At 40.0% G+C, this 265,087-nt stretch overlaps 4 protein-coding genes and 1 long non-coding RNA gene across 8 annotated transcripts; 1 reads left to right on the forward strand and 4 right to left on the reverse strand.

The window, feature by feature from the left end:
• Positions 1-35,029: 35,029 nt before the first annotated feature.
• Positions 35,030-198,048, forward strand: LOC121898897 (chloride channel protein 2-like). Of its 4 annotated transcripts, none has more exons than XM_042414406.1 (24): positions 35,030-35,289; positions 83,118-83,268; positions 115,439-115,570; positions 117,968-118,096; positions 122,024-122,157; positions 123,454-123,531; positions 128,721-128,799; positions 129,527-129,652; positions 130,122-130,206; positions 134,099-134,200; positions 136,179-136,263; positions 138,652-138,807; positions 150,907-150,976; positions 152,256-152,366; positions 155,961-156,174; positions 162,453-162,586; positions 165,408-165,598; positions 167,468-167,579; positions 169,267-169,337; positions 169,805-169,879; positions 182,655-182,693; positions 184,478-184,582; positions 190,892-190,978; positions 193,548-198,048. In XM_042414406.1, exons 1-24 carry the CDS (start codon positions 35,239-35,241, stop codon positions 193,740-193,742), a joined length of 2,712 nt encoding a protein of 903 aa, XP_042270340.1. In that variant the 5' UTR covers positions 35,030-35,238; the 3' UTR covers positions 193,743-198,048. The 4 variants fall into 4 exon arrangements, with proteins under 4 accessions (XP_042270340.1, XP_042270336.1, XP_042270337.1 ...); XM_042414402.1 differs by lacking the exon at positions 169,805-169,879 and adding an exon at positions 172,004-172,036; XM_042414404.1 differs by lacking the exons at positions 35,030-35,289; positions 169,805-169,879 and adding exons at positions 69,146-69,193; positions 172,004-172,036.
• A 5,146-nt stretch (positions 198,049-203,194) lies between these two features.
• On the reverse strand, positions 203,195-208,059 carry LOC121899363 (heat shock protein beta-7-like). The gene is made up of 3 exons (XM_042415126.1): positions 207,475-208,059; positions 204,908-205,068; positions 203,195-203,391 (listed from the first exon to the last, which is right to left on the reverse strand). The coding sequence occupies exons 1-3, from the start codon at positions 207,731-207,733 to the stop codon at positions 203,200-203,202; spliced, it is 612 nt and encodes a 203-aa protein (XP_042271060.1). The 5' UTR covers positions 207,734-208,059; the 3' UTR covers positions 203,195-203,199.
• A 6,821-nt stretch (positions 208,060-214,880) lies between these two features.
• zgc:165508 (uncharacterized protein LOC100101652 homolog) lies at positions 214,881-229,529 on the reverse strand. Its single transcript, XM_042415127.1, has 5 exons — positions 229,394-229,529; positions 223,770-223,863; positions 223,414-223,596; positions 218,577-218,708; positions 214,881-217,809 (listed from the first exon to the last, which is right to left on the reverse strand). The coding sequence occupies exons 2-5, from the start codon at positions 223,837-223,839 to the stop codon at positions 217,145-217,147; spliced, it is 1,050 nt and encodes a 349-aa protein (XP_042271061.1). The 5' UTR covers positions 223,840-223,863; positions 229,394-229,529; the 3' UTR covers positions 214,881-217,144.
• Positions 229,530-239,133: 9,604 nt separating this feature from the next.
• On the reverse strand, positions 239,134-255,741 carry alp3 (alkaline phosphatase 3). Its single transcript, XM_042414443.1, has 11 exons — positions 255,666-255,741; positions 253,122-253,238; positions 252,682-252,797; positions 251,379-251,553; positions 248,946-249,118; positions 248,699-248,839; positions 247,373-247,442; positions 245,578-245,712; positions 243,850-244,041; positions 241,145-241,261; positions 239,134-240,197 (listed from the first exon to the last, which is right to left on the reverse strand). The coding sequence occupies exons 1-11, from the start codon at positions 255,739-255,741 to the stop codon at positions 239,881-239,883; spliced, it is 1,629 nt and encodes a 542-aa protein (XP_042270377.1). The 3' UTR covers positions 239,134-239,880.
• Positions 255,742-258,173: 2,432 nt separating this feature from the next.
• Positions 258,174-264,228, reverse strand: LOC121899308. Its single transcript, XR_006096677.1, has 3 exons — positions 264,178-264,228; positions 263,706-263,811; positions 258,174-259,068 (listed from the first exon to the last, which is right to left on the reverse strand). It is a non-coding gene; the product is annotated as an uncharacterized LOC121899308 (long non-coding RNA).
• Between the last annotated feature and the right edge of the window lie 859 nt (positions 264,229-265,087).

Consider the following 265,087-nt stretch of genomic DNA (forward strand, 5'->3'; position numbering starts at 1 on the left):
TAATTAGTGCTTATAGATTCCAGATTCCTATATATCTGATAAGTCTTTAAAGTGCACAGATGAATCTGCTTTAGGATCTCGGCAGCTGGTTCACTGGTCTGTGTGCTAATTGAGCGAGATTGCAAAGGGGGCAATGCAGGAGTGTCGCAAATTACTTTATTGACTTCCTTATGCTCTCGGCGTTTCATGTGAAGAATGGTTGTAGAAGAAGAGTCTGATGTCACAATGTAAAAGGCGCAGAAATAATTAGTGCCTCTGCTTCACTGGCTTATATTTGGAAATTCAGCAGCGTGTTTAAAGAAATATACCACATCATGACATCATCCGACTTATGTTCAAGTGTTCACAGTAGAAGGGACTCACTGACAGGAGTCACATGTAACAAATATAAGAGCACGTTTCCTGTAAATCTCAAATTTTGTGCTGGAAACAGGCTTTCTTCTCATGTTTTGCGCTGTAAAGAAATCCACGCTGATATGCAATTTGCATACAATGTAGATGAATGTAGTATAGATTGGTTGATGCCCAAACGCTACATGTTGCACCTTTAACTCTTCAAATCAGCTACTGGAGCCCTGGTTCAGGTTTTCTGGAAGAGCGATTCTTTGGGACTCAATAAAAGAGGAAAAATGTGTCTTGTAAAAAATAAAGCAGTGTAACTAAACAAGCATCTGCAGGCATGCTAGCAGCTCTGTGAGGCTGTACTTAGGCACAGCAGTGCTTTGAGCTACATGCTAACATCAGCATGCTAACAAGTTCACTGAGTTTGAGTTTTCTCTCTCAGTGGGTAAAGGAGTTCAGAATCATTTGGATATTATATCCCCTTTAGGCCACCGTCACATTCATCTCTTCAGTTTCCAAATGCTCATGGTGAGGTGTTACTTTTGACCTGAATGCCTATGGCAGAGTGTCACATTTTGAAATGAAAATTTTGAAGTCACTATAGTATGCTGATCTTGTACTAAGCTTTCTGATATCCCCATACACTGTAGATATGTGTGCAAACCAGAGACTCATTAAATAAAAGGTTTGAATTAGAGAAGGAGATTTTACTCAGCAGGAGAGAAGAGGAAAACTACTCAGATCAGTCTCCCTAAACAAGGTTTAAAGATGCAGAAGCAGGTTCTTTGGGTATTTTAATGTGACAGAATCCCTTCTATAGACCTAATAGTTCTCTATAACAAACACCATGCTCAGAAATGGAAGTGGTGTGGTGAACTGCTTAAGAATGCATGAAATGCTCCATACAAAAGTTAATAGAGCTACTATGGTGCTGAGGAACTGTAAAACTCTGTTTTGCACCACTTATATATAATAAGTTACCCATTATAAAAGATTTATATGTTGTAATTAATAGATTCATTAATGGGAAATAAAACATTTACTATAAACTTTATAGACTAGTTATAAAGTAATAAGTGTTTTTTTCACAGTTGCCTGTTTGTGAAAAAATTATAGAGTCACAGTATAAATGTTGGTAATTTGGGATGTCCTGGCATCCCTGTGCTGAAGCATGGTGGTGGCAGCATCATGCTGTGGGGATGCAGCAGGTCCTGGAAGGCTTGTGAGGGTAGAGGGTCAAATGAATGCAGCTAACTACAGGGTAATCCTGTTGCAGTCTGCAAGAAACCTGCCACTTGGGAAAAGATGTTTTTTTTCCTCCAAGACAATGACCGCAAGCTACACAAGAATGGCTCAAAAACAACAATGGAGTGGCTGAATGAAAGGCCAGATCTCAATCCAAAAGAGAATCTGTGGCTAGACTTGAAAAAGGCGATTCACTCAGGATCCCCATGCATCCCGACAGAGCTTGAACAGTTTGCAAAGAGGAATGAGGAAAATGCAAAGCTGACAGAGAGCTATCTACACTGACTCAAGGCTGCAACTGCTGTGAAAAGTGCATCAACTAAATAGAGGGGTTGAATATGTGTGCAAACATGTATTTAGTATTTTATATTTGTAATTAATTTAGATCATTTTGTAGAGATCTGTTTTGTTTTTGGTTTTTGTCTGCTGATGATGTTCAGAAAAGACACATTAGGCTACATCTACTTTGATGTTTAAAGATATTAAAACATGACGACTTAAAAAAGAAGTTGAATACGTTTTATAAGCACCATAAGTGAGTTATAAGTAAATCATTAAAGATAAATAAAGCTGTTAGTTTTAATAACCCTGAAGGGTGCCTCGTGCCATTGTTTTACTGAATCAGGAGGAAAAGAGACAAACACTGACTAAAATGCATGCAATGTTATATCTTAAAGTTTTTTTTTTTTTTTCTTAAATGTGAAAATTTTCTATTGGAGGTGTTTTAATCGGATTTAAAAACTCAAAAGTAACGCAGAGCTCACCTCCATCCAGCTCCATGCCTCTAATGCGCACTAGGTGTCAAATTACTTTGCAGCAACTGACTACATCCATCTGAATTTTTAAAAAATTGTTATCTATAACTATTCTTAACAAGACGGAGGGATGTCTAATCACAAGAAATATATGATTTGGATTCGTTTTTTCTGGATTATAATCTTCTCACCCTTTATAAAAAAAAGCCCTCTACATGTGAAGGAATGTCAGCTGCTGCACCTTGACGCGCAGATGAGACAGATGTTCCTCACGTCTGCAAGCTTGGTGATTTCCCGTCGGTGCCGGCATCTAAACCGAATTCTCAAAAACCTCCCACAGGTAGCCTCCTCTCTCTCCCATTCTGCTCCTTGCGTCGCCTGCCTCCCCCCAGCAGTGCGCACAACCCCCACCCACCGCATCCCAGTGTGTCCAGTCCGCTCCAGGTTGTGGGAGCCCGGCTCAGCTCTGCACATCTGGAGAAGCGAGGAGGAACCAGGGATGAGACGGGATCGAGAGGTTTTTTTTTTGTCGCGGCATCAACCCGCATTGCAACACAGGAGCGATGCTGAGGACTGGCTGTTGAATGTCTGAGGAGCATCACTCGCCTCTTGTCATTGTTTTACGTGTTTATTTTATGATCATATTGCACTGAACAGACAGATAAACACACTGTGCGCAGACACCCACCCACTCCAGTCATTAAAAATCATCCTAATAGGATTACAGAGAGGGTGTGTTTTTGGATATTTAATGCGTCTTGGAAGTTGGGCTGTTGCAACCAATAGGATTCCATCCAGCCTGGCCCCGGCGGCAGCCTGAAACAACAGGATCTGGACTGGGCTAGTTGACAGCAATCTGAAATCTTTGAAGCAGCAGCAGCACTCAAGTTGTTGAGGAGGATGAACAGTTGCCTTGAATGAAACTTTGTCTTTAAACTTGCGGGATTTCGACCTGTCCGCCGCTCCCTTCCTCCCCCCTCCTCCGTCCTCAGCGCTCGGAGGGTGAGAGATGGAGAGCTGCAGGTGACTGACCGCTCACCGCCGCTTAAGGACGCCTACTGGGGATTTACTGGACATACTGGGAATACCCAGGGGCCCAGGGCAGGATGGTGAGTAGGCTGCGCACTGCGCGCCCGCATGCCTGATGAGTGCGCGTGTGTTTGTGAAACAGCGACAGCATCAACTGCCTTTCATCTGCCCTTAACGGCTTCACGTCTCCTCTCAGTCAACTTCCTCACTCCATCCTCACCTCCACCATCTCTCTCTCTCTCTCTCTCTCTCTCTCTCTCACACACACACACACACACACACACACACACACACACACACATCACGCGCGCGCGCGCATGCCCACACACATTCAAAGGGGGGCTGGTTTGGCGCGGTGGTCATGGTTCTACTTGTCACAAGACAGATATGATATCTGCACATCAGTTGCAGGCTCGCAAATCACAAGATGGTCTCTGAGAGACTCGACGCTTCACACACATTAGGCTATCTGTGACTTAATGGGCGAAGTAATCATGTGCCCTAATTTCAAGAAATGGAAAAAACTCCTCCAATTATGCGAGGCTGGCGTCTCCAGTCATGACCCCCCCCCTCCACACACCCCACCACACACACACACACACACACACACACACACACACACACTCGAGCACACACAGTGTTGTCATAATGCTGAACTGGCTAGAGGCGACCAGTTGACTTTGATTTTGTCAAAGAGGAATCAAAGGCAAGGCGCTGGCCCGCAGCAGAGTGCATGAACACTCCACAGGTCCAGGTTCTCAGTGAAATACTCTGTATGCTGAGTGGCAACATGAGGACCATGACTGTGCCTGGATTGTGCCACTAGGGGGCCCAGAGCAACCATGTTGCATAGCCTCCCACATTTAACCCTGCGTGTGTTGGAGGAGGAAAACTTTCAGATACTCCGGCTTCACATGTTCACAGCATTCCAGCAGTCGTTTTTGAATTTAGGTTTTTGCAAGTTTTCTGTTTTCCCTCATTTTGCCCTTTTCTACTTCTTACATCATTGATTTTATTCCCACAGTGCTTCAGTGAAGTCTCATTGACCTGTTGCATCCAGCTGGGTTTTCCATGTACCAGGTGATAATAACTATTGACAGCGACTGTGACACTAAGACAGTGATTTTATTGTTAGAAAGTGCATTGAGTCACTATTCTGAACAAATCTTCTGGTTGATGTGCATTCTGATGTAGAAGCTACAGGTGGTTGTTATCTCTGTGATTCTATGGAAACTCTGGAAAGAAGCTTTTACGCTTTAATCCAAAAGAACTGACACAAATGAACTGGATGTCAATGATACTTTGGAAACATTTTATATTGATAAACCCCATCGTATTTTGATATACTGTATATTGATGTAATATTAAGTCACCTTTTGTTAAACTGGGGCAATGAGTATGACAAATTACACATATATTTTTTTAATATCAGCCCATGGTGACACTGCATGTTGTACTAATTTCTGAGAGCCTTACATACACGGATTACAATTAGAGCTGATATAAATGCAGAAATGTTCTGAATGATTTCAAAAAGATGTCAGGAGAGCTGCTCAGAAAAATAAAGCATGTGCAGGTGCCACAAGATCCCAATCCCTTTTCTGTAGTTTATGTTAAGAAATCAAATTTGTCTCAAATAAATGGGATTTACAGGAATAAACCACCATACCATTATGTTTTGGAGTTAAATGCTATCTATTGATTGCATCAATATTAATTTTTAAACTTTTGAACTTATTCACAAGAGTATTATAGCTAATGAGATGCTAACTATAAACCCTGAGTACTTACATCACAGCTGACACTAATGTAACCTGCCACATGGTTCTGATAGTGTTTCTAGGAACCATAGATTTCATAATCTTACTATTATTTTATAAGATGAAGAGGTAAAATTATGCCAGTTGGCACTGTGTACAAATTGCATACGTTACATGTTTGTAGACTATGTTGTTTTAGTGAATATATAATGACGGGAAGTTACACTCTAAAACATGGGCTGTATTATAAAGTGTTACCAGATGCTTTGTGCTTGATTTCATATTGACGATTTTCAAAGTAAAACTACGTAACACAATATTTTTCAGTATAACACTTTTACGTATTTGTTCTTATGAATGTGAGAGGAGCTGCTGGTGGTTGTGGTGTGATGACATAAATATGGAACTGGGATTATAGAATTGTTATTTTGAAAAATGGGACTATCAAAAAAATGTGTCCGCTAAGAACATTACTGCTTGAAAATTCCCTCACAGTGCTACCATTTGATTTAAACTGGGAAGGCTACATCATTTTTCCATGCCTACAAAGTAATGGTATTCGTGATTTTTGTCTTCATGGCCAATCCAATCTATCCTGTCTTCTGAAACTAAAGGTAAAACATTATTCTTGTACTGCATGCTGAACAGAGACTTTCTCCACTCCACAAACCTACTAAATTTATTCATCTCTTCTCTTGGGCTCTTTAGACACATCCTATTAACATTGTCGTTGACATTTAACTGTAAAACAATTAGGTTTGGGTTAAGAGCTGCAGGTCTGCAGGCTAGAGGGGGTTTCTCAAACACGAATCAGTCCAACACATCCACGAGACCGATAGAGTTGTCTACCACCAAATGAACACCAAATGTATCAGCAGACATGCTGCAGGGCGCATGTGATGGATTTTTCTTTAAAGTTCACCACTTGAGGGGCAGTGTAAGACTTGTTGAGACAGGAAGAGAGGAAGATGTTGAACAGGGATGGAGTCAGGTGGGGGATGGATATTGAGCATCAGAGAGCAGTTGGATTGTTCCCAGTATTTAATATTGATCTTTGAAACTTGCTCCCACTTTGATGGCCTGAGAGAGTGAGCCAGAGCGTGTTGCTGGATGATGTGTTGGAAGAAGATCTAATTACCCATTTTGTTCTCAAATCTTGTTCAAATGAATGTACTTTTAGTGAAGGAAAAAGCAATTTTAATGAAGTTCATCCATTTCAGTCAGTGGGTGGAGTTTTAGAAATTAGGATTTAATTGAGATTGCCTTAATTTCATGCTGGTCTCGAAAGAGTTCAGTCGAGCAAAACACTTTATGTGTTTGTGTCTGTGTGTTTGTGTGTGTGTTTGTGTTCATTTTGTGCATTTGTGTGTGTGCACGATGCCGCTAACATTTTCATTCAATTTGTGCTGGATAATAGTTTTCCTTGATTGTTTGTACACTCACTGGGGCACAACTTGGATGGCTTGCAATGTTGAACAAATTACAGTTTTTCCTGTTGATAGGACACTGATGGTATAGTAATGACATGCAGCTGAGAGACACAGAAAAACAAAGAATGGCTACTGTAGTTGTTACAGCCTCGTAGGCAGTTTTATGTACACGCAGGATGTGGCCAAGTTCAACACTGAGCCAAACAAGCACACAGAGCATGACATTATGGTATGGAGGACATTGATGTCAAAGAGGTTTTGAGAACAGTTTTTAACTGATTCAAAGATCAGTTAAAAAGATCTGATTTTTCTGTAAATAATTAAAAAGTAATAGACAATATTCTTTAAATATCTGGGTTATACCCAGATAGATCTAGATATTACCAAAGGTAATCCTTAGCTTTGACATGGTAGGATAACATTTTAACCATGGTCTTGCCCTCAGGCAACAAACCAGTTTTTTGGAGCTCACACCGCCCCTGTACATGTTTTAATTAAAAAAAAAAGATATCACAAGACATGTCTGTGTCCTATGAAATGAGAGGCTGAAGTGGGTTTGACCTTTTGTCTGGGGGTGGAACAGTCACTTTTTAACATGTTTAAAGTCAAATAACTTTATATAAAAAAATATATGCATGCATGTGCATGAGTATGTAATGAAGTATATTTGATTCTTTAAAGATATATTTTGTTTTTATTTATATACTAAAACAGTGTGTTTTAATTTGGTGCCTCAGGGCAACATTTTGCAGTTACACCACTCTTGTTAGGGCAACATCATGCATGGAGATGTGCTGGCATGCATAGTTATTACCATAGCCAATTACTTTACTGTGTACTGAGTAGATCCAAGAATCAGGTTTGAGTCACTGTTGGGAGGTCAGGGGTCAGTCAGTAGAGTAACCTGTGTGTGTGTGTGTATGTGTGTGTGTGTGTGTGTGTGTGTGTGTGTGTGTGTGTGTGTGTGTGTGTGTGTAGGTATGTGTGTGTTTATTATGTTGTCCTGAGGTGCCATGTTGGAAAATGCTCCTAACATATACACGTGTAGTTTTCACGCCTAAGCGAAGCAAAATGTGACAGACACGGTGGACCAGCAGGTGCATTGTATGCTTTGCCGTGATACCAGGTTGTATAGGTATCATACTCAAGCTCGCTTTAGTCAGCACCCAGAGTTTGACTACGTATTTGAATTTGACTACACTTCCTCTATGAGTTTGACAACTGGAAATGCTGCATTTAAGCCACTGAAAAATGTGACACAGCTTTAAATGGCATGTTAAAAAAATCCAAAGTACTTATTCATCCAACCCAAGAGAAAACCAAGACTAAAATTGCAGTTGAGACATGACCACTAAATGGTAGGCCAGATTTTGAGACTGAGTCTGGGCAGTCTTATCAACATTACATTGCCAAAACAAATCAGCAGAGTATCTCTGCAGTCTAAGAGATCCAGACAGATCCTAACCACATCCAGACAGTGTCCACAGTCTGGCCAGACAGGAAGGACAGCACAAGAAGTCCTTGCTATAGTAAATAGAGGAGAGATGATGTAGGTACAGCAAATTAATATGACATAATGTCACGTACAAAGTTAAAAAATGTGATAAATCTTACAACAGCAGACTAGTTTAATTCATTCCTCAGACAAGGTGCAACAACTATTTGTGGTAAAATAGAAGCAATCAGAGGAGTTGGCTGCACAAAAAGACACTGAGGACTGGGGGGATTGAAAAGGAATAATACTCTTGATCTTGCAGTTTACTATCATATATGATCAGTCATCATGTGGTCATGTCATTCTGGCTTTGGTTTCAATGTACAATTTTACCATCATAATGTAAATATTTTGAATTTGAATTAAGAAAATTGGATATCAGCTGGTCACTGACATCCACCTTCTGATATGATGAATATGAGAGAATTTATTTGAATGGTCAGATTTAGTGCTTTAAAGCTTCACGAGTCAATATTTTTATGTAAACAATTGATCAAATAACTATTCATAATGTGAAAGGAAACACTCGTAATGATGAACCCACAGAGAATTATCACCTGGCTCGGCAGTTCCCCTCAGATTTTTAATATCTTTTTATCCCATTGTTTTGGTTTTGCAGCCTCACAACTCTACTATTTGGTTCAGTGAAGTTAATCTCTTTTCAGCCACAGCATTCCACTTTTTTCTGCCAAAAACCCCCCTCTGATAAACCCACTGTACACTGTACCCTCTGAGACTTGGTTAACATCGTGGAACATTTAGCAACTAGCCAGATACTATATGTTGATCAGGAGGTGGTGGAGACCAAACCAGAGCTAAAAGGAGAGTCAGTCAGGAGAGGACTGACATTCACCAGGAAGCCTGAAACACAACTGAACCAACATCGCTCTGTGTCTACTAGATGTGTAAATAGGCTACTGCTGGCTAGCTTGTTAGCCATAACAACTTTATAAGGTGCTAATATGTCAATGTTGCTTTTTACAACTTGTTGTGCTGCCTCCAACTGGAGCAAAAAAAAGAAAAAATCAGTTAATGCTCTTTTTTTCAAACACATTCTTCCAGGTTTATTGACTCTGAAGTTAAATAATTAATTTTTAAAAAAAAGCAGAAAGCAGTCATCAAACAAAATATCAACTCATAATTTATATTAAAAACTTAATACATCATGACATCACATTTAAAGCTGCTAAGAAGAAGATCTCACTGCTTCAAGTGCTCCCAGGCCCCTAGCACAGCATGGTTAAGCCTGTTGATTATTGCTACAGATAGCTCTGTTGTCAATATATCTACATCTGCACCACACAGTTGATAAAGGGATAAAAGATTTCCATTTAAGATATCAGCAGTTAAATTCCAAGCATAATGAAATACAGGTGCCAGCCTTTAAAAGCCCATATCAGTGAGACTGTCAATAGACAGCCACTGAAGTGAACAAGAAAGGAAAAAGCAGACAGACAGACAGACAGACAGACAGACAAGGACAGAGTTATGGTGACATTTTCTAGTGCCAGAATCTATTTCCTATTACCTTAGGCATCATCAGACCTGTGGCTTCTCATCACTGGCACCTCAGACCCATCCTTTTTTTTTTTTAAATGACAGTTTGATGGTGGGCGCTAGTGCCCATTGCAGTGGCTCCTTTCTTTTCCGCCTTTCTTTCTTTCCCTCCAGACACATTGAAAAGAGGCGCCTCCTCCGACTCTGAGGACTGAGACGGTGACTGTGGAAAAGAAAGAAAAGAAAGAATGAGAGGCGAGACTTGGTGACAAATGGCCCGAGCTGCCTTGTTTTATGAATCATGTTTAATTTTTAAACACTCCTGACTTCTAACTCAGCTAGGTTCCAACCGAACATGTTCTCTGTGAATATGAGTCCATAGTATGATGACGACCAGTGTCTGCAGCAGGTTGTTTTTGTGTGTACGCTCTTCCAGTGCGCTCCATCAATCCCTGCCTGTAAGTAAGTTAGGGAATCCTCAGGTGCAACAGTCATTACTCAGATGGGCTTTGAGGGGCAAGTGGAACAATTTATGGGTAAAACCAACAAACTCCCGCCAGTATATAAATGACTTTCTTGTAAACATCTGCGCAGGTGTTACTGAGAAATGAAGGCTTTTTTTGTCTGGAGAGAAACCTTTTCATAAGCAGAAGATTTGCAGGTAGACGTGCACACAATGCAGATATTATACACACACCTGAACACACTGGGAGGTTCGCAGTCACACACGGATGCTGCTCTCTCTGCTGAACACACACACACAGCCTTACAGATCAGAGAATCTTTATTTCTTGTAATTAAATCATCTCAAGGCTTTTAATCCCAGCAGAGACCAGTCAGCACGTACTCCCAAGGTCACAACCACACATACACACACGCACAGTTGCACGTAGGTGTTCAAAAGTACAGTGACTACACACACACTCTACTAGAAGCATGTTCACATGCTCAGCAGTCGCCTGTTTGCCAAGCCAACAGCGTTTTGCTGAAACAGGTGCAGAGAATGACGAGACATAATCTTTACACTAAGTGGCAGCGAGTCAGAGCAGATTTGATTGCTTTGTCTTTGCAAATGACTTCGACCCAGATTTTGCTGACACACATTTTCAACAGTTTAACTGATTAAATGGCTTAAGTAGATTTGCTCCAAAAACAAACAGAAATGCTGCAGAGAGAGAAGACATCCTGCTGCAAACCAGGGTACTACATCTTAATTTTTAATGCCAGTGACAGCAGAGAGAAGCTGAATTGATAAGAAAAGTTGACTAAAAAGCAGACTTGGGATTGTAGAGCAGTTCACAAGTGATTTTGGACATTCTGAAAAATGTAATAGGAAAAATTATTTTCACACCAAAACCTCAAATGATCGCATCTGCTGTTATACCATGTGTGAAATGACTAGGTAACTGTTTTAGTCTTAAAGATGTTTCTTTTCTTAAGCTCTGCTGACAGGTGGGGAGGCCCAGGATATTAACAGTTTATGAGGTCAAAGATTAAATGTCTGGAAACTCCTCACCAGTCAGTCGAATCTTAATGGTTATATTCTCACTGGTAAAATCTCCCACCATGGCCATTAAATGGTCTTTTACAGTATTAATGAGGGCATTTTTGTGTTTTTCTTGTCATTGAATAGAAAATAAAGCATGAATGAATGATTTTTAGAGAAAAATAACATTTTGCTCTAAATCAATCCCTAAAAGACAGCAAACTAAAAGTGACTAAATATCTTCATAATATCATTGATAAAAAAAATGACATGAAAATGCCAAAAAAAACCCACCACCTATCTAGAACGCACTATGTACTGAGGTTACCACAGGATGAGCTAGACTTGACCCAAAACATATTGAACGAAACATATTGAACAAAAACATATAGAACGACATTGATGTAGAATTTCTCCGTTTCTGCTGACAATCGCAATTTCCAATGCTCACACATACACAGCCATGAGTGCACCAAATTATACAGAATGTTCTTTAATACAGAACAGTTTTATCCTTCCTACCTCCCTCAATTCGACAGAGCCTAGTGACTCACTGCTGAGTGCAAGTAATGATGCACAGCTGTTGTCACTATCACTCATTAAGCAGACGATCTGCCCACCATCACAAAACTCAGCAGGACTGAAGCTCTTCCACAAAATATAACATTGTGAAATGTAAACTACTCAAGTGAAACCCGTATTTCATTCATTTGAGTAACATAAATTAACAACAACGTAGAACTAAAATCAGAGACTCAATACACAAAACACTAGTCATTTTGGGAACCAGGGCCCAGTGAAAAGGGAGAAGAGCAACCTTTTCACATATACATATTGTCATATTATAATGCAGCTCAGTTTTCCTCTATGCATCACAGGGAATGCAAAATATATTGCGAGGTAACACAAAAGTATTTCCGAAAACAACCGTGACCTTTAGGGGACTCCAAATTTTGTATATGGACTGGACTAAAAAATGTTTTTGCTGCATAATTTATTGAAGACTAATGTTCTTGCTAACTAAAACAAGACTGAAATGTCCAGTCTCATCAAATAAAAATTAACAAAAGAATATGAAGGATGACGTTGATAAATCTGAATAAAACTCTCATGGACTTTCCAAACTAAACATTAGTATATTGTGAAATACTATAACTCACCCACAGAATTCAATTTTACAACAAAAACCACCTGTGTTGTTATTTGTAGCTACACTACTGAGAGAGTGAACATAGTAGATCTTTCTCACTGCAGACATTTTCACATGTCAAAACAGGAAATGCATGGTGTAATTACTAACATTAATATCATTTAGGTGAGCCCTGGTAATGTGCATGCTCACTCTCTGGAACTGAGCATATTAATCTTATTTGTTACACCTGTGCATTTCCTGCTATGAAGGGTCAAAATGTCTGTTGTGAATAAAGTCTGTTGTAGCATAATCCCAGAAGTTAGCAAACTTTGCCCAGAGCATTAAGTATCTTTAGTGTGCTCTGTTTTTGTTGGGTGCTAATGTTTGTTTACTCTGACTCTGATTACAGTGTTTTGCTTGTGATTTAATGGTAACTGGAAAGGGTCAAACTCAATGGCGAGAAGTCACTTTGGTCACAGAAGACGAAAAGACAAAACATTCTCAGTCATCAATGTCAACTGAAATTGCACATAATATATATTTTCAAAGCAACCAATCAACATACAGCACTTTAACAAGAAGAGGGTGGGAACTGGCCTGTTATAAGTCTGTCAAAGCTAGTCCATGAAAACACATCATATGCAGGATATTACAATACATATCCAAATAATAGCAGTGGCAGCCTGAGTAGTATATATTATAATTTGACATAAACATGGCTGAACTCAATGACATGAAATGCCTGAAACAGAACAATTGCCAGTAAATAGGCCCGGTACACTTTATCTATGCTATGTAGAGTGACTTTCAAAAAACATTTCTGATCCAATTACATAAGAAGGTGTTACCTGTGACACAACTTGTGTTAATGTGGTGGAACAACAAAGCCTGTCTTGTAACAATTGTCGCCAGAAGGACAAATGTTTATAGTCAACATGAAGTCCTCATCCAGCATTCCACATCTCAAAGTGGACTGTGACGTCCACTCCCACAACTTGTGTCCTTTAGGATCGGTCTAAGAGAATGTGAAGATCATTATTGATTACAATGAAAATCATTACATAGACAGTAACTATTAGCCTACAGCTTTTATTAACCAGTGTTTAAAATCATATAAATTGCATTGAAAATAGGTTACCTCTTTTCTGTATGTGTCATTGTACATTTCCTGCACAGCTGGTGAGTAGGGTAGAGAGCGTTTTGTGAACCTCAACAGTGTTCCTGTCTGGCCCGGGGGAATACTGGATTCAGTACAGCCCAGCTCATGGAAACACAACTCTTTTGCATTTTGTTTAAAAAGTTGGCTAAAAGTTGACAAACGTAAACAAATAGGGAATAGCGTAGACAGCTGAACAGTGTGGGCTGAAAATTTGTCTGCACCCTAAGCTGCTGCTGGTTTGTGGCAAAGAGTGAAAACTGAAGTCACACCGGGAGTGTTATGGAGTTTGTACCGATTCCTGACCTCAGTCTCATCAAAAGAAACAGCATCATACAGAAAAAACCACTTCACACTGTTCTTACTGCTGCTTCTCTCAATGTGTGTGTGTGTGTGTGTGTGTGTGTGTGTGTGTGTGTGTGTGTTTATGTCCTCAGGCTGTTGTGCATGACTGGCAGAGTAAGACAGACCAACTGGAAATGTGTGTCATATATTGCAGCAGATGGACAGCTACCTGCACTGTGTAGTGCTGTTCGTGTGTGCACTTGTATTAATAATGTTGTGGGAAAAAAATCTGATCACAGAGTCACATTATGGTGATTTACCTCCTGTTTGTGAACACAAAGGTTGTCACCAGGATTTAGGGTTTTTAGACAATTTAGGGTTCAGATTTAGTGCTTATGGTTAAAGGATAGATTGGGATTTTTTAAGTCCATCTTAATGCAATACTCACATGCATTATGGACAGTATATTGACAGAGTTATTGGTTACTTCATGGTCATGAAGAGATCAATTTGTAGCTCGACTATGCTAAGAAATCTACAGTCCTCGTTTTGTGTCCAAACTGCATTGTAAAGTTTAGTCAAAGCTAATTTGCAGCTTCAGCAGTTTTAGTTTGCCAAATTAAGACATAATTTTCGTCTTGGTAGTCGTGTTTAGATATATTGTGTTTTGTCCTGACGCAACTAGCTCAGCAAGGAAATGCTGTCCTGGGAGAAACACAAAGAGTGAATTTCTCTCTAAAAAGTAACTTTAACTTTACTCAATTTGTGACTCGCGTTAGGTGTGGATTTTTTCATTTGACAATTCATTTTAAAAGGACAGATTACATGGTTGCAACACTATGCGCTTGCACAATTAAATGATCATCAAAGATAACACAAGAAAGTCAAAGGACTTATTTCCATTGTAGTCCTTGTAGTTAGATGTCATGGAGGTATGTGCACGTACATGCACATGGAGATGGTGGAGTACAGCATTAGCAGCATATAAAAGCACCAAGAAAGTATACAGAAAATATTCACATTGAGCATCTACAGGCATTATTCTGACAACAGTACACACATATTATATAAAAAAACCCACAACTGCCTTTACAGGGGTACATTATCTAAAAGCCAATGTTTCAGTTTTGCCTTAAACGTGACTGGGTGTTTAATGCTATTAGGGACCTTATTCCAACCCTGAGCCTCTCTGACCTTCATCGTATTAAGATAGACTTGAAAATAATCTGACCCGCTGCTTTAAAGCTAGTAAAGAGTTTCAAAGTTTTGGAATTTTTGCATCACTCACACTATAAGACATTGTTATCCAAGAATCTTCAGCTCACTATCCTTGAAATTACATCCAATGCCAATGTTCATCACCAGTGAAGGAAGTAGTGCATAGAAAGTGTAGAATGATGGAGCGTAGGTGAAGTTGGGGTTGTTGATGGGCATGAAGCAAGTCTGACTTTCATGTAGGACACCAGAGTTCTTGTCCCATCATAGATTTGCAATTGACATTCTGTACTTAACCGTAACCATGATCTTTCCCTCACTTAAGGAATAGTGCAACATTTTTGCTTTCTTGCCAAGAGTTAGATGAGAAGATCAATTCCATTGTAATGTTTGACATTGTGACAGGAGCCCTCTAGCGGCCAACAAAGTCGGAGGTTGGAGGGGATGGATGGATCAACAAAACATCTTTAACACAGAAGATTGCTGTTAGTTTCCCATTTCTAACCACAAGTTTCCCCTTTCTAACTGTGAGTCAACACTATTTTTTAAAACCCACAACCACAATTGTCCCCTAACCTTAACGACATTGAATTGTAACCATGACAATAATGGTCTCATAACCTTCAGGAAGTCGTAATTTTAACCCCAAAACCATGATGCTTTTCCAAACCTTAACGAAGTACTTATTTTAACCCAAACCATGATCTTTCCCTAAAACTAACTAAATTATTTTTGTGCCTAAACCTAACCAGACCTTAACCATAGTGTTATCACGTCATAAAACGTGTTTGTTTTTCACCAGTGACTTTAATGCTTTCAGAAGGCACAGCCAGATGCTGATTACTGCTGATAGGGGCATTGGGTCTGAAAATGGTTCTACTGAATGTGTTGTTCTGGAGTGCATCGACCAACAACCTATTTTGGAGAACTTGTTGAGTATTCGCTTGGCTTTATGGTGCAGTTAAGGTTTGGGTAAGGGTTTGGGTTGGGCTATGGTTAAGGTCAGGGTAAGTCTCTAAGTGCCACAGAGAGAGATTTAAAGCAAAAGAGGAACAAGTTAATGAAGAGATGTAGAGGGAGACATGATGATCAAAGGAGGAAACAGAGGCACAGATGACAGAGAAAAAGCATTTTCATAATTTTATCTCTAAGCAGCGCGCAATTGATTTTCAAGGTTCTTGGAAAGACAGTGGCCCTCATTCATCAAACTATCAGCGTCCGCTTGCCAAACTCCATATCTTTCAGTTCAATCTTTGTTGGAGCCATGAACAAAGATCTCACTCATATCTGCTTAGAACATCTCTGCTTATTTCAAAGAAATACAGTATTTGCACTGCACATGGATAACTATTGGAATTACATAATGATAAAGATTACCTCCATGCTTTGTGACAAAACGTACATCGTTCAGGTCATATTTATGGGCGTGCCTTTTGCTGTGCTGCTTTAAAGACGTCAAAGCTCACATAAAATCAGTGTTATGTAGTGTTATAATATTCCAAATGAATGTTTGTGCTCATTTTAGTCCTCTGAGAAAGTTTTATTAATCTGATGTGGCAAGCTTTTAGGATCATTTTGGTTGTAAATTTGTCTCCTCTTCTAAAAAACCTTTGTGAATGAGGGCCAGAGTCCTTAGATGAATACAAAGTGTTGAGATATTCAGTCAGTCAGTGAAATGCAACAAATGGTCATAAAGGATTATTTAGGCCATCATGTTTAATGCTCATGCACATTTAGAGGGATGGTTAGTGCTTTTGATGTTTGGGTTATGGCTGAAATTGTAACAAGATGCCTGGGGCTCATATTGGACACTGTTGTAAAGCTGTCATCAATACAGCACCAGTTCACAGTTTCCACAGTGATGAAGGACAGTAAAATGTTATGCTAACCTGCGGGTATGTTGTAGTAAAACTGAGAGCAAGGCTAGGGTTTCAAAAAAGCAAGAATTTTCCTTCAAGTGGTCACATTATACATGACAAAGAAGACAAAGATAGACATCTGATTCTGTAATTCAAGAACATTTCACTATTTGTCTGGGACACTTGTTATTTCAGTAACAAGATACTGTAGTTGTTTTTCATTTGTTGGTAAATGGAACAGAAGCTATAGATTAGATTGGGACATTATTTTAGGAACTTCTGCTGGGGCATATTGTATAAGACTCTTACTTTACTGCATAGACTGAGTCAGACACTCTGACTCATGAAATGGTATTAAAAGGCAAAGTATAGTGATATTTTACCAGGTGGAGCTGGGAATCTTGCTGAGGGAGTCATAATATAACTTCTTCTATATGCTGCAGTGGTGGAATGTAACTAAGTACATTTACTCAACTACTGTACTTAAATAAAGTACAAGTACATAAAAAATGCACTTGAGTATTTCCATTTTATGCTTTGTACTTCTACTCTACACAATTTTGAGAGAAATATTGTACTTCTTACTGCACTACTTTTATAACAGCTGTAGTTACTTTTCAGATTAAAATGTTACATTAAATAATCTCTGATAAACTTGTTGAATGTTAAACCAGTAGTTCCCAAACTTTTTGGCTTGTAACCCTTGTGTGTAGTTGTGGCTGCCTGTCATTTAACAGATGTTTGAATTGTTAGCAGTTCCACCAAATGAAAAAATGAAAAGGCCCAGAGAGGTAAAACTGTCCAATATTTCACAAAAAAGCAAAGTTTAGAGAAAAGTCTGAAAAATTAATAAAAATTGGTGTGGCAGAGCTTTATTTTTCACTCTGCTGATATCAGTCACAGTCACAGCAGCCGATTTTCTGCAAAAGCAGTACTTTCACTTTTAACACTTTAAGGAAATTGAGCTGATATTGCTTTTGTACTTTTACCTCAGTAGGATCTTAAATGCAGGAATTTTACTTGTAATGGAGTAATTTTAGATTGTGGTTTTGCCACTTTTACTTAAGTAAAGGATCTGAGTATTTCTCCCACCATGGAGATACTGTAAATCCAGTATAAATGACCATATTTTAGATGCATGGCAGGTCTTCTAACATTTGTTGACAGTTCTTCAAACTTATTGTAATGCATTTTTTGCACTTGTGTCCAAGCTCAGTTTGATTTTTGTTTTAAAAATTGCCTCACACTGTATAATGCTACTTCAATTCTATAATATATATATATATATATATATATATATATATATATATTCTGTATAAGTGTTCACATCATTGACTGTATATAAATATGGACGTCATGACAGCTCTCCAAAAATGAAGCCAAAACATCTGGATCGCCTCCTGGTGGCTGGCTGCAGTATAGGTCATAAGTCCTGCCCCCTCCATGTTAGTGAATGGGACATGAGCCAAACTAAAAAAAATCAAAGTACACATCAAATACATTTTTCTCAAACATGGTTTCTGTCATTTTAGGTAGTTTTAACATGAAGATATTTGTCCAAGTGCTCATTCTTCTTATACGTGTGTTTTTAATTAGTTATTTGACAATATAAAAGGGGTTGTGATGTCATGATTGACAGCTGTGACAGCTACTCTCAAACCTCTGCCAGGCAGCAGGACAGCTGGGGGGTGTGTCTGTGTGTGGTCATCCCGCTGCCCAACTCTACTGCACAGACTCTGGCTCCAAACGTCACACAAGCAAGATGGCAGCTCCTGGAAAGAAGATATTTTAGTTTCACTTTTGGAAAGTGGTAGGAAATGAAGACGCTTCGTCCATATTTATATACCGTCAATGGTTCACATTCTTGATCCTTTTCTTTTTGGTATTAACAAGACAAAGAGTCTACAACAGCACTAGCAGCTGTGTGAGGCTAATTAGGTGGTGCATTGAGTTAAATTCTGACACATGCTAAAATGCTCACAGTTACAATGCTAACATGCTGATGTTCAGTAAATACAAAGTTTACAATGTTCACCATCTTTAGCGTGTTAGTTAACATTGCAATGCTAATTAGCACTAAACGTGTCATTAGTTTAGCAGGTATTTAGTCATAAACCCAAGTACTGGACAAGAATACTTTTTCTTGTCCAATATGTAGTGTTGGCTCTGTCTCTGTCATGTCCCGCCTTTTGTCTATTGTCGACTGTTGTCTACTGTCCTGTCTAACAATAAGAGATAAACTGATAGTCAGGCCAATATTTGAAGACAAATAAATAGAAATGACAATGTTTCTGTTCTTAGTCTCTACCTACGTGTATAGAGGGGCAAAGTCATGTCTGGGCTAGCTTCTGTTCTACTAGCTTCTGTCATTCAAGTTCTCATTCATTTTCTTCATTCTTCATTTCATTTTCTTTCTGAAAAAAAAAATGAAGCATGTTCAAATCGGCATCCACTACAGTACTTTTTTAAAAAAGTTGAAAACTTTGTGACTTTAAGTTAACCAACGGTTACATTGTAACAACAGCTCCCATGAAACTTTACCAGCGTGGTTATACTCATATTATCGTAAATTGAATGTGTCAATATCCATAATTAACCAACACTCTCTTCAAAAAGTCATTTTCCCAACTTTTTAGATCATGTACATCTCTGCTGTTTAAAACTGCTACATCATTCAGTCTTCTCTGTCCTGCTGTTATTACATACATGTCTGAACTAGCCACAACCTCTACTAAACCCTGAAATGCTAGTTTCACTTGGGCTTTCTGTTGCTGAATGGGCCAACTTGACATCCTAGCAGCCGCTCTGCTGCAATTTTCTAGAACCACCAGATGGTCAGTCTGCTGTTGCCTACTGCCCAATTATGCTCTGAATTATTAATATTCTCCAGCATGGAGGTAATTCTGGTGATCACATGGGTCCTGTTACACAAAAAAGTCTTTAAAATAACTCAATGAAAAGTCTTGGAGAGTACACTTTTGTAGAATATCTTGTAAACTCATAAATATGATTGTGATTATGAAATTAAATTAATGTCGCCCGTTCTATTATGAGAACTTAATCCATGTTCATCTGTGGAGCGACTTTTAGTTGCACAGCACTTTCACTTCCCATGATAATAGGGAAACTGCAAGGTTGAAACATTACAGTTTGTCATTGTTTTGTTACATTTTCATCTGATGTAAACCATTTATCTGCCAGACTAAGCAACTATATTTTGGCATTGTGACAAGTGCTTATTTCAGTACATCTTTTGAAGTATTATGAGCCATCACTCCACATTTTGTTATGCTGAAGTGTTTCAATGAGCACTGGAGCCAAAAATCTGCTAGTGACACATGACTGTTTTTAATGTTTGTGTTATCATCACTTACCAGGACAGCACCCAACTGTTCATCTGGCACTTGAAAACATGTCAGGGAGTTTTTACTTCAGTATTCTCAGATTCACAACAGTTGAAACAGGTCCAGAGAGTTACCCAGCAGCTCATCACCACAGTTAAACAATTGGATTGAGCTGCAGCAGTGAAAGTCTTCACAAAGACAGGACATGGTTGAGAAAAGAGAAAAAAAAATTGTTTTTGTGCACGTGTATCATGGTCTTTCATCTCTCTTTCCACACGTTCCATTGGCTGGCTTGGCAGCCCAATGCCAGGTAGGATTTACCAATAAGCTCCTGAATCCCCCCTGAGAAAACCTTTTGTTCTTCTATTTCAGCCTCCATCACTGTGTGGATAGAAACTGAATTCACACAAACACACACATGCCGAACACACGTGTTCTCAGAAACACATGAGCAAAAATGGACATTGTGATTTATACAAACAAAAGTCTGGACACACACACACAGAGACACATAGGTATAAATCTATATAACAGCAGACATATAGACACACAGGCAGCTCAGAGGAAGATGTGTGAGATTCGGTATTTTCTATTCGTTAATTGATGATGAAGCGTAATGGCCTCAGTGTATAGTGGCTGGGTTAGATCTATGTATACTGACGCTGCCTGGACTCACACTATTCTTCATCTGAGTATATCCTGGAGACTCAGACTGCCGATACACATTCCCCATTCAGGCTTCACAAGTTCAAATCCCAGTGCACCATTTATTTACCAGATTCCCTTTCCTTGTCTCGATCATTTTGAGGACCCCCTTGAAAACGAGATGGTGCACCTCAAGGGGTTTGTCCTCTAATTAAATTTTGAAATAAAATAAAGTTGAGTCTCTTTTCTGAAATCATTTTAAAGCACCTATGTGTAGAATTTCTGTGATTGTGATATAATGTGATTTTGAAACCATTCTGACTACATAATGTTTTGCTTGTAGTGAAATGAGATACTCCTGATGAAAAGTGGTGCACTCTACAGTATGTGTTGCTTTAACCCTTTCATGCATAGTGGTCACTACAGTGGACAGCTATTCAAAAGCCGTTTTCTTATATATGCATGGGTTTTAATGGTAGAGTTGCACTTCAGCCAACACAGTGGACTCTAGTGTGTCATCCCATACACTGCCATCCATTGGCCAGCCTTTGTAAGTGCAACACAAATTTCTCAAAACCATAGACTGTAAAAGCTCAAAACCAAGATGGCCGCCTGCCAGCCGGAAATGCTCAGCAGCTCAGGAATATCTTGCCAATCCCTCTATAGTAATAGACCCTTGCAAGTAAATAAAATTTTGTAACATCAAGTAACAACTAAGGAGTAATACAATTGTTAAAATTTCCAAGTATTGATTTTATGTTGGGAGAAAATGACAAATAATCATCTGTCCACTAAGTTGCACAAACTCCTTGAAAAATGCGTGTTTAAAAAAAATGATGTTCAAATATTTTTTTTATGCCTAAAGAGGAATAAAAACAATCCTGACTGAGGTTATCATAATTCATGCATGAAAGGGTTAAACCCGTTAAGTCTGTATCCCTGGGTTAGATCCATGAGGTGCAGTGTGTATTACTGTCTGCCACGCTGTGTTTTTGATTCTACCACTAGAGGGTTCCAAAGTTGGAAATATCTAAAGTTGTACACATAGTGGCTAGAAACAACATATTACATTTATATGCCACTAAATTGTTTTCCCAATTACGTATTACGTACATAGCAAGCATAATCGCTGTCTGGATGATGTTAACAGGCAACTTTTTCTCGAATGAATGAAGTGCTACATGCACTGTATGTATCACGCTGAAGTTGGAGGGAGGAGGTCAGGGTGGACAGCGGATGTCCGCAGGTGTAGGCAACAAAAGCACTTAAGTTAAGGTTGATGAAGGTTGTGGTCTCGCTTAAATGTTAAAAGGTCATTTTCTATATTTTTCTTTTTGTTAACAAATCTCACATGCAAAGCCAAACCAACAATGAATTTATTTACTTATTAATTAGTATTGTGTGTGTCCACTGTGCCGTAGACCTCCGTTGTTGTCCAAAAACTATTATGTTGGGTGACATGCTCCTTACGCCACAAAGAGTATGATCACATTAGTTTGTTTAGAAATAGCTCCAAAGTCTAATTACAGAGATCACGTCCTCAGTCTTCCAAAAGTAGTTCTGTGTGCGGCAGACGCCACTGAGCATGTGCGAGAACATGTTTCCATTTACAGTGCTTCGCTAGCTTGTTGTGAAGTTGTGATGTAGTCACTGCAGACTTTTTTTCTGTATTAAACTAAGACCATGATCTTAACCAAGTGCTGCCAGTTTCTAAATATAACCATTAAAAAGTTTGCTGGAGTTACCTCTAGTGGATATTTGACTGCAAGATATTTTGTAAGGAAAAAAATAACTATGTTGTCACTGAACATTTTACTCATTCGTTCAGTATCAACATTTTGTAACTTAATTAACAACATTTTCTCATTATGTTGAGAGAAAATCTAATGCAGCCAGCATTATGTTTCTAGGAAAATGTATTCACTGTTGCAATTAAGTCGTATATGATTGTAATTTCTAGAGGACAAGGTTGCTAGAGACACACAGTTGTGTAATAGAATGAGAGATATCCCACAAGCATGCAGGGTCTTATAATGTAGCTGTAATGTGATGGGCCAGTAATTTGAGGAAACTACAAATGGGTGACATATTAAACAGGAAAAAAATAGTGCTTCTTGTCACAGGTATTTTAATGATGGTAGTGGAGAGCGCTGTCTAACACGTCGCTCCAAAATCTCCAATTGTAAAAGTAGTCAGTTGGGTTGGGATATGGTGACTGTGAAGGCCATAGCATATTATTTGCATACTCAAACCATTCAGTGAGCCCTCATGCCCTGTATTAAAGGATCTTGTGTTGTGTGTATGTGTGTGTGTGTGTAAGCTGAAATAAAAGAATAAAAAGGTTTTCTTAGGGAGCTTCAGAAGCTGATTCGTACCCGGTGCTGGGATGCAGCTTTGGTCAGCCAATGAAATGTGTGGAAAGAGAGATGAAAAACCACAATGAGACTGAACTGAAACTGTTAAGTTGCGGGCCGTAAAAAACAAGAATGATGAGCTGAAAGATGTTAAAACGCTCTGTTGAGCCGAGGGAAACTGCTGGGTCAGTTGAGAATTCTCAGTGAATTTGTCAATATGAGCGACTACTTTCACATCACAGTCATTATATCCATTGTTACAATACAAAGTTTGATTAGAGCAGCTTTAAAGTCATTGTCAGTGAGTGATCTTTTTTCTCTTTAGAAATAACCAGGCAGTTCTGTCAATTTTAAAACAGTAAAGTGAAAATCATGTTATTTAGTCAAAATACAAACAAAGTTCAAACAAGGTGACTAATCATGTCACCCTGTCATAGAAAAGGCATCCCAACACTGGGTTATTTACTTTTTTAGATCAATAAATGTAATTTAAAAATGAGAGAATGATAAAAGCCCTATTTATGAAGCTCTTCATGGTGCAATCAGAGGTACTGTGTTGACAAGTGGCTAGACATTCTGGGACCATCCATAATTCATCTCCTAATTGTTTTGTGGAGGACAACAGCAGAGGTCCAATGATTTAACTTTTCATTGGCTGAAGACACTAACTTTGGGTGCCATGTATATTCATTCAGTTAGCAGCAAAAGATGTGCACTATTTAATGAAAATGATGTGGACTGACTTGTAATCCATCAGATATCTTGGTTTAAAGGTTACAGCAGTCAGGTATCTGTCTGACGGGTTCAGTGTCTGAAGGACAGATTGTGTGCATGTGTGTGTGTGTTTATGTGCACCTAAGTGTATCTGGGGTATCTACATATCCAACAAAAGGGGTCAGTATTGCGCAAGCTTAGTTGCCACTATATGAATGAGCCTGTTTGTTACAATCACAGAACATCCCTGCCTTGTGCTCCACTATTGCAGATAATCCATTTGTCTGGCATATTTTGAACAACTTTGTGAACATTTTAATGCACAATCAAAAACACACATAGCTTTAGGATATTTGTGAGTTCTCCACATGGCGCAAGGAGGAGGCTAAAGCCTCAGAGATCGCAAGCTTGATTTTACCACAGACATACATATTAAAAGACACTGAGAAAAATAAATGTGCCAAGACTGAAACAAACAACATCACATGCTTTAGAGAAGAGTAGCCTCGCATGGAACAGGAACAAGGAGTACACATTCTAATACACAATATGTGCATGCACAAACACAGACAAACCAAGAATAAACAAATTAAGTGGTGGAGGAGGGATTAAGGCCATTTAAAGTAGACTCACGAAAGCAGTAAAGAGAAATATTACTGGTTACAGGAAAATGTGTGTCTCTGCGTGTGTAAGTGAAGTGAGGGATACACACTCACAAGCAGGACAATGAAATGAAAACAAGAGCTAATGTCTAGAAGTGTAATGTTGTAAATAGAACTCGCTAAAAGCAGCAGCATCCTCAGCTGTGAGACATGTGGTTAGAGTTTAAAGAAAGTGTCACGGCTGGTGCAAGAAGGGCAACAGGGGTACAGGGGAAGGATCCATATGCAGTTGTCTGAGGTAGAGCTTGATGCAGTTCAATGATAACACACAAAATGGAGGTACAAAGGCTTATAGGATGGTGAGGCAGGCAGGGGTCAAAGCAAGAGAAGGCAGTCCAAACAAGCAAACAAATCCAACAAGGAGCAGACAAGAATCAAATCCAATAAACAGGCAAGGTCCAAAACAGGAAGGTAACAAGTCTCCAGTACAACAGAACAGAACACAGATACAGAGGCTTGGGTCAAAACATGAAGCACAGAGCAACTTAATCTGGACCTCAGGTGAACAGCCTGGGGGCTGGATAGGGACCGAGCAGGAAACCTCAGGCAGACGCCCAGATCTGGAGGGTGTCCAGGATGTAGGACCAACAGGGCCCAAAGGCAGAGCAGCTCTGGACAATGACCAGGAGGAAGGACTGAAAGGCCGAGCAGCTCTAGACGACGGCCTGGATGCTGGCGACACAGTTGGAGCCACTCTGGAGGACGGGCAGAATGATGACCAGACTGGAGGCCGGCAACATGGGTGGAACCGCTCTGGAGACCGGTGACATAGGCGGGACCACTCTGGAGGTTAACTAGAAGGCAGGAAAGATGGGCGGAGCTGCTCTGGAGGTCGGCCAGATGGCAGGACAGATGGGGAGAGCCACTCTGGAGGTTGACGACGTAGGCTGAGGTGCTCTAGTGGGCAGTGACAAAGGCCGGGCTGCTCTGGAGGTCAGCAATGAGGCTGGAGGTCAGGACAGGAAGCTGGCACCAGAAGATTTGGCTGCAGGCCAGGGCAGACTGTTGGATAAGCATCCAGCGTCTGCAGTTCAGGACCAGAGGCCAGTGGCTGGAGTGCAGGACTCAAGGCCAGCAGGTAGACTGCGGACCAGAGGCCGGCAGCTGGAGTGCAGGACCGGCGTCAGTGGTAATTAACGGCTGAGGGTCAGGGCAGAATGCAGGGTGGTTGGGCATCAGCGAAGACAACCGACTGATGATCTGTGACGTCTGGCTGTGGGTCGGTGGAAATGGCTGACTGGGGGTCTGATTGGGCGTCGGCAGGGACTGCCAATAGGAGGTCTGGCAGGATGTCAGTGGAGGTGGCTGATTACTGAAGGTCGGGCAGGGCGTTGGCAGGGGTGGTCAACAGCTCAGGAACAGTGCCAACAAATCCAACAAGGAGCAGGCAAGAATCAAAAGCCCAATAAACAGGCAAGATCCAAAACAGGAAGGTAACAGGTCTCAGGTACAACAGATGAACAGAACTTAGATACAGAGGCTTTGGCCAAAACATGAAGCACACAGCAACTTAACAATCTGGCAGAGGACAATGAAAGTGGACTGGTATAAGTAGTGAGTAGCTGATGAGGAAATAAGTTGCAGGTAAGGAGTGGGCATAGTAGGCCAGATAACCGCAGGACTGATGGGAAGTGGGAACAGGTGTGTAGATGGAGAAAGGAGGGAAAGTCTGGGGGCATCTGGTGTACAGCTTGAAGATGGCAGGTCTGGGGAGTTTGAGGAAAGTATATGGCCTTTAGGAAGTAAGCAAGGGCTGGAGACAGAGACAGGGAGCAGTGCAGAGGGCTGGGGATGAGAGAGTGTGGCTGCAGATAGGCATTGAGGAGCAGATTGTGACAAAAAGCCTTTTTAATTGCTTTACCACACACCAGCCACTTGAGAGTGACACAAGAACAAAGCCTTGGGGGATAACAACACCCACAAAGAAAGTTTGACCTTTTCAGAGTTTGATGAAGTTACACAGTTGGTAAAAATAAAGTTAGAATTATAATTTTTCTCTTATAGGATGCCAGAAAAACAGATGCAGCCTGAATTCAAGCCACTGTGGGGATAACATCCATCCTCCAATGGGGCCACAGATCATCTATTGTCATGTTCATGTTAGCACTTGTGTGACAGTAAAAAAAAAACAGCTTGTTGATTCCATTCCTGGGAAGCGCAGTGTTATGATAAGCTTCATTTACTGTGGCGAAATGAAAAGCTGAACTTTGACAGGTTCGATTATGTGATTATGAAAACCATTTCCCGGCACAGTAAAAAGGACATGCTGAAATATTGGAATTTTACCACTGCCACTACAGTCAGTGTAAACATGTCAGACAGTGCTGTCTTCTTTCATTAAAGATATATCAGTTTATTTGTGATTCTTCGGGACGTTTACTTTGCCCTTTACCACATTAAACAGCAGGTGTCTCATGGGGAACCTCCAGCTTTGGTTAAATTACTCAGGTCAAGTGAGCATAAAGTGACATTTTTTTTTTACTATTCTCATTTCCTAATTAAAAAACAAAATCATTTAAAAACGACGTCAGTCAACATCTTGTGTCTCTGTTATGCAGCACTGATAAAGTTGCCTCATTCAAGGTTATCAGTTGATTGAAGCTACAACAGCCCTTCAATGATAAAAATATTTGAAAGTTGAAATGAATGTATTCTTGAGCATGAAAGTTTATTTTTACTTTGGAAAAGTCAGTTTCACAAAGAATCTTAGCTCAATTTTAAGATTAATCAATCTTAATTCAATATATATATATATATACATATATAATTTTGGGGCATTTTATGCCTTTATTAGATAAGAACAGTAGAGAGAGTTGACAGCAAACTACAGCAACAAAGGTGCACTGCTGGCATTGAACCGCGGACATCACGGTTATGTGTCTTAATCAGTAGGATACTGGGGCGCACCAACACATTCCCATTTTTGACCACCAATTATCATGTGACCAAAGTGCCTCTATGACAACCGAGTAAACTCTTTCCACTGAGGAAGGTTCTGATGTGTGGTTGAAAGCTCTGGGAAAAAATTATTTTTTTATGCAAAGTCAAGTTTTTTTCATTTTGTTTTTTTTTCTGTCAAACTAGTCTATTCTTTTGTAAAGACTGAGAAAATTTATGGGCAAATGTTGCACATTTTACACCAGATATTGTAGCTAAAGTAAACAGAATTTCAAAGTAAAATGACATTGTGTGAAATGGTGGTGACAGGCTAAACATCAGAGAAGATATAAGTGCAGAAATGCACGAGAGCAAGAGAACCAGTTTGGCTGGAAATGCAAATGAGTAATGCTCTCCATGCTTTCATTAACTAGTGCAAGGCATGCAATGGCCAGCTGCACCAAGAGTCAAATATGTTTGTACAGTACAGCTCTTGAATATTAGGGATAAGTACTGTTGACAAAAAAAACAGTTAATAGCTTTTGTTGTCCTTTTTGTCACTTAGTCCTTCAGCCTGAATGACAATACAAGGTCATTTATAGTGCATTTCAAAACTATTACAAAAAGATTCATATAAGGATTTTCTGAACTTCCACCTCTGTGATTAGGTCTTGGTTAAGTTTAGACAACTAGAACTACATGGTTAAGCTTAGGGAAAGACCAACTACTGTTGACTGTTGGTAGGAAATCAGACACGTTGCACACTTTTAATTGTTTGAGCAAATGACCAATAAAAGAGACTGAATAGGACAGTCTGTGTTATTGGACTGTGTTTTCTCTCTGATTTGGAATATTTTTTAGTCATACTTTCCCTAAAATTAGGAAAACTAATTGCCAGCAGGGGGGGAAGAAGCACTCAGAACTTTTACTCAGCAATACTACATTGTACAGTAGTCAATTACAAGTAAAAGTCCTGCACACAAATGTTGAAATGTTATCAACAAAATGTACTTTAGGTATCAAAATGGTCCTATAAAATCCTTATTTTCTTAAAAAAAGAAATCTACCAGTGTAGTAAGAATGTTTCAATTGTTATTTAAATTAGTTTGTTTAAAAAAGAAAATGCTATATGAAAAATGACTATAATTTAAAAGGCCAGGTTCTGCTCTGTGAACAATTATAATTTTAGAAAATACTTACAACACTGGCAGACTTTTTTTACTTGAATGACTCAACTACACACTAAAATGACTTGATAAAAGGAATACTTTACAATAATATTTTAGAAACTCATTATATTTTTTGAGGAAAATCTTCAACTATTAATAATAACTATTAATAATTACTGTCAAATAAATTTGATTGAGTAATATTTTCCCCTGAAGTAGCTCAGAATTGTACTTAGGTAAAACTTCTTTGTTATGTTCCATCCCTGAAAGCCAGCAGGGTAAAAAGACTTTGCCCCGGCCTGCTGGAGAGCAGACAGACCTGCTGGAGGATGTCAGATGGGTCTTCCACAGAAATCTAACGAGGATTAGAAATAGTGAACTGTGGTGGGCTTTTCATCCAGCCAGACTGATCCGTCTTGTCAACACAGACGATGTGAAAAAGGAGTAATCTGGCCCAGAGCAGGACGGTCACAGCTGAGCGGCTCCTGTCAGAAAGGTGCCAGCCTACCTGAGTCACACACACACACAACAACACACACACCCACAATGAATGGCTCTTAGCAGTGTCACAGCACCGGCCTCTCCCTTCCATTGACCTCCATTCTCCAATTACCATTTTAGGAATGTGCCAATTCTGTTGTGCAACACACTCCTCAGTGTTTGATTTAGCTAATCGTTTATGGACTCTGGAATGCTGGTGGTTCCTTATCATAGTGTGTTTCCTTAATGCTAGCGGCTCTGAATAAGTGTTTGCTATTTGAACAACTTGTGTTGGAGACAAACAAACATAACACATCTGTTTGTGTCTCGTGTGTGCAGACAGGCACGCGAATCAACTGCTTACAAAAGAGAATTATCATCAATCCATCCTGCTGCTTTGTTGTCGGCTGTCTAATTTGCCATTCTCTAGGTGTGTTTATCCCTGGTGGCCCTATCTGTCACATTCAGAGGCCTCAAGCAAATAAGCTGCCACACAGTCAAACAAAAGCTATTAGCTATTGTGTTAGGGCCGCTGATTGATTTCATTATCCTTAATATGAATGTGACAAACACTGTTTTTGTAGATTTAATATGAGAAAACAAGAGAGTGGAAGTGAAGGAATATGGGGTTTTTGTTTGTATGTCTCGGGGCCATAGCACTTGAGTCTGGTATTTATACAATACTTGTCGTGGACTTTTCCATCTCTCATATTTTGAATAATTTTGGTCTCAGACACTATTAGATGTTGATTTTTTTCCTCCGTATTAAAACAATTACAAATACATTTTTCTCCTTGTGAATCTTCTATATATTGATCAGAATATTGATCAGAAATATATAGTTTAAAGTTAAGGAATGAAGTACAGAGCTGAGGTCAATCTACTTCGGTGTTTCCTGAAGAAGCTCATCAAGCATTAGTATCATGTATTGAACCGAATTTACTTGTCTTAACTTATCCAAGTCCTCTTTTTGACCAAATCTGACTCAAACTCAACTCTTTGCCAATGTCTTATCAGCCCGTGACCTCCTGCGTACGCTGTTAGGTTTACAACTGAATGTTAAGTGTTTGGAACGAGGGTCAGTATCTCCAATTCTGAAGCCAGGACTGTGCCCTCCAGCTTAGGAGTAAATGAAGGGATCTCAGGGCCTGGCTCATGAGTGAAGTCAGATTTACTGTGTTCATTTGTGTTGTAGCCCACAGATCTGAGTGTGTTTATGAATGATCAAAACAGCCACACTTGAAGGTAGGGTAAAAGTCTGCTTTAATACAGAGGTGTGAAACACAATAATTATTTAGATTTTGGGATAAAGGCACACACTTTCACTCAGTGTCTCCTTGAAGGCATTCATTGCACACACAGAAATTGACGGAAATTGTTCAAACCCTGCATACTTTCTCACCTCCACACACCTGGCCAAACATGGTATGAAGTGGGGATGAATGTCAGACTGTCAGTTTCAGAAGGTTACGTAAAGAGTTTGGATGTTCCCACCCTCAATTCCAATGTTGGGAAAGGTGTCAGGGGAGGGGATTTCAGACACTGCTCAACCATCTGACAAGCAATTTGTCTGAAGTAGACTGACTGTGCAGAGAGACCGCCCCTCACTAAACACCTATAGCAGTCTACATGTCAAGTCTCATGTTTTACCTGTAAGACTCTGACTTTGATATGTTTGTTCATCATCCTCATTTCCACACAGTCAGAGAAACACAAAGTGTGCGTCCTGGTCATGGTTTAGTATTGAAATCCTAGCACACCACAGGGCGTCTCTCCCTGCGTGACACCGTCAGTTGAAGAGTCAGCCACACTGGATGGCAGCAGTGGAGGTTGTAGCAGCGTCTGGTTCAAAAATAGTTTAGGCAAATTTACTAAAATTCAGCACCTAAGCTGAGACCATAGGAGCAAACAAGAATGCAAAGCAGTGAATTGTGTTGTTCATTGATGTTCAGTGGGCAATGCTAGAGCCTACACAGGTAGCTGACATGGCTACATCAAAGGCTGCTCTGTAGCTGAAGTGCACCTCCTCAAGTTTTCCACAGGTGTCCAGTGCCAGTGGAAATTTTTAATACAACATCAAGAAAGTTGAACAAAGGTTTGAATGGAAATAGATTAACCACAAACCTTCTGCTGGATGAAAAAAGCAAGAATATACTCATAATCACTTTGGATTGCGTGGCAGTAACTCTTCATTGTCGTTCTACATCACAAATAGAATGAATGAGTGGGGTATATCATTTACACTTTTTTTTACTATATTTATGGCCTGATAATGTACAACACATCCATTTGGCCTTGCAATGGCTCGCTCAGTGTGTGAAATGAAAAAAATCGATTCCTACACTAGAGACACTTCCGGCTAGACAGTCACACACCGTGACACTGAAGTTTAATTCCACCTTGAGGGCAAGCTTTTGTTGCCCAATCAATGCACACTCCAAAGCTCACCTGTGGTCACAAAGCTTTGGGTAGTGACTGACAAAATTCAACTGTAGAGACAAACATGTGATTTTCTTTTTTTTTGAATGTCTCGCCTCACCCTTAAAAACCGGCTGATGAATTCAGATATTTGAACTGCTGCTTCTTCGAATTTAAGGGAACCATTTGAAGTGCTTTAGGCATTTGATCAAGATACCGCATGGACACCTTCCTGTGGAGGTATTCTGTGGATGTTGAGTGGGAGAAAACACGTAGAAAACACGTAGGAGGCATCATACAGTATATCTTGGGAATGCCTCGGGATAACGCCAACAAGAAGAGGAGGATGTAGCTTGGGAGAAGACATCTTTTAAAAACTTTTTTTAGCCAGTTGCCATCATGGCCCGGATTCAGATGAGTGCTGTGAAATGGATGGATGAATTCGTTGATCATTGGTGTTTCTGCTTATTATATACTTCCAGTCATTTTCCATTGTGAGGAAGTAGAGCTATCATGAGTTGCAAGAATGCGAGCCCTTGTATAACCTTGAGAAGAGCAGTTCAACAAGATGGTTTAAACTACAAAGGCTGCCGATCTCAAAGGAGATTCACACAAAGGAGAGGTGTTCTAATGATTAACCTACTCTATCCAATGCACACAAACATACTGTTTAAGTGGAAAATATCTTTGTGGGCTCAAGTGTGTTTTTTTGTAGAGGGCCATCTCAGGTTGAACTCCCTGCTGACAGCTATGAATAAGTTCTGTGTATTTGTTTCACATTGCTGCAAAAGAACATCAAACACTTCAGTTTCTCAGTATCAAGTTTCTGAAGACAAATTAAATCAGGCATGCGTTTGACCTGAGGAAGGGATATACTTTGCTCTGGGCAGTACTTAATATCTTGAGAACTGTTAACGTCTAAACATAGAAAAATCGGAAAAGGTTCAAGCTATATAGATCAGTGCAGCTGCAGTTTTCTGCTCACTGATCCACTGTGGATTCACCTCAGGTCAATGTTGTTTTCTGACTTTTATTTCAAGGCGTCTTGTTTCAGATGTGGCTCTGCATTCAAATGAATGTGTCGTATTACAAAATGGAAGACAACTGATATGAGATATGTTTTACTCAAACATCACTGAAAGAGTGGGGTGATAAATTCAGGCGTTATGTTTCTGATGCTTAAATAAAAAACATTTTTGGAAAGAGGATGTTGTCATTTAAAGGTCTAGGTTTCAGACTTTGATTTTATTGATACACGTATCATGTTATCTGTGAGTGATAGGCAGCATGTTTACTTATTTAGTAATTAAAGTGATTATTTAATGTTACAACCTTGGAACACCCTGTGCCTTGTAAATTACCTCAGCAGCTCCCAAAGTGAGATGTGGGGACCACCAGGGGTCTTAAAGGGGATATATCATGCACATTTCCAAGTCTATATTCATAATCTGGGGCTCTGCTGGAATACCTCTGCATGATTTACAGTTAAAAAAAAACCTCCTTATCTATATTATACTGACCCTTTATGCAGCACCTCAGTTCAGTCTCTGTCTGAAACAGGCCGTTTTAGTTCCTGTCTCTTTAAGGCCCGCCTCCCGAGGAGCCCTCTCTTTTCTGATTGGCCAGCTTCCAGAAGCTTCCAAGGTTCCTGAGGCTACGTAAACAGTAGTAGGATTTCACTTCTAGTTTTCATTCTTTACTTGAAATGGAAACTTCTCAAATACATTTTTCAACATGTTGTAGCCTGAATGTGATCCGAAATATGTGGACAACATGAAAAAGATATGAGGAGCATCCGCACACTGAATCAGAACTCCCTTTACTTTATTTGCGGTTTTTACCTCAGGCAAAAACCCACAGGAAGAAAATGAGGCATATATATAGTCAAATCACATCACAATCATCTAAACACATTCACATGTGTCAAGACACCATCATCATAAGAAGAATAAAAACATTGATATGAACAGTCATGTAAGAATGATAGAAGGTCTTGATGCAAATTGTATGTAATTTTCAGTCATTAAGTCACAAAAAACACGACCCATGGAACAACCTTATCAACAAAGGCTATGAAGTAGATGGTTGTTTGTGAGCATGTGTGAACAATGTGATGTCATCATGAGGAGGAAGTAGAGGTAACACTGGAAACTAAGTGTTCAGAGCATGAATGTATTAAGAAAATTGGATACAGCGCCACTGCGCAGGCTTGCTGCCAATTTTTCACAGTGGCTACTCAGTATTGGAGCGAAAAGTGAAAAGCCCAAAAAGCCCAAAAAGCATTTTCCCAGAAGACAACCATTATAAAAGAGACGTGTGTAAAATTGTTGACAAGACACCTTGAACTCCAAATAAGTTAAATTATTACTCTTTGTATTATGAATTTTTAATCCATGAAGGTTTTATACTTGTAAAACTTTCCTCGAGTCTAGAAAAGCAATTTTAAAATCTGTGACGTCATCACAATGTAAAGTCAACACTACTGTACATATTCATGTGCCAGGCAAGCAATTTTCATTCAACTGAATATGTGCCATGTTTGAATCCAGTATCCAGTTCTTATAATACATCCTTGGTTCAGAGAAGGCTGGAGCCAACTGCAGGGAGCACTTTACATATATTCACCTCAAGTTTTGCAACTTTGACAATGTTTGACATAGACATCAGACATCATAACAGCTAAAAAATAACAGAATATCCCAAAAAGTATGATATGTCCCCTTTAAAAGTACCCTGTGGAGTTTTTGACCACTAGTGACACTATTGAGCAATGTTGTTAAGGAGATTTTTGAGGCTGATACTGATATTTGGGTGTTTTTATGACTAATATTTTATTGATTTTGCCTTTTATAAAGACACAAAAAACATATTCACAGAAGCAAAAGAAGTAAATTAAAGTCTTTAAAAAATCGGATAATGATATATTGGCTAAATTAAAATCATTTTTGTGCCATAAAAGAATAAATAAATAAAAAAAAATTGCTTATTTTTTTCCCTTTATAAAGAATTGTGACACTGATATATACTGAACAGGGCATTTTACAATTAAAAAATAAACTTCTCAATAAAAAACTATTCAATAGTTTAAAACTATTCTAACTATTTAACAGTCTAGCTCTACTATGTATGCATGTCTGTATCTATGTTTGCATCTTATCTTATTGTCTTTAAATGAACATGTTTAGGGTGCAGAAGAGGTACAGTATGGGCCGTCCACAGTGGGTTTCATTTGACAATAATTCATATAATATAACTTATAATGAATTTAGTGCTTGTATGGGGACTTTTTGTTTGTTTGTTTGTTTTTAAATCAAAAACAATGATTAACGCTAAGACAATAGTCCAGACATTGTCATATAAATAGCTTACAACCATTCGCTCTAAAAAAGAAGGCTTTAAATAGTTAATCATCAACATCCCAGGATGTTGTGGAGGAACAATCCACCTGAACTCAGGTAAGTTACCTGAAATGTACTATGAATAGTTACTTTTGCCTTATGTTCACCTTTTATCTATAGGTATAAAATGTCAAAACATTTCCATGACTCTAAAATGTGAGGAAATGTGTTTTTGACAGTCTTTAAACAGTCCAATGAGCGTCATTCATCCAGGTCCGACTGACACTGCTTCAGATGGGAGGGTCGATAAGTCCCGCCTCACAGTGTGTATCTGACTGGAGACTTGAGGCTATAAAATGAAGGAACTTACTGTAACCGGGACGCATTCTGTAGCTGGAGTTCCCTTTGTGAACTCCCACACAGAAACTAAAGTCAGCCCAATGCTTTAATCACTACTCACATAGAGAGATATCGACGTCGGTTTCCTCTCACTTCCAAGCTCAAACATTTCATCAAGTCGCCGGCCGGGTAACGCTGCAGACAGCAGAGCCATGGCAGGGGACGGGTCCGACCAGCGGGCGCTGCAGTATGAACAAACTCTGGTAAGTTTGACCTGTTTGTTGCCACGCTGAACTTTGTTCACTGGTCACACAGTACGTACAGTCCTCTGGCGGGCAGTAGCAAACCAGACTCCACTCACAAACCTCTCAATTTAACGCTGCCTGTGTTGCTGACGGGACGTTCACAGCTGGTATTAGCTACATGATAGCCAGCAGTGTGAACAAATAGTTGTGAAAAGTTGTAATTTCATTGAAATGAATGTGGTTTGGTGTAATGTGTGTATGCCGAATTAAACAGCGTGTCTGTGTGATTCTGGATATTTCTACTGGAGTGTGTGTACTGGCTGGTAATCACTGCTCAACTTTAAATAGTCAGATTTTAAAGGAAGTTCGACCTCCTGTGAAAGTGTACGAGGTTTGTGGTATCTGAAGCCGCTAATTGGGCATTTGTAAACTTGTGAGGTGACATAAGTAAACATCTAAACTGTGTAACACCACATGTTGACTTTCTATACAGCCTGCTATGCTGCTAGCTTAACAGTGCAGATAGTAAAGGCTAAACATCTGGATTTGGCATTTCCTGCACAGGTCTTATGTATGTATAGATTTTGTCCAAACTCCATTGTAAAAAAAACAACAACAAAAAAAAAAAACACTGTCAAAGAGACATTTTAGAACATGACTTCAGATTTCTTGTGAATTTTAAAAATGCACTGATAATTTCTGCATACAAGTCAGTTCATAAAGCAGATATTTATCCGCCTGTTCTACACACAATCTTGGTTGTTGAAAGTTGAAATTTTATGAAATTGAGTACTGCTTGCTGTTTTGTATATTAGCCAAACCAGGGCTGGGCAATATATCAGTATTCTAATGATATTATGATATGAAACTAGATATCTTCTTAGAATTGGGATGTTGTAATATGGTGATATGACATAAGTGTTGTCTTCTCATGGTTGTAAAGGCTGCATTACAGTAAAGTAATTCTCTGAACTTGCCAGACTGTTCTAGCTGTTCTATCATTGGACTTTACCCACTTAGTCATTATATCCACATTACTGATAATTATTTATTAAAAATCCCATTGTGTAAATATTTTGTGAAAGCACCATCCCTACAATATTGTCACAATATCGATATCGAGGTTTGATTTTGCCCTAAGCTGGACTGACATCAGGATCCTACTGAGTGGTGAAAGGCCAGAAGTCATGTTCTGCACAATGTGTATGTTTGCATACAAGCACATTATGTCTCCTTTGACAGATATTTGGACAGAATTATCCTTAATGATCTGTCCAGAACCAAGATTTAGCAAATATTTTGCCTTTCTGCCTCTGTAAATGAAATACCTATATATGCAAGAGCAGCATGTTCGCCTCACACAAACACTACAGCAGTAGTGGGGTCACTGTACGTGTCAGGATCTCACTGTGTGTAGGCTGCGATGATATCAGCCACTACCATCCAACAGTAGATCAATTCATTGTTGTTCAACAGCTTGGTTGCTGAGAAAAGCTGCTGCGTACATGTCTGAGCGTAACGTGTTGTAAGATGTGACTGACAGGTGTGCAGGTGCCTAAAGCTACGCCAGCCTTCCACCGCATGTGTGAACAGTGATAGCTTATGAGGTTATAAATTACTTACTGTAGGCCTCACAACCATTACCTAAGGCTGTTTCCTTTTTAGCTTACATAATGAGCAGAGATTCATAGACGGTCTGGTTTAGAAGATGAATCAGTGAGTGAATGGTTTGATATTAGATGTTTTTTTGTACAGCAGGGGGCTCTCAAACATTTTCATGTCACGGGTCCTCAAACAGATACAGATCAGGGCTCATTGTCCTTGGGATCTCTGTAAGGACTTGTAAATTAATATTTAGCAATGAATTGTGTGAGTTGGGAGATAACAGTGTTGCAGAAGAAACCAATGATTGCACACTGTGGTGAATTTTGATTCAGTGAAGTGAAACTATTCATTGTTTTGTTACTTCTGGAGGACTGTCTGAGGGTCCTATGTCGGGCTTTGCTGCATGCCCCTTCAGAATAAGAGAGGGCAGGGTTTGAACTGAGAGTCCATTTACTCTGTGCGTGTGTGTGTGTAAATGTCTAGTTGAACTTTTTCTGACAAAAACCTCTGTCAAGCCTAAAGAATCTGCTATTTGAAGAGACTAGTTTTATAGGCCAACTGGACCCATTCAGTGGCAGCGAGGCTTTAAATTAAGAAGAGCCACAACTGTAACACTTCTTTGGGCCTCTGTTTCCTTTTTCTTGAAAAAGTTTCTTTGTAAAGTGCACCCCCACCCACCCTCACACCCCCACCTCCTCCCCTCCACCCCTCCTCTCTGTGTGCTGTTAATCTGCGCAAGTGTGTTTGTGTGAGAGATTACACAACGTGTGACCCGCTGATTCAGCGCTGGACGCTCTGTCACCCTGGCGGGGTCTCGTGCTCGGTCCTCCGGCTCTCTCTGAAAGGAACGTGCACAAGCAGCTTTCTCTGCACACCACCCACCATCTTCTCTCTTGTTTAATCTCAGCTCACCCTGCCCCCCCCCCGCTGTGTTTTTTTTTGGATGATTTGTCAGATGAACAACATTGTGAAAGCATCTATATAGAATCAAATAAAAATAACTACACTGCGAGAATAACCTCTTTAAACATAAATGAGTCCTCTCTCTGCCCCCCATCTCCTCACCGTGGGTTGTAGTAACATGGTGTCTTTGTGTGATATTGGCAGTCACGGTGGTTGTGTGGGTTTGTTGTGGGCAGTGGATGCTCAAAGAGGCCAGTGTAGTTTGGATGTGAGAGAGGCTGAAAGGCTGGGTACAGAAATGTTGGCAGGGCCAGGAGTAAAGGAGCACTTGCAGTATAAAACTAGCAGGAACATATTGTTAGTATTGAAGCTGATATCGGTTTTTATTTCTGCAAGAACCTGCAGTCAGGTGTGTGCTTATCTGGGTAGGATGTGATGGACACAATGCTGTTTGCTTACACTCAATATTTATGCAAAATTACACAATATATACAACAAACTGCGCTCAAAAGATAAAGAAGAAGAAGTTTGGACTATTTCTTTTTGGCATTGAAACATTTGAAGAACCTGCAATATCAGCAAACAGCCGCTACCATGGAAACATACTTGTATTAGAAGGTTTCTGTAGATCTTTAATCTATGAACCACTAGAAGCATGCTGCTGCATTGATAAAACATAATGCAAATGTTGAAAAACTGTCAAAAAGTTGTAATTAGATGGGTTTTTTATTTTTCTGACAAGCAGATATTTTTAGGTTGGCAGAAATGTTAATGTGGCCATAAGTGTGTTTTTGTGATTTAGTATTATTATGCCATTAAATAATAAATTCACTGCCCTTCGATCAAAGGTTAAGTTTTATTGGGTTTTTATTAGATTGCACAAATGACATCTGATCACATTTGTGTGACTAATATTTATAACACTTTATGTACTCTGACTGGAGTTTTCCTAAGCAATACATGGCAATATGTCAGCATTGCTCTCATTAGATTGCAAAACTGTGCACACACGATGAAACTTTTGTTTAACATAGCAACATCATTAAGAGCATGTGCTTGAGTTTTCTGCAGCAACAAACTCTCTGATGGTGTCGGTTGTTGTTTTGTCCCAGTCTGAATCTGCTTGCTTAAACCTCTCATTGTGTGGGGGGGGGGGGGGGGGGGGGAAGACTTGCACCCCAGTCGTATTTTGTGAACCTCCGGACAGGATTAATCACAGTCAGGTGTTCAGATTTGAAAATGAGTCCGCTTGTTACTTCTTATCCAGTGTTGTCATAATTAACTGTGGTCATAATGATCCCAAATATGGTATCTAAAAGATATGTGAGGCTCTTAAAGGGCCACTCCACAGATTTTCCACATCAAGATCAGTTTACTCATCGCAGGGAACACTACTCAGACTGTGCCAACAGCTTTATAATGTCTTCTTTGGCTATTCCAAAGACTGACACAATAACCCTGATTATGTCATCAGGGTTATGCTCGGCTTACCCTGTCAAGTTGCATTATGGGGATTGGAGGAACCAGCTTTTTTGGAGCTTGAACCCGTACAAGAAAGTAGCCTAAAACTTTCCACTCTCATATATGGAAGTGCCCAAGGAGTTTCTGTCCTGTGGTAGCGCTATGGAGCTGTTGGGGGCTCAGTATGGACTGAAACAGTCAAGTTTTGGAACAAGTATGTCAGAAAACGTTCGGCACAAATCACACACTGTTAGAGGTGTATCAGATAGGAGTAGCATACCAAACCAAATGGCCTGTGCCAAAGAGTTTGAGAGGAATACATACAGTGACACCTGTTTGTGTGGTAATATGGGCAGCAGGTGGGTAATACTGACAATAACACCTTACCCCTCAGGATGCTCCATTTTCCTGAAAAACATACATGCCTGTGGAATCACAGCACTAATCTGCTCTGATTACGGGACATTTTCCTAAGTGGTTGTGGATGTACAGTGTGTGTGTGTGTGTGTGTGAGCCCCGGGGCATCGTTCTGTTGTAGTCGCTCCGTCCTGCTCGTGTCATTACACCCGCGACGACGCCCCCCTCATTCCTGAGAGTCTTGATTGGTTACGTTTTATGTTCCACCTCTACATCCCATTCCTGGTGGACAGTCAGCAGATTGTCCCTCCTTTGCTCTAGTCTAGCTCGCTGGCTTTGATGGCGTGTTATTGTTATTACCCAGCCATAAGAATGTGTTGGGTAATTGTGTGTGTGTGTGTGTGTGTGTGTGTGTGTGTGTGTGTGAGGTGACATGGTCTGTCTGGAGGCTTATGACCAGATATCCCAGAGGTTGTGATGGTGTCAGTGTCGCTGCATGTTGTGTGTATGTGCATGTGTGTGTGTGTGTGTGTGTGTGTGTAGAGCGGCACAGATAAGAGTCATAAAGTGAGAAATATGGTTGCCGGTAAATATTCAGGTCAAAGGATAATCACAGATGTTTTTATAGTAGTGTTCTGTTCTGACACATGGAAGCTATAAAAACATTAAATCCCATTTTTTATTGTAAGCGCCACTTGTGCTTTTGTGACAGAATCAACTTTTGACATGACAGAAGTGTTCACTCTGACTTGCAGCAGTTGGTACAGGCTATTTCATGAAAAAGGAGGTGTATTTCCTGACATTAGGACTTCTGGTGTATGATGGGAATGTGTTAATATTCTAATAATGACTGTGGAGAAGTGAAACCGTCCACCAGAGAAGTACGGAAACGTAATAATTTGCGAGCGCCGTGTTTGCACGTGGGTGTGTGTGTTGTGGCCATCTGTCTTGCTGTGACACAGGGTAATTTGTAACCCTGCGTTATTCGCCTTGCTGTGGTAATTAGGCTTTATACAGCCACGGCCTTGTCTGTTTGATGTCTGCTCCTTTGCAGTCATAATGGAAATTTCCCTTTTACTTGTCCTCAATCACTTCATCACGCCTTGTGGGTCTTTTTTTTTTTTTTTTTTTTAATTTTTTTTTGCAAAGAAAAGGTCAACAACTCCTTGACCCCTGCTTTTATTATGTGGAGAAAGGGGCGCTTGCATAACATTTGTTCAGAGCTAAGTTGTGAATAGGCTGGCTCTGGCTGCAGATAAGCATCAAAAGCCTTCAATGCTTTTTCTCTCTGTTACAAAAGATCAACATTTTTTTTTTTGTTTTTTGTTTTTTCTTTGCCAAAATGACCTATCCAACTCTATTTACTTTCAGCTGTGATGGATATCTTCAGCCAGGGCTTGTGGTATAAAGTATCTCAAGGTCCAAACACAAACATTTGCACAAAAGCAAAAGCCTCTCAATGACCAACATTAGCTTTTAGTATTGACCGTGAATTCAGCAAACACTCCACAGAGAGAAGAAATGTTGACCGTGTCCGTAGGTAAAACCAAAGGTGGAATGTGTGTGTGTGTGTGTGTTGTTTGTTCTGAGATGCATTGATCACACAGACGGGGCCGTGTTGATGATTAATCACTGAGAGAAGGAACGAGAGAATAAGCCGGATGGGTCAATAGATTAACAGATGAAGCAGTTTTTCGAGTGCTGTGCCGTGTCTCTTGATTAGTGGCATACAATTCTCCCTCTTGTGTCCTTAACAAATCAAGATGAGAGGATAGATGGAAAACAGGGATCTAAGGCAAGAAGATGTTGCATCATCAGTACAGGGCTTTAAGTGGACTGCATCAGCAGCGTAGTGAATGAGATCAATCTTATTAATCTTATTCTGTTGAGTCTAAATGAAATATCCACTCATGTCAGGAGGCTGAAGATGTTTTGTCATGTTGCAAAAAAATCTTTATTTCTACAAATCTGTTTATAGTATGGTATTTTTCTAAAGCTTACCGTGCTTTTATGAGGAATTTTAAAGGCACCACATTGTAGATAGCAATTTGTTTCCAGTTGGGAGGTTGGAACTGGAAGATGTCTGGTTGTTTGGCTTGAGAGGTGATTAGGGTATTGATTGATTGATTGATTGATTGATTGATTGATTGATTGATTGATTGATTGATAAACAAATAAATTTATCAACTAATCGTTTCATCATTTCAACGTCCCCATGACTCACTAATCTAATCTATTGGTCATAAATCTCTTGTATTGTCTTTGTGTTTTATTTGGTTTGATCTTTATAGTTTATTATGTCCATCACATTTTCTCCAAGGTGACATCATCAAATGACTTTCTTTCCAACCAACAGTCCAAAACCCAAAGATATCCAGTTTATAATGATATAGAATAAAGAAAAGTAGCAAATCCTCACAGTAGAGAAGCAGATGTTATGTGGCAGTTTTACTAAAGAAACGACTCAAACAATTAATCTGTGATCAGAATAGTTGGTGATTTATTTTCTGGCCACTGACTGCTCGATTAAATTAACCAAGCGTCAAAGCACTAAATGAACATACTGCACAGGTTTACATTAGTTAAATCTACTTCTGTAAATAAATAATAGTAATATAAATAGAACGCTCAAGCTGATCTGTGGTCTCTAAAAGCTGGTACCTTCAACTCACCTGGAAAACAGCACTACATTTACATGCTGATATGTTGCAATAAGCCTATTTGTAAAAAGGATGCCTAACACATGTATCATGGCCTTACAGTTCTTCTGTTATAAGCTTTTCCATTTGGGTATGCTAAATAGGTGAAAATTCTATAAAAAGGGTGGATGTTAAGGGGTTAAAGGTAAAGTTGTGTTGGCCTACAAGTCAACATGTGCTTGTTTGTAACCACAACTCTCACTCGTCAACTTATAACCAAGATGCTGATGAAGAAGATACTGATGAAGAAGGGTATCTTGCAGATGCAGACGTGTGTCCTCTGTCAACACTCTCCATTAGAGAATGAAATGTCTCCTTCCATTAAGATGCATGTACATTTTTCTTGTGCATCTTTCCTCAGTCTCGCCACCAACAGTGAGGACAGGTGAGACTCTTGGTAGTGATAGTGAGTGATTTTTATTGCCTTATGATGGTTGGCAAATATGGTCTGATCTGCATTTTAATGATCACTATGTGACCCTGGCAGAGGTGTGTGTTGTGCAGTGAGACGCTTGAGCCAGACAGGAGGGAAAAACAATCAGTGAATGACTTTTTCAGCAAAAATGAAATTTAATTGTGTTCAGATTTCGTCAAAAATATTGCCAGACATGATGAGGAGGGGAAGATGACAGATGCTGTGCGATGGCTCAAAATTCATTTGTTAGACTGTAAAACTGGGACATCTTATTTGTTTAAAGCGATTGTTTGTTTGTAGCACTTTTGGATGTTATTTACCAGAAAATAGCGGCTGTGGCTGATGTCATGCTAAAGACAGGGCCGGATTCACTGCAGCTTTTGAGTCTGTTTTTCAGGCAGTTGTGACGCATTCTGCCTCCAACACATAGGCTGTATCAGATGCAGCAGTGCACTTCTCACCTCACTGATTATACATTGAAGGGAGGGTTGCACCGATAATAGGAGGAGACACGTTAACAGAGGTTGATTATGGAGCTGTTAACATGATGCAGAGGGGATTTACAAGAGCCACGAGGAAGGTTGTAGTGAGGAAAACAAACATGCATTCAATATAGGCTTGATTATAACAACAAATATAATTAGAAACAGGAAAGGCTTTTATTAATGAACACAATATCTTATTACTGTAAGACAAACTAATGGTGGATGGGGAGTTTTAGTTTGTTTATCATACTTGAATTTGAACTTGAACGCCAATTAACTGTGAAATCACAGCGTTTGGCTGCGTTTACCTCAGAATTAACATCCATATCGACACCATCTCCACCTCCACCTGCTCTGAGCTGCTCTGTCTCTCTCACTCAGTTACTTTATGTGTGTTATTATATCACCTCATCTTCTCTTATTTTCCCATAAATAAGCTTATTACCTCCTAACCTATTAATGAAGAGATATATGCTATTAAAATCATCATTTATTTAATGAACAGTTTATCCTCAGTGGAGTTGATCCATGGTCAAAGTATTGCTTTTCTGTGTCTAGTGCACCTAGCTCTCCTTCATGCTCAGTGTGCATCTGGAGGATCCAAACTCTATGAAAACCTCTGTGCACATCTGTGTACAGAGGTTCAGATGAGTCAGTCTTGACTTAATGTGCTCTTCTCATTTCCCATTTTTAGCAAGAGGATTTGTTTTTTGTTTATTTTCCCTCCTCTACAGTTTCAAAAGTGCACATCTGTACAAAATTCACAAAGAAAATGTAATTTTTTGGTTATGAGTAGTTTACATTTTTTTTAAACTGATACTTGGTTGAATTGATGCTTTTTCATGACTTATTTGGAGTCTGGCTTCTTTTCTGTCAGTTTGTGTGATATCAATTGTTTTACTGTAACAAACATATATAACAAAAAATGACATCAACAAAGAAACCAGTCACACAACAGCAAATATCCTTTTTTTTTCTTTCCTCTTACTGACTATCTGTTCAAAAATATGTGAACGCACACATCAGTGCACAGTCCCTCTGTCAAATTCCAAACTGTCAGTCTAAATCTGAAAACACCCACACAACAACATGAGGCTCTGCCACAAAATACTTTCTGAAGAAGGAATTTTTTTTTTTTTTTTTTTTTTTTTTTTTTTTTGACAAAACAAATTCAAACATCCGCACTCCTACGCAGTGCAGTAATATGTGCTGGAGCAGCAGAAAAGTTTAAGCTTGGCTTATTACCTGAATAATTAATGCGACTCTAAATATGTGATGTCATGTGAATATTTACAAACGGCATGCTTCTGAAAATAAATGTAATTAGAATAAATTAGGCATGCAGAATAGTTAAATAGTAAAACACACGAGTCGGTCCTTTAAATTAGCCCTTAACCAACAACAAGGGACTGTGTGGAAGGCTGCTGACCGTTCTGATCTTGATGATATTAATAATCAGAATTGAATTCCAGCTAGAAAATCAAAGATTTTTCACACAATAACATCAGTTTGTTGTGTGTCAGTAAAAGTCTAGGAAACAAGCGTTTACTGTTCCCACCCACATCAACACTTGAGTTCTGACTTTCGGTTTTCCCATCTACATAATTCCTTCAAAAAGCAAAAGGTCTAAGATGCAACAGTATTTCCATTTATATGAGCTTCTCTGTGGGCTGCTCTTCTCTTTGTTATTTCACACTACTCATATTTTCAGCCCACAAACAGGCCAAGGCTACAATAAGCTTTTCTTTTTGTTTTTCAGTGGGTAGGAACAGATATAAAGTCAAAAGGAGGTAGCGTAAGTTGACTGTGTCTGCCCTTCAAGTAGCTCTCAGCTGCTTTTTCTAATCAGAGTTGCTGATATCTTTGTCTCACTTTCCTCAGTCTCATCTCCCAGCTATCATTTGAAATAAATGACTAGCAGTCACCTTTTCTCTTGCTTCTCTGTCACTGAGAGCACAGTTAGTCTGTCTGCAGGAGCTCAGCTGGTTCAAACAGGTGGACAGTCTGGACAAATACAGCCCAGTCACCTTGAGGTGACTGTGTGCCATGATAAAGCTGCAAATTCAAAGTTGACACATCAGCGGATGTTCAGTTCATTATCAGCTGCGCGTGTTTGAGATTTTTCATGCCTAGAGCTGTTTTTATCTCAAACACACTTTTGATTAGAGGTGATCCTGTTGATGTATCAACTGTTTGTCACGAAAAAAGATCCAGACTCAATAATGAATGTTTCAACTATCAGCCACATTTACCTTGGCTGTTAAAGGTTTCATTATGCAGCTGTCTTCTCTCTAAATGCCCTTCACCTTGTCTGAATGATGTTACCTCATTGCGTTGGTGATGCTTAAAAAGCTGCCGGTGTCTCTGCCAAACTGTTTACCAGGCTGTGAATGTGTCTCCCTCTCCCTTTTTAATATGTAGGCCAGTAATCAGTGAACTAAAGTGAGAGGCACAATGACAGCAAAGCTAAACGATAAAATACTTCTTTATATTGTATTTTTTACTTTTGCCATCTTGCTCTTTGTTTTGTTATATTATTTACATGCTGAAAGGAGAGCTTAGTGTCGATGTACCTCTCTGTCAAATGAAATATATTAAATAAAACTGTATCCATTATTGGCCTGGAACTTGGAAATATTGATCCTCCCTTGGGTTTGGCATTTCTTTCATAAAACCTGCCTTTCCCTGGATTAGTAGACTTTGATGAGTATTGTTTCCATTTAGAACTAGTGCCAGGTTAGTTGATGGTTAGTCTATCGACAGAAAATTAAGAATTTTCATAATCTGTTGAAGTCATTTATGAAGCAAAAATGACATTCCCTGGTTCCCACTTCTTAAATGTGATCATTTATTGTTTTTTTTTTTTTTATCACTAAAAATTGATATTTCGGGGATTTGGTTAATTTAGAAAATATTGTTTAACTGCTTAACACAAGATGCCTCCTGCTTTACTGTTGAATTCATTCTCAGTGTTTGTGCACTGGAGGCTTCAAGTTTCCACATCACACTTGTCTAAGTTACATACTGGACCATGATTGGCTTCCAAACTAGTTGTGATGTCACAAATCATGCTCACATCTCAAACTGACGTTTAGGGTGAGCACAGAGAAACTTTTCCCCCCTTCAGTAGATGAATGTGAAAAACTCTGCACATACATCATTCTGCTCAGTGAAGCTCAAACATCCAAGTGAAGCAACACAAATCAAAACCCATTTTTGAGCGGAGGGGAACTTTAACATCTTTACACATGGCTTTCTTTGGTGTCTGTTGTGGGTGGATGCAGGAATAAACTGACTGATCATTGCTCACGCAGATGTTTGTCACAGCAATAAGGAGACATGGTGTAATGCTGATCCCTTCCTCTTGAGAGCGGTTCATCACCCAGTGATCAGAACAGCCGTCTGTAATATAATCATGTTGTGGTTTGACAGGATGATCTCTGGTGTGGCCGCTCCTTATCTGCTGTCAGTACTGATCTTCCACATTGCGGCTGACTGCTTCAGTGTTTATGCATCCATACTGTGTCATCAGCACATTTTCCACTGTTGAATGTCGACATTGATTAGTCACCAGCAGCACTCTGTTTCAACATGAGTGTCAGGAGGTCAACATTATGACTCTGTGGGACAATATATATGTATTTTTTGTAAGTAGTTGGGCTGTGGACAGCTAAATTCTCCCACAGCTTCTCTTTAATGGCGTCATGGTGAAAAATGGTGTAAATACCAAGCTATGCTGATGACACGCCTGTGTAGATACAGAGCTCCTGAAACCATAGAATCCTATGATTAATGCTGATTCAGAGGGCTTTCCACCTATACTAAGATAGCAGTCTTTTGGGTGGTGGGTAGATGGGGAGAGCTAATCCTTAGCACGGTTGTAGGAGGATATCATAAATTCCACTAAATATTCTGTACAGAAATGTGAGTATATACTTAAAAATTCCAACAACGTCTGTGTTAGAGGTGGTCAAATGGACTGAAAGGGTCAAGACTCCAGCAACAGAACAACTTACTTACTACAAGTACACTGCACTACTATAATGCTATAGTACCACAATGTCTGCTGGGCAAATGGGCCCATTAGTACTTTTCTGGGGGACAATAAACAGCCATGTGAAAACTGTATTTGAGTGCTACAAAATGATCCTGAAGTGGCAATCTCAAAGATCTCTGTTATGTTCTCTTTTGCGGCACCATATGATGTGGTAATTGCGGGTGTGTTTTTGGACCTCACTTGACCTCACTCCCCAACACATTTTCATCCCAGATCATCAAATACTGATGCTGTGTCAACGCCCCTTGGTGTCTGATAATGACGCTCAAGGTACCTGAGCTGGTGTGGCCCACTTAAGTTTAGGCACAAAAACCACTTGGTTAGGGTTGGGGAAAGATGGTGGTTTGGGTTAAAATGATCACCTGAAACATCGTTGTGGCAACAGTAAACATGGCAACAAAAAACTGTCCCAAGTCGCAGTTGGAAACGTGAAACTCGTAGTTGGAAGTGGCAGACGAATAATGGTCTCCTGCAGTAAAGTCTATCTATCTGGCCATCCACCCAACCCGCCTCCTCCTAAGAAGGAAAATGTGACCTTATATACATCGTCATTGGTCTTGTGGTGTCTAATAATTACGTGTATGGGTTTAGATTGGAATTAGTTAAGAGCCTTGTGCGTCTCATACAAATCCCAAAGGGTACCTTGAACGTTGGTATCAGTTCTACAACTTCATCAATCTTAATCATCAATCAAATCAAGTCTGTTTACAGGTGTTGGAGAGGCATATTGCACGTGTGAAAAACTTTGTATAAAACCTTGTGTGGCCCCAGAGCAAAGTCTGATAAATAGTTGAAAGCACCATCTCTGCTTGAGGCTAGTAGATTGAAGGTACACACCCAAATCTCTGATCAAACCGTTGGCAGTCAAGTAGACATCGTGTTTTGACAAGAAAGGAGAAAGTGTGGAGTAAAAAAAGATGTTATCTCCGGTTGTCGTGCATTGACTTTTAAAAACTGTTCATTGTGAGTCTGACAGTGTTACAGGAGCGCACTGCTAAATCAGTGGAGTACTCTTTTAAAGGGGGGGTTATTGACGCCATTGCTCAGCCTGGATCCAACCAAACAGCTGTACTATATCACTAGTCTTAAATGAGACAAATCTATCCCCAGGTGTGTTTGTAATGAGCCTCTAATGTGCTTGTAATAGTCCTACATCAGAGTAGACTTGAAAATAAAGTATTACCAAGAATGACTCACATATTTACCCAGAAAAAGTTTCATTATGGATATTGTAAAAGGGGTTTCAAACATCACAGCGTCCCTGTGTCTTTGCCCTTTACGCGACTCAGCTCCGGCTTTGTCCTCAGCTCATCAACCCAGATTTACAGTAGCTCTCCCCCTCGCCCGCCCGCCTTCTAATTGCTGTTAGTTTACAGTTGATGGAGTGTAATTAAACAGACGCTTGGCAGTGTTTAGCCGCTGATAGAGTTGATCAGCGCTGCGTTTGGCAGCCGAGGCAGAGCGGTCCCCGCGCTGACAGATTGGAAGGCAAGATGGAAGGCGCTTTGATGCACCAAACACTGGTTAACAGAAGGCATTACAGCACACTGTCACTAAACAAGCTAGGACACACTTGTCCTTGTATGCCACGCACACACATTTTTCACTAATAGGCACTCGGCCTTTTTCTTACATGTAGCTCTCGAGTGAGTGCACGCAGGCAGGTGTGAGATACACTCAGAGCCTTGCAAACAGAGCAGATCCCACCTGTTTCTTTCTACCCTGACTGAGCTCTGCCGTAATGACTCGTGCTACTCATAGCGTGGCTGTGATGAAGAGTGTTGAACTGCTGCTAATGAAGCCTGGCCCGGAGCAACCAATCGGAGCACAGAGGATACATTACAAACACTCCATCCACATCTCTTCCTCTACTTCCATCTCTTTCCCTCGATTAGACTTTATGTAAATGTGAAGTTTTATGGTGTTTCACTAATGATGTCATATGTGTCTGCAGTTTGTTTACTGTGTGTGTGGGTGTATTTGTCCTCTTTATGAACTTCTAACCTCCCTATTTTCTCGTCGGATGACTACATTCTCACACACTCACTCTCTCACTCTAATCTGCTAACAGGTGTTACAGTTTCGCTTTGTGTATCCAACCCAGTCTAGACCAGTTCAGTCCACTCCTTTCCTATCTACTTCTTGATCGTCTGGGACAAATGTTAGGCTTGTTAATAAGATGATGCTGATCTCGAGTTTCTCTTAAAGGTTACTCTGTATATAATATACAGTATATATTATATATAATTGTTTCTTTGTTTGGGTGAGACCAGACCTTAAAGTATTACTGTCCAGTGGCAATACACACAATTGCTCTATGGTAGAAATAGAAAACACTCACTCCGAGCTCCATATTAAACATGCATATTGTATTATTGAGTGATAAGGCACAGCAGCAAGCTGTTTACTGTATGTGAGCCTTTTGACTAACGGCAATAAAGGAGCTGATTCTGAATATAAAGCTGTATTGCACAATAATACTTCCACTGCAGTGTTTTATCACTTTATTATCATTTCTAGTTTAACCTTTTATAGAATAAAATATATTTCATGCCTTTTCTGGATGCACAGGTTGTAGAATATAAAGAATCTATAAACCATATCCCAAGCCCCCATATATTGCAGACAATTTCCTTATTATTCCTCTCACTGAACTGGCCTCTGCAAGAGTTCATGGTATGCTGTTTCTTCCCTTTTCTTAGAGATTTTGAGGAAATAAATGACATGGGAACACAGCCTGTCACACAAGGAAAATGATTGTTTGCTTTCTTGCTGAAAGTTAAATGAGAAATCTGTCTGCTAAATGGAAAAGTATTAGGATCTGTATAACTGCAATATGTGGTTTTTACACTTTTTTTTTTTTTTTTTTTTGGTTAAAAAACTGTTTCCACTCTTTGTGCTAAGCTAAGTTAGTCAGCTATAGCTTTAAATGTACCATACAGGCATGAGAGTGTTATAAAGTGAAAGAGTGTGTTTATTAAAACCTTTTCTTCAATTGCGAAAATGTGATCATATCTTTTTGTCTTCTACCAAGCGATGCGAGGGCGAACTGAAGAAGTGGCCTCAGATAGCAGTAAGAAAATTAGTTAGCGTAGCATTAGTCATGTGGCACTTGGAGGCTCTGACTTGGCACTGTGTCTGCCTTGAGATAGATATGGTTCTGCTCTACCTACATAACAAAACATGCCTGGCTTAATAACTGTAGAAATACTGATGAGCTTCAAAGCTTTTTCATATCGTTCATCTTTTCACTGTCAGCAGCAACAGAAGCGGTGAAGTAGCTATATATGCTGCTGTAAGTAATCCGAAGCCACTTCTTCAGGTCGTGCTTCCAACACTCGGTAGTAGAAGATAGAGGTATGATCACATTATCCCGTTTAAGGTGAGACAGGTTGTGATCCCACATAGTTTATGTTCTCCAAAAAGAAAAGACACCTGCAGCATACTGCTAACTCACAGACATCAGTTCAGTAAAAGTAATAAGCAGAAGTCGCACCCACAATTCACACAAGGTAGTATGGAGCTAAAGTAGATAATCTACACAGATAATGTAGTGAACATATGTACTATAAAGGATTTGATTCTCAGATTCTATAGAACAAAGTGTGCTGCAGCTTCTGTTAGTTTTAGATTGAAAGCCGGACGAAACGATGTGCAAATATTTGAGAACAAAGTGAAAGATATACATCTAGTGATGTCGGTTTTTTATCAACAGTGTTTTTATCAACCTTTTTTGTAACAGTTTATCTACTGATTCTTGTTCACACACTTCATCAATCCTGTTGAACACCATAATCTTATTCAAAGTGCAGTCTCCTGAAGTCAGTGTGTAACGGGATCTCAGAACAGATGTGTTGCTGTTTGGTAGATCTGGCACGCGTCAGGACTTCATAATCCACTTCTACTGATTTAGATAAGGAACGGTCGCTACAAGAAGTGTAAAATGTCAGTGTTGTACGGTTCAGCACAAAATGAAATTCTACCTAGATTGTGTGTCCATAGAACATAATCTTAAAGATGTGGTATTATGGCCTTTTTTGACCATTTTTTTTATAAATAGCAAGTCTATTTTAAACACAGTATGTGACATTTTATTCACCAAAAGTTGTTTAGATTTCTCTAAATCCATCTTTCCATACAGCTGTCTGTCCTCCAGCAGGCTGTTTCCAAAGCTGTTCACATAAAATCGGCATTATTAATGACCACCTACTCCGATTGGCTTGAAGTGTGGCCCCCACCTTCACCCTCATCGGAATACTACCTAACGAATAACGCAAGTTTCCTTATGAAGCATCTTCACTGCGAGTAATGGACGTATATAGCAGTCTATGACCGGAGTATTTTTTTCAAACATAGCTGGAGGTCTCTAGCTTAGCTTTAGCATAGATATATTATATTCCTTTAGCTGAGTAACAAAGAAACAATGTTTACAAGTGCACTTGTTTTAAAACTTCATCCAAGGATTGAAGCGAGGTGCTGAGTCTTGTTACACAGTTGGCTGTAAAATGTGCCGAACACACACAACCAGCGGCCAATAACGGAGGGAAGATTGTCTCTGAAAATGAATTTCAGTCATTCCTGGCATACATTTCCATCCTCTGGAAGGCTATGAAGACTTTTTAGCCGCTGAACAACCAGCAACGGCACACTTCCAGTATCCTGCTTTGCTTTAAAAAACAGAGGAAGTAATTTTGTAGCACAGGAGGCCCCCACCATCACCCTAATCCATCCCAAAGCTCATTTCTCTTGTTTTCCACCACACCAGCACTTTAATGAGTGGGTTTGGTGACCTAATGTGTATCATGAAAGTATCATACTATATATCAGTGGATTTGATCATTTACTTTTTAAAGAAATCTGTTTCTTCTTCATCTCTCAGGACACATGCAGCTCTTCTCTTCACCTCTCTGTGTGTGTCTGCTATGAGTATGTAGTTTCCCTCCTATGTAGTCATTCTAGGAACCAGATCCAGGATGTAACTCTGAGCTTTCAGGACAGCTGGAGTATTGGCAAGTGTGTGTGTGTGTGTGTGAGACTTTACAGTATATGTGTGTATATTGAAAGGATGGATTGTTTAATGTGATGTGACAGCAAGGAGGAAAAGGAGAGATTAAGTTCAAGACTTGGCCTGCTCACTTTAATGTCTCCTCTATTAAAAAACCCCCTCCCTCCCCCCCTCCTCTTACACACACATCAACAGATGAGAAACACACACTTCTGTCTCTTTATTCACCAAACAAGCGCTGTCTGTGTGTACAAACATACAGGGCTGTCATTTTGTGTTTTATGTGAACTCTCCTCGATGAATGCCAATAGACGGTGGTGGTGGTGCCAAGATGTGGCGACTGTGTGTGTGTGTTTCAAATGCATCAGTAGATACAACAGCGCTATTAGAACTTGTGAAATGGATTCCCTTTTTGAAAATTACTTTCATTTCTTTCTTTTTTTTTGGCATGTATAATAAGAAAAGCTCGTTCTGCGGACTGTGATTCTCCTGTTTAATTTAGCATCACAACTACAGTGGGGCGTAACTCTGCTGTGGTTTTTAACTTGTATCTTTTTGTGGTTTGCGACTCGCTCCAGCACCTACTTACATGTGTTCTTACATGTGGGAGTGACTCTACTTTTTGAACGTCCAGTGTTATCCCCCCCCCCCCCTTCCTCCTCCTCCTCCTCCTCCTCCTCCTCCCCTCTTCTATAGTGTTTTGCATATTTGGAAAACAACAGCAGCGAGGAAGCAAATGCACAAACACATTCCGCAGCATTCTTTCCCCGCTGGGAGAATGACTGTGAGCCTTTGAACGTCCCTCTGCACTCTCACCACAACATACGATTAGTCTTCCCACATGCGCACACATACACACACACACACACACTCACACTAAACGCGGGAAGGCAACGGGACATACTCATTGCACCCGAAGGCATGTGGACACACACACACACACACATGTAGAAGCACACACAAACACACACACATATACCCAGGGTCCGAAATTAACATAGGCCAAGCGCCTAATGCGGGTCGATTTTCCGTTTCCGGAAGGCCATCCGCTACACTGGTGGGTAAATGTTTATACTAAAATAGCATCCGGCATGATGGCTCGCAGGAAATTTCTCATGTTTGTCTCTATACAGTGTAGACACATGCACCATATGTGTTTTTTACACGCATCTAAACAGTGCCGCGAAACCATAGAAGCGCTTGAGACGATCTGAGACAATGTAGCGCCAGCATCAGACTCAAGCACCCCTAGTTTTGCGGCACTGTTTACTGTTATAGACTTTTTCACGAAGTTCTTGTCAGGTCTTGGTGAACACCCTCAGAGGTGTTTTCACTTTTTTCGGCTGATTATACGTCTTCTCGAGACTCCGCGGGCGTGCACACAATGCCGTGACTGTTGGACTTCTCTCTAACTCTCGGGTTGGAGATATTACACCTTTTTATCATCATCATCATTAGTGCATCATTAGTGCATCATTCCCAGCACAGCCCACCTTCAACCTGAGCAGAGGTCTAACCAGCAAGCATAGCTGAAAACATCTGTGGGGGTGTGCTGGGCTTTTAAACGAAGAAAGGATCTAAGGATCTAAACTCCTTTCATCAGCACCAATATAAAAAATCTCCAATGATGCCCAGCCCTATTTGTATTCGTTTGACCTTTAACATGTCCAGATATATCAACCCTTTACATTCTTTTCTTCACAGCTACATTTTTTTTTCTGAAGTCAATTTCCCTTTGCTTTGTTTCTGAGAGCTCTGCCAGCAGGGACCTGTGTGTGTGTGTGTGTGTGTGTGTGTGTGTGTGTGTGTGTGTGCGTAGAGGTTATACAGGGGAGGAAACGTTCAGTATGCTGCTAAGCGCTGGTAGCAAATACAGTAGGTGTGTGATGTTTTCTCTTGAGATTGAACCCTCTTATTTTTCTATCTGTATATCGCGTGCTAATATATTCATCATGAAGCCTGCGCTTGTGATGAATTGAAATGCATCGACTGGACTCATAGATCTGTTCTTGATACCTAAAGTGTTGAATTTGCTGAATCGGATCAAAAAGCTGGGTCAGAACTGGGTCAGACCGACGTATTGACTCTATGTTCAGGGAGAAATACTATGGAGAGCCCTTTCATTTAAAACCCTGCCCATACTGCACACCACCTATCCTAATACTGGAGTTAGATGTTACACAGTAATTATATTTGACTTGTATTAAAGGTCCAGAATCAGCAAAGTGATAACTGCAGTGGGCACAGTGGCAACAGTATGTGTCTCCTGATGTCTGGTGCTACTGTTACCGCATAGTCTTATCATGTACTCATCTCTGACCTGTCTGGCTCCAGCACACAAAGGATGAAGTGTGTGTTTTTGTGTATGATGTCAAGCCCCCCCAAGATACAGCAGATTTGGCTCAGAGGATGGAGGATGAGAACACGGTTGGCATTCAAAACTGTGTTGAAACTTACTGTGAAGTGTGTGTGTGTGTGTGTGTATCCTTGGAAGACAATGTGGCTCATGTCTCCCATTCACTCCCTCAGACCTCTCTCACCGCACATCCAAGACTATCTCATGAAGAATTATTCAAATACCTAAATCCAGAAAGCCCAACTCTCTAACCTATTTATTTCATCCGATGAGGAGCGCTTCACACAGCCTGGCCCTGCGGCAGGCACACTGAACGAGTGTGAAACCTCTTTAAGAATATCAACTGCAATATCTCCAGCATCTCCTCCTCTCCGACATCGTCTAACCCCAAGTCCCCCCCCCCCTCACCCCCTCCATCGCCTTAAGTCAGTTTTTACAGGACTGAGATCCCAAGATGACAAGAAAAATCTAATTCTCTGCAAATACAGTGGCTCCATAAAACTGCTGGCACTTTCCTCTCTTGGCTATTTTCTGCAAAAGTGGAGTGAACCATTTTCTCAATTTTTTTTTTTTTTTTAAATCTATTTTTTTTGCTTCATGCTCAAATGATAATGGACATTTATTGATTTTGGGTGGAAGTACTGTACCTGTGTGTGCTATGTCTACACTGTAAAAAAAGTAAAAAAAAACTAGAAATGTCAATGCAACACACATCAATAAAAATTTAAGTTCAAGGCAATTTAATATAATATTCATGAGATGCAGCGGTTGTAGCCATAATCAGCCATGTGTCAATTATATTGTATTACCCATAATATCATAATATGTTTTTTCTAGAAATTACGTTAGAAAAATTGGAGATTGTATTACATTCAAATATCAGACATTTACATATTCACAACATCAGATACTATACACACTGACGCCAGTAGAGAGTGATGCAGTATGGGTTGTTTGTAGCCTAAATGTTGCTACGCTAACAAGTTACTTCAAGTGTGTTTGTGGTGTTTCTTTTAGAGTTACTCAGTCCTAAAAGTGCTTTGTTTCAACTTTTGTTTTTAATGATCTTCGTTATGATTTGCATTGTTTTAATTTTGATAATAGCAAAGAGAACACAGACAGACGCTTAATGGCCTCAATCTTGTAACTTCAAATCAGATAAAGATGAGTTTTAACCCAGTACAATAAATGCTGATTATTGTTTTGATGAGCTAATTGAATGATCAGTTGGACATTTAGTCATAATTTCATTGTAAAACTGAACCCACGATTATAATTTCCTGAAAGTAGTTACTTGTCACATTAAGTTGACCAGACTTAAAATGAACATATTTATCTAATTACACTGAATTTATGATCAAAGAAGAGTTGATGTAATATAACTGATGATGAGATTTCACAGTGTAGATGAGTCTGGTCTAGCACTCTAATGGCTCACAGATAAGTTATCATGATTCACTCACTTTTGTTGAAGCATAGATTAGCGTGGCTCGTTGCCACAGCAGAGAATCTTACCTGAAACGCTGATCATTTATATTTCTATGGCCTCACAACAACCAAAATAATATAATCTGGCATTTTTACAGTGCATGTCTGTCATGGGTGTGCTTATCGATGCTGGTGTGAACAAGCAGCTTATCCTCTTCTCTCAGCACCTGACAGTGAGGTCATTCATCCATTCATCCTCCTCTCCTCCCCTGTTCTCCAGGGAAAGAGGGAGAGAACAGAAAGAAGAGGACTGTCAGTCAGACAGACAGACTGGTACTCAGGAGGTGTGTGGGCACCCATTGGTGTTGCAGTGACACCTGCGCGGCGGCAGGCATGTTGGTGTAATGCGCTCTCTGCTCAGTTTCACACGGGAGAGAGTGCATTGTGGGAGAAGGAGGACCATTGTGCCAGCAAGGCTTCACTGCCACTCGATGCCACCTGTGGGCGACCAGGATAAGACGTTTAACAAAAGACGTGGATTGAAAAGTGACACAGTTGGGTGCAGGGACAGAAAGGAGAGAGAGGAACGATGACAAAAGTAAAAGAAAATGATGATTCCAGCTGACTGACGCTGACTTCTGCAGACTGCCATCTCTTGACAGACGCTACTAATATGTGATATATTTTGTCAATATTGTTTAATATATGTTAAAATATATTTAAAGTGTTAATTTATCAATACTTAACAGTTAAAAAAACATAATGATGGTAACAGTCTCTCAGATTTGTCTATTCACAGATATGTACTGTATGAAGACAGGTAATAGTTCTGCCAGAATAGTATTTGTATAACAGTGTATTTGTTTGGGCGTTTCAAACTGTTACTGCCTCTTGTACTTCTGGGTAGTTTCATCTGTAACGATGCTTTTTTATAGTCAAACCTACAACTTTGGCTCCTTCAAATCAGTCATTTTAACACATAAGCTGACAGACGGCTCTCAACAACTAAGTTTAATGCTATTTTAAGAGTATAACAACTTTTTTGCCATTTATTTTAATTGTACGGCTTCATGTTCACAATATTACATTTTTAAAGTTATTGCTAAACTTGATTTTAATGAGTTTTTTTCTCATAAAAAGCTAAAACGTTTTTTTTATAATATGACTGCATTTGGAATCACAACTTTATTCTCATAATAACTCAGAGTATTACAGTTTGATTCTGGCTTTTTAATGGCCACTGTGTTCAGTAGCCCTAAAATACTCACCAGCAATGATGCATGCTTATTAACACAAGGCCATTATCAGCCTGATACCAGTGAAAACCCAGCTGAAAAATTGTAAGCCGCAATTTACGAAGAGCATATATGTCCATCCAGCTCTGCTCAGCACTTCTTGTCTCTCTCTGTGTTCCCACTGTAGCAGAAATATCACTCTGTTTTATTTTTACCGCAGGTGGGCGTTTGTTTTTTAAGTATGTATGGCACCTACGGCTGTACTCACTCTCCCATAGCCAGTGCTGTTCCCTGCACCGTGTGTGTGTGTGTGTGTGAGGTAGGACAGGTATGAGAGAACAGGAGGCATCTCAAATTGTCTTTTTCTCCATCTTTTGTTCTTCACCTCTTTCATCTGTGTCCTGTCTGCCCAGGTGAGACGCACTTGAGTTCAGATGTGAAGCTTTTCGTTTAGCCTTCAGTCACTTTGTGTGTGTGTGTGTGTGTGTGTGTGTGTGTGTGTGTGTGTGTGTGTGTGTGTGTGTGTGTGTGTGTGTGTGTGTGTTCTGTCAGAGCCTGAGAGAACCGGTGTGTTGCATTTGTGCATCTGCATCGAAATAACTCTCCCATGTGTTTGACTCTGTTTTCATGCAGTGGCAATTAACAGTTGTGCGTAACAGTGTGAGTAATTCTACAGCGTTTATGTGTACGTGTGTGACGTCTCGGTTACAAAATGCCAACCAGACCACTGGGATGCTTGATTGAGTCTCTGAGACGGGCGCTGCATTTTTTCACTCCACTATATTCATTTTAAAGTTGAATCAATAGATGCTATTTTTAGCTCTCTTCTCGCTTCCATCCCTCCATTATCCCCCCCCTCCCCTCCCATCCCTCCCATCCCTCCTGTCCACGCTCAAAAGTGTGTGCGTGCTGGCTTCTCCTCCCACATCCCCGCTGCCAGTGTGGAGAACTCGCACACATCGATCTCTCTCTAATAAGTTGGCCCAAGCATCAGCAATTCTGCACCCTCCTCCTCCTCCCCCCTCCTCATCCCTCTTCTTTCATCCCCCCCTCCATCTCCTCTGCTCAGGGAGGGTTGGAGGTAGAGGAAAAACCTGTTGGGGCTCGGCCCCCTTAAAGTGCCGCAGGGCCATGCTATGGTGCACTGCACTAGGCTCAGACATGTGAGAGCTGTGACTGATGCACACCGCCGGGCGCGTGGGATCTGCACACACACACACACACACACACACACACACACACAAACACTTTTTCCACACAGGAGCATTTTTCAGATGCAGCAGCCGTCTGATCTGTTGTCTGACTGCACTGTGATGCGGCTCGCTACAACATGAGGCGTAATAACACACACACACACACACACACACATACAATAATTTGAACTCCCACAACCTTGGAGGCACCTTGCTGATGATGCAATGTTTCTTGTGTTCAATGTGACAAACACACACACACACACACTGATATGAATGTGGACATTGGTCACTGTATCACTTTCTGTAATGGCCGTACATCCACTGATATGAGATTAGCCAGTGTTAATATCTCACTGTTCCTACCTGCGCAGCAATTTCAGTCCAACACACAGACAGAGAGGTTAACCTGGCAGTCAACACAGGCATGAAAAACCTCTTGAGTTAACTATGAACACACACACACACGTACTGTCTGCCTAATCCCTAAGAGTAGGGACATGGTGTTGTTTTGTGTGTTTTGGCTGTGTATTTGCAGCTTTTTATTGCTTCATACGCACTGTTAGATACAGTATACAGCCACTGCCCAGGTGCCCTTGAGCAAGGCATCCAGTACTTCCTACTTCAGTAAACACACTCTAGCTTTATATACCTGAAGAATAGATTTACTTTAGTTTTTTCCCATTTCATCAGCTGTGTTAAATTGCAAATAGGTTGTTTTTAGGTGTATTTTACTCTTCAGTGGCAGGCAGCATTAAAAATGTGAATCATACAGATCCCCAATCAGAGATGCATTCACAGCAGAGAAATCTCTTCCAGAAATGTGGTAATAGATTTGGTGAAAGCACCAGAGATCTCCTCCATCACCCTGCGCTGGTCCATGTTTTTTGGGAACAGATGATGCACCCAATTTTTGTCCTGATTCAATGCAATTTAAAGCTTTTATCGAGTGAGGCTTCAAGTGATGTTTCCAAAATGTCACTTTTTCATAAACGTCTCGGTTCTGGCTTGAATAGCATGAATTAGCATGGATATCTGAGTTTGTCATGGATTCATGGTTGACCTAAACTCCATGCTGGACTCCGAATTGAACTTCAAACTGGAAGCTCATCAGACAGTTCTCAGCTTTTGACATGTTAACAGTAGTATGTAGAGGATGTAATCTGCTGAGAGAAAGTGTTAAAGTTACATAACAAAGAAGAGCGATTGTGTTTTAGAGCTGCTGTCATGTGATATTTCACACCCTGCAGTGTGTGAGTGTGTGAGCTGCAGTACATGATGGACCTGAAAAAATCTCAATACAGGTTACATGTGTAAGCCACTTCTGTATTTTTATAGTGTATTTCTTCAGAATGCCTTTTACTGCAGAGCGAGACATTTTTTTTATGTTTAAAGAAAATCTTTTACTTGATTTCACTGCTGCTGTCAAATTCTTCAACAAGAATAAAAACCAGAATATAAAATCCCCTCATTATTTTATATAATTTCAAGTGGTTCATTGTTCTCTTTGCTGGTTACTGTGTCAAATGTAAAACTACAGGACGCCGTCTGTCTCTCTGTGTCTCTGGTGTACAACGTTTAATCTGCATCTGCTGTCATTTGTGTGGCGCAATACTTCCCACAGATCATTCATCAGTCGAACAGCTGTTAATGATTGAATTTAATATTGACACCCATGCAGGTTAAGTTGTAATCTACTTGCCCAGCAGGTTATCTGCAGATCAGGTCATACAAAGATGACATGCCGGCAGGACAAATAGAAATGAGTGAAATCAGATGTTAGTTTTGATTAGATCACTGAAGCAGCGTCGATGTCGATTAATTGACGGATATGTGACGTGACGTCAGAGCTGACACGCTCACGTCCTGTCGTTTGATGAGGAGAGAGGAAGCGATTGAAAAGTACAGGTTTGGAATTAAATGGAGGTAAACAATATAATGTGTCTACTGATTCAGGACACACACACACTTGCCCTTTGAATTCAATAAAACAAAACTAGTTCAGTTCCTTTGCCAACATCCTGTTTGTGTGTGTGTGTTGCTTAAATATCATGTGTGTGGTGCCTCTTTTCTTGTCAGAGTGGCTGCATTTCTTCCCAAAGGACCAAAGGTGTGTGTGTGTGTGTATGTGTGTGTGTTTGTGTTGGTGGTGGTTGTTTGTGAACTCCATTGATCGCCTCTTGTACCTGTTAGCACAAGACCACTCCAGTAAGCCTGTGTACAAGATCCCCACTGACCACAACACTACACACACACACGCACGCACGCACGCACAAACGCGGGTAAATACATTACATATTCAGTTGCCGCCCACAATGGATCGTTTTATCTTTTGCTAAGCATAATATTATGTACACTGTCAGAACAACCTGTAATCACCTATTGGTATTCTACTCCATGCAGCAGGAAACACACACACACACACACACACACACACACACACACACACACACACACACACACACACACTCTCTCTCACATACACACATCTCAGCAGCAATCAGTAGTGCAAGTATCTGTGGTCTGTGTGAGGGGCTGGTTAAAACAAAAGACATTGATTAAATCAGTCATCTGTGTGTGTGTGCACGCCCACTTTTATCAATGATACTCACTTGCTTTAAGACAGATGGGCATCATTAGCTTTAAATTAATTATAACACACACCTCACTTGCATTCCCTCACTTTCTTTTCTCTCTTCTAGTTGTTTTTAAAGACACTCCCTGCAGCGGTAGATACGGGCGTAGCAGGTGAATATGTATAAAAACAGCGAAAGGACAATCGAACTCCCGCTGTGGGTTGTTTTAAAAACCAAAAGTTAATAATAATGTTAGCTCAGGGCAGGAAAGAGCAGGACAAGGCTGAATAGATAAGAGGCCGGAAAGCTTCTTAGCTCCTGATGGCAGAGATAGAAAGGTGGGATGTTGTATGAAAGAAAAACAGCTGCTGCGCTCCTTCAAAATTAGTTCAAATGCATGTTTTTGTTTTTGGCAATCATGAAAGTTTAAAATCCACTTTCATGGCCTTCATCAAGGCAGGGATGCCTCCTTATTCAGATAAAAGCCATGGAGCCAAAACACGACATCTACAGTTTCTTTATTTGAACAAATAATACTCAAATAAAATAAAGGCTTAAGGCCATTTAGGGCCACATTGGATTCTCTTTTTTTTCTTCAGGAATCCTATAAAGATTCATGACTGTGTCTCTGCTTTCTCCTTTTAACATTTTCACAACAGCGAGGTGATCTGAAAGAGCTTTAGGAACTTCATTTAAAATGTAAAGTCTGGTCACACTAAAAACTAAAAAGTGGCACTGAAAAATTCATCGGCGTGGGGACATACAGCTTGGTGGCACAGTAGTGTCCACTCGCAGGACTGGTTAGTAAACTGCTGCTAATACATTAGCAAGCCGGGAACAGGCTGAAGCCAGTCAGTCCCAACATCTCTCAGAGCTTCTTTCTATTTCCTTTATACTGCGCCATTTATTCCTCCAGGTATTTTGCTATGAGGGTTTGTACATAATTTTGTTCAATAAAAAGCAAGTGAAGAGTGGGTAAAGGCTCCCCAAGCTAGCGGCTCACCGACTGTCAAGGACAATAAGTTCACACAGTTTATTCGAGAGACGTATTTGTACCGTCGACTCCTATAAAGCTCTAGAAATAAGTCCTCTTTTGTGGAGCACTTTATACTCTTAATATAATTAGATGATGCAACACAGCTAAGAAGCTATAATATCTGCCTCTATTTTGAATTCTCCGGCTCACAGTGATTTCATTAAAACAAATTAATTTTCACAGTTTTAAATACAGGTGTGACTGAGCCTGTAGAATGTATTAGATACAGTTGTATCTGTATTGTAGGTAGATTTCTATCTGCTGAATTGGCCACTACTGATTGTTAACTTTAGAACTTTCTTGAATGACAGTGTTTTCAGTCAGAGACGGTTAGAAACACACAGGTTATTATTTCCTTCCTTTTTTTTTTTATCTTGACATTGGTCGGTACGCTTCAGTTCAGCTGCAGGTAGCATGAAAACGCGCTAAAAGTCTCAGCTTTCTATAACCTGAACAAACCTCTATGTCAAGGACATACGTGCACACATATCTTGTTATGTAACCATGTAGATAGTATCATGGTATGCAAGTATAGCTCAGCCGCACAGACATATGCAAATACAGATTAACATTTACAACATGCTGGTCTCGAGATAACAGTATACTCAACAAGCTCTTTTATTAGGAACACCTCTGCAATCCAATGGAACAGCTCTGCCATAAATTCTGTTTTTATGATGCTGAAAGGTGATAATTCTACTTTATGGGTTCCTAATATTTTGTCCACCCCATTAATATACATATACAGAGGGATAAAATAAAATATTATCTGACAATGTCAACAAAAACTGAAAATACATAAGCTTAGTAAAAGTAGAATTTATGGCAAAGCTGTTGTATTGGATTGCATTAAACTGCACAGGTGTTCCTAATAAAGTGCTTAGTGAGTGTATTGCAGAAAGTCAAACTGTACTATCTTAAGATTTCATTAAGGGCAGACCTTTAGCCTGTAGGGGGTTAGCGTGTGTGTGGCGCACTTTGGACAAATATTGTTGACTTGGATCAGTGGACTAGCAGTGGGGGATTTTGACGGGGATCTTGTTGTGTTTGTCTGTAAATTTGTGTGTGTTCCAGTAAAAGCAGCGTGATTGAAGCTACCTGGGGTCCCACAGAGTGGAGCCTGGACAAACAGTCACTGTGAAATCCTCTCTATATGACATCCTTCATCTGGGGCCCGGACTGAAATCAGCTCTCTGCATTATTTTATGTAGACAACAAGTCCGGACAGATTCTGTAGTTTACAGTAAACATCTGTAGAGGGAAACTTGAGGGTTTCTGTATGACAGCATGGGAATTACATCCAGGATCACATAAATATCGTCAGGACACCATGATCTAACCTAATCTAGTACACAAAAAACAAACGCTGTTAAATATACATAGTATTTACACTTTTTACAGTATTAGCTGACACTGTTGTAGCTTGTTGTAGGTATTATTTTGGTATTATGCATTAGTCTGCCTGGATTGGTAAATACATGTAAATTTATGCTGTTTACTGATGTCATATTACAAAACTATATCACACCCCCCCCCACTCAACAATTGAGCCAAGATAGCCTGATATTGCTACTTCAGACTACACCAAATACATAAAAACTGTGTTTCTGACTCTGGGAAAGTGGAACAAACAGTAAAATAACCCAAAATTACTATATCTCTCAACTATCTCTTAAACCAACTCACACACATTGAGGCTATACTATGTGATCTCCTTTTGATAACTAATGTAATATTTTTTCACTTCCATTCACTGAGCCTGCCCTGGAACTGTTTGGAGACCCCCCACTTTGAAAACCTCTGTTTCAAACTATTCTCATTCATCTTAAGTCAGTTTTTGTGTGACATTATTTTAATGCCTGAAATAGAAATTTAGATTTTTCTAAATACTACTGATTTAATACAGTAGGTAAGCTCTGTTTAATGCAGATTTTTGGCAACACACCTCGATGAATGCTCTGTCATTTGATTGCATGGTTGCATATCATTACTGAAGATAGTAGGGCTGTAGTCAAACAAAGAAAATGTTGGTCGACTGAAGATGTACATAATCTTCAACTAATCGATTAGTCGCCGAAGGCTATTGATGTAGCACTTCTCTCCTTATGAAAGTAACACAGAGATTATTCAACCAATGAGAATTTAGTTGGACAAGAGCAACTAATCGACCAGTTGACCAGGAGACTACAGCCCTAGAAGATAGACACTCTGAGCTGGACCTTTTCTAGAGTGCACACCTTGGGTTACAGCACAAGGGATAACAATGTATATGAATTATTGTTTGTTATCAGTGAAGTCAGAGTTCACTATAAAGGTGATGTTAGAAGCCATCAACAACAACAACAACACAAAGTCTTTACCACCAGAAAAGTGATGTGCACACATCAGTTGCATTAATTGTCAGTGAGGTGACGTGAGGTATTTTCTTGAGGCTATAGAACATGAATGCAGAGTCAGTCCATCTCTCTCTTACATAAGCACTATGTGATGGAACAGGTCAGGTTATTGTTCTTTTGTACTCCATGACAAAAGACAGCTGCACCACTGGTGACCCCAGACTCTGATCTGAAACCAGTTCAGTCGCATCTTTCACCTCAGCTGCTGGTTTGACTTGACTCATATGGTTGCAGGAGTCACCCCCTGAAGGGATAAGCCTCTGCAGAAATGATGTGGGAAAGCTGACTTTTACCAAAGATTAGACATGTTCTGGAGGACGTATCACTCCTTAGTCAGTTTCCTGCCCTGTGTTTGTAGAAATATTTGGTACAGCATTAACCACAGAACTTCTGCTTCAGCATATCAGATTCTTTTTTCGTGATTGTTGTGACCTTTGATGTTTATTTTGGAGCACTTGGTTAACATTAAGTCAATATTTCCACCAGGGCGAGATTAATACAATGCTTCTTTGTAGGGCAGAGGGCATCTTTTAGTAGTAGCCTACATATTAAGTACTGAGTAACTCTTAGTGGATTAAGCTCAATATTATTAGTGTCGTGCACCACAAATATGATCTTTTCATAATGTATTTATTACTTAACTGGTTGAGTTCAAGTCCACAGGCTTCAGTGATGTCGTGGTCATTTTGTCAGACGGTTGGTCCAAGTTGATTAATCGATTGGTTGGCAACTATTAAATGAATTGTCGATTCATCATTTCTAAGAAAATGTCCAATTGTGAATATCCTCCAATGTGAATATTTTCTGCTTTCTTCAGTCCTCTATGATAGAAAACTAAATATATTAACATTTTTCACCATTTTTTGACCTTTTACACTTAAACCTACTGACCCCTGACTTTTCTTCTAGCACCATCCTGAGGCTCACATTTGTGCTTTTTAATGAAATTTCTCAACAACAGTTGGATGGATTCCTATTAAATTTAGTACAGATGTTCATGTTCCCTTCAGGATGAATTATTATAAGGTTAGTGATCCTCTGACCTTTCATTTAGCACTAGTGTTAAGTAGTCCAGTACTTTGGTTTATGACCAAATGCCTGCTAAGCTAAAGACCTTGACATCAGCCTCTGCTCCATTTTGTGCTTAGTGCTAATTAGCAAATGCTAAACTAAGATGATTAACATGGTAAACATACAGTAATACCAGCACATTAGCATTTGTCACTGTAAGCATGGCTGTGGACTCTTGTTGTTATGTTTCTTCTTCTACTTTGCTTTATCTGCCTTCAAACAGGATCAATCTGGTGTGTGTGTGTGTGTGTGTGTATGTGTGTTGGGTTGCATTTGTGCCTTGACTTCTTTTGCAAATCTCCACACAGTTTTTGCACATGGCACATGAGGACATCCTACAAACTGATAATAACAGTCAACAATTAGGAAGAGAACCGTAATGTATGTAATATATAGAGCCGATCAACAGGGTTGCATCCAGGTTTGTGAAGATGTCGATGCTGTTCCGCATGAACAAATGTGGTCTGATGCAGTTCTGTGACTTTCAGCCTTCTAATGAATAGCTTCAGTCTGCTCTAATTTTCAGATTCAGAGGTTATGGCATGAATATTGTCTAATTCGGCAAGTTTTTCCAACCATTTTACCTTCAGTCTTGAACTTGTTGTTTTTATTGGCACGTGTAAATCAGAGCAAGTTGCAGAATCACGATGTTAGCAGGAAACCCAGCCAAGAAAGCTCTGTCTGCCGTTTCCTGCTGTCTGCTTTTGGTGTGGAGTGGAAATGCGTCAGGTATATTGCCACAAAGAAAAAGCTATCTTCATGCACTTTAGGTTTTTTTTCCCCCCTTTAATATCCTGTAGTCATCTCAAAAAGCACTGACGTAATTGGTCTGCTAAGTGGATTTACCAAGGCACCGAAGTGGAGCATTTTCTCTGTCACCTGTCCAAGTACCTCAGCTCAGTGATTGTTAGAGAGATTGGGGGCTGGGTGGGGGCATTCCCAACATTATTTTCACAAGGCCGTGCAACACTGATGCCAGATCAATATATGTAGAATGAGTGGGTTATGAAATAGGGATTTTAAGACTTAAGTGGATGTTACACTACAAAAGCTGCTCATATTGCCTCTTCTAGTGTGGGATTTGTTTATAATACTCTTTCTCACACTCACACACACACACACACATGGCCACACACCTAATAGAGTGGCTAGTATAATCATTTCAGCCCTCTCCTCCTCTACACTTTGTCTGTCTCTACCTCTTCTCCTTTTTTATTTCAACACTGATTTTGCTAAATGCTTTCTTTGTTCCCCCTGCGTGTCTGTGTGTGTGTGTGTGTGTGTGTGTGTGTGTGTGTGTGTGTGTATGTGTGTGTGTGTGTGTGTGTGTGTAAACTTGATTGCGCTAATCTCATCTCGCGTGATAAAGCTAAAGAAGTTAATCCCTTAAAACGGGGTAAAAGTCATCCCTCTTTCTGTGTGTGTGTGTGTGTGTGAACCCAGCACTGAGCCTCATTTGTCTGTGTGATTGTGTGTACAGTGTTACTGTTGATGCTATTAATTATCTTCATTTCAAATCCAGTTAAAACTTCCAGGTGTTAGCAGTATTTAATGTGAGACCCTGATCTATTTCAGATGTCCTGTTTATCTTAAATGTGGTTTTTAATTCAGCGTAAATCTAAAACTATATTTATATCCTTCAATTCATTAAGATATTATTTTCAGTCCAGAAGAGGTATATTATTCAAGGAATATACTTGTTCAAATCTTTTCTTCTGGAAAAAAATGGTGCTTTTATACCAGATGATATCCAAATAAAGTCAGTTTTATCATAAAATCAGAGCATGCTAATGATTCTTCTTCTTCTTCTTCTTCTTCTTCTTCTTCTTCTTCTTCTTCTTCTTCACCTTCTTTTTCTTCACCTTCTTCTTCTTCTTCTTCACCTTCTTTTTCTCCTTCTCCTTCTTCCTTCTCCTTCTTCTCTCACTTTCCTCCTCTTATTTTTTCCTTTTCTTCTTCTTCGTCTCCTTCTACCTCTCTGTCTTCCCCACCTCCTCATGCTTTTTCTTTTTGTTTTCATCTTCATTTTTTATTTTATTCTCATCTTCTATTCCCAAATATTAATAGTGTTTCTGATTTCATCATAAAAATACACGCACAGGGGAACACAGAGCTTTAATAAGCAAAGTGAGAAGACTCTTATTAAAATAATTGGTGTAGCTGGTGGGTGATGGTGGTGTGCAGTGCAGCTGTATGCTGATGGCTGCAGGTTTGTCCCTCGCACACACACACACACACACACATACACACTGGTTGATTGGATACTGTCTCAGGCAGCCTATATTCCATTACAGATATTGACGACCGCCTGGCACTAAGCTATGTCCCTCCTCCTCCTCTTCCTCCTCTTCTTGTCTGTCTGCTTGTGGGTGTGTGCGTGTGTGTGTGACACCGCAGCCGCTGAATTCCTGAGCCTTCAATGAAAGTTTCTTTTTCTGTTATTTATCCTCTCACCTCATCACCATCTGACTTTCTCATGCACTGTCTGTTTTTTTTTTTTGCTCTTTCTCACACTCCGTGGAGTTCTGTTTATGTTATGACTCTCATATTTCGGACTCACTCCCACCTCCTTCTCTCTCCATAATGTTTTCTCACCACTTGTCACATCATGTCTTGTCTTTTTCTTTCCCAAATTGACTTCCTTACTCTCTTTCTTTCTTTAGGACTTCATGTTTTTCTGGCTTTCTGTACTTCTTTCAGTCTTACAGTCTTTCACCCGTCACTTTCTCAGGCCTGTTATTGTCACAGCTGTGTTTTCGCAGTCAGATGTCAGTGATGAGTTTGCTGGACAGTGTGTCCCCTGTGTGTGTGTGTGTGTGTGTGTGTGTGTGTGAGTGTGAGTGTGTTTGCATGTGTGTCGGGCCGGTACAGGGCAGTGCCATGGTGGTGCCTTCCCACGTCCCGACTGAGCACGTGTGATAGACCGAAAGGGAGAGAGAGAGAAACACAGGGAGTCATTGTGAGCAAATGTCTTTCTCCCTGCTCTCCTCCCTCAGTCTCACCCTGCTCCTCACTGGGACTCCATTGTCTGTTCTGTTACTTTTGCTACACTTCATTTTTAATCCAGTACTGTCATCTGAAAATGAGAAAGGAGTGTACATGTTGAATTCCTCAATGCTGCATTACTGACAGATCGATGTAATTATTATTTAATCATTCATTTCCATCCTCCTTGTATTATGAATGTTGATTCACTTGATTTAAAACCCACTATTTAAAGTGTCGTGTTGTGAGATTGTATTAACCCATTTGAGGGCCCTTTTGCAAAAATGGGGTGTGCACACAATCAATTTTGTTTACTATCACTCTATGAGCACTTCCACTCCTATCCTGAAAATAAATAACGATAATGGAAAAATCCCTACTGGTTTGCACTCGGTCAGCAAAACTGAAATTATAAGGGCTTGCATTATCTTTTGATCACTGGGATACATTTCACATAAACAAGTTAATGAAACGGAAAAACTGGGCAGTCAGACCTTCACCAGAGCTGAGCTGAGATGTGAAATATAATTTTCTTTTTTTTTTTTTTTTGATTTATGCACCATTTTCCACTTTGGGTCTGGTGGACTTGTGAGTCTGTTATCTTTCACTGAGTAGAAAGCATGGCGAGAAGTGTCATGGAGTCAAGCTGAACATAGTGAGTAAGTATGAAAGGGTCGAATTTGCAGGTTGATGGGCCTCTGTGTAAAACAGGACTGAGACAATTAGGCGTTTAATTGATTAGTCAAAAAATAAATTATCATACAAAAGCATTTTAAGCTGGTTTGACTTAGAAACCTTTTACTGCTGCCTTTAAAATGTGTTAAATGAACTTAAGTTGAATAATCAGTCCAAAGTTGTCTCATGAGTTGTGAAACTGTAAAACCAACTGAGTTCAACTCAACTAGAGATGACAAGTTCAGTAAACTTAAGTTATTAAATTGAATCAACAAATCTTCATCCTCACTGACAAACGTCACAATCCATTTATTTTCTCAGTTTGAAGTAGGGATGTCAACAGTTAACTGCTAATCAGTTAATGGTAAGTTTTAAAAACACATTTACTGAGTGAAGTGTCTCACACGAAGGCCCCGACACTGACAGGAGCACCAACCCGCAGATACAAAGAGATGTGACGGATCTATTTTATCAACCTGCATGGTGGCTAGCAGCTAGTTAGCATAGCTAGCATCGTTAGCATAGCCGTGCTGTGCTGTGTGTAGCCCATAGACTGTATAAAAATAAGGTGTAGCTGCGGTGTCTCTGGTTTAACAGAACCGTGCTTGGCAGGTGACAGGTGTGTTTACGGTGTTTATGTGCTATAAAGTCACACAGCTGATGGACTGTTAGCCTAGCATGCTAATCCTATGCTAATCCTATGGTCTATCCGATATGCTGCCAATCAGTGTGGTGGAGGGCGAGGGATTGAAAGAGCTAGTTCTGTACCTCAAGCCCGAGTACATTATGTCATGGAGAGCTACTGTGACTAAATGCATTGAAAAACACTTTGAGGTGAAGAATGAAATGAGTAAAAGTCAAGCTAACCAGGGCAGACAAGCTAGCTCTGACCACTGACTGCTGGACAGCTTTCACAAATGGTTAGTTACCATTTAATGGATGTTGATCTATCGAAAGCAAGATTAACCAAAACTGACATCCCTACTTTGAAGAGTCGGTTCTTCATTTGTCTCAAATAACTTCCAGCTGTGGCTGCTTTTGGAGCCACTTTGTTTTCATTACTATGAAAAGTGACAACCATGACTTAGCCTATCTTAACATGTCTTAAGGACGTACAGCAAGTTTCCATCATGTATTTTTTCTTCAAACTACAGAAAAACAGTTTTAACTCTCAAACAGTGTGTGCTGGGAAGTCTGATATACTGATCACATTTCTTTAGAATCATAATTTAACAAGTTGTGTGAACTCTGATTCACACAACTTGAACTCTACATTTATTTGACTCATCATTTCAAGTCAAGAGACTTGAGGTCAGAAGAACTTAAGTTCAAAAGTTCTAAAATGCTCTGAAAATGAAAACTTAGAAGTGTTAAAAGTTGAATTAACATGAAATCAATAAAACTTTAATATATTCATGTTTTGTTAATGATAAAAGAAAAAAAAATGTTGATTCTAGTCAAATCCTTTAGCTTCACCAGTGTAAGAATTTACTGCTTTTGTCTGTTTAATGTTATTCTAGATTGAATATTTGTGGGTTTTGCTCAGTGTTGGGACAAAATGAGCACTTTGAAGATGTCAGCTTTGGCTCTTAGAAGCTCTGGGATGGGCATTTCTCCCTACTCTTCTTTGTGACAGATACCATAATATCAGGGCCAAATTTCACAGCAAATAAAAGAATCAGTGATTGACAGGCAATCAATTGACATCATGTGGATACTGGGAATAGATCTTGTTTCGTATATTTTCCACATTCTGATTCAACTGAGGCTCAGACAGCAGCCTAAATGATTAATCTGCTCGCCGTGATGTTAATATCTGAGAGCTCTAACCTGCAAATCACAAATCTAGACTATTTACAATCAGACTTTCTGATGTTTATGCAAATGCATTGTTATTCTTGGTGTATAAACCTGATGTCTCAAATGTTGTATGCAAAACCTGTGCATTTCTCATTTTGCCTTCAGTGCCTTCTTTTTAAAAAAATCCCACAACCTGGTATGAACTCTCCGTACGGATTTGCTTTCAGATTTATTTTTACTCTGCAAGTCATGATGTGTGTCTTTGAATGTGTGGTTTGAGTCATAGTACACTGCTGTCAGCCATGTCACCTGAACAATTCCTCTAATGGGAATCTGTCCACCTGCTTCTCCACTGACATGACACCCTCATCTCTCGCTGCAGTGTACTAATTCTGACTCTGTGTTTGTGTGTGGGGGGTGGGGGGTGGATGGTAAAGTGAAGTATAGCATGGAGGACATGAAATGTACTGTGAGGAAGAGCATTATGGTGATATATACTGTATGTTAGCAATGTGACTAAAGTTATTGAATAATATGATGCTGTTGTAATTTTTATCAGACATACCAGAGTGGTGTGTAAGATTTTTTTTTTTTTCTTACTACTCTTGATGAAAACCTTCTGTGAAGCCATTCTCATCCTGCCTTAAGGAACTTCTAACACATCTAAAACAATTTCATAATGTTCAACAGTAGTTTTAACAGTTAACTCCTGAATTTATAATAAAATCACACATTTACTCTCTGTATGGAATCAGACCAAGACCTACCTTTTTCCTTTCACCACAGCTGCTTGTCAGTCAGTTGTTCAGTTTGACCCATACACTGTATATAAAGATGGACGTAGTGAGGTGTGACGTCACCTGTTGGTTTGCATTGGAGCCAGTTTGAAGCCCAGAGTTGCAGCGTACGGTCAGCTGCATCTTTTCTGTTTGGAACCAGGGAACTTCCAAATAAGGGTGTTGCCTTTCATGCTCTGGAAACACACCCTGCTACCTCAGACCCAAGCTAATCCTAGCTTACTGGGAACACCTAACTGTGCACACGTTAGCTGCTTTAGCTAAATTGTGCCAACAGGGCAGGGTTAGGTTCAAGTAACAGTAAACTTACTGAAATATTGTGACAATAGTCTGACTCAGTTTGACTCAGAGTCACAGCTGTCAGTCAACGCCCACATTTTTTTCAAAATGACCACCAGCACACTCATCAGAGGGCCTGAATTTAGTGATTGAGGCCGTAATGATTCGTTGACTTAGTATTTCTTGAGAAAATGTGAGGCTCTTTGAATGGGAGTCAGTTGGAGCATCTAGTGGCTGTCAGTGGTGCTTCTGCAACGGCTTCAGCCTCAAGCCGTGGCAGTTACTATCAGGTCTAATTATCCTCAAGTCTGTTTTGAACCTGGTCTGACTCGCCATGAATCAGATTTGTTTTCTGAAAAGTAGCTTATGCATGTTGAGTTAGGGGCAGAATTTCCACAGGCCTGTTTTACAAAAACCCTCCAACCTGTACCCCAGATTGTTTGAATGGCCTTTCAGACATGGGTTAAATCACCAATATGAAGGGGCTTTCACACCGCCGAGCGTTCCCCAAAAAAGCAAAGCGTTTTTAAACGCGGCTGCTGTTGCTATGGTCCAAGGCTGCCATGACAGGCAGGTGAACGTCATAGCGTTGGTACAACCCACCCAAAAGTCAAGAACACGTTGATCCGTTGTTTCTTTCAGTGACTGGATGCCGCCATTATGAATCTCACCTCCTTATGTAGCATCAGTATTCATACACCAGCATTATCAGCTCCTCCATGATTGTTCTTCAGTTGAAAAAAAAAACGGATCAGAATCAGCATTCACCTTCAAAACTGCATGTAGGTTTAAACCTCGGAAGGAAGGACAAGGAGTGATGGAAGCAAAGGATTTGGAAAGAGGAGGAGAGCAGTTTGCCAGCAGAGCTCAATGTGCCCAAGTAAATATGGGTTTTCTTAATGAGGCAACAGGATGGTGCACCTGCTACACACACACACACATGCACGCGCGCACACACACATTCCACAGGTGAATATCAGTGCTTTGCAGGGTCTGTGGCTTTTCTCGTGGCGGTGGTCAAGACGTGGCACTAATACCAATGTGCAGCTGCCGGCCTGCCATTGGAACTGATTACTGGAGCAACAGAACGAGGCAGCGAGAGAGAGCGAGAGAGACATGCTGTCACTGTAATGTGGCATTAATGCTCGCCTGTCTACACGCAACTGATAAAGAGACAAGCGGAAGAAGTTCATATTAATTGAACTGAAATGTGTACATCTAGCTGTTAGATGTGTTGGTGCTTTAATGTGTGCCATAGTGTGTGTGTGTGTGTGTGTACTGTAATTCACCGCATTTCTTCGCTCGCCCCACAGCGCTAACGTCGGACAGGTGTGAAGGCTCTATCATTAATCACTAGCCGTTCCTCCAACGTTCACAGCTGCACTCTTTCATTCTTCCTCCCTCCATCTTTCTCTTTCCCCGAGTCCTCCCACCTCCCAGATGCACAGTTAAAATCTAAATTCAGCTCACATTGCAGGATGGATTCTGTATATGGTGCCAAACTTCACTAATGCCCCCCTCGCACACACACATTAACCCATTCTCTTTTTTTCCTCTCTCTTCTCTTTCCTTTACCTTTCCTTTTGCAATTTATCCATCGTCGGCCCCGCCGCTTTTCTCAAGCGCCTCCTGCAGCTTTTCCTCCCTCTTATTTTTCTGTCATCCATCCAGCCATCCTTTTCTTCCGTGTGTTTGTCCGGTTCTGGGTCAGTGTAAGAGAGGCCCAGAGGGGTTGGCATGGCAGCCTGGCACAAACACACAAGACTCCCCTATTAGCCCCCCGGGCTGCCCCACAGGAGGATTGGGAAATCTTTATTTACTGTACATCCTTCCACATTTCACTTCAGCATTTCTACTACTAGCTCTCTCTTTATCGCTAACTTTGAATCTGTTTTGCAAGTACAGCTCTGTTCTTCTTGTTGTAAATTAGGGTTCAGATGGTTTTTAGAAGGGAGGTTGTAGCTTAAGTTGTATTTAATTTATTATATCAAAAGTTTATGTGTGTTAAACTAGGAGTTCCCCAAAATATGCAACATCTGAAATGGAAATGCCAGCCCTTCAAAATAATACAAAGGTGCTGCTGTCTTCAGTAACATTCTGTGAACCTAAAAAACTTACAAGAATGCAGCATTTCCTTCCACAATTTTATCCTTGTTAGGGTGAAAAAGAAAAGTCTAAACACCATCAAATTCCTTTCTCTGTCCCACACATTCTCACTCCTCACCCTGCCTTTCTTCACTCCCCTCACACAGTCCCTGCTTCAGATTAATTGCACAATGATTCTTTCAATGTCTCTTCTTCCTTCCTTCCCTCACAAGTGTGCTGACACTCTTTTACTCACACACATACTGTACGAAAAGTAAAACAGCAGGAAAAGGTGTGCGTAGAACTCCCCTCTCTACCTGTTATTTTACGGACGAATGTTTTGAAAAGGAAGGTTGACGAGCGAGAAAGAACACCAGCTTATCTGCTTTTCGTCGCTTTTCACCGTACCTCTCTGAATCTTTGATCGATCGAATCAATGTACTTTTTCCGTTTTCTTCACACGTACAGAAACGGACATGCATGCACACACACTCTGTCAAGGAGCTCATTAGCTGAAGTGAGTAGTGGCATGCTGGGCCCGAACGGTGAGGCTCCTGGTCATTTGGGGTTGACTGCCTGGACTGCAGCCAACTGTTGGTGTGTGTGTGTGTGTGAGTGTGAGTGTGAGTGAGATTGATGTATGTGAATTCGGCTCTCCAGTCCCGTTCTTGCCGTTCTTGTATATTTTAGGCTCTTGTTCCCTCATTTGGGGTCCTCGCTGTGCCTGACTTGTGTGTACTTGGCATGGAACCACACGCTATGCCACACAAGATAATACACACACATGCACACTCTCTCTCTCTATCTCCCTCTCTCTCTCTCTCACACTATGTCTCATACATACACACAGGCTCTTGTTTTTTCCAAGTTCTCCGTGGTCCCACATTATCTTTGCATAAAAGTTAACTTTGCCTGTTCTGTTTGATCAGTGCAATTACTATTATGTTTTCTATATATATGCATGTGTGGAATTTAAGTTGAAATAACTTAAAGTGAAATATAAACTGATGATACTGCAGTTGTTGTGCTCATTTTTAATAATATTTTAAAAACCAATGTAACTTTTTTCTTTTTCTTTTTTCTTTTTACATAATTCAGTGGAACTGTCTGAGAGTTAGCATTGCTAGGAAGACATGCTACCAGTCTCAGCTACTGATTGGAGCACATCATAGCCCTGCTGTATAGCCTATGAACATTTATACAAGATATTTTCCCCTCTTTTCAACAAGCACACATAGTGTTGGTTATAGGCTACCTTTAGTGATTTAAGACACCTGTCTCTTTACATTTGGGAGCACCCATCATATAGTTAAATTTGTATTCCATTTGGAAATTGGAAGCTAGCAAGCTAGGCTACCTTGTTTCCCCTTGGAAATTTTAATTCAAGTCACTTTAATACAACTTTATTTATTCCTGTAAGAGCAGTTGTATAGATGGGAGTAGAAAGAAAACAAAGGTTGACGCTTAGCTGAGCTTGCAAACGTTAGCACTAATTCCCACCTGACGGTACTTTTCGGTCATGTTATATCAACACCTGCTGAGTCATAGGCACCTCCTACACACTCAGTGATGTTTGTCACACACTATACAAAGCATGGGGGTGTCTAGTTGGCATATGCTGTCTCTCTTACATGGGTCCAGCTATGTTGATGGCAAATGACCTGTAACCTCTGCATTTCATACCTGATGATTCAAACCATGATACTGAGTAACTAATGCACAGAGTCACAGTGAGATGTACGGATTGCTGAAAACACAGCAGTGTACAGGTGCTGTCACTGCATTAAAACCAACAAACAACAAAAAAACCCTTAGATTTCCTCTTTTTTTATTACAATTTAGTACACAAAAGTACACAAGTCAAAATTGAATTGTAATTTCAGTTAGAGGACCTTTTTTTTTTCCAACATTTTCATGAGTATAACCAAGCAAGGGAATGTACATCTGTGTGTCTGAGTGTGTCCACTGTAACTATGATCTGCTGTGCTGATTCACTCATTAACCTCTCTGAGTGACTAAACCAAAGGAAGGCGTGGCTCCAACCGGGCTCCTTGACTGGCTCCTGGAGACAACCAGGCCCTTTGTCCATGCCCTCCTTCTCTGTCCTCTTTTCTTTGACCTGTTTTTCCTCATTTCTTATCAATATGACATGACTTCCCCTCCTTCTCCCTTGCCCTTGTTGTTTTTATCCTTGTACCAAGCTCAGAATTGTAAACAGTTTCAGATCTTGCTGGAGAGGTCCTCCATCACTTATGTGTAAAATTTATGAATTCAGCTCTAGTGCTTGAAGGATTTTGTAGTTCCATGACAGTTGAAAAAAATTTGAGACCTGTGAGTTTGTGAAACGTTTGGAGGTGTTTTTGGTTACCTTTAATCTTTGTCATCTATCTATTCATCTATCAAAAGAAAGCTAGGACTGGTGGATTTAGATGAATTTACCTTGCTTGGTTCAAGTAGAGCAGTCACCTCACACACTTTGAATATTCATACTCTGTCCCACACAGGTGATTGCCCAGGTTTTGTTCTCCCTCCACCTACTCTTTGTATAATTTCCGGAAGGATCATCAGAAAAACAGGTCAAGGACAGAAGTGGGGCTTATCTTTATGTCCACCTCTATCAAACCTGTTATCAACAAGCAACAACAACCATGGCTTGAAGTTAAGCCAATGCATAAGTCTCTTAAATACCACTTACAGTTGTTAGTCAGCAATAGACTCTCATTCAAAAAGCCTCAACTTCTCCCATGAAATACTAAGTCAATATTTTTTCAATGAGTCATTATGGTCTAAATTGCTATAAAGATATAAAGACATGTGGGCATTGATTGACAGCTGTGATTGACAGATGGCTCACCTGCTGTTCTCCCCGGCTCCGGGACTTGCACTAAGTCGGACTACTGTTGCAGTATTGTAGTAAATCTAATGTTGATAATGATACCTGCTGTGTTAGTTAGCTAATGTTAGCACAAGTCTGAACTGCTTGGTGTTCCCGGTAAGCTAGCATTAACTTCGGTCAAAGTTAGTGGGGCATGTTCCCAGAGCGTCAAAGGAAACTCCACACACTCCTTATTTGGAAGGTCCTGGCTCCAAATGGGAAAGATGGTGCTGACTGTAAGCAGCAACTCTGGGCTTCAAACTGGCTTCAATGCAAACCAGTGGGTGACGTCACGCCTTGCTATGTCCAACTTTATATAGCCTACAGTTTATGGTTATCACACTTGTTTGGATATTTATGGTTTTCATCTTGGCGAAACTGTCACTTGTTAATTGCAGGTTTGTCAGTTAGTCTTTGACCTGTGTTATTTCTTCCATGTTTAATGTTTAAACTTTCTTGGATGGAAATATTGCATGGTTTTGAAACAAGTAGAATTTTGGAAAGGATCTTTCTGCATGGTATCTCTTGGGTTTTCCCAGTGACTAATACCCTAGATATCAATACAGTATTTATTCCTCACCCATGCCCTGTCCCTTGCCCCAGCAGCCAGGACAATGAGTCCAGGACAACCCATTCATCTGGGATCAATTACCCCAGGCAGGCAGGCTCAGCTGAGTGCCCATTTCTGACTATGCTCAACATAATGATAGGCTTTCAACCAGTAATGCCTTTGTTCTGGATGGGTCTGTTTGTTTTCTTCCTCTGGTCAGATGCTAGTTTCAAGGGGGTGCATCTGAGAAGGTCTATTTCTGCCCTCTTGTTTTCGGGTCTTTTGAGTTTCTGTTGCGTTTGAAGTCTCCTTACTTAATTAAAACTTTGGGTTGGCGATCATGAATGTGGCTGAGCATGCCATGCAGAATGGCATCTTGGGTAGAGCAGCGGTTGGCATTTGATGTCAGAAACCCCAAATCGTTCCCCAAATGTTTTCCCTCTTGATTTTTCCTCTGTTTCCCACCGGTTGTATTCCTTCCTTCCCTACTCCCATATTGGACTTTTACATGGCTCTGGCGAGGTATTTTGAGAATTGTCAGTCAATTAATTCTTTCTACCAAGTTTGCTTTGGTATTGAGAAATGGGTTTGAACTGGAACCATTTCTACATTTTTAAGAATAAAGAATCATCAAGAGAACTTTTGGATTCTTTTTGAAGATTTATGATTCTGCTGCAATCAGTAAATTGGCCCTATTGTGCTTACATATGCTTCAATGCATGTGTGTAAGGTTGAGCTAGTACTCAAATGTGTGGCTGAACTTGACAGGCAGTAATGATACAGTAAAATGTAACCAATGCACAAAGGTAACTTAATGCAAGGAATGAAGTCTGTTCTATGCAGTTAAGTGAATCATCAAAGAATGTTTCATGTTCTCAGTCGTAGTTATATTGCCCCCAAATCAGCTAATGGCAGTGTGTTCAATTCAAGCAATTAATAAAATGTGATGTACAAAGCAAGAGAAATAATATTTATATTGGAAAATCAAGAGAGTTTGTGCTTACGACATTGGTTTCTGTTCTTACCTTTATAATAAGAACCAGAATACAATAAGAACAGAAACTGATAAGCACAATCTCAATCAGAGTCAGGATTGATTAAATGTAAACTATACCTAATCTTACTGCCAAGTAATGGCCACTGCTGACTCTAGGATTTAAGCTCACAGCTTTATACCAACTCATAACACGCTGGGACCCAACTCTGTGCTTCCCTCTCCAGCTCCGTAGAAAGTCAATCATCTCTTTCTCGGTTCACTTAAGCCACTTATTTTAACTGTAGATCCTTCGATAAGTCAGGCAGTTTCAGCTGCTTCCCACTGAATGTGTGGTGAGGGGGGTCTTCTTATTAACTTTGCAGAGCTGTACTTCATTCGGGTCAAGTGTTCATATTAGAACAGGCTGGTGCTCCCTTACCTGACTTCGGCATGAATACAAACATTTCTTATTAATGAACTAACAAAAAAAAAAACGTTGGAGGCATATTTTTTTGCTTCTGATATGCAGAATCAACAAAAGCACACACATGCACAGCAAAAGGCAAACATGAGTGGTCCAAATATGCAGATACACTTTCAAGCTTAGTACTTGGCCTCAGAGTAGCATTCTCTGGTCACTTGCCTGGCTTTGGCATGTGCATTTACTGTTCCCATTTTCTATTTCCAATTATCATTTCCTCACTTCATTTTCTGTAAAGGCCTCTGTGTGCTTTAAATGAACTAGTTCGGAATCCTGTCGCCTGACCACATTTTAAGACAAAATGTTTATACTTGTTCCAAATAGCTACACTGGACAGTTTGACGAAAAGCCTGCCTGCCGAAGCCGGAGGATCGAGGATGAATCCTGCAAATGTTGATAATTGCACACTAAATTCAGACAGTGGGCCTGACTAAGACTGATTTCTAATGATCTGGTCAACATTTCGTTTGAAGCGTACTGCGGCTTTTAGTGGAGACATTTACAGCAACATTGTTTTCAGGCTTGAGCACATTCTAAATATGGTGACTCATTGCATTGTTACAAATTTTGTAACAATATTGACTAAGACACATTGTTTAATGTTGATCTGTCACGTCTGGCTGATACTGATCCATTTAATAAAGTTGGTATTGGTGCTGATACCAGTGACAGATGGCTGAAATTCCATTGTGCCCTAGTGACACAATTGGCAAATCTTTACAAATACCAAGCATGTTTGAAATGAACCGGACTTGCACAACACATGGTTGCAATGCTCAGACACAGCAGTGCTTGACCTTCTAGCAGGGTTGTGATGAAGCCCTGACAGTTTGACTTGAATGTGACTTAAACCCTTCCTCTCTGTGAACGGGCACCTGCCCTTTATTGAGGTAAATGTCCTTGCTTGTCTGTTCTGAAAGACCGATGTGCAATTTAAAATCCTGTACTGCTGTCAGTCAACCTGCTGTGGTCACTGACCTCAATGAAACTCAGTGAACTGGTCGGCTTTATGGTTCACACAAATCTGCACAAGTATGTGTATATCTGGCTAAAAATATCCGGCAGGTCTCTGTTTGTGTATATGGCAGACTGTGTTTACAAGGTGCCAAGCGCATCTCTGTCATCATTCATAGCGTTGTGTGTGTGTGTGAGTGTGCGTGTGAGGGTTAATGGGTGTGCGTGTGCTTCCATGTATGTTATCTAAACACTTTCCTTCGTCAGGCCATGGGGGCCACGTTCCAAGAAGTGTAGGCCTGCTTCCAGCATCTGTTTTATACTGACATGCATGGAAATAAAGTGAATCTGGACATTTGATTATTAAAACAAAATAGCAATGTACCATTTGCTTTGCTGTGTAAACACACGCATAATAGTCTTCAAGTCAAAAAAAAAAAAAAAAAAAAAAGGAAATGTCATTATTGAGACATGGAGAGAGTATGCATCTCTTCAAGGTCATACCAGCATTTATAGATTAAAACTGATGATAGTTAATGTTTATACTCATAGTGAAGATTCTTTTTTTTATATTTGATAGTTTCCATGCCTCTTTCACCAGGAAGAAAGAAAGTTTTTAAAGGTTGAAAGTCTGTAAGTGTCTATATCATAGTGTTCATTTTGTTTCTCTTCAAAACCCCTGTTAGCAACACGCTGTCTGTCCATGACTTGTAGCTACAGCAGTTTGTTTACTTTGTCTCCAATGAGATATTAAATTTTGCAGTTAATCCACTGTTCACATGAGTGCCAAACCGTGGGGGGCTATCTGTACAGATAATGGATCAACTACGTTCCGTTAAACCACTAATTAGAAGATCCCTTCATAATGAACTTACAGTGTAAGTAATGGAGGACAAAGTTAAAAGTTTATCTGAAGCTAATATGAAGCTACAGCGTCCAAATGAGTCACATCAAGTAGATATCTTTCAACGTTTCAGTCTTTTTAGTGCCAAAGTTCCTCTTTTTGTTACTATACTTCCTCCACAGCTCAACAGGGAAACACTATCAGAGGAAACACAAAGAGAGAATTTGATGCTAAACAGACTGTATCCACTTGGTATGACTAACTCAGACTGCTGAAGCCTCATTTAAGCTTCAGATTAACATTTTTGCACAAAATGACTGTGTGGACACACTGTGGATTTTGGCCCACATCACTTACATTGAAAGCACATTTGAAGGGGATCTTATAATCACCAGTATGAACAGGAGGAATGATTACAATGGGGGGAAACCTCTTTCACTGTTCATATGGACACCTGACTGTTGTTTTAAGACAGACTGGAAAAACTGTGAACCTGTCCGTTAAGCAAATCAACAGTTTTTTTTTTCCCCCACAAGCAACACATTTGATGAACCTTTACGATGCTTTTTCACATTTCAATTCCCAAATATTCCTGAAATGAATGATGGCTGAATTCCATTTAGCTGCTTCAGTTTCAGGTTCAACACTGTCATGCTGTCATGGTTCTCTAAGACACTTGAATAGAACAGAGCTATTAGCGTTAATTATAATTTATAGACCTATAGTATACAGGCCTTTTAATGTCATTATCCAATATAATTATGGTCACAAAAAGTTGTTTTATAGCTACAGGGCTTCTCTGCTGACACAATCATTATTTCTCTCTGCAGCAATGACAGTTGTCCAACCAGCTAGATGACCCAAGTGTCAAAGTGTGTACATCATTTTGTCTCCTCTTAAGTTGACATAAAAAAGTGGAGATTTAGTCAGTTTTTGTCTTGTAAATATCTCATCTTCATCATGGAAAAACGTTAACACATTTTCTCAACACCATTGGTCAACACAGTTAACACTAATGTAACCTTAATTATAATAATACTGATGAAACAGCCACTGCAACAACAACACCAACATATACACCTCAAATAACAGCAACAAATAGAACTGGAGGTATGTGTCATGGGGTTTTACAATAAGAATATATTGTAGCTAAGTCGTGCAAATGCAGCCTAATATGAACTGCCCATTTTTCCTACTGTCAGACACATTCTTCAGGCCCTGTCACAGGCAGATGGACCTGTATGGAGTTTAGATGGAGTGAAGAATGTGGCTACAGTATATTCCATTCCCTGTTTGCCCTTCACTGACTTCAGCTGTGCCCCACAGGGTTTGGACTTTAAAGAGTAGGAGTAGTAGTTCAGATATGCTGAGTGCAAAATTTAGTCACAGCTGGATCATTTTTGCAGGACTCATTAAATAATTAATAGTGGTTATTAATTTTTAATACTTTTAATAATTCATTCAAATTAATGATTATTACATTTAGCAAATGTCATGCCGCTGAAATCAGCCCCGATGACCTTGACTGACCTGTTAATGCGGGTTTCAGTACCTTGTTATGTTGTGACGGGTGGCCAAGAGGAAGTCATTAGTGCCCCTCTTCCTGTCCACCACCCAGGAGCATGATGGGAGGGGGGAGTTGTTGTCTGGGCGGTGTACTTAACTCGGCGCTTCCTGTCTCTTGCACTGCTGACTTGACGTCTTTTCCATGTGTGTGTTTGTGTGTGTTTAAAGAGTATGTATATAGTATGGGGGTGATTATGATTGTGTGTGTGTGTGTGTGTGTGTGTGTGTGTGTGTGGTGTCACATTAAAGGTTGAGGCTTGAAGCTCCGATTTTAAGATTAAGAGTTTGTTGTTGAACAATAATAAAAGATGTTTCTGTTCTGTGTGCTGTTCAGTTTTCCTCCTCACTGACCTGCAGGCTGACCTTTGACCTTCAGATAGGGAGTAGTCCCGCATGGTCCGGAGGTCATCCAGGTCATTATCAGTCTGAACAAAAGTACACACTGCAAGTCAGCAAATCTGCACTGTTTCTCTGTTTCCTTCAACAACTGACTTTTTTCACATTTGATTGCTACAGTAGATGCACACCCACCTCTAGGATCATTTTAATGTCAAACAAATTATTTTGCACATGTGGAAAAATGAGAAATAAACTGTCAATATGTGACGTCCTCCCTGTTTAAATGTACACCTGTCCATTTATTGGATGTGTTTTTCTACATTGCATACATGTGCTAATGTTCTTACTGTGGCTGTTTCCAGATGTATGGGCGCTACACCCAGGAGCTCGGGGTGTACGCCAAAGAGGAGGCCGCTCGGCTGAGGGAGAGCGGGCAGAGACGATCGGTCACCGAACGAAGCCGGGCCCTGGACCTGCTGGAGTACGACAAGGGACGCTGTGCCAAGTGTCGCAGTAAGTGTCACGCCTTAGGGTCAACACTGAGACTGAGGGTTAAACAACCACTTGAAATGGAAGTATAGTTACAGAAATGTCTATACATTTATAATCCAGCTGTGTCTGTAATCTGGGACTAGTGTTTTTTTTTGTTTGTTTTTCTTTTTAACTGATGATGTGACAAAGAAAAGGAAGTGTTCTTGGTTGCATAAATGCTTCTACTGTATGCAGAAGTGCAGTGACCAAAAATACTCCTCTGAATTGGTTAAAAAATCTACATAACACCAAGAGGTTATTTAGGTTCTTTTTTTTAATATTGTAGGCAGATGAGATAATCCATTTTCAATTTTCACTTCACAAGAAAAATATGATACACAGTCTAATAGTTCCCTGATTGGCTAAAAAACCTTAATGAATGCCATTTGAGGAAAGACTCAGGCTGTTTTGAGGACTGCTTCAACATTTAACATTACAGTTGCATAAATCATATGCATACTTTGTTGATTTTGTTGATTTCATGATATAATATTATATATAAGGATAAAACTTCTCAGAATATGCGTCAGATCCAGTCAAGAGAAATATTTTCTCACATCATGAGAATTATTCAGCCCTTGAAGGGAGCAGAGCCTATTTTGTTTCTATCAAGAACCATTTTATAAGTCCTTTCTTTAGCATCACACTCAAATAGCTCTCAATGAACCATTTATGGTGCTGTATGAACCAAAGAAGAAAGTAAGAAGCCTGAAATTTCTCAAATCAGCAGGATGAAACTTTTTCTTACCGTTTAGCATTTTAAGAGATCATAAATCATCATACCATGCTGCATAAGAAGCATTCACATCTCAATTCAGTATCCTAGCACTATAGACTATTACACTGTAAATCATGGTTCACTGTTATTACTTTATACTATATCTGGCAGTAATGCATGTGTAACAGCTGACATTAGCGTCAAGTAGAAGGAAAATATTCTGTTGCAAAGCTCCTTTCTGGCTCTTAAAATGAAGAAACATCTTCATTACCATCAAATAAAATCAGCCTACAATTGCAGTTTCTACTCTTCAGGTTTTAATACAGATTGCTTCCTGGCCAGCAATTCTTTACATCTCCTCATATATGATATAATTGACTGGTCTGACATTTCCAAGCAGTCAATAATAAGGTGTGCCTTGGAACAGAGTGCTCTGTAATACTAAAAAGGTCAAGTGCAGTGTTTCTCCGAACCCCTCACATGTATTTTAACGTCACTGAACCTTATATTTTACTGTAGTCTGACCACCAGTGCACTGATTGGACAACTGCTCAAGACAATTTCTAGGTAGCACTTCTAATGGGACTAAAACCCCAGATAGCTCCAGTGTAAGACAGTGACATTAAGGGTTTTTCTTTTTTAATCTGGAAAAGCTAAAAAAAAAAACAAGGAAAGAATCACTTTATTAGCAGTCTTTACTGATGAATCACTTCAAAAAAGTCATGTAACTGCTACAGTGGTAAGTGATAGGATTAGATAGTACATTATATCTGCCTCATTAAAACAAATAGTCAGAGTATTCGCTCCATATACTGCAGAAGCCCGAGCCATCTCAAGCATGACTGCCTAAAGGGAACATCATTTGAACATTATAGTGTTAGAAATATAATACTGAAGGCAGTTTGCTGGTCTTAAATAGACTATCTGCGTTACTTGCTTTTTGCTAGAGGAGCATTGATCATGTTGGACAGTGGGGAAAGAAAAGAGAGGAAATGCTGTGGCGCAGAATAAAAATCCTTCGCTGTGGATCTGTTGACATCATGTGAACGCATCCGGCATTTAAATGCACGGGTAGATTCACGTGAACATTCGCCCCTCTCCTTTGTCTTTGTACTGTTGGTGGTGATAATAATAATTATGCCTGTATGTTTGTGTGTGTGTATGTATGTTTGTGTATGTGTATGTGTGCAGCAGATAGTAATGAGATTAGACATGATTGTGTATGGGGACACATAACAGGATAAAACGGGTTGTAAACACAAGTGGGGAAATGTCATTCAGATCCATGTGGAAGATGAGAGAGGGCACACACTCTTTCTCACTCTCTCTCTCTCTCTCTCTCTGCTTTTCCTCCCTACAAACACACACAAACTATGGTAAATCACAATGATGCACAACTTCAACTCCTGTTCAAGCTTTATTTAACCGAAAGTCTCTTAGTGACCTGTTGGGACTTGCTAAAGGAAATCTACATCACCTCTGTGCTGTGTCGCTCTTCCTCTTTTTAGTTTGTTTCTGTGTTTTCTCTGTTTTCATTCCCTTCTTTCCTCATATTTTAAATAGGTAACACTTTATCAAGTGTCTGCTGAAGTGCTGTTGAGCATGTCGGTAACATTTTCCTCCCTGTGCAGCTGCCTGTTCTGTGTAAATATAGTGCCCTCTACTGTTGAGAACGACTCAGTGCACCCAGCAATAATTACACAGATACAAGTTTTTCCTAAATGCAGCAGTGTGTGTGTGTGTATGTGTGTGTGTCCTCTTTGCTCTCATCTCAGTGATGAGTTTTACTGTTGTTTTGCTGGCAGCTGATGAGTCAGCTATTCATCTCCCTCTTCCTCCTCCTCCTCTTCTCATCCACTTTGTATGGATCAGGACACCAAAATGCCCGCAATTGAATTGATTTGTCCCTCAGCAGGTAGCTTCAAGCAGGAGAGATTTGGTCCGGATTGCCCTGCGGCCACACATGCTTTTTTTCTCTGCATGACAAAAAGACAAATATGAACACACACAGAGTGAAGAAAAAGAGTAAAACAAGAAGTGACCGGCTGGAGATATATGTAAATATAAAACTGACACACACCCTCTGTGCTGCTGTGGGTTATGACTGTAGCTGCAGTGGGAGATGGGGAGGTGTGTCCAGTCCTGCTTACATGCACACACACACACACACACACACACGCACAGTATCCCCTTGCTTAGATCGGCACAATCTGTCTTTATTATTGCTCACTCACATTGTTTTGTTATTTATATTTTATACATGCGTGCATGTGTGCACATATACACACACTGGGAAACAAACACACATCTTCCCATTCATTTGCTGGTGTTTAATGATGCTGAATGATGCAGCCAGCAGCAGTATCTCTAGCCTATCATCTGCACTCACTGGCCCCATAGGAGCTGTCATCACTTTGACTGTGTTAGCAGTTTGTGTGTGTGTGTGTGTATGTTTATGATATGCTGGTACGACTCCTCCAACAGCCTGGCAGTCCCATCAGCTTCAGGCATTGTTGCCGGCGAATGTAATGTAATGACAGCAGAGCAGCTCAAACAATAGGTAGCGCCTCTGTAATTATGGCCAGCAGTGTAGCAGGCAGAGCAAGATGCTGCTGGCAGTTGAGTGTAGTGTAGAGCCTGGCAATGTGTTCACAGAAGTCAGCTTTAAAATGTAAGGTTTTCTTTTATAACAATATGAGATTTTCTTTTTTTGAGATAGTTTTTATGGTGAAAAGCAAAAGCAAAAAATAAACACAATACTAGCTTTACACGTCAACACTTCATACACTTTCATATTTTCTTTTCCTCACCCACCCTTCCACCCCACCCTGCACAACAACGACAACACACATTAGGGGTGAGTAAGTACATGGCCAGGAAAAAAGGAGTATTCTTCACCTGGCTAGAAGTATTTCAAGGGAGGGGCTCCACTGGCACCCCGAAAGTGGCCACTAACAGGCAAGGCTATAAAGCTGTTATTCAACAATGTCGAGAATACATTGAAAACTGAAGATCAATATGTTCAGTAAGTTTTGGGCAAGACCGGAACATATGTGAGAGGTCTGCCTGTAGACTGCCACAACGATCACATTTGGGATCAGAATCTGGGTAAATTTACTGAGGTGGGCTCTGTGCACCACCTTTAGCTGGATCAAACTGAGTCAAGCACAAGATGACGAAGAATTCACCCTATCTAATGTCACGTCCCACCAGTCCTCTGTCAGTTCCATTCCCAGTTCCCCCTCCCATCTGGACTTTGACTTGGAAATATAAACCCCCTCTGAGAAGAAGATAGCTTAAAAAGGCTCTCCCATAATGGTTCTTGAGTTGGCCTGGTAAGGAATCAAACTTTCTACGTAGGAAGTGACGGACTTGAAGATAACGGAACAAGTTTGAACATGGCAGACTAAATTTAAGACATAAAGTAGACATATCACCATCGTAGAGGTCTTTAAATCGATTGATACTCACTCTGCTCCAGAGAGTAAAGGTTGAGTCCAAAATGGAGGGAGTACATACTATAAGTGGGTATTGCTAATAGGCCCCAGATTCCACACTGAGGACACTTAAAATAATGGTGGAACTGTATCCATATCTTTAAAGTGGACATGGAGGGAGATAGAGGGAGAGAGGAACAAACCAGTGCAGACAGGAAGTATGAGTGGCATAATTGCACCTCTGGGCTACACTTGTTAGTCTCAGGGTTTTTATAACCTATAAATACGTTTTTGTTTGTTGGCGGCCCAGTATAATAGCGCATAAAATTAGGGAGTGCAAGACTGCCACAGTTTCTTGGTCTCTGTAAAATAGCTTTACTCATTCTAGGAACCCCCTCAAATAAATGTAGTGATTGCCTGATTCAGCATGCAGAAATAAGACTTGGGTAGAAATTGAGGAAGTCATTGAAAAACTTACAGAAACTCAGGTGAGATTTTCATCTTAACGTATTGCACTTTTCGTGAGAGTGAAGCGGCAGACTGCTCCAACGCTGAAAGTCTGACTTCATGTTAGCTACTTGTGAGGCAAAGGTGGCCTCAAAAATGGAGGGTACTGTGTGGGGTAATCTTGATACCCAGATATTTAAAACCTATTTGATTTATTTATTTATTTTTTCTTTGAACTGGTGACTTTTAAGGCTTGAACGGTTCTGCCCCTCCAGCAATATTCCACATCCATCATCCCTTATGAGGCAGAACCCGGTGTGGATCCTCTGCCAGGGCACCTTTGGCCTTTTCAAGTCTGTGGAAATGCTGAGTGGATCTTTTTTGCTGGACATTTTCCCATGATCAAACAATCAGAGTAGCATAATTAAGTAAATTTGACATTTATGGTGGACTGGTAATCCTTGAGTTACTTTCATAAAGTTGCTTTACCTGCAGTTTTCTACCTGCAGCTGATCCACCAGTTAGGAATCAAGTTTTGTTGTGCAGCTTTGTTGTGTGCACTCGTGAGTCGTGACCTAATGCTTCAGTGATTGTAATTACTGTAATCTGACCTCATGGTTTATCAAATCTTGATGAAATTGTCTGAGCGTTAAAAAGAGAGTAATTGCCATTTACAACTTTTTAATTAAGAATATTTGGGGAGAATGAAAAGCAAAATGTATCCGCTTGACACACATTATCATCTTTGCACATGCTAGTTTTCAGTGACCCTGTTTTTAGATGATGTCAGGTCACAGTTTTCACCAAATTGGATATATATAACACAAATTGGACCACTGAACTGTCTTTATGTTTATGATTGGAAAATTTGACCGGCCAATAATAATGCAGCCTCTCATGCTATCTATAGTAAACAATCTCAGGAATACAAACACCACAGGGAACTGAATACTATGGTCACTGATGTTCACTTGATTGTTTGAAGCTTTTTATACGGGACTCCCTGCTGTGTTTGGCCATGTTGAAAGAGCATTTTATCTGAGTTGGCATCTACAATGATGCTCCTTTCACCCAAACAAAAGAAAGCGGTTTGATAAACTAACAGAGGGAGTGACCAGTTGGCATCATCATCTATAGAGCTCTGTGTATTTTTAGCTAACAGGGCTAAAAATATCTAAAAAAGTTAACAAGGATTGCCAACTATTTTCAGCAATGAAATGCATTCACTCTTCAGGGAGCACTTTGATCAACCTGCCAGGTCAGGTCACCCAAACACCTTACGTTCTCTAAATACTCACTCAGCACATTCCCTTTTCAGTCCAGTCAGACTCTATAAAAGCTGGGATCATAAGACCTAAACCTACAACTAGATAATGATCGCAGTTTTGAATTGGGTTAACACAAGAACGGCACTGCTGTTTATCAGGGTTTTGACAAGATTACAAGGGTACAAATAAATACATGGAGTAAAGCATTCTGGCATCACAAGGGGGAAACTGGCAACTGAGAGCAGCAAAGCTGAATGTGTTTTCGTGGCCACAATGCTTCCATTTGGAGCGCATAAACTGGAAAACAAGTGCCACAAGAATTAACATACGGTGTTTTCACTGACTGTTGCCTGTTCAACCACCCAGTAAAGTCCTTGGGGAAAGCCTGTTGTTGTGCTGGCTGACCAGCAGGGTGCAGCATTGAGCTTCACAGCAGGACATTCAGAATGATGCTGAGAAGATGGAAGAGAGGAAAAGGGGAGCAAACAGTATAAAACAGGAAGACCCCAGAGAGGAAGTGTGATGCTGGCACCCCTCTCATCCTCTTAGTTGTGTTTGTGTGTGTGTGTTTGTGTGTGCTTGTGCTCAGGTGTGTAATCTCTGGATGTCAGGGAGCATCTTCTCAGCCTCAGTCAGCCTGCCTGTTCACGGTGCATCAAATGGACTTATGCAAATATTTGTGTATTTTTTCCCTTTTAATCCATTTTTTATTTTCTGCCACTTCACATTCAGTTTAAACGGCGGGTTAGGTAAGGTTAACCATAATGTCATTTTCTTATGTTGCCACCAAAGTAATTTCATTCAATTGGATCATCGAATGTGAAACAATAGAATTTCCTGTGTGTTATTGTGCTCTAATGGTTCGTGGCATAAAGATACTGCATCTAATTTGAGGTTGACCATTTTAAATTGAATCCCTGCACTGGACAGGGTTAAAAGGTAAGGATTACACAAGCAGTGTGATTTCATTACGCGTGTGTGTTTGTACTTGTGCATGTGGGCAGTATAACGAATTCTGTTAAAAGAGCTCAGCCATGAGAACGGACATAAAATATTCAGCTGACAAGAGGAACTTGCCTTGACACAAGCACGCACGCACACACAGTGCAGCATTACAAGGTAACTCACAGTGATGCACCAATTCAAATCCCAGTCAAGCTTTATTTATCCACAGATGTGACTTAGTGATCTAATAGGACTTGCCAAAGCAAATCTACATCAACCCCATCGGCTCTTTTTTCCTTTCAGTTTCTTTTTCTCTGTGTTTTGCTATCCCTTTCTCAGTTCAAGTCAGCGTCAGGCATTCATTTGTCTAATGAGCTACAAAAGATAAAGTTCTTGTCTTATAACAATAGAGAAACGTTCAGATAATGAAATATCTATTTTTATCTCTCCATCTCAATCTTTCTTTCTTTGTCTCTGTTGCTGTGGGAAGCGGGTGAAGAGGGGGGTCACCTCTAGCTTTTGTAACAGCACGTGTGTGTGTGTGTGTGTGTGTGTGTGTGTGTGTGTGTGTGTGTGTGTGTGTGTAGGAACAGTCAGGCTTCAGGCTACTGTCATTCACTCTCTGTGCTGATGTCACAGGCTCCCACATGGGCTCCCAGCATCCCAGAAGGGTCTCTCTCTCTCTCTCTCACACACACACACACACGGTGCAAGCAGCTGCATCCACGATGTGATGAAATATACACAGCTGTCTTTTTCCTTTTTCTTCCCCCCCGTCTCTCTCCCTCTGTTTCTCTTCTTCTGTCCACCTGCACCGCTATGTCATTTAATTGGTTCCAAGACACACACACACACACACACACACACACTCATACAAACGCACAGCGTTTTGCTTCAACAGGTGTGATGTCAGCAGGAGCTCAGCATGGCGCCGCATGTTGCTATGGTGACCGGCAGGCACCTAGCGACCAACAGTTGCTCACATACTGTACTCTCCCTTTCCTACCTCTCTTCTTTTATCATTTCTTCTTCTCTTCACTTCTGTTCTGTCCTCTTCTCATCTCCACCTCCCTCTTTTCCCTCTTCTCTCCTCTTCCCATACTCTCCCTCTCTTCCTCTCCTTCTTTCTTTTTCTCTTTCACTCCTTTCTATGTTCCTCCACTCATCCTCCATTGGTAGTGGAAAAGCTGGACAGAAATGGCAGAGCAGAAAATCACCTGATAGGCTGATGGCAGGTTGAGGTGTGAAATGGACACATTTGTCACAGGACACACACACAAAAACGCACACCAACGCACACATGTACACTTTGATACTCGTTAACCAATGACACTTTCCATGCTGCTGCTTTGGTGACCTGCGTGGGGTGCAGGCTCGTGTTGTTTTGCTTGCACCTGTGTGTATTTGTGTGGGCACTCATACTGTAGGTGCATACGAGTGCACCTGCAGGTGTGTGATCATGCAAAAAACGTGTTTTCCCAGCCTGCTAATTCCTTCTGATGTGTTGTCACAGCTATTTAGCAAGGATTAGCAAAACACATCCAGAATTAAAATTTTGAATCACCTTTATTGGACAGAAAAACAACAACAATACCAAGTAAACAACCAAATACATCCATCCTCTTAGGTAAACTAGAATAATAAATGAATCAACCAATAATGAATAAACCAGCAGAAATTGAGGAAGAAGGAAGGGATTAGTTGAAGAGAGAAAGGGAAGGGTAAAAAAATGGAAGGAAAACACTTTCTCTTCTTTCTCAGTCTGTCTTGGATGTTGTCTTAAATCTCTCAGACAGTTTCAGTTGTCAGGTGTAGCGTTTTAGGTGAAGGACAACAGTTAAAAGATTCACTGCTGTCTTTGCTGTCTGCCTCTTCATCAATAATCATACCAGTAACACTTGTTTAACACTTAATGAATAAATGCCACTAATCAATACTTTTTAAATAGGAGTCAAATGACTGCCTGTAATGTTTAAGTGATTGCTTATGGTAAAGAACCCACAGAGAATTATCACCCATCTCTGCAGTTCCCCTCACCTCTATGGAGCTTTTTAGCCTCTCTTAGCTTGTTGTTTTGGTTGTACAAATTCACCATCAACCCTGTTTCCAGCAACAGCAAGCGGCTATCTGCCACTGAAGATAATGCCACTGTATAGCTAACAGGTAAAATATCAGGCATGGGATGATGAAGACCAAAACATTAATAATATTTGACTTAATTTGTCATGTAGCCAGAAATGCAATATATGCAGTTATTGATCTATGTCCGTTTGATGTGAATGTAGGCAACTTTTTTCCACGCTAGCGGCATGGCTCAGAGATGGCAATGTTTGTTTGTTGGTTGGTCTGCCACTTTGATCCAGACTGAAATATCTCAACAACTGTATTGATTGCCATTAAATTTGGTACAGGTACCCAGATGCCCAGATAAGGAATCTTAAAGACTCTGATGAACCTCTGACTTTTCCTCTAGCGCCACCAACAGGTCAAAGTTTTCATTTATTCAATGAAATATCTCGACATGTAATAGATGGATTGCCACAAGATTTAGTGCAGACATTCATGGTCCCCAGAGGATGAATCCTAATGAAATTGGTGATCATCTAGCGCCACCATGAGGTTTGGCTTTGAGTGAAACTATTGGATGGATTACCATGGAATTTGGTATGCACATTCATGGCCTCCTTTAGGATCAGTTGTAATAACTTTGATGATTCCCTGACTTTTCCTCTCACACGCTCATCAGATCAAAATTTCAGTTTGTCCAATACTTTGGTTTATGAGCAAATCTTAACAAAACTAATTCCCTCAGCCTCAGCAATACTTTGTGTTTAGAAGAAAATAGCTAATGTTAGCATACCTACACACCAAACTAAGATGGTGAACATGGCAAACATTATATCTGCTGAACAGCAGCTTGTTAGCATGCTGATGTTGGCATTTTGCTCAAAGCAATGCTGTGCCTAAGTGCTGCCTCACAGAGCCTCCAGTGTGGCTGACTCTTCTTTGAAGTCTTCTATGCTGATGCATCCAGGTCTGTAGCTGATTAGTCATTTTCAATATCGGTAAATCTGTTGACTTTTTTTTTTTTATCAACCAATTAATCATTTGGTCTATAAAATGTCAGGAAACTGAAAATTGCCCATCACAATTTCCCAGAATTCTAGGTTATGTTATCAAATATTGATTTTTTTTTTCCCCATCTAAATCATTCAGTACTCAAAAGTATAATTTTTTTTTACAAGGAAATAAAACAGAGAAGAGAAGCAAATCCTTTTTTTGAGTGTATTTATTTTAGTGTTTTTTGCTGCCATCTTATACATAAAAACTTTTTTTGTGCCTGAGATGTTTAGAGCAGAAACAATTACTTGATTTAATCAATATAAAGCTAGTTGATTGTTGATCAGTTTAATTTTGTGGAAATCAATTAATCATTTCTGCTTTGAATAAAGTAATAAAATAAAAAAAAGGTGATACAATATGCCAAGCAGTGTATGAATCAGCTCACTGCATCTGATAAACAACGTGACAAAGCAGTCACGAGTTTTTACACGTGGACCCCTTAATCTGAAGTACCCATACATAATATCCACTTATGCACCCACTGACATGATAATGTTCCCACCACGAAGATCTCATTACACAAAACACAAAGCGCATACCTCTTTCACATGTCCAACCTGTAGCCAATTTACTCACTTTAAAGTTTCCATATTTTAGCTGTGATGAAGGTCATGTACTGGAGACTGCATGATTGGACTGCATTTAACAAATCAACAGCTCGTGCAGTGAATGGGCAACATTAAACTGGCGCTTGATTGAAGAACACATGCTGCTCACCGTTTGCATGCACTCACCAAAACACACACACACGTTTTCAAATACATATACGTGAGCCACGTGAGTGTATGTCCTGCCCGTGTGTGTGTTGGGCACCACGCTGATGCACTGCGGAGGTGTTCGGACGTCATTCACATTCAGCTGCCAACCAAGTCCAGGAAGTAGCACAGATGACATGCACACGCATACACACACACACACGCAGCGTTTAACCATTACTGCTTGTGTGGTTGATGGGGCGTGTGTGTGTTTGCGTGGATGAGAGATGAGAGAGTGAACTTTCACTTTAATATATCAAGTAACCAAGGAGACTTAGGCCACTGATCAATATTTGATTCAGTGTCATTCGAGCAGATTGTGTGTGTGTGTGTGTGTGTGTGTGTGTGTGTGTGTGTGTGTGTGTGTGTGTGTGTGTGTGTGTGTGTGTGTGTGTGTGTGTGTGTGTGTGTGTGTGTGTGTGTGTGTGTGTGTGTGTGTGTGTGTGTGTGTGGTGATCTTGGACCGCTGTTGTCCATTGCCTTTATTATAGAGGTTGTGGCGCAGGTCCAATGTGTGTGTCAGCAGAGAGAATGGTCACTACCCACAGTGTTAGCTTACATTGATTTTGTCATCCCAGGTTGAGCCAAGATGGCACCCATAACACCAATTGCTGCGAACATTAAAATGGTGACATCATATTTAATATTCATACACCTGTCCCTGGGTGCCAGATTTCTTCAGGAGTGGTTTTGTGGTAATTCCAGCGTACAGCCGGGTAAGGAATTGTTGCCAAACAGGGACGTTGAGTTCCATCAGTGCAATAAGAGCTGGAGCACAGTGTGGGACGTGCTTCAGCTGAAGGATGATGCAGTATCCAGTGTCGCTCTTCATCAAGAGAGACAAACACTGATATGTTCTTGTCTTTTTAATAATAAAAATATATATTAAGTAATGTTTATGTATCAAATGGACTAAAGTAAAGGCCAGCTTTCTCTATCAGCTTTTTACTATGAACAAATGGGTCTAATGTTACAAGAACATAAGCATAACTCAGCGCATTGTCCTGTCATTATCATTATCTTATATTACATTTAGAAAATATGGGTGAGTTTAGTTGTTACTGAGATATATGTTTCCAAAAGTGTGCAATCTAAATACATAAACTAGCCACACCACAGTTGCAAAACTTTAGATGGCAACGCTGAGAGGTCGCTCAGTGTAGAGAGAGAGAGTGAAACCTATTCCAGTCCCGTTATTCAGTTTGCATGATGACAGGTTTCCGTGACCTCCCTCTGTAGACATACTTGTCTTCTCTCTTGGCAGTGGGGCAAGAGGTTGACGAGCCGTCTTTTTCCAGCAGCGATACTGTCACTGAGAGGGACTCAAAGGGTTGCCAAAGTCATCAAGTCTCTAAATCCGCTGGGAGCCGTTTTAAAGAGTAATGCGGCACCCAGGTTGAGTATCTCATCACCTATTGAATGATTTTGACAAAATGCGAGACGGTGTGGGTGAAGAATGGGGGAGAGCAGGGGAATTCAGGCTTCGGCCAGAATGTTGAGAGGAGGAAGAGGGTGGAGTGTGCGTCAAGCGATATGATAAATCTGTAAAGAAATGGGAGGGAAATAAAATGGAAGTGGAAAACCACTTTGATTCACCACTCTGAAACAGATTCTCACTTTTAATGGTCTATTTGTTACGTGGTCACCGTCTTGAGATCATACTGCAGTAATATCCACTTTTATACAAATTACTGAGTCAGTGGGTAGATACAGTAAAAGCAGATTTATTTCTGAATTAACTGTGGTTTGATTTGAACCTGTCCATGGAGGGGCTGCATTTATCAAGTGCATATATACTCATCAATTAGCTATGTGTTTCTGACAGTCTTTACTGCAGCTGTAAGCGGACAGCACTTAGGCTCAGGCCAAAGTTTTATTAATGCTGCCATTAATTTTTATGTGTTTGGATTGTGATATCAACATGTGGCTTTTATGGCTGGCTCCTCTCACTGTAAAATCGATGGTTATTAAACACCAAAGGCCTCAGAGAAGTCGGCGTCCTACTTTCTTGGTTACTTTGATGCTTTTTGTATTTCTATGTTTCGATCCTCCTTGATCTTTTCTGCTGTCTGGTTTTAAGTACTTGCTGTTTTTTTAAAAATTCCTTCTTTATTCTTCTGTCCTCTTGTCCGATCTTGTTATCCCCATGTCCTTGTTTCCTCTCCTATCTCCTCTCTCTCTTCTCCTTTTCCTCCATCCCTCATCTTCTTTTCCCTTTTCTCTCTCTTTTCAACTTTCCCCCTCAATCTCCTCCTATTGTTCTTTCCTTCCTCCTTCAGTCCTCTGACCTCTCATCTCCTCCGCTTCCTCTCCATCCTTTCATACCACTCAGCTCTCTTCACTTCTCTCTCTGCCTGCAATCCATCACCTCCTCCTCCTCCGCCCCCTCTTCTCTACTGGGTATAATCTGAAGCATGAGTGTGTGTGTGTTGGTGTATCTCTCTCTCTATCCATCTGAGCCCCATGTTCTGAGTTATTACTCTCTAATCATCAGTGAGCCCAGAGCCAATCCACAACACACACACACACACACACATTTTTCCATACTTTACAGATATGTATCCAAACCTGGATGAGAGCAGAACACTTTTCATCCTTTCATTTGTACATTAAATGACTGAATGTTTCAGTCATTGAGTTTTTGCGTTTGTTATGCAAATCTATCAGATTGTCCATTTTGTTCTTTTTAAAGTTCAATATCATTCAGTTGGGATTGTCCTTTGATATGATGGATATGATATTGTTTGATTATTTTATTGCTATAATGTTAGTCTTGTGATATATGCAAAAGTTCTTTTAACACATATTTTTAACCCTGAAGAATCCACTGAGATATTTTGGCATGAAAATAGATATTTGACCATTCGCACCACAGCCTCTTTAGTTACGTCTGCTATGACGTCAAGCTTCCCGTTCTCGCACGGCACATATGCAGTTTACAATGATGTTAAGGATTTACCATAGAAATTCTCAGTAATTTTTTTTTTTTTTTTTTCTTTTTTTACACAGAAGTAAACTAAAGCTGCTTGTCGATCCTAGCCGACAACTGTGGATTTTGTCGGATGAAATGATAACTATCACCAGCAGATTCATCAACTGTAGCTAACTAGCATAACCTAATGCTAACGCTAAGACTCTGAGTTGGTTGAAAACCAACATTTTAAAGTCTCCATCACATTTATAATTTTAAAATGGAAACCATGGAAAAATTGTCTTAAATATGCAAATGATGATATGTATAGCCTAATGCTAAAAAGATCGAGGCTAAAGCTCCATGTCACAGGCTAAAAGTCTGCTAGGTGCTAGCTGGTGACACATGTAGAAGAGATGGAAATAAGAAATGGCATTATTTGTGTATTGCATGGTTGAGCTAGTACACACTTTTATGGTACGGCATGATAGGTGAAATGTTATTCGTCCTGACATAAACCTGCTTGCTCTATGCTTTCTAGAGCGAATAATACATAGACAAGGAACTCAGTGGTGAGATTTGCTTTAATTAACATCTGTATTTTCAAACAGTGTACTTTACCTTTTGAAGTGAAAAGAATATGAGGAGGGCAGGACGAGCTGCCTTCGTTGCGCTAAACTCTTGATATACTAACGTCTTGGTTCCCACAGGGTGGATGTTCCAGTCCTCAACAGGTATTTCTCTAAAGTAACCTGCAACGTTGCATAATAATGTACAGTAATGCCCAGAACGTTTTTAAGAATAGATTTCATTTCCTGTATTCTGGAGTCTTTTAACAGGGGGTTTGATACTTTTATCCAGCTATACTAGCATGAGAAGAATTATGGATACATATTTTAATTTCATCCAGAGGAAGTGGGTTGCCCCGGATCTCATATTTAAAGATATTAAAAAGTTAAAAGCACAGAAATTGATTCAATGACTAATTCAGAGCCGTCTTTAATGATAACCACTCATTGTTTATTTAAACTTCAGGATGTCTTTATGCTTTCATGCAATTGCAATTTCTGTTAAATGAATTTCTTTAATGTTATCAAATCAAAGTGGAGAGAACAACTATGGTCTAAGTGCCCCTGTGCATTCTCCAATAAACTCTACTACTATGAAGAATCAGCAGGACCTGAGGCCTGTCTCAAAGCTAGATTATGTTGTTAGCCAGTTATCTTGGTGGCTTTGTTTACACACATTTTTTTGCACATAACACTGCTACCGAGAAGCACTCCACATAAATATTTAGGACAGCATTTCATGACAAAAGGTATCAATATAACAACCATCTGCCATCTTGAATTTATATGTGTCATAGGTTTGAGGAGTGTGGTGTGAGCAAATCCATCAAGTTAGTTAACTTTTTTCTGGCTAAAAATACATATTTGCTAACATTTCAAATGGAAAATAACTTAAAATTCAACACATCTCATGAAATATTGAAATGAATGTGACACAATTAAACACTAACAATGACTTAAGTGGATTGAAGCTTTTTCTGTCTTTTATTTAATACATTTCCTAACCTCACACAATTATCAGGGGTCCTGTGCCCAGCTATAGCTCCTCTCTGCCTTTGTACATTGTTTTCTTCATTAGTCCCCTTCATCCCTTTTTTTCTTGGCTTACTTCACTTGTTCCTTCTTTACCTCTTCATTTCATCCCTTTCTTTCCTTCTCTTTTAAACTCATTTGCCCTCTCACTTTCCTCTTTCCTGTCATGCTTTCCCTCTTCCTACCTAGTGTTAGCGGCGTGCTTGTGTGTGCGTGCTATATGAGAATCTACCTGGGTTAAAACATGATATGGAATTTCATTGATTTGGGCATTATCTCAATAAACAAGCGTTCTGAAAATAGCTTAGAGTGGATAGACTGATGCACTGATTTTTGACATGGTAAAAACATAGTTAAAGTAGGCGAGTCTAATCTAGTCATTTAAAAAAGTGGTCGTGACTTGTCCCACCCTCATATAATGGCTATGACAACCGTGCCAAGCATAGCTGTTGTTAGAGCCTCATGCACACTGTTTAGATGTGTAAAAATTCTAATCTTGATAGTCCTGCTTCCATTTGCCATTCAGGGATGGTTTAATGGTCAATTTCAAAAAATTAAAATCTCACTTAGTCTCAGATCTCATTCGTTCATTAATACAACAATAGTGTGTGTTTGCCCCAATGTGATCATGCCATCAAAGTCAACCTCATGAGTGCTAAATCATTCATTATCGACACTTATTAAACTACCGGTGTCTTATTTCCTCCTCTCCTTTTCATATTTCCTCCTTTTCTGTCTTATTTTCTTCCTCTTTATCACTGATAAACCCCCTCCTCCTCCTCCTCCTCCTCCTTTCCATCCCATCACCACTCTTCCAACACTTATCCCTCTCTGTCGGAAAGTTTGCATTCTACCATCACTCCTTCGTCGCTCTTCCCCTCTCCCCTCGGCTGCTCGTTTATTTGTCGTGCTGCTGACTTTACACAGGGCCAACATCGATCACAAACTAATAATGTTGCATAGAAAAATGGATAAAGAGGGAGATTTTTCCCCCTTTTTTTTTTACATTGAAGGAAGGGAAACTTGTTTAAAATGAAAGATGGATTGTGGTGGGGAAAAACATATGGTTTGAATCCATTCTTCAAAACACACATACATGCTTGTGTTTAACTATGTCATGTGGTCTATCTGTCCTCCAGGGTCAGGGTACCCGTATGTTCTGGAAGCCCCAGCCCAGGACTTTATCTCTGGTAAACATGCAAACAAAAAACATCTGAATTATTATTCCCAGTCTGCCCGTTGAACTACCAACTACCCATCAATCCTTACACCCTCAACTCTGCTACAGCTAATACAGCCGCACTACTACTCCCATCATTAATCTTTAATAAGTGGTCATTAAGTGTTGCTGCAACTTAATCAAGTGCTTGAGAAATGTTCCTTCCCCAAATGCTGTGCGACGTATTAATACCGTCAACAATTTTAAAAAATCACATGGTTGTTATCTGCAGATTCCCTCCGTGTGGGAGTGTGAGTGTGCGTGTGTGTGTGCCTCTGAAGGCAGAGAAAGAGGGAAAAATAAAAGCACTAGCCTGCAGTTTGCAAAGACACACACACACACTCTCTTACCTTGTGGCTTCATATTAATCAACATCCAACATGAAAAATATCTGTGTGCATGTTATTCCCATTCTGCTGTGCGTCTCTGCGCCAAAAAAGACTAACTCCCGCAGCCTGGCCTTATTATAGCTAGCCTCGAGCCTTAATGGAAAGTAATAAAGAGCTCTGAACATAGTTTAGTTGTGTGTGTGTGTGTGTGTGTGTGTGTGTGTGTGTGTGCGTGTGTGTGTGAGATAGGGGAGATGAATGGCTCTGATTAGTCGGTGCAAGCTGCAGACAACCATGATGATCAATGTCTCCTTTTCTTTCTGCTGCTTAAGAACAGACAAATGTTCCATGGCCACACACACACACACACACACACACACAACTGTGTGCAGTGTGTTTGTGTGTGTGTGTGCGAGAGAGAGATTGTGCATTTGCGCGCAACTACGTTTTGTTTCTCTTATACAAAGCCAGAAGATTGATGGTGTTTCTGCTTTAATTTTGCATTTCCATATGTATGAATGCTATAACACCTTATATGGACAGTACATATATGAATATACTATGTGTGTGTGTGTGTGTCTGTCAGTTTGAAGAATTGCAAAGGTATGTGCAATGGAAATGCTCTGAAATTGGTTGCTCCATGTGTATCGGGGTATAAAAGTGTAAATCAGTGCACTTGTGTGTCTGCAAAACACTGCAGAGCGGAAGCGCTGACTCTGCAACAGCAGAGATGGGGGTGAGAGAGAGCGAGAGAGAGAAGAAGGAATGAATGGACCAAGAGTAGAAGTGGAAGGAGGATTTGAAGGAGAGGGAGGTAGAAAAGTTAACGTAGGAAGGGGGAGGATGGAAGTCATAAGGAGGTAAAGAAATAAAAGAAAGAGATGGAGGGGGAGTTGATGGCAAAGGTCTGGGGACCGGATGGATAAAATAAATGGAGGTAGAATGAGAGAGGTAGATGAGAGAGAAGCAATACAGACAGTTACTGTAGCAAAAGGTCCCTCGGCTTTTGGTTCATCAGGCTTTCATCCAGGAAATGAAACGACTTACCTCTCCCCTGTGTGATCAGGCTAAACACACACACACACCCACACACACCCACACACACTCTGAGAGAAAGAAACACATTCTCCCAGGGCATTTAACACATTAAGACCGGATGCAACATTTGCGCGCTTCTTCCTTTAGAGCCCGATGCGACATGAGTGTGTTTTAGATGATGTCATCGTTTTCAAGACAGGTGACCAATGAAAAGCATCGTGATTTGCCGAAATACACATGGGGAAGGTGAAATACAATTTGGGATGTGTTTTTTTTTTGTTTGTTTTTTATCCCATCTTAGCCTCAGATTTTACAAGGTTGTTTTCAAAAAATGCCTTATGTTTTAGAATGTTTTTTTTTTAGAGGACGACAGGGTGCAATTTGTGAAAAAATCAGAGGGAGGAAATGTTTGACAATGCTAATTTAACATGCCAGAATGAAATCCCCTGACACTCCTTTCAGTACTGTGGATAGCACCACTCGGCCAGACATGCCAATACACTTAACGTCATTCTTGAAAGTCACTGTTTATTCCAGCTCTATATGCAGCAAACTTCAATACTGAATAGAAAATAATCACAACATGCAATAGTGCAATGTGCTTTCATCATACAAATAAATACGCCACAGTAATGTGTAGTAAGAAAACAGTCTGTGATGTGATGACAGACTTCTGTCTTCTTTTTATACTTTCCTGTGGAGCGGTCGTCCCTCTTTTACTCACATCTCTGCAAATCTCTGAGCAGGGAAGGAGGCAACCCCTGGTCCATCATGTTGCAGCGCTTTACTTAGATTTTTAGCCTGTAGCTTATTTTTATTTTAGATATTTTATATGGGCTATGGATTAAGCGGCATAAATCACTATGAGGAGGATAAATTTTTGTCCCCACCGGGGATAAAAATAACCTGGCAAATTGCACCCTGGAGGGCCTTAGGTTATAATGGGTTAAATCACACACACACAAACTCACTCACTCACTCATACTTGTATTGATGGACTGTTATTGTCATCATCAGTGGCACCATCTGGCTGTCTTGACTCTGCGCACGTGTCTGTGTGTCCGTAGTGTGTGTTGCCAGTGGAGAAATCATGCCGCTGCTTTCTCAATCACATCATCTCTGCTTCAGTGTCGATGCAGAGCTAATTTCGTTCGTTGTCATCATCACCAGTGTTTGACTGTTGTTTCACTGAGAATCATGAAACAGAGGTGTCTGATCATTAGTCCAAACGCTAGTCCCACTTGGAGACATTTTTAAATATCAAGTAAACGCGTCTTCATTTGATGATGCATCTAAAAACCTGTGCTGCTTTACAACACTTAAACTTCGTTTACTTACTGTTCACAAGCAAACTTGCATTCATTACTACTGCTCATAAACAATAAAATATTTACAATTATTACAACATTCTAACTCCAGGTTTTATTATAGTGGTAGTTTATGATTTATTTTTCTTATTATGAGAGTAAGAGGTTTAAGGGGCTATGAATTTGCCACCATAGCAGATGAACCAAAGTTTTTCATTACCTATGAAACTTAAGCTGTTCTGAAATCCTCCAAACCTTTAGCTTCTTTACAAACTGCACTACTTTTTGATCATCTGCGTTAGGGTTCAGATTCCTGGACTCTTTCTGGAAAACAGTGATCTTTATTAGTGAGCTCTATCTGCACCAGTAGACTCTTATCAAATCAAAATAGTGCTGCAACTATAACAATTAATTTATCAATATTTTGTCAATTATTTAACCAGTCTTTTCATCTTCAAAATATCAGAAAATAGTGAAAAACTCCTCCATGGCACAGTTTGCAGAGTTGAAGTTGATGTCTTCAGATGTCTGCCCAAAAGTATTCAATTTGCAATGATATAAAGAAGGAAAGATGCCACTTCACTTGTTCTTTAATATATGGTTCTTTGAATTCTGTCCCTGCATTATGTAAAGTACATTTTACCTCACTCACTGAGAGCATTTCATCACCCAAGTATTTAGAAATTCCAGACAGACTAATAACATCAATAAAGGCTTTTCTTCGTTTGATTCAAATCTAAATTGGTCCTAAGTATGACAATATTCATTCAGACCCTAGAACATAAGAAGAACATAAGAACATATTTCTGATTGGGTAAATTGGAAAATTTCTCATTTTTAAATGCAGTAGTAGTCAAATTTAGCTATCAAAGGCTTCAGCTCTATTGCTGCTGTATCAGCTATCAAAAGCCCATATTGCTCAAAAGCAATGACCACTGCATACACATGTGCTGGCTTGGCTTGACTTGGTTTGACTCGGTGTGTCAGTCCAGCTTGGCAGGGATTTACATCTCCATTACAACAGGGCTGCCCGCTTGAAGGTGTGTCTTTAACTGATGACTTGCGTGTCTTGAGTTGATGACGTTTAAAAAGCAGCAGGCTGTATACATCATGGCTGTGACTAGTGGTCAAAGGAGCGGCTGCAAAACGGTGGATAAAGACATTTAATTTCCTATAAATTCTTCACAATAAAAGTCCCCCCATTATTTTGTTATTTAAAAAAAACTTTTAATATGAAACAGAAAAAGCAGGAAATGTTGGGTTTTCATCAGCAGAAACTTAAACACTAATAGTATCGCTAACAAAGCTCTGCTAACTCAGCGATAAACACATTTAATTTCCTATAACTTCTTCACAATAAAAGCCTTCTGTTAGTTTGTCAGTCGAAAGCTTTTAATACGGCGCAGCAGCAGGAAATGTGTTTTCATCAGCAGTAACTTAATGTGGCTCAGATACCGCTGAAAGCAATCAAGAATGAAACGGTAAAGTAAAGCAGGAATCTGAAAGTACAATTACAGCAATTCAGGAATGAAACTAAACTTAAAACCACAAAGATTTAGTTAGGAGCTCCAAAAGTACTGAGTGCTGAACACACCGAGACGGCTCCCTCTCTCTGGTCTCCAGCACAGACATGAGTTGAGTCTCACAACACAGCTTGTTTGAGGGGGAGAAGCGGGGAGAAGGCATGGGTTGGCCAAGGTTGGTAAGATGTCACCGCAGTCCGCTTGGGGGCAGGTTGGGTGCGCGCATCTTGGGCGTGACTCAGCCCAACTCAGCACATTTAAACTAGTAATGGAAACACAAATCAACGTGGCATGGTTTGACTTGGTTCAGTCAAAAGTTCTAATGGAAAAACCCCAAAAGGCTACTTTCACCTCCTGTCTCATAATGGTTCATTCCAAACCATTAGATTCAGAAGGGGTGGTTGCCATGACAGCAAAGTTCAGGGTCTTGCTTGTAGAAACCAGGTCAGGTGCCGATGGCTGGCACTGTTGGTTCTAAAGCTCTGATGAGACACAGGGAGGAGTAACTTCATGGACAGAGAGAGAAAAAAATCCAGTTGCCCTGAGGACCTAATGCGTTCATTAAAGATGACATTAAGGCCATAGTATTGATCTTTGGATGTGTGTGTGTTCAGTCGAAGATCAAAAGATCCATTGATCAAAAAGTTTCAAGTAAAGTTTTCCAAGCCTGAGGTGCTCAGGCTTGGAGGTAAAATAATGACATCCTGCAGTAAGACTATTCCAGACAATTAACCAGGGACCATATGTCTTGCTAGAGTAATGTTATACCATTAGATTTAGATACAAATGAAAACAAGTTGGTGATTGCCTACCCCCTGAAGTCCAAGTGTGTGCATGTTTGTGTGTTTAAAGTTTGGTTCCACTTGGAATCCAGTCCAAAGTTGACAAAATTCTAAGACTTGTGACTTTGTGTTCAGACAGAATGCAAAGCAAATTTTAGAGGAAGTGCAATTATATACCAAATCAATGGAAAGACACAATTAGTCAAAAATTCCCGCGGGGTGGCAAAGACAGGTCTGCGTGAGTTGAAAACATTCCAACCTGAGTGAAAACTTCCTAACGCTTTATAGACGAGGGAAAAAGAGAGCAACTTGACAGTGGGTACATAGGCTGTTAGCTAAAAAGTTTACATACAGATGGGTGACAGATGATAGTAAAAACCAACATAAAATATCTGATTAAGGTCTTGGTCACCAAAAGCCTCCAGAACAGCTTCAGTGCTCCTTTTCATAGATTCTTCAAGTCTGTGGAACTCTACTGGAGGGATGAATGCCATTCTTCTAGTGCTGTCTGCCAAATCTCCAAAGGATGTTCAACTGGGTTTAGATCTGGTGACTGTGAAGGCCAAAGCATGGATGGTAACTGCTTAATTCTGCTGTACAGCTATCAAGAATCTGCGTTGGTAATGTTACTCCACTTCTTAATTTGGGTGAGCAGAATCTTAACTAAAGGATGTCACAGCACACAGCAGTGAGGCACCAAACCTAGACCCCAAAAAATTAAAATAAAAAATCATAAGTAACATAAACTGAGAGCCGAACTGAAACCTCAAACTGAGACTTTAGCCTTAGATGTTCAGCTCATTAATGTCCCTGTTCGCTAAGAGTTTTGACCCAAAACAGAAATCGTATTTGCTTCTTGGAAAAATTATTGCTATGAAACATTCATAACAAGTCCACTTGATGCTATTTGATGACATTTCTCTTCTTTACCCTGCATTGCTTTGAAATGCAGAAAAATATCTGAGTTGAGCTCATGGGTTTTAGTGTTACTCCCTTAAGAAACATTAAACATATATCACACTCTCTCCGCAAGCGATTAAAGAGGAATGCCAAGGCTGTTTTTGCATAATAACTTTGTGGATTGTGCTGGCCTGTGTGTGTGTGTGTGTGTGTGTGTGTGTATATGCCATTACACCTCATTAAACAGACATTGTACTGCAGCCATAAGACGGATGTCACAACCACCGTTACTCGACGAGCGAATGGAGTGATTGAGTGCGAGACGAGGCGCTTTGCCTGCTCGCCCGGGACTGACGCCGACGCCGTTACAGCACATTTACATAAACATCACCTCCTTTTACATCTCATTAGCATAGAGAACACATCAACATGAAGGAAGGAGCAGAGGAGGGATAGATGGATAGATTACTGAATGGAGGGGAGACAGGCTGGGGAGAGCAAGAAGGAGACGCTACAGTTAGTGTGCTGAGAGAAATGGGATTGCCATATTAAGTACCAGAGGAAACATTTACAGATGCGTTGTTGGTTTCATTACTACAACAACGTTTCTTTTTTGTCTTAAGGGGCCAATTTGTCTTGTTAGTTTTTGCCCTAATCTTCTTCCTCTTCCCTTAATTCTCTCCTGTGCTGCCTCTTTCTTTCTTTTTACCTGCAGCTGCAGACAGTATCAGCCCTTTATGTATAAAAGACAGACCAGCTTTCATGACAGCAAAATTTTGAACTGGAATCTGTTAAATTCAATGGTATCGCAGTGATCAGTGGATTCACAAGGCGAGATATATCTGTACAGAGCTTTCACATTTATTTCAGCTTCGGTCAACTTTAGCATGCAAATTCGGCCAATTGCAGTACGTCTTGTTAGTGCTAACTTTTCCAACACTTTTATCTAACCCTGCTCTACTTTGCAGACAGAAATCAATGGCAGAAATATGACTTTTAAATAAACTGTTTTAGCTTTTTTCTAGCTGGCTAATTTCTAGCTGACCTGCTCAAAGCATTGTTGCAGAGTGACAATTCATCCAGTGTAGCTTTTTGCTAATATGAGAGTGAAAAAAATAATCGCAGAAAATAAGAGACCTACTGTGTCACTTATACATTTGTCAAAATCAAGCCAGTCTGGAAAACTTTAATAGTGGATTCTGCTGATTAGTGGATTCTGCTTCTCAAGACCTAAACATTTCTGTTGCAAGCAATCATGTGATGCCAGTGGAAATTCCCATCTTATGTGAACGTAGCATGAAATCACTTTCATGCCCTTATCTGTTTCAGATAACAGTAACTGTAAAGGGCAATGCATGTCAGTGCCAAAAATGTTAAAGATCCCTTCCAGACATGTTTGAAGATAAATTTAAAAAAACTCTGCTTTGACTAATAATTTGTGTCTGATATGGTTTTTCCACAAAAAAGTTCAAATACATCCTTAAAAATCCTCAAAATTAGATCTCATCCTTTCCCCTCAAAAATACAGAATCAACAAATATGCAAATATTGTTAATTTCAAAAGTTTGACTGCTGGACATGATGTTTCCTACATAAATCATGCTCATAAGTACACACCTTAAACTGAGATTTAAGGTGAGCACAGATAAACTTTCATCCCTCAGCAGATGAATGTGAAAACAGCTTTCAAATGTCAAACTCTGCACATACATCATTCTGCACAGTGAAAATCAAACATCCAACCGCAGGAACAGGAAGAAAAATACATTTTTTAGTTGAGGGAGACTTTAAGTATAGTCTTTCACAATTCACATTTCACAATTAAATGAAAAAAAAATCTCTATGGCTCTGTTTCTAGCCTCCTCTAACCGTTTGACAATGGAAACAGTCAATAAGAATGTTATATACTCTACAATGTCGCCAACTTGTATGGTGGAACCTGATAATACGAACTAAGTTATAGGTTAACTCACACAATATGTTCAAACTATGCTGTGCTTGAGTGTAAACACCAACCTGCTGGTTCCTAACTTAGCTGATGTAATGGTGAGACATGAGATGGTTGGCACTGTTTGTCGAGACTTCTGCTCCTGAGCATAATATTCTGACGGAGACAGATCATGATGTAAAACCCACAACAGGTATTGAAACATCTTTTAAGTACAAAAGTAAGTACAAATTAAAGTTTAAAGGTATTCACACTAATTTAACTTTGATACCAACATTTGTGGCAACCCTTTAAAAACCTTTGTTCTGTACTGTATATACATACAGTATATACTTTACTATACATACTGTATCTCGCCTCACTCTATCTTTCAAAGTTGCTGTTTAAAAAGCAGAAGAGCTGAATAGTCAGATTTGCCTATATTAGTTCTGATCTAATTAAGCTGGTGGTCTTAAACACAACCAGGCATTTCTAATTGAATCTCTCCCTTATGCATGAAGCCACATAATGAATGTGGGAGCACATACACGCGCAAAATGGGGATAGGCCTCATTGGCATGACTGTGCAAAATTAAGGCATTAATGGTAGGCTTCTTTACCCTTTACACCCATATATAGCTGTCACCTTGCATAACAAATGAGGGGGTGATTTGAATAATTGGATTTTGTGTGGGAGCTGTAGCAGGGAATCTGCACCACTAGTGATTTTCCTCCAAGATGTGTGTGTGTGTGCATTCACTCTGCCTACCTCTTGCCCTCATTTTCAACATAATCACAGCAGAGTTAGACCGATATGTTGGTTTTCAGATACTTTCCTTTTATTAAAAAATACACATTGGTTTGTTAGTTTCATCTACCTCTGAGATGATGGATAGGGTGCAGTTTGATTGATTACACATTTAATGTACAAATGATCAATATTGCCTCGGAGAAACCCTTTTCCTACTGGGAAATATCAACATGCCATCCATGAAAAAGGTCTATTCTTATTAAAAAATTTCAGGCTAGTATGTAGGAATATCATTTCTAGTTCGGTAGGTATCAGGAGGTCTTGTGCACTCTCACTAGTATATGCAAGACATTTGTGATATTACACTGGACGTCTCAGCAATAATGGCTAACTTTGGCTGCACACACCAGCCCCAGTATTACCATTACAATGCAGTCAAAACCCAGAAGGTCATTCAACAACATATCACTGTTCTGAAGGTATTTCCACAATCCTTAACTCTTTTAACCATGTATATGAAAAAATACAAGAAAAATACATTTTTTAGACTCTATTTCAGACAATATACCAGTATAATCACAGAAATGTCATTTCTGCTTACCTGTGTTTGGTTTAGGAAAAAAAGGCACATCTTGGGAAACAGGTTAAAAATAAGCATTTTATTGTGCAACATTGTGCTTTCTTTGATGTCCCGTAAAGCCCCTAAACACCTATAATCCCCCCTCACAGGTGTTTCCACTTATGTTGCCTGATTAGACCTCTTCTCAGGAGTGTGTGGGAATGTACAGACTGTGCTTGATTGACATCTCCCTCACCCTTAGTTTTGTTGCACCTGTTGGGCGAGACAATTTACACTCATTGTTATTAGTTCATAGCATCTGGCGACATTATGGTTGTGACCGAAATCACTCCCTGTTTACAGTCCGCTGTATTTAGCCTTCACCATTTTGAGTGTCCAAATTCAAGTGTGTATAACTATATGTCCTCAAAAATGAACAACTAACAATCCCACAACAATCCTACACTGCACCACATTTTATAGATGGGGAAATTACTGCGACTCTACAGCTGTCAGAGATGAAGCAAAATGATGATTAGTCAGTGTCTGAAAACCCAATTTACTGCTCACTGTTGAGTGTATACAATATAGGGAGTAGTCACAACATATGTAATAGTGCATTCATTCGGAGTTAGCATAATTATGAGATTCCAACTTGTAAGTATCACTCATACTGACTTCCAAGTCATGCTGTAATTACAACTGGGAAACTGACTTTTCTGAAAGCTCCTCTATATCCAACTTCATAATACCAGAAAATCTATCAAATAGGGATGTCAAATGTTAGCCAAAGTCTGGTGCTAATGGTGAAACTCAAATTTAATGGATAGAGTGATATACAGCACAATATTTTTAACCTTCACTACACCAACTCTCGCTAGTCGTAACCATGGGAATCTTTCCCATTCCCAGCATAGCTCCACCCAACCGCAACCTGAGCAGAGGTCTAATTAACCAGGTTGTTGAAAACATCGGTGTGGGTGTACAAAATTTCAGAGCACAAATAAGTCATTTCAAAGGACAAAGGGCAGAAAATTAGTTTTTTGGCACTGACACTTTCCAGGTTTCATGTATTTTTCTGTAACCCTCCCTGAGAAGAGTAAAATTAAGAGAATCACTGAATACTTAAAAGAAAACCTTTTACACATCCAAGTTTAGTTTACTTGTCTTGGAGAGTACTTGGCCTGTAAATACAGTTGTATAATGACTTCTGTGGCTCTGATGTCACCACAGTATTTTATTTTATCAAAGTCTGCCTTACACATTTGGAGGTGGAGCTTGACAGATATGGATCTATCAAAAAGACACAATTGAGTTGCATTATGGGAAATGTAGGATCCAGAGTTTGCCCCATTAGGAACTGATAGTCAGGATATCTTGGCCTCTGTTGCAACAATTTTGACCCTCAAGTTTTAAAAATCTGTCTCTTGCAAGTCCCCAAGTTTTCTGAAACTTTAATATCAAATAGCTGGAGTACCCCTTTAAATTATTATCAGCACTTAATTTCTGATATAAGTAGTTTCAATCCAGAAATATTGGTATTGATACTCTGATAGTCTTCAAAAATGCATCACTCAAACCAAAATAAACACACACATGCTTAATGCCAGGCCAAGGAACTAGACGCACTGTGTATCCAAGGCAACCTAAATTAGTCCCAGCAGGTATGTGAGCATTATGTCTTGCAGAGGAGAGCGCGAGCAAGTGGGGCGAGCCAGAATGAAAAGAACAGATAGAGGGAGAAAGAGAGAGGTGAGGGTGCAAAGAAAGAAGTGTGGAAAGGAGGAGTGGGGGGCAGCAGATAAGGCCTGAGAGGGAGAGGAGGAGATGAGAGGTAAAGTCAGGGGTTGAATGTGATTAGCAGAAAGGCAGAAGAAGAAAAAGAAGGGAGGGAGCGAGGGATGATGGGATCAAGGAGCGGAGGGATGGAGAGGGAGAGTGGTGCAGAGGCTGAGTCAGAAGGCAATGAGAGTGATCGGGAACTAGCATGCTGCTTATTGCATGCCATGAAGAATAAAGTCAGCAACCAGTCTGCAGGGTCACTGTGTGTGTGTTTGTGTGTGTGTATGTGTGTGTATGTGTGTGTGTATCTGCAGAAAAAGCTATTAAGCAATACCAGCACAGACAGAGCTAACTAAATTACATCTCCAAAAAGACAAGATTACACTTGCTGCTAGACATGCACACACACACACACACACACTCCATGTTAAGAAGTACAAAGAAATCATGTCTGCACACACACACACACACACACTAATGCTCATTTACATTGACTAGTGTCTGGATGACAGAAGGGGTCCAAGAGCACAGACGGCCCGTGGGTGAGATGACGCACACACACACACACACACACACACACACATGATCAAACACATAAATCTAAATATACACATATATGAAGCCTGTTTCTCAGAATTGCTACATAGCAGTCTGTGGAGTGATGGAAAGCAAAAGCGAATCATTGTGGGCTTGGTGTCTGTGGATGTGTTTCGGCACAGCTTTTGCCAGCGTGTGTGTGTGTGTGTGTGTTAGACAGCTCCTGAAGGTGTTGATTGGGGAACGTGTGCGTGTATGTGTGTTGGCGTGGAAGTGTGTGTGTCTGCATTTTTTTTTTTTCCCTTCCCGTCCCTGCAGCATTTTATCATTCACCTCCTGCCCTCTCTCTCGCTTTCTGTCTTCTTCTCTCTCCTCTCTGTCTGTCAGTCAAACAGAGGTGTCAGTCTCGCCTCGACTTTGTATTTGTTTTTTTTTTTACGCTTAAGTGTTGATTTTTCACTTCTGAGATGTTTTTTTAAGAGGTTTGATACCGTTTCCCACTGAGTGATGTGAACATAAACATTCTCCACGTGTGTCTGGTGAACCCTCGGCTCTGGGGCTCCATGCTAACACTTTAGCATATGCTGTGTTGAATGACAGTAGGACATTCACATCATCTGAAACAAGAGTGAAAGAAAACTCTACTTCAGCTCTACATGTAAATGATAAAGAAAAGATAAAGTAATTGATAAGATGGTATGGGTTTTTTTTTGCAATTTTCTCATTAACTACTGCACTCAATTAAAATAATATGGCATATGTATAGCATGATTGACAGACACTGTGACAATCATGCTGTTAATATGTTTTGAGACAGATATCAGAATATCTAAAACTTAGTCAAAATCTGTCTAAAAATAGCACAGGACACTGAATATTACACTGCTTTTTAGGGCTGGGTGATATGGACGAAATCAGATATCACAATATTTTTGACCAAATACCTCAATATCAATATTGCAACAATATTGTAGGGATGACTATTGGTGCTTTCACAAAATTTGTACACAATGAGATTTATGATAAATAATCATCAGTAATGTGGATATAATGATTAAATGGGTAAAGGCCAATAATAGAACAGCTAGAACAGTCTGATAAGTTCAGAAAACGACATCACGTTACTGTAATTCAGCCTTTAAAACCAGGAAAAGCTAGTCTCATATCATGATATTGATATAATTTTGATATATTGCCCAGCCCTACTGCTTTTCTAATGTGATCGGCTATTATGTACTAGAAATCACATCATCAATAACTCAACACAGAGTACTGGTAAGAGTAGACAGGATGAGGTCAGTTATGGGATTTTGGTGTTTATTGAAGATGTGATAACACAGTCTGGTGGTACACAGCAGTTTTACTCTCTGTGTACTATATGTTTGTATAATGATATCTTGCTATCGGTTCAGTTCTTGCTTTTCAACAACCGGAGTGAAGGTAAAGTGGAGGGATGTTTGTTTGGTGAGGGAGGATTCGAAAGAAGATTGTGATCTTTAATCTTTTTTTGCCACATTTTTTGACTTAAAGGAACAATTCATCAAAAACAACAGATGAACCACCTACTATGTGAACAGAATGTGACTTTTTGGTCGTCTTGTTCTCCCTGAAGAAAATATTCCACATAATATACAAAAAAAGTGTGGATGGATTTTCTTGGGTACATTTGAAATGGGGGGGAAAAAGTAAACCGAGACAATAAAAGTAGTCTGAGTGTTACATAAACATTTGTTCTACATGCTGTAGATTAAAAGGGGAAACTGGGAGCAAGAAACATAAAGAGTGTCTGTGTGTGTGTTGAGAGTGTCATTAGAGGGGCACCCCACTGCTCCTAAGTGTCATTTCCCTGCAGAGGAGAAAAGGGAAATGAGGACAGGCCTGGAAGAGAGGAGGAGAGGAGAAAAAAAAAAGAGAGAAGAGGAGGTGGAGAGGAAAAATATGGTGTGAACGAGAGGCATTATGAATTATAGCGTGTGCATGCACATCCTAATGAGTCACCATCAAACTAATGTTTTGTTCCAGCAATTAGTCCTAATTAGTAACTGTGTATGCATGTCTCGCACCAAGTGTTATACAGCACATTAGCCGTGACTCTGAGTTTCCTGTTGCTTAGAGGTGAGTATAGCAGATCTGACTGTGCTTCATACACAGTGTGTTTGTGTGTGTGTGTGTATATATATATGTGTGTGTGTACATTTTGTGTTTTGCTTTGTAGCGCCTTCGTTTGCCGTGACTTCTTTGCCGTGCATTTAATATACATTGATCAGTGTAGTAGATCAGTTTAGTCCAGTTTGTCTTCAGCCTCTTGTACCACTGCATTTTATGTAATATAGTCTTAACACAAAATAACTTTGGCAGTCTTTCATTTTGTGTCATAACACAGTTGTTTTGTTGTATCCTCTGCTGAACACAGTTGGCACTGGTAAATGTAACAAATATTACAAAACTTCCTGGCATTTGGCTTCCCAGCTTTTATTAAAAATTAAAAAATGTAGAATCATTTCCCAGATGTCTGCAAGGAGTTTGTGATATAAAGGGTCAATTCAGCCAAATTACAAAAAAGCATGTTTTCTCTCTTACCTCCCTAATGGCACTGGTTTTATGTGTTTCGGCTTTGAGATATCTGTTTCTGTCAGATTTCTGCCTCTGCCCCGGTAGAGTCGAGGTAAAAGTCATTGGCTTGTGGTGCTTAAAGCATTGAAAAAATATGATTTAAAAAAAATTCATCAGCAGTTTACATCTCCAGAAATGATGTCCCTGTCATTCTGGATAATCACTGGACTTCAGTGTGATCAGTATTCGGTGGAATTACTTTCTCGTAAGAAATGAACTTTTCACAACAAGAAAACTGTGCAAATAAAACAAAACTCTCTGCATAGCTAGATACCACTAAAGCTTAATGAGTTATTTGGGTGAACCAACTAGAGCTGCAATGATTAGTCGATTAATCGATTAGTTGTCAACTATTAAATTAATTGGCAAATATTTTGATAATTGTTTTGAGTAATTTTTTAACAAGAAAATGTCCAAATTTCCTGATTCCAGCTTCTAAAATGTAAATCAGTTTTTAGTTTCTTTAGTCTTCTATGACAGTAAACTGAATATATATATATATATATGAACTTTCTCCATTTTCTGACACTTTATAGACCAAACAACTAATCAATTAATTGAGAAAATAATCAACAGATTGATCAATAATGAAAATAATTGTTAATTGCAGCTCTAGTAGCCTTCCCTAAAAGTGTGTTGTGGTTCTCCTGTTAGTGTGTTTCTTTCATGATTGCAGGGTACATTACCAATTGCCTTAACACTTTATATAGTTTGTTATAATTTTCTAGACAGAACTCACATGCAACCGTTAAATTCAAAGTAGTGTTATTTGATGTACTTTAATTAATGTACTAATTAATTAATGTACATTAATCTACTTTTGGATACTAATTATAGGGAAAACTGAGACTGTGGTGCTCTTCCAATTAATTTCTAATGTCACTTCATCTTTTATTCAGTGCCCAACAGTAAACTAACATGCAAATGTGAAATGTGTCTACAAACAAGATTACAATTCAACATTTATGAAGAAACAAATAATCAGTTGATAAATAATGAATGAATATTTACTTGGGTTTAAATGAAGCCATTCTTTCAACCAACTTCCTTTTGAAAATCAACAACAGCTTTTATACACAGCACATATAAGTGTTTCTGAACGTCGTCTCTATTTCCCCTCTAATTTGTATTGATCATAGTTCTTTCCAGGAATCTTACAGGAAATTACTCATCTGTAAACAGAAAGTGTCAAACACATTACTGAGCTTCTTCAAACCAACAGTTACTTTGTTTTCATTCTCTTCGGGTGGTGTCTATATGTGTTCACTTCCGATCGATCTCTTTGTTCATCCATCTATTACGTATCTGACACCACCCATAAAAGTTAGGGGAAATTTATGCACCTCACTATTTTAAAGATGTATTGACTCACTCATTCACTACTTTCCAAAAGAAGGTGATAACACTATTTAGAACTGAGTAGATCGTTTGTCAGCAGATGACATGTTTGCTGTTGGCCAATATTTCAAAAACTCAACCAAAATCTGCTTGCTGCTGGATGGAAACACAGATACTGTTATTGGCTTCCAGGATGTTGCCAAGAGATAATCTAATTGGCTAATACATTAAATACCGTTTGCATTTTCGGTGCCAATTTCTCTTCAGCTGCTGGGTAATGTAAGTCTAGCATGTGTTCTTGTAGTCTTAACATGTTATGTTTCCTTCCTGCCCTCCCCGTAGTCTGCACGGTTCGCTGTCAGAAGTTCCTGATCTCGCGGGTCGGGGAGGACTGGATCTTCCTCATCCTGCTGGGACTCCTCATGGCTCTGGTCAGCTGGGTGGTGGACTTCTGCATCGCCATCTGCCTACAAGGTGAGGCATGGAGAGAGGGAGGGAGGGATAGACAGAAGGAAAGGTGGAGGGATTGGGTTTTGTACCTACAGGTTGGCGCATGAGCAGTGTACTCATATAAGTGGGAGGCAAATAAAGGTGATTTAAGGGGTAAAGGATGGATTTTTAGAAACAACATGATAGAAACCAGAATTTGGGGAGAATACATGCGTGGGATGCATCCAGATAGGGAGGAAGCGATAGAAGGATGGAGAATGGGGAATAATGTAAAAAGATGCAAGGGTCAACCTTATTCATAAAGTGCTTTCACACAAAATAGGCTTCTTTCAAAGAGCTTTAAAGATATTGCAAAATAAAACCAGGAACTTATTCTTTTCTGTAAGGATTAAATGGACAAGTCAGTGAAAAGGTGTTTTTGAGTTTTGGTCACAGTTGTGACCATTGGGAACATACAGTTCACCCCTGTGGTCATGTAACTCTACACTAGACGAGTGACATACCTCAAATCTGTTCAACACGAGTTAATCATGCATTACACATGACAATTTTACCTACAAATGCTAAGAAAGTAAATCTATAGCCTGAAAAATAAGGATTTTATTGGTTACTGTCATGGTACAGATGTCAGAGCTCGGAGACAACAACAATAAATGCTGAGTTTCTGTTCAAGTTGTAATCTTTGACATTTCAGTCCTGGTTGATTTGGCAACACCTGTGGTTACTGTGGTAACACCAAGTGTAGTTTAATACTACAGCAAACACTTCTTCAGCAGCTTGTTTGTCAGAAATACAACACAAGAGCAACTGGTGTATCTGTTTACAGTGCAGCCAAACAATGACAAATGGCAGACCCGCCACTAATAATAGGGTTTGATTTAAAGAAAATCTTAAGGAATAACTTTAAAGTATGATTTTATTTTTTTTAACGAACGAGAGATCTGTTGTGTTTTGGCGTTATATAAATAAAACTGACTTGACTTGACTATAACAGTGACTCTAAAGGGCCTAGATTAATTAAGACAACATGAGGCTCTGTAGACACACAGGAAGATTTTGTATGTACCTTTACAGTATGTAAATGACAGGAGTAGTTGGGAGTGCCCGGGCTTGTCAGGGACGAGAGAGAAAAGACTAATACCAGTATAGTGTGAAATACTTGAAATAGATAGAAATAAAAGTGTAACTAACTAAATTAGAACCAGAGAAAAAATAAGTATTTTAACTGGTAGAGGCCAGTAATGTTTCTGATAAAGAGCTCAACATAGTTGGACATGTCACAGGGATTTTGGCTGATAATATCAGTAGAATCAGTGGAAAGAGGTGCAGGTATCTCAGATGTAATTTCATTCAGCTGGAGAAAATTATGAACTGTCCAGCATTTTTTATTGCATGCGTGCAGTTAAACTCTGTTAACAGAGCTTTATCGTGTCATCTGTATAACATTGCAATTAAATGGAATATTTTTGAATGATCTTGCCCAAGAGGAGTGTGTAAATAGAGAGAGATTGCACTGAGAATTGAGCCCTGGGGGACGAGCAGTAGAAATTAGTGCGGAGGATAACAACGTGTTGCCTGTGGTGACTGAAAAGGTTATTAAAGGGTTGGAAGAAAGGGATGATAGGACTGAGGACAGGCAGAAAGATAGCTGTGTGACTGAAAGAGGGACACTCGTGGACAGGATAGAGAAGAGAGAGGAATGGAGAGATGTTGGTATTGAAGACAGAAATAGAGATTCAAGGTGGATCACAGCAGGGATGGATGGTAAGCACCTCGTGGTATCTATCATGTTAGTTTTAGAACACCAACTATGTACAAGGTGGAGTGGAAAAAAACTGAGTGAGGAGATGATGTGAGCAAGGATTTATCTGAAGAGGAAAGTAAAGATCTCAAAACGACTGAAGGAAATTGTGAGAGCTGATCTAAAACCTTCTGGGACCGGCTCTAATTCAAATGGATTTTTAAGGGGGTGAATGTGAGTGTGAGTGTTTGTGTGTGTGTGTTTTGCTCACAAGGAGAAGCTAGCCTACTGTCAGTTGTAGTTATGGTTTACAGTTCTTTTAATTGGATACAAAACATGGCTAACCACCTGTCCTTAGGAGATACACACACACACACACACACACAACTACACACATATTTCCTGTCTTGAAATGGTTTATATGTCAGCTCACCAGGATGAACACTGTATGTGTGTGTGTGTGTGTGTGTGTGTGTACAAAAGTTTGTCCTTACAGCATATTTGCTGCAGTTGTTATCTCTTACATGGTGAATAAAGCTCTATGTTGTGACTGGTATACTGTATATATCCACACTTGACTTGAAATACTGCATATTTTTCTGTTTGTTGATACACCTGATTGTGGTTTACATGTCTCTGTGTGTGTGTGCGTGTGTGTGTGTGTGTGTGTGTGTCCACAGCACAGAAGTGGATGTACGGTGGTCTGGACAGTAACGTGTTCCTGCAGTATCTGGCCTGGGTCACCTATCCTGTGGTCCTCATCACCTTTTCTGCCGGCTTCACCCAGATCCTCGCCCCGCAGGCTGTTGGTACGATGAACACACATAACAGAAGATGCATGAAGGGCATATAGCTAAACAACAGCATAAAGCACAAAACACTTCAACACAGATAATAGAATCATATTACACTACACTGTATTGTGTACATTACATCGGTGCTGAACAAAAAGTTGATTAAATGATTAGACAATCGACAGAAAACAGAAACATTGACAAACATTATCTGATTCCAGCTTCTCAAAAGTCAACATTTTATGCTTTTCACTGTTTAACATCATTGTAAATTGAATATCTTTGGGTTTGGACTGGGATTTGGGAGCCTTTTTCAATATCTATATATTTAGTATACTAATTGATTAACAGCAACAATAATTATTAATTATTAATAGATTAAGCAACAGTGAAAATAATTGTACATTCAGCCCTAACTTTATCTAGACTGCCAGAACAACAAATATGCTCTGAATGTACTTGATGTAAAGTATTCAGATTTGATAAATGGATTCAATCCTGATTTTATATATAATAAAATACTATCAAACCCAACTATATAAATACTGTACATAAAGTTACAGGTTGAACTGAAAGCTGATCCACAAGTATTTCCAATATTTGCATTCACAGTTTTACAGAAAGTAAAAAAAACAGTATACCTTCATGAATCCTGCAGTTCAACAGCCTTTTCATACAAATAACTCTTTATATATATATATAGATGTTGTAGCAGGATCAGGTGTTAAACTGCTACATCACCGTCATCCTCAGCCGAGGCCATCTGTCCTCAAGTGTTTCGACCCCTCGCTCGGTACACTCTCAAAATGGGGGTCTGCAGTGGTGATTAGTCACTGTGTGTCGGTGGTGGGTCTCCAGCTACCACTCTCTAACCTCATCCGCACCCGACAGGACACTCGCTCTGCAGCCGCAATGATCTTCTGCACTGTTGTTCTCCTTGTCAGCCCTGTCCCCCCTAGAGTGATAAACATCCCCCACACAGACTGTGCCAAAAAGCCTCGACATCCCACCTCCACTGGGCGTATTAATTAAATTAAAATTAAATGGGGCACACATTATGATACTGATTGTATTTTCAGAGGCAATATTAATATCAAAAGAAAACATACTGTTTTAAAATCTGCTGATTCATATTTTCCTTTGTTATACATATGGACATACAGTGACTTTTGATCCAATTGTGTGACACTGCAACAGCCTTATAACAGCACAAAGACAACTAAGATGAAACAATAATACCAGAATGGAGCTCAGCAGAATTTACTGCCAAACTTCATTGATTAACATCAGTGTTTGGAACAAATATCAGCCTGAAGGATGGATCTGTCAGATGTGGGTAGACTCAGATGTCAGATCCTCTCCTGACATCTGAGTCTACCAACAGAGAGGCTTCCCTTTAACATGAGCTTAACTGTTAAAGATACTAAAAAGCATGTGTAAAGGCCAGAATAATAACTCTTAAGATTGAAGATTTCTGCAACTATTCAAGTCATTTTCTAGCTATCTGAAAAATTATGAATTGGAATTAAACCCTGATAGCTTTTTCTGTTGCTTAAGTATGAATACTACTGCACTGATAATGCCCCTCTGTACTGTAATGAACTCCCTAAACACACTGAACTCCTGTGTGCAAATAGTTGCTACAGTGTAACACCATTGTAACACTTTGTAATTCTCCTCTCCAAAGGCCTGGCGTCTTCCCCAGGGGTCTCCTCTGCTTTAGTATCAGACAACAGAGATGCTGAAGGAGAGAATTCCTCCACAAGTGCTATAAAATTCAAAGCTACAGAGACTCTAGAAGTCAGTTTGGGTTTGTCTGAATTCATTGCAGTACTTCGTTCAGGTGCATTCATACTTGTCTGAAGTAATTTCTGCAGCAGGTATAGCATAGCCCTCACTGTCACTCTCACTAACAGATGTTAAAGAGACACGTGTGCCCCTGAGAATCTGAGATACCTTCTTCTATCAGCGAGACACACCTGCTTTTCCCTTCCACTCTTCACCTCACTGAATCATGGTTTTTATGTGTTGTGTGAGCTCGAAACAGCAATCCTCTTTCATCCGCTTACTATGGAAAAGAAGCTGAATCTGCTGTGGAAAAGATCCTGCAACTCCTGCTGCATCTGAAATTCTCTCGCATCTTAAAAGTCAACACATATTACATCATAAATTGATATATCAGAGACAGCAATGGACAGCAAATACATCAGCTGTTCACATATGAGCATGTAAGATCAAACATAACGAGTCTTGGTCTGTAGTGGAATTAGCACATCCTCCATGCAAGCTGCAAGACGGAACATGGTAAAAAAATCCAAGACGTATTAAACCTGCAGCGCTGAACTGTTACATATAAATGAACATCTGTTACATTTAAGCCCTCGCCAAAAGAGTTCACACAATGCTGATTAAGCCTATCACCACCAAGTAAATCTCTCTATATTTCACAATATACAGAGTTTTTAAATCTGGTGTCTGGTTTGACATTCCCGCGCTGCTGGATGAATGCATACTGCACATGCTCTAAGGGCATGCACACCAGAAACCTCCACCTGGCCGAGCGGCTAACTTCCAGTTAGCTCTCTGCTAACTTGAATGGGGATAAAATAATGTAATCATGTGGCTCTTCTAGACTTTCCAAATATTAGTGGACTGAATGGATCAAATTCTGAAACGAGTCATCTCATAGGGGTTGTGTGACACTCAGAACAGTTTATCCACCGTAAGCCGCAACAGTAGCGACATAAGCACGTGTTTTTGTAATTACTCTCACTGTCAGAAGGGGGAGACAAAAGTCTTGCACTCCAGCTTTAAATTGTGAATCTTAAGGCCATCAAAACATTTAAAGAAATTATAAAGAAATGACTTTGTCTAGCAGTACCATTTCAGTTAAGAAAAAGAGTTTTCTGTAAAATTCTGCAAAAATCTAGTCTGTCATAAAACAACAGTGAAGTGCATATACGAGCACTGAAAAAACTTTTTCTTGCTGTAATCATTCTCTCTCTTCATACTGGCTATTAAAACATCCCCTTCATAATGTGGTGGACAACAAGCAAAAATGTATTTAAAAGTTCATCTGAGACTAGTATGAGGCTTCTGCTGTTCAAATAAGTCAAATCAAGTGTGTGTCTTCCAAAGCTGCAGTCTTTTTAGTACAAAATTTCCTCATGTTGAGCTGCAGTGGAAGGATAGTAACAAAAAGGACATTTATACTAAAAAAGCTGTAGCTTTGGGAGTTATCCTTGTAATCCTCTCAGTCAGAGAGAAATGATCTGATATTAAAATCAGATCCAAAGAGCTGCAGCAGGAAAACGCTAATTATTCCACTAGTTATCCATGTGCAATGCAAATGCATAGTTCTTTGAAATTAGTGTCCGTGGATTCCAGCCATATGTGAGAGTGAAATAAATCCAAGAACAGTGTCAGTTGATATTTTGGTTGCACATATTTCTGTCTATATTATATAGTAATGTACAGTCATTTGTATGTTTTATTATATAATTTGTCTCTGTAGTCTTTTTATTACTACCATCATAAAACACAATTTGCTCAGCAATAACATTGTCTTTCAGCTGTGTTTAGATGAAGCAATTATGAGTTACTTTCTAGGAGGTGTTAACTAGAAGAAGATGTGATCTGACATATAATCCATCTCTGTCCAAACTTTATTTATTCTCAAATCAGAAAGACATTAACTTATATTGAAGTTTAACTCAAAAAAGCTGTGGCAGCCTGGGATGCTATTTTTTTGAGTAGTTATTCATACACATTGTGAATACATAGCTTGAAACTTGCTCATATTCTGTAATGTGTGACATGTTTTTCAAGCAGATGTGAGCTTGATCTTAGAGCTATGACAAAGATGTGATTGTGATTCTGCTTAAAGTTCAGATGCGGGATGTGTTGGGTTTGCTTGTAAGCGCTCGCTGTGCTCCTCTGCAGGTTCGGGTATTCCAGAGATGAAGACCATCCTGCGAGGAGTGGTGTTGAAGGAATACCTCACCTTCAAAACATTTGTGGCTAAAGTCATCGGCCTCACCTGTGCTCTGGGCAGTGGCATGCCCCTGGGCAAGGAGGTAACACATACACACACACACACACAAAATCTGCATTTCCTGCTGTACCTAAATGCCTTTTTGTATGTGTCCAAGTGGAGCCACTCGATGATGGAGTATGCTGAGACAGCATGTGATGCTCACACGCGACTATCTTGACAAATTTATCAATCGATATGTGACTCATAGACTCACAGAAGAAAAAAAAAATGCAAGCTGCTGGAAGAAGTTTCAAGAGAGGAAATTAATGCAGTGCAAGCAAAACTGCAGAGCTGACCCACATGCAAAAGTTTGATAACACAGTTTCAGTGATTTACAGCATTAAACCATTGTGATAAAATAACTCATGTAGAACCCGCACTGGCACCATGGAGGCAAGGTTTGAATCTCCAAAATAAACCTTTGATATCAGCGCAGAGTACCAGCTGTCTGCAGCTTTAAATTCAAACTATTATCAGTCATCATAAAGCAATGTAGGTCAAAGTGAAGTGAGCAGCTTGTGAGAGCAGGTAATTCAGATTTTACGGCAGCTGTATCGTGTCTGGAATCACTGCATATATTCAGAAATAACAGGCAACAATACATGAACTTCCCTGGGAAACATATCCGTCCCCTACTCATTCACATTCCAGGTCCCTACATCCCTGCAGCATGAATTACAAATGATTCATAAATGGCACAACACGGGCTGATATGCTCGGGTTCAGGTCCAGAGCAATGAGTGTGAAACCCGGAGAATGAGGAAAAAAATGAGGAAAGAAAGAAGGAAGTTGTGGAGAAAGTGCTGAAGGCCTTTTGTAAACCATGAGGGAGGGAAAAAAATGCTTTGATGGAGATTTTGGGAACCTCAGCCTAACTATGCAGATGTTGTTTATGTCTTATAGACTAGTTTGTGTATATGTGTGTGTATGTACAGTAATGTAGTGCAGTAAAAACAGTTTCAGGTAAGTGTGGCATCCCCCAAAAGACTGTCTAGCCTGAAGACATACTCACAAGAAAATATTCTCTTTCCTCACACACACACACACACACACACACACACACATACAAGGCAACATATTCAGTTTGGATTCAGCGCAGGCCTCTCACTTCCTTTTAACTTCAGCATCACTTTTCTGACGCTCTCACTTTTAATCCTGTTAGTTCCACTTTGAACTTCATACCCTGAATTTTAATATTCGCTGCACACTCTGTTGTTGCTGATGTGTTTCCAAAGAATGTGCGTTATCTTATGACATACAGCAAATACAAGGCTAGAGTGCTTCTTAGCTTGCAGCATTTGCACTTGTTTTATGTGTTTTCTTTTCGTCCTGTCAGGGTCCGTTTGTACACATCGCCAGTTTGTGTGCTGCCCTCCTCAGCAAGTTCATGTCTCTGTTTGGAGGAATCTATGAGGTAAGTCTTCCTCTCTGTTCTTCTGTCACTGTGTTCTTCTTTGCGTGTTTATATTCACTGTCTTTTTCCACTTTCCCTAACTGCTCAAATGAATTCACACTGCTTTACTAGTGTGAAAGCAAAGACCAGTTCTACAAAAATGTCAAGATCAAAAAATATATTATTTTGTTCTTTTTCTTTCTTTTTTTTTATAGTACACTTCATACACATAGACATATGTTGTCTACCTTCTCTGACCCTTAAGTCTTACATACAAACAGCAGACATATTGCTGGTAGTATCTGTAAAGCATTATACAGCATGGTTCTGGTCCAAAACAAGTATTTTGTCAATCACTGGCTTCTATTCTCTATGCTAACATATTACCAAAATAGTACATAGCATGTTAGTACTAAGGTAATACCTGATTTTCACTGTAGATATCAAAACTATAACTTGCTTAGAAGTATATAAACATGTTTTTCTACAGAAGCCATTTTTATTTTACTGAAATTGGAAAAAATATCAGAAAGAAAACTTTTAGTAATTGACATGTTACAGGCACATTTTGGTAAGTACCAAAAAAAGCCCAAATAAATAGTTACTCACCTGAAGTTTTAAATTCAAACTGCTAAGTATACAGGCAATATTGTACAAAATATCAAAAGTATATGTCAAGTAAAGTCAAAATTGTTTTTGTCAACCCATTCACATACAAGTATACAGTAGGGATGACATTTTATTTCTCTGGAACCAATGATGCTACATTTAACGTTTAAGCAGTTCAAATATGGCAGACAACATCAGGTGCAAAAAGACAACATAAGGTATCAAGATGAGACAGAAACAGTACGATGAAACAGAACATTGCAAAGACAAGAAAAAAGGTTTTTTATGGTTACCACTCAACCCCATATTACTTTTTATGAAGCCAGAAAACTGAAATTTGAGAAAAGGATAGAAAGCCTGGATGGAGCTGAGATCAGACATGTGAATGTATTGTAAAGAATTATACAGTATGTATACTGTAGATGTAGGTATAAAACAGGAAAGTGGCTGCTCAGTCATGTGACCGTCTGACTCAAAGGTCCACCTCTGAATATGGTTGGATCAGTCTGAGACAGTGACAGCTTGTATTTAGAGCCGTACGTTTGTGAGCAGATGTCCTCACATGCAGTTCACAGTCTCTAGCCACTCTAGCCAGTGACTGTGAGACTGCAGACATGAGCCTTTTAGACATTTTGTCAATGCTTTTATTCAAAACAGTTAACATCAGTTTTTTAATCATCAAAAATGGATCACTTTAACAGCCAGAAAATCTTGTCAAACAGCCCTAACAGGAGGATCATGTAAGAGAAAAAGGCAGGGAAAGGGGATATTAAGAGAGCTGGAATGAGAGGGAGAAAGAGGCTGACTGTTTTTGAGAGAGAATGAAAGGGAAAAAGAAGAAGCAGTTAAAGAGACTGGCTGCAGGTGGAGTGTAGGAGAGAAGATAAAAGAGAAGAAGAACAGAGACGATAAATGAGAAATAATTTCCAATAAGGCTGCAGCCTGATACTGCTTTTATCATTTTTTAAACACTGTATGTTTTTTTCTGTCTGGTCTGTTGATGCCTCAATATTTGACTGTCACAGCAGACAGAAAAGAAATTTGTCCCTCTATTTGTTCAGCTAAAAAAAGTGGGAAAAAAGTGAGTGTGCACAGACACAGAATGCAAATATAATGTATTTTTTTCTCTTTTTTTTCCCTTATGAGTGAATTACTTTCATCCCATGTAAAGTCAACAACCAGTGATAACCCATTTTATAAATGTTCAATCGCTCTGTTATTTGTGAACCAACTACATCTTTTTCACCTTCAAAACCAATTTTGCCCAGAGAGAGAGATGAAATTTTCAGTAGGGGAAGAGAAAAGATCGAAAAAAAAAGCGGGAGGGAAAAGATGCCGATGGAGCAGGAGAAAGGGAAAGCAAAATCATTTTTTTCTTCTTCATCTTCTCCTCCTTCTCCTCCTCCTTTTTCTTCTTCTCCATCTTCTCCGTCCGTTGGGAAAGGAGTCCTTTAGCTGAAGGAAGGAATTCTTGACTCTCATCTCTCTCTTTTCTGAAGATGAGAGCACCTCTCTTGGGGGATGAACTGGTGAGAAGATGGGAGTGTTTGAAGGGAGTATAGAGGGCACTGAGACAGAGGAGAGGGTTGGTGCCAAAGCCCCAAGGTCCCCAAGCTGCATCAACATTATGGCCTTAAATTTCAAAAGTTATGCAATTCACTGTATTGGCAAAAATGTTGATGCAAAGGTGACTTGTAGTAGTAACTGGGTTGCATAGTGAGCCCAAAGCTTGAAAAATAGCTGCAGAACAAGAGTGTAAATAAAAAAAAGCATACTTTTGGTCATATAGTGTAATCATCATCCTCATTGTATCCAGTAACCCTCTCTCCCCTCCCTCTAGAGTGTTGTGCTGCATTTTATGACATATTAATGCCGAGAGCGTGCGTGTGTGAGTGTGTGAAGTGTCCCTCTCCAGAGTTTCAAGTACAGTATGCTAATGTAGCCCGTGGGCTGTGGAAAACAGCTTTTGTTTCAGTGTGCTTTTAGATAGTGTGCTGTACTTTTTCAAAAGAAAGATGAGCTTACACACACACGTGAGTAATGTCATTGTTTGAAAAAGGCTGGACCAGATATCATTTAAAATGTCAGTTGATCAAGCATAAACCACGTTAATATCAAGATAATCCAGTCACTTTAATTATATTGTAGAATGTATATTTTGTTTCTGAGCGTTCAGTGTGACCACTGTTTGTAGTTTGATAAAATTATTGAAAATCAAGTTAATAGTTGGTTAATTTTACAATTATGCACACAGAAGTATAGGCAATAAAAAAGTGCTGTTCATCTGTCCTCACTCACTAAACATTGTTTCCTATTCCCATGCTACCTGAAGGAGCACTGTCTTATAGGGATGAAGGTAATTCAGTCGCACATTTGCTAGCATGCTCCACAGTCCTCCAACTCACAAGGAGCCGGTTGCACCAGCTCTTCATTTAAACTTAGCCTCACTATCACATACGTGTTTATTAAGTAGATGTTTACTCGTCACCAAATTAAAATGGTTTTTAGTTCTCACCTAATGATTGTTAATATTTACACCAAGTAACGACCCAGTGTAACTGTAGTGATCTCAACTGACAAAACTAATGTTATCTTGTTAATAAGACCTATTTAAAGTGCAGAGTAAAAGAGATGGGTATAAAACAATGTAATAATTACATTTACAAAGAATTTTCAGTTCAAATTGTAAAACTGCCTTTTTTGGAAGGGATGTTACAGCAAGTTACATTGGGGTGACGTCATACACATAAAAATCACTTTTCTAGGCTCTGGGAGAATTTTATAAATATCAAACCTTCATGATGTAAAAATGCATTATATAAAGAGTTCAAGGTGTCCAGTCAACAGTTTTACATTGGGTCTATGGAGAAAATGCTTTTTTAAGGCGTGCAGTACCATGGCTGGCCACTGGGACAAACTGGCATCATGGTTTGAGTGGTGGTATCCACCTGGACACAGCAAATGTCAATTGTGACAGTAAATTCCTACATATTTGTGTCTGTTGTAACATTTTTAATTAAAAAGTCATCGGCAAACCCATGGTCACTGTGGTCTCTAAGATAACGTATCGACACACACAGTGTTCAGTCTGTACTATAACAAGCTAGTAGATTAGCTATGACTGCTAGCTCAGCTACCCTCGTCAGTCATGTGATCATCTCCTTGCATGTCACAGTTGCCCATTGAGAGTCTGCTGTATCCAGCTCTCTTAATACAGCCACGGTTATCTTACAGTTACTTTCTGTTTACATAGTAAAGTGCTTTTAATTGAGCAATGCTACAGATGTTTCCTAGCAACCAATTTACACATTACTATAATTATTTACTGAGACGTTTTTTAAATTTTAATTGTGCCATCCAATTTAGTAAATCACTAATTTGAAACTAGCCAGTAGTTGAAATTAGGAAGGACTTTGCACACATACTTGCTAACTGATTTATGAACAGCTGGTGCAACAAAAAAAGAACTTCATGTCCCTTCGTCATCAACATGTTTACACTTTTAAAAAACATCTGTTGGTTTGAATAATGTGTTGTTGAGTTTGTAATGACCGGTCCGCCAGCAGGTTGCTGCCTAAAGAAAACGGATTCCAAGTGGAGAGATAGTTTCTGTAATGCCATAAAAGTTTCTGTAAGGCCGTATAGTTTTATTTGAATAGGAACAGGTGCTTCTATTCTGGTACAAGCTTAAAAACATGTTGAACAAAATTCTTGGAGGAAGTTGATTTGAACTTAGAAGACGTAGAAATATTCCAGTCAACAGAAAATGTTTTGAAATATTTATTTACGATGAAGATGTTTTGCAGTATAAGCTGCTTCTTGACCCTTGATTACTCTGTGACCATCCGGGTGTGTGTGTGTATCTGTCTGTCTGTGTGTGTGTGTGTGTGTATGTATGTGAGTCAGAGAGAGAGAGTGTAAGCAGCATTACAGCATGCTAATCGGAGTTTCACACTGTAAGTTTGTCAGAACGGGATAAGCCACAGACTATACAGTCGAAGGGAAAAACACAAACACACACACTAACCTCTCTTTATCACTGTCGCGCTGCTTGAAGGAATCCTGTCTCATAGGGATGAAGGTAAGTAAGATCAAGCAAGTCAAAAAGAAAACTCATTTCCCATGATGCACCATGATCCTCTACCCTGCAGTCATGCAGCTCAGCCTTTTCATTTGTTTTTTTCCCATCTGTCTCACTGTGTGCTGCACTGCAGCTCCTCATCTGCTGAGAGCTCCGTTATGTTTTAAAGACAGAGAATTATGGAAAATAAGAATGGATGTGTGCTGTTTGCAAATGTTATTCAAAGGTTGTTTAAGCATGAAGCTCCTTTATCAGCTTTTTTTTATTAATTTTTTTGCTTCACCTGTTTTTTTTTTTGTGTGATTAAACACAGTAGCTCCGCTCTGAACTTCCACTTGGTGTGGAAGTTTTGTCATTAATTTAGAGAAGTTGTCAGTGTAGTTATTGTATGTTCACTGTGTTATGTTTTATTTTTAGTCTCTGTTCTTCGGGCTAATTACTTAAATGGCTCAATACTGAAGACTGATTGAAGTGTAACCACTTGTATGTATGTGTGTGTGTGTGTGTGTGTGTGTTTCAGAATGAGTCGAGGAACATTGAGATGCTGGCAGCAGCCTGTGCTGTGGGAGTGGGCTGCTGTTTTGCTGCCCCCATAGGAGGTGAGTTTTCAGAAAAAAATAAAGTAACATAACTCCAGCACATTGAAAGGTGTATGATATTTAATTTATATGATATCATATATAATATCAGCCTCACATCATGCAACAAACAATAGCACATACTGACATCTATGTCACTCAGAGGGGTTATTTTACTGAGGGCAATATCTCCTTTTACAACTTTATATCAGGCCATGTTAAGATTATCCCCTGTTCATGCTAGTACAGGTCACACAAAATCACTGTCAGTCAGTGAAGTGCTGTTTTGATTGGCTTTGCACTTGTACAGTAACTTTATGGTTTGCCATTGCATAGATTAGCCAGAAATGAGTTGATAAAAAGTGTGTCTTTACATATTGGGTGGTGCCATGCAGTTTAAGTATCAAAAATTCCGCCTCCACCAACCCAGAACAAGTGTCCAGTTAGATGTTGGCTAACATGGTTAGTTGTAACAGCACACATAAACATAAAAATACTGTTAGCAGTTATTGTTATACAAGATAAACAAGGTGTAAAACAGTGAATTCAACTCATGTAAAAATGAAGGTTACTATTAATCATTAGTGGTAAATGTGAGCCAGAGCTTTGGAGCAAATTTTCATATACATAATAACCACAATGTGGCCAGTTTATTATATTTAAATTGTATGTATTGTGTGTGTGTGTGTATGTGTGTGTGTGTGTGTGTGTGTGTGTGTGTGTGTGTGTGTGTGTGTGTGTTTTTTAGGTGTGTTGTTCAGTATTGAAGTAACATCCACATTCTTTGCGGTGAGGAACTATTGGAGAGGTTTCTTTGCTGCTACCTTCAGTGCCTTCATCTTCAGAGTGCTCGCTGTTTGGAACAGAGACGAAGGTGAGGCAGACATATGTTAGTGTATTTACCTCTATCAACATCAACATCAGGAATTCATGTGTATTAATGGAACAGAGGTCCAAGTTTAGACGGTTGATTTAAGATACCTTCATAATTCTCAATAGAAAAAGTTGAAGAAGTTCTTGCACACGACAGAATCTCATTGACATTTATTTCTACTGGAGCTGAAAACGAACAAGTGTCCAGAAGTGGATGTTCAGACTTTCAGCTTATCGAATGGCTGCCTTAGCATTTCTAGTGTCTTGTTAAGTTTTTTAACAAGATTTTCTCTAGTCTTCTGTTGTTGAGACAAAACTTTGAACTGCTGTAACACTTGTAGAATAGATGGCATCCGACTGCAAGACCTTAGACCTCGTTTTAGACCTTGACTTAAGATTTTGGTGATTGTTTGGCAGTGCTTTGCCCTCCTCAGTAACTCTTGTTGGGCTTTTCTTTTTTTTATCTCCAGAGACCATCACAGCCCTATTTAAAACCCGTTTCCGGCTAGATTTTCCCTTTGACCTCCAGGAGCTTCCTGCCTTCGCCGTCATTGGGTAAGTTTTAACTGGTTATTTACCAATATCTGATTTCACAGATACATATGGTCAAGGGTTGGAGACATGATATTTGTTTTTAAATCGAAAAAGAAAAGGAAGGTGAAGCATCAAGGAGGAAGATAAACACCAGCCAAATGGATTTTTCACAGCATTTTTAACCATTAACTTCAATTTCTAAGCCCTTTTACAAAGGATGCCTGCTTAGAAAGTGGTACCAATTACCTTTTGACAAATACTGTTATCAAAATGAACTCATGTTTGGTTTGCCATAAAAGTCCATAGAAACTTCAAATATGTTCAAAGACATGTGAGTCATTGTTTTTACCAATCTGGTTGTTTTGACAGGGATTCCTATTCAGTATGACTGCAGCATAAATTCAGATATTCTTCAGGAGCTCCTCTTACTGTAGCTTGTGGAGGTGTTACTTCAGGGTAGCCTGTGTGAGTCACCTAACATGGATATTCAGCCAGCAACAGTTGCTGGCACACTGAGGGATGTCTTATTTTATCCACCATAGCCTGGGGCCTCTTCCATGGTTGTGAATAAGACCACGGGCTCTTGGAAGGAAGCTCATGGAGAGGTGGGAGGAGTTCTCTCTCTCTCCCTCTCTATCTCTGATGAAAGTGCCGGAGAGAAGAAAATCCCTCTCTTCTTTTCTTTCTTGTCTTCCAGCTATTTTTTGTCTGGAGGTGTTAACACGCGCTGCTACATCAGTGACGCACATACAGTACTCTTTAACACTGCCTCCAGAGAAGGCAGCAGTGCGCTTAGCCCTAGTTGTACAGTGTGCTAGTGTATACGTATGCACTGGCACATTTGTGTGTGTGTGTCAGAAGGAGACAGTGCGCCAGAGCATCCACACAGTTTCCATCTTCCTTGCCAATAGCTGTCAAGCGGGGAAAGTCGGTCAGTATCTCAGTCAACTAGACCAGAAAGAGTTTGTTCTGTGCTACATGCTACCAAGGGCACGTCTTTGAAGAGTCACACACTATTCTACTTACTGTTTTACACCTTCAGGCTTCAGAAGTGAGGCTCACTGGGGCACATTACAACTTGATTTCTGCACATGAAACATAGTGCACATACATGCTGTACAGTGATACGTGTGAATGTATACGGCAATACATGCACATACAAATATTTTTCTATAGTTGTGTCGACCATGCAGTGACAACCTTTATCACACCACATCCACATTGTGCATTTTTACAGTATCATCTTTATCTTGAGTTGTATTTAGTATGTCAGTTTTGTATTGTTGTCGCAACAAATGTATGTGTTTTCTTGTAAACAAAGTTATGTTTACATCCAGTGTCTCTCACCAAAACACATCATGAGGCTTAATACATTTTTTTGAACAAAATTTCTTCCACATAAATCTTTTGCAAAACTGATTTCTTTGAAATTTTAAAACCTGGAGATTGAAAATTTCTTCTTGATCTTGGAAACAGCCGTTGACAAGTCGGTCTCCTCACAAGTTCCTTTAGAAGCTGTTCTTTTAATCGTATGACACGATCTTCCTCAGCAGATGGAGAAGATGTTCAGATATCAGGACAAATTTAAGCACTTGTCATCCATGTTGGCTTAAAAGTTGGTACTGAAACTTAATTTTTCACCTCGAAAACAGCAGATGACAAACAATCTCACCACATGGTTTTCATCACAAAGTTTACCTGCAGTCCTGCATTGTTTACATCCATGTTTACACTGACTAGCAGTCTTCTTCTTCTTCCTCGCCTTTTTCTGGTGCAAAGCTACACCACTAGAACCATCAGCAGAAATGCCTGTTTGTACATGTGCATGTGCTATAGAACGTAGAGTATAGATATAAACAAAACAAGCACCCGCTCATCGAAATATTGCTCCATACCACCACTAGGGGTCAAAACCTCCACAGTGTACCTTTTAAAGGATGAGTCAGTAACATTCTACTACACTTTTATGTGATTGTCAAAAATTCCCATGAAAAGGCCAAAAACAACAATGCGTTAGTCCGTCTCAGTACTCTCTGACTCAACCCCAAGCACATTCATTCTCACAGAAGCATTTTTAAAAAGGGTCATGAATATATACTTTATTGGGCACTGTAGTTTTCAGCAAATGTTACTCAAACAGGCATAAATAGTCTATTTGAGGGGGTCTATTTTCAGAGGCGGATTGATACACATTTGGTGCTCTACTGAGTATTTCCAGCAGTAGGACGGTGTTTGAGGGATTGATTCAAAATTATTATTATTCATTATTCATGGTGTCACATTGTGAGATGGAGCAACAATGGAGCTCTACGGCTCAGAGGAATAAGAAATATCAGGCTTTAGATATACAAGCAGGATCAATTCATTGTCGGTTTTGGCCTTTTTATTTTGATGACTATAAGAAAAATATAGATTAACAGAAGACTTTAAGTATTTTAAGTTCATACTAAGCTATTAATTTCAGTCTGCCTACATTTAGACTAGATAGAAAGTCATGAAAGTTGGGCTGCAGCCAAATGATTTTTTTGTTTTGTTTTCATAAAATAGCTTTTTCCTAATTGCTTTCTGTCATTCTTTCAATTGATTTCTTTATTTTACTGGATTGAATTTGTGATGCTAAAGCCTTTAGGGGATTAATTGAACTGGCTGATCAACAGAAAATTAATCAACAACTTCTAACTTTCACATATTAGGATTTCTCTCTTTTTTTGTCAAGCTATATTAAGATGTCACCTTGGGCTTTGGGAAATTGACTAAACAATTAACTCATGAATTTAAAAAAGTCCAATGAATCTATACTGAAAATAATCATCAGTTGCAGTTCTCATATTTATTTTTCCCTGGTTTATTGTACCACACAGTTGCCTCCCCTTAGGGGAAATACTGGTCTGACTGAGACACCTTTACCTTACCATGGGCACTGTAAACTTTAACCCTATCCCTGCTTGAACTCAAACAGTACCCTAATACTTTACCATAAACCACAATCCTATTGCTGAACTGCTCCATGGAGAGAGAACATTCTGTCCTTTTTAGGGCAGGAGTACAAAGAAACACAAAATGGCACACATGCAGTGTTTTCCTCGGCTGCACCACAGGGGCAAAGACTCACTCATCATCATGTTCATTATTTATTCAGAGGTATTTGACGGAATTAATAATGCAGCAAGATACATTTATAAGCACTAGGTTGTCTGCATAGCTGTCTGAGTCTATTCTTTCTCTATACCTCCTCTCTCCTCTTTCTTTCCCTCTTACTGCCATAAAGAGGACTCCCACTGAGCTTTTAAATGCATGCTTATGTAAACCTCTTTCTCCGCTTTGTCTCTGACTCCCCCACACATCCCCATTTGACTGTGAGCTCTCTCTTAGCTGTAATTCCCTGCTCATTTTTCATCTCTAGTATGTTTCTCCTTCCAATTTGGTTCTTTGTTTTTTCTGTCATTTATTTGTTAGTTTTTCCCTCCTCTGCATGTACAGTATATTCCTCCTACATATCAAGTTAAGATTTTCTCTTTTTTTCCTTATTCATTTCCCCTCTTTGCAACCTTTTTTTTGTGTCTGAGTTGTCTGAGTATTTATTTTTATTTTCTCATGTCTAGCACAATGTGGAGAGTATTCTGTGCATATGATTCAAATAAATGTGCACCCATCACTGACATACTGTATGTCTCCAGTGTATTGGAGATTATATTTATGTTTTTTTGTTGTTGTGGCCAAATGCAGTGGAGACAACTTTTAAAATTAGTTAGTGAGAGAAAAATGTTGGAATTGATCCTTTGGTTTGGTTTTGAGTGAATGTATTCTAGTCTCAATTTGATTACCCAGGATGCAATTTTTAGCCAAATGGAACACTTTCTTTGAAACCCTTGTCTCAACTTTCTGATATGTGTGTGTGTTTCTCTCTCTGCAGTATTGCCAGTGGTTTTGGTGGGGCTTTGTTTGTCTACCTGAACCGTCTGATTGTCCAGTTCATCAGGAAACAGAAGGCCATCAACAGATTCCTCATGAAAAAGTGAGTCTGACACATTTTTTCGATTTTTTTTCTTTTTCTTTGACCACTAGTGTTTTTTTTCAGTCTGTCTTTAGGCCCCATGGAGTCCAAAGTTTTTGACTTTGATGTTTGTTGTGACAAGACAGACTGACATCAAAACTACAGGAGTTCCAGTTTCACGTATTTTTCCTCTTGATCATCTTCTTTCTGCTTCTGTCTCTGTGCATTCATGTAGTCAACCTGGAATTACAACACATTTCCACTCAAGTTGTAAAGTCTTCAAAAGGTGTCTTTGCTCATTTCGAAGTACCTAGAGAGTAAATTTCGAGTCTGTGTCTGTGCGTCTTTTAATTTACTTTGTTTGCATGCGTTACTCCTCTACATATCACTTTGCATTATAACTGATTCACCAAGTTTGCTTTGGAAATTGGGTGTTTGGAGGATGTTAGTCCAGTTCAGTCATATGCTGTTTACATTCATGATTATATTCTTATGTGGGCTTTTTTTCTCTTCAGAAATATGCATTTTGCACTGAAATGAAGGGGTTTGATTTTCGTACAGTAGACAGAACAAAGATAATTATGTTCTCTTATTTTACTGTAACTTGGAAAAGGGCGCTGCTGTTGACCCCATGTGACCCTTCCATTTTTTTGTTTGTTCAATTTCCTGTTTTGGGTCTTAACTTCTGGTCACTATTGCGGCCTACAGTAAATACACGTAAAAGGTTGCAGTCCTGATTGGTTCACACACCTCCACATATTTCAGGAGGTCATATGGTGTGACCTTCAGATAGTAGATTAAAAAGACTTTCTTCTGCACAAAATTAAACTCGGTATTAACTAGCTTATAACTAGCTGAACTAGCTTACTTATTGTTGCTGTAGCTGTTTTCTATGGAAGAACTCTGATGCTATCTTATCAGTACGAGGATGCAGGTTGTTATGTTATTACCATTATTTGCTTTCCTCACAAGCAATCACTCTGTCAGTCCTTCACGCTGTATATTATATAGACTAGTCAGATATTTGCTTAAATGTAAGCACAAGGTGATCACAAGCAGCAGATGTCAATGTAAGCAACTCCACATATTACCACTCCAGGTTCAGACAGGAAGTTGCTGAAATTCATATTTAAAGAGGACATATGCTAAACCTACCTGTGTAAATCAAGTTACCTTATAGAAATAAAGGTTGAATTAAAAGATAAAAATACACTTCTGTACATACTGTATCATGATCCCCTGTAGTTTCACATGGTAGGTTTTTGAGATTTTTAAAATTTTGGTATATATGGTGGTTTGGTGATGCAAATATACTGTATGTGCATACCAGGGATGTTGCGGTTACAGTATGTGGCATGCCATTCCTGCCATTTGGCTATGATGACTGGTATTACTCACTCTGGAACAGTGTCAACATGACATGCTTTAGTTGATTTCATGTAATGATGTCAACGAAATCACCAACATTTTACACTGCAGTATAAGGATTAAAGGTGCACTACGTAAGATTTGGCCACTAGCACCAAACAAATATGGGAAGCATATCATCCCTCCCCCAGCCTTCCCCTTCCCCCTGAAGGCATCACCTCACCACCACCACTCTCATAGAATTATTACTCATTGAATATAGCGTAAAGTTACTGTTTACAGTGACGCAGCAGTGACTCACTATCGCCCTTGAGTTACAAAGTGGTATTACGAGACAGGACGGGCAGGGCTAGCTGGTTAGCATACTAACTTCAGTAGATATCTCTGCAACACAATACATAGAGGTCTTTGACATAATGTCAAAACAGTCTGTTGATAATTTTACTTAATTTTGAATGTTTTTAACTAAAATTCTGGTCAAATCTTACATAGTGCACCTTTAAGGAAAATATTTTTTACCAATGAGCTCATTTAATATATAGTGATTTTTTTTCTGTTTTCTTTTTCCTTATATTTATTACTCTCTCTGTCTGCCCTTTCTCTTTTCTCTTTCTTCCTGTCTGTCTCTCAGGCGTCTGCTGTATCCAGCACTGGTTACTCTACTTGTTTCCACACTAACATTTCCCCCTGGCTTTGGACAGTTTATGGCTGGCAAGGTAGGTTTCACCCACTACAAGCATTCAACACATACTATTACTTTTTGATACACACTGCACTGCAACCATTACTGGACTGTAATTCAAGAATATGGAAGAAAGCCTGTGACATTACGGGCCTTTATGTGTCGATGTAGTGTGTATGTTGTGTATTTAGTGTGCAACACAATGTTTTACAAATGAGATTTTCAGCACATACAGTACCAGTCAAAAGTTTTTGACACTTTTGCTTGGTACTGTACATGATGTCTGCAAGTTTAAGTATAATAGTATAAGTTTTAGTAGTAGTATTAGTATAATCACTGAAAGAGGACTAATTTTATAACTGAAATGAATGTGAAATCTGAATTTAACACACAACATCTCTCCACATGATTTATAGTCTATACATTTTGTATATTTTTTGGTTTTTGTCTTTATGCAGCTGTGTAATTGAGCCATCTTAGATCCTTCCATAACAGCCTGATTGCCATTCACATCAGTGCATAATTTTTATTTAATCCTCACAACAGGGGTTCAAATGTGCTTATGAGTGTTTGTGTGTTTCCATTTGTGTACACTGGAGACTTGAGTATACTGTCCCTTTTGCTCCAGGGATAACTCATAAGTGTGCATGTGTGACTTGCCTTGTGTGTGATCCCCTTCATCTGTCTAATTATCAGATTTAGAGAAGGAATCTTCTGTGTATCCTTGGGCCTTATGCACACATAAAGTACACACACACACCCTTGGTTTTGGTTCCTAATGAGAGAGGGTGAATCAGGCTGCTAAAGCTGTAAATCTGCCTACACTGACCCACTCCTGTTAAAGCCCATCTCTGGAGTGCACACTCAGAATTTTGTATCTCAAATCCCTCTGTCTTGCTCTCATACTCCTCAGTCATCATTTCTTTGGAGGTTGGAGACACTATCACCACCAGTATCGACAGCTATTCCGACTTTAAAACTGAACTACAAATGAATTTGTCTTCATACTCTCCCTGCCCGCTTTATCTTAAATCTTCAGGGACATCTCTTTATACACTTTCAGCACATCATCCACCCGTTCTGTCATGATGTATTTTTATTTCCAGGTTGTTGTATTTACATTACATACAAAGTCAGATGCACATCAGGTTTTGAGCACATTTAAGGCCTAAAGGATGGAAGAAACACACCATTTATAAAGTTACCAGGAGCTATTTCAGGAGCTCCTGGTTCCGGAAGTAAAAGTCCCATTCATTTTTTACCGTAGACAATGTTACATGACTCACTGCTGGAGCACTTCTACGGCTTGGATCCCCATGAAACTCTCCTGGGTGACTCATCAGTACAAAAGATAAAGAAGTGTTTGAAAATATAGATATTTTTAAATGGTTCTTTGATATCTGGTTTGAGAGCAGTTATTTTCATTTTATGGTAAAAATTCAAAGGTATGGAGCCCCTAAAGTTCCAAAAGGTGGTAATTTTTTTTTATCTTATGCATGCAAGATAATAACTTGTTCCCACATGATATTAACTTGTGCACACAAGATTAAAAAAATACCACCTTTTTGGACTTTAGGGGCTCTTTAAAAAACATAGCAAATTGACTGTTCAAATAAAGCAATACCTATCATGCCTTTACTGTACAGATAATAACCTGTTCCCCCAAGATAATTGTCTTGTATGCACAAGATAAAAACTTGTGTGCACAAGATAAAAAATACCACCTTTTGGGACTTTAGGGCTCCGTACAAAGGTGCAAGCCTGTGTGCATAAAACTTTAGGGTAGATGTTAACTACAACCCCCAAAGTGCATTTTGGAACCAAGTTCCTAAGCTTAAAATTCAGTTACATTCCTGGCAAACAGCAGGAGAAAGCTAAGGATTAAGTTGTTGAGAAAACTGAAAACACAATCTACAGCTTAAATCAATTCACTTTTAAATTTTGGGTCAATTGTGGGTGAATTCAGCATCTATGGCACCATGTTTTGTTCTCAACTGCAACGATTAAGTGTTTTGAATTTGCTACCACTCTGATTTGTGGGTCTGATTGGCCTCTTCTCCATGGCAACAGCAGCTGAAGCTCCAGGGTATTGTAGTATTTAAATCCATCCACCATGTGCAAATCACAGACCGAACATGATTTCTCAGACACAAAGCTGAAATAATGAAACTGGAGGTCGTAATATAAACCTATATGAAAGTTACATCATCCAGAAGAGTCCTGTGTTTCTATGCTAAATAACCTTGGGGATATTGTTTAATGAAAAAATTTTAATTAGGAATACAGCATGGGGAAAAACACTTGTGGAACCAGCATTCCCTGCCACTTCATAACTTTATACAATACACTTTTGTTGCACATGAAACAACACAACTTACCTCTGTCAATTTATACTGATGATGTCACTTCCTATGGCCTGTAGCTGACCCAGAAGGAATCTCTGGTGACACTACTAGACAACCGGACGTGGGCCAAGCAGGGCATCGCTGAGGAGTTTGACTACATCGGACACTCCCAGGCCTGGAAACACCCACAGGTCAACGTCTTCGTCACACTGGTCCTCTTCATCGTCATGAAGGTAGGGGTCTATAGCCTACACAGTTAAAATTTTCAGAGTTAAAAAATATGATGGACCTATTATAGATAAATAAGGTTAATTTGTGTACATGCGAAATCATACAGGAATTCAGCGACACCCATACACGGTCCAGCCATACACTATGTTTTGACCAAGTATTGTTTTCACCTCTACATGTTGTATATTATGAAATCTTCCTTGTACTGCCTTCCTGTATTGTAAGAATTGTGCTAGTATAGTATGTGAAATTCATATGTGCAGTTGCTGCCAGTGTAGATGCTATAGTAGCATTTCAGTTAAAGGAAGGTCGGGAGGACAGTGTGCTTTGGACCCTAAATGTATTATAAATGGGAGGAGTTTGCCATTTTTATTCAATACTTGGCCTGGACTAATGGGAAATTATTGGAGCTGAGCCCATCTCCTCTTGTCACTAGTAAAGAACAAAAAGAGACCATGTTATTTTAAAAAGTTGGCGAGTAGCCTATCTCTCACTCACTGTGTTACAAAGTTATGTTCCCGGGAGGCCATTTAAAGTTTTGTCCACTTCGATGCTATATCAGTAAGTAAAAGAGCTGATGGACTCATGTAAAAAAAATTACAGGAACAGAGCATATCTTTATGCCTCAGTGTTACACTTTATGCTGCCTAGGCCATTTTAAATGACTGGGACTCAATCTGTCCCGCTTTCTTAATAAGTTCAAGTGAAGGAATGGAATCTATCCAATTTCTTCTCATTTTTAAGGGCCAATAGATAGTACTGTATGAGTTTATGAGGACAAAAAAAAAGAAAGTAACAAACTTAGAGGTACCCTGGGGATTTTTATGCCTCTGCGTGGGCGGCAGCCGTGGCTGGAGGCATTATGTTTTCAGGTTGTGTGTCTGTCTGTCCGTCTGTCCCATTCTTGTGAACACGATATCTCAGGAGTGCCTTGAGGGAATTTCTTCAAATTTGGCACCAACGTCCACTTAGACTCAAGGATGAACTGAATAGATTTTGGTGGTCAAAGGTCAAGGACACTGTGACCTCACGAAACACGTTTTTGGTCAAAACTCAAGAATTCCTATGCTTATGACGAAGTTTCACACAAATGTCTAATAGGATAAAATAATGAAGTGATGACATTTTATATCTAAAAGTTCAACTTCACTGTGACATAATAATGTTCTGCAAAAACACTTTTCTGACCATTATTCAACGCCATAACTCAGGAACAGAAGGGGAGATTGTGACCATAATTCACATTTGGTTGGATACTGAATTGGTGACACTAATCTTGGTCTCCACCTTGAAACTGTGGTGCTTGTACAGATCTTCTGTGCTGCCGGGTTGAAGATGTGTGTGAAGCATCCATGTTTTAGAATTTGTAGCTTCTTTGCAGCAACATCTATATCTGAAGCATCGTCTACGGTCATGGCTACAACTTTGTGTTCTATCAGAATCAGCTTTATTGGCCAAACATGTGAACACATACAAGGAAAATACACTTAATACATTGTATTAAATTCCTTCAAAGGCTTCACTCACTTCACACATGTGCATCCTGTGGGCCTAACAAATGTGTTGAATGGATTTACTTTCAATGGAACATTTGCAAAGCTGATTTTTTTTAAAAATATATTGAATTTGTACATGAATTAGTTTACATCCATGTTTGCTAGCTAGCAGCCTTCTTCTTTACCTTTGCTGGCTAATTGCCACATTGTGGTGCATTTTTGGTGCCATCAACAGTCGATTAGTGGAATAGTGTGAAACCAGCAGAAGGAATGGGTATCACACCACCTACAAAGTCACCTTCAAGTGTGTTGAAGTGCTTGTGCACTCAATATAAACTAGATGGGGACCCACTTGTAAAAATATTGCTTCATAGCACTGCTAGTGCTTAAAAACTTCACAGGGTACCTTTAATGTGAAGCTGACAAACACAGCTAGACAGGAGAACAACAGCCTCTATGGTGTCAATGTAGCAAGGGAAGGTAGGATATACAGTATAATGTACTCTAACTATTGACACCTGGCTTATATCCCCTGAGTCTCAGTGAGAAACATGCAACACTATGATATAAAGTACTGAAGCCAAGCCGCTGCACTTTTGGCCTCAGTGGAAAAAACAAGCTGAACAGTTACTATATATTCATTTTTCTCTTGAGGGAAAATGCTAAAGTCTTGCCACCCATCCCCCTGTTTCTCATTTGGTCTCAATGATGAGAAGAGGCCGAACAGAAGTTTGGGAGCCCAGATGAACTCTATGCCCTGCTAGCCTTCCTGTTATGGTCTCAGTTTAAGGGCTGCTGGAGGAGAGTGCTGCTTGTGTTGTGATTAAATTGGCTTTTTTATGTAACCTTTATTTCTGTTCAGCTGAAATGAAATGTCCTTTCCGAATACAAAAACCAGAGGTTGTAAATCTTCCCTCACTGCATCAAGAGCTGCACTTGTGTGTGTGTGTGTGTGTGTGTATGTGTGTGTGTGTGTGTGTGTGTGTGTGTGTGTGTGTGTGTGTGTGTGTGTGTGTGTGTGTGTGTGTGTGTGTGTGTGTGTGTGTGTAGCTGCGCTGTGCGGTGCTGTGCTTTGCTTTGCTGTGAGTTTCACAGAGCAAGTAAAGCACACAAAAAGGGCCCTGCAAGAGTGCTAGTGGGTGCAGAGTAGAAAGACGCCTTGTGTGTGTATGTGTATGTGTGTGTATGTGTATGTGTGTGTAGGCAAGTACATGGCCAGTCGGCTGCAGGCGGGGTTGGGGAAAGTATTTTGAAATCAGATTTTTCTAAACTATAGCTGTACCTTTGTCAACTAAAGTTACACAGGAAATTAAAGTAAAAAGTTAAGAAAGGATCATATACACATTTGCAAATTCACACAATAATAAAACCATAATTGCAAAAGAATATCCCAGATGAAGATGTTAAACGAAAAGTATTTTATGTGAAATCAGTGTAACATTTGAAAGAACAACCAACACATTCTTCCTCTTACATATAAAAAGTTGCATTCATAAGCAATAAAACTCACTCTTGCTCCAAGAAAACACTGCAGAGTTTTGCTGCTACATCCTACTTGTTCTGATATGACCAGTGGCTGATTTTGATTCAAAGTTAACACACTTTTAAAAAAAGAATGTTGTGCACATTCTGCTGACTTTATGACTCTTCTTTATTTCTGGTGCTTTTACACTATTTTTCAACACTTACCATATTCTTGTAATTTTAATTTAAGGCCAGAATGGCCACTGCTGAACATCTATTTTTTGTGATACTAGCTTCATTCTGATGGAATAATAAAATGAGACAATCTTTTGATTCCACCACTAGGAGTCACCAAAGTAAGATATTTTAACATCCTACACATAGGGGCTTTAAACTCAAACCAAATAAACATAACTGGATTTATGGAGAAAACAAATAGTACTCTGCATGAAGTGGATAGATGAATTAGATTGAGTAGTTCACTATATTTCATTTAACAACAAATAATTCAGAAAAAACACTATCCACAGATAAGTTGAGCAGCAAACTGCCCGGCAGAATGTGGTACAAACACACTCTGAAACTATTATCCAACACTAGCCAGGGGCTCCAGTTTCAAAGTTATGTAAGCACAGAACTGATGGTGTGACAGTCCATAGTGCGGTAACGGCAAAAACTGACTCACTGTCTCTTTGTCATTGTTTCTGTACAGTGCAATAAAGAATGTCTCTGTCAGCCTTTTGTCTGTCACCATATCTCAAAAAGTGACTGTCAAAAACTGATTTTGATTACTTTTTGAAGCCAGTTTCACTGAATCAACTTTTCTTGATGAAACTCCGCTGTCCATTCTCTCATTCCTCCGTGTGTGCATGTGCGTGCGTGTCAGTCTCATCCTCCCTCTGTCCTCTAGCAAAATGGCAGTAGGTGTAATTCTTCTCAGTGTGACATCCAACCTTGCGTGTGTGTCTATGCATGTACGTGCCTTCTTTGCATGCGCAGGGTTACCAAAGACAAATGCAGCATTTCCTACATAGACTGTAGGTAAGAAACATACAGTACGAGGACAAAAACACTAACTTAATCACCCACCTGCACATATCACATGGAGCTGCTCTCAACATCTATCTGTGGGCATGTACTGACTCATGTCCTCTCTCTCTTACTGGCACACGCACATACACACACACCAGAATCTCGTATGACACACACATAGCATTCAAAGTGAGGCTGTAATGGCTCTGTCTAATTACAGTCTTTGGTTTTCTTGGATTCAGCCTGGTGAGGAGAGATTGCTCTCTCCCTCTCTTTCTTGGTAATGAACAGTTTTATCCAACATGGCAGCTATCTTGTTTTGTTGCTCCTGTTCAAAGCTGAAACTTTAGGAAGGCTCCTTTTCCAGCTGCTAAACTGTTGAAAGTAAAGGTGCATGGAGAATATCTAGTACCAGGAAGTCCTGATCCTCAGGTTAGTAAATGGAAGCTGCTATGAATACTTTAATCACATGTGTACAAAATGGTCAACAGAGTGTGCCCTAAGTGAAAAGACAAGTGAAATGTTGCATGTTGAGTTAGCTGTGATACTGCTGAGAAAGTGTTTTTGTATTTTAAGGGTATTGGTAGCGCACCTGAAAACACACACACACACACACACACACACACACACACACACCCACACACACACACAAACCTGCAGACCAATTTGGCATGCTTTGTAGTTAAATGCTATTTTCAGTGGTGTGCAACTATACACATCAACAGCTCTGAGTGCGGTATGTGTTTATTAATACAGGTGTGTGTCTGTTTGTGTGTGTGTGTGTGTGTGTGCATGTGTGTCCTCCAGCTTGAGTGAGTCCTCTGTTATCTATTTGTGTGGGTGCGTGTGCGTGCGACAAAGTGACAGAGAGCTGGCGGGACTGTAATTGGAGTGGGAATAGAAGAAGGGCCCCTGAGGGTCCCCAGAGGCCCCCAGGCGAGAGACTGTCCTCTGAATGTGACACACACACACACACACACAAGCACAGAGGACTCCCAGATGACTGACAAATTAAATAGAGTATAAATGTCCTGGGTAGTGCGTCATAACTGATACCGTTGACCTGAGTATCCTTCACTTCTCCCTTCTCCACCACTTATGTTCACTTACGTTCTCCTGGTTTTTTTTCTCTCCTTAAGTTCTCTTTCTTGTGCACCTCAGTCTCCAGAGTTTTTAACTTTTTTCTAAAACTAATGTTAAATTAACAGAACAATAAATCAAAATGAATGGAGACCCTACAGAGGCAGAAAGTATAGGTTAAGCTGTACTGCACAAGCTTTGACCAATGAGTTTTAGAGGTCTCATGCTCATATATTTGTATGGAAATCACTCATACAGTAGATGACTTTTTTGACTGTTCGCTAAACCCCTCCCCCAAACAGTGATGTCCAATCATAGCTTGGCAACCGTACTTACACACTAATAAAAGCAATATACATATAAAAGTGTATATGAAGAGTTCAGAGGGTGGTGTCTTTTTTGAGCCTTTCCAAAACCAAAAACACCAGAGCAAAAGTGTAAGGAATGGATTAAACAGTTTGTTTGTCTGCACTAATGTAAGCTACAAACATTAGCATGTCCAGCTAACCAGGTGACTACTACTACTGAATAGAGCTTCTGTTCATGAGAGCAACATCCACTGTTTAGTACTTTCCCAATGTGTTGGCTCTTTATTGATTTGGGCAAGTTTACGCTCCAGCAACACCAGCCAAACAACACTGGTGTTATACCAGCCAAAGTTGTAGTAATAAACATGAAACATGTTCTTTGTAAAAACTAACAATAAAGCTAAATGTAACATCTGTCTTGCTCTCTAAGTGTGTAAGCTTAACAGCCAAACAAGGTTATGTTTAATGGAAATATGAGTCCAATCTTACTTTTCCCAATCATACTTAAAGCCTAAAACTAGGACTAAGTAGCTCTACACTGCAACACAAAAAGAATATTGTTTCTTTTTTCGACGTCTTCCACATAATTCAGCTGGTGAGGATATAGACTTTTTGCCTGGGACATGCAGCTTTAGCCTCTTTCAGCACAATATCATGTAATGATGCAATGAGTCGGCTGGAAACATCAAAAAGTCAACCAGGGACAAAGGTTTCAGCCAACTCTTGGATAAAATTTGCTTGTGACAGTTTCAGCTGGCAAAATGAATGGTTGCCAGCTACTAATTTTTAACAAAGGGGGGGGGCAAGCTTAGCGAACAGTCTATATTTTTTCGTTGAATTCAAAATGTTAGTCTTCCAGCCTCTGGTAAAGTATTTACTGGTGTAAAATCCTCCACTAAGAGCCAGGATGAAAAGATTTTAAATTAAACGGATGATAAAACATGTTCATGCATCCTTCAGTGAAATCTGATCAAAATCATCTCATGTTATGAGTCTCCCATAAGTAATCAGGGTGGTATTGATCAATTATATGATAAATATGCAATTAATCTAACTGCACCACATCAACTGGTTATCTGTTTTCTTTCATGAAAGGCCAATATGCACCTGAATAAAACCTGCAGCTGTACTGTAGGTTTGTCTTTTTCTTCAGTAACCTCAAGTGCACAGCTTCACAGAAATTGCGATGACAGATACATTTTTCATCTGAACAAATTATACAGAAATAACATGATGCCAAGGTTACGTTGTACATTTCCCAATGGTCTTAATCAGTTTCTAGTTCTCTTGGACTGAAAAGTAGCACACTCCTAACATCTGAGCAGTAGCAGAGGAAATGTTTTCATTGTCCTGCACATTACCAATAAATTAATGCTTTGATTTTGTTTAATGAGAGGATGATTTATATGTCAGTGAAGCAGTTTTACCTGTCAGACACCTACAACAGTAACCACTGCAATATCTAACACACCATGGGACCTGTTTGCCCTATCTACCATTCAACAAGTTCTCAAAACGACAAAATAGGTCAATGGCTGGTCCAAAAACACTCAAAGCCATGTACATCTGAGAGCTTATACAGCACAAGTAGGGATCTAGTCAGGAGAGAACAACATGAGTAAGTGCTATAAAGCTAAGTTTGAGCCTGATAGGAGGTAGATGCCAGTAGGCAGTGCACAGTAGCAATGCATATAGTGCATAGATTGCTTAGAAGCAATTTTTTTCTTTTCTTTTTTTTTCTCTCTTCCTTCAGTCCATCAAATGCTTAGAGCTGGGTCTTTAGTCTTTTCTTAAAGACTGAGAGACTCTGCAGATTGAACTGAGTTTGGTAACTCATTCCACCACTGGGGAACTACAGAAGAGAAGAGTCTAGCTAGTGACTGAGGGCCCTGTTGTCCAAATTGTCAATTGAACCACTTACTACATCTTAAAATTATATTTGTATCTTCGGTGAGTATCATGGTGACGTATTTTCCTTAAAAGTTATAGTAGAGGAAGTGTTACATACAGTTAACAGTTAACTGGCAGTATTATTAATAAAAATAGTGTGTTCCTTCTACTCAATTCCTGTTTGAGATTCATATCCGCTATTACCCATTTTATAAAGGCAATGATGCAAAACATTAACGTCCACCAAAGAGACAATTTGTTTACTTTATGGTTAGATTATCTCTGTTTGCGAGGCTCTGACCTAATCATTACATTCAGCTTTGTTGCTCATTATGTTCTCACATAAAGCAAATTACAGCCACACAACGATCACTAAACCACATCATCATAGCTGTTTAATGACATTGTTATGAGCCACATATGTAATCTTTAAAAGATGCCGAGTGTCAGAGAAATGTCTTCTGTCTGAGACCGTTTTGACACAACTTTAGCTCAAGCAATGCTGAAATGCAGCTAGAATTATTAAAGGCAGCTGGTAGTATTTTTGAGCAAACCTACTTATGTCTACTGGTGAAATCTGAGTTACATATATTGATTGAATTTAATTATTTTTTGTTCTAAAATAGTTGAGCCCTAAAGCAGCTCTATAACTTATAAGTCTCATTAAGGCCAAAAATTAAAATTCATGTGGTTCATTAAGTCATATTTAAGTGGATTTTAATTCATGTTAGAGGTTTTCTTGTTCATTTCTTTCATTCATTTTTTAATCAGCTGCAGGGTTTTCAACCAACAACCCAATAAAGTCTCGACTTGGTGTTCTTGCCTCCAGGCTTCCGTTTTCTCTGATGGTTAAGAAGTCCCCCTTCAGTTCGAGGTCAGAGATCCTCATAAATTTTGATGGTCGTGCACTACCTCTGAGAGACGTACACTTAGTAGATTACATTAGATTAGATTAGATGAAAAATTAATGTTTCCTCGGAGGGAAAGTGAGTCATTGCTGCTGTAAAGAATCGGATACAGAAATGGCAAGGAGGATATAGATAGTCACTGAGCAAATAAAGGGTCTGGAGAAATATGTTCGGAAATGCTAATGCCTCTCATCAAAAACAATCAACTCTCAATTATATTATCAAACCATCAACCATGTCATTTTGAAAAGCGCTCAAGGAATCAGGCATGAAAACTATCCACCAGCTTTTATCCCATTATGGTAAACCTTGTAACATTGTAAACTCCTGCAGGAGGTGTTTCAGCAGGACAGGGATATAACCTTGTGAAAATGCACATCTATTGAGTTAGACATCAGATCATGCTGATTCTGTCGGGTAAGAGGGTTTAGATAAAGTGAGATTGATGCAGTGTCTTTTCAGTTATGTTTTAGCCAAATGGTCAAGTTTTCTCTTTAGGCTTTTGCATACTGAGACACCTGAGCAAGCCTAATGTGAAGTTGAGCATACTGGGAATTCTTATACTCTGTTTACATATATAAACTATCTTATCAGGAGGTGGAAGGAGCAGAATGAAGGTTACATTGACTCACTTTCCATCCATGTTTTTATAATGTATACAAGTAAATGGAACTGCATATTTTTATTCCTTTATATCACATAAAAGTGGACACTTGAGGCAGAAATGTTGATCTGTGATGTTGATAAAGATGGTTCTGTACATTGTTAGGGAAGCACATTCAGTTGTATCATTCAGAGGCAAACAAGGAGAGTTTACGAGGATCTGAGGCAGTGCATTAGCATTCAACAGAGACTTCTCAGAAATGTAATCCATGTGATTTCTGCCACAGATTATACACAGTGTGTCAGCTTGTGTGGCACAATATCACCAAACCCAAAAAGATCATAATCATTTCCTAGAAGCAGCAAGATGTACATGTCGAAATACATTTCCAGTGAGAGAGGGCTGATTCTTTAATGGCTATTAGTCCATCACCTTGGCAACCCCTGAGCCACCTGGAGGAGGACCCTTTGTAACTTTGCAGACAGTGAGCGCATCAGGACGGTTGCCATGGTTAAGTCAGCTGTTCTAAGAGGTTGTGGAAGAAACTGCAGCCAACATCTTGTCACATTCACCTGTGTGCAAATGTTAGTGTGGCTGTGTTATAATGAGTAAACAAGCAGCTGGTTTAGATTACACTGTCAGCTCCATTCAGTAGTGCAGCTGGAAGTGTGTCTTTAAGTGTCCTCTTATCCACTCTACAGTGCGTTGGATGAAAATAATGGCTCTCACACAAAATCTGAAAATGCTGTTTACATGTGAAAATGTTTTCAGGTAGCTTTTGTAAAGATATACATGGAATAGAAAAATGAAATATATCTTATTTTAGTCTGCAATTGACAAAATTATGCATCACAGCCGACACCTGGTAAGGAGAGACACAGACGCAGCTAAATCTCAGCTGGATAAACATCCATTGTGTCTCCTCCTGCTCTCCATTTTCACCTATACTACGTTTTAATACATAAGATTTACTTTATCTCATTCACATGTTTTCTATTTCTGTTGTCAGACAATGGTAGTGATAAAAGTGGTTTGATTGCAGCCTGCAGATGCTGCCTGTTAACCGTATGAACACTCCTGTGCTGAGATGTTAGTTAAATCACTAGTTTATGATCACAATGTCATCTGCCAAAATCAACATAAATACAGAGTAATGAATACAGCTGTGCAGCGTGAGCGATCACAGAGAGGTTGGAAGTTACAGGAAGTTATCTTCTTTACTGTTCCATGTCTGAGCAGGCTTAAGTGATCAGTTTTTAGGGAGTTTAGTTTTCCCTGTCCACACTAAAATTCCAGACCAGTGCAAGCTGGAGACAGTTTTCGAAAAGCTCAGTTTTTGGATTTTGTAAACACAGTTTTTTTTTAAACTCATTTTTATGACCTGTTACAACCATCACTACACACTGTTATCTACTGTGCTATAGAGGCTTAGTGTGGTTGGAGGATCAAAGCAGGGAGAAAAAGATAGGTTTTCAAATTTAGCTGTCTTAGTGTGGGTGTACTCTCAGCCTGTAATTTGATTCAAAAAATATAATAAATTAAAAACTTACAGATTACTCACCGTTTTTCTTTGGGTCTAATGTGCTGTATTTGCTGCCTCATGGTCTTTTGTATTTAATTTAAGCAGTAATGCCTGCAGGAGAGTAAAGAATGACTTGACAAAATGTTAAATATTCTTCTAAATGAGAGAACAGTTTACTATATTTTTATGAGCAATAACATAATTCAACAGTTGTCACATAATGTTTCCACAACCCTATAAAAAAAGTAATTTTTTATACACATTTTATGACCAGTTATGACCATTGTTACACACTGTTACGATGCACTCAGCTGTAGAGTCTTCAGTGAACAGTTCAGATAAGAGCGTGTGTCATGACTAAGTGTAAATTTACACCTGGATTAGATCGCGTTGTTCTCCAATCAGAGTGGTTTTAAAAGTTGTGTGACAATCTGTCCCGCGGCTTCACAGGGTATTCTCATCAGAGTTCAAGGCTTCTGTAATAAAGTTAAGCCTTCGTTATGAGTTCCTAGATCCTTTAAACCTTTCTAGGAGTTATTAAGGTTTTAAAGGCTGGGAGTAAGTAAAGGGGAAAAAAAAGAGAAGAAGAGGAGAGCAGGGCAGACAATCCAAGAGAAGTCTGAAGAACGATTCTTGTGACTGTCTTGTCTCCCATGAGGCCTATTTTGAGTGTTCATGTCTGTAACATCTCTGGCGCCGGGCCGCGTTCAGCTCTGATTCTCGTCACCAAGTCTGCGTCGAGGTGTGTGCGTGGGCATGTGTGAACACCTACGCACGTATGTGTGTGTGCGCACGGCACAGGTTGTGAAAACGGCGGCGGTGTAGGGTTACAGAAGGAGATCCATTACTTCACCATGGCAGCCGGCCTTAATTACAGCTAACTATAGACAGAGCAGAGGGAGCGGAAAAGAGAGGGAGAGGACGGGAGGCATGGAGGGATGGAGAGACAGCGTAATGAGTGTAATTAAAAAGTCTATTTGAAACCGTGAGATTATTACATCGATGAGGTTTGTGTAATGGCTTGCACAATACTCTCATTCATACGTCTTAATTTATGCATGCAAACATTGAATGTCACCAAGTCTTAAGTTTCTTTTTCTCTGCTGAGGAAATGTCCTGCTCCATGGGGGAATGTATATGTGTCTTAACATTGGCCTAAATTAAGTTTGGCGGAAAGAGAGAAAACGAGAAGTGTGACTGAGTTGAAATAAAGAAAGTCCTAAATAAAATAATAGAAAGAACACCAGTTAGTCATAATGATTGATGATGTATTTACTGTAGAGCTGATCAATAGCACTCTTGTTGTGTCGAGCTTCGCTTGAAATCTAATAAGACATCTAATCTAATGTCTGTCTTCAGTATCAGCACAGCTTTTTCTCTCCAAAAATAAACATGCCCGCCTTACAGCGCTCATATGTGTTGATCCCCCTGCTTTAACTGAGGCGCACACACCGACCTGACGACAATGCTCACACGTTGTCAGTGGTGACATTTCCCTTTTTGTTTGTCTTTCCTAATTAGCAGTCTCTTCCGCTGGCCTGGCACAGTGTCGGCCAATCGGCGGCACCCGCTCATTACCCAGGGTTCATTTCAGGGTCGTTGTCAAATGAAGAGTGAAAGTGATAGCTCAATCTAACCTCAGCAATAAGCTCCGCATGGCTGCCCTCACTGCTGGTGGAGGATTCAACTTGGCTATCATCGAGGGCCACACAGGATGGCACTCTGAAGCTAATTGAAATGCCACCCTGTTCTTTCTTTTTATGTCTGTTCTTTATCTCCCTCTTCTCTCTTTCTTAGTTCTGGATGTCTGCCCTGGCCACCACCATCCCAGTCCCCTGTGGAGCTTTCATGCCAGTATTTGTGATTGGTAAGTTTGTGTGTGTGTGTGTGTGACCAGTGAAAGAAGATGTGTCTGTGAGAGAGAGAAGTTAGTAGAAATGTGTTAATCTGAAACACGTACACAAGTTCCATTCGAAATCCAATAATATTACAGTTAATTTCAAAAAAGGGCATTTTACCAACCCCTCTAATATAAAAAGATCATTTCAAAATTTTAGGAATACACTTATTTGCTTTCTTGCTGAGAGATAAATGAGAAGGTCGATACCACTCTCATTTCAGTCCCAGCCAGTAGACAGTTAGCTTAGCTTAGTTTAAGAGTGTAAACAGCTATCCACCTTTCAGCACCTACAAAGCCCACTAATTCACACGTTCTATCTTGTTTAAAATGTACAAAAAAACAAAATGTAAAAAAAACCCTGCTAATTTACCTTTAGACAGAGCTAGGTGTTGTTTACAGTCTTAATGCTAAGCTAAGCTAACCATCTCCTGGCTATAGCTTAAACGGACAGACATGAGTGCCAATCTTATCAAACTCTCGGCAAGAAAGCACATATGTCCCAAAATGTCAAACCATTCCCTTAAAGGTGCAGTGTGTAGAATTTAGTGGCATCTAGCAGAACAAACTTGGCAGAAATGGAATATAATATTCATAAGTATGTTTTAATTAGTATATAATCACCTGAACATAAGATTTGTTGTGTTTTTGTTACCTCAGAATGAGCCCTTTATATCTACATAGGGAGCAGGTCCTCCTCCACGGAGCCCGCCATGGTGCACCGCCATGTTTCTACAGAAGCCTATAACTGACAAACCAGACACTGGCTCTAGAGAGGGCCTTTCATGTTTTTTGCAAGTTTGGCGTCCACTGTAGGTTCTCCTACATGCTTAGAAGGGAAGGGGGAGGGGTATTCAGTTGGTTGTAATCTGCAACCCCACCACTAGATGCCACTAAATCCTACACACTGGTCCTTTAATTGAACTCGGAAGTATACTAAAACGTTATTATACCACCACTCTTCACTGTTTTTCCTCAAAGATTTATAGTTACTGTCTTCAAACATCAAACTAGAGGTGAGAGTTTTACTTAGCCTGAGGGTAACAATATATGCACAATTTTATTTAGTAAAAGTTATGCTAAAACATTGGACTAATAGAGTTTTCTTTTCTAAAGAGGAAACACAGTCATTACTGTAGAGCAGAAATACAGTTTAATGGTATCAATAATTACTACTCCCAGTTAGTATTAAGCTGATTGCTGATTGTTAGTCTGTTTCTTTGCACACGTGTGTGTGTTTATACTGTAGGAGCAGCGTTTGGTCGTCTGGTTGGAGAGAGCATGGCAGCCTGGTTCCCAGATGGCATTAACACAGATGGCACCATCTACCCCATAGTGCCAGGAGGCTACGCTGTCGTGGGTGAGTTAAAGACACATTCATGCTGCTGTGATTCTTCACCTTTCTCTCTCTATGTCGTACTGCGCAAATGTGCTTTTAGTTTTTGCTCTCCCTTATACTCTTTTATACAAATCAGTTTTGGGCTCTTCAAAGAAATATTTCCTATTTATAAGCAACTCAGCTGCTTTTAAGTGCTTCAGTCTTTTCAAGATGGGAACTGCACACATTTCTTTTACTTCTCATTTGGCCTCTCTGAGTCATCAGTGCCTCAACTTGAGTAAAATATTTTCCTTTTTATGCCACTACTCACAGAAAATGAATCAAGATAAATTTTTCCTACAGCCTATTGCCTCAATTTACAGCTCCAAGTTAAGTCTGTAAATGGAGCCAGATTAAAGGAGACGTAGGATATGAACAGCCTCAAACACAACAAGACAGAATCAGATTACATTCACAAGATCACCGGACTAGACTAATAAAAAAAAAAAAAAGCCTCCAAAATAGCTGAGACACCAGCTGGCAAAACAAACTTTCACAGCTCATAGTGCTGCTGTCAAGTGCTCATATCCTGTTTCATAGTTCGGGAGTTGAAAATGTAAAAGATGCAACAAAACTTGTACTAAAGTAGTTGTTTGTTGGCTGTTGATTCTTGGAATAAATCAAGTGTCACAGAACTTCTCTGTTATGTGTGAAGACTGAATCAGAGGATATATGTACATGAATAAATAATAGAACAAGTAGAATAATATCAATCATGTATTATTGCTTTGTCCTCCAAACAATCAATAGAATAAAATACAAAAGTAATATATCTTATTTTACCTTTTAACCTGTTTTAGTTACTGATGCATTTTACTTTTCAACTTCTCACTACTTCTGTTTTCTGAGTATTAGTTGAATTGCTAACTATATTTCTCTGCCCAGCATCTGCTGAATTGCTTTTCTTTGCTTGTCTCTAATGAGAAGGACTTCTGCAAGAGTAAGAACTGGAAGAGTAAGAACTCTTCCAGTTCTTAGCCCAGTTTAACAGATCACACAAATCCCCAAATGTAGTTTTGGACAAATTATTATCAAACAAAGAGAGCTAATCTCTGTAGCTGAGTCAGCCGTTCTTGCAGCTGCTTTTTAGTAAAAGCCTCCCAGCATCATCACCTTGCCTAAAGTCCCGGCAATGTCTGAGCTCTGTTGGATTTTAGTGTAAAACAGAGAAAGTATCAGTAGAATGTACTTCATTTATTCAGCAACGAAGCAACAGATAAAGAAGTTTTGCCAGAGAACTTATCGTTCCCCCTGAATCACTGCAGAGGATTTACTGTGAAACCACTGCAGGAAATGTTGAGTTTCTTTTCTACATTAGCTGAACTGTGCAAACTATACTACAGATTTTCAATACAGCCCCGACAGCAACTCTTTTGTTTTGTGGAAGCTAAAACCACTCAGGCGTTAAAGACACGTCCCTCTCATTATGAAATCACTGATAAGAAAAATGCTCATTTTCTCCATTTTGCTCAGGCAACATTACCCGAATGTTAATAAGATAATGACCTATTTTATGTTAGACACTAAAACTAAAACAAAAAGAAATGTGAGGAGTCAGACGATATGGTCAACCAAAATTAATTTAATTGATAATTGAAGGCAAATAAAATGATCTGTCTTTTTAAAGCCATATGGGTGCAACACTGTGCTGCAAGACAGAGCATGAGCTAAGAATTCAAATGTACAATGTCAGGTTGTAGCCAGACTTATAATGGATTTTTAAGGTTGTTGCCAATATTGGTGGAGAGTTTTTTTTTTATTGTTTTTTGTCCTTTTTTTACATAAAAACATAAACTGAAAGCATTTTTCATAGGGATCCCTTAAATGAATACAGTAAAAACATTTAAAAATGTATGAGTTGCTTTCTTGCCATCTATTGGTTAGCTTTACTGAAGGTGATGCAGTAACTGAAATAGATTACATTTAATTATTATGTAACTTGTGGACCATGCAAACAATCAAAAGTGGTATGTTGTTGTTTTTTTTTCATGTTTATGAATAAGATCATGATAGCATGATGTTCTTGGCCTATAATAGAACAATCCTTGATATATTCCAGGTCTTTCAGACACCAGTTGTCCCTTCATAACACGTCATTTCCATCCCTACTGAAGTTCCGTGTCTAATGAGATGCAGCATTGTGATTTCCTCCACTTTGCTACTTGTTGACAGCCGTGCTGGTGATTATGTTGCAGGTTTGGCGGCGGCTGTTTTTCTGGGTTGCTGATGTTGTTGTTGGGGCACTGAAGCTGGTGACTCAGCCCTTTACAGGCCTGACACACTGATGAGCCTCTTTCATCTCACAGCAGAGCTAGCTTTAAGGACTAAATGTTAGGATGGGCAGAGGGAGCAGTAGCATTTATCTGAGGAGGATAGGCAGACATACACGGGCTTAATTAAATTACAAGAAAGAACAATGAAACCTGCCTTTCTAGACTCTCTCTCACACACCTCCTACACCATCTGTTTCTCTCTGCTCTCCTCTTTAATTTAAGGCTTTCATTCTCTACTGTTGTTCTCCCGTGTTCGTCTCATTCTTTGAATTGGACTCATCCATTTTCCCTGTTGAGCCCCGTGCTGCTCTGTCTGCTTTGATGCAGCTTTTATATTGCTGTTTTCACAACACTTTATTAGGGGAAAAAAAGGTTTGGAAATATTGAGGTTCCCTTTTGTATTGAATTAGCAAAATAAGTCGATTTTTGCCTTACGGGCATGTGAGGGGAGACGGAGAGGAATGTGAATTTGGTTTGTTGTGTAGAGAGGATAGATTGCTGGGTCTGGTCATGGAAATTGATAACTTGATGATGACTTGGAACTAAATCGATTTCCAAAGAAGCTGAATTGTGGTTTTGAGCACTGGATCAATAATGCTGTGTATACAGTATTCTGTCTATATGATCCAACCAGGGAATTTCTAGTATTGAACTGATTTTTTTACAAATATTGATATGTTGGTATTTCAGTATAACTGAGCCACAACCTCTTATACTGTCCATGTGGGAATAATATTGATGTAAATACAACCAGTGATTAGGATGGTCGTTTTTCTAACTTTTAACGTATGTTTCTATAATGTTTTTATGCATTTCTGGTAACTTGAAGGTGCTTTAGGTTATCTGTCAGTGACCAGTATTGCAATGTCTGTGGTGCATCTTACAGTGACCTGTAAGAGACAAAAGTCAAAGTCACATTTTCACCACCAGAAGAAGTAAGAAACTTGGCTAGTGAAGAATAGAGGTTCACCATGCATCTTTTTATCTTGAAAACAAAATGTGTTTTGACTGTAGTTGCTCACCCTTGCCACCATTGCTGAGCCAATTTCTGGCAGGTCTGGTGAGAAGTGAGCTTTAAAAATGAGAAATCTCAGCAGCTAGTAAAGATGTTGAGTCCTTGGTATTGATCAATCTTTTCTATTATATGCTGTGGGGTAGTAGAAATATAGTTTATAGCACTTTGAACTCATGGTAATATTTAACTATTTCTCATTTTGATGGATGGCGCCCTTGAAACTTCCTTCATCTCCCTCCTACTTCTCTGTTCTTTTGTTCACCCCACTGTCCTGTCCCCCACAAAAAGGTGCTGCGGCCTTGTCAGGAGCGGTCACCCACACGGTTTCCACTGCAGTCATCGTGTTCGAGCTGACCGGCCAGATCTCCCACATCTTGCCGGTGATGATAGCAGTGATCCTGGCCAACGCCGTGGCCCAGTCCCTCCAGCCCTCCCTCTACGACTCCATCATCAGGATCAAGAAGCTGCCCTACCTCCCGGAGCTGGGCTGGGGACACCATGAGTACGTACAGTGGACCATGCCGGCCACTAGCACACACTTACTACACATTACATAGGTTACTAGATATTAGATTGTTTTAGCAGTAAGTACTTTTCCTACACCGGCCGCATAGCGAAAGCAGAATGTCAGCAGCAACTTCCATGCATCATTAGAGTCTACACTTGACATGTTCAGTCTGAGAGACAGCACAAAATCAGTGAAGTTTTACATGAACGTCAGAAGAAAATAGACTTGAAGCTTAAAGATCCCCTCCAGACATATATTAAGGAATATGAAAATACTCTGCTAATGTATGTCTGATATGGTTTCCCCACAAAAAAGTTCAAATACTTCCTTAAAAATCCTTAAAATGGCATCTCCTCCCTCTTCCTCATCAAAAATTCCAGAATCTATAGATATGCAAATATATTTAATTTCAGAAGTTTAACTGCTGGACCCAAGATGTCTCATACTTCACTGTAAAGTCTATTCTCAGAGTATGAGCACTAGAGGCTTCAAATTTCCACATCACACTTGTGTCAGTTGCATAATAGACCAAGTTTGGCAGCTGTGATTGTCACAAATCATGATTCAAATGGAAGCACATCTGTTCCATCAGGGGGACATAAGACTGTCGACAGAGAAACACAGTTGAAATGCATCTGGTGTGGTCAGCCTGTAATGGAAAACTAAAAGAATATTTCAATAAATACATTGCATGTTTTGGCTGAACGAAATGTAACTGACAATGGACAAAATTAGATGTTGAGAAACATAGTTGTGTACCATGAAATTATGTGCAATTTATGCCATAAAATTAAATACAAGTGACATAAAAGCAATTGAAACTTACTGAAGAACAACACTAAAACCGCACTAAATACCTGTGGGGCGATAATGTTTATCACACACCAGATTAAAAAAGTGTGGAATCACAGTGACAAACATGGATGGAGGTGCCTGGTTCAGTGGCTCAGCCTTAAATGGCTTTTAATTGCCTTCACCCACATTAATAATTTATAGCAACCACACAATAGTGAATGGGATCACCAGCTGCCGCGTGTCCTCCGAGCTCAGTGAAACCACACAGAAGCACTTTTCATTTAATTGTTTGGAACCCTTAATTGTTATGGATGTTGGCAAATCACTAGGTGGAGGTAATAGTTTGGATGCATCATTCCCAAATTGGGAGTAATGAGAAAAAATCTGATTTCATCCTCCATCTGTTCATCATTTTCTATGGCCATCCCTAAAGAGTTTCCTCTCGGTGTCACTACTTGAGTCCTTCACTTTCTGCATCAGCCCCTCAGTTGACCCACAGTCTCCATCTCCTCATTATCTATTCCTCTCTCAATCTATTCCTCCTGCTTTCTTCTCCTCTCTCTCTCCTTACTATCTACCGCAGCCTTATGACCTCTTCATCCCATCGTCACTCTCCTGTCCTCTGTGTGTGTGTGTGTGTGTGTGTGTGTGTGTGTGTGTGTGTGTGTGTGTGTGTGTGTGTGTGTGTGTGTGTGTGTGTGTGTGGAGTGACAGAAAGAAAGAAGCTGTGTGTAATGTGAGCCGTCGTGTTCTCAATGAGCTGTTGCACAGTTTGTTATTTCCTGTGTGCTGATTATGTAATGTAGCAACACACAGTGGATATATGTGCATGCACATACAGACAAAGTATCAGCCACACAAGTTCCCAAGGCCTTACAGAATTATTAGTAGTATGAGGATGATGCATTTAATTGCCTTAAAGGAAAATTCTACTTTATTACAACATGGATCTTGTTTCCATGGGTTTTAGACATTGATTCGATTGGTTATGACCATATTGTACTCTACATGTTAATTGGTGAAATCTAGGAATATGGCAACATCACTAAAAAGAAGTCAAATGAGACAAGAAACATGAGTAGCCACATAAACACACAGGTTAATCAAACTTTTAAAAAATAAAAACAAAGGGTAATAGTAAAATTATGTCCCAGACTGTCATAAATGTTCATCTCAGTTTGCAGACAGACTTCATGGTTCAACTTTGACCTGCTGCTGCAGTGTCTGAAATAAGTTCATTAAAACCCCCGCTGAAAACCTCAAAATTGAATTTTACGTTAGCATTAAATCTTGTTGCCATGTCCTACGTGTGTAAATAATTAATGAAGATACCAGTGCTCTGTATAACAAGATGGTCTGAGCAGGTGGAAACCTAAGTGAACAGAAGCCATTGAAAACCTCTCTCCTCAGCAATCTGCACGTACTGTATCACTTAGTTTTTATTTATTTTCATCAATTATTTATTCCCCCTGCACTACCCCGGAGCAGCAAGCTTTTGCCTCTGATTACGGGTCTGGTCACAGCTTTTTGCATGTTAAAAGTTCAGGAATTGATTTAGAGATAAATGCAGAGATAAATGTAGTTTGTTTGTTTTACAATCACAGCAATTGTACCAAACTATGAAAATAAGATCCAAGTTGCAATAAACCAGAATTATTCTTTAGCTGTCTGTTTTGTAACTTGTAATTCTATCTCTGGGGGTGTGTTAAACTTCATGAAATATTTATAATTGAAGCTTCAACAAATTCAAGTGAATTGAATTAGAAACTGTCAGGAAAACATGAGAACTCCTCAGTGTGTTGGTGTGTGTGTGTGTGTGTACGGTCAGTAAAACATAAGACAATCATCAATCATCTACACACAGTCAAATACTGTAATATATATTCAAGGATAAACACAAAGTTTCAAAATGTTAAAAGTTGCCCGGGCATAGATGATTGAGAAACTGTCATAAATCCTGTGTGTGTGTGTGTGTGTGTGTGTGTGTGTGTGTGTGTGTGTGTGTGTGTGTGTGTGTGTGTGTGTGTGTGTGTGTGTGTGTGTACACATCGATCATCAAAAAATATTGAATTATCTCTACATAATGATTTAAAAAAATGTTGTTGCCGAGGCAAAAGTTGCCGAGGCATAAAGATGATTGAGAAACTGTCAGGAATACCCTCTCTGTGTGTGTGTGTGTGTGTGTGTGTGTGTGTGTGTGTGTGTGTGTGTGAACAGTCACACATCCACACAAAAATGTAATCTCCTTGAATCATCTATTTTTAATGACACACACTCTACAAACTTCAGTTGCTGCGCAGAAAGCTCCTTCTTCACTCCATTCTTCATTCACTTTTATGCCTCTCTGTGCCTCTCACCTCGCTCTTTCACACTACTCTCCATCACCAAGCCTGTGTGTATATGTGTGTGTGTGTGTGTGTGTGTGTGAGTGAATGAATGTGTGTGTGTGTGTGTGTGTGTGTGTGTTATATTACTGCAGCATATGAGAGCGGAGGAGGCAGCTGAAGGGGGGGGGGGGGGGAGACACTGTAGGTAGCGTGGCCCCCTCCAAGCTGAATGTGTTTTTCACTCAAACTGGAAATTATCCATCTCACACCCACGCAACCGTCCACCCACACACACACACACACACACACACACATACACACACACACACACACACATACTCAGACACACAGGAACACTTGTGTAATGCCTGCCGTGCGACACGCACATATGATTGCATGTACATTTGCTCACACACACCCACATGGACATGGAGAGAATTGGATTTCTTATCTTTTATTTCTGTGTAGCTTTTGTAGATTTGGACACAAACATACACACACACACACACACACACACACACACAAACACACACACAGATCACATATATATTTCCACACACTTCCACTACAGACATGCTGTTACCCTCTGCCTCTCTGTAATCATACCCAGCAGCACATATGAAACCTTTTCCTCCTCCTCTCCCCCACTAGCGTCTTTTATTCCAACCTGACTCTCGTCCTCTCTCTTGACAGCTCCATCTTCAGCGTTGGAGTGGCACAAATGTGGGAACAATTACATAACATCACCTTCTGTATGTGTGTGTGTGTGTGTGTGTGTGTGTGTGTGTGTGTGTGTGTGTGTGTGTGTGTGTGTGTGTGTGTGTGTGTGTAGCACAGCTGTTTGTTTCTCTATCTGTCACTTTTTGTTTCTTAGCATTTCATAATGGCCAATTATAGTTTGTTGAATTGTACACAGTCCACTGTTGTCCCTGCTCCTCTGACAGCCACAGCAGATGATCATATTTTCTCCGGATCATTACAAGCATCGTTTTATTGGCTTCTACACCTTCTCCCATACACCCATCTACACCCTCCTTCACACACACACACACACACACACATACAAACCCATATTTACTCCACTCTGGACAATATGGATGATCTATAAGTGGGGATTTATAACCCTTATAAATCTGTTTATCTTGGCTGAAATCTATAAGCCAAGGCTTAAAGCAAGATAGCTCCAACTGATCAGATGTATTGCCCAGCCTTGTGGGGAGAAAGGTTCAATTAAAAGAAAACCAATCAGATTTCATCAACTGCCTTTGATATCCCGAGGGAAATTAGTCTTGGCAGCGGTTGAGTCCAGTTCAGAGGCATGCATTACGTTATTCTCTCAGATCCACTAGCAAATTGAAAGAGGCTGCCAATGCACCAGAAAGAGGAAGCGTTTTTTTTTATTTTTTTTATTATGTTTTTATATTTTCTACCACAGACTGATAGAAAGCATTAGTGACTCAACATTTATCCAGTTCAGGAAATCTGTTTGATTTGCTGTTGATAACAGTAGGTGTCTAGTAGCTCTGTTGTGAGGAAGTGATGTGATTTCTGTTTGTTTAGAACAGAAACACAGAAAACTGGGGAGTTTGGATTAACAATGACAGTCACAATGGCTAAAAATAGAAAGAGCATCACCTACAATGTTCCAGGTTGTTGATTATAAATCATTTGCCCTACACTGTCTGATTGACAGGTAATCTCTGAGACATGCAGTACAGCAACATTGAGCACATGACACTAAAGATGAAGACAAACTCAAAGTGGACTTTCTCTGATATTCCTCACCTTCTCTTTCCAGAAACTGTGTCCCTGTCAGGCCAGATAGTACACAAACCCTGATGCAAACACTTTCCTTAGGGAGTATTTCTTCTGTCGAAAGTAGTTCCGATGAAAAATTCCAGCTGGTGGCATTAATGCAATTGTTCAATGCTGGGAGCACCACAAACCAAATTCCAATCAGCTCCATTGAATTGTGGTGGAGGCAGGAATCTCATAAACCAATATCTCAAAACCTGGACAGAAAATATCGGCATGGCTAGACACCAAGCTTACTGTTCCGAAGAAATATGTTCATATCGGACAGTTCTGCATCTCAGGACTTATGTCAAGTGCCCACATTCAGCACCACTGCAGGTAGTATTGTCTCCATTATGATGTACGTAGTGAAGTGGAAAGTAAGAGTGTGGAGGTCTCGGTGGTGTATAAGTAAGAGTCTGACTTTGATGCAGGAGTCTTTGTCTAGTCATAAACCTGCAACTGTAACCACAATCGTTCCCTAACCTTAACCAAGTAACGTAGTTAACTAACCATTGTATTGCTATGCAAATATGTGGAAACACTGGAACTGAGCCTTTAATGACATCAGCACGACAGAAGGACCTGCAGAGAACATTTTTATGAGACCTGTTCTGTTGGTGCCATTTCCTGGAGCTGTCCACAAGCTTTTGCTTTATTGGGATCTTAGACTAACTTTGTGAGCTGTTGTATTGAAGTCAAGATGGTCATCAAATTGACTTTGTAGTCCAAGAGAGGTCAGTGTATTGAGCTGTCACTGCAACAAGGAGCGCAGGGTTGGCCGGTGCCTGTGTCCTGGCATAGCTACGGGGCTTGGCAGCGGAAACGTCGAGTGACTGCTGTCGTGTTTGCAAGTTTTGGCAAGCTCAGGCAGGAAGAGAAAGCTAAGTGTTTATGACTGGTGTACCGGGGCGTACGATTCTGCTGAGGCAAGATCTGCTCACGCAATGTCACCCATTTTCTCCTACTGTACACATGGCCTTGCCGTCAGCGCTGCTAACATCCGGCTGACGTGTCGACAATGTAACGTGTTATTGGATTGACTGGTCAGCTAAAGGAAGGATGTACGGTCAGAGAGCAGTTATAGATCCATGCATAGGAATATTTTTTGAAAACTGCACTGACCAAGCGGGAGATATATAGGTCAGTAGTTTTGGTGAGATGACATCAGAAATGGTGTCATCAAAGGTTTTAAGTCAGTGCATATTTCAAAAGTCAGCATATATTTATTCAAACTCAGATGATATTTGATTTTCCACTTGTTCCATCTTTTTTTCACCCCAGATATATCCCTTATCCCACTTGATAAATTCCATGTCTCATTTCTTTATCTCCTCTCCCCTTTTCTTGTATCAGGAAGTATAATATTCGTGTGGAGGACATCATGGTGAGGGACGTGCGGTACATCACACTCAATTGCTGCTACAGAGATCTGCATAACGTCCTGCTGACAGGCCACCTCAAGACTCTGGCTCTAGTGGAATCAGCCGGTGAGACGCAGACACACACAGACGGAGAGGGAAGTTCACATTTGTCATTTCATTTCACACTCACACAGATAGACGTGCACTTTACAAACACGCACATCTCATATCCTGCTCATTTGTTCTTCTTTTTTAATACACTTGTTTATTTCATAGAAGATATCCTCTGATATCCCGCAAAACCTCCTTATCTCTGTCTGTAAAAAGAATTGAGACAGTTTTCCACATCATATTGCTTTTCATTGCAATATATCATATATCATATCAGACACATATGTACATATATTTTCAACTGCATATACACTAACCTGTCCATACAGGAAACAACCTATCACTTTATCTCTCTATCTATACAAATGTGAAAAGTCATAAGCATGCACTGCAGGTCTGACATCCCAACCCATGAGTGCCAACACATAAGCACAGACAGCATTCACATGCAGTCAATACATGCATGTTTGTGTATCCAGATTTATATAATTTTATCTTCAAATGGTTTCTGAACAGAGTTAATCAGGTGTGCACAAATGATAAAGTGAGAATGGTGGGTGGTCAGTTCTGTAGATTATTTAACTTGTCTCAGGACTGAAGAAATGATTGTTGTGTGTAGAGAAATGAATTATCACCAAACCTAGTTGCTATGCCACCTGCTTACAGGCCACAATAAATACTGTATGCCATCAGTTGTCAACATCAAAGAAAGAATGTGGGTCCACTTGAACCCCAGTGGGTGGTGGGAGTTGAAGTTAAGGGTTAACATATAAATGCAGACGGAAACTAACCAAAATACTTAAGGGTTGAGGGTTATTATTCATTGTCAATCACAGTTCCAAGAGTTCTTCACTGCCCTGCAGCTTGCAAACTTTCCTGAGTTTTTCTTTCCTTCTTCCCTCCTCTTAGCATATGTCTCTGACAGGTTCATATTAGATAAGACCCACATTACTGGCATTCAGCAACCAAACAGGCAGTTTTTATTCATAGAGGAACATACTCAAGGATTCACAAGCTATTGGTGTCTGTGTACTAGAGCTAGACCTATAAATCAGCCAGACCAATATATCAGCCGATATTAGCTTACTGCAGAATTATTGGTATCTGTGTTTACGTCTGCCGCTACGTAGCAGGAAATAAAAAGAGAAAGATATTTTGAGGTAGTTTAGAAACACCATGATATAGTTTGTCCACCACAAAGCACTGACAGGTTCATTTTTCACATGTAAAATATGCCTCATGGTAGCACATCTCAACACCTTATCAGTTGTGGAGGCTAAAAATCAAAAACTGTCTCAAGAACAAAGAACACCCACTCGCTGAGTAAATGCAGTAAATGCTCTATTCAGGGTGCGGGCTTTCTTTGTTCTTGCAACTTTAAAACCTCCCACTCATATGCTCATATATGTATATATGTATTATGTGTTCATATTAATAAAAGTGACAGATACAGTATATTGTTATTGGAAGGTCCCAATATCAATATCTGCCTCAAAAATTCATTATTGGCCAGGCCATACTGTACACCATAGTTTTTATCTGTGATAACTGTGCAAAAGAATATATAACAGTAGAAATCAGCAAGTCATACCTCCACAGTCAGATATCATTTACATCACATTATTCCTCAGATAAAATCTCACCAGGTTGACCCCTATCATACTTTGCTTGATTGAATCAAAGTAGTATTAATCAACTGGAGAAAACAGACTTTTCTGCCAGTGTAACCGTAAGTGTTACCAACCACTGAATCATCAGATATTTAAAGAGTGTTACATCATTCAAAACAGCTTCTGCCTAAATTGGCACAAGACACTGTAGCTACAATGCATTATAATAAAGTAATAAATCGTATAATGTCCTAAGCACACAAGAAGAAGCTTTTTACAGTGGTGTAGTCCATGTGAACACAGTGTGTTGTGCTAATCACTGTGTCTGATGTGATATTGATGTATGTGTGTGATGTTGCTGATGCTGTTGAACTGAGCGTCCCTTCCAGTCTGTACCAAAAACAAATTCCAGCGACCTTGGTGGCACGCTCATTAAAGTGATTGATTGATTGACAAACTTGCTTGAGCACAGATTGCTGATGGCACCGCCTCACTGAAGTGCAAATTTGGTATTCCAACACTGTTTCAATTATGCAATCATGCAGGAACAATTAGCTGCGGCATTTAACCAAATACATAATCAGCACATACTGTCACAAAGGCAATTACTTAAAGCAAGCAAGCTGCCATCCTCACACACACACACACACACACACACACACACTCACACACTGACACACACACATACACACACACATACACACACACACACACACACACACACACACACAGGACAGGAGAGTGACGATGAGTTAACACACATTCGCTGCATTCTGGGATGTCATTATGTAACTGCTGAGCTCTCTGCAGTGCTGCAACATGTGTTTGGGATCTCCTGCAGTCTGCTCACTCTCCCCTCCTCAAACATCTTTTACTGCCTCGTCTCCTCCTCCTGGTTCATCTCTTCTTCCTGCTTCCCTCCTTCTCTTCTCCACTTCCCCTTTTTCTCTCCTCCTAACTGTGATTTTCCTTTTTTTTCCTCTCCTGTCTCTCTCTTCTACTCACCCTCTCCTCCTCACTCACACTGTTTGTTTTCCTTCTCTGGGCATACACACCTTTCTCCTCATCTTCCTCCTGTTATTTACCACCTCCTCACTTCCAATCTCCTCCTCTTTTTTTCTTCCTTCTCCTCCACAAAATATCTCTCCACTCCTTCCATTCTCTTACACTTTTTTTCTTCCTTTCCTCATCTTTCTCTCCCTCTCTCTCTTTGCCCTCTCTTCCAGAGTCTATGATCCTGTTGGGCTCCATCGAGCGTGCCCAGCTCCAGTCATTGCTCTCGCAGCAGCTCGGGCGCCCTCGGCGGTTAGAGTACATCAGGGAGCGAGCCGCTGCGGAGAAGAAGCGTCTTTCTGTCGTGTCAAACACTGGCAGCGAGGACGGCAGCCAGCGGACTAGTCAGGAAGTCCGCTTCCAGGTCAGAGGTTACTAGAAACATTAGAAACATGTTTAAATGTTGCTTATAGTGTATTTAAAGATTAACAATCTGGAGCTGACGTATCCACAAGGTTGTTGCCCCAGACACATTTGAAATGAATGAAAGACTGTCATGAACGATTCCAGACATTTAAAGCTTTTCACGTTTTCCGAATTTTACTTGCAAGGCCACAAGAAATACCATCAAAATCTAAGCTTTTGTTGAAAAAGCAAAAGTATGAACTGTTAGGTCACTATGACAAAGAACAGGAGCACCACCTGCACCACTGATCAGCAAGTGAGACAGAGTAAAAAAAAAAAAAATGTTTTGTTTACTTTAGAAAGATTTAGCATTCTCCAGATGCTCAGTCTTTCTAAAGTAAACCAAAAAGAAATCTCATTTTTTAAGGGATACATATTTTTTAAAGCAAGGAGATAAAATGAAGCCCTGCAGGATTTTTGACATCCTTCCTTTATCAAATCTCTACGGGAGGAACAAATCCAATATTGGTTTGCCTGAACTTTGAAGTTTTGACAGTGGACAGAAGAGAAAAATGAGGCTTGAAATACAGACGTTACAGGTTCTGTTTCAGGGTCAGTTACGTGTTGCACTAAAACCGAAGCTCGTGGAGGCACAGTAACATTTACTGGACAGATACTTCTGTTTGGATGGTGAAGATGTGAAATATGTTCAGAAACTGTGTATGTGTGAGACAGATGGATAGCTAAGAGCATAATTAACATGTTATTAAGCCATCAATAACGGCTATAAGGAGATTGCATGAGTTTTGCGTGCGTGCGTATGTGTGCAAGAGAGAGACAGAAGGGATACTGGCAGCCAGTGTTTAAGGTAGATGTCTAAATTGGTTTTAGGTCTTGCACTGTACTGCTCAAAATGTCGATTCTTCCCTTTTTTCCTGTCTTCATTTCTCTTTCATCAGTTTGCAGTGAGTGGCTGAGTAGAACACCCTCAGGCATGGATGTGGGAGTGGGAGGAAAGAGTGTATGTGTGTGGTGTGCGAGAAGCTCTTTACCCTGTTTTTTCTTTTTTTTTTTCCCCCTTTTTCTTCCACTTTTCCCATTCCATCCTGTGCTGCTTTTATCAGTGCCTTTCAACTGGTAGAATATTGTTACAGTATGATATGTGTTTCACAAGGTTTGACTCAGGGTTTTTAAAGGTTAACAGACACTATTCCCCTTCCTTAAAACAAGAATAATGAATGTTCTTAAATGTAGGGTCTCCCACTACTGTTACTCACTGGAAGCAGATATTATATTTAACATTTTAGTCTTTAATTTAGGAATTACTCCACAAAGGGGGCGGGGGGGCTGAAATATATCTGCACAGGAAAAGAATTAAAGAAACTCCAGCTAGCTGATGTCCAATATTTAATTAAGAGACTGTATCAGCCCAGTTTATCAGGAATGTTAATGATTTTACAAATGGGTCACATCACAGAGTCGTAACTGAATATATTTTCCAACTTGTTTCACACAGCATCTGATCTGTGAAACATTTTATGTTCAGCCACTTCAGAAAGACATTAATGCAACTGAACCAAAGTATTTTTTAGGTCATGGAAAAGCCAGCATAGAAAGTCACTGAAGTCATTTAATGTTATATCAGCCCTTCTTTAAGCTCTCAGCTCCCACTGGGTTCTTTTTCTCTTTCCCTGTGCTTTCTCTTTTAGGTTGGACTTGTTCCCCCTTTTGATTTCTCTCCATCTCATCACTCCCTACAAGTACATCCATTTGTCTAATGAGTCTGCAGGACGAGAGAGAGGAGTCGATCTCTTAAGCAGGATTGGGTTTTGGGAGCTTTGAGTGCCGTTTCTTATCTATATGTGTGTGTGTGTGTGTGTGTGTGTAGATCTCTACTGAGGAGTCATCCTTCAGTCCTACTCGTCCAACTCCTCAGAAGCCCCTTAAACCCGCTCTGAAGAGACCCTCTGTGGTGGAGCGACCCACTGAGATCCCCACCAGTAAGACACACACTCACCTACACACACACACACATCAGAGAGTTTCCAAACACTAGACAGATGAGGCAATCCAAAAGAAAAAGGAGATTGAATAGATCCGGAAAGAGTGTTGTTAATGGCTTCTGTCTCTAAACTCTTGTAACAGTATTAACAACTCGTAGTCTCTCTCTGATGATGAAAAAACTATCTAAGCACTCGCTGACTACACTATCTGTTTGCCAAACTCTACTTTTTCTCATCACAGTGCATGCCTTTCAAACCCTCCAATTTAAATTTGCTTTTGAATACAACAACATGAAAACCATAATGTTGATAATAATAAAAACCATAATGCATAATTAAGTGCAATATTACCAAATAAACTTGTAAAAGGTTTGCTATTTAAATTTAATTCAGCATGTGAAAAAAGACTTAAATAGTTTGCACATTATTACATAGATTACTGTATTCAAAGAGGTAATTATAAAGGAAATGTATGAAATTTGTATGTGATGAGATACAGTTTAATAGAAGAACCATACAAGAAAAGACATCAAATAAAAATCAGTGAAGTAAATATTGAATTTATTTTTTTCTAACAATCTGTATTTAGTTTCTGGTCGCTCACAGAGCCCAATAATCTGCCTCTCAGTATTGTCTATACTTTGAGTTTTCGTCATATAGGTTGAGTGGTTGATGTACTTTTCTTTGTCTGTGACTGTTGTTGTGCTCAGGCCGTGTACTGTTAAAACCATTTCACCTGTACACTACAACATCTTAACAAACTGTAACCTGATGCTTCCCATAAACTGAAGCCTGTGAAGCTTTAGTACAAGAGGTTCTTCTGTGTGTGTTTGCACTGTATTTAACAAACTGGGATTTAAAAAGGCTGAAGCAGAACCAGCTCTGTCACTTTTATCTGCTGTCTGGTAGGTGAATGAAGTGAGCTGTTGTTGTGCAGACAACAATGTCAGAATTGGAACTGAAATTGTTGTTTTTATGAACATGAGATACAAGTTTATATCCCTGCTGAGAATCCAGGGCACTGCAGTTTTTTCCATTGCACACAATGTGATAAATATTGTCATGATTTTTTATTATAGTCTTGTCATCTTTTTCGTGGTTTTGGGTGAAATGTCTTGACAACCTTTGAATGGATTGATATGAGAGTTAGGGTAAATGGCCTTTAGATATTTATACTTTAATGCTCTTTTTTTGGAACTTAATTCAACATGAATATTGGCAGCTTGGAATTCATTTTTGGTTGCGTTTCTTTAGATTCCCAGAATGTTATCACACATTTCACAAAACCAGGGGGTCCCACACTTCACTACCATTTAATTAAATTAGTTCAGTAATGGATTTGTATATTTTTAGCCAGTTGGTCTAGGTGGGTCTGTAAATTTTTTCATGGCATAGAAAATCCTCCTTCTAGTGCCTTTGATATCCTTCACATCCATATTGAAGTTGCATATAGATTGTCCTAATTATGTATATATTTTTTTCTGGTAAAATCAATACCTTGGTCCTATCCAGATTCCCAGTCAAGGCTCAAGTCTGACAGAATTTTTGCAAAGGATGCAGCTATTGTAATGCTTCTTTAAACGCAAGATTAGGTGCTCTGCAAACAGAAGGAATTTAATTTAACAGTTGAAGAACAAGGAAATCTGATTGTTCCAGTGGTTTTGATTCTCTGTCTCTGTTTCAGGCCCACACGATAATTCAGGCATTGCTTTGAAGAACCTGTTCTGCGCCAGTCCAGACACAGAAGGCATGGAGGTGAGAGAGCCATGTCCTCGAATACACCCCAAAACGCCCCCTCACACACACACACACACACACACACACACACACACACACAAACACACACACACACTGGCTCACATCCTGTCCCTCACACATTCTGTACACGCACACAGTCCTATGCTATCTCTCACATACAGTCCTTCACACTCCGCAGTACAGTACCTCCCACACAAACACACACACACACAGCATCTCAGTCGACCTCAGTATAGAACCTTTTTTACTTTGTCTTCAAGACTTTAAAGAAATATTTCTCCACTCTTGCACCACCCTACAAATGACTTGTTTCATAGAAATATATTCAGTGTATTTTTTCTCCCAGCTTTGCAGTGAAGTTTGGTCACGTAGAGTGGCATTGCCAGAAAGTTTTTTTGGCAAAGTCAATCTGACGTTGAGGTTGTTGTTGTTAATGTTGTGTGCTTGTCTCTGGTCGCCGTAAGAAAAACAACAACATGGAGAGCCCCACGTCTCCTGAGCACAGGAGGCCGTCCAAACGAGTCCGGATATCCGTCGTGGTAAGAGCCACCGATCAGGGCTACCCAAATGCCTGGAATCCGCCCGGCAACAGGTTCATCAGCCAATCAACCAATTGTCTTCCCGCCATTCCATTCCAGGGCTAATCCCTAATGCCGATGGACTTAGATCTGGGCAAGGCTGAGCCAAAGCCCGTCTGTGCCATCGTGCCTAAAAGTGTTGAACACCCTCTTCCTTGTCCAACCTGTAACCCTGTCTACTGACCTGTCACTGTCTGTAGTTGCTTAAATGATTGGCTAGGCCTAGGATCCATGCAGCTTAACCTGTTTTCATTGGTCCAGTGGTAAGTAGAGGTTATGGAGAACACTTGACCACTGAAATACCACTCCTGCTAAATGGCAACTTGTAGAATTAGAACATTTCAGACTCGTCAATTTTTTCTACAAACAAAAACTTGACAGTTTGAAAGATCCGATAATCAGTGGATTTAAACATCTCAAACATTTCATTTGAAATATTTGTATTTAAAGCTTTAAAAGCACAATTATACTTAAAATGTTGAATGTAGTTTATATTTGAGTTTAATTTTTTGCCAATAAAAAGTGAGTGTACTGACAGATCCCTTATATTATATGGAGCTTATTAGTAAAGGCAAATAAAAAGGATAAAACCACTCCTGCAAAACTCCTGCTAAAGTATAACAATCAGCTGTTGGGACCCAAAGTTTCAAATGTAATATATACAGTATATAAGACATTATGAAAAAAAATCATAGAGATGAATGCAAACTAAATATGCAATGTAACCATTTAATTGCTAATTTTTTACTTATTTTAATCTTAATGTTATTTCATCTCTCTCAATTTCAAGTTTTGAGTTTTTCAATAGAAAAAAAGTTTATTGTGGGACATTTTTATTTAATTCAATTCAATTATTTTATTTAAAACTCAGTCCAGCCTTTTTAAAAAATGGGCATTGTGAAATAAAAACAATGAATTACTGTTATATGTTATTGTGGAAATGAACAGGATGAAATCCTCAGCAGAGTTTAATTTTTTTTTAATTATTTCACAGTGTCATGGTTACATTATATATTTTGTCTGTATTTATTCCTATGATCATTTATTTCATAATATTGTATTTAATTCTTAAATTCTTAATGCTTTGGGTTAAATCAAAAATTGGACCCTAAACCCTTTTGTTTCGATATCCTTTTTATTCTACAGCCTTTTTTAGGATATTTTTAACTTTAGTTAGCTGTAGTTTTTAACAGCTTTTTGCACATTTTAGGTATTTCTTGAGTTTCAGAGAGCTTCAGAAAATGAAATGAAATTTAGCTTTTCTCAGACCTGTTGCAAAACTCTAGAAAGCAGTTTTCACCTGGTGACATTATGGTCCAACCACTGTCATCTTATAATCAAGTTGTGTTCGAGATGTGGTCAAGTGGTCTACAAGGATGAGGCTGTTAAACCGAGCATGCAGTGTTCTCCATCATCAGCTGTGTCATCCGAGGCGTCCAATCAGTGACCGCCTCCCAGAGCGGGCGTCACTCCGCTCCTGGAATGACCCAAAGTCCCATCGCTTTTGTTGTAATTGATAAAAGTGGCCCCGGTATACCGTGAGTTAAACATACAGGGGGAGGGAGGGTGCGGGCGAGCTCCTCTGTGCATGCAGCGTTAAATATCAGGATAGGAGCATCATATCTCTTCATTAGGAACAGGCAGGTATTTGAACGACAGCGTTTCAACAACAGCTCAGATGAAATGATGATGCATGAGAAGTCCTGTGAGGTATTGGAAAATATCCCCGCTAAACTGGGATGTAGCCTGCTGTCCAATTACCAGCGACCGCATACGCTCCAGCAGCGATGCATGTCAATCAATGAAACAAGCATCTGATTATGAATTGAGAAAAATGATTCCACGAAACAAAATCATCCAGCGCTGCATGACAAATGATCAGACAACATCAATTTCGAGGAATCAAACATCTTTAAGCATCACATGATCATGCATTTAGACAAAATACGTTCACACATTTGATGTTTGTCTGTCAGTTTTGATGATTCATTAATAATCTGTCCGAATCCAAAACTTCAATTATGCAAATCTAATATCATAAGATTGTTTGTCTCTCACCACATATAATGTCATTCCATTCACTAGGAACCACCAGCCAACTTAAAGAGTTTACTTGGGGTGAGCATGTCATCCACATTTCTTTTAAACATTTTGAATATCAATACAATAATTACTGTTTGACATTTCCAAAGTTTTTGCTCTATCTTCCAAGAGCTTATAAATCTAAATGACCCACTAAGACCAATGTATGTAATGTAAGTTTTACATTATGGTTTTCTTTTTAGTGCAGTCATCTTATTAGATTTCAGTTTGAAGAATTTGTTACTGTATAAAGAATTCCATTAAGATAGAAAGGCGAATTTAACTTGATTACTAACTCACACAGTGGATCCTTATGGTTTATTCTTTTTGGCAATCCCACAGCTGTTGTTGCCACATGTTTCTACTGATTCAGTGCCACTGAACCATACAGAAAGTACAGAAACAGAAGTATAAGTTGTCCTGTTGTATCTAGAATGGCATAAAGGTGTCATTTGCCAATGACATGAAGGGGGAGGAGTTAAGATAGTTTTGCCTTTATGTGATTGTAGTACAGTATAGAGAGACAGGAAACACAGTATTGTGATGGTTGAAACTCTGAAGTTATTTCTGTTATTTATTTCTTTTTTCCTTCGGTCTCGGCTCTTTCTCTTCTTGTCTCTGTAGTCCTGCAGCCTCTGGATAACCTCTTTTTAAAAAAAAAAAACACGTTCAGCTGGCACAGACTCATCTTTGCATCAGTTTGCACTGCCTAGAGCAAACTTTTTGTCTATTCAAGCCCATTTGTTTTTTCATTGACTTTGCAGTTGTACCACATCTAACATTCACTTTAAAAGGTAGCAGATCAGGAGTCTTTGTTTGGACTGCTTTGATTGATAGTTCAGAGATTAGATGGTTAGATAGTTCTTTGATTTCAATAGCAGACAGTCAAAAATGTTATATTGGTTTGCTGAGAAACAAAATTTTACAATAAAAGACAAAAGATTCTCAAGTATTTGAACTATTGTTATCTCAAAAAACAATTCCTATCAAAGCAAAGTTGCCAGGTCTGCATGCACAAACCTTAATGGAAATGTTTATTTGTCCCCACATCATTTGAATATAAATAAAATGCAAGAACACACCATTTCTCCTTATGACTCTCAGTGAGTATTGTGTCTGTGTAACTCTATTAACACTATTAATGATTTATACTTGAGGCACTTAAGGGGCTCCATTAGTTTCACATGTCAGTGACAATTATTGAAGTCTGTACACATTTTCAATCATTCACAAGCACAGAGTAGCGTCAGGTCATTCTTCATCTATCGCTCCAAGGCCTGTGTGTAAACCCGTAGTACACAGTTGATAAATGATACTGCGAAATCTTAATCTTGTTGATAAGTAAAGGCTGTGTTCTCAAATTATACACTTTTCCCATAAAATTCCTCCAATGTATTTCAAAGGGCTTTCAGGCCCTGCACCAAATCCAGTGTGATTTTTGTAATATCCGGCTGTGCTGTTTTCTGAAATTACCAGTTTCAGTTATGAAATACCACAAAAAATGGTCCCAAAATCCAGCACATTGGTGCTTTAACACAGTCCATGCTGCCCAATTACACAACAGATGTAAGACTTGCCTGGAGGAACTCTACAAAAATACAAAATTAGTAACAAAGGAGGCACACTGGGACTGTTTTCTTCATTTGGTGGCGTAAAATGTTGAACCCTCAGGCATGAATTTCACACTATGACACCACAGTGCTCATGTTGAGTTGTGTGGCAGTAAAAGACAGCGGAGACTATATTACACCAGAGGAACTTTAGTCTGATGTGAATGACGAAATACATTTCTTCAACTGTAGTAATGAAAAAGATTAATCCAAACATAGTGTACTAGCTTCTCACATTTGCAGCAGACGTACAGTTCATTACGTCGTCTGTGTTTTTGAGGCAATGTCTGGGAAAGAACAGCTCGTTTGCACTGAGTTAGAAGTTTAAAATCACATTGATTGTCCTGATGGTGTGCTACATTAAAGGTCAGCATTTAAAAAACTTTGTTATTGATATACAACAGTATGTCTGCATCATTCTTTAGAAATGGCCTTTAATTTAATGGGAAACTCCGTTATTTATCAATGTGGACCCTATTTTACTGTCATTTTGTGTCTAAGTGAGTAATGGGGACAAAATTTTTTGAAATCGGTCCAGTATTGAGCGAGAGCACTTCAGCCGGCAGCCGCTAAACAGACTGCAGTATAATCTGGTGGGGCGATAGCGTCCTGTCAGTGTACATCCACTGAAAGTGCTTGTTTTTTGTGTGTAACAACATTATGGGAAAATAAAACGAGAAATAAAACTTTCTTCTTTACCTTTTGCTTGTTCTGGTCTGTTTGTGGTTGTGTCTAACCACATCTCGCTCAAGGAGAAGTCTCGCTCTGAAATCTTGCGAAAGTTGAGTTGTTGTGGAAATCGGCTAAATATTCAGCCATGACTTTGAAAATCTTTTAGATAAAACTAAGCTACACTTTCTGTACTCCAACACAACAAACTCCTCCCGGCACTCCTCTCTCCAACTCATCTGTCATGGCTGAATATTTGGTGAATTTCGACATTTCGACTGATTTCGCACTCTCGCTCAATACTGAACCAATTTCAAAAATTGTTGCCCCCATCAGTCACTTAGACACAAAAAGATGAGAAAATAGGGTCTAGGTTGAAAAATACCAGTTTATATAAGTTTCCCTCTAAGCTTGTTAGTTAATAGGTACAGTGTAGTGAGGGTTCAGGGACAGTGAAGAGTTTCTTGGCACCTCCAGCAAAACAAAGACTTATTCACTCAGTATTACATGGGGACCTCATGTGATTTGTAACAATTGCAGAGGTTGTTTGATCTTTTAATCTGGTGCAAATTCACCATTTGATAATCTGTTAAGTGAACATTGCACCACCAACATATTTCACCAAACACAGTGATCATCTGGTAGTATCTCTCTGAATTGGAGTAATATCGCAGTAATTTATGTTCATATTTTCTTTTTATCTTGGATTTCTTGCAGCTTTTTTCTTCTTTTGAGTCAGAAATTTTTACATTTTTAATGTAAGCTTTGTACCAACTCAGCATAGAGACCCACTCAGAGAGGAAATAAAATAAAAAACAAATAAATACAATCTTGAATAGATAATGAGAAGTAATGGTGTACATGGCATTTTGTAAGGAACATTCTGTCTTTCAACAAATTTCTCTGAAAAAGATCTAAAAACTAAGATTAACTCACTTCTAATATTTGAATAAGAATATCTAAATTCTGAATATCTGAATTTTTATATTTGTGTTTGAAGAGCTAAAAGGAAGTTCCCAATTTAATTGAATTTAAAAGTTTAAGATTACATATGGTCTGTTACCATGTGTCTGCAGTGTATATTTTAATTGGGTTTTTTAATGACATGAAAACAAGTTTGCATTCTATGAATACACACACGTTACACATGTTGTCTTTTTAAAGCTGATTTTGATATTATTTTTATATGATTATTTTGAACTGAAGTTGATTTTCAACACTTTGAAATACCCATCTACCATGTTTGTAATACACTGTAGATAAGTGCATGAAACTTTGCTGCGGTCACACACTCATTCATTTTCTTTTCAGCTAGTCATACATTTAAACACATCTTAATAAGAAAGAGACAGCTTGCACATGAAATACTTTTGGACCAAATCAATCTCTTAAAATAGTTTACTTGAAAGCTGTTGTACAGTAATACGTTTTCTATTCCAGTTTTTTATTTCGGCACTTTTATCCTCATGTAAACAGCTCTGCCTATACATCTTTATAATTTTAAGCATTAATTTGTGGACGCTAATCAAGTTTCCAGCGGCCCTCAGCTGCCACTGCTGGTAGTAATTTAACAAAACACAAGGATTTGTTAAGTGTACCCATGAGAAGCATATTGTATGGTCAATGCTGAGACAGATGGTACATTATTAGCACAGTGAATTTTTGGATGTGTTAAGTGGGCCTAGAAGCATGTTAGTCATTATTGCCTCGCAGTGAGCTAATTAGTAATGAACCCCTGTAACACTTGGCGTGTGTGCAGTACAGTACAGTAAGCCTGTGGGCTTGTTTCCCCTGTCATCAGGAGTTATTATTAACATTCAACAGTGTATAAGTGCACATGGCGGAGGCTGATGCTGATTACAGTGTTGCTCTGAATCTGTCGAGGCTCCGTGGGCCTGAGCATGGATATGGACAAACAAATTTATCAAATGTATTTTTTCCCAAACCTTGAGAGTACACCCCCGCGGCGGAAGAGAAATTAAGTTATTACTTCTCCCCTCCCTTTCCATCAGTCCCACTCTCACAGTGCTTTTCTTCTTTAAGTCTTTGTTTCTGGATCTGGTTTAATCTCTGCAGCTCTGCTTCAAGCTCTTCGTCCATCTTTACGACTTTTCTAAAGCCCTCACACCTCCCCCTGATCCCCTTTCCTCCCCTCCATCTAGGCTGTGAAATATTGATGCAGGGTAAATGACATCAGTAGTCTGTTTGAGAGAAATGATGCCGCCCAGCCTCTCAGTCTCTCCTCGCTGTTTTTCTCATTATTTTTCCCCCTTCTTGCGTCTTCGTAATGCCTCCATGCTTTATTTATGATGGCTTGTGGGCTCAGTTTTTTTGGCACCTGGCTTCTCCCTCTTCATTTCTTTTGAGTTTTTTCTTTTGCTTCTTCAGATCATTGGGGGATGTGTGTCTTTCTTTCTTTCTTTCTTTCTTTCTTTCTTATATTTACACACTTACATGGTAACACAAATGCACACATGACGCAAGAGAGAGATGACAGAATGTGTGTCCTCTTTACTTGTCATCTTAACAATGGGCTGTGTGTGTGTGTGTGTGTATTTGTGTGTGTGTGTAATGAGCCCTCTTTCTCAGCTGCCCTACCTAAATTGAATTCTGAGTAGCTGTTTGGCTGTTCACACTCCACTGCATCAGTATCACCCTCTGTGGAGAGGCAGAGAAAACAAGGCCCAGGGACAAAAACAAGCAAAGAAACTGGTCGAAACCTTTTTGTGTTAAACAGATATGCATATTGTCAGTTGTCCACTTTTGTCAGCAATCACAGAAAATGATAGAGAAATAACAGAAGATCTTAGAGCCTGTTACCACTCTGGTGGCTACATTTTGTAAAAAATGTAAAGATGGCTGTAAAGGAAAGCATGAATGACTTGAGAGAAATGATTTATTCTTTGCAATTTTCTCAAGCTGAAAGAAACAGATTTGCACAACTGGTTTGATGTGTTTACCCAATATTATTACGAAAAATAACTTCAAACTTTCACGATTATCAGTGATGCAGTGAGATAATGAGCTAAGTTGCTGTGACATCTGGAGCCTCCATCAAGCTGCAGAAAATCCAGGAACATAAATGACCAGTTTGCAGTTAGGAAGAAAATGCAGTTTCTTTCGTTCCATTGGCTAAAATATATCATAGTGTCATCTGCATAAAAATGAAAGTCAGTGTTTTGTTTTCCAGGAGCTAGTTGCACTAGCTGTTCATAAGTTCAAACTTAGCCTGGTTGTAATGTCATTGTTAGCAAAAGAGCCAGCCAAATTAAAACTGCACCACACAAACTATTTCTAACATAGAAATGAGCTGTTACTAAACATTTACACCCAGTAACTGCCAGGTGTTACTGTTGTGTAGCTACCTGACAAAACTACTGTTAGCTTGCTAATATATTACCCCATCAGAGGGAGGGTAGAAGAAGTAATGGCGGAAAAATCTGACCTGACACTGTTGTTTAATACTAATGTAAACTGGGAAGAGAGAACTACTTCTCACAAAATTAACAATGTACTTCAAATTACAAAATATAATGCTAGTAACATCAGACTATTAGTTGGGATGTTTCCCACTCATTCAGAACCTCAGGGATACTACTAACTCATAACACACATTTCTCTATGTAAGCATATATAATTAAAACTGAGTAATATACCTACATTTACAAAGCATTGACAGTTAGTTTTACTTTGACTCCCTGTTTATAAAGGTAATTGTTTTTGATTGGACCGCGCTACAGATGGCTCATAGCAACAGAAGTCGTTACTAGCTAAGATATTGCTTAAGTTTTAATGGTGCTACTTGATAAATTACTACTTTGTAACCAGTTAGTTGTTACTAAGAACTTAGGAAGGACTTTACACATGAACTTAGTGATTGTGATTTGCAAATAGGTGATGCAATCCAATCCAGGTGAGATGAGCTAAACGTGGTATGTAAATGGGGAATAAAATAGGGCCAAGCAATGTGGAATAGTAAAGATCACTGAGGACAATACGGAAGATCCTGTGCTAGAAGTTGGACTCCATGCTAACCCAATGCTCAAGACAGTCCAAGAGGATAGAATGGTTAATTATTATGTTAAATACCATGTTTAAGTTTAAGAGTACAAGTAATAACTGGTTTCCAACATTGGCTGATAGAGTAGCAGAAGATTAAATCTGACAGAATCTGACTCAAACCTTTCAAACAGCCACTTCTCATTCCTGAAGGAGAAAGGAGATTATTGTAAAAGTCAATTTGTTTCAAGAACCTTAGCAAAAGAGGGGAATTTTGGAAAAAGGTACAGTAATTATTAAAATCATTAGGGTCAAGTGTTATTCCTTTCAGAATAGGTTGAATATAAGTTCAGACTCTATTAAAATTGTCCAGGTATCTGACAGGAGGAATATTCAGGGGACAGGATGAAGTTTTCATTTCCTGAATAATTTCAGGCAACACAGAAGAGATCTGCAGAGAGAGTGAAGTTATCTAGAGGATATGAGTGTGACATACTGACTGTAATTTGTTTTTTTTGAGGTTGAACTGATTGGATGCTTGATATCATTCAGGTGGAGGATTTGCAGGTTTCAGAGTATCAGTGGAAGGACTTAAAATATTAAAAAGATCTTGGTATCATTCTCACGGACTTATTCTCATGTATTCAACATGCAGTAAATCATCTAGGGAGTTTAACAAACAATGAGGACAGTCACTAGCTACAGTCACCACCGTAGTGCTGTGAATTGGTAAGACTAACTACCCACCAATGTCACCTGTCTCCAATTCTGTTGCGACTGCATCATAGCGCAGCATTATTATTGTTCACACCATTGTAGTTTGAACAAAGTCATTAACGATGTTGTTTCACAATTGTGTTAGTCTCCACAATCTTATCAGATACACAAATAGGGCAGTAATAGAATTTGAAAGCAATAAGCAAAGTGAGCGTCACTAGCAAGGAAATCAGCAGCTAATTGTCTGCACGTGAGTGATAAGTAATTATGGTTGCAATGTTTCCCTCTTGCACCATTTAGTTTCTGGTGGAGGCAGTCGTCTAGATAAACAACACACATCATTACAATGAGTATAAGCCTGAGAGACAAACTTTGTAATGTCTTTTGTCATTACTTTACCAATTAAAAAGCTACTCAGACGACAGAGAACAGGACCCACAAGATTGCTTGCTGGAGGTTTTTACATTTCATGAAAGTCAGAGATGACATGTGTTGTCCTTGCAGCAATACGGACAGAGTAAAAGCTAATATACATTATAGTGACCTAATATTAAAAACTGATCCTATCTGGCTTCAAGGACAAATGATTTAAAGTCAGTTGACCAAAATTGTTTACATTTACCAGCAGTGGTATCTAGCCATGCAGATGGTTGCGTTTTAATTTCCCAAAGGTTTTGAGTTATCTGTCTCTCAGATTTCTGCTGCCATCCCAATAGAATGGAGATGAATGAAATTAAGTGTGTGTTTGAAGAATTTGAGTGCCATTTCCTTACTGTGAACTGTTTACACTGGAACACCAAAGACAGGACACTAGTTTTGGAGAGTTTTTTCAAAGGTCATTTTCAAATGCTTTGGGCACCACAAATTAAATTCTACACAGCAAAACACACGAAGTCTGTGCCAAAATGTGTTGTTTGCACTCTTTCTTCTTGACAAAACTTGGCACCTACATTACCCATAATGCAACCTGACCACTAACAGTTTGGTTCAGAGATTCAGGTGTGTTATGTTAGTAGCAGCTAATGTATCCTGGAGCTGCTATCCTCCAGCAGAGAAGAGGAGTGGGCTACAGAGGTCTGGTAACCTCACTTCTTTCTAACTCCACATAATCATCAACATGATTTTTTTTTAAATTTTTAAACTTATAGTCTAAAAAGCTAAAAAGCTAAAAAAAAAAAAAAAAACCCTTTTATATAGCCTGCAGTAATACTCCCCAACACCTGGAAATGGACATTGATGTGTGAAATTGCTGGAGTTCCTCTTTAATAAACATGAACATTGAAAGAATATTAACACAAGCCTCTCAGAGTTTGATGATCTACTCTTTTTGTTGTTGTTGCAGTGTGGGTGCCACTCTTGTGATCACTTTAAGCAATCCTTCTCAAAAATGTTATTCGCTTCCATTGTACTGGGGTGATGGCAGAATTTCCAGATGAGTATATTTTTAAAACCTGGCTTCATAAAACAAAAACTTTCTATATGGCCAGATACCACTAACCTGACACGTCAGATGGTTTGAAGTCGTCCTTACAAACCATTCGGAAAAGGACGGGCACTTTCAAAAAGTGCTTGGCAGGTGATTGGATGAACCATCTTTCTATCACCATATTACCTTGCGAGGCAGCTGGATTCGCGAGATCATGAGATCACATGATCACACAAGAATCCTCATGGGATGCTGATTGGTCTGAACCATTGATGGTTCAGACACAAGCACATAACTTGACAAGATGGATTCTCACGTGATGTTGTGATCTTGTGAATCCAGCTGTCTCACAAGGTAAAGACACCACTAGAGGTAATTGAGAAGCTATGTTTTTTAGAGATTTGGATGATTAAACCAGAAGCAGATTTTGGATTTACAAGACAAAATAGAAATTTAAAGAAAGCTACCTGATCAGCACCCCTTTCATCTACTGTAGTCGAGGCTGATGAAAGAAGGAGTATTCTGGAGGGAAGGCTGCAGTTAGATGAACTGTCCTTTTTATAAACTACCATGAAAACCTCTTCATTATACACTTTAGCTGACTACATAATCCTAATAAGTTTGTGTGTTTCATCCAGCTGTCTCTGATGTTAGATTGTGTGTGTTCCCCCACTGACCCAGTCTTGGATGGTTGCCACTGATTCAGTGATCGGGTTGCTGGATGGAAGTAAAGATGGATCACTGCAGGAACAGGGAGGGAGAGGAAGAGCAATGAACCTTTCTAATCTTTGTCTGGTCACAGAAACAGCACACCAAGCAATACAGCTTCATTGGCCCATTGTCAGCACTCTGGGGTCTCATTGCCTCTCACATATCTGCACCCACACGCGTGCACACACACACATGCGTGCGCTCATCCAAATCTCATTTGAATATGCCCACACTCTTCCTCTGATTTCACTGTCAGTCGCCATAGACTCACAATGTTAACTCTCCCACCTCACACACAGACACACGCACACGCACACACACCAATTCTGCCTAACTCATGTATCCAGAAGCTGTAATTTGCTCTCTTAATAGAGCAGCTAATCTTTCTAAAAGTACCTATTTTGCATGCACAATCGCACCTTACTCACTCTCAAAAAAACCCACCTTCCTCTGCAAACACACGCGCACGCACACACACAAACAATTTAATCTCCACATCTTTTTTTTAGTTTACATATTACCTTTTCAAACAACAGTGTGTCTTGGCGACATTCAGAGTGCCCTTGTGTTGTGTGACAAGCAGAATGATCAGTGAGACAGCAGAGATAAAGTGCTGTGTGTGTGTGTGTGTTTGGTTTGTCTCATCAACTCCAGGCACGTCTGGCCTTTGCTTGCATAATGCTACAGTAGGGCACCTCTTTCTACCCCGCGGCAACAGTTGCTAGGGTTACCGACAGGTCGGCCACCACAGCGATAAGGATAAATGAGCTCAGGGCTCCCATCAGCCCCCGGGTCACACTTCACTTTGCCTTCCTCTCTCTCTTACACACACACGTTCTCCTTCGCTCAATCCTGCGAAAGTAAATACTTGTACTCAAGCACATGACTAAACACTTTGAAATCGTATTTCACAGCCCATCACACACACTCACACACACACACAGGAGCTGCATACACACCCTGCAGGAACATTCTCACACACTCAGGTGTACATTTCCATCACCCAGCCCTCTACAGTACCCCGAGTGCGTCTCTGCAAAGCACGGAGTTGCTAGTTTGATTCTAGATTGTCAAACAGCGTCGGCAGCGTCAGTCTGTCAGTTATGAGCCGTGAGGTCTGAGCGCGCCGCAGATCCATCATTATAATGATCATCTGCTCTGACATCTCATACATCACATCCCCCGCACTCATTAAATGTACTGTAGTCGTTCCTTTAGTCACTCATTCCATTTCTGTCCATCTGTCTCAAGACGGCAGCGCAGTATAAAGCTTATGATGGGATGCTTGGGTGATTATGTGTTTTCAGTGTGTCATTTGACCCATTGGTACAGTTGAAAAGTACAAACAAGTGTTTATTGAGATGATAACACACTGGACGCCATTGTTTATGTATCATTTGTTTACCATCCCATCACTGCTTGTGTATTTGTGTTGTACTATTTGGGTTTCTTCATGATACTGTGTGCGTACTGTAAATGTGTTTTCTTTACTGACAGCTCTCCTATTCTTTCCTCTTTGCAGGACGATGGAGATGTGGAGGATGACATGACCATCAGAGAGGTGAGACGGGCAGCTGCACAAAACTTAAAACCAATTAGAATGCAGCATTAAGAGATCACAAGCTCAGAGATGAAAACAGCTCATACAGTTAAACCTTACCCTCCCTCAGAGATTAACTACAACCTCTAGACAAAGAAGTTAGTCAAGTCTTGTATATAAATGCTATTATCTTTGCACATTTTATGTATTTCTTTGATTGTTTATTAAAGGAAAACTACAGATTTTACACTTAGAGCAAGATCTGCCAAATGTAAGAAGTGACATCAACCAGAACAACATGGGCTTGGAGATTACAATTTTTAACAGAAAGCCAGGTTTCCAAATCGAGCACATTGAGTTTTCAAGGCACAGGCATTTGCCAGGTAGGAAGGGTCTTTTTCCTTTTTTTTTCTGTTTCACATGTCCCCCAATCTCATGGAAGTGCAATGCCATTTAATACTGCACTTTAAATACTTTCTTTAAGGGCCTAATGTATTTCAAAATGTACCCTGTCACTGAAACAATAGCCTGGGTCACCCTGCTTTAAAGAAGCCAATTATATTCACTCATCAAAGCTGAAAGTCAGTGAGGAGTTTTGATTGATTTTTTTGGTGGGGCTTGAAAATTGCCACATTTATAGGTATTAAAGGACAAGACTGACACTTTTCTATATTTTATTTATATTTACTATCAACACATCTCATGAAAAGACCAACATCCAAAATATATTCTTCTTTCAATGCTTTCCTGCCTTGTCTGTGGCACGAAGCTCATAGTTCCATTTTTAAAAAGGGCTGACTAATTTGTTAAAACAGCTTGGCACTGTAGTTTTCAGTAAATGTTACTCAGACAGGACAAAATAGCCAATGCAGTGCAGTGCAGTGCAGTGCAGTCAGGCTCATCGATGTACCTTTATTAGTTTTTGAACAATAATAGACCTCTATGCCACAGAGGAATAAGATATATCAGGCTTTGGATACACAAACAATTCTAGTTAGTACTGTAGGATCAGTTAATTGTAGGTTTTTGTCTTTTTATGAGATTTTTTAGCAATAAGAAAATTATAAAATATCACCAATCTTATCCTTTAATACCAGCTACTGTACCAGAAAACTTTGGATTCTTGGTGTCGGTCTATATTTGACTATATTTGTCTAAGCTGAATCTCAGCTTGCACTTGATGACATCACGTTCTGACAGACTCTACTTTTCAGATTACTCAATATCCCCAGACGGGCCGATTACCCTGGACTCTTATATTTTTGGATATGACATCATTCATAATTCATCCATCAACAGCACCTCTCATTTCCTCTCTGTCAGCCTCATATTCCTCTCAATTTCTCCCTCTATCCCCTCTTTTTCCTCTCGGAATCACTCATCGCTCACTTCTCATACGTCTGCCTTGTCATCGCGTCTCACTACCTCTCCCTTCCTTGTTCGCCATTCACCTTCCTCGCCGTCCATCTTTGTAGGTCTCATATGATTTATAGAGTCATTCAGCGCATTGCCCGGTCCATTGATTGTCTATCAGAGGGAGGTGATTTGTCAGGAGGTGGTATGGTATTATTTGATGCCTTTGTCTTCTGATTAGTGACTGACAGCACACATAAAGGCATGGTCTGTTAGCAGCATCTATTAAGCATGCTGTCACTCCAAGATTCCCAGTCAGACAGTCAAAAACTTTATGGGTGGGCCCTTTAGGGTAGCTTCTTCTTTTTTTGTTCCTCATTTTGTTGGCAGTTCTTCAGTGATGTTGTTTAATTCTCATCACTCCACTCCCTCCTCCTTTGTGTGCTCTACAGATTGCAGAGTGGGAAGAGAATCAGCTTGATGAGCAGGTCAACTTCAACAACTGCAAGATCGACCCCGCCCCGTTCCAGCTGGTGGAGCGCACGTCGCTGCATAAGGTCTGATTGTAGATCCAGCTGTTGTTCAACCTCTGTGTGATTCTCATATTAGAGCACAATTATGTATCCTTGCACAATAATTATGAAGGATGAAGGATTATATGAACAAGTGCATTACCATTTATTTATTGATTTACGTGATCAAAATAATGCACTGAAAGTCATAAAACCGTCCTAAAAATAGTAATAATGTCAAAGAAGAAAACAAGCTCCATAACCATCTGTAAGTTACAAGTTATGATTTTTAGTCACTGGTAAACACACTAAATGAGACAGAATGGACTTTGTTAAAGATCATCAAAAAAATTCACCACTGACTTCTGTAAGAAACAAAATTTACCTGCATAGCCAATTAACCCTTTAAACCTGAATACCTTTTTTTGGGGGGGGGGGTCTCTCCTCAATCTGGACAAATGAACTACTGTTGATCTTTAGACCCTTGCAATGAGTTTTGACATAAAGTTTTAAAGGATTTAATACATTTTTGAACTGACAGACTGCTTTGAAGGAAAGCAGACATCATATTGGTGATGTCACGTACTTCTGAGGACCAATCAGGAGGTTTTGAGTGTTAAACTTTTAATAACTAAATACTTACAATGAAGCCACATTTTCAGGGCTCCCTTGTATACTCTGCTGTGCATTGTGCCTAGATTATTTTTGAAAATGACCACAATTAACATTTCATACTGTAGTATTAGCAGTTGCAGTCTGTGTAAGTCCTACACATTGCTAGTGTCCTGTGGGCGGAAACGAGTCATAAAAGGAAAACAAAGGATTCTATGATTAGGAAATTCATAAATCTTCAGCATTTTGTTCTCCGGGAATGGAAAAGTTTTCTTTTATGCTTTAGTCTTTGTCATTCAAGTACCAGTGTGACGCCAGCTTCATTCCACAATACAAACAGAAGCTCTTGGAAAGTGAAGTGCCACCAGTTCCAGCACTGCAGATACTACTGATGCTCCTGTTGTGTGTAGTGACATTGAAGAAGCATGCAAACACCTCACACTCAAGCCAAGTCTCCCCTACTGCGTGAAGGAGAAAGAGAAGATTAAGTAAAGAAGGGAGCTTTAGCTCTTTAGAGCTCGTGTTGATATAGTTTTCTTACTGCGGCACCGTCACAAACGCTGGAAGAGACCAGCGCACACACACAAAACACATTTCAGTGTTGAAACTCACTTCCTACCAAGCATACGCACACAAACACACACACACACACACCCTCACTCTTTGTGGTTTGCCAGTGGCTGTGGCAGCGCCTAATGTCCTCCATTCATAACGCTACCTTCTCTCTCTCTCTCCCTCCCTCATCCTCTGGGCTCTGTGTGAATACTTTTTAAACATTTAAGAGAGGGATCCTGCACCAATCCATCTCTTTCCCCTCCCTCCGCTGCACACTGCCAAAAGCCAATACCACGCACAATCTCCTTCAGCATATTAAACACCGCCCGCCCGCCGCCACTGCCCGTGCTGTATGCCGGCATGTGTGTTTCTGTGTGTGTGTGTGTGTGTGTGTGTGTGTGTGTGTGTGTGTGTGACTGAAGTTATTCTCTCTACATCCCTGCCCTGCTCTCTGGATCTAGCTTCCATTTATCCCATGCTGTTTACTCTTGTTGTCTGTGTTTGTCTGCGGGCCCTTTTGGAACAGACAAATCTGTTTTCTCTGAATATTTACATGAGAATATGTTTCTTCAGTCACTGTTGTCTGGGTTTTGGCCCAGGGCCGCTGCCACACATTAGTTCATTTGAGGTAGTGGGTAACAAGACTGACTGTGTACATTTTCATCAAAAAAAAAGGACTCTTGATGCTGTTGTTGTAGATATTCAGCACAGAAGCGACAGTGAAATGGAGGCTGTATCGCAGCACTTTTGGCCTCCACCAACACCTCCCTCACCTGCATTGATGCATCCGGAGGCGGAGGACAAAGGGGAGATGAATGAATCAGACCTCAAACGCATTCTCTGGAAAGGTTTTTGCTAACTGAAATCCAAAAACGCATCTCAAATTCTGATATTGCTTTAATTGAATAAATATATGGATACAGCCCCAAGTTCATGAATGAATCAGTAAAAATATCTTGTAGAGAGAAAAGACACAAACATATATATGATGTACACACACACACATATGTATATATCACACATATAACAAATATTTGGCCTATAACAAGAGATAGATAAACCATTAACACAGACACACAGGATTAGTACTTATATTTCACTATGTCTTTAAAGGGTTGGTACACCAAAATTACAAAATAAAATAAATAAACAGATGGGTGACAAATGAAAGTTTATGTAAAGTGTATTAGTAAGTTGTGGGGTCACGACAAGTCTCCACAACACCTTCAGTGCTCAGCTAGAAGGATGCCGCATTCTTCCAATAGATGTTCCCTCATTTGGTGTTTTGATGACGGTGGTTGAAACTGTCTAACATGTTGCTCCAAAATCTCTTGTAGGTGTTCATTTGGGTTGAGATGTAGTGACTGTGAGGGCCATACCACACAGAGGTGGTCTGACATTTCTGCCACTACTCCAATACAATGGAGGGTGAACGTAATATCATTTGTGGCACTCAAAGCATTCAGAAATTGCATTTAAAAAATTCAACAGCAGATTCTTTCTGGAAACAATGTCCCAGATACTCTGGATAATTCAGACCTCACTGTCAACAGATTTCGTTCTGACTGTTTCTTCATTTGAGGGTCGTTTTTTGGAAATATACACAGCATTACTTCATTATTAACTTGATTAATTGATTAACCATTTTAAAAAATATCAAAAAATTGTGACTGACTGAATGACTTATTTTCTCAAACCAACAGTCTAATCCCAAAGATATTCACAATGTAATAAAGAGAAAAGCAGAAAATCCTCTAATATGAGAAATAAAACCAGAGAATGCCGCCTGAAAAACACAGGAGGTATTAATCAACTATCAAAGTAGCTGCCAATTAGTTTTCTGTCAATCATGATTAATCATCTAATGTTTTCAGCCATATATTACTGGATTGTTGGTTGAAATCTCAATGATGTTTTAAAAATATGATATTTTAAAAGCAGGGCTAATGAAACCAAAAGAATATGTGCATAGCTCATATTTTATCATTTTGGTGAACTGACACTTTAAAGGTGAAATGGGATCATTTTTGAACAATACATAATTGTGATACAATAAACAGATGAGAATATGTTGGTGATTATTAGTAGCTTCTTGTACTGGCAATGCTTCTCTATACAAACAGAGGTTGTTGGCTATTGGTGTGACTCTTGTTTGTTTAGAGTCTCTAATGTCTCAAATGACTGCGCTGATGATCAATTGATTGTAAAATGCTATTAGTAGCACCTTTAATCAGTGAACTGCAGTTTAAATGGATGTGAATGGGTTGAATTGGAGGTGAGCTGATTCTATCCCCAGAGAAGCTACTATATCCTCCTGTGGGGAAACTCTTAGACAGATTATGTTACTGCTGGCCCTGGCCTGAAAACACTTAACAATCTTTTCCTTGGCACAGCCTCTGTTTGCTTGGCACAGTGGGATCAATTTCACAGTCCCCAATGCCTATTCTGGCTACACAGAAAGTCCCATTAAACACTAAAAGGGTCTAAAACAAAAAGGTCCAGTTGGCATCAGGCCTGCAACCTTCTGATCCGCCACTGAAATTTTTGACCTCTTGCTCTTTTTGCTTTTAGCTGCATGTGGCCACATTCCTCCATGGTAACTCTTAACAGTGGAGATAAGATTAAGAAAAAGAAAGAAGAAGAAGAAGTACTTTATTGATCCCCGTGGGGAGAATGATCCTCTGTATTTGACCCATCCTATACACACAAACTAGGAGCAGGGGGCAGCCACAGTGTAGCGCCTGGGGACCACCTCCAGTTCTTTTTACAAGTACCAGTGGTCAAGGGCACTGACAGGAGTATTAACCCTAACATCCATGTCTTTGATGGTGGGAGGTAACCAGAGCACCCAGTGGAAACCCATGCAAAAATAGGAAGAACATGCAAACTCCACACAGAAAGGACCTGCGTTCGAACCAGGACCTTCTTACTGTGAGTCAACAGTACTAACCACTGAGCCACCGTGCTGCCCCTTAATTAGACTTTAATGATCCCAGTAGGGAAATTGTGTCATTGCATCAGCAAATACAGTACTAGTAGGGCAGAGAAGATAAATGGAGCAAAACAGGGTCCTATAAACATGCAAAACCAACATTTCCAACATTAAGTTAAAAAACAAAGCAGAAATTAAAAAATGAAGACATGAATGACACTAATAGCACATAGACACACTCGAGTTCTATCAACTCCAACTAAAGCATGAAGAGGAAGAAAGAAACTAAGCACAGCAAAAAGGTTTCATTAATACAGCCATCTTATCCGGTGCATCCTACATGCGCACACTACTTTATAGCATGCTTTCTGGCCCTCTTTTGGTTTCTCTCAAGAGATCGGGCTACTTTAAGGGACAGATGTGTCCACAGCTGCTCTAAGTAACAAAAAGCACAACTGGCTTAAAACAAAATCTGCTGATGCCTTTAAATGTGTGAGCTGTAATCTGTGTTTCACATTTATTGAGTTTAAAACTAACAAAAGAGGAATATAAATATTGTATTAATTCTAATCCTCATATGGCTTTGATGCAGGTGGTTTGGATCAATCGGTTTAAGACCTGCAACTTTCTTGATGTAATGATGGAATTAGCTTCGGCACTCTTCTTATAAATGAGTCTGTAGCCCCTTTAGTCAAGAGACTCATCACACTAATATGTTCAACCTGCGTTTGACCTCATTCATGAGGCAGCTGTCACAGGTTAATGTGTGGTCATCACTGTCACAGACTTCAGTCTGCAACAGGAGTTCTATATGCATTGTTGCTAAAACATAGTTAGAATTACATGTTGGTAGCAAATAAAACAGTGTTTCAGGTCTATAAAATGTTTAAACTTGTACATTTATTCACAAAAACCAGGCAGCATCTGACTGGCATTCCATTCAGATCGCACGAAAGACTGTGTTGGTCTTGAAAAGGGTTACAAGTTTGGTTTCATGGATGTGTTTTAGAGTACGTCCACACTAAACGCATCTTTTCCTCTCTGTTTCAGCCTTCTGTCCAAACTAAAACAGCCTTTTCTCAGCCAAAACACAGCTTTTTAAAAATGGCCTCCAGAGTTTGTGAATCTGAAAACGCTGGCTTGTACAGGGTTAAATGAGATTTTGCAAAATCTCTGTCTGATGATGTTCAGTGAGGGTCAGGGCTGTGTGTCAGTAAAGTTAAGAAGGCCTCTAACATTCTCTGTGATTATTCATTCAAATGTCAATACAGCCAAAAACACAGCATAAATGTATAAATGTTGATTTTTGTCAGACAACATCGGGGTAATGTTTCATACTGGCTTTAACGGCCGGCTGTCCAGTTACAGCTGACTGCAGCATAGAAGACAACTTTCTGTTATCTAACTTGTTCTGTGATCATGTGTCTTTATGTTGCTTTTGACAGACGATGTTGCAATCACGTTTGTCCTTCTTACCAGATGGTGACTGTAATGTGCAGTTTTGTATCTGAAATAAGGATGAAGAAGAGGAGATTTAGTTTTAATGTTGCTCAGGTGTTTCACTTTGGCCACAGGTCTCTACTAAAACAACCTGGAGACACTAGCATGGATGCAAATCATTTTCACACAAAAACAGCATTTTAAAATGCTCAAAGTAGTGTTATAAGCCATACTTCTCCTCTTGCTCACTGTATTTGTGTCTTTTTTTTATTTTGTTTAATCCTCTGCTTTTATATTAAGCCTTGATTATTTGTTCTTTTCCCTCTGCTACAGTTTAACAAACTGATAAGCTTTATCTAAAGCACTTTCTATCAGACAGGCCTGGATTATGATATTATGTGCCAGTTTCTGATCACCTCTGATAAAGACCTTTTGCTTGAAACATGGTTAATCATCGTCATCTAGCCATGTTACTGAAGATTTTTCAACGTACTATCTTGTCTCTTTTCTCATTTTACTTTGATCAGAACACACTGTGTTAGTTTCTAATCAGCGCGAGCAGATATCTAAACTGTTCTCAATACCATGAACGTCCCTGTGCCACATTTCCGAAAGCAATCATGTCCCATTTTATCCAGTGTGAATGAGGTTGTCAGTGCTGGATAATTGAAGTCAGTGGAGCATTTCTAGATGTTCCCAAACTGAACCTCATTTTCTATTGAAAGTAGGACCCCTGCACAGTATTGTCTGGCTGGATTTTTTTTTTCAGTGTTATTCATAGACTGTTTCCAACCATTTCTGCTGTCTTCCTCCAGACCCACACCATCTTCTCCCTGCTGGGCCTCGACCACGCCTACGTCACCAGCATCGGTCGGCTCATCGGGGTGGTGTCCCTCAAAGAGGTAAGAGCCCCGTTTATAGCTCGTTTTGGGATGTCTTTATTGTTTATTTCTGCAGCATTTTCACACAATTGTTGTACATCGCTTTATCAGATGTCGTGAATCTAAACTCACGATCCAGTTTTTGCTCTTTTCTTCGATACGTAGCCTGACAAGTCGTGACTGTCATCATTTACACAGGCAGCATATTTACTGCTTTCATAACTGTAAAATCACTGTCAATAACATCAGGAGTGCTGTCACCATGCTGCGCACACACACAGAAGGCATTTCAGGCAGCATTAATGATTCCTCCTCCCTCTGCCTGTTATGTACTGTGACAGACAAAAGGCTGCTTAATATTGCTGTCTCTATTTATTTTCTCTGTCTATTCTCTGTCCCCCCTCCCTCCATCTCTCTGTCTCTCTCGCTCTCTCTCTCTCTCTCTCTCTCGATCTCTCCTGCCTCACAAACAACTGACTGAAAACCCCTCGCTCTTTGTGAATTGGCCAGGAAGTGGTGAGAGCATTGTTGCTAAGTGCAGTGCTGCTTGCCTGTTCCTGACATTTAGGCTGTTTTGTTCTGCGTTCCACCAGCAGACAAAAACCCAGCCAGGGCAGATAAAGCCCAGCCCAGCCCCCCCCCCCCCCCCCCCCACCTCCCCGTCTGCCTGTCTGTCACACAGACACGCTGTTACATCACAGCCCCGCTGCTCCTTATGGAGGGGAAGAAATGCGCTGATGTTTGTGTGTGTGATTATGCTGCATTATTTCCACCCTACAGAATGCAGACGCTATTCTTTTCAATGCTGCCACAGGATCAGTAGCTCCCAAATCCTTCACCCTATCAGCCACTTGACAAACTTGTCCCAGCCAAACAGAAAGTTCAATAATATACTCGCAGAGCGCAGAGAGACGGGATTAAAGACACTGCAGAGCAACAAACTTTCACCCCATTCCAGAATGTTGAGGAGATTGGATAATATTTTTTTACATTTTCAAACATTTGGGTAATTATTTCAAAGCTGTTTAAAGCCAGTGGATTCTGCATTTTGAAGATGCAAGATAGATGTGTTTTTCTGTTTCAATGGATGAAATCTAAACGCATCTAGATTGCATGTTTTGCTCTCTGGACCAAAAGAAGGTGCCTTTGAAAATAGAAATAAGAACGAGGTTGGTGTGTCAGCGTTTTGTTCCTATAGTCGTCACTCCTCTGCAGCCATGGTTACCACAGTCTACAGATTTCAGCATAATGGCCATTTCTTTAGTCTTCAATGCCCCAATCTATCGTGTGGAGCTGATTGGATGGTTATCAATGATAGAAATTCTCATTCATATAACATCACCTCTAGATTAAATGATTTGGTAATGCTTTATTTTATGGGTCCGTACTTATACTTTTCCTGGAAAGAACTGTGTAATTTGTCACTAATTATGGGCCCAATATTGACAGTGTTCAGGAGTGTTAATCTGGAAATCAAGAACTACTTTTAAAATCAACATAAGTAACCTAAAAATTTCCAAAATTTTGGCTGTACTTTCCTCACAATTTGTACCAAATGACATGGTTCTTCCTAGGAAACTTTCAAGAAATTATTAGGAAACTATTAGGAAATAAAGTGCCTGTAAAATAAAGCAATAACATCTCATTTTGTCTACAAGGTCTGTATCAAAAATGTCAAAAAACAGAATTGATGCAGAGGTGATGGTGTTTGGTTGGAAGTTTCCTCTTTTGGACCTCACACATTTGGAACTCAACATTGTGTGACATGGATCCTATGTAACTGATATATACAGTTGTAGTAAGTGTAGTAAGTTCAGTTGAAATTGCAGAAATTTTTTTAAATTAATGTGAATTTATGTCCAAATTTGAAAGTTTTGTATAGTTTGTAGGTAAGTTTGTAGATGGTGCTTGCAAAACCACAAATCGTCTTTAAAGCTACAGAATTATGTTTGTGTCAAATTGCTGCAGCAATGCAGTCTCTATCAAACACATGCAGAAATCAAATCTAAACCTACAGCACTCCCTCCCCAAAAAAATATAGTTTGTGTAATCTTCTGTTTCATCCGCTTTGATTTTTTCCTATAAATGATTCCTTTATGAACATTTCTGAAAGGGGGACTGCAGTATGTACTGTAGCAGAAGGAGGTCTGACCCCGTGTTTGGATGTTTTTTAGATCTCCCTTCATTTCTGCTGCGTGTAGGTGGCAGGGTGAGCAGCAGAGATTAATAGATGTGCAGTCATTCCATCCTCTCCTTTCTCTTATTCAGTGAAATGTTTCAGCAGACCACAGCAAAAGTCAAAGTCACTCTGACCTTCCTTTCCAGCGCACACTGCCCTCTGATCATGATCTTTCCCTCCATTACATTTTGGAGAAGAGATTCCAGTGTAAAACAGAAAATGGCTTGTATGCCTGCAAATCAGATTGTAAACTACAAACATGATCTTGCACGGAAGAGCAAGGCCAGTGCAGTGTTGGGGTTACCATTTTGAAAAGTCTGTTAGTTGGGTGAGGCATGTACCTAAATTATGGTGACACCTTCATGAGTTTCTGAACCTTCTTCTCTAACTGTCTGGTCTTTCTCCGTCCAGCTTCGCAAGGCCATCGAGGGTTCTGTGACAGTGAAGGGTGTGAAGGTGCGTCCTCCTCTGGCCAGCTTCCGGGACAGCGGCACCAGCAGCAGCGAGAACGAGGTCACTGAGCTCCACAAGCTGTGGGACCGCCACAAGAGCATGTCGCTGCCCCGCGAACACACCCCCTCCGAGTCCGACGAGAAGTCCCAGTGAGGGAAAGTAGAGGAGGAGGAGGAGGGGGAGGAGGGAGTAGGGCAGGTGGAGGAAGAAAAGGAGGAGGAGGCATTGAGGTCTTGAATCCCCCAAAGCCACAAACATGCAAAAATCCTCAGGGCTTAGGATCAATATTTAATTCTGGAAAGAGTTCTACTGCTACGCCAGCCTCCTCACAACTCCTCATCTCTCTCCTCATCTCCTCCTCTCCACCTCCAGCACTCCTTCACTTGACGGACCACCCAGTGCTTTCTGTAGGAGCCTCGCACTGACAAAGCCAGACACTCCACGGGGGAGCGGAACACAACTCAACCTGTGCCCTGCTCTCCATTTACCCTCGGGAACCCACAGCAGAGAGAATGTGGATTTGGGGGGGAGGAGAAAAAAAAGACATATAGTCAATGGTCAACATGGTAATCAAGGGACTGGGTTGAAATCTTAAAAAAAGGGATTTTTTTTTTTTTTAGAAGACTTTGTTTAGCTCGTGTATCTTTAGAGTTAAAGTTTGAACCGACAGGACCTACAAAAGTTATCTTTTGAATGAGTCTTCCACTTGAGTAGAGAAATTCAGCATTGACGACAAGGAAGAATAATGTATGCGTGTGCTACAAGTGTGAGTGTATGAAATGAGAAAATGATGAGTGTGCATGTATTTGGAAGAGGGAGGTAGCAAACGACTATTTTTTTTATCGCCTTTTAAACACATTTCAGTCTTTGATTTCCTGCTTGAATAATTTTATTGCCGACTGATCAAGTTGTCTGGGTTTAACTGGAATTTGCTATGGCGCCATTTCTTTGTAAATTTCACTACAGTTTGTCCCTTTGACAAGAATTGGACTCACATGGGGACAGATGCCTTAGTTTTCTGTATTCTCATGTTTCCATTTCTCTCTCTTTTTCTTGGTATTCTCATCTCATCACTGCGAGTCTTAATGGTCAGGTTGAGAGTACAGACTATGCAACCAGACATGCCTGTTGGCAGCGGCGTAAGTACCTGTAGCCCTTTTCATAATGTACACTCCTTTCATACGGTAGCTAGAGCCTTACATACACAGGAGACACATAGAAACACACACAACGATGGCGGTGATGCGCTCCGAGAGTCGAGGTTTTCTGCTTATCTAAATATAGCTCTTAATAACCGTTCCAGAGAAGGTTGGGCGGATGGAGAGGGCAGGAAGTGAGGGAGGGAGGAAGAACGGGGAGTAAATGGATAGCTGAAAGAATGAAGACATCATTACCTAACCAGCTGCTCTGGGCCCTCTCATCAATCTGCCTTTGATCGCCATGTTAGCTAACCTCCATTACTATCAGAGACACAGTAGCCCCCCCACCACCACCACCAGCTATATGATGTAACGGTCCAAGGCTGAGGCAGACACTGGTCTCAACATACACAGCACTAGATGACAGAATGTGAGCAGTATCAGCTTGATTAATGCGGACGAAGAGCCTGAGTGAACTGAACAGGTGTAAAAATCCATAAGTGACTATTAGTTAGTAGTCCAAGATGAAGTGCAACTATTTCAAAATCAGCTGGTTTACCACTATAAATCCAAATTACCACTAAATATTTGCTCCTGCTACTACCCAGTGTGGTTGACTGATTTAAACTTGAACTCGAGCCATTAAAGTTTTAATGACAGCATGGTTTCTGAGTCAGCAATCAGTCTGACATGACAGATAACATATAAGTACTGTGTATTTAATAATTCATATCTGCCATAATGCTTGAAGCTTGTCGGTGTGCTCTTCACTCATCGACAGAAAAACATTGATTTGTTTTCCCTCTCCTCCATCCCTCCATTTCTCTTCGGCTTCCTTTTTACACTTGTGTGGGCTACTCGCCCGAAATACATCCTTTAAAGGTGCAATATATGACATTCGGCCCCACTTGCACTAGCACCAGCATCTCAGACCAAAACAAACATGCGCGTTGTTTTCTCAATAAAGTTGGTGGGGGAAAAAAGAAAGCAGCCCCTGAAGAGACAGCTCACGAAACTCAGATCAAACTGTCAAATTGTCAAATATGGATCTTTGTGATGTTTGTGATGCGGCTGCCATGTTGGAAATGGACGCGGAGGACGCGGAGGGACTCACATGCACTAACATGCACGTTCACATGCACAAACATGCACGCGCGGCCAGACCGGCTTTCAAAACAAAGAAAAGAGAATCTTGGATTACAACACACATAGAGGGAGTGACTTCACTCTCATTACTCCACTATATCTTGACATAGGGAATCGTTGTTATCTGACATCTAGTGGGGCTGAATGTCGTTTATCCCAACTTTAAAACACACTCCTTTTTTAGTTTTTATGTTGTTTTTTTGGAAAGGATGCCCACTACCATCCACAGAATTGCTCTACTGTTTGAATGCCTTAAATACGCACAACTCCATTGTCGTTTCCACATTCGATGCGTTGCATGGATTTTATTTTTGGTGTCTTGTCTCGCTAGTTGCCGCTGAAAGTAAAACACACACACACACACACAGTTAACAGCATGGCTTTGCAGTAGGGAGTGCATGTGGGATTAGTTTTTTACGATCGAAATGTACCAAAAACAAAACGCTTGACAAAAACTAATATGGGACGAGTGAATGATGTTGCATTTTAGTATATTCAACATCTTCTGTCTGTATGTTATGTGTATCTTTTCTGTCTCTTCTTTTGTACTTAAAGTAGATTGAGATTCCACTTTGATTGGCATCTTTCATTCATGCAATGAGCTTTATTCATGGCCTAATTTTGGACTGGGGGTGGCGTCTTTTGGGTTAGCAAAGTTATACTCACAGATTAATATATTTAACATCATGGCTGTAATATAAAATCATAATTTAATGTCTTAATCAATCCTTAATTGTTGACTATTCTCTAAGAGATTTAGGGGCTTGTTTTATATTTGTCTTTTTTTCATTATTGATGATTGATTACTGATTTTTGTGCTGCCTTTTATGTTTTTTATCTTTTGACATGCTGTCTGAAACATTTCAACCATGTCGAAACTCAGACATTGTGCATTATAAATAACACTAATGCGGTGAAGCCTGGCACTGGCTGCCTAATAGGAAAAAAATGTATTTGTAAAGCCAAGGGAAGTTAATGTTGAAGGGACCAGCATGTGGTCTGTTGGTGACATGGTCATTCTACAAGTGCCTGCATCGACTCCTCTTCTTTGTCAGCTGGAATAAGCAATCGACATCCAAATGTTCGGATGTGGTTTTCTAGTCATATGCATGTAGATGAGGCACTTTCCACATACACACTCAGAGACAAATATGTAAGCGAGGTGGATGATGTGTCAGCGCGGTGTGCAATTATCACCATGGCAACCTGTCGTCATCGTCCCCCTCCCTCCAATCTGCTCGCCCCGGGGACTGACCGAGATCCACTCGTGTGATTTGGTTTTGTTCATTTGTTTGTGCTTTTCATTGATTTTCATTATTCTGCCTTCTGCCAGAGCCTTCCCCTCCGCGGACATTTCAGAGTTTTTCATCTCATTTGCTACCAGACAGATATAGACCAAGGTAGACGCATATTTATTAGTCTGTATTAATCAAAGTAGAAGTTGTAATTTTTTTTTTTCATTCTTTTTATGGATGATCTCCTTGTAGGTAATCAATTTGTGCAATAACAGTTGTTCATCTCACTTTGTAACCCAGTTTTAATTGATGACATGAATGCAAGATAACCTTATTTTTGTAAAGAAACCTGAAAAGTGTAAAAAGATGTATGTATATGAGGAGAACTGACGCTCACACGGGAGCTTTTGTGTGATAAAGTGATGTTTGATTGACGATTGAAGGGGGAAGATTTCCCAGAAGCCTCAATAAACGCTGTCAGAATCTCACTAAAATCAGCATTAAAATATTTAAGACACTGTTTGCACCTTAAGGTGTGGTTTAGATTTTGAAACCTTGGCTTTGGGAAACCTTCCCCGTCTGGTCTTAAAAGGCTCTCTGGTGAATCCTGCTACATAAATGGTAGCTGGCTCTCTTATACAAGCTCCCCCCAAAGCACTGATGCTGAGTCTGTTTTATCATGCTCCCCTCTGTCTTCTCCTTTAGTCTGAGGGGCTTTGATAAGACCACCTCCTCACATCAGTTACTGAGGGTTATCTTTTATCCGCTCCTTAGGGCTCTTAAGGACTGTACATTGTACATACTGGAGGGCCTCCACTACGACGAACCCTGAGGGCCAAACCAGACAGAGCTGAACAAAATCCAGAGCTATTTTTCACACAGAAAAATTAAACTTTGTTTTGTATATCAGGGATGAATAAATGAGATTTTAACAAACAAGTATTTTGCTGAAGACGACTTATTGTCTCGCAATCATTTTGTGGTTTCTGTCTCCCAGGACATCTGTTACTCTGCAGCTGTGTTTCTTTCCTGTCTGTCCTCTTCTCTCCCCTCGGCAACAGCTGGAAAGCACCTGGAGTGTTGTTTTTGTCTTCCACTGATACTCCCAATGGGAAAGCACACACAATAATGCCACAATAATGTTCAAGTTAGTTCATTTTGTCCTAAATTTTTTTATAGCTTAGAGAGTCAAAGGCTTTATATATAATATTTGTTTCCAACCCTGCTTTTGACTGGAAGGTTCCTCAATGCTCTATACTGCAGTATCCATATACATACCCTAAAGTTTGATATGTCCCAGTCCTACTTACTATAAAGCATTTAATGATATAATTGTTGCTATCAGAGAAGACATTTTTTGTCAAAGCTTGTTTCTTTGCACTACGCTGTTCACTGTGAAAATGCACCTATCTCATCAACTTTCAACAGAAGCTGCAGCAAAAAAAGGGCACCGAATACATTTGGATATTATTGGTTGAAGGGTGGATGAGGTATACATGTAGGTTGTTTTGTACACAAAAAATGAATAGTGTAAAAAATGTTTTAACCATTAACTATTGTCTCAAATGTATCAACAGCTGTATGAACAGCAAGATTGCTAGTTGCTAGTTGCTGGAGTCTAAACTTCCCCAAACCAAGTAAAGAGCAGAACAGAGCTCTCTTTGATTTGAAAATTACACTAGGTTACTGGTAATAATATGCTAGTATTAGCTGGACATGCTAAAGTTAGCAGCTCATGTTAGAGCAGACAAACGCACTGTTTAATTAATTCCTTACACTTTTGCTGTTTTTTTTCACTGTTTTTGTAAAGCTAAAAAAGACAACACCGTCCAAACTCAGGAGAAGAAGACAGTTTTGGCATCCAAAGCTTGACATGACTGCCATGCTTAGTTGCATTTGCTCAGCTATAATTGGATGGACAGTCTCTGTTGAGGTGTTGGGTTTAGCAGGTCAATATGAGGCCTTCATGTGACTCTCTAATGTTTGATACAACTGTCAAAGTGCTGTAAACCTGAAAAAGCCAAAAATATTTTATCTAGTAGATTGCAGCAATTCAGCATCACAACAGCATGTAAGTGAACTAAAACAGTGTTGCTATAGTTTCTCATTGGGAGTGTTTATCGCAACAGTTCAGTAATTAACTACAACCATGCACCTTTTTCACAGTTTCAATTTTGTGATTGCATGTGTGACTGTCCCCTCCTTCTGGTGCTTCCTCATTCACATTATGCACACACACACATACACACACCTTCATTCTGTTGTTTTGCTGTCTGTGAATGAGAGGAGAGCATCTGGACTGTAATAGGGGGAGAGTGCAATGGTAAAAGCTTAATTAGCTAAATGAGTTCATTCGTTAAGTAGGCTGCAGGTCTGTCCCTCGGTGAGTTCCAGGTGGGAGCGGGAGACCTTCTCTTGAGAGACAGAGAAAGTTGCCTTTGTGTGTGAGCATGTGTGTTGCAGATATAATTTAACACATTTTAAGCTTCTTTTATTTTTCATACCTCCCATATAATCTGTAATCCACTCTAATCTGACTGCGACTTTATAACAATAGACATGTAACACCACCACCTTGATATCCTGTTACACAACTGGGTTATCAACACGTTTGCGTGACTGTGTGCCTATCTGAGTGTGTTCTTGCATATAACGAGACTGAGTTCAAACAAAAAGACAAAACTCTGATGTTTTCCTCTCTGTGTAGTACCTCCTCTCATTAAACTCCGCTGCAGTCGCTCATCTGTATTGGGCACTTGAGCAGCACTGAGCCCTGTTGAGCAGAGCGCCATCTGTCCGTGCTGACACAGCCCTTGTTCTGATGAATATTAAGTAAAGGTGTCTCGAGAAAGTCTCCCTGCCTCCCAGTAACTGCTACAGTGTAGGAAGTGCTTGTCGTACTTTGAGACTGATTGATGTAATCGCTGGTAAGAAGTGCAGACAGGCCTCTGGAGACAACTGCACTCTGCTCTGTGTGTCTGTCTTCATCAGTGCCATATCTCTTAACAAGAATAGAAAAATGTCAGAAGTACTCCAAAGTACAGCTGCCTCTGTACCTTTTCTGTCTGTCAGTCTGCTGTCTTACAGGTGGATATAATGGGTTAAACCTATAGGTTTACAATAGAACTGCTAGTACAGTAGTAGTATCATTTAGGAGTTTGGGCGAATGGTTTCAGGGTTAAGAATGAATTAGCATTAGCGTTAACAAAGCAAAGCTAGTTTAGCATAAAACAAAAATAACTTTTTTTTAGAACCTGGTTCTCGTTTTCCTCAATTATTTCTAAATTTAAGAGGAAGGATTGGATAGGAATCAGAAGGTCTGTAGCCTTTGTATTGAAACAGCATAATGTGTTTTGTATGAACATGAGGAATAGTAACAAATGCACACTAAAATACTATTTAGGCTATCTATATTTAAAGCTTCACTAATCAATATTTTATATAAACAATAGATCAAATTATTTTATGTAATGTGTCACTTATAGTGACAAATCCACAGAGAATTATCATCCCAAATCTGCAGTTATTTAGCCTCTTTTAGCTCATTGTTTTGGTTTTTCAGCCAGCAACTCGACTCTCATTATCCTTGTTTCCAGTTTCAGTTTTCAGCAAAAAAGCTCTAATAAACCCTCTGTACGCTACCTGCCCAGCACCAAAGGCCAGACTGACAAAGTTAGCGACTATATGAAGAACAATATTGGAACATTTCGCTGCTAAAGAGCTAAATATTCCTCAGGAGCTGGTTGAGAGTCAACACTGGCCAGAAACATCATTCAAAATGTAACATTAGCTAACACAGTTTGCTTATACATTTGCCATCACAACATTATAAGGCGATAATGTGTCAATATCATGTTTTCACCTTGTTCTTCTGCCCCTAAATGGCCGAAAAAAAATCAATGAATAAGAGTTACATCTAAATTAATGGCCCTCTCAAAGAACCTTTGTTCAAGTAATAATGTGGGACTTCATTCATACCTGGTGCTACTGTCTTGTCATTATATTGTATATGTTTGTTCTCCATCTGTACCATGTTGATATGGTCTTACAGTAATAAACCTGAACCTGTGGCTTAGCAAATGATGGGCCCTGCAGGTTTAGTAATTGAAAGGTGTGTGTTTGTGTGCAGATGCAGGTAGAGGAGATGAGTGGTGACAGGCATGAGATTTCATTTAGTCTCTGTTTAAAGCCCTGTGTCAGTCCAATTATCTTGATTATTATCAGTGACTGGGGACAAGCGCTTGGTTGTTGTTGTCATAGCTGATGCTGCTAATATCCATCTGTTTATTCATGAAGAAAAACACACTGTGAGCTCAAGTCTGCTCACTGGCATGTCATAGAAATGTAACAACGCTTTCCAAATGCACAGCAGTCAGTAATAACCACTGTCAGAGCAGTGATGGAAGGAAATGTCACTCTAAGACGAACTTGAAGAAAAGTTGATGCATCTCAGCACTCAGGACAACTTTAGATGACCAAATGAAGTCAGGTGAAGCTAGCTGTCCCACACCTGAATGCTTCATCTGCAGGAAAAACTGCCGATTGCTGCAATAGTGCCAAGAGAGGTGAAGAGACACTTGAGACATCCTCTTTAGCCTGCATTTATACTGAACTGCACTATTTCAAGGGATTCAAAGAGGTAAAAGAAAAACTGAATCAATGTGATGTTGTGTTTTTTGTCCTTGAAAATGTAAGCTAACGCTACTTTTTTAGAGAACTAAAGAAAGGCATTTAACCAACTGCCAATATACTACTTCAATATAATAGAACCTAAAACTTTTGGAGTGATTTAGGATTGGCCAATATTATTTAACTTACTACTGATGTCAGATCATGTACGTATGTCACATATTTTGCATCAAGCTGAAAATGGTGTGTATTTGCTGCGTATGTGTGTGTTTAGTTTCCCACCTATAAAGGGGTTTTATGTTTTAAAAAAACTTTGGGAATCACTGTCATAAGCCATCTGATCAGTGATGGAAAGAAAAAAATGTACATAAAACATAAATGTAATTATATTTTATTGGAGTCTCTATTTCTATGAAACAATTTACAACATAAAATTAGTCTTTTGCTTAAAACTTAAACATTAATTGTACTGTGAAAATAGAAAAAATAAAAACAATATATAGTATTAAATTCTAATTAATAATTTAACATGCATTAATTGCAGTATCTTATAGCAAAAACATAATGTTGCTGATCAACTCACAAAAAGTAGTTAATTCTGTTCCCCCTTCTATCTACCATTATATCATGACTTATTAAACTTAAAGGGCATGTTCACAATTTTTCAAGTCTGTCTTGAAACTACAGTCAGGTGTCCATATGAACATTGAAACAGATTTGAACAGACAGGTTTGCTCTAATCATTCGTCCTGTTCATACCGACCATTAAAGATCCATTCTCAATGCACTTTTAATGTAAGTGATGGTGGACAAAATCCACAGTCATCATTTTGCGTAAAACTACATTCCAAAGTTTGTTTGAAGCTAATATGAGGCTCCATTAGACTGTTAATAAAATCAAATGGATATCTTCCAAAATTCCAGGGTTTTTAGTTCAAAATTCCCTTTATATGTTACTGTGCCTCCACCAGGTGAGCACAGAAACACTGTCCAGGCCAAACACAAAGAGGGAATTTTGTATTAAAAAGACTCATTTGTCAGTTATCTACTTGAGTTGATTAACACAGATTGCTGAAGCCTCATATATGCTTCAGGTAAACTTTTAAATACGTTTTTCCACAAAATGAGGACTGTGGATTTTGTCCACCATCACTACATTTTTAAGTGCATCATGAAGGGATCTCATAGTGGTCAGTATGAACAGGAGGAATGATTACAGCAAGCAAAACCCCTTTAAATGTTCAGATGTGCACCTGAGTTTTGTTTTAAGACAGAATTGAAAAATGGTGAACCTACCCTTTAATAATCTGCCTGTTGGATTTTGATATTTTCTCTTTTAATATCCTCATTTACAGACTTAATACATCTGATTTTTGATGCTGTTATCTGCCACACTGACAAGACTGTAATATCGTATACATCCTAAACAACAGGAGCTAAAATACAATGAGAGGTCAGAGGTCAAAGGTGAGTTTCACTGTGATAGGTAGGGACGCCCAGGGGCTCCAGCCCACCCGGCGTGGAGATCCGGCGGACGCTCACAACCAGGATACCATCAGTGTTAAGGTTCCCACACACAGAAAGGGGGTCCATATCCTCTGGAAACAGGGACTTATGGGTAAATGTGTCACTGATGCTTCCATCATCCATAACCTGGAGGACAGAGACAGACAGTTAAAGATGGAGCTGCAGAAGGACGGATTGATCTGTGGGAGGAGGAGTAAACATACGGAAGAAAAGATGATGAAAAATAATGGCATTGGAGGACAGGAGGAGAAAGCGAGAATAGCAAGAGGGCCAAGAGAGGTGCGAGAGTGAGAAGAGAGGGTGAGAACCAGTGAAAAAGAGAGGCAGAGGGGTCAGCACTGCTCAGCTGGTGGAGAGAGAAAAAACACAGGGAAAGGGAGGAGAGGAAATGAATACTGACTAGTTCTCTCTGAAGACCTTTTTTTGCTTTTACAGGCTTTTAAGACTTTTACTTGTAACATAGCATTGAAAGTGTGGTATTGCTACTTTTTCTTAAGTAAAGGTTCTGAATATGTCTACCACTATGTGGCCTTAGTGTGGACATGACCTGAGTTCAACCAATGAATGAGTTTTCTCAGACTATTTTATTTAAACAATTTTTTGAGGCCTGAAGAGATCAAAATATTGTCTCCTTGAAATTATGTTCATATACAACTAAATTGTAAAACATAATGCTGGTTAAATCACGTTTTCTCTCAACATAATGAGAACATCTTAATGTATTTGGAAAGTTGCAAAAATGTTGATACTGAACATATGAGTGAAATGTTCAGAGACAACGTACCTGGTTGTATTTTTTCCCACCAAAATATCAGATCTTGTAATATAACATCCACTAGTAGAAACTAAAGCATTTATTCATTTTTTATGGTTATGTTATGGCAGCTCTTGGGTAAGGTTAGGAAGGAAAGATTGTGGTCTTGGTTTATTACAGAAAAAGTCTGCAATGACTTGAAACACCCAACATATTTATTAACATTTAAGTGTAACCAAGATCTTTCACTAAGCTGAACCAAAGTGCTTTTGTTGCCTCAACCTAACCTCAGGATGTGAGCTTGTGTCTCTCTGAGTCCTGCATCTCACGCTTGCCAAAGCAATGTAATTGGGAATATAATGTAGTTGTATGTGAATGTAATTTATAGGAGACATGGCTGAAAAATATCCATTATTTCTCAAGAAATACAAAAATAAGTGAAAAATCAGAAACAAAACAATTATGTACAATAGAAGTTTTTTTTTTTTAATCTTTCTGATCTGATCATCTGGTGAGATTTTTCTGACTATGATTATCAGTATTAAGTACAGTATTAGTATAATATTAATGGCTTAAAGTGTTTGGTTGTTGTCTCCACAGACAAAAAATATTGATAATACTGATCATTTATTTTACATAGAAATGGTCAATTTAAAGATGTTGGGCGATGCTGTAACATGCTGCAGATTAATGTGTGAAATACCAGACTTGAGTAAGTTTATTCAAACCTCTGATTCACGTGTGTGTGTGTGCACATGAAAACACACTTGAAGCATGTTAACATATGCACAGCTACTGTAGTTGTGCCTCACACCTTTCTAAATACAGAAACACACCTTCACTAATTTATACTCACACCTATGCATACACACACACATACACACACACCTTCTCGGCGTGAATAACGACATGGTGGTTGTAGGCCATCACCACAACGTCATGCGGTTCAAACTGGCTGACGTCAGTTGATATGTAGTAGCTGTCTCCCAGACATCGCACCCCGCCGCCTGCACTGGACTGACGGCCTGGCACAACACCACCTACTGGAGCTGCAGAGGAACAACACGTTAAAGGAAGCAGGAGGTCTGCTGAGAAGACAGCTGGAGGTTTGCAAGAACATGTAGAGCTGCAAAAGGATGCTGTGACCATTCCTCCTGTTCATACTGACCATACTGACTTCAGTCATCCAAGTTAGTCAAATCAAGTCAATATCTTTCAATGTTACTCTTTTTAGTGCCTTATTCTCTCTTTTTGTGATGATCCTTCCATCATGGCTTAACAGGAAAACACTGTCAAAACATAAAGAGGGAATCTTTTACTAAAAAAAACTAACCATGGAAGCCTCATAATATCCTACTTTTAAGTACATTTTTGCACAAAACAAGGATTTATAATGTGAATCTAGAGAAACCTTTTAAATAGAAATGTATGAATGAATACTATGAGACATTTGAATTACAGCATAGCTTTATATGAATAAATTTGGGGATATATATTTAGATTTCATAATGCATTTTTATTTTTAAAACAATTTAACACTGCACATATATTCAATGTTTTCCTTCTCAGTATGATCTCAAACTGTTATTCAGATCACTTTTATAACGCTGTAATGCAAATTTACATACTTTCATACATTTCTATTGGGAATATGGAGGCTCAAATTGTATAAATGAATCAAGATACTGTGAAATATCTGAAATTAAAACTCAACTTATTATCATAAAATGTTATTGCATCATTCTCATTTTCATCCTCCCTCAGCCACACAGGCTCATTAACTGCTGGCTGTCCAGAGCGACCACACAGAGACTGTCTTCCTTTTTACTCCAGTTAGAATCAAAACACTGCTGAGCTACTGACATTAACACTGGCTCTTCACTTTGATGTCAAAATGTTTCCATGATCATGATGAAAATCTAATATAACATTTAATAGTGACTTTTCATAAATTACTTCATAAATTATTGGTTCAATTATAAATTTTACAATTTATTACAATTATTTGTTTCATAATGTCTTGTTTACTTATTTCATATTACAGACACTGGGGCTCCATATATTCAAGCCGAGCATTATTTCTCAGCTGTTTATTTTGTATTTTACATTCAGACTAGAAATCAAAGGCAATTAAAAGCCATGAGAGAGACTGGGTCTTCTGTTTGGGCTGTAAATGTGTTTCACTACCAGTCTGAAAAGAGAAAATCTTTCACTAAAGAGATCCACTTGGAGCATCAAGCGTCGTTCTTTTCAAATACTGCCTAGTTATCTATTACCATGAGTCCTCAAGTTCATTACTTTCTGAAAGTGCATGAGTACTAGATTTTCCAAATGGGTCAGTAAAGGAAGTCTTATTGTACTTTAATCTGCATGTGACGTCACATAGGTAATAACATTTTTAATGTGATGGGTAGTGCAGCAGTAGAACCGTTTCAACACTTCATATCATGTTCTTAGAAGCTGCTTTGTTTTATGTTTGCACTTTTTTTCACTGTGCTATTAGTTCTTTATATGGCCCAGTAGACAAAGTCCAGGGCCAAAGCACGTCCGTTCTTATGACTCTGACTCATTACTCCCTCTGAGCCGCAGGTCTTTTTCCTCTCTGTGGTGTTATTCTTTTAATCAACCCACCACTGTAATGAATGAAGAAATTTCTACCCTAAGCCTAAAAAACTGTGCCAAGATGTCTACAAGCAAGGCACTGAAGCCTCATTGCTGAAGGAAAGCTGTTCATGTGAAGCATGCTGAATCTCAGTTGACCTTTCTTTTGCAACATTTTCACATTCGCATAACAAAAATAATAAATCACATTTATCAGTCTGCATTGGATTTGGGGAAGTTTATACTCCAGCGACCCCGACCAACATTACTCAAGATAGCATTATGTTGTCAAACACATCTTCATCCATAAAGCCTTTTCTCTTGTAAAGTTAAAAAAGAAAACACAGTGTTTGAAAAAGCAAACAAGTATACTAAGCAGGTTTCCTTATGATACTTAAAATACGAGGACTAACTAGTTTTACCCTGCAATACAAGAGCACTGCTGTTTTTTCATTTCTGCTGGTTCATCAGGTGGTGTGGATTGCAGACTTTTTTTCTATTAGCTTTAGCCTTCATATTTTAGCACAAAATCATGTAGCCAATATGTAACAGCCCTGCTACAAGATTTATGTTTTAAAATAAGTCAGCTGGAAAGTAATTTTCATTTAAGTCAATTCATGGAGCTACAATTAGCTTACATGTAATAAGCTAGCTGGCTGATAAAATTGGCAGCAAAAAATAAGAAGCTGCTTAAGTCTACATCTGTCTGTTTCAAACATTTCTAAGAATTGTGAGTGGTAAATCTGTCATCCTTATTATGAACTGCACATGTGCCATGCAACAACAGAAAGTTTGACAGCTGTAGCAGCAGTAACTGGTGGAGATGGGGCTTACTGAATGGTCGTTTTCCTTACCGGTGTGTCCATAGGACGATCTACTGTGCCTGCTGAAGGGGGCCAGACAGTTGGGCCCCCCGGGGCCCTCCTCTCCAAACAGACTGGAAGCATCTGCTGAGTCCAGAAAGGGCTCAAAAAGGGGGTCCAGAGAATCCGACGACCCACCCAGTGAGCCCTCCGACCGATAGGAGCTGGAGGTGCTGTAACGGGCCGACGAACGATAGGATGAGGAGGATCTGCGGCTGGAAGATGTCAGCGATGCCATAGCAGAGGACATAAAGTGGTACTTCACACTAACTAACACTTTGAAAACACACTCCCACTCTTAATACACCCCAGCCTCAGAAAATGACCTTGTCTCAAATGTGATTTCTATTAAGCCTCCTCAGTATGAATACTGAAAATACAGACAGAAAAGTTGTTCCCCACAGCTATTAACCTCTCACTCATGTCCAGGGGTCTTTGTTGTGGGTTTATATAAAGCCCTGATGCATTATGGGTCAGTGGAACATAGTGTGGGCTCTATAGTGTTCTTCCTTTAGCCATACATGGCAGTTGGTCCAACCACTTGAGCCAAGAATGTAACGGACAAACTGATAACGAGTGAAGACCCCCTTTTATTGAAACACATACACATCCACACACACACACACACACACACACAGCAGAGATAAGGCTGAAGGAGGCCTCTAGGAGATGCTTCTGGCATGTGGTCAGAAATAGCAAAGTGCTGGAGTGGTCAGGTCGTCCGTTAGACTGACCCTGCACACAATACAAACTCTTTATCAATAATGCAGGGGAAAATTGGCCATTTACATTCTGCTTACCTGCTAATGGAATAACGGATACACTTTAAAGTTCATATCTGAAATAGAGAGTGCTTCCTGAGAGAGCAGATGCAAGGCCAAAATCGCAAAATGTGCAAAATGGTTTTTAGTCTGCCAAAAGCCAAAGAAAATGCAGCCCCGGTTGAACTTTACATTCCCTCTTTAAAAGCTTTAATTGCAGTGACATTTGCCTATTGACAACACAGTTGTCCTCCAAGAATCACTGTGTGTCAACGATGACATTCAAGACTGTCAAATAAATACTTTTATAGTATGTGTGTGTGTGTGTATTTCATATGAGGATATGAAAAATGACATTCAGCAGTGTGTCATTTTGTCCTTCAAGGTAATGTAGCCTCAGTCATAAGCATGTGTGAGCTATAAAGCTGAAACAATCCAGTTAATACAAGCAGCATACATCAACATGACAGTCCCAATTTGTGCTCTTAGGTGAAACACTTGTATCTGTCCTTGTGTAAAATATTATGCATTAATAAATCTTCTACAGCATATTTTAAAAAGGCTTTTGCAAAACATTGTGGAAAAAAAATCTCCACTATATGACCTGAAAAAGTGCAGGATAATAGAAAATAGACAAAATGTTAAAATGTAGAGACTCAGCTGTCTCCTTCAGTCTCCCACAGTCAGCAGTAGAGGTGTTTATCTAGTCAACTCTCCTGCCAGAGGTCCAGTGTCTCCTCTGGGAATAGTTTTAGTCTCTGGGCGACACATTGTGGTCTCTAGAGCCCAGAAGACAGCATCCCTCCTGACCTCTGACAGATGGTGTATCATTAATAGTTGCATTGCGGCTGAATTCAGAAGAGAAGGAATGTTGAAATTATGATACGAGGCATGAGCAGATGAGCCAAAGAGTGGCTGAGCAAAGTAGAAGAACATCAAAGAAACTCCATTAAGCATTTTTGAGCCCTAAATTATTATTGTCAAATCAACTGTAATCCTCCAATATAATGTGTGAGCACCACTGTCAAGACAAGCAATCACTGTTTCATATTAGTGCTTTGTTTTATGCTGTGTCAGGGTGTTGCAATTGGCAGAAATCAAAGGAACTTTTCTTGATTGATGCTTAAATCCAGCAGAGTTCTTCCAAATGTCATCCTTGACACAATGTAAAGTGGAGTGTAAGCTGTCAGTCATTATGCTAGCTGTGTGGCTCTGTAGATTGCAACTCAGACTGAAATATCTGAACTACTTTTGGGTGGATTGTCATGAAATTCTGTACAGACATTCATGGTCTCCAGAAGATAAAGGCTACTGATTCTTCACCTAGCTAGAACATCAGCTCAAGATTTCAGTTTCTCTGATACTTTTGTTTATGACCAAATACCTGCAAAAATGACATTCCCATCAGCCTCAGCTGTACTGTTTTTTGTACTAATTAGTGCATGTTGGGATGCTAGCAAGCTATCAAGCTGAACTAAATGTACAGTATGCCTATTAAACATCAATTTGTTAGCATGGTCATTGTGAGTATTTGATTTTATTCATGTAGTGTCAGGATGTGTCAGGAACATAAAACCCATCATTCTGACTTGACTTGACTCCATGTCACGCATGGTTAGCCTTGTAGTAACAACATTAAAATGGCCTTAAATTAGCTACATTTGCAGTGTTACGTATTTTAGGTTCATAACAAATTGACTGAATCCATTGTATTAGTTAGTTTTACAGTCATTTTCCAACAGCTTCATTGATTTATGTAGTTCTTTTAACCAAGTGGGAGAAATCGTAGCTGTCAGAAATTCTCTATATCTCCATTACGGAGGGCAGTGTTAGCATGCTGATGTTAGCATTGAGCTTAAAACACTGCTGTCCCTAAATTCTGCTTCACAGAAACACTAGCCTGGCTGTCGACTTGCTTTAGCAGTGTTCACAGTTATACGTAGACTAATGTCTCAGTGGTCTCAGTTGACACAGACACTTCTGGTTATCCTCCATTCACAGCCTATGTGGCAGCCACTCTGCAAATTCTGATTTTCACTCTAACAAAGATCTGATCTTTTGCATGGCTGCCTGAGCTGAGAATATTACATGTGGTTCCACCACCATATGTCCACAGACAAGATGAGAAAAAGTTCATCTTTTTTATGTGTAATTTTTTAACTCAGTCCTGCTGCCAACATCTACTACTTTTTCTGTAAAAACAAACAAAAAACAAATAGATAAACTGCATGCAGTATTTATAGTGTGTCTGAACTGATTTTGTCCAACTTTTTAGGGTGACATAATGCAATATAAACACATAATAACTTATGTGGTTTGTCAGAAGTAAGAATCAAGCCTTCTGCCTGTTTATGAATGTAATGTAAACATGGGTACGTCTTAGTATGATAAATACTGTCTCTGACTCAGTCTCTGTTTCTCTTTCGTCTCAGAGGGAGCCTGGAGCTCTGTCTGCCAGGTAACTCAGGTGACAAGAGATGATCAAAGGAAAACCTGCAAGTTTGAGAGAAAATAAACACAGGAGAGACTGGGTGAGAGTGAGAAGGTAAATGAGAGCAACAGAGATCCCCCCCCCCCCCTTCCTGTAAATAAGGTGCAATTCTGATGTGAGGATGACAACATGAGATTCGGAAAGATGGCCCTTTAGAGGAGTTTGATCTTCTGATAATGGCTGGTTTGAGGAGGAATAAGTGACCTAGGCGACTTGCTTAGATGTACCTGCCTCACCTTTTCTTATGGCATGTACACTCGCTGATCTAAACACAGGCATCATCAGGAAAGCCTAGAGTGGCTTTCTTTAGCAGTCTTCTGCCTGCAAGTCAAACTGCAGGTCATGACACAATTTCACCAACTAGCGAGGTACATGGAAAAGGGAGGCAGTATTGTGGGGAACAATGATATTCCACACCTTGGTGACCCCTGACATCAGGGTCATGTGCTGCAGGTGCATCGGTCTGATTGAGGCCTTCCTGAAACTGGAGATCTGATGCTCCTCTCATGCTTCTCGCTGCGATCATGGTGTGTTGTTTTTAGAATACTAGTGGTGTTTACCCTTTGATGAATATCTGCTTTAGGCTAAACAGTCCAATAACTTAGACGTGTATGATCAAAAATATTCAGTTTCATAGGAACTGTCTTCATCAGAAAAATGATTGTGTGATCAAACCTTTAAAGACCTACGTTTTTCTGACAAGTGATGTAAGCATATGACTTCCATACTGGAAATCACAATTTGCATCTTGTCTCCTTCAGTCAATATTGGTCTCTTTCAACTGTGACTATGATCTTTCCCTAACCTTAAAGGAATAGCGCAGTGTTTTGGGAGATGGACGACTCTCATATCTGTGCATGGAGTGAGAGCCAAGAAGATGCGCTTAGCTTAGCATAAACACTGGAAGCAGAGGGAAACAGCTAGCATGGCTCTGTCAGAAAGTTCAAAACTACAAACACCTTTAATGATCATTAATGTACTTGATGCATCTCCTTCGGTATCGATCTTCTCATCTTACTCTCGGCAAGAAACCGAATACGTGTATTTCCCAAAACATCAGACTATTCTTTTAACCATGAGCTTTAGTTGCTTAAATTAAATCACACCTCATCCATTGAGGTGGCAGGTCAGAAAATGCTTGTATTGTATTATTGCTTGTATATTGTATTGAGTCATTTTTGGTATAGCTGTTATATATTCTGGTAGGAGTTTTTTGAATTAACCTGTGAGGACTTGTTGAATATATCTTGAAACACAGTTTGACAAAAGCTAAACTCAGTTTAGGAATTGACCTGGATAGACCTTGATAGACAGCCAACATCTTGAGCTGTGAAAAGTGCTCAAGCAAAGCAGCATAAAAGTCTTTCAGGTATAGTTACTTTATTTCAAATTAGACCTATTCAACTCTACTTTGACATCAGAGAGTAACTTAGTTTAGTTGCAGTTTAGTTTTCTAATGCCGCTCATTCTTGGGCTATTTTTTTCTGTTGGGGTTTCACATAAACATGTGGACCTACTGTCCTTCCGTTGTCACATTTTTAGAAACACTCCACCAAACCACGCCTGTCTGTGTGTACTGTCCAAGCATGTAAAACCCTGACAATAACACACGCAAGCCTTGGTTTGAAATTCATCGTGTCCTGCTCTGATATTTCCCTCCCCTCGCTCTGCCAACCGGCCAAATGGATTATCGAGCTCCCCAGGGGCCTATGATGTCATGGAAAAATGAAATACTTACTGCTGTAAGATCACTAAGACCACTGCGACGGTGCGGTTTCTTTCTGATTGCTGTCTTTTGCCCCGGTAATAACTTAATAATGATGATGTCATCGTGTCATGGAGCTAATTGCAGCAGATTTTATGGTATATGTACCCCAGTGGCTGTAAGGAGTATGTTCTGTAGTCAGTAGCCTTGGAAGAGGTGAGCTAATGTAATAGTTCATTATATTACCATAACCATAAAACACCATATGGAATCCAGTGAGATTAATAGCGCTCTCCACACTTCTCTCATTTATCTCTTACTCCATCCGTCTTTAAAGGATTTTGCATATGACATTAAAAAAATCACACCAGAGATATATTTTTTGCAAAGAACAATAACAATATTTTATTAATTGGAAATAATATCAGATGCAGCAAACAAAGATTCAGTTTTTCAAATCCAAGGTGGCAATATTCAAATAATTACATTCAGCCAAAAGAGGAAGAATTAAAAAGGGAAAAAAAAGAGGAGAAAAAGAACAAGACAGGATTGAGATTTCAGAGGGAGGAGATGGTTGAATGTGTGTTGGATTGATGCGGATGAGACAGTACATTCATTTTGGGTCATCTATTTCCTTGTACCCTGTTAGTTCATAGTGTCTTTGTCTCTGTTGGGTGAGTTGTATGGCTTTGCTCTCTAGACTCTACAAACCTGATGTAAGTCTCTTTTCATTTTGTGTGTGTGTGTGTATGTGCCCGGTGTCATCACGTGCACCCCCCCCTCCCGAGGATTGTGGGACGTTTTAATTAAGACCAGCCACAGCAGTGGAGGCTAATGTGGGTTAAACACAGACCATCTCTCTCTGTGTTATTCAGTTTTCACAATCTCAGTCTCAGTTGTGTTCACAGGTTTTTGACCTAATATCCATCGCTGGGGGCCTAGTGGTGTGGTGAGTGTGGCTCCCGGGGCCCTTCAGCTTTGTTCTAAAATGGTAAGTAGGGTATAGGGTGACAGGGGCCACTACCATGCCCTCCTGCCTTGACACTAACCGACAGATGTTTTGATGTCTTTTTATAGAGCTGGGTTCTCCCGCCACTATCACACACTCTAACAAAGACACACACAGAGAGAATCTGGAGCACTTCTCTCTGATAAGTAGGCTATCCAATGTCGGCACTTGCCAGGAGCAACGAACTAAAACACACTGCCCAGAGACACACACACACACACACACACACACTCACACACAAAAAGGAAACATGTTTCACTCTAAAGACATCTGGCTGACTCAAGGACAGCAGGGTGTTCTTCTGTTATTGGTCTACGAAATATTAATCACTCCCGAACAGAGCTGAGCAAGAAACACTTTCTTTCATTGGTCATCACTTTCCACAAACCACTAGGAGTTTTCTGGGACAGCTAACCTCAAAAGATGTCATTTAGACAGTGTGAGACACAGAAGGGAGGGTACAGATGGAGTGAAGGGGAAAAAGACACAAGGGTGAAAAAAAAAAGACAGGAGAGAGATAAGCATCTCCTGTTCGTCAGGCGGTTTTATAAACGTGGGCTAATTGCCTGTCGGCAAAGGTAGCACTCAGATGTCCTCTTAGTTACGTAATGAGCCCCCTGTGGGGATAGATGGAGGGAGGGAAAGGAAGAGAGGAATGGGAAGGGGGGGGGGGGGTAGAAGCAAAGAGAAAAGGACGGAGACAAAGAGGGGTGGGAGGAGAGGAGAGGGTGAGGTGGCAGGAAATGACAGGACAGAGACAGAAGGATGGAGAGAGGAGACATTCATCAGGCTGTCTGTGTGTGTGTCAGCCGGAATTATTCTGTTTCTATTCTTATGAGGACAAAATGTTCTCACAAGGATAGCAAGATGAGAAAAATCCAACCAAGTGCCATTTCTACAAAGGGATTAGGACTTTAGGTTCTAGGATGGGGTAAGGTTAAAGGTTAACTGACTGAATGAATGTAGTAATGGTCCTCAGAAGTATATTGATATGCATGTGTATGTGAGAGAAAGAACAAGACAGCTGGGTGAATGAAAAACACATCACACCAAGGTGCTCGTCCTCTCTCTCTCTCTCTCTCTCTCTCACACACACACACACACACTGCGGGGAGAGGATGGGGACACACAGAGAGACAGACGGAGCAAAAGCACGGTGGACAGAGCGAGTGGATAAATAGAAAGGTGGTGGGGGGGGGGGCTGATGAACAATGGTGCGCTCACGTCACCGCGCCCGGACAAAAGCACAACCTCGTCTGGCCAGCATCGCCCGGCTTTTAATGTCAACCAAAAGGACAATGACGTAAATCTCCCCGCTGTAACCTCCAACTACGGCGGGAGAATACACACAGGAGATGCAACAGGATATTTGGTGCCTCTGTTGAACTCAGGCTGAGATGGTTTTCGTAGTGCTTTGATTTTAGGTATTTGAAAAGGAGAGATGGATGCTTATTTGGGAAGCTATGGCCTGAGTGACAGCGTGGAGGATGTGGTGATGATGACGGTGCAACTTGGGAGGTCAAAGGTGACGAATGAAAGGCACAGCTTCAATGGTTCCCCCTGAGTTGTCGCTGTCTTCTCCAACTCTCCTGACTTGTACTTCTCATTTTCATGTAGCTTTTTTTTATTTAAGTTAGCCGATTTAACAATGTCCTCCCTTATTTTAGTTTCAAAATCATTTCCCAAAGTATGCGCTGCTATTCTTTTTTTTTTTTTAATCTCCAGCACCAGTAAAAGTTAAACCTCCAACGAGAGCTCAGCTACACCAGACACTGTTTTAAAGGGAATCGCTGCAGTGGAGGGGTTTTGGAATGGATATACAGTGCAAGCTTGAGGAGCTTGCTGACATCTTACAATACATCCACACACACTATCACACATCTGCACACATTGAGGCTTTTCTAAACAGTCAAACAACTAAAAAAAGAAATGTGGGGACTGAATCTGTGCTTTAATTATTTGTAGAAAATAACTACGCACACAAGGCTTTCTCTCTCTAACAAACACGCACTCAAAATCCCAAAATGCACACACACAAGCACACCGAGATGGGGGGGTGAGAGATAAGTGTAGTTATGCGTGCTGGCGGGATGCACTGATGCTCTGGTCTGATGGGATTTCCTGAGTTGTATGAATGACAGTCCCTCTGGGAGAACCTTAACAGGGCTCCTCACATCACCATGGAGATGGGAGTATCTGCATGTGTCACATAAACATGCCCTTTTGCAAACATCATAGAAAAGAAGGGAAAGTACAGAATAAAAGGCAAAGCTTTTCAGGAGTCAGTATGAGAGGAGAGAAAGAAGAGCATTTTGACATTTTTGGAAAAGAAAAAACAACAGCTCTTTGCGAGGATCATGACAAATGGCAATAACAGACCGTATCACAGTATCCTCTTTTGAAATAAAAAATAAAATAAAAACTTTTTTGTTCACATTTGTATTGTTATTTTTTTTCCCAGTAGACTATATCACACAGTGATAACAAAGAAAAGGAGAAATCTACACCCACGTTAGCTTCGTGCAAAAAACCACATACACTGGCACGCCGCATAGGCAAAGAGATCAAAGCAAGACAACGCATACAAAAATATAGAAAATCTCCAATGCAACTCTTATCAGCCTGCGCCACTTCCTGCCGAACATCTATCGCCGAAGGGTCACTTCAGGAACATTCTGTTTGTGTTTGTTGTCGTCGATGCTGCTGCTGCTGCTGTGTATTTTTTTAAGACAACCAAAGTTCTTGTGTCTTCCATGCAGGAATCCACAGAACCCCAAAAATATCCAGTAGCTATAGTTGATCATTATGGCAGATGTCCATCATAATGATGTTTGGAATAATGTGAACAACAACATGTTTGAGTGATAGAAAACTAGTACAATAAAAGCATATCATTTCTGTCATATCATTTGTGACAAATCTTTTTTTAAACTTTGTTATTTTAAAATACATACTATGTCCTGTCACTTTGAAGACATTCCAGCATTTGCTCATAATTGGTAGTGACAGGGTTAAATAGTTTGGCATACTCAGCAAGCCATGCCCAAAAGGATGCTATTTTGTCTCTTGCAAAGGAGGGGGAGGGAAGGGGGTTGGTGAGGACAGGTCCCAGGATGCAGTGCGACCTGCCCCCCCAATGGGAGACGCTGGGGAGATGGGCGGGGTTATACAGAACAGCTGAGATTACAAACCGTGCTCATGACCGGGTCAGCCCATCGATTTCAGCACTTGCAAAACACATGCAAAGGTAAGTCAGAGTTGTGGACTCAGTCACTCTGTCTGCCTGATGATGGTGTCCGTTTTTGGAGTTGCTTCACAGGAAGGTACAGAGCCAAAAACTGTGAGCGTCATACCCACGGGTAAGTCATTGGACTTTTTTTACCATAGGCTGCTGTAGCAAGTCTAGCACTCCTGTTTTCACACTGATAAAAAAGATTGTTTGGACGCCTTGAAAGAAAATAGAGTTGATACATCGAATGGGGACAAAGCAGTTATGATGTGGAAAGGAGGAGCTGAGATGCTGCAAGTAAGGCAAAGACGGATGATTTAGACTTCAGTCAGAGGAGAAAAAAAAAAAAACATGCGCAAAGGTTCAAACTTTTCAGACACCATGGAGAAGTGGGGAAGTTCTTGCAAAGAAAAGAAACCCTTCAAAGAGCATGGGGGGACTAAACACTGAGGTGAGAAGAGAGGAGTCATTGGTTGTTTGGCTCTCCCAGCCTTTCCTCCTCCTCCTCCTCCTCTTCATCCTCCTCATCAAGAGAGACGACCCCAGAGGAGGCCACGTCGGACACCCTCCTGCGTGGGTCATAGTTGGGCGGGTACTCCACCCCGTTGCCTTCTGCCTCTACCTGGCACACGGGGCTCTCATAGTCCTTGCAGGGGGTATCGTCATCCTCGCCGGGTGATAGGTACGTCTCAGAGTAAGACACGGAGTAGCAAGGAGAGTCCTGACCCCCACAGGGCCTGATGCCCCGTCCACCCCCGCCAAGGCTGTGGAAGCTGCAGTCCCCCCCACCGGGCCCGTTCTGCCCCACCCTCTGAAGTCGGGCAAGCAGCAGCTCCTCCCCTCCCTGCAGTGCCGACAGGATCTTTGCCGCGAGCTCTGCGGCGTTGCTGTGGGAGTGGGTGCCACGGTGGCCACCCAGGTCACGCAGCAGCGGGTGGTGCTCGTCCAGGCTGCAGAGGCTGGAACAAAGGGTGTCTGGTGAACCTGCTGTAGGAGAGGGCTCTCCGCTGCCACCTCCCTCTCCTCCTCCTCCGCCTCCTACACTCTCACAACAGGGCCCTCTCAGGCCCAGATGTTGGCAAAGCTGGCTGTGGATCAGGTCCTTCAAGTAGGGAGGATATGATGGCACATCTAGAGGGAATGATACAGACTGTAAGCATGAAGTCCTGAAGGAAGAAAAACAGCGATAAAAGAAGAAACATGAGATGAAACTGAAATATTTCCTCTAGGGACACTGAGTGGTTGCAGCATCAAACATTTGCAGGAAATACAACAGCAAACCTTACATATAGCCGGTATTGAAAAACACTGAAAGTTAAAATCTATATGACAGTGAAGTGAAGAAGTAGGTTTCACAGTGTTATTGAATCAGATCAGGTTTCAGAGCTGATTAATATCACGTACAAGCTGGTTCATATGAAACAGCATTCACTAAATGGCCTTTGCCAGGAGGTAAGAAGCCATAGATAAATATATGAAGATACAGCAACAACACTTAGCTGAATGTTATTAGCTACAGGACGGGTTATTGGTGGTTCAGTGTAATCAAGATGAAAGCTCTGGTAGACACACACCCACGCACATACACATAGCCATGGTCAAATACACTCTGTGTATTTATAACCCGCTCACACACACCGTCCTCACACAGACACTGTCTCTGCAGCAAAAGGAAATGATATTAAACTTGCAGGAGGGATATCAAATTGCTCCGAGGAGCAAAAAAATGTCAGGAGAGGATGAAAACTAGGGCACTGGGACAATGAAAGATAGAGGGACAGAGAGAGAGAGAGAGAGAGATGGATGAGGAAGAGGGTGTGTGGTGGGGAATTATGAAGCATGGGACAATATGAGGGAAATAAATGTGATTTAGCTATTGTGTGTGTGTGGGTGCATACCTGTGCTCTGTGTGGTGGGCTCATTGGCTGGCAGAAAGTCTTCGTCATATGAGTCATCGTTGGACTCATCGCCGTCCACAGACGACCAGGCCCTCAGCTTAGCCTCCGCTATGGCAAACTGCTCAGCCACACCTGCAAACACACACACATGAGCTACACAAGCAAATACATGGTTGGCATGGTAACAAGAAGACACAGGGCCACGTCATGTAGCCTTTTTTTGATTGGCAGGTCTGTGCGAGGAACAAAGTGCACAGTGTAGAATTAGACTGGACAGAGACAGCATTCCCATTACAGTCGATGTTCTTCAGCGGTCATTTGGCGGGTGCACTTAAGATGGCTGTCACTGAGTGTTTGTTAGTGTTGGTATGCAGGTTGCATTCCTGCCAGCGCAGAGCAGACGGTGAGTTAGAAGAAGCATGGAGAGAATGCTATGAAAGCACAGAAAAAAATCTGTATGTCATTGGAAATACCAGAGGAAATAGTTTAGTAAAGTAATCATCACTGACATTTTCAATGAAAATCAAGTTTTTGCTCTCATAGTATAACATCATAACTATGCCAGAAATTGAGTGACTGCCTCCATGACACGGTGTGAACAACAAGGTGAATTTAATAACCTGGCATACCCTAAATCCTTTTACATCATTCTATTTTTGTTCTTAGTTTCTTGACTTATTCATTTACTGGTGTATTTGTTCATATTTCTCCATTTCTGGTGTTGTGTTTTTGTCTTTTTTCTCATTAAGTTGCAAAACAATTTAAAAACTGAATGTACGTGTTTGGTTTGGTGTACATATATATATATATATATATATATATATATATATATACACACATATGTATTATATATCTGAGGTATTGTAATATCTCTATTGCAGAGTTAGTTATTTGTAAATCTGTAAATTGTCCCATTCAGTGCTTATCTCGGTCACAATTCTTTAAAAGAAAACATGTACATGTGAAGCACACACACAGGGCTACGGAGAGGACGTGTGTGCATGTGTGTGCATGGCTGACGTGACTCAGCATGCGCCAGAACCAGTAAGCCACAATGTCCCAGTGACCAATCACCTCCAATCATCATCAGCAGCTGGCCAATCAGAGAGTAAATATCCCTCCCTCTTTTTCTCTCTTGATCTCCTTGCTTGCCCTCGTCCTCTTCTTTGTCTGTTTTGTATTCCTCGGTTACCAAACGGGTCTACCAGGCCTGGGCCCCAGTTCCTAAGGGCTCAGGGGCCCCTGATCCTCTGTGTGATTTTCTGTTATTAACTTTGCATTTCTTGTTGTATAGTCAAAGAGCTTAGTCATTCATGTCAAAAAGAGAGCCACAAAAGTCCTACTGAATAAAGGAATAGCCTAAACATTCACTTTGAAGATGTCACAAGAAAGAAACCATCTTGATACCTTTTAAGTGTGCTGTAAATCCTGTTGAGGAACAGGTGATTTTAGTTTAGTTAGTGTACCTGCCCTGGGGGTGGGGGGGGTTAATATTCCACCTATGCCTCCCCGTTCATCTACTCTCTTCTTCATGTCTTTTTTTCCAGTCGCCTCTCTCAATAAAATGCTCTATCGACTCACCTGACTCTCCTCATTCCTACCATTCCCTTTTCTTTCACTGTGCAATCTTTCAGCCTTGTCCCTCACATCCAATTTTGATTTCTATCTCTCTGACCCTCTCTCTTCAGTCTCTTCTCGTCTCTCTCCTCGACTCTCTCCGGTCAATGCTCAGTATTCATGCGTTGTCTCCCACAGAGAGAGATCGATACTCTCATTCATCTTCCACTATAGCTGGGCCCTGAACTCTCCTCACAACCACTGGCATATCCTCCGGCAAATGCAATTGTTTAGGCTGCTCTTTAGTTCTCCATTGAAAGCCTTTTTTAAAATTCCTTCAACCAATGAAGAAAAAGCTTTCACCTGCATACACACTTTTTTTTATGTCTCTGACCTACATACCACACAAAAGTGCCCTAAATAAAGATAAAGAGATAGTAGAGAGATACGCCTACAGATAGATTGTTCCTCTGTCTGTATGACCCTTACATCATCAGTAAGTCTGTTTGTTAGCATGTTAGCAACATGGTTCTAGGTGGCAATACCAGTCTTTTGTTCCATCATTACATTCCATCAGCCTCAGCTGTACTTTGTGTTCAGTGCGAAGTAACAAATGTTAGCATGCTAACACGCTAAACTAAGATGGTGAACATGGTAAACAGTATACCTGCTAAACATCAGCATTTTGACAATGTCACTGTGAGCATGTTAGCACGCTAATCTGCAGATAGTCTCTTTGGAGGAACGGTGACAGAACTTCACTTTCCATTAGTGCTGAGTGTTTTATTAACATCAAAATGAAATAATTGCTCAGTAACAAGTCTCTCATGAAATGATGCCTAAATTGAACCCAAATTTGTTCATCCTTATTTTAACCTTGATCCCAGTTTTGCTAGAATGTGCTCCCTGTGAATGTCTGAAACAGAAACAGGTTCTTCTTCTCTCTCTCTCTCACGTACTCACATACACACAAACCTTGCTACATTTCTACTGCAACTAGGACTTATTCACTTTATCTGTACGTATCTAGTCATAAATTTTTATTTAAGTAGACTGCATGGCTGTCTTCTTTGTAAATTAGCCCTGAATCGGTTTTACCCTTGTCAGCTCTTTCCTCATAAATATTCACTTGGTTAGAAGTCCTCAGGAACTTCAAATGGATAAAGAACACAGTCTTATTTTTTATGCATGATGCTCACTTTAAGAAAAACATGCAGTTGGACGTGGTGTTTTTGTCAAAGTTCACCACAGCTCTTACAGCATCACACTCTGCTGCACTGTTGAATTGTGCTTTTACTGGTATCAAAGCGATTTTTTTCCAACACCTAATGCCACTTTCCAAAATGAAAATTTCAAACAGGCCTGTTTGCTGCCAAGATAATGTAAACACACATATACTTTTGCTACACTGACACACCACAGTGCACCAAAAACTGGAATACAGCCACTCTAACAAACATATACACACACTTCACACATAACATGAACTTTCCATGTATTGTCTCACTCACACACTGTCTCTCTCTCTTTCATTCAGACACATAAAGAAACACACACTGTGACATAAGCCTCTCTCTGTGTCAAGGTTGGCAGCCAGTTTCATGCAGCATGGAGAGACACTGCAGGATTAACTGCAAAGAATGTATATGTGTGTGTGTATGTGTGCTGGCAGAAATCATTCTATCAATAGGACAACCCTACCTGCATTCTATATTCTTAGGGTTCCTCCTACAAATACATACACACACACTCTTTCTGTCACGTCTTCACCTTTTACAGACAAATGCTCACTTCACACACTTGCACATGCTCAATTAATGTATGGACGTGCTCACTGACATTCACGCAGCCTGTCCAGTCACCCACAGTAACACCATCACCGGGCTACAAGGAGACAGTTGACAAAAATAAGAGGAGTCAGCAGCTCCCTGATGGGGTGGAAACTGGACACAGACTGATGATGTAAACTAAAGAGAAACATAGGACTATAATGTATAGTCAACCCACCCCATTCCCAGTTATGCTGAATGAATATAATAAAAGGATGTGCAGAGCATTAGAAATCCTTGTTTACACCCTTTACACTCTGTTTTAGTGTCATTTAAAATCTGAAAAGGGTGGCCAGGTTCAAACAGTTCTACAAAGACCATCAATAACACTGTTAAGAACCAGTATGTTTAAAATGCTTGATTTAAAGAGTGTGAAGAACCATTTTGGGAGCTTTTAACTTTGTGATTTGATGTAATAAATCAGCTTACTTGAGTCATAAAACCACTATCCAAACCAAAGAAATAGATCTTACTTTTACTGTGATAATGGATAAAACCAGAAAGAGAAGAGTAGAGAGTGAGGTCATGTAAATAGTGCAATGTAAGAGAAGAAAAAAGAAAGGAGAAGAGAGGAGGCATAGAGGAAAATCGCTCAGTCACGGTGGCAGTAGCCAGGAGCAAAACCTTACTGTGCAAATTAACCTTGAGAGTCTGCATTGCAGGGAGCGAGCGAGAGAATGGAGGGGAGAGCGGGCAGGAGGGACGAGGTGAAAAAGACGTAGAAAAAGAGGAGATAAAGAGACAGAGGGCAGTAAGGGACATTAAAAGACAGGACAGTGTGAATAGGAGGAAGGGGATAATGAATAGAGGGGGCAGGAGTGAGTGAAAGAAAAGTAAAAGATGAGGTGAGTGAGTAAAAGATAGAGGAGACAGATGAGCTGAGGGTGAGCAGCGCTCTGAGAGGAGCAAACCATCTCTACGTGTGAAGGAGAAGAGTTAAGGGCAACAGATGTGGCTGCACACAGTAGATGCAGAATCAGATGTTTCATTTACACCTGATATAACATGCAATCTGTATCTGGAAACTATATCTGGTTAATGACATCTGATCACGGGCCTTTGCATTTACACCTGGAATTAATAAGTGTTCTTTTTACCTTGATTCTGCCCACATTGTGATTGGATCTATTTGAAATATAATTATTGTGATTATATGTGAACATCTGACATTAATACTCATCTGTACCTGTTTAAAATATGTTTACCTTTTTGTTATGATGGTTTTTCATTTAATGAGGATCTCTTCTGGGATCTTTCATCATGATTTTGCACATTTTCACGAGCTCTTGTCCAAGGTGTGTGAGTCAGTGTATCTCTTGCCAAGTGACCTTTCCACATTTAAAAAACGGTCTCTCAGCTTGAGCTTAGAGTGTAGCAGAGCAGGGTGTTTTTTCCTGTAATATTTATATATTAAACAAACAAACATCTCAAAACAGAGAACCAAATCTTACCAGCAGCAAAGCGTGCCTCCTGTTCTCCCTCAGTGAGGTCGGAGTAAGAGTTGAAGTCTGATTCCAGGGCTGCTGGAGTGTCGATAGGCTTACACCAGCCTTTCCACTCTATGAGATGGGCTACTCTGCCCTGAGCCATGGCTGTAGGCTTTGTCACATGGTCCTTCACTACCTGGGAAATACCTACAAGGCAAACATTAGGGGTTATGCTACAGCATAATCTGGGATTTTTAGTATGACAGTGAGACATTTTCAGTATGTGTATACATATATACAATTACAGTATGTACAAATACATATGTTTGTTTATCAGCTGCCTTCATGAACTTGTTTATGTGGGTAAATGCTGCACTCACCATGCAGGGAGGATCGCGCTAATGCAGCAATCTCTTGAATGGTGAGAGCTCTTCTTGATTTTGGTAACATTTCAATGGTGTCATCAACATTCACCTGGAACGACAAGAGAAAGAATAAAATAATGATGAGAATAAGTGTGACTCAGGGGAAAACTGCTACTGTAGCTCAGCTCAGCATGAATGTAACTCGGCTTCTGAATACATCCTGCTATGACACACAGGAAAACCCAGTGTTGTCTTTTGATGGAGGAGAGACTCCTGTGTGTACTTCAGCTACTTCAGTGTACTTCAGGACCTTGAAAACTGAAGGTATTTCTCTTTGCACACCAATCAATGCTTTATTGAGTCACAAGGTGTACACCAACAACATACACGTGCATCTATGTTCATGCCCACACCCACAGAATCTGAACAGTGATGACCTCAAGAGCTACACATAAATACGCCAATGTTTATGTTTATATGTAGCATGTTATAGCATCTTAAACATGTTGCAGATTATTATGACATGTTCAGCTACGTATCTGTTGCTGTCTTTTTGTAAACATAACTTAATTGTATATTATTTCATGTTGAAGATTAAAACCGTTGTTTTTTTTGTTTTTTTCAAATAAGCCAGTGACACTGGTGGCTACTCAATGATAACTTTGGTGGTTTGTTAAATTAGCCTGCTGGCTAATGAGCACACTAATAGATTGTTCAGGTAACTGAGCTGACTCTTCTCAAGCTACAACTCGAGTAGTTCACTGTTGGTGTGCCCTGGTAGGCTATTGGGTAAACCGCATGCTACATAACTGCACCATCTGTGGTTCCATTATAGTGGCGGACCTTTGTTGCATATCAGCCCCCATCTCTCTATTTCCTTCTCTGAGTATTTTGCTGTAACTACTGTATGCCTACACAAAAGAGGGCATTTAAGCACAAAAATGTATTTCTAGTTAAGTGGTTTTATATTTGGACATTGTTCGTACACAGGCGATGCCCAAGTGGACCTCTGCAATGCTGCCAGATGCAGCTGATAAGGGATTTAAGATGCACCTGCTAATATTCAACTGATCACATAAAAAAAAGAAATCTTCAAACTCTTGAAAGGAAACTGCTAAAGCTCTGTGTCCAGACCATTAGACAGGTAATTTCCTTACAAAACCAGACAGTAGACAAAAGATGGACCCCCTCCTCCCAGTCTGTCCTCCATCAAATCTGTCTGCTCTGTAAAGTCAAACCACAGAGGGAGTATCGGGTGTTGACAAGTTCTTTTGTCTGATAACTCTTTTTATAGCCCTACCTGTACTCACGTGGGAATCAGGCACGTCAACAGCAAAGGCCACATGCTGAGCTGAGGCGACCGTCTTGTTACTCAATATGGGTCAACACACTTGGCTGACGGAGCAATTTGATGACGGTTTTAGGCAGACAAGTATATCTCAACAGGTACAGATTGTGTCCAGTCATGTGGTGGTGTCTGTCTGGTTTCAGCTGCTTTCTTTTAGAAAAACAACACTGAGCTACGTGACTTGCTAGAATAACTGCACCACCGGTAAACATGATAAGTATTTGGATTGTTGAGTCATTTTGAAGTTACATTTTCCTATTTTCTGTCATTTCATCAATGAGTCATCACTCGATACGGACCCGATTTGATTTGCAGTGAATATAAAAAACAGCGGACACCCTGATGAAGTTAGCCCATCCCAGAGGAATCAGCCTGACCTTGTCCTGTCAATTCCACTTAATAGCAACAAAACACCATCTGAAGAACAAACAAACAACAACAAAATTATCTGTCGGAAGAGCAAAGGGAGATCCCGAGATCGCGATGGCATCACCGGCTGCCACGAGGCATGATAATCCTCTTGTGCTGCAGAGGAGCTCACAGATCAGCGGGAGGATAATCTGGAGAAGATGTGACATATACCCTCGAGTAGGGTTAGCAGGATACATTGTGTTGGTCTTTAATTAAAAATCCGATGTCAGGCAGTTAATGTTTTCCACCCACAGCTTAATATGTTTTATTTGTCATCAAATGGTTGCCTGAAGAAATCATTCCAGTATGATGTGGGAGGATTTTATACATCTGCAGGGGTCCAACACTATAACTCCTGCCTCACCCTGCCTGATGCCCCTAAACCTCTCTTTTTTCCAGTTGGGTATCCCATAATGATGTGAATGCTGTTTCAGAGACATCTCTACACTGACAAAGATAAAACTTGTCATTTCTGGAGTTTGGAGGCACAGAATGCTCCGAGTATTACATTCAAATACATCAGTATGGGCTTTTAAAAACTGGGTTCACTGGTACGCTCGAGCATCATCGCACCACACAGCTCTAGTTAACAGCACTGCTGGCTCTGCTGCTCCATTCATCCCCTCCCACCCCCCTCCTCTGCTCCCCCACTGCCCTACTGAACAGCAGAGCGAACACAGAGGAAGACACGAGCAGTGCTTAGAGCAGACGGAGCGCTTCAGTTCGACCACAGTGCCGCATCTTTTCTTTCACGCTCTCCAACAAGCACACATTTGTCCCTTGTAAGAATAGTGCACACACACACACACACACACACACACACACAGTGTCAAGAAGCCATACATTTTCATGGTCTGGTGAACACAGACACTAGAGAGGCTGTCATGATGCTCTTCAGGCTCACCTATGGCTTTTAAATCATTGGTTAACTGTTGCCTCCGTGAGTCAGTGCGGCGGGCGAGTGCAGCGCTGAGAAAAACACAACATATTCCTCAACACAACGCGCCTGTTAGCAACCAAGAGCAGTCAGAGTGCAGGTTGACATGTGACATTAAACTGACCTGACTGCTGTGTCCCTATGTGCGTCACCTGAAAGCCTGCACACACACACAAAAGTGCATTTCAAGGCTTTTTTGGGTGTGTGGCTTTATTCAAACTCATGATTGACATTTGTTCACATAAAATTGCAAACTTTAATTTAATATCTCAATGTGGCTTTTTAAGTATAGTTATTTCAGTTCCATTTTATGATGTGATTAACCCTAAATAACAAATGTTGCTGCCCCAGAAAAGCCTGTTTTCCATTGTAGAGATGTCAAACAACACCACAGGTTTCCTAAGAGGTCTGGCAGAGAGGTATTTGTATTTGTTACTCTATTTTTGGGCTAATTTAGGTTACATCACAACAGAAATTTAATTTGGGCCATTGTGCTGAGTCAAAAACCCTTTTCTTATTTATCAAACATCAAGTGCAAAACACTGTGGCGTGGCCTATTTTCTTCAGCACTGCAGATGTATTTTGTCTGTAGCAAAACACACACAGACACACACACACACACACACACACACACATACACACAGGCACTTCACATTATGACTTCCATCATAAAGTGAAATTATATGAAAATGCAAGCCATGAATGGTTTCAGTGGAGCAGACTGGTGTGATATCTGTCTCCCCTCGGGGAAAATAACCTGTACATGCTTCTCATCCCTCAGCATGCCGCGTTTCTGCCCGACTGTGCATACCTCTCTCTCTCTCTGTCTCTCTCTCTCTCTCCCTCTCTCTTTTCTATCTCTCTCTATCACTCAACTTTTCCACAATGGGAACATTTCTATGGCAACTGGTCGCTATGGAACAATTCCTCCCAGTATGCCTGCATGCCTGATTCACTGATGATGTCACACACACAGAGCACCAACCAACGGCCACAACAGCCAAATTAGAGACTCTTGCACGTGCCTTCCTACTATCAGTTAGTATTTCCAGCTAACTCTGGTGTCTCAGATGAGACATTTGCATCGTCATTGCTACATTTACTCTCATTGGTAGCATAAGTTAAGGTAAATATGAAGCTACAAAAAAATAAGCCAGACATTTATTTGAACCTCACATTGTAAATGAGTAGAGTCTTCTCATGAGTAGTTCTCAATTGACCAAATAGTTGTCATGTGTCAGTCAAGAGTTGTTGCTACAACTTCAACAAAAATCAAAACTTTGAATTATTTCTTGAAGCAAAATCTGACCAAATCTAGCCAAAGTGTAACCCTGAGTGTGTAAAGTGTTCGAGAATCCTTCCTCTATGAAAGACATGTGATAAGATCAGTCGTCCAGTGAAATGAAGAGTGAGAGGCTGCATTTCATAATGGATCACTTAGGCGCTGCTAATTGTGGCCTGGCTGGTTCACTGCGACACATCTGATTCACACACAGACGGTGCGCACTAATGGATAAAAGAGGCAAGGTGGATTCATCATCATCATCATCATCATCATCATCATCATCATCTCTGAGCCACTAACTTGAACTCAACAGCCTTGGTTCAAAAAGAACAGGCATTACCTTGCATTAAAGTCCTGAATGTCAGGGTCAAATGGCCCCGTTGGGGTAAAAAAGACGAGACAACAGGAAGTCTATGTGTGTTCAGTGGAAAGGAAAGTGTGTTTCCTGTAGACTATTGAATTCAAACAACCATTCAAGAGAGCCACTACAGCACAATCAGTCAAACTGTTCTCACCTCTTAAGTAGAGCAGCATTACACTCTGTGACACTGAGATTCCATTTAAAATCCCACATTAAAAATTAATTGCTAATTATGCTGAATGGCTTGCAAATAGCTAATTAGAAACCAACTGGTTAACATTAATGAAAACTAAAATGGAGAAAGAACCCGGGGTTGAAACACATATTAAAGACTTAGATGGCTTGATTTATTAGGTAATTATTAAACCAGGAAAGGTTGAGAAAATAATTTTCTGCTTCATGTGGCGAATTACTGAGAGACTGTCATCTTTGATTAGTCATGTCTGGTAGGCGGTCAACTAACTTTTAATAAACTTGGCTTATTTTGGCCTGGTTGCGTATTGATACAGTTCATCCATAACTCACATAACAATAAGAAACAGATGTCTGTTGAGAACATTTAGCCTATATTGGAATTAAGTTTTCCTTATACAGTAATAGTCCAGGCTCTATCAGTTAATGTGACAGCCTATTACAAGTGAAATTGAAACACTAATCATTTATCCTAATAATAATAATAATAATAATAATAGTGTTTATTTTAAAAACAATAGATTACTATCTGTTCTACAATAGGTGAGTGTTAAGTTAGTCTATCTACTATCAAGAATCATATAAGCTTTATAGACCTGCCTGAGAAAAACCTCTTTATCTACAATTTAATGTGTAGGTTGTGTGTATTGTCCTTTTCTTAACCTTTACATTAAATGGCTTATATAAGCAACACCAAGTATAAAGGGCAACTTAATTGTTCTTTGATAAACAATTAAGTTGTTCATTATAGGCTACTTACTGCAAGCGTTGCTGGAGTTTTGGCCTTTTGGTAAACCTGCTACTTCCTTTCTCCATGCACCTTGAAAATAAGTGAATTTGCGCCAGAACGCTTTTATTGTCAGAAATAACCACTTTTCAAACAGCCTAACCATAAAGTGATGTAAGCTAGTGGTTAAAAGCTTCAAATGATTTTTGTATGACTGTTCCTGTTCGTTTAAATTTGAACTGTCATTGTTGTAAAGCAGAAATAGCAGTAGCCAATGTTTCAGTGATAAAAGTGGCTAAAGCTAAGTCTTCAGGCTATATTACAAAACAAGACCAGGCTGATTTTTTTTTAAAAAAAAAAAAAGAGAGTTAAGGACACCTCGCTGAAGTCCAGTGCGCCCAAAGGTGCTGTCAGAATCAGTCTGCGCGCCAAGCAGGTCCGCGTGCTGCCCAAAAGCGCGAGGTCAGACAGGGAGCTTGCCGCGCTCCAGTCCACGCGCAACGAACCGTCGACCGCCACTGTCAGGAGGAAGAGAGCCACGTGAAGATTATAGCAAATTCACAACCTTACAACTCATAGTAGCCTCCTGGATACATACATAAACAGGCTACGTTCAAATAATATTATGAAAACAATGCGTCCACTTTAATGTGGCGATAATCTTTTTCATAATATATTTTGTTAGTTACTAAAGCAATAACGACCAACTATGAGTTTTAAGGATTAGGCCAATCCTTACTGCGCGTTCCTTTATGGTCAAAGTTGCAATCACCATGCCAACCCATCATGCCTCCCCAGGGCAGCCACTGAGGGGCGATGACCATATAAGGGAATGTTATGTTGCCGTATCTCACTGCAGTTTCCCCCAAAGAAAACCACATTCAAACACCTACACAAAATATACAAATAGGCTGTTTAAAAAGACAACTGTGATGTATAAATACTCAAAGAGCCTTCTGATTTGAAAAATCAAGTTTTAAATCTGAGGAAACATTTTAATAGGATGTTGTTGGAAGATTTCCTTTAAAGTTACTCATAGCAACATCAAGATGCAGGTAGCCTATTATTTCGGGTGCTATAAAACTTAAAAAGCGTATTCAGGCTTGTACCATGCACTTTCAGAAAGCATATAGTAGTTCTGGAGAACCCTCCTTTTTATTGTGCATGGTACAAGTCTAAGTGCAGGGCTCTGTATACACAAAAGCCTTTATTGTAGCGTACTCTGTAGAGACTACTTGTAGTGAGATAAGTTGGGAGGGGGCGGGCGTGCAGGCCTACTTCCATGCACTTTAAAGCCATGCCGTGTCATGCAGGTAAGGCCCTGGCAGCAGCCCAAGCCTGTTTGATATTTTATGAAGTTTCTTCTGCTTGTCAGAGGGAGAGAAGCAGTGTAACACATAAAAAAGCACAGAATAAGAGACATGCCTGTGAGGGCATTAGGATTTTTTTTTTTTTACCTCCCTGTTTCATACACATTTCTCTAACGTGAACAGGCTACGTCATCAACACAACCAAACAGAGCCACGCTGCGAGAGCAACATGGAGCTCAAATGTCACTAAGCAACCTCCTGGCTGCAGACGTCACTTAACGGCCCAGATATATAGCTAAGCCTGTTCGGTTGACTTCATGAGTTTAACCTTTTCTCTCAGTTGCTCTCGTCATGACCGGGCAGGCTCGTAGACCATGATGGACGAAAGGTAGACCGTGCCTAAAAACCTGTTCCTGTGGATGAGGCCTCACACAGCATCAGCGCAGCGCGCAGCTGAACATTTCAGCACCCGGACAGCTCCCGTCCGCCACATACTGACGCTCACTCAGCCATGCGCACGCGTGCAATCCTGCGCGTGCTCGTCACTCTTCAAATCAGATTTGCAAAACGAGATTAAGAGGTGGGCCTCTAAATGTCAGTGCCTGGCTAATCTTTCCAGCCCTCCACTGCAGGGAGGCGTTTCTAGTTACTGTCTGTGAAAAGAACAACTCGCTCGATTAGTCGCCAGCACCCATCTCAAATATTGAGTCCAATATCAAGACCAATGACTCACCCCGGGTCAAAGACCTGTGCGCTGAGCTCAAGTTGCCCACCAGCAGAATTCAATATCTGCCGTTTAATTGGTTGTGATGAGATCAGATGCCCGGGGTGTATTGTATCGTTGAATCTAGGCCACCTCGGTCAATGAAAGTATTGTCTTGAGGAGTGAAAGATGCGCGCGTAGCATTAGACGGATGGCCAGAATGTGTCAGACATATGAGGCCGGTACACAGAGGCCATGATGCAGTCCCGCTGTTTGCCTGAACCCAGTGGGATTTTATGGTGACACGTCAGCAACTGATCGTCCTAAAATGCACACATTTCACATTAAAGCGCCGGCACAGCCTGAGCTGAGAGAGGCAAAGCTGCTCCGCTCAGTCGGTGAGTTTGCTGAGCGGGTTTACTGTCCTTTAATGCGACACACAGTTGCCCAACAGATTTTAAACGAGACTGCGCACACTTCAGAACTCTTTAGCATTCACGTCTGCAATGCACAAGTCTCTGTAGCCGATGGATTTGCAGCAATGACCCTGAGCCAGACCAGGAATGCAATCTAAGGGTCATGGCTGCAAGCTGTAGACCTAAAATGAAACGGAAATAAACAGATGTAATGGAATAAATTGATGAGATTGAGATGCATTCTGATGAAAGACGAGACACACACAGTATGTGAACTGAAGCATTGCAGAATGAAACTTGTTACGGCCCTCCTGTGAGGACCTGCGGTCATCCTCAATCTGTGGCTAATTTGTTCATTTGTTCGACGTCTTTTTATCTTAATTAATCTCCTTCCCCTGACTGTGATCTTTCTAAAACGGTGCTGGAGCTCCAAAAGTGCCTCCTCTTCCCTCAAAACAGATGAGTATTGCAGTCTTCATTTTATTTTTATTTATTTATTTTACTTAAGTCACACACACTCACACACACACACACACACACACACACACACACACACACACACACACACACACACACACACACACACACACACACGCTCTTCTCTCTGTAGTTCCCGTTGTCGTGGAAACTGCAGATAGAGACCTCGGCCGTGCATCTCTCTCATGCCTTTTGGGCTCTCTGAGACACTTATGAGCGAATCAACACAATTAGGTCAAGACCAGCAGCAGCGTGATGTCACACACATACAGGCTGGATATGAGAGTCAAACAGGTGGCAGCAATTGACCCACTGTAATAGCAACCTTGATAAACGTTCAGGTACGGGAGCTTTATGTGAGGTTTATGGGACTAGGGCATGTCCTTACGCACTCCGCGACAAGGAGACGCGGGGACAAGGCGCCATAATCATCAAGTGACTGGAGAGACAGATTACACAACCAATTAAAGGCCGAGAGGGGATCAGTAAGCGCGGTATAACGGATAAATCACAGTTGGGCAGGTTACATATCACAGTTACATCACCAGAAGGAATAAGCGGCCACGTCTGTTTATGTGGGAGAGAAGGAGATGAATGGATGAAGGATGGATGGATGGATGTGGGGCACGTTTGATTTGTGGCTGCTACGGAGGAGACCCAGTCAAATAAATAAAAGGGGGGGAGACACGCGTCAGAGGTCGGGGTAGCACATAAAGGACGGGGCCCTCGGCGACATTTAGCCGCCAGCGGAGCGGATGGGAGACGCGTACAGCAAAGGTGTAAACAACCGTGAGAGCAAATAGATGCGGTGGCAACAGGGAGCTTGTTTCTTGGCAACAAGCGAACGATGTATTGCTGCATGTGTGTGTGCAAAGCTGCGCCCGTCCGTTTACATTTGGACGTCTGCGAGTGCGAACTAATTCATGCGTTTTACTTTAACATCAAGGCGAGATTATTCTGAAATTCCTTAAAAATAAACGAGTTGTAAACCTGGAGATCTGGCGCGGTCGAGTGCGTGTGAATAAAGAGTAAGAGGTGTCCTACCTTGCAACTAAACTGGGTCAGCGCGGTCAGAACCATCGTGCCTGGATGAGTCTTCTCGTCACAAATATAAAAGCCGTTTAACAGCGCATCTCTCAACGATGTCAAGAGCACCTCCGTCTTCTGTGCCTCTGACTGGCGTGCTCACCAAAAAGCTTCTTGCAACTCTCGAAGCATCGCGATGTTTAGGCTGCAGACACCAGCCTCTCAGCTCATCCCCACCACCCCACTACTAAAATGCACCCCTGCACACATAACGCACCACTTAACCTCCAATAGACTGACATTGTTGAAATTCCAGCTCCTTAAAAACGGTATATTACATTCAAGGCTCCTTATTCATATGCATATGACTCAGCAGCGCTATCATATCACATCTCAGGCACAGCATGCTGTGCACTACAAGCACCCGAATTCACTTCATAGCCTCTGCACCCGCGAAAGGCTGCAGCAAAACAAATGCGATAAACCAGGCTTCCTCCAGCGTGCTTTTCATGAGAGCAAATTAAAACAAGTCTTACCAACTGGCGCTTTGGAGCTCATACAGCCCATTTTCGCAGCTGCATGTAGAACCTTTCCCGAGTGCAATCTATCAAATTTCCTGCCTAATTTCCTTGTGTAAGAGACGCCGAGCGTACCTCACAGATCGAAAGCCTCTGGCACTCTCCTCATCTACGGAGGCTCCGCTGGGTTCCGGTGCGAAGCGGCAGCGCGCTGCTGTGCTCAGGCCGCCGGAGTGACGCCGAGGGCGGGGGGAAGTCTGACCATCACTCGCGCTCCGTGTTTTCTGTGTCTTCTGTGTTTTTTCACTTGCTTCAAATCCATATATGTAAAATGTACGTGCAGCTTTGTTGTTTGTTTGTTGTTGTTGTTTTTTTGAATAATAGGTTGAGATGAAGTGTTTCTTGAATGAGCTCTACGTCACCGGTTGAAGGGTCGTGTCCTGCGGTTCAGCACCACAGCGGACGGACAGCGCTCTGTCGGGCTGCAGCATGGGTTTCTGTCCCGGTTTAGCAGCTGCAGGGGCTGGGGTTTCCCCTCTCGGTCACTGCCGGTCAAGTCCACACCACACACCGGCACGGATCTCCGGTCTCTGTGCGCTCTGTGTGCGCTCTTGCTGTCGTCCGGTCAGACAGTGGAGCACTGGAGGGTGACACATTGATACAGAAATCCCACGCTTAACTGCTTATATACAGCCGAGCCAGTTTCCGCCTCCTTGAACTGTTTTTTTTTCACCCTGTTAGGTGGAAGCGGAATGAGATGTGATTGGCTGGTGTCACCTTACATGCCAGCCATCATGGGGAGAAGGGAGGGGTCTTGTGGTGAACGCACAGGAGGACCAAGTTGTCAACTAAGGATTGCATTTCTCCTCGTGTATATATCAACTGACATAATGACAAATGAGGAACGTACTGCATATTTCAACAGGTCTAAAAAGGAAAACATGCAGAGTTGATGACAGCCTGGAGCAGGTTACAGTGCTGAGAAATAATAACGAGGGGAAAAAAAAACTACTTGTGCGGAAGGTGAGACATCAATTCATTTTTTTCCCCTGTCGGGAACAATCAAATAGTCCGAGGGAGAAAAGGTCGTGTTGGACCCTTTAAATGCCCCTGGGCTTTATACACGGTGTTGTGCAACTATGCAGTAATGTGACCATCCAATTATGGCAGCAAATCACATGTGAAGAAAGTGACATTTTTCACACGCAGTCAGACACGTTTCAGGACATCAGAACCCCATTTTATGTACTCCCACGCTGTGTAGTGGCCTAGCTGCAGGCTCATTACGACCTCAAAGTCCATGCGACCAAATACAGTCAATGTTTCTAAAAATAAGGTTGACATTCTCTGTTCATGCATGTTCAATCAAAGTAACCCATTATAGCAAAACACATCCGAAGAGGGCGAGAATAAAAAAGAGGAATAAAGGCCTATTGTGGCCTATTTGTAAGCGACCCACTCTTGTCTCCAGGCAGGTCGGCGCTGAAGCATCTTCATTCTCCCTCCGTCTCTCTTAACGCCCACCAGGACTCTAAACATAGACCTGCAGAGCTGCTGACCCAAGCGGCCGCTCCTCTACTGCTCCTATTATCTGTTGCCGGAGAGCAGATCCGGGGTCCTTTTAATTCATCCCCAACAGAATGATGCAACAGCCTCTGAATGAGTGCTTGGCAATATTTTAAGATACTATGAACCATATTATTTATCAGTGTAAGGGTATACTCGTGTTTTTTTTTTTTAACTGAATCTACTCCTGAGCGCCAGTGGAGTGAAATGTGTGGCACTATTAAAAGGAGAGAGAAAATGAGAGCATTTAGGACCAAATGTTCCCTCTGAGCGTTTCTGGGAGACACATGCTAGCGTATTACATTGACCTCAGTGGTTTGAAAGTCGGAATATTTCCCTAAATTGTCAACAGAAATGTAGTTACGATTGGTGGAAATTCGGTGATGAAGGATGGCTGTTAGATGCAGAAATGTATATTTCAGCACTTGTTACATCAGAGGAAAAGGAACGACATGTTTCTCGGTCCCTTCACCACAGTGATACAACCTGATATGTAGTCAGTGTGATGCCGAAAGATCCCAATGGGGAATTAGATTGGACGCTCCCGTAGCAGAAAGCTGAGTTAAATTACATGTCCGTGTGTGCGTAAATGCGCACGATGGAGACAGAGAAGGACAAAAATAAAGTGAGAATGAAAAGCCATTGGTGCCACAGGTGTTTTTCTGTTGTGACTGCATATTTCAGTGCAATCCTTGGAACATTAGGGATCTAAAATTACGAGCTTTAATCTCTCTGAAAGTGAACAAAAATACAATAAACTGGGCGAATATCTGCACAGTGTGTCACTTTGCTCATCACATATCCACCACGTGGGAACAAATACATTAGTCACAGTTATTTTTATTCATGTAGGAGTGTAACATGTTCTGTGGTTTTACAGGTTACAGCGCTGAAGACTAATCTTCTGTGATTCCTTTCCTCCTGCAGTGCGCACTCAACTCTCATTTCATAACACATCAAAGTTGCGGCAAATCCAGAGCTTATGTAGCAGGATCAGCCCTGTTCATGCCACACGGCACTTTATCCGGTGCTCTAGCGCCACCGAACGGAGGGCTGTGGGACAGGCGGCTGCGGGAGCCACAGGAGTGCGGAAAGCCTGTTGCGCAGCACTTCAGTATGTGACTGCAGAGCTGAGACCACACGGCTGTGTTGGCAACACATGAGATGCCATTATCAGGACCTCAGGGCATAACAAGTTTAGGATGCATTACTGAAACCCACCATGTCTCCTGTTCTAGGAAAGCTGTAAAACAGAGGCTTTAAATGACAAAAAGAAACTACGCCTTTATTGAAAAAAACAATAGTAATAATAACTAGTATGTACAGTTCACTACTTGTAATGTATTTGAAAGCATATAAAAATGGCTGCGGTGTGTTGTGTTTTGTATATAAATAAGTATATAAATAAGTATATCCAGTAATATTAGAACAACTGTGAGATCACATACACATTCTCATTTTCCTGCTTTGCAGAAATTATATACATAAGCATGTAAAAATACATGACCATATATGGATAAATCCTGTGCTATACATCAGTCTGACATATATATTAAAATAGTAAAATATAAGATGATATAGGGCTCCATTCCTGTTATTTATAGTACTGTACTTTTTAAAAGTTATAGTAGATGTTTAGATTCGTATCCATAATGCAACACAATCAGGGTGATGTCTGATTGGTCACAAATTTATTCTGCAGCATGACAATGAGCCCAAACATCCAGCCAGAGTCATAAAGAACTATCTTCAGTGACATGAAGAACAAAGAGTCCTGCAACAAATGGTTTTGCCCCCACAGAGGCCTGATCTCAATATCATGGAGTCAGTCTGGGATTAACATGAAGAGACAGAAGCAGCTGAGACGCCTGAATCCACAGAAGAACTGTGGCAACTTCTCCAAGATGCAGGAACAACCAACCTGCCAAGTACCTGAATAACTGGGTGCAGATGTACCGAGGAGAACTGCTGCTGTTTTAAAGGCAAAGCTGCTCACAGCAAATATTGATTTAATTTAGGTTTTTTTTGTTTACTCAACTTTGTATTAATTAATTGATAGATAAAAAACTATTCATGGCATTATTCTTGAAAGTATCCTCAATTTACTTTAAGTGCCTAAAACTTTTGCACAGTACTGTATATTCTGGAAAAATGAGAGACATTTACAAATAATTGTTTAAATAGCAAGAAAAAAAAAACAGCAAGAGGTCTAGTCACTGAGCCTGGAGGCAGAGGATAAATGTCCAATTCCCTGACTGCAGTGTCTGCAGAAGAGAAACCTTCTAGTTTAAGAGAAATCAGACTGTTTAACTCCAGCCGAAGAACAAACCCCTCACCCAGCAGACCCAGACTGACCAAAATACAGATGAACTCAGATAATCCTCTGAGCTAAGCCATAAACAGGACAACTGTGTCTTGGTTTCTTGGAGGAAAATTTAATGAAGGAAAACAGGATGAGATGGTGTTGGAGAGGTGCCTGACTGAGCAGAGACACAGTAGAGACGAACAGAACAGCACATGCTTTGACCCAGACCAACTCAAACGCCATCTCCAGATGAAAGAGAAGATGTAAAAGGAAATATAGATGAATAAAGGGCCATTCCAAGAACCCACATTTCAATTTAATTTTAATATTGTAAAACAGTTTTAGTTTGGTTGTAACAGCAAGATTGATCTTTTTAGTTTTATTTTGTTTTCATTAACTATAACCTTGCCCCACATCCTCTCACACCACTCATTCCTCAGACCCTGTCATTTGAATTGCAGTTTTAAAGAGGTTTGAGTTTTCCAAAACTTAAAGATCCATTCCAGATATATAAAATATACTCTGTTTTGAATAATAATTTGTGTCTGATATGGTTTTTCCATTAAAAAAAAGTTCAAGAGTGGCTTTGAGTAGCAGACAGGGTTGTTAGTTTTTTATTGAATTTTATTTTCATTAACTATAATATTGCCCAACATACTCTCACACCACCCAGCCCCTCTCTGATTTCTTGTCAGTTTAGTTGTAGTTTTAAAAAGGTTTGAGTTTCCAAAGCTTTTAACCACATCTCATGGCATTTGTCAGTTGCTCACATGTCATAGATAATGTTTAGTTGCTTTGGAATGTTGGTCACACTATAACATCTAGTGAAGAAGGCCATGAGATACGTTTGAAAGCTTCAAAATCAAGGCAATTGGACTTTGTTTTCTATAGTTTTGCCTCATGATGTGTGCTTTACCCAATCCATAAAAAGAACATGTATACCATGTGTTAAGATCAGCATGTTGGTATGCCATATACTGTATGATGTCAACTGACAGTACTGTATGAAGTTTTGGGGGAAAAAATACTCTTAAAATCATAACTGGACAACATACTGCATTTCCAAATGTAGGAACGAGATCATCTGATGAAAAAGACCTTGTGCCAAAAAGAGTCACTCTTCCTCATCTCCACCTCCTTCTAGCCCATAAATATAACACTAAAGAGATAACACTTGTTCTTGCATCTCCTCTCAAGCTGTTGAGCGTCTCTCCACCATATGATCTATAAATGAGTCTTGACTGAGTACGTGTAAAAGATGAGAGCAGGCCCATCATCTGAAACAAAAATGATGGCCTCCGGCCAGTCTAAATGAGTACAAGGAGAGTCAAAATCAGGTTTAATAAACTCCAAACCCCAACAGATGTCCAAAATAATTACCACAATCTGTCACCCAAAGATAAAAATAGTTGATCTTTAAATATTTTGCATTATTAATGGACTGCTGTAGTAACGTCATCAAACCCAGCCGCCCCGAACCTCAATTAGCACTGCGGATATTGGACGGCCAGATCAAAGGACTAAGGAGTCATTTTTATACTCATCCACTCATCTTGTACCACAGCTTAGTAAAATTATAGTTATTACAAACTAAATCTCATTGACTGAGAAAACTTCTGCATCATGAGTTGTTTTATCAAATATAAAAAGGTATTTAATCACACAGATATGGTCTGACATATGCTGTATTTGAAAATATACATATATGAGTATATTTTAAAGTAGAGCCAAAGGAAACTCATATGTAGGCACTCTAGAATGAACATATTTATTTTACAATATTAGTGACAACAGAGATGAATCTTTAAATAGGTTCATATTTCAAATCATAAATATAAACATGGCTTAAAGGAATAGTTTGATATTTTGGGGAAATATGCTTATTCACTTTAAGACTGATACCACTCTAATGAGCCAAAGCTAGAGCCAACAGGTGATTAGCTTAGCTTAACATTAAGACTTGAAGCAGGGAGAACAGGCTAGTCTGGCTCTCTCAAAAGTTTTAAAAAAAAAAATCACAGGGAGTTACTTCTTGTTTGGCAACCTCCATTACTGTGAGGTAACCAGGCAACCCATGGAAACCCCTTGTAATAATAATTAGCATATTTCCCAAAATGCTAAACTATTACTTCAAACGTCCTGGGATGAGAATTCCATGAAATAAACCAACTCAATCTAAGGACTACTTTATTGGTATGACACAGGGATTCAATAAACTGTCGAAGTAAAAACAAGATGAATTTACATTCACTTAGGTTAATTGCTTCATTTGGAGCCCATTTTCCTTCATCATGTTGTAAGACTTTCATTTTCAGACTTGTTTCTGCTTTAATGAGACCAATAAACTACTACTAACAACCTACTTCTCTGTCTTAACCAGATGTTCTGCTAGTGACAAGGTAACCAAAGTTCAAGAAGCACAGTTGCACACATCCACCCAGCTGAAGTGTCCTTGAGTCACTGGAATCTCTGCCCAATCCTCCTCCTATGACCCTGACCTCTGACCTCCCTGATGTCGCAAGTGGAGTGAGATCAACAGGGTTCTTACATCAGAACTATATGTGCCAGCAGAGCACTGAGGAGGCTACTGAGCAACACTGCTGAGCCATGGACTCCCCCGGCCCCATTCCTATCGCTGGTCACGGTGGTGTGACCCAAATCTGGCGTAGTTTGCCCCTGGCAGTGCCTCAGGTCTGCACCCACGCATGCAGCATAACCCATGGCATGGGCGACGTAGCTCTGCTCATTAACGCCCTGGAAGAGGTGGGCCATGGGTCCGCGGGCAAGCACCGCCACATCCTCTCCACTGTGGGTGGCTGACTCTGTGGGCACCGCAGAAAGCTGGACGTAGTCTTTAGTTTCTGGAAAAGAGGTAGACATACATACATTTTGTACATTCACAGTACATTACAATTGCATGCAACAGTTTGACTGCTATAATCCCTATTTTTATATTAACAATGGATCAAATTAATGTATGTGAAAGCAGTTGCTCATAGTGATGAACCCATAGAGAATTATCAGTCGACTCCGGAGTTCTCTTTAGCTCTATGGAGTGTTTTAGTCTCTTTCAGCTCATTGTTTTGTTTTTTCGAGCCGCAACTTTACTGTTTTGGTTCGCTCTCATTGTTCAACATTGGACTTAAATTTGTCAGGTGGCCAGAAACAAAACTCTAAAGTAATGCTATTGTTGCGCCGTGTCTGCTGGATGTGTAAATAAGCCACTGTTTGCTAACAAGTTATCAGCTTAAAAGGTGATATGTCATTGTTGCTGCCCCCAAGTGTCCAAAAAAATCAATTACTACAGCTTTAAATGGAGCGTGACTAACATATTTATTGCTAATGCTAATGAGCTGAAATTTTAATTATCCATGTGGGGTTGAGGATGAAGAGGAGCAGTTTAAACACATACTGCTTACAGTTTATATTTATTACTTGAACAGCAGCCCTCCCATCTATTGATCTTTGTTTATTTACTTATTATCTATGGATTTCAGTCATATTATTTTAACTGAATTGTCATTTTCTTTCCTGGTTTATATAGACAGAGATGCAAATCAAATTTAAAAAATGTCAGAGAAAGAGAGAGCACATGTGATTGTATTATAAGGAAAGGTTATACTGTATTAAACACAGAAGGGTAAAATGTAAAGGTCATTCTCAATGCATGTTTTCAGCTTTTCTGTTCTTAAACACATTCAAAATAAAGTAAAGAAAGAAGCTGAGGCATGGCTGTTTAAGGACTGTTGTAACTGGTCGGGGAGTTTGCTGATAAAACTAAGAAAACCAAGCACTCAGCGTGTCTTACTGGTGTTGACATTGCGGATGTCAGGACGCTTGCCATTGATGATTTTGTGTCCAGGTCCATTTCCGTACATGAGCGTGGTGTAAGGCAGCATGTCTGTAGCCCACAGTGGAGATTTACCTGGAAAATACAGAAAAACCATCTACATTATCTTTGATTTATCTTCCTCGTTTTTCTTTTTCTCCTCTCTGCCTCAAAGTGCTAAACACTTGCACACATGAATACACACACATACACATACACACACACACACACACACACACACACACACACACACACACAGAAGGGGTCTGCATCCCCAGGGTGCTGCAGGAGGTCTAGAGCTTGTTGTGTATCTCACTGTTTCTCTCCAGATGAGCCATTAGCCTGGCGAGTCTCTCCGTTGATGAAGAGCTCAGAGTTTCACAAGCACATTAATCACTGCTGCAGCGCTGGGAGGAGGAGGAGGAGGAGGAGGAAGAGGAAGAGGAGGAGGAGGGTAAAATAAGGATAGGACAGGAAGGAGAGAGTAGATGGGGTGGGAAGAGCATGACATAACACAAGTGCTCAATCAATAAAGGCTTCTGAAGGAGGATGATGATATATTTGTGGGGGAATCTTAAAATGTGATTATTTCCATGCCAAAAAATAAGAAATATGACCATGTTTCACAGGACTGTATTGTGGATGGAGTGGAAAAGCCTTTGAAATATCAGAGATACTGAAACTCTAACAATAAGCAGCTCCCAGTGGAAAAGTGGCCCACCTCACTATAGAATTGGTTTGCAGAAAAGCTTTTTTTTCCCTTTTCATTTTAGTTTTGGTTTATGATTTTTTTTCCTCTGCCTCAATACACCTCAATACAATAGAGGCATATACTTTTTGTGCTTGGAAATATGAACTATAATGATACTGCAGCTATTGCGCACATTTTCCATTTTCCAAAGCAGGATAAAACTGTTTTTGGACCCCCAGTGTTTGAGCAATCATTGTTGAAGCCTCAGGACTCTGGGTGGGCATTTCCCATGGCAGCAGCTGACTGACATGTGACAGTCAGCATTGCAAGGAGACATGCTGTCCACTACTATAGTGCGCTAATGAAAAACTTACCCCTGTGAAGCCTTCAAATATTAATATTGATTGATTGATACAAGTCATTTTCCCTGCTTTTTTTCAACAAGCCCACATAGTTAAGTGCCATTAACATTCTAAGACATCTGTACCTTAACATCCAACATTTGAGAGGACTTATTGTGGTGTAAAGTTTGTATTCCACTTGGAAATTCGAAGCTAGTTATCGTTAGCTTCCACTAACTGGCTAACTAGAGTGGAAGCTAGTTAGCTTAACTTGACAACAATGTTACTTATTTCAACACCTGAAATAACACCAGAAACAGTTTCCCCATTACTCTGGAAAACCTCACTGTGAGTAGTTTTCAGACAGGTATCTCAAAACCTACATATCTACATACATACCATCTGAGTGAAGTTACTCATTGTGGGAAAGTGATGAATTAAATGGATGCTAAGATGGAGAAATGAATTTACCAAAACATTATTTAGCAATTACATAATTATAGCATATGCTCTGGCCTAAATTATAAACCATGAACACAACAAGCTGATATTTGATAGTAGTTCAAGCAACACAGGCAAACCAGTAAATCCAAAAGCAATGGCCTTAGTTTTCTCTAAATGAAGGGAAAGCTTATTATGAGAGATCCAAACAGCAATACTCTCCACCTCAGTACTCAGCATATTTCACAGTGAAATTTTATCTTTATGTTAACAAAACAGCATCATCTACATAAAAAACATGTGCAGGCAGATTTTAAATCAGAAACATATAATAAAAAGAATAATGGCCCTGAGACTTTCCCCTGAGGGACCCCACAAGTTAGAGCATTCCATTAACATCCACCTCTCTAAATTTTCCTGTAAGATAGGGTTGAACCCATGATAATATCTTCTGTCTATTTGTATGTGGTCGATTCATCACAGGTTTAAAGGATAGAGAGCAGTGATGGAGAGGAGACAGAGAGTTGAAGGAATAGAGGGATAGAGTAAGTGAGGTTGATAGAGACACACTCCAAAGGGAGATTAATGAAAGACTGAAAGACTGATAGATAGAGGAAAACTTAGAGAGAATAATGTAAGAGAGAAAGGCATTGGTGTTGATGGTCAGAGACAAGTAGAAGGAAGAGAGACAAGGAGAGAGTGAGGGACTGAAGTAGAAAGGCAAAGGAGAGAAAGGCTGCCAGCTATATGTGTTTACCTGGTCTGTAATTGCGGGGGAGAGAAAGCAGAGGAAATGTCAAGCTGCTGGTGGCAGAGGTGCACTGAAGCTGAGAGGAAGCAGGTAGTGCTCAGAGAGGCATCACACACACACACACACACACACACACACACACACACACACACACACTCACAGCAAATACAAAATGCCACCTTAGGTGTCTATGTCATTGGGTATAAACACACTTGTGGGGGGGTGGAGGGAGTGGCGCAAAAGCTTGAGTTAAGAAAGGTGGAAGATTTCTCCTCTGCCAAAAGAGAAACTCTCTTGTCATATGGAAAAAGTGACTGAGCAAATTAACCCTAACCATAAGCTTTGTACAGTACCAAATCAAGTCAATACAATAAAAAAATGATAAGGCAAAGTCCCTGCATTTACAGTTTAACAGAATTTTAATGGAAGAGTTGAATACAGAAAGTCAGTTTATAATTACCCAGAATGCTCTGCCCTCGAAATGGGTATCCATTGAAGGTAAAAGGGTGGGAGTGGTCAGCCATCACTACAGTGAGAGTTTCCTCCTCTTTGGTGAGTTCAAGGCCCTTGGCAATGGCATAGTCGAAAGCTACAGCCTCATGAAGCGCCATGTACGCCCGGCCATTGTGGTGAGCTTGGTCAATACGGCCACCTGACCGCAGAAGGAATGAGGGTTAAAGAGGAAAGATGATGAGGTAATGACTCCAGGTACTTTTTGATAGTTAAAGTGCTGATTCTTTTCCTCATAAGTTCGTTTAAACTGCCGTCCAATTTTCTCGCTCTCTTTATTTGATAATGCAGACTCTTTTTCAAGGAGTTAAAACATTCATAAAGATGACAGAACACATCATCCTTGTGATTCATGTGTGGTTCATGTATGTGATGCACAGTAAAAGGAGCAGAGCTGTGAGATGTGGACTTCATTCAGACATAAGTCACAACAATGAAATGGCTCAAACTTGTCTTAAATGACTTGAGACTTGATTTTTGGTATTTGTATTTGGTATTACTTGGTATTTGTCTGGGATGATTTTGGACTTGACTCTGACTTTTCTCAAATGATTTGACACTTAACTTAGACTTATCTATCTCAGATGATTTGACTTGAATGACTTGATACTTGAGTCGAACTTGCCTCTACGATGACTTCAGACTTGCTCAAAATACTTAAAAACAACTTTTAGAGGTAATATCTACTTTACAGAGCATTCAGAAAACAGCCCAGAAAGTGCATTAAATCATTGCAGGGGATAATGAATTGAAATTTTAATGAGCTATCCAGTATATATATGTATATACACAGTAAATGTGATATGCATTTACATTGTTAGAGGTGAGCACACAACGTATTTCATATAGAAGCAAGTCTGAAATAAAATAAGTGGAATAAAACATAACACACTTTCTCCAGCAGTGAATCAAAGTTGACTTTTAGAGCACCCTTCTTGCAGGGAGATCAAGCTCTTCTTTTTTTTTAACTTAAGCCCATTTCTACTGCTCCCGTCCCCTCCACTAGCCATATTGGAAAGCGAAGTAGACTCCGGTTTAATAAGTTGAGGTCTCGGTGAGCTGTCAGTGATTGGGTACACCATATGCCTGCTTCTATTAATATATTTGCCTGTTATTTTAAAGTCATTGTGAAGACACTCAGTAGCACCATGGAGTTCCCAGGCGGAGGCAGGGTGCCTCAGATTAAAGGAGAGATGGATGAGGAGGCCGTTGAGGCAGCCGTGTGGAACAGAAACACGTCAGCCAGCCACACTCCGCTAGCACACACTGCGGCAAACTCATTGAGCTGTATGCAGAATCAATGTCAAGTCACTGGATCCACTGCAGGTACACACTGTTCTCTAACACGATGTATTCTCGAGGTTGTCGCTACAGCGGATACCATGAGGATCGCCTCAAACTAACTATAATATCAGTGCTGAAGTTGCTGTCATATAAATGCAAATACATATCGGTACTTTAGCAAACAACATCAAATATCGTAATGTCATTGTTCAATTGCCGCCAGGACTGCCTTTTTGACTATTACAGGATCAATGATTCAATTGATCCACCTGGACCAAACATGCATTTTCCTATTTTTAGCCTTCACCTCTCCAGGGATTTCACTATCCAACCTTTGATTGACAGATTAAGTGATGGGGAGTGTGTGGAAGGGGGATGAAGCTCTTGTCCTCACCCTCCACTAGCAGGAAGAAGCCTTTAGGGTTTTTCTGGAGGATGCGGATGGCCTTTTCTGTGGTCTCGACGATGGATGGGTCCATGCTTGGGTCCCTCTCTGTTTCGAAGCGCAGATCACCAGGTTCAAACAGAGCTGAGGGAAAAGAGAAGAAAACCAAATTAAACCATGCAACAGTTTTGTGTAAAAATACAGTATGTTCAGCCTACAGCGGGGCCACAGCAGAGGAATCCTATCCTCCTCCTCCCTCTATTTTCAGCTCACAGGAAGTGAATAATCACAATGTACGGGCAGAACCCAAAGTCTCCTTAGCAGCAAAGTGAGCACAAAGCCTAGAAAAAGCATAATGGCTCAATATCCTCATATATCAATATCTCCATATCTCCTCCACACCAGCACACAGCACAAAGAAGACACTGTGATCACTGACATCATGCTTCCAGGGTACTGAAGTGCTTCAAACATCATTGAATTCAATAGTTACAGATGGTGACAAATTAGTGGAAAAATCAACAATAAGTCTAAAATTATTGTTCCACAATCCAGAACAGCTTCAATGCTTTTCCAAAAGATATTCCCTCATTTGGTGTTTTGATAGAGTATCTTCGTTATATATCTCATATCTCATTTATTTAGGTTTTTCCTTTCATTTATCACCTGTCTGTTATCCCCTACTGCCACTTTTAGCTGCTGAACTCCAAAGTTTCCTATTGCAGCCTTAACTTTTGGAATTAAGGATTGACCTATGACACGTAATCAAATGTGATGGAGATGGAGGAAACTAAAATGACTCTCTGGGCAGCATATGAGCTTCTACTACCATCATTTCAGCTGAGTTTAGAAATTTATTTGTTACAGATATCAGACAATATCTGGAGTGGACCCCGGGTGAGGTCATAGTTTGTAAAAACAAGAAAAACACAGGTGTTATTAAGATAATTATATACCAGCTCCAGGGTTCTGCTGTCATGCTAGCTCACTGATGTGGCTCATAGGGGCACTTGAATAGAATAGAGCCATATTAATGTTATTAGTTACACCTGTGCTTTTTCTGCTATGAAAAGGTCAAAATGTCCTGAAAAACAGTCTATAGTGAACACGGTGGAGGCAAAGAGTGGCAGAGGAAATGCCTTGAACAGCAGGACACTTTGGAAAGTATTGTCATACTTATAGCACTGTTTTTGGTGGTCAGTTTATCTGGTTGAGAGTTGTTTCACAAAGAAAAGTGAAAGAAATAGCACGACATTTTGGGTAATACACTTATTCAATTTATGCCCAAAGTTAGATGGGAAGTTGGTTTGTCCATTTGATGTATGTTTGATATATGCAATTATCATTGCATTGTATTAATGATACAATGAACACATTATTTAAAATTAGAAATGGATACTGCTCAAAAGTGAATTTAGAGACTTCATATGTTAAGGGTTACAGCCTACACAACTCACTATAATATACTATAAATATAATAATCATAATAATATGAAAATCACAGCTGAACATTGATATCACCATTTCTGGTTATAGTAAACAAAGCTGACCAAAGATTAGATAAAAGCATCACATGTTTTTGCACCTTGAAAACATAATGTAGGTCAGATACAGTAGTTTCCAGTAAAGATGAGTCGTGTATTCAGGACTCGCATCAGTCATACAAGATGAAATGAGTAAGCTGATCAGTGAACCAAGGACACTACAGGCCTATTGATGTTGTGTTCCTGATGGGAACGCTTTGCCTTCACGTACTGCTCTGCTGAATAGCATGAGAGGGAAAATGGAAGTATAAAAAACTCACCCATGAGGTAGTCTGTGTTTTCAGGGTCAACAGTGTCGAAATCAGTTTTATTCCACACGTAGTGGGCTACCTGTGTGACACACAGGACATCAACATTCACACACGGAGTGGGAGGAAGATAGTAAAAGTCTTTGTGCTTGTTGTGAGTCACTGAAAGAGCTTTTCTTTGCTGCATGAGTCACTTTCTGTTGTATAGTCCTTTCTCACCTGCCTGTGTGTTTGTTTACAAGCTGGGAATTGAAGTGCAGCATTTTTAAAAACCCATATTGTGTTGTTGTCAAATTATGCACTGATATCAAAATTAGAGACAAAATTACATAGATAAGTTTACACTATATGAATAATTGCCACTGTTTTAAGGTTATGGTAAATTTTATCTCTGCCTAAAATGTCTAATGTCTGTCACATCGCTATCTGGATGGGACCAAAGTGAGCAGAAAGGTGAAAAGTTCAAACACTAGATGGCAGCAGAAGTAGAGCTCTTACACTGTGTGTAGTTACTCTTTGAAGGAGTAAAGAGCCTGACATTTAAAAGGAGGTGCCCAACTGTCAGCAGCTGAAATGTGCAGTTTTACTGAGCAGTTTAACCCAGCGTGAGATCATCGTATATAATTTTACCATCTGTAATCGTTAAAGAATAAAGAACTTTCTAAGGTCAGGCTGCCTTTAACAGAAAAACCAAAGCAGAATTCCAAGTACTCTACTTTCATATATTGAAAGTATTGGGAAGACCTGAAGGAAGAGGCCTATGAGGGGAAGAGGGCCAAGTATGAGGACCTGGTTTGCAGGTGCTGAGGCAAGGATGGTGGGTGTAGTGTGTCCCTATTGAGATGGACTGCAGACGCTTTGCTGACCAGTCTTTCTACAAGGCCCTCAAGCTCCTTGGCATCACAGGGCTACACAGTAAAAAAGCCATCAAAAACACTACCAAGGCTGCAGAGAGGGCATGAGGATGGCCATGAATCAAGAGGGATCCGTGGCCACTTGGACACAAGCTAGGGCCTGATCAACCCCGACTGGGTTGCCTGAGCGAGGTTGTATGATTGTTGAAAGACCAGAAACACCCAATGACCCCAGGTTTCGTCACTGATGATAAGGGAGAGGCTCGATAAAGTCCTCATATTTCTCATATGATCGTTGTTTGTTTTCCGTTATATTAGTCACCATTACATTAAAAAGCACCTGCTCTTGGTTGAATTCTGATTTCACACTTGGCTGCCTTCCGTTATTTGCAGGCTTCTTTTCACCTGAGACTCCTTCATGAAGCTATTGCTATGAATAAGACAGCTGTCTTGCTCACTGTGTCTAGTTAAACAGAAGTGTTACCTTTCCCACTTTCATGCTCTGCCATTCTTTGATGAGGTTGCGTCCGTCTTGTCTTTTGCCCCTGGAGGCAAAGTCCTTGGGGTATTCTGGGTCCTTGGTGCCCTTAGGGGTCATATACTTTCTACCACCACCAATGATCACCTGGAAACACACACATAGACACAAACACACATTTACATGCAATTTAATAGAATATCATTCAAAAAGCATTAAACATTAGAACAATATGAGCGATGGAGAACCTTACATCTATGTCTGTGTTATTGAGGAGCTGAGAGGAGATGTCGGTGCAGCCGTCTTTCTTGGCGGCAGCGGGCATGTCAGCGTCACTGTACCACTTCCTGCTGGCACTGTGGGCATAGGTGGTTGCTGGGGTGGCATGTTGCACCCGTGTGGTTGTGACAATGCCGACAGACTTGCCTGAAAGATATACAGTTTCCATGCTTAATGCACAGAAGATGTAATGTAAGCTTACATGTACAGAATATCAGCTCTGCTCTGTGTTTGAGTAAGTTTTGCTCTGAAATGTATGTTTTTAAAGCTAAAACTCTGAGCAGCTGGCCAGGAGATGATTAAGCTATTAATCAACAACTTTCTCAACCCCCTGTAGACACTGTAAATGATGATTATGTTGTGCTTTGAGGTAGTAAATATACTTATTGTCCTTTTAATCACCTTGATGCCCTAAAATTCCTTTTTAAGACCAGCGAAAATTTCCCTATGATTGTCTCATTTTCCTGCAAACATACAGCATGTATTATGTATGTCATATTTTGGTGGCTGCAACATTGCATCACATTAAAATTCTATTTCAAATAATACATATCTGGTAACCGAGAATCAATGATAAAGACATGTGAGTTTGAACAATGCCTGACAATGAATAAAGGACTCACTGGTGTGTCATCAGTGCAGGTGAAGAGCTTAAATCACTGGTTTGCAACCTTTTTGACTTGTGGTCCTTTATAGCAATGCTTACTGGCAACCTTCACGGGTTGCATTGAGCTGTGAGCAGTTCAACAAAGGAGTGAAATTTCATTTTAATAGTTTTTAGTTTCCAAAGAAGTAAACTCTTAATTTATTCATAATAAAAAAAAAAAATTTAAGAAAAGTCAGGTCAGAACAAATAAACATATTTTTGTGAAGCAGAAATGTTTTTCTTCTTCTTTCAAATCTAATTATTAATTTTACAAAACCTCTTATCCTGCGATCTCTCAGGGGGTCCACAGGTTAGGAACAAATTGTGTATAAAATGTTCCTTTATAGCAAAATAAAAGGTGTATGTAAACTCTTTTCAAAACTTCTTCTAAAATGAGGTTTCAAGGAAACAAATAAGGTTCTCCTCTGGTTAAAGACGAAAAAACCTAATTGTGAGTGCCAGCCTCCAGTGCTGTACTGGGGTCAGGGCCATGACACTCTGTGTATTATGAGATATTTATGGCTGTTGATAACACGGGAACATGATAAAAGTCAAGGTGCTTCCCTGTGCAGCACATTATTCTGCAGTGTAACCTGTGGCCGCAGGCTGCTGTTTCTCTGGGCTCCCCGGTGGCCCAGTAATACCACTCTGACAGGGCACTGCGGCTCACAGCAGAGCGCTCAGCTGTAAAATCGGGTTTTGCTGGGGCTGTATAAGACCTGAGGGATTTTCTTTTGTCAGAAGCCAGAACTAAAGTGTGACACAGCAGGGCTGTGTCAGGTATCTGCCTTCTCCTCAACAAAGAGACACAAAATCCAATTTGTTGTTTCAAACACAGCACCGTCTAAAGACACCCTGCATTATATTTCCTTCAGCATTGCCAGTCATGCCAGTATAAACTATATTTTTTCATGAGTTTGTTTACATTTGCAGAAAATCTCCACTTTTGTTAGTGTAACAGATGTTGCATTAGTTCATCCTTTTCACTGGATTTTATAAGTTTGGCATTTAGCATAATGGACCCACTGGTCAAACAATGAATTAATGGATTAGTTTTCTCCCTGGAGTCTGAGTAAAATATTGATCACAGTGACTGTGCTTCAGCAGCCCAGACTCACCTTTAAATCATTCATTTAAACTGAAAGCAACCATTTATTTCAACCTCCCCTGTTAGGCTTTCACAAGCAGTATATAAACAATTCACACTCTATAATGTAGTTGTAAGAAGATGTGAGGGCATTTATTTGTGCTCATCAATGTATTTGTTAACATCTATAAAGCCTCCTGTGAAGCATCTGTAACTTCAAAGCAGCTGACATGTCAGTTAATGTGTAAGTGGTAAAAGTAGTAGTAGTTGAAGTGGAAGAACTGAAGACAGTTCAAGTGTGGGCACTCCGAGCAGTAGAAATAGTAGTGTAACATCCAAACCGCCTGTGGAGTAATGAAAATCTGTTCAAGTTAGTTATTATATAATGAGTGAAAGCAGTTGAAGTGTCAGAGAAAGTGTAAGTAAATCTCCTGTTGCTTTGTTGAAGTGCTGAAGCCTACAGTGATGTATGATGTCACACACACAGTTTTTAAAGATTCCAAACAACACAGTATGTCCTGAAAATGTGAAAAAGGTCTGAAAAGACAAAAGAACATAAAACATAAACTGAAATTATGTTTTTTTTGTTTCTTTAAGCTTTCATGAAGAAATGAATAACATTTATAATGCATGTATTTACTCTACTCTATTACACTGTCCTGTGCTGGTCTTACCAGCATCTTTGGCCCACTTCAGGATGGATGTGACCTCATTGCCCTTCTGAGTCTTGCAGGCACCGTTGCGAGCAGCTGCACTGACTCCAACGGTGTTCAGGTTGGTTTTCACTCCACACAGATACGCAGTAGCTGTGGCTGCACTGTCTGGAATCTGGAAGTCCACACTGTAGGTCTGCACAATACACACACACACACACACACACACACACACACACACACAGAAAGAACCTTTAATAAAATATACTGTTAGACAAAATAAACTTTAATGACCACTGTGTGGAAAAAATGGTCTTCTTGCAGAGGAAAATAAATGATACCAGACATGAAAAATAGGATATAATAAGAAAACAGCAAATGAGGCATTAAGCGTAACATAAGCAACAATTACAGCACTGCAATCTATCAAGTAAATGGAACCATAACAATGAACAGTAAATTAATCTTTTAAATATCGACTTATTTTTTTCTTTCTGTCTGTAGCACTTCTTCTCTATGACTTAATTTCTTCTCCTTAAATGATCATTTATTTCACCATAAGGTTTTCATTGTGTGTTTTGTCTTTGTAAAAAATTTGACAATTTCTTACTGAAAAGCTGCAATAAAAACTGAAATACATTTAAAGTATGTAATTCACTTTACGTATATATAGTGTATAACATAAAAATGTAAAAGGAATTATGAAAATATACAGAAGGGGAATAAAAACATCAAGACACATGTATAATGTAACAGAAGAGTGAAATTTGATTAATATTTTCAAATATCCATCATATCTGCATTATGCCCTGCAAAGGTTTTCAGGCTGGCCAACAGACTGCATGATAGAAAGGTTCAAATGCCTTCTTTTTATGGTTTTGTTTATTATTTATCCCCATAAATAATTGCCCTAGAAACAACACCATACCTAAAACATAGATGCTGCACTCTGCCTTTAAAAAACTTTATTTATTTACTTACAATTACAGCAAATAATAAATGAATGCACCATTTGTGCATTCATTTGCCACCTGGCACTCTAAAGATATGTTGTACAAATTGCAAACCCCTCTGAGACAAAAGTGTAATTTCTGGCTATGTAAATAAAATTGCCTCAACTGTATGAATAGTAATAATAGTAGCTGGAACAGCAAATATGCAGTAGGTTCTTTTCTTGGATTATTGTAATGGATGAATGCAGGAAACAGCCAGGCATTTACATATTTGTGTTTGTACATTTGGGCAAGCATGTGTACATCTGTCCATTTGAGTCTGTATGTGTGTTTGTTTGTGTGTGTTTGTTTGATTGTGTGTGTGTGTGTACCTTAGCCAAGCCCACATTGGGGAAGGTGTCCATGGTCATCACTGTCTCCTCTCCTGTCTTGTTCTGCAGCTGTCCCTTGAGGATACGAGCTGCTGTGTAGGTTGTGATTCCCATACCTAATGCACACACACATACATTTTCTATTCATCCTTGGTACAGTCATAACCTACTCTGTTATAATTGAAATGTCTCTCTGTATTATTTTTCTGCTGTAAAGATCAAAGTCTTTATTTCTTGTTCATTCGCTGTACACAGCCACATCTTGTTTTCTCTGTCTGTTTGTTTTGGTGAAACTGAGACAGGAAACGGAGGAGACAAGTGCCAAAATTATTCTAAAAAGTGGGTCAGACAGTAATTCCTGATTCTGCTCATCTTACCAACTCAGCGAGGCAAGACTGTACAGTGTTATTACTGTGAGGAAATGACCATGTGTAACCTACCATCTCCAAGGAAAAACAGGATGTTCTTGGCCACATTGGTGTTCAGCTTCCTGTCCAATGCTGTTTGTAAAGTCTTCCGAGCCTGTGACCTCCAGAACTCCGGGTTCTCCTCCTCAACTGTAGGTAAACACACAGATCAGACAGAAATATTTGGAATGTTGATATAAATTAAAGTATTGGTTATGAAATGTCAGATCAGTCGAAACCTACTTTGGGGAAAAGTGTATCTGCACTGTGGGTTTTACAACATAATAGGCAACAAAAAAAGGAACTGCAGTACAAAAGCTACAGATTAAAGCACAACATGTGATTTTTGGGAATCACAGCTCACACTACAGGTGTAACTTTGCACTTTGAACAAACTTCTACTGAATACTGACAGATAAAGAGCCGTTCTGTGCATCCTGCAGAGATCAATGACAGCAGAATTAAAAACCGGGCAGATTGCTCTTTGTTGAGGCCTTAGGGACTTGAATGTGTGTGGTAGTATGTTTGTTTGTAGCAACAGCTGTCACACCTCACTCCCATGCTCTCTTATCTACTACAGTACATCTTTCTGCACTGTTAACAGGCACAATAGATAAAGTAATCCACCAATACACAGTAAATATTGATAGCAGCCAGTTGTACAACACCACGAGTGCTGAGTGTGCTGATTTGACAAGTTTGGAAGCCCCTTATAAAACCAATGGGTAAGAAAGTGCGCAGAGAAAGTAAATGATTGTGAAGAATGAAAGGAAAGGTGGAAGCTGAGGAATCATTAAGAAGAAAAGGGGAGACTGGAATGAGGGCAGAAACAGAGCACAAAGCGAGAGGAGAAAGCAAGTCTCAAATGGCAGATGATTAAGTTTCACAAGAACACGCAGAAAACTGAAAGAAGTCTGACTCCGAGGTAAAAAGGTGAGGATCAAGTTCAACATTTTGAACAACATTTGTCGTGAATGAAAAACACCAAGGTTTGTGTGAAAGCAAGAGAGGGAAGGGATCAAGAAAAGGCTTAATTTTAAAGGAAATCTACGTGTGCTCACTGCTGAATTTTTGCAGTTGAAATCTTTGAAATGGTAGATGGACTGCACTTATAGAGCACCTTATATATTTCTACCTTAACAGACAAAGCACTTTACAATGAGCCTCTCAATCACCTGTTCACACTCACACACCATGCAAGGCACTGGTCTGTCCATTGGAAGCAACCAAGGGTTCAGTGTCTTGCTAGACGACACTTCGACATGACTGAACTTCCAACTCTGTGATCAATGACCCGCTCCACCTCTTGAGCCACAGCCATCCAATACTGACAGAGTTGGTATTGTAGTGGCGGATGAAATACAAATACTGAAAGAAGTTGAAATAGCAGTTCACATAGAAGTGCAGAAAGTTGAAGTGTCAGCTGAAGTGCAAGCACTGAAAACAGTTGGACTATATTGTGTATGAACAGTGGAAGTTATTGGATAGAAGGGTTGTTCAAAAGTGAAAATCCAAGACCTTAGAGGGTTTGAAGTGTGAGTCAAGGCGTAAAACAAGGGGTCATCAGTAGTCCAACTGTAGATGCCTACAGCGTAGGTTTATAGTTTATGGTTGAAAGTTGGATTTCACCCGTTAATATCACCTCAATGCAAGATGCATGTATTGCCCCTGATAAGGCCATATCGTACTTTATAATCCCCACAGTTACTGTGTTTACATTCTTTCATTTACTTAGTGTATCAGAGTGATGGAGAGCTCCAGACACACTTATAGAACTGGAGTTATATCCAGGTAACTAATAATATTTAGTTTTGTCTCATTACTGAAAAAGAGACCGTCACTGTGCGATTGCGGTGAACATAAGGTCTGCAGTGTAACAGCTTAGCTAGATGTGTATGACTGGCAATAAGACTAGTCTTTTTTAAACTTCCTTAATGTTGTCTTCACTGTCAACAATTTTCAACACCATCTGAAACCTGTAGTAAAAACATAAGAAGCCAATCACAGTTCTATTTCTACAAAGCCACCGTAGGTACAACATAACCCTTTAACACGGAAGTACAGTATATCCATCTTAAGCTATGAAAGGTGTGGAACTGTCAATTAAAGAGAGAGATGAAAGCAGTTGAAATGTCAGTTGAAGTGGAAGCTCTGAAGACAGTTCATGTGTGAACTGTAAGCAGTTGAAATGGATTTAAGTGTAAGATCTGAAAGTAGCTGAACTGTCTGTTGAGAATAATCAGTGTCAGTTAATAAGTGACAAGTGAAAGAAGTTGAAGTGCCAGTTTAAGTGTAAGTGATGAAAGCACTTGAAATTTGTAAGAAAAAGGGATGAAGAGGAGGGGTTGAAGATGAGATGAAAAGGTTCAAATGGAAGTGTAGTATCAAAAGCAGCAAGAAAAAGTTATTTAAACGTTTATTATAAAAAGTTTGAAAGATATCCCAAATTTAAATAGAAACACAGATCCTAAACGAGTTGACCATTTTGAAGTTTGAATAAAGAAAGTATAAGGATGTTGGAACCTCCCAAAAAAAAAGTATCCAGAGGAAGAAGTGGAAGAACTGGTCTTCTCTTACCTTTGGCATTAGATGATCCACACACCACCAGCAGAAAGAGCACCAAGATAGACACTCTTGTCAACTCCATGGCCATGTTCAGGCTGGAGACCTGCTCCTCTAAACTTCCTTGTCTAAAATAATGCTTGTCTCCAACCACACCAGCTGCCAATCATCTTTAACAGCATGTCATAAATGTATAATGACCTTTAGGCCTTTGGCAAATTTATAATCTCTGACCAATGATTCTGCTGTGATTGGGTTGGAGCCAAAAATAGGTAAAAAAAAAAAAAAAAAAAAAAAAAAGATTAAGAAATGCACACATAGCTATATATGACAATTCTCTGTATTGAAATGTAAAGTTTCTGTTTCAGTTTGTAACTGTTTATCAAATAAAAGTGTATTTGATAAACAGTTTAAAAATATCTACGGAATTAATTATTGACAGCAGTTAAAGCTTTAATGGCGTCATTTAATGATAGCATTTATTTATTTATTTATTTATTTATGATGCTGTGCTAAAGATCAAGGGAACAGCAGTGAATGTACCAAACAGCTATGGAAGGACTGAGTGTGTGTGTGTGTGATATCTAATTATCAGTGGACGGTATCTGACAGATAATGCAGCAGGGGATACAGTTATGTAAGGGAGAGAGACAGAGTCCACTGGGACCGAGCTGAATGGTACAAACACTGAGCCATCTATTTTCCAATGAATACATTAGCAAAAGAAGAATATTTGTATTGCCCATCGTGTTCTGTTTGATTGCTTGTCCAAAATTTCCCTGTCACTGACAATGATTGAGGAGGTAGCATAGCAACTGATGGAAAAGTGTTTTTTACGTCTTATTCAACAGGTACCATGCGTCACAGCAATAATGGAACATTTATCAGCGCTAATTTGATCACCTAATGTTCCCAATGAGTTCACTGATTAGCCTTGCAAATGTGGACGGACCATTGATGATGACTGTGGTAATTTGTTGATATGAAAAAATAGATTACACACCATGAAGTAGTTGGAAATTATGCTTTTTTTTTCTTACCACTGTAAATGCATGCGGCATATGGACAGGGGTTTTATATAATGTATGTGGGCATCAGTTAGGTGAAACCCTCATTCATATTAAAAAAGGAAGGGAAAGAATGTTGAAGACATAAAAAGACAAGTGTTCAATTCAGTTCAATTTAACCCTCAACTGGAGTCAAAGTTGTTGCAATAAATATTGTTTTTTCTCAAGTTTTTCTCTAAAAAGTTTTCAGTAGATACCTGAGATGTGTATCTTGGGTGTATGTGTTTCACGTCATAGTGGGTAATGTTGTGATTTCCTGTTTGGCTTCATGGTGGCACAGTTATGTCAGTGAAGAACAAACAAAGACAAAAGGAGGAAGAAATCTGTCTATGTTAGCTCACTGTCAGAATAACATGATGGCGCAGCATTAGCTCTGCAGTGTACCTGACACAGTTTGGATGAAAGGAACTCTGAAAATAAAGACATGCCTAAAGCAATTGATGGTGAGGATTGTATATTTGCACCAAGTGATGAATCAGATCATTCAGAAGCAGAATATAAGCATGAGGACACGAGCTCTGACTGAAAAAAAACACTGTTCCCAGTAAACCCAAAAATGTTGCAACAAGCACAAGACAGTGACTGTTATTTGTGATTACTGTGCTGACTATTTTGTGTTTGATAAGTACCACACAGCTACAGTAGCCTATTTGTAACACAGTATATGTATGTAAACATCACATTTTATAGGCTATTTTGCAACCTTACTAACATTTGTAGCATCTGTAAGTGAGTGAAAAAGTAAATAGATTGCAAAAATGTGTGTTTTTTGGTTTATTATTGTATTAATATGTGTTCTGAAAGGTTTCTTAAAGCTTCCCTCCATTCAAAAATGTGTTTTTCTTCTTGTTCCCACAGCTGGATGTTTGAGCTTCACTGTGCAGAATGATACAAATAATGTATGTGAAGAGTTTGATACTTAAAAGCTGTTTTCACATTCATCTGCTGAGGGAGGAAAGTTTCTCTGCGCTAATCAAAAACCCTGAGTTTAAGGGGCATACCTTCTAGTGCGATTTGTGACATCACAACTAGATTGGAAGCTAATCCTGGTCCAGTAGGAAATTTACACAAGTGTGATGTGAAAACTTGAAGCCTCCAGTGCACAAACACTGAGAATGGATTTTACAGTGAAGTAGGAGACATCTTGCTGCTCTGTGAAGGGGAAGCTGACAGCTGAATGGGTTGCTGTGGTACACTGCGTGGTGAGCTGCATGGGCTGACATACTGTTGTAAACATGGCGATGTGTGTTGGTGTGGAACTATGATGATCCCTGAGGGAAAAACTGGTTGTGGCAGCAATTAGTCGAATAGAGCAAAGAAAAACATAAACAGAAGAAAATGGCCAATTAAATGTTACAAGAACATGTGAGCAGAAAAGCATGGCTGTAATGTAAGAAATAAGTATGAAAAATATTAAATGAACAGGATAGTTCAACATTTTGGGAAATTCTTTATTGCCAAGAGTTAGGTGAGACGATTTAATAAGAAAATAGAAAATCTCCCATATACATATGTTTGAATTAAGATGTAAATGTCAACACTTATGTCATATGGACACATAAGATGTTGGAATTTGAAGAAGGTGAATTTATTGATACAAGATTTTAAGTTCTGATGTTGTGCATTTTTTATATTTAAATCTGATAAATGATCATTCTGTGCATGTCTTTGAGCCTGTGTGCTCAAGCCTAATCCCCCTTGTATGCCTGAAAATAGCTTTTAGTGATGTGAAGGATGTATGGTATGGAGAGGTCATGGCAATCACATCGTCATTTAAACCCTCCATAGCTGACTGATTGGTCCGCCTCTCAGCTGCCAGGCTCTGTACACTCTCACGTTTTCCCTCTGTTCTGCAACAACAATAATTCTGGCAGTCTTGGCCTCCTTTGTGCTGGAGGACTAGCACTCTCTACTTGTTTTGTGCCATAAAACATCCATAGTTTGGCTGGATGAAATATGGCTGTTAAGCAAAGAAATTAACTTCCAATTTCTATGAAGAAAGAGCAGCAGTAATGTCCTCTCAGGTTCTCCTCCATCTCCTGTTTTTCTTCCCCACCACCAACAAAGTTCCCTCTGGTTAGGGTTAGGAGGTGCATTAAGACACTGATGTTTCTCTTCGTCTAAAGTAAGTCAAGTTGCTTTTAGTTGAGCACTTCTTAGAGATATACCATGACCTGGATGACCCTGGTGCTGTCTCACTTCCCTGCTTTCAGTGTCTCATGATCCCGCGACTGATCATCTTTACAGGCAAAGATTAATTAGTGTAATGAGGTGCAGCTGGGGAGGCAGCAGGAGGGCTGATGAGGGAATCAGCAACAGGTGTGCAGAGCAGGAGGGCATGCTGAGGGCGCCTGGGGGACAGGTGAGGAATGGCAGGTAACAAAACACACAGAGTCAGAGACATGGGAGACAGAAACAATACGCAGGCACACAAAGAACATACTAATATCATATTTTTCTGAGGGACTGACAGGAGTGAACTGGAGTGTTGTTTGCTCACTCAAAAGCTCAAAAGGCTCTGAGGCGGCTGCTCTAACAATTAAATTAAATCTGTCTGGTGCAACAGAAACACGTGACAGTATTTCCTGTCTTGTTGGGGAGGTGGGGGGGGGGGGGGGGGGGGTGTATTTCAGTGTGCAGGCTGTCATAAAAATCTATTACAACAGTATACTGAATGTGAGTAGTATATACAGTGCACCAGCTCCCTCTAGTGACTGCACGATGGCAAACACTGAAGCTCAACTCAAAAGTGAAGAAATGTGAGGCAGAGAGAGACAGATGTTGCTTCCCAATGTCATACTACATATCAAACATGTAGTTACCATTATAGATGCTGTTCTCTGTTCTTTTTTGGGGGGTGGGGGCTTTCTTTTTTGTCCCTGGATGGGGTACTTTAGGGAAAATGGACTTGGACTATTTTAAAAATCCTGACCTGAATTGTCAGTCAAGCTGGAATGTCACTGTCAATTAAACTTTACAAAAAGAAACCTAAATGTCTTTCAAAGATTTAATACCTTTTTTAATATGTTCCCAGAGCTCTTCAACCAGCATTCATAATTTGTCCATTTACATTTACTTACTAACAACACACTCGAAAATGAAGGGTTTTTGTCTGAATGTTTTTAATGTAGTCTATTTTCCAGGGGGAGCACACGTATGCAAGCCCTGTTACAGTTGTGGAATTGGGACATGGGTAAAGAACACACCTAGGAGTGTGGGGTTTTTTTGGATTTACCTGCCTCAAACAGATAAAAACTCCTGAAAACACTCAACAAACACACAACAGATGTGCACAGAGTCGTGTTCTATAAACCATTAAAAATCCATTAGCAGGCAGCAGATGCAGATAACCAGCTGTGAAGAAATGTATTTAAAAACCTTATGGGTGTAAACACTGTTCCTGCAAAATCTGCAAAACCATCAAGCAGATGTAAGTAAATGCCAAACTAGAATCTCCTCTCCACACAAAGCTCCTGCTCAGCCAGTCTGATCTGTGTTTATCTGTCACCACTGCACAGGGGACTATTTCTTTAAGAAATGTAGCTTAGAAATGATTTAAACCTGTGCATTGTTCATCAGATTAACACTTTCTTGACACATATTGATCCAAATGGAAAAAAGCAGAATATCTGCTAGTTTACAATACAATATCAGTAAGCTCTTTCAGGATTTTCCCTCTGTTGAGTCTCAACTATAAGAACCTGAGGTGTACAGCGCCCGCCTGGCCGCTTACCTAGTCACAATACCCTGTGCAAATACACTTTGGAAGGATTACATGGAAAGGGAATGATAGGTTCGTGGCCTTACGGGCCAGCCCTGACGCAACAGTGTGAAAATGTCATCTGAAAACCGGGTCCAGCTGACTGTGATACTTCAGCCAAGTGAAAGCAGGTTAAAGATAAGGTGATTCCCCCAAGGCTGAGCATGTCAGCAGGGAGAGAGCAGGTCTCGTAACAAGTGAGATAAGCTGATAAGGGCAGTTTAAAATGACGGTCTGACTCTGGGTAAGGTTACATGGAGGTTGAATTTACAGCCTACAAAGGTTTCTGATGTAGCTATTGTGCAAAGTGCTGCTGAAGAGAAAGCTTTGGTCAAAAGGGAAACTGCTGAGAGGAAGATGTGACTCCAGAGTCAAGCAAAAAAATGTTGAAAGTAAAAATATGGGAACGCTGAGGTGCATTTATTGTTTGCCTAAGCAAAGTTTGCTGAGCATACATACTCCTCTGGATCAAGATGCATTTAGGAGCTTTCCAGCGCAACCACAGTTTCTATTTCTGTCTTGTGTTCAGGCTGAGAGCCAAAGCTCTGTGCCCACTCCCCCTCATCAGCACTGGTATTTCTGCACAGTCTGGAGACTTGAACTGGCGACCTTCTCCCAGTATGTTTGCCTCGCTACCACAAGTAAAGTGTACAGCACGGGCTTACTCACAGACGCTGTTCTTCTGACAAAACAAGGCAGTGATACACAGAGCAGCTTTTTGAAAACCTCTGTTTGGCAACAGTCCCAAACTCAGTGGTGAGAGTCTCCAGCTAACCTGACCCGCATGTCTTTGGACTGAGAGAGGAAACCGGAGCATCCTGAACACACATGGATGCAAGACTGAACACTGGATATTCTTTCTCTTTCCTGTTTTAATTCAGACACATGCAGTGTGAGTGCATGTCAGTGTGTTTGGAGCAACACTGATTGAGACTGGTCATGTCTCAGAATCTTTGTTTTTTTTTTTTTTTTTTTTAAATGTGCCACTACATTACTGCAGTTATGTGAATCTTTACTACGTCATGTCCATAAATGAAGGTTAAAATCTAAATGTATTCCAACCTAAAACCAGTGAACCTCTGGTCTCTACACCGTCAGTGGAGAAACTGATGCTCTTGGCTGTGGTGTTGGACTGGACCCTGTTTAGACTGGCTGCTGCTACATGTCAGCACTACTTCCTTCTCTGGAGAGAAGGGTTTTTAAAAAGTTTAAATTGTATATTTCCAGGTTTTCTTCTGGTTCAACTCCTTTCCTTTCTTCTTTCTTGTAAGAAAGAAAGTGTTATTTATCAGCGGTGGACAAAGGTGTAACAAAGTACATTTACTCAAGTGTTGTAGCCTACTTAAGTACAATTTAGAGGTGCTTGTACTGTACTTGAATAGTTCCATTTTATTCTATTTTATACTTCTATGCCACTACATTTCAGATAAAATATTGTATTTTCTTGTGCACTACATTTCTTATTTCACAGTTTTAGCTACTTTGTAGATTTGGGTTATCAATACAAAGTATAATCAACATATACATTATGATGCATTATTATAGATTTAACTATCCAGCAGTATTATATTGTATGTATATGTGTATGTATGAAATAATAAAATTCCTCTTCTCACCCTCCTCCCATGGGGGGTGGTGGTGGTGGTGGTGTGTCTTCCTCAAGCTCAGGTCCTCTACCAGAGGCCTGGGAGTTTGAGGGTTCTGTGCAGTATCTTTGCTGTTCCTAGGACTGCGCTCTTCTGGACAGCGACCTCAGATGTTGTACCTGGAATCTGCTGGAACCACTCTCCCAGTTTGTGGGTCAGAGCCCCCAGTGCTCCGATTACCACTGGCACCACCGTTGCCTTTACTCCCCGCATCTTTTCTAGCTCCTCTTTCAGCCCTTGGTATTTTTCGAGCTTCTTATGTTCCTTCTTCCTGATATTGCTGTCGCTTGGGATTGCTATGTTTATCACCACTGTCTTCTGTTGTTTGTCAGTCAACAAGATGTCCGGTTGGTTAACCATCACCAGTTTGTCAGTTTGGACCTGGAAGTCCCACAGGATCTTAGCTTGGTCATTCTCAACCACCTTAGGAGGTGTCTTCCATTGTGACCTTGGGACTTCCAGCCCATACTGCAGATGTTGCTGTACACTATGCCAGCCACTTTGTTATGGCGTTCCATGTACGCTGTTCCTGCTTGCATCTTACACCCTGCTATTATGTGCTGAACTGTCTCAGAAGCATCTTTGCACTGCCTGCACCTGGGTTAAGTTATGCTTACACACTGATGCATCAATAATTATAATCCAATAATAGAATATATATTATTCAGAAATGGGCCATTCTGCATAATGAGCACTTAGACTATACTTTTGGTACCTTAATTATATTTTGAAGGTAATACATTTGTACTTTCACTTGAGTACAATTCTGAATGCAGGAGTTTTACTTGTAACACTTCCTCTACTTCTTCATTAATCAGATATATATCCATAGACTGTATAAAAATAGTATATATTTGATAAATGGCATATATGATGAGGTGGATTAATTTTAATGTTTGCACACCTCAACACTTTCTGTACATACCTAACCTATTGTCTAGACAACTTGCAGAAGGAATATGATGCACATTTTGCACTACCTGCTACATGTTTTTGTCACTATTATGTATCATCGGTAACATTTATTTAACAGGTCCTTTAATTTTATAATAAATTCCTGAACGAACACCTACACAGCAACTACTTTTAGGAAACTGTTGAAAAAATGTTGAAACTATATCTCGACCAAGTAACCTTTTTCCCATTTTATAATTTGTACCTAATTGCACCAACCCTTCTGTAAAATGTCCTCAAAATTAACCGTTAAGTACCTGCAAACTACTCTGAAAATATCAATCTCTGTATGTTTTTACGCAATACACACTCAAGCTGACCCCTGTTTTTCTCCCTTTTCATTTCAATGAAACACACTTGTTTGAAATTCTCTCATCACATCACTGAACATCTACTTTGCTATATTTTGATTTGCACTCTATTTTGTGGAGCCTTAACCTGTTAGTACAACAACCAACTTTCCCTGCCAGTAATAGGTTACATGTTAGTTTTACCTTTAACTGCCATTATGCTATTATGCTTGATAGATCAATGGATAACTGTGCCAATGTGTTCAGGACACGCAGCTGCGGAGCCACACTAACACCAGTTCCAGTAATCTCAGTTACAACATGCTCCTGCACCTCACCTTGGTGTGTCCAAGTCTGTCTGTCTGTGCACAGGTCTGTTGTACTGTATGTGTCCAAGTGCATCCATTTTTGGGGAGATCAGAGCCCCCTATGTGAGAGTAGAACCTGTGGAAAATGCAGCATTACAAATCAGATATGGACACTTTTTGGTTTTGTAGCAGTGGATCAAATTACGATGGATTAAAAAATGCTGCAGAGCTCAAAACCTTAGGATGGAAATACAACGTTAAAATCAAAGCAGTTCCTAATAAAAGGTATTTAATTGCACCTTGTGGCTATATAAAAACATTCCTTTACTTGGAGAATACCCAGTGATAGAACCCAATGCCAGTCAAGGTCAAATCCCTGAGAAAACTTTAATGGAGGATGAAAAATGAAAATTGTTGTGTTTCTTGGCTGTTTGTCTGTCTTAAACATAGCCAACTAGTCATGTAACCAAATGTTGAAGGTTCAAGGATGGCCAAGTCTTACTTTCTGGAGTTCCCCGAGAAGTCCAGCACTGTGTTCAGTGTGCAGCCCAGTCTGTGGACAACCATAGAAACATGAGGATGACATCACAGACTCTACATCTTTTTTCTACTGTCTGCTGTGCGCCCAGTTACATAATTTCTCCCAATGACCACACCCCTCTTCTTCATGCCCGACTGAACAACTTTAATGGGCTGTTTGTCCTGTGCTTCAGGAACTTTGAGCACCAAGTGAGTTGAGTTTCAGACTCTAGTTGCTGGCTACCTCACTAGCCGGTATATTCTAATATCTGTGCAGTCTAGTTTATGGACAGAAAACCCAAATATAATGTTTCAGCTCCTAAGAGGCTAATAAAAGAAACCCACTATGAGAATATGTGGATTGGAGGCTAGCTTCGAAAGAGGTACATTGGCTAGTTATAGCTTCAACCGCAGACCAGCACAGGCCTTGTCTGCTCAACAGTCAATGATCATAAAAGATAGTTCATTTTCAGAGAAACTTGTCTACATAGAAACGTGCATTTTTCTGAGTAGACAAACTATTAAGAGCCTTGCTAGCAGCTCTGTGAGGCTGTACTTAAGCTTTGAGCTAAATGCTAACATCAGCATGCTAATGTGCTCACCCTGTAAGACTTAAGTGTCAAAGCTAACCAACATACAGATGTTTAGCAGGCATAATGTTTAACATGTTCACCATTTTAGTTTAGCATGTTAGCATGCTAACATTTGCTAATTGGCGCTAAAGAGAGTACAGCTGAGGCTTATGGGAATGTTATTAAAGAACCAGTGTCTAAGATTTAGGGGGATTTATTGGCAGTCATGGAATATAATATTCATATGTATGTTTCAATTAGTGCATAATCACCTGAAAATAAGGATCATTGTGTTTTCGTTACCTTAAAATGAGCCCTTTA

The sequence above is a fragment of the Thunnus maccoyii genome, chromosome 6 (assembly GCF_910596095.1).
Source record: "Thunnus maccoyii chromosome 6, fThuMac1.1, whole genome shotgun sequence".
Classification (NCBI taxonomy): Eukaryota; Metazoa; Chordata; class Actinopteri; order Scombriformes; family Scombridae; genus Thunnus; species Thunnus maccoyii.

What these genes read in the sequence shown, in the direction of transcription:
- LOC121898897 (XM_042414406.1), top strand. Translation starts at nt 35,239, where the DNA reads ATGGCAGGGGACGGGTCCGACCAGCGGGCGCTGCAGTATGAACAAACT. An exon ending in CCTGCCTTCGCCGTCATTGG is followed by an intron (nt 130,207 to 134,098) that starts GTAAGTTTTAAC and finishes CTCTCTCTGCAG; the next exon opens with TATTGCCAGTGGTTTTGGTG. An exon ending in ATGACATGACCATCAGAGAG is followed by an intron (nt 182,694 to 184,477) that starts GTGAGACGGGCA and finishes TGTGCTCTACAG; the next exon opens with ATTGCAGAGTGGGAAGAGAA.
- LOC121899363 (XM_042415126.1), bottom strand. Translation starts at nt 207,733, where the DNA reads ATGTCCTCTGCTATGGCATCGCTGACATCTTCCAGCCGCAGATCCTCC. An exon ending in ATCGTCCTATGGACACACCG is followed by an intron (nt 205,069 to 207,474) that starts GTAAGGAAAACG and finishes GTTCCTCTGCAG; the next exon opens with CTCCAGTAGGTGGTGTTGTG. An exon ending in TCGTTATTCACGCCGAGAAG is followed by an intron (nt 203,392 to 204,907) that starts GTGTGTGTGTAT and finishes TCTGTCCTCCAG; the next exon opens with GTTATGGATGATGGAAGCAT.
- zgc:165508 (XM_042415127.1), bottom strand. Translation starts at nt 223,839, where the DNA reads ATGTTACCAAAATCAAGAAGAGCTCTCACCATTCAAGAGATTGCTGCA. An exon ending in AGCGCGATCCTCCCTGCATG is followed by an intron (nt 223,597 to 223,769) that starts GTGAGTGCAGCA and finishes TTTGCCTTGTAG; the next exon opens with GTATTTCCCAGGTAGTGAAG. An exon ending in GGAGGCACGCTTTGCTGCTG is followed by an intron (nt 218,709 to 223,413) that starts GTAAGATTTGGT and finishes GTGTGTTTGCAG; the next exon opens with GTGTGGCTGAGCAGTTTGCC.
- alp3 (XM_042414443.1), bottom strand. Translation starts at nt 255,741, where the DNA reads ATGGCCATGGAGTTGACAAGAGTGTCTATCTTGGTGCTCTTTCTGCTG. An exon ending in AGAGCATGAAAGTGGGAAAG is followed by an intron (nt 247,443 to 248,698) that starts GTAACACTTCTG and finishes TGTGTCACACAG; the next exon opens with GTAGCCCACTACGTGTGGAA. An exon ending in TCGAGGGCAGAGCATTCTGG is followed by an intron (nt 241,262 to 243,849) that starts GTAATTATAAAC and finishes TGTATTTTCCAG; the next exon opens with GTAAATCTCCACTGTGGGCT.